Source organism: Phyllobates terribilis, unplaced genomic scaffold, assembly GCF_046119375.1.
Source record: "Phyllobates terribilis strain yellow unplaced genomic scaffold, ASM4611937v1 Scaffold_1__5_contigs__length_1240528914, whole genome shotgun sequence".
In the NCBI taxonomy this organism is placed as follows: domain Eukaryota; kingdom Metazoa; phylum Chordata; class Amphibia; order Anura; family Dendrobatidae; genus Phyllobates; species Phyllobates terribilis.
Genome location: NW_027362761.1, coordinates 489,352,950 through 489,641,307, shown reverse-complemented (window position 1 = coordinate 489,641,307; position 288,358 = coordinate 489,352,950). Strand labels below are relative to the sequence as shown.

The following is a 288,358-nucleotide window of genomic DNA, read 5'->3' as shown; positions in this document are numbered from 1 at the left end:
AGAGAGTTCAGACTGGAACTGAGTGTACGGAGGAGACCGACACTGCAGAGGGATACAGGAGCGGGTCTGGGAATACGGACCCCAGAGAGGCAGGACGAACAGGCAAGGAGCGTGTTCAGACAGGACAGACAAGATACAGGAGCGGGTCTAGATAATCGGCCCCTAGAAGGCGGGAGGAACAGGCTAGGAGCGTGTTCAGACAGGACAGACAAGATACAGGAACGGATCTAGGTAATCGACCCCTAGAAGGCAGGAGGAACAGGCTAAGAGCGTGTTCAGACAGGACAGACAAGATACAGGAACGGATCTAGGTAATCGGCCCCTAGAAGGCGGGAGGAACAGGCTAGGAGCGTGTTCAGACAGGCCTGGAAATACAGCCTCCAGGATAGGCAGACAAGAGAACACAGACAGGACTCAGTTCAGACACGGGAACTGATACCGCAAGGCAGGAGACATAGACAGGACTCAGTTCAGACACGGGAACTGATACCGCAAGGCAGGAGACATAGACAGGACTCAGTTCAGACACAGGAACTGATACCACAAAGCAGGAGACAAAGAACGGGACCTGGCACCTTCAGAGTGCAAGCACACACTGAATGAAACACTATGCTCAGGCAGGGATAGATGGGAGCAGCTGAGCTATATACCAGGTGACAGACAGCAATAGGCTGAGGACGCACAAGGGGTGTGACCCACAGCAGGTACAAAAAGCAGGAAGTGATCGGGCGCCGCCCTTAAGCAGCAGAAACAGACACAAACAGACAGCATGGAGGGAAGCCAGAGAGACATTCTGGACTGGAGATCAAGTGCGCGCTCTTGCACAGTGGGAGATGGACCACCATGCAAGGACGCCGCCAGGTATGTTACACCCCATATAATGCCCCATGCAGGATGTCACCTCTCCCCCATATAATGCCCCATGTAGGATGTCACCTCTCCCCCCCATATAATGCCCCATGTAGGATGTCACCTCTCCCCCCCATATAATGCCCCATGTAGGATGTGACCTCTCCCCCCATATAATGCCCCATGCAGGATGTCACCTCTCCCCCATTTAATGCCCCATGTAGGATGTCACCTCTCCCCCCCATATAATGCCCCATGTAGGATGTCACCCCCCCCCCATATAATGCCCCATGTAGGATGTCACCTCTCCCCCCCCATATAATGCCCCATGCAGAAAGTCATATCCCCTGTATATCCATCCCTCCATAGTGCCCCATGCAGGTTCCCTATGGCCCCATACAAAAAAAAAAATCCAATACTCACCTCCCTTCTCAGCTGCTTCTCTGGACTCCAGCGTAGCCAGCATGTTGACGCTGTGCGCTGTGACCGGTCAGGAGAGAGCGCGGTGTAAAGACGTCACCGTGCCCTCTGACCTGAGACGTCACAGAGCATCAGCGGAAGACACAGGAGCTGCTGCGGAGGCACGGGGAGGGGTAAGTATGACGCCGGTGCCGGGGTCCTGATCGAGCGGGGGGAGGGACGGGAGGAGAGGAGAGGGGAGGGGTAAGTATGACGCCGGGTGCCGGGGTCCTGATCGAGTGGGGGGAGAGGAGGGGAGGGGAGTGGCGTCACACTTGTCCTCGGGAGATAAGCGGCCTTAGCCGCTGATCTCCCGACGATAGCCACATGTAGGTCAGCGGCGCCTGCGGTCGGGGGACTTATGCTGCGAGTAGCCGGCTGCATCTCCCGGCTGCATCACTGCTGACCTCCGTGCCGCACATGAGCCGCTAACGGCCGCCATGTTTTTCAGAAATGCTGCATCGCTGATTGGCCGCGGCCGGACCAATCAGCGACCCGGGATTTCCAGGACAGACAGAGAGAAAGACAGGCAGACAGACGGGATAAGACAATTATATAGTAGATAGTAGATGCCACTGTATTGCTGTCTATAGAAAAAAATCACGGTCTCTGATCTCCTATGAACGCCAACTAGAATCTGGAGTTCACCGGAGTACTGTCAGTACTGACGAGCAACCGGGGTCTTCAGCAGACCCCCAGCTGTTATGGCAACCCGGCGCCTCACAATCAAGTCGCGGTGACGACAATGGGCAGTTAGAAGAGCACTCCCCCTCGGATCGTGCTGTTAATGCCGCTGTCACAGATTGACAGCAGCACTTAAGTGGTTAACAGCTATGGGCGGAGCTCTGCTCCATTCGCAACTATTAAAGGCTAGTGATGGCTGAATAACACAGCCATCATCTGCTGTCAAAGATGTAGGCTCAGCTCGCCCACATCAAAGACAGGGAGACGGGGGTTAAGAAAGCCAGAATTATGTAAAAATAAATTGCCTTGTGTCGCCATATTCAGAGACCAATGCATTTTTTCTTTTTTTGAGCTGTATGAGGACTTGTTTTTTTTCCAGCATAAGCTGTTGGTTTTAGTAATACCAAGTTGGGCAGCTTACTGCTTGTTGATTGCTTTTTATTCCAATTTTTTGGCCTTTTAACATTTTTTTTATATTTACAGCGTTTATCATATGTGTTACAAATGCAACATTACCAAATGTGCTTTTATATATATACAGTACAGACCAAAAGTTTGGACACACCTTCTCATTTAAAGAGTTTTCTGTATTTTCCTGACTATGAAAATTGTACATTCACACTGAAGGCATCAAAACTATGAATTAACACATGTGGAATTATATACTTAACAAAAAAGTGTGAAACAGCTGAAAATATGTCTTATATTCTAGGTTCTTCAAAGTAGCCACCTTTTGCTTTGATGACTGCTTTGTACACCCTTGGCATTCTCTTGATGAGCTTCAAGAGGTAGTCACCGGAAATGGTTTTCACTTCACAGGTGTGCCCCGTCAGGTTTAATAAGTGGGATTTCTTGCCTTATAAATGGGGTTGGGACCATCAGTTGTGTTATGCAGAAGTCAGGTGGATACACAGCTGATAGTCCTACTGAATAGACTGTTAGAATTTGTATTATGGCAAGAAAAAAGCAGCTAAGTAAAGAAAAATGAGTGGCCATCATTACTTTAAGAAATGAAGGTCAGTCAGTGTAAAAAATTGGGCAAACTTTGAAAGTGTCCCCAAGTGCAGTTGCAAAAACTATCAAGCGCTACAAAGAAACTGGCTCACATGAGGACCGCCGCATGAAAGGAAGACCAAGAGTCACCTCTGCTTCTGAGGGTAAGTTTATCCGAGTCAGCAGCCTCAGAAATCACAGGTTAACAGCAGCTCAGATTAGAGACCAGGTCAATGCCACACAGAGATCTAGCAGCAGACACATCTCTACAACAACTGTTAAGAGGAGACTTTGTGCAGCAGGCCTTCATGGTAAAATAGCTGCTAGAAAACTACTGCTAAGGACAGGCAACAAGCAGAAGAGACTTGTTTGGGCTAAAGAACACAAGGAATGGACATTAGACTAGTGGAAATCTGTGGTTTGGTCTGATGAGTCTAATTTGAGATCTTTGGTTCCAACCACCGTGTCTTTGTGCGATGCAGAAAAGGTGAACGGACGGACTCTACATGCCTGGTTCCCACCGTGAAGCATGGAGGAGGAGGTGTGATGGTGCTTTGCTGGTGACACTGTTGGGGATTTATTCAAAATTGAAGGCATACTGAACCAGCATGGCTACCACAGCATCTTGCAGCGGCATGCTATTCCATCCGGTTTGCGTTTAGTTGGACCATCATTTATTTTTCAACAGGACAATGACCCCAAACACACCTCCAGGCTGTGTAAGGGCTATTTGACCAAGAAGGAGAGTGATGGGGTGCTAGGCCAGATGACCTGGCTTCCACAATCACCAGACCTGAACCCAATCGAGATGGTTGGGGTGAGCTGAACCGCAGAGTGAAGGCAAAAGCGCCAACAAGTGCTAAGCATCTCTGGGAACTCCTTCAAGATTGTTGGAAGACCATTTCCAGTGACTACCTCTTGAAGCTCATCAAGAGAATGCCAAGAGTGTGCAAAGCAGTCATCAAAGCAAAAGGTGGCTACTTTGAAGAACCTAAAATATAAGACATATTTTCAGTTGTTTCACACTTTTTTGTTAAGTATATAATTCCACATGTGTTAATTCATAGTTTTGATGGCTTCAGTATGAATGTACAATTTTCATAGTCATGAAAATACAGAAACATCTTTAAATGAGAAAGTGTGTCCAAACTTTTGGTCTGTACTGTACATATATATATATTTATTTATTTTACATTTCTTTGCTGAAAATGAGGAGACGAGGGTGTGATTTGAGCTTTTGATTTTTTCATTCTTTTAATTTCTCTTTATTTTTTTAACTTACTGTATATACTTCAGTATAAGCCAACTTTTTTATGCTGAAAAAGCCCCCCTTGGCTTATACTCGGGTATATACTTATATATAGTTCTGTATAGAGTATATACCGGTGGTGGTGGGGAGATTTCGACGGCGGAGGAGCGGGCACAGGCAGTAGCCGACTGCTGCAGCTACCACGTGTGCCTGCTCGTAAAAGAAAATGAATATTCACTCCTCTCCACGCTCATGGGAGTGGAGAGTGGTGAATATTCATTCTCCTTAATAGCACAGTGTGAGCCCGCTATTAGAGAGAATGAATATTCATTCTTCTCCACATCCGTGGGCGCGCAGAAGAGCGAATATTCATTCTCTTTAGTAGTGGGCACATGTGATCGCAGAGCCACTGCAGGAAGCGACAGCTGCAACTCACACTGCACTATTAAAGAGAATGACTGACTATTCACTCCTCTCCAAACGTATAGTCCCAGCGTGGCGAGGAGTGAATATCCCCGCAGCTCACCTCGGCGTCTGAGGGCCCACCCTCGGCTTATACTTGAGTCAACAAGGGGTCAAAATTAGGGGCCTCGGCTTATATTCGGGTCTGCTTATACTCGAGTTTATATGAAATATATTTTTCCTTTAGGGGACTTCAGCATGCAATTGTTTTGTAATTTGTTTGGTGAAATTGAACAATGTCAAAGTCAGTAGCACCCACTATTCTATAGTGCGTGGTGGGGGCTTTTAGCAATAGTCGCTCAAACAAACGCCCACACGGGGAAAAACTATTTATATGCCGCTATCATAAATTGACAGCAACAATCGGTGCTATTTTCAGCAGCTGCTGTTCAGAGGCCCATGCCATCTGTATAACACAGCCAGCACCCACCCTGTAACGAGTGGGCCACGTACACAATCACCCCACATACGTCATACAAGTGTATCAGAAATCTGGAAAGGGAAAAAATATATATTTGATTTTGTATTGCCATATTTTAAGAGCAATAACTTGTTAATTTTTCTGTTGACAAAGCTATACGAGGGCTTAAGTTTTCCAGGACAATCAATAGCTCTCAGTGGTACTATTTTAGGGTACAGACAACCTTTTGATCACTTTTTAATTCAATTTTTTGTAGGAAATATGAGCAAAAAAAAGCTGCATTCTGTGAAAATTTTTTTATTTATTTTATTTTTAGCACTTTACCTAATTTAGAAGGTTTTTAAGCTTTCAAGCTTTTGCTCAATAAAATCACTTTGTAAAAATAAAAATATTTTTTTCTGTCACCATTTTCTGAGAGCTGCCATTATTTTACTTTTAAATGAGTTATCCAACATTTTTCTTTGGCATTGATCTTTTAAAAATAACAAACAAATGTGCGTCCCCCTGCTATACTCACTCTAGATACAGACGATTACTAAGCCGCCCAGATGTGACCGATGCTGAAGCCTGAGATTGGCCTGACAGGCATCTGAACCATGTGAGTCATTAGATGTTTCCTGACCTCGGCAGTGAATCAGCGATCAAGTAACATCCGGATGGTGAAATCATCACTTCCGGATCTGATGCAGACCACCGGAGCGTTCTCCGCTTCATCCATGGGGGGTGACTACTGGTATGAATTTTTCCATTTGGTTATTTGTTTAAAGATCCATGCCTAATTTTTTTTTGTTTTTTTCTCTGTACAGAGTTTATACGGTAATGCAGTATAGGTAATATATTCTGGTGTTTTTTTTTTAGGGTGAGGCCAAAGTGATCAATAATAGCAATTGTAGTGTTGTTATGCCATTTTTCAGTCATGATAAATAATGTGATGGCTTTATAGTTTGGGTAGGCACAGATGCTGCAATATAAATTACAGTAGGTTTATATTTTTTTGCTTGTGATTTTTTTGTCAAAATATGTTTTAATGTAAAAACTGTTATTTTTGAGGTTTTCATTTACTTTTTTTTTGTACTTCTGAATACTCCATTATTTCGAATTTTAGAGATACTGAGACAAAAGGAGCTCCTCCCTATGTCTATCTACTTAGATACTGTGGTTGTTTTTCACCACTGCATTTAAGGAGTTAAGCAACTGTTATCCAACATTTAATGTATGGGCAGTCTGTGTGGCATCTGTCAGGAATCCAGTATAAATTCTAACATGGATGTCGGGCTGCTTGCTTCCCAGGCATGCGGAAGCTGAGGCATGTGCTTTGGTGGCAAGTAAATTCTGGGCCGTGTGCTTCAGCGACATCAAGACGTCGGGCCTTGTGCTTCAATGGCACGCGGACACAGGGCCGTGTGCTTCGGTGGCACCCAGACGCGGGGCCGTGTGCTTCGGTGATACCGGGAAGCGGGACCATGTTCTTCGATGGCACTCGGACGTGAGGCCGCGTGCTCCGATGACACCTGGACACGGGGCTGTGTGCTTCGGTGGCACCCGGACGCAGAGCCATGTGCTTCGGTGACACCGGGACGCGGGGCTGTGTGCTCTGGTGGCACCCGGACGCGGAGCCATGTGCTTCGGTGGCACCGGGACGCGGGGCCGTGTGCTTCAAAGGCGCTCGGCCACAAGGCCGTGTGCTTCGGTGGCACCCGGATGCGGGTCCATGTGCTTTGGAGGCACCCGGACGTGAAGCTGTGTGCTTCGGTGGCACCAGGACTCGGGGCTGTGTGCTTCGGTGGCATCCGGACGCGGAGCCGTGTGCTTCGGTGGCACTGGGACTCGGGGCCGTGTGCTTCAAAGGCGCTCGTCCGCAAGGTCGTGTACTTTGGAGGCACGCGGACTCGAGGCTGTGTGCTTTGGTGGCACCCAGACGCGGAGCTGTGTGCTTCGGAGGCTCCCGGACGCGGGGCCGTGTGCTTCGGTGGCATCCGGACGCGGAGCTGTGTGCTTCGGAGGTACCCGGACCCAAAGCCGTGTGCTTCGGTGGCACCCGGACGCAGAGCCGCGTGCTTCGGTGGCACCAGGACGCGGGGCTGTGTGCTTCAGTGGCATCCGGATGCAGAGCCGTGTGCTTCGGTGGCAACGGGACGCGGGGCCGTGTACTTCAAAGGCGCTCGTCCATGAGGCCGTGTACTTTGGAGGCACCCGGATGCGGGGCTGTGTGCTTTGGTGGCACCCAGACGCGGAGCTGTGTGCCTCGGAGGCACCCAGACGCGGGGCCGTGTGCTTCGGTGGCATCCGGACGCGGAGCTGTGTGCTTTGGTGGCACCGGGGCCATGTGCTTCGGTGGCACCCGAATGCAGGCCCGTGTGCTTCGGTGGCACCCGGACACGGGGCTGTGTGCTTCGGTGGCACCAGGACGTGGGGCTGTGTGATTTGGTGGCACCCATATGCAGGATCGTGTGCTTCGGTAGCACCTGGACACAGGGACGTGTGCTTCAGTGGCACTAGGAAGCGGGGCCGTGTGCTTTGGTGGCACCTGTACGCGGAGCGGTGTGCTTCAGTGGCACCTAGACACAGGGTCATGTGCTTCGGTGGAATTAAGAAGTGCATTTGTGTACTTCATGGCACCCATACCCAGGCCGTGTGCTTCGGTGGCACCCGGACATATGGCCGTGTGCTTCGGTGGCACTGGGACACGGGCCGTGTGCTCCGGTGGCAACTGGACACGGGCCCGCGTGCTTTGGTGGCACCCGGACGCGGGGCCGTCTGCTTCGGTTGCACCGAGACGCGGGGCCATGTGCTTTGGTGGCACCTGGACGCGAGGTCGTGTGCTTCGATGGCACGCAGAGGCGGGGCCGTGTGCTTCAGTGGCACCTGGATGCGGGCTTGTGTGCTTCGGTGGCACGCGGACTTCGGGCCTTGTTCTTTTGTGGCACCAGGACGTAAGGCCTTGTGCTTCGGTGGCACCCGGACGCAGACGCTGGGCTGTGTACTTCATTGGTACCTGGACGCGGGGCCGTGTGGTTTGGTGTCATCAAAAAGTGGGTCCGTGTGCTTCGTGGCACCCGGACCCAGGCCGTGTGCTCTGGTAGCACCCGGATGCGGAGCCGTGTGCTTCAGTGGCACTGAAAAGCGGGGCCGTGTGCTTCGATGGCACCCGAATGCGAGACCGTGGGCTTCGGTCGCACCCGGACGCGTGGCCGTGTGTTTTCGTGGCACCCGAACACGGAAACATGTGCCTCGGTGGCACCCGGACGCCGAGCTGTGTGCTTAAGTGGCACCCGGACTCCGGGCTGTGTGCTTCTGTGGCACCAGGACACGATGCTGTGTGCTTCGGTGGCACCCAAACGCGGAGCCGTGTGCTTCGGTGGCACTGGGACGCAGGGCCGTGTGATTTGGTGGCACCCATATGCGGGATTCGTGTGCTTTGGTGGCACCCGTACATGGAGCGGTGTGCTTTGGTGGCACCGGGACGCGGGGTTGTGTGCTTCGGTGGCACCCGGCCGCAAGGCTTTGTGCTTCGGTGGCACCCAGATGCGGGGCCATGTGATTTGGAGGCACCTGGACGCGAGGTCGTGTGCTTCGTTGGCACGCGGAGGCGGGGCCGTGTGCTTCGGTGGCATCGAATGCGGGGCCGTGTGCTTCAGTGGCACCGAATGCGGAGTCGTGTGCTTTGGTGGCACCTGGATGCGGGCTTGTGTGCTTCGGTGGCACGCGGACTTCGGGCCGTGTGCTTCTGTGGCACCAGGACGTAAGGCCTTGTGCTTCGGTGGTACCCGGACGCAGACGCTGGGCTGTGTACTTCATTGGTAACTGGACGCGGGGCCGTGTGGTTTGGTGTCATCAAGAAGTGGGTCCCTGTGCTTCGTTGTACCCGGGACCCAGGCCAAGTGCTCTGGTAGCACCCGGATGCGGAGCCGTGTGCTTTGGTGGCACTGAAAAGCAGGTTCGTGTTCTTCGATGGCACCTGGACGCGAGACCGTGTGCTTTGGTGGCACCCGGACGTCGGGCTGTGTGCTTCAGTGGCACCCAGACTCTGGACTGTGTGCTTCTGTGGCACCAGGGCGCGAGGCCGTGTGCTTCAGTGGCACCCAGCTGCGGGGCCGTGTGCTTCGGTGGCACCTGAACGCGGATCCGTGTGCTTTGGTGGCACCGGGACACGGGGCCATGTGCTTCGGTGGTACTCGGATGCGGGGCCATGTGCTTCGGTGGCACCCGGACGCGGGGCCGTGTGCTTCGGTGGCACCAAGAAGTGGGTCCGTGTGCTTCGTGGCACCCGTACCCGGGCCATGTGCTCTGGTGGCACACGGACTCCGGGCCATGTGCTTCTGTGGCACAAGGACATAAGGCCTTGTGCTTCGGTGGCACCCGGACGCAGACGCTGGGCCATCTACTTCATTGGACGTGGGGCCGTGTGGTTTGGTGTCACCAAGAAGTGGGTCCATGTGCTTCGTGGCACCCGGACCCAGGCCATGTACTCTGGTAGCACCCGGATACAGAGCCGTGTGCTTCAGTGGCACTGAAAAGCGAGGCTGTGTGCCTCAGTGGCACCCAGATGCGAGGCCGCGTGCTTCGGTGGCACCTGTATCCAAAGCCGTGTGCTTTGGTTGTTCACTGACGCGGGGCCGTGTGCTTCGGTGGCACTGGATTCCCAGCTATGTGCTTCAATGACACCCAGACACGGGGCCGGGTGCTTCAGTGGAATCAAGAAGTGCATCCGTGTACTTCATGGCACTCGTACCCAGGCTGTGTGCTTCGGTGGCACCAGGATGCGGGGCCGTGTGCTTTGGTGGCACCTGAACGCGGTGCCGTGTGCTTTGGTGGCACCGTGACGCGGGGCCGTGTGCTTCGGTGGCACTGGGATGCGGGGCCGTGTGCTTCGGAGGCACCCGGCCGCGAGGCCGTGTGCTTCGGTGGCACCTGGATGCATGTCCTTGTGCTTCAGGGGCACCCGGACGTGAGGCCGTGTGGTTTGGTGGCACCCGGACGCGGGGCCGTGTGCTTCGGTTGCACCCGTACGCGGGGCCGTGTGCTTTGGTGGCACCAAGAAGTGGGTCCGTGTGCTTCGTGGCAACCGGACCTGGGCCATGTGCTCCGGTAGCACCCGAATGCGGAGCCTTGTGCTTTGGTGGCACTGAAAAGCGGGGCCGTGTGCTTCGATGGCATCCGGACGCAAGACCGTGTACTTCAGTGGCACCCGGATGCGTGGCCGTGTATTTCCATGACACCCGAACATGGAAACATGTGCCTCGGTGGCACCCGGACGCCGGGCTGTGTGCTTCAGTGGCACCCGGACTCCGGGCTGTGTGCTTCTGTGGCACCAGGACGCCAGGCTGTGTGCTTCGGTGGCACCCGGCTGCGGGGCCGTGTGCTTCGGTGGCACCCGGCTGCGAGGCCGTGTGCTTCGGTGGCACCCGAACGCGGAGTCGTGTTCTTCGGTGGCACTGGATGCGGGGCCGCACCCGGACGTGAGGCCGTGTGCTTCTGTGGCACTCGGACGCGGGACCATGTGCTTCGGTGGCACCCGGACGCGGGGCCGTGTGCCTTGGTGGCACCCGGACGCGAGGCCGTGTGTTTTGGTGTCACCAAGAAGTGGGTCCGTGTGCTTTGTGAAACCTTTTTTCTGTGTGCTTTGGAGGCATCCGGATGCGAGGCTGGTGCCACCGAAGCACATGGCTTCGCGTCCGGGTGCCACGTGCTTCGGTGGCACCAGGACGCGAGGCCGTGTGATATGGTGGCACCCATATGCGGGATTGTGTGCTTCGTTAGCACCTGGGCACAGTGACGTGTGCTATGATGGAATCAAGAAGTGCATCCGTGTACTTCATGGCACCCGTACCCAGGCCGTGTGCTTTGGTGGCACCCATACGTGGAGCAGTGTGCTTCAGTGGCACCTGGATGTGGGTCGTGTGCTTCAGTGGAATCAAGAAGTGCATCCATGTAATTTGTGGCACCCGTACCCAGTCCGTGTGCTTCGGTGGCACCTGGATGTAAGGCTGTGTGCTTTGGAAGCACCCGGATGTGGGGCCGTGTGCTTCAGTGCCACTGGAACGCGGTGCCGTGTGCTTTGGTGGCACCGGGACGCAGGTTTGTGTGCTTCGGTGGCACCTGGACGCGAGGTCGTGTGCTTCGGTGCCACCTGGATGCGAGGCTGTGTGCTTTGGTGGCACCCGGATGCGTTGCCGCGTGCTTCAGTGGCACCGGACGCGAGGCCGTGTGCTTCGGTGGCACCCAGACGCGAGGCCGTGTGCTTCGGTGGTACCTAGATGCGGGCTCGTGTGCTTCAGTGGCACGCGGACTCCAGGCCGTGTAGTTCATTGGTACCTGGATGCGGGGCCGTGTCGTTTGGTGTCATCAAGAAGTGGGTCCGTGTGCTTCATGGCACCCGGACCCAGGCCGTGTGCTCCAGTAACACCCGGATGCGGAGCCATGTGCTTTGGTGGCACTGAAAAGTGCGGCAGTGTGCTTCGATGGCACCCGGACGCAAGACCTTGTGCTTCAGTGCCACCCGGACGCGTGGCCGTGTGTTTCCATGGCACCCGAATGCGGAAACGTGTGCCTCAGTGGCACCTGGATGCCGACCTGTGTGCTTCTGTGGCACCTGGACACCGGGCTGTGTGCTTCAATGGCACCTGGACGCCGGGCTGTGTGCTTCAGTGGCACCTGGACTCCCGGCTGTGTGCTTCTGTGGCACCAGGACGCGAGGCCATGTGCTTCGGTGGCACCCAGCTGCGGGGCTGTGTGCTTTGGTGGCACCTGGACACGGAGCCGTGTGCTTCGGTGGCACCCGGCTGCGAGGCCGTGTGCTTTGGTGGCACCCAAACGCAGAGCCGTGTGCTTCGGTGGCACCCGGACGCGTTGCCGCGTGCTTCGGTGGCACCAGATGCGGGGCTGTGTGCTTCGGTGGCACCCGGACACGAGGTCGTGTGCTTCGGTGGTACCTCGTGTGCTTCGGTGGCACCCGGCTTTGAGGCCGTGTGCTTCGGTGGCACCCAAACGCGGAGCCGTGTGCTTTGGTGGCACCCGGACGTGTTGCCGCGTGCTTCGGTGGCACCGGATGCAGGCTCGTGTGCTTCGGTGGCACGCGGACTCCAGGCCGTGTGCTTCTGTGACACCCAGACGCGAGGCCGTGTGCTTCGGTGGTACCTGGATGCGGGCTCGTGTGCTTCGGTGGCACGCGGACTCCAGGCCGTGTGCTTCTGTGACACCAGGACACGGGGCCGTGTGCTTTGGTGACACCAGACGTCCAGCTGTGTCTTCAGTGACACCCAGATGCAGGGCCATGTGCTTCGGTGGAATCAAGAAGTGCATCCATGTACTTCGTGGCACCAGTGTGCTTCGGTGGCACCCAGCCTCAAGTCCGGGTGCTTCGGTGGCACCCGGACGTGAGGCCGTGTGCTCTGGTAGCACCTGGATGCCGAGCCGTGTGCTTCGGTAGCACCTGGACACAGGGACGTGTGCTTTGGTGGAATCAAGAAGTGCATCCGTGTACTTCGTGGCACTCGTACCCAGGCCGGGTGCTTTGGTGGCACCCGTACGTGGAGCGGTGTGCTTCGGTGACACCTGGATGTGGGGTTTTGTGCTTCGGTGGAATCAAGAAGTGCATCCGTGTACTTCGTGGCACCCGTACCCAGGCCGTGTGCTTCGGTGGCACCTGGACTTAAGGCTGTGTGCTTCGGTGGCACCCGGATGTGGGGACGTGTGCTTCTTGGCACCTGGACGTAAGGCTGTGTGCTTCGGTGGCACCTGGATGCGAGGTCGTGTGCTTCGGTGGCACCAGACGCGGGGTTGTGTGCTTCGGTGGCACCCGGACGCGAGGCCGTGTGCTTCAGTGGTACCTGGATGTGGGCTCTTGTGCTTCGGTGGCATGCGGACTCCAGGCCATGTGCTTCAGTGACACCGGACGCCCAGCTGTGTCTTCAGTGACACCCAGATGCAGGGCCGTGTGCTTCGGTGGAATCAAGAAGTGCATCCGTGTACTTCGTGGCACCCGTGTGCTTCTGCACCGGGATGCGGGGACATGTGGTTCGGTGGCACCGGGACACGGGGTCGTGTGTTTCGGTGGCACCCAGCCGCGAGGCCATGTGCTTCGGTGGCACCCGGACATGGGACCGTGTGCTTTGGTGGCACCCGGCCACGAGACTGTGTGCTTCGGTGGCACCCGGACGCGAGGCCATGTGCTCTGGTAGCACCCGGATGCGGAGCCGTGTGATTAGGTGGCACTGAAAAGCGGAGCCGTGTGCTTCAGTGGCACCCAGATGCGAGGTCGCGTGTTTGGTGGCACCCGTATGCAAAGCCAGATGCGGGGGCGTGTGCTTCAGTGACACCCAGACGCGGGGCCTTGTGCTTTGGTGGCACCCGGACACAGGGCTGTGTGATTCGGTGGCACCAGGACGCTGGGACGTGTCACTTCGGTGGCACTAGGAAGCGGGGCCGTGTGCTTTGGTGGCACCCATAAGTGGAGCGGTGTGCTTCGGTGGCACCTGGACACGGGGTCGTGTGCTTTGGTGGAATCAAGAAGCAGGTCCATGTACTTCGTGGCACCCGTACCCAGGTCGTGTGCTTCGGTGGTACTAGGATGCAGGGCCGTCTGCTATGGTGGCACCTGCAAGCGAGGCCGTGTGCTTTATTGGCACCAGGACGCGGGGCCATGTGCTCTGGTGGCACCTGGACGTGAGGTCGTGTGCTTCGGTGGCACCTGGACATGGGGGCGTGTGCTTCGGTGGCACCGGACGCGGGGTCGTGTTCTCAGGTGGCACCAGGATGCGAGGCCTTGTGCTTCGGTGGCACCTGGATGCGGGCTTGTGTGCTTCGGTGGCAAGCGAACTCTGGGCTGTGTGCTTCTGTGGCACCAGGACATAAGGCCTTGTGCATCGGAGGCACCCGGACGCAGACGCTGGGCCGTGTACTTCATTGGTACCTGGATGCGGGGCAGTGTGGTTTGGTGTCACCAAGAAGTGGGTCCATGTGCTTCATGGCACTCGGACCCAGGCCGTGTGCTCTGGTAGCACCTGGATGCGGAGCCGTGTGCTGCGGTGGCACTGAAAAGCGAGGCCGCGTGCTTCGTTGTCACCCGTATCCAAAGCCATGTGCTTCGGTTGCACATGGACGCGGGGCCGTGTGCTTCGGTGGCACCGGACGCCCAGCTGTGTGCTTCAGTGACACCCAGACACGAGGCCGTGTGCTTCGGTGGAATCAAGAAGTGCATCCGTGTACTTCGTGGCACCCGTACCCCGGCATTGTGCTTTGGTGGCACCCAGCCGCGAGGCCGTGTGGTTCGGTGGCACCCGGAAGCGGGGCCGTGTGCTGCGGTGGCACCCCGATGTGGAGCCGTATGCTTCGGTGGCACTGATAAGCAAGGCTGTGTGCTTTGTTGGCATGCGGTGGCACCCGTACACAAAGCCGTGTGCTTCGGTGGCACTCGGACGCGGGGCCGTGTGCTTCGGTGGCACTCACAACCAGCTGTCTGCTTCAGTGACACCCAGACATGGGGCCATGTGCTTCGGTGGCTCCTGGACATGGGTCTGTGTGCTTCAGTGGCACCCATATGCGGGATCGTGTGCTTCGGTAGCACCTGAACACAGGGACGTGTCATTCGGTGGCACTAGGAAGTGGGGTCTGTGTGCTTCAGTGGCACCCATATGTGGAGCGGTGTGCTTCGGTGGCACCTGGACACAGATCGTGTGCTTTGGTGGAATTAAGAAGTGGGTCCGTGTACTTCGTGGCACCCATACCCAGGCGGTGTGCTTCATTGGCACCGGGACGCGGGGTCGTGTGCTTCGGTGGCACCCGGACGCGGGGACGTGTGCTTCGGTGGCACCTGGACGCTAGGTTGTGTGCTTCGGTGACACCTGGACGCTAGGTTGTGTGCTTCGGTGGCATCTGGACGCGAGGCCGTGTGCTTCGGTGGCACCTAGATGCAGGCTTGTGTGCTTTGGTGGCACACGGACTCCTGCCCATGTGCTTCGGTGGCACCTGTACGCGGGGCCATGTGCTTTGGTGGCACCTGGACATGAGGTCATGTGCTTTGGTGGCATCGGGACGCGGGGCCGTGTGCTTCGGTGGCACCGGACACGGGGTCGTGTGCTTCGGTGGCACCCGGACTCGAGGCCTTGTGCTTCAGTGGCACCTAGATGCGGGGTCATGTGCTTCGGTGGCACACTGTTATGATCTGCTACAAGCACTAAGGAAAGACAGGAGATCTGTCCCTACAATAGAACTAAACTGGATCCCTACGATGTAACGGGGAACCTGATCCTGCGATCAGACCCGCTAAAGTCCTCAGCTAGTCTGTACGAAGACCTATAGTAGCAAGGGAGGGATACCTACAAGAACTAGGGACTGGGATAAAGTTGGACACCTCCTAGCAGAAATTGTAGCAGTAAAAGACAAACACACAACATAGAACATAGAGGTCAGAAGACCTAGCAAAACTAACAGAGAAAGGTAACAGAGCACCAAGCTAGCTCAAGAGTAGAAATTACAATGAAGTCCAGCAAGGCCAGGAGGACGGAGGCGGATTAAATAGGCAAAAAAGGTCATGTGACCAGCAAACTAGAAAAAAACCAACAGGAGAGTTCTAACACACACGGACTCCAGGCCATGTGCTTCTATGGCACAAGGACATAAGGCCTTGTGCTTCGGTGGCACCCGGACGCAGACGCTGGGCCATCTACTTCATTGGACGCGTGGCCGTGTGGTTTGGTGTCACCAAGAAGTGGGTCCATGTGCTTCGTGGCACCCGGACCCAGGCCATGTGCTCTGGTAGCACCCGGATGTGGAGCCGTGTGCTTCGGTGGCACTGAAAAGCGAAGCTGTGTGCCTCAGTGGCACCCAGATGCGAGGCCGCGTGCTTCGGTGGCACCTGTATCCAAAGCCATGTGCTTTGGTTGCACACGGATGCGGGGCCGTGTGCTTCGGTGGCACCGGACGCCAAGCTGTGTGCTTCAGTGACACCCAGACACGGGGCCGTGTGCTTCAGTGGAATCAAGAAGTGCATCCGTGTACTTCATGGCACTCATACCCAGGCCGTGTGCTTCGGTGGCACCGGGATGCGGGGCCTTGTGGTTCAGTGGCCCCCGGACGCGGGGCCGTGTGCTCCGGTGGCACCCAGATGCGGAGCTGTGTGCTTCGTGGCACTGATCAGCGGGGCCGAGTGCTTCGGTGGCACCCAGGTGTGAGGCCGCGTGTTCGGTGGCACCAGACGACCAGCTGTCTGCTTCAGTGACACCCAGACGCAGGCCGCGTGCTTCGATGGCAGCGGATGCAGAGTCATGTGCTTCGGTGGCACCTGACCGCGAGGCCGTGTGCTTTGGTGGCACGTGGATGCGACTCGTGTGATTTGGTGGCACGCAGACGGATGTGGAGTTGTGTGCTTCGGTGGCACTGAAGAGCGGGGCCATGTGCTTCGGTGGCACCTGGATGCGAGGCTGTGTGTTCGGTGGCACCCGTATGCAACGCTGTGTGCTTCGGTGGCACTCAGATGCGGATCGGTGTGCTTTGGTGGCACCTGGACGTGGGTCAGTGTGCTTCGGCGGCACCCGGACATGGGGCTGTGTGCTTCGGTGGCACCAGGACGTGGGCCATGGGATTTGGTAGCACCCATATGCGGTATCGCATGCTTCGGTAGCACAGGGCAGTGCTTCGCTGGCATTAGGAACTGGAGCCGTGTGCTTTGGTGGCACCGCACGCGGGGCAGTGTGCTTCGGTGGCAACCAGACGCAGGGCCATGTGCTTCCGTGGCACCTGGACTCGAGACCATGTCCTTCGGTGGCACCCGGACGCGGGGCTGTGTGCTTCGGTGGCTCCCGCATGCAGAGCTGTGTGCTTCGGTGGCACTGGGAAGCGTGGCCGTGTGCTTCAGAAGCACGCGGACGCAGGGCCATGTGCATCGGTGGCATCCGGATGCAGGTCTGTGTGCTTCGGTGGCACCCGGATGCGAGGCCGTGTGCTTTGGTGGCACCCGGATGCGTTGCCGTGTGCTTCGATGGCACCTTCTTGGGTGTCACCAAGAAGTGGGTCCATGTGCTTTGTGGCACCCGGACTTGGGCCGTGTGCTCCGGTAGCACTCGGATGCGGAGCCGTGTGCTTTGGTGGCACTGAAAAGCGGAACCGTGTGCTTCATTGGCACCCATATGCGAGGCCGCGTGCTTCAGTGGCACCCGTACACAAAACCGTGTCATGTTCTTCGCTGGCACCTGGACGAGAGGCCATGTGCTTCGGTGGCACCTGGACGCGGGCTCGTGTGCTTCGGTGGCACGCGGACTCCAGGCCGTGTGCTTCTGTGGCACCAGGACGTAATCTCTTATGCTTTGGTGGCACCAGAATGCTGTGCCATGTACCTGGACGAGAGGCCGTGTGCTTCGGTGGTACCTGGACGCGGGGCCATGTGCTTCAGTGGCACCCGTACGCAAAGCCGTGTGCTTCGGTGGCACCCGGACGCGGGGCCGCGTGCTTCGGTGGCACCAGACACTGGGCTGTGTGCTTCAGTGACACCCAGATGCGGGGCCATGTGACTCGGTGCCACCCATATGTGGGATTGTGTGCTTCAGTAGCACCCGGATGCGGGGCCATGTGATTCGGTGGAACCGGGAAGCGGGGCCATGTGCATTGGTGGCACCCGTACGTGTAGCCGTGTGCTTCAGTGGCACGCGGATGCAGGACCGTGTGCTTCGGTTGCACCGGACGCTCGACTGTGTGATTCGGTCCACCCATATGTGGGATCGTGTGCTTCGGTAGCACCTTGACACAGGGCCGTGTGCTTCGGTAGCACTAGGAAGCGGGGCCGTGTGCTTCGGTGGCACACGTGCGTGGACAAGTGTGCTTTGGTGGCACCTGGACGCGGGGTCGTGTGCTTTGGTGGAATCAAGAAGCGGGTCCGTGTACTTCGTGGCACCCATACACAGGCCGTGTGCTTCGGTGGTACCAGGACACGGGGCCATGTGCTATAGTGGCACCTGGAAGCGAGGCCGTGTGCTTCATTGGCACCTGGACGGGGGCCATGTGCTTCGGTGGCACCCAGACGTAAGGCCGTGTGCTTTGGTGGCACCGGGACGCGGGGTAGTGTGCTTCGGTGTCAACCGGACGCAGGACTGTGTGCTTCGGTGGCACCGGTACGCGGGGACGTGTGCTTCCTTGGCACCCGTAATCCGGGTTGTGTGCTTTGGTGGCAGCAGGGAGTAGGCCGTGTGCTTTGGTGGCACCCGGATGCGAGAACGTGTGTTTCGGTGGCACTGGGACGCGGAGCAGTGTGCTTGGGGCACCCAGAGGCCTGGCCGATTGCTTCGGAGGCACCCGGACTTAAAGCGGTGTGATTTGGTGGCACCCGGACGTGGGGCCGCGTGCTTTGGTGGCACCCGGACGCGAGGTCGTGTGCTTCAGTGGCACCCGGATGCGAGGCCGTGTGCTTCGGTTGCACCGAACGCGGGGTCTTGTGCTCCGGTAGCACCCGGATGCGGAGCCGTGTGCTTTGGTGGCACTGAAAAGCGGGGCCGTGTGCTTCGTTGGCACCCGGATGCGAGGCCGCATATTTCGATGGCACCCGTACGCAAAGCCGTGTGCTTCGATGGCACCCGGACATGGGGCCGTGTTCTTCGGTGGCACCGGACTCACAGCTGGGTGCTTAAGTGACACCCAGACGCGGCGCCGTGTCCTTCAGTGGAATCAAGAAGTGCATCCGTGTACTTTCTGGCACCTGTACCCAGTCCGTGTGCTTCGATGGCACCCGGACCCGGGTCTGTGTGCTTCTGTGGCACTCCGACGAGGGGCCGTGTGCTCCAGTGGCATCGGACACCGCGCTGTGTGCTTCAGTGGCACCAAGACGCCTGGCCGTGTGCTTCGGTGGCACCCAGACGAGGCCGTGTGCTTTGGTGGCACCTGGACGTGGGGCCGTGTGCTTCGGTGGTACCAGATGCTGGGCCGTGTGCTTTGGTTGCTCCTGGATGTGGGGCCGTGAGCTTCTGTGGCATCCGTACATGGGGCTGTGTGCTTCATTGGCACCAGGACGCGGGGCCCTGTTCTTTAGTGGCAACCGGATGCAGGGCCATGTGCTTTGGTTGCACCTGGACGCGAGACAGTGTGCTTCGGTGGCACCTGGATGCAGGGCCGTGTGCTTCGGTGGCACCCGGACGCAGGGCCGTGTGCTTCTGTGGCAACCGGATGCAGGGCCGTGTGCTTTGGTGGCACGGGACGCGAGGAGGCGTGCTTCGGTGGCACCTGGACGCAGGACCGTGTGCTTCAGTGGCACCTGGACGTGGGGCCGTGTGCTTCAGTGGCACCTGGACACGAAGCCGTATAATTCGGTGGCACCCGGACGCGGAGCTGTGTTCTTCGATGGCACTGCGACACGGGGTGTGTGCTTCAAAGGCGCTCGGCCACAAGGCCGTGTTCTTCGGTGGCGCCCAGTCATGGGTCTGTGTGCTTTAGAGGCGCCCGGACGTGGGTCCGTGTGCTTTGTTGGCACTCGGACATGGGTTTGTGTGCTTCAGTGGCACCAGTAAGCAGATTTGTGTCCTTTAGTGTCACCGAGACCTGGATTGTGTGCTTTGGTGGCACCAGGTAGCGAGACCGTGTGGTGGCACCCATACAAGGGGCCGTGTGCTTCGGTGGTACTCGGACGTGGGTTTGTTTTCTTCGGTGGCACTGGTAAGCTGATTTGTGTGCTTTGATGTCACCCTGACCCGGGCCATTTGCTTCGGTGGCACCCGGACGCAAAACCGTGTGCTTTTGGTGGCACCGGGATGCGGGGCAGTGTGCTTCAGTGGCACCCATATGCGGGGTCGAGTGCTTTGATGGCACCCAGACCCGGGTCTGTGTGCTTCGGTGGCACTCCAATTAGGGGCCGTGGGCTTCGGTGGCATCGGACACTGGGCTGTGTGCTTCAGGCACCAAGATGCATGGCCGTGTGCTTTGGTGGCACCCAGATGGGGCTGTGTGCTTTGGAGGCACCTGGACGTGGGGCCGTGAGCTTCGGTGGTACCAGATGCTAGGCCATGTGCTTTCATGGCACCTGGACGCGGGGCCGTGAGCTTCTGCGGCATCCGTACACGAGGCAGTGTGCTTCGGTGGCACCCGGACACCTGGCCGAGTGCTTCGGAGGCACCCGGACTCACAGCTGTGTGCTTCGGTGGCACCCATATGTGGGGCCATGTGCTTCGGTGGCACCAGACACGGGGCCGCGTGCTTCGGTGGCACCAGGACACAGGGCCGTGTGCTTCAGTGGAACCCGGACGCAAGACCGTGTGCTTCGGTGGCACCAGGACACGGGGCAGTGTGCTTCAGAGGCACTCGGACGCAGGGCCATGTGCTTTGGTGGGACCCGGATGCGAGACCGTGTGCTCCGGTGGCACCGGGACGCGGGGCAGTGTGCTTTATTGGCACCCTGTGTGCTTCGATGGCATCGGTACCCAGGACCGTGTGCTTCTGTGGCACCTTGATGCAGGGCCATGTGCTTTGGTGGCACCCGGACGTGGGTTCATGTGCTTTGTGGCACCGGGAAGATGGTCCATGTGCTTTGGTGTCACCCAGACCCGGGCCGTGTGCTTCAATGTCACCCAGACACGAGGCCCTGTGCTTCGGTGGCACCCAGACGCCGGGCTATGTGCTTCGGTGGCACCCAGACACAAAGCCGTGTGCTTCGGTGGCACCCGGATGCGGGGCAGTGTGCTTCTGTAGCACCGTATGCAAAACCGTGTGCTTCGGGGGCACGCAGAAGTCGGGCCATTACACATTACACAGCAGGGCACATTTATAAGATTATCTTAGCACAGGAACATTTTATTTAAACATTTCCAATTGTGGAAGTTATTATTATTCCAAGATGTATTGATTAAAATTAACTTTTGTTCATTGGAAAACCCCTTTAAGTACCAGATGTGGAGCTGTAAACAGAGTCACGGACAACTAGGACACAGCAAGGAGCTGCATCCAGGATCATGGCACCAGGGACACAGCCGGGATCAGGTTCATGACCACAAGCTATAACTAGAAATAGGCCTTGGACTTAACCAGTATATAGCAGGAGCAGATCATGGACTCAGAACTAGGAGATGTAAGGAACAGAGTCCAGGACAAATTCAGGTTGGGAACCATGGCCAGCGTCCAGGATTAGGTGAGTAGTCACAGCACAAGCCATGTATAGGGAGTAATTGGCGCGGGCAGGAATTTGTTGCATCCTCAGTGAAATCACATGTGAACGCATACTCGCACACCATCTGTTGTTGCAGAGATTGAAGCAGCGACGAAGTGCAACAAGATGTGTACAGTAGACGATAAGAGGTGGCCGGGGCATGGAGGTCTCACGCAGCAAACAGTGGGCAAACAAGACCAAGTCACAGCAAGGACACAATCCAAGCAGCACCGCAGTAGCCAAGTAAGTCTTATTCTAATTCATCGGATGGGGCTGTATGGCCAGATGAAGACGCATACAGTAAGGAAGGAAATATGTTTAACACGTTATTAAAGTGTTTGAAAGCTGTGAAGTTTTATAAGAAAGAGGTGATCACTACATGGCTGGAAGCTCAGAACAGTGAGGTACTAGTCACAGCGCAGGGTGTGTTCATTGTCATCCACTTACATTTGTAGTAAGAGCATCAGGGAAGGAGAGTACGTTGATGTTTTTGTTTTTATTTTACGTAAATTTTGGTAGCGAAGACAAACTTAGCCAGGTAGTGAGGAAGCAGAAGAGAAATTATTAATGGAATTCCCAAAAAAAATATTTTCCATTTTCAAGACTGTCCTATTAAAAGAGGAATCGGTCACCCCTTGGGACTTTTCAGACTTCTAATATGGTCATACAGGTAAGTATAGATTCACATTTCTATCACGTGCATGCCCATATTAGATGTCTGAAAAGTCCCAGGGGGTGACAGATTCCCTTTAAGAATAGAACTGGACTCACTAAAAGGGCAGTGTAGGCTGCCATCTGTCAAGGTGATAAGCTTATTAGTGAAAGTTCAAGAGGTAAATGTGGAAGTGATGTGATGGTGACAGAAATTTTTAGTCATTGTTGGATTCCCTGAAGTTTACATGTAGGATGATTCTGATGGGGAATATCTCTTTCAGCCATATGCCATTAAGCTCAGTTGGGATGAAGAAAAGGTTTCATAAGATCGGGGTTATGGACTAATTGAATAAAGATTTGGCAGTGTGCAGAAAAATTCTAACAGCTTTTAATGAACCTGTGCTGAAAACCGAGGAAGAAGGTGATCAGTAAGTATTGTAATACGATAAATACTACATAGCATACATATCTAGAAAGGTTTACAAGATAAAATGCTTGTCGGGAGTTCTTTAAAGAGGATCTGTCACTTGCCATAAATATGGAAATATTTTACCTGGTCTAAATGATTTTGTTCCCCTGAAGTTGTTTTGGGGGAAAAAAATACATATTTATGGCAAATGTCAGTTTCTCTTTAAATCATGCATTTTGTAAGCTTTTTAATGCTACTGCACTTTGGTCATTGTGGCCAAATTTTTGTGCAACTTGCAATGTCACATGTTATTTCATACATATTGTTTTTTTTATCTCTGGCTTGTCAGTACATCACACTCATCTTATTCCCCTCTTGCTTTCCTAAACTGAAGGCTAAATATCTCCATGGCATTCTGACCTCAAGACTAGTCAACAAAAGCCTGACCCCGAGGAGCAATCCTGGTCTTCAGAATTTGCACAATGGGGAAGACCAAGAACAAGCAGGGCTTTTAACAGAAGGACAGCTTGACCACAAAGGAGTTTCAGAAGAAGAAAAATTGTTGCCCCTGCAGCTTTTTTTAAATTAAAATGGAGTTTATATTTTAATTATTTTAATTTTCTAAGTCAGAGCTAAACAAAGTTTTGCAAAAATGACTTTTATCTTGACTTGTGTCTTATTTACATTACTATTTTAAAATTTCTGGTACATGACTTCTTTCCAGTGAGGCTTAGCTGAGGGTGTAACTGCCTTTACCTATCCTCCATTTTTATGATAGGTTGGAGAATGGCTTTCTGGATGCTAAGGTGGCCATAGACATGAGTTACTACTGACAAGACACTTGGCTTGCCAATGACTCGCCCCCTGGGCCGTGGGGCACTCGGTGCCGGGCCGGTAGATGCTGGGGGTGATGTCACAGTGGCGGTGACCCGGTCCGTGACCCAGGGCGGGCAACAAAAGGGGTGTTTATTTATAGGGGATTTATAGTGTTTTTATAAAGTTCGTGACGCCACCAGTGGAATGCGACTAAAGGGAGCCGCCGCTGCGGAGCAGTCCTCTGAAGCTGATGTTACTGCAGCAGGGATGGTGTGGCTCTCCAAAGGAAGAGCTTAGCTCCAGGGCAGTGTAGATGTTGCAGGTTGTGCTGGGCGTTGTAGTGCAGGGGTTGATGGCGCAGCAAGAAACACAGAGACAAGATAGTGCAGTCCCAGGGTCTTTACTCACAGTTTTTGCAGTCCAGATTACAGGCTCCAAAGTACTCTCCCTCGTTGTGCTACGCTTACTCAGTGAGGGGTTCAGTCCACCCCCAGATAGCTCCGGAGTACTTAGCAGGACCCCCTTCTGTGTCCTCTCTCTGGCCTTTTCCCTGCACCTCACACCTAGTATCTCCAATCCTGTACCCGCGGGCCTTGGCGGGCGACGTCTGTTCTGTCCCCTGGGTCCTATGTGGCTACCTTCTCGGTGAGACTGGCATGGACTTGTGGCTACAGGACTTAAAGTACTGCAGCCTCCGGTTTCTAGTTGAGACGTGCAGTCTTCTGCTAGTTGAGGGACCGGTTCCCTTTAGGTGGCCTGACCCCTCCACCGCCTGGCAGATGCGGGCGTATGGGTGGCCTTCTGCACGGCCCGTACCCCTAGGGTCCTTTCTTCTGGTTCCTGGAGCCTTTCTCCTGCTCCCTCTCCTCTCTTCTCTCCTTCTCCTTAGACTTGGGCCTCACTGGCTAGGCCTGCCTCTGGAGCAGAGCTCCTGCAGAGCCTCTGCTCCTTCTACTTCTCCACTGACTGGCTTGTCTTTCTAAGATGGCTTCCCATTTTATACCTTCCTCTCCATGTGCTCCCCTAAGCTACTTCCTCCACCCACACCCACTATGTGGTTCCCCCTCTCTGGGTTCCCCCCACTCCAGCCAGGAAAGGGGCTCAGCAAGTACGTGGGAGGCATCTTGTCCCTCCTGCTGGCTTGGAGTGGTGTGTGTTGGATGCAGGTGTTAGGGTCCTGAGCTGTACTCCTTCCTTACCTGAGAGTGAGATGCCACATCTCAGGCTGAGATGCAACACCTCTGTGGCGACCGAACCCTCAGGGGCGCCACACCAACACATATCTTTTCCGACTTCCCCATATAATAGAATGGTCAGTAAGACTGAGGATTTATGTGTAGTCAGTAGGGAAAGCTACTGCTAGACACTAGAGATGAGCAGATCGATGTGCGAAACTTCAGTTCAGTGTCCAGGTCAATGGTACCTGGCAGTTAGATAGAAGGCCAAAAAATCAATTACCCTTCGGCATCCCCAGTGCAGCATTTGATTAGTCAGGGCTCGCACAACATCATTTGTGCAAGCACTGGCTAAACAAAAGCTAAGCCGGAAGGTAAGAGATTCGCAGGCCTTCCATATTGCTGCCAGGTACCGCTGACCTGGACACTGGTACAGAGTCCCGCAAAAGTATCTGCTCATCTCTACTAGACACTAGTGATTAGCGAGCATGCTCGCTACTGCTCGGTGCTCGCTACTGCTCGGTGCTCGCCCGAGCATCTCACTGCTCGAGATGCTCGGCGCTCGCCGAGTATTTCTGGGTTGCTCGGGCGGGAACTCGGGTCCCCTCCCTGCATGTTTGGCGCTAATCCATCTGCAGAGATATCCGTCACGGACCACATATAAGTTCGCTCCAAACTCAGTCATTTGTAGTGAGCGTGGATACTGTCCTCCATTTAAAATGGGCAAGGCACGTGGCAAGGGACGGGGAACTGGACATGATGGTAATGGTGCATGCAGAGGCCGAGGACAAGGCCGTGGGCAAGCCGAAATTGTGCCACAACAAACACCCACATCTTCTCGCCAGACATTCCTGTCCCAATTTCTAGGGGACCGCAGCACACCACTATTGAACCCAGAGCAGTGTCAAAAGGTTGTTGGTGGGATAGTGGATAATGCTTCCAGTCACTTAGCCACCACCACCACCACCACCCTGTCTTCCACACGGTCAAGTCTCAGTAGCCATGAGTCTGGACTGCATATTCCGCACCCTGATCCTCCTTCCTCCCACCATGCCGAGTACCCAGAGACAACTGATCCCACACTTGGACACTCTGAAGAGCTGTTCACTTTTCCATTTATAGATTCGGGCTTCTCGCCCAGTCCACTTGAAGCGGGGCAAGAGGAGATCGCATGTAGCGATGCCCAAATATTTGAGCAGCCACGGTCACACGAAGGCGACGGTGAGAAAGTGTCACAAGAGGTGGACGATGATGAGACACAATTGCCAGAAAGTCAGGAGGAGGACCAGGGTGCGGAAGTGGAAGATGAGGTGCTGGATGATATAGTAACTGACCCAACCTGGCAAGAGGACATGCAGAGTGAGGACAGCAGCACACAGGGGGAGGGAGGCAGAGCACCCCAACAGGCAGGAAGAGGCAGTGTGGTGGCCACAGACAGAAGGCAGGCAACCGTTCCCCGTAACACCAACATGAAGGAAGTTGCCAGTACAACTGTTATGTATTTCCGAGTCTGGTTGTTTTTTAAAGACTCTGCTGATAACCCCAAAAAGGCCATTTGCACCACCTGCCAGGCCAGCATCAGCAGGGGTGTCAAAACGACCAGCCTGACCACCACCAGCATGATCAGGCACATGGCAGCAAAGCACCCGACTTTGTGGGCCGAACCCCAGGGTCCAGGAACAGTGTCTGCGGGTGGCACCATTGCTTCTTCCGCTGTTGTACATGCAAGCCAATCCCCTGTCCATGGTGCATGCGGAGACGTCTCCTGCCCTGCACCTGTCGTTGCACACTCTCAAGTAGCAGCATCAGGAAGCACGTCCATGTCCTTGTCCCAGCTCAGCGTTCAGTTGTCCATACCCCAGTCCTTGGAACGCAAGCGCAAATATGCAGCCAACGCCCCACAAGCCACACTATTGAATTCTCACATTTCACGACTGCTTGCGCTCGAAATGTTGTGGAGACGGAAGCATTCCGCAACCTGATGGCAGTGGCTGTCCCTCGGTACTCGGTCCCCAACCGCCACTATTTCTCCCGGTGTGCCGTCCCCGCATTACACAAGCATGTGTCCCAAAAAATTAGCCGTGCTCTCAACAACGCAGTTACCGGTAAAGTCCACCTAACCACGGACACGTGGACAAGTGCTTGTGGGCAGGGACAGTACATCTCTCTGACGGCACACTGGGTTAACATAGTGGAAGCCGGGACCCAGTCAGACCTTGGGACGGAACACGTCCTCCTGACGCCAAGGATTGCGGGCCCTAGGTCAATCAGGGTTGTCCCCACAGTCTACAGCTCCTGCACCTCCTCAGCCTCCTTCTCCTCTTCAGCCTTCATCTCCAAAATGACCACATCAGTCACAAGCTGGAAGCACTGCAGCACTGCCTCGGTCAAGGGGCAACAGGCTGTGCTGAAGCTAATATGCTTAGGTGAAAAACCGCACAATGCTGAAGAGTTGTGGACAGCTCTGAAAGAGCAGGCAGATCTGTGGCTCACACCGCTGAACCTACAGCCAGGCATGGTCACGTGTGACAATGGCCGGAACCTGGTGGCGGCTCTGAGGCGAGGCGAGCTCACACACGTGCCATGCCTGGCCCATGTGCTTAACCTCGTGGTTCAGCGGTTTCTCAAATCCTACCCGGAGCTGCCGGATCTGCTTGTTAAAGTACGCCGTGTGTGTGCCCATTTTAGAAAGTCAGCTACAGCTTCCGCCGCCCTTGCAGTGTTTCAGCAGCATTTGCAGCTTCAGGCTCACAGACTAGTGCGTGATGTCCCCACGCATTGGAACTCTACACTGCAGATGTTGGGAAGGATTTGTTAGCAAAATAGGGCAGTTGTTGAGTACCAACATCAACAAGGCCGTCGGTATTCAGTTCAGACTCCACACATAAGACTTCAGGAGTGGACATGGATGTCAGACATATGTACCATCCTCCAAAACTTTGAGGACTCTACCTAGATGGTGAGCGGCGATGACTCCATAATTAGCGTCACCATCCCGCTTCTCTGTCTTCTGAAACGCTCTCTGCTCACAATCAAAGAGGATGTGTGGCGCCCCTGCGGGTTCAGTCACCACAGAGGTACTGAATCTCACCCAGAGATGTGGCATCTTACTCTCAGGTAAGGATAGAGTGCTGCCCGGGACCCAAACACCTGCATCCAACACTACACTACTCCAGACCAGCAGGAGGGGCAAGATGCGTCGCTTCCCTGCTGAGCCCTGTCACTGGCTGGAGTGGGGGGAACCAAGAGAGGGGGAACCATGTAGTGGGTATGGGTGGAGGAAGTAAATCAGGGGAGCAGTGGAAGAAGTGATATAAATAGAGAAGTTATCTTGAAAGGACAGTGCAGTCTGAGAGGAGAAGTAGAGGGAGCAGGAGCTCTGCTCAGGAGGAGGAGGGCCTAGCCAGAGAGGCCCAGGACAGACTGAGGAGGAGAGGAGCAGGAGAAAGGCTCCAGGAGTGAAGAATGGATCCCAGGGGTACGGGCAGTGCTGGAGGCCACCCGTACGCCCGAATCTGCCAGGCGGTGGAGGGATCGAGCCGCAGAGGGGACCGGCCCCTAATCAGTGAGAATTACAAAGTTCAACTGGAAACCAAAGGCTTCTGTACTTTCAGGGTGCAGTTGCCACATCCGCACTCAAGTCGCCAGAAAGGTAACCACATAGGATCCAGGGAACTGCAGGTTACACAGAAAGATCCGAGGATACCAGCTTGGGACATTGTTTGGCAAGGCGCAGGGTAAGAAGGGTGAGGGCCAGTGCAGGAAGACGGCTGAGAAGGGCATATAGAACGGGGTCTTGTCAGGCACTCTTGAAACACCTGGGAGTTTGCTGAACCCCTGCCTGGTGAACGCAGCGCGACGTGGGAGGCTGTAATCCGGAAAGGGCAACCTGAGGAACTTAACAACTGTGAGTAAACTCTGAAGACTGCACCCCACTGTCTCTTTCAATTAGTACTGCAGCATCATCATCTCCTGCACTACACAGCAACATCTTTAACATCTACACTGCCCTGGAGCTAAGCTCTACCTGTGGAGAGCTAAACAAACTCTGCTGCACTAACATCAGCTCCAGAGGATCTTCTCCGCAGCGGCGGCCCCATATAGCCACATACCACAGGTGGCGTCACGAACTGTATATAAAAACTATAAATCCCCTGTAAATATTCTCCTTTGGATTGATTGCCCTGGGTCACAGACCGGGTCACCGCCACTGTGACATCTGCCCTAACAACGACCGGCCCAGCACCGAGTACCCCACGGCCCAGGGGGCGCGTCAGATGCATTGCAGGCGGAGCACGATGAGATGGAGCAAGGAACCATACAGAGTGATTACACACAGCCAAGCCTCATCTCATCCCAACGTGGATTGGGTGATAATGAGGAAGAGGAGAAGGAGGTGGAAGAACAGGAGCTAGTTTCATGCACTATAGACGGTACTACCTGCACAGCTGTCATACTGTCTGTTCAGCATGGATGGCCAGAGGACAGAGAGGAGGAGGAGAGCATGGTCAGTCATCCTCTTGGTGAGGACACGGAAGTCTTGCCTGTTAGTAGTCTGGCACGCATGGCTGAGTTTATGTTACGCTGCCTTTCCCATGACCCTCGCGTTATCAAAATTTTGGGTAACAGTCATTACTGGTTGGTGACACTTCTAGACCCACGCTACAAGGAGAACTTTATATCTCTTATTCCTGAGGCGGACAGGTCTACAAAAATGGGGCTGTACCAGAAGACCCTTGTTGCGGAACTATTAAAAAAATTCCCATCTGAAAACGCTGGCGGCAGAGGGCACACTTAGTTGGACAACCAAGGAGTACTGGCGAGAGAGACACAACTTCAATCCAGCAGAGGCAGGGTAACACTGTCAAAGTTCTGGGAGAGTTTTCTCAGACCGTCCCATCGCAAAGGCCCTGAGGCGCGGGGTACTCTCACAAGGAGTGCAAAGTTTGGTAAGATGCTGAGGGAGTACCTTGCCGACCGTACCAATGTCCTCCGTGATTCCTCTGTGCCTTATAATTATTGGGTATCCAAGCTGGATACATGGAATGAACTGGCTCTCTATGCCTTGGAGGTCCTGGCCTGCCCTGCCGCCAGCGTTTTATCAAAGCGGGTTTTTAGTGCCGCTGGTGGAATTATAACTGATAAGCGCATCCGCCTCTCAACTGAAAATGCTGACAGGCTGACTCTTATAAAAATGAACAAGTGCTGGATTGGGCCAGACTTCTCAACACCACCGAATGATAGCAGCGTAACATAAACTCAAATCCAGTGTCTTTTCTTGGGAGGTGTATTCCCATGCACCTTTTCACACCCACACATGGGTATACGCTTCCTGATTTTGTCTATTTGCTCTTGTCCTCCTCCTTCTCCTCATCCTCCACCACCATATCACCAGGGTGACCGTGGTCCGTGATGCAACACCCACATAATTTTTTTAAAGGGTGTTTATGATGCCCGTAAAAAAATTTTTTTATACAGTATGTTCATGTATACCCCCCAGGGGTAAATGTTTGTCAGCCCATACACTTAGTGCATGGGCATTACAAGTATAGGAGGCCCGCTCCTTTCTAATGAGAACATTTTTTTATGAGGCCCTCCTCCACGTCTTTTCCAAGGGGCATTGAAGTGCCTCCAAATTTTTGGCAGCCCTTGCATTCACTGCATAGGCCAGCACTATGGGAGACTCTCTCCTTTTTAATCGGAATTTGTATTTGTCATTACTGTGGCCCTGCTTTGTGTGTCTTTAAATTCTTAGTGGGGTTTTTCCTAAAACTGGTCAGCCGTTGGACTCACTGCATACCCTATAACTGTATAGCAGACCCTCTCCTTTATAATGGGAACATGTCGTACCTTGTTACTGTGGCCCTGCTCCATGTGTCTTTAAATTCTTAGTGGGGTTTTTCCTAAAATTGGTCAGCCGTTGGACTCACTGCATACCCTATAACTCAGGGGCGGAACTACCGCCCGTGCAGCCGGTTCATTGAACGGGGGCCCCGAGGGAGAGGGGGCCCCTCCAGCAGGGCCGCCATCAGGGCATGACTGCCCTGACTCCAGTATGGGGTCCGGCCGGTAGGGGCCCCCTCGGGGGCCCCCCTCTTGTGCGTCTCTCTCCTCATGGGGCCCCCGGCCCCATGCTATGCGCCGGGTCCGGGACATTTCAGCGCTGAGCTGCGCTGTTGCAGCAGCGCCTTCATGATTCCCCTGACTTCCGGTCATGTGACGGTGCCGTCACATGGCCGGAAGTCAGGAGAACCTGCTGTCAGCGATTTGGACGAGCGCCAGGATTCTGCAGGGATCGCATGGGGGTAAGTATAACAAGTTTTATTTTTTTTTAAATACAATTAACTAGGAGTGGAGAGATGGGAGATGCACGTGTGTGTGGGGGGGGGATGGGAGATGCACATGTGTGTGTGTGGGGGGGGGGAGATGGGAGATGCACATGTGTGTGGGGGGGGAGATGGGAGATGCACATGTGTGTGGGGGGGGGGATGGGAGATGCACATGTGTATGGGGGGGGAGATGGGAGATGCACATGTGTGTGGGGGGGAGATGGGAGATGCACATGTGTGTGGGGGGGGGGATGGGAGATGCACATGTGTATGGGGGGGGAGATGGGAGATGCAAATGTGTGTGGGGGGGAGATGGGAGATGCACATGTGTGTGTGGGGGGAGATGGGAGATGCACATGTGTGGGGGGGGGAGATGGGAGATGCACATGTGTGGGGGGGGGAGATGGGAGATGCACATGTGTGGGGGGGGAGATGGGAGATGCACATGTGTGGGGGGGGAGATGGGAGATGCACATGTGTGGGGGGGGGGAGATGGGAGATGCACATGTGTGGGGGGGGGATGGGAGATGCACATGTGGTGGGGGGGGTGGGAGATGCACATGTGGGGGGGGTGAGAGAGGTGCACATGTGGTGGAGGGGGATGAGAGAGGGGCACATGTGGGGGAGGGGGATGAGAGAGGGGCACATGTGGGGGAGGGGGATGAGAGAGGGGCACATGTGGGGGAGGGGGTGAGAGATGTGCACATGGGGGGGGATGAGAGCTGCACATGGGGGGGTTTGAGAGCTGCACATGGGGGAATTGGGAGTAGGGGGATAATGAGCTGCACATAACGAATGTGGGGTGGGGGAGAGTAAATGATAAATGATGATGGGGTGGGGAGAGCACGGACATGATATAATGAATTGGGGCAGGGGGTGCATGTAAATATTGAATGCGGGGAGCAGGAAGTATAGAGTAGGGGGCGTTGCGGATGCAGGAGTGTGACTGGTAACAAATTGGAAAGAGTAGAGGTTCTAATTAAATTATATATTAAGTGCCTATTTACAGTTAATGGGGGCACAGTGGTGGATTACAATTTATATTTGGAATGGTAGGTTGCATAATAACTAACCATATATTGATGGTGGATGCACGTCTGTATTCAGCTGCGTAATGTAGAAGTTGGGGAATGTGCTCTAGATAACTGTGTTATTTTATGCAGAGACGAGTCCTGGCTGGAAGACGTGATGGCGGTCTGTGCTGGATGAAGGAGAAAAGCGAAGATGAAGGACTTCACCTAGAGACGTCACCGGTGAGTCAGTCTATTACATGTACACTGTGTATAATGTCACTGGTGATCACTGTATTACCTGTACACTGACACTATATACAGAGCTCCTGTGTATAATGTCACTGGTGATCACTGTATTACCTGTACACTGACACTATATACAGAGCTCCTGTGTATAATTTCACTGGTGATCACTGTATTACCTGTACACTGACACTATATACAGAGCTCCTGTGTATAATGTCACTGGTGATCCCTGTATTACCTGTACACTGACACTATATACAGAGCTCCTGTGTATAATGTCACTGATGATCACTGTATTACCTGTACACTGACACTATATACAGAGCTCCTGTGTATAATGTCACTGGTGATCACTATATTACCTGGACACTTACGTTATACATACCATGTATAGAGCTCCCGTGTATAATGACACTTATGGTAATATTAGTAATGTGGTGGTAATATTAGTAATGTAGTGGTAATATGTGGTCTGGTCATGGTGTGGCAGTTTTTCTCCCTTCTGTGTGGTATTATTCGGTCACTATGTTGTGGTAATATGTGGTCTGGTCATGGTGTGGCGGTATTCCCTGTATGTGGTATTATTGGTCATTTAAAAAAAAAATGTATATGACACATTCCCTTAAAGAAAACTAAATAAAAATATATCTAAAAAGAGTATTGGATATTTTAAGAAAATTTTAATAGGTTAGAGTAGGGCCCGCCCAGAAGAGTCTACCTTATCGTGGTGGCGGCTTTAAAAATCTTTTGGCCAAAACAAAAGCTGATGGCTATGTATGTGGCGCCGTCACATGGCAGAACATCAGGAGAACCTGGTGGCAGCGACGTGGACGAGCGCCAGGATTCTGCAGGGATTGCATGGGGGTAAGTATAACAAGTTTTATTTTTTTTAAATACAATTAATTAACTAGGAGTGGGGGGAATCAGAGATGCACAGGGGGATGAGAGATGCACATGGGGGGGGTGAGAGATGCACATGGGGGGGTGAGAGATGCACATGGGGGGGTGAGAGATGCACATGGGGGGGTGAGAGATGCACATGGGGGGGTGAGAGATGCACATGGGGGGGTGAGAGATGCACATGGGGGGGTGAGAGATGCACATGGGGGGGATGAGAGATGCACATGGGGGGGATGAGAGATGCACATGGGGGGGATGAGAGATGCACGGGGGGTGAGAGCTGCACATGGGTGGGATGAGAGCTGCACATGGGGGGGTGAGAGATGCACATGGGGGGTTATGTTTACATAACTTTGTTGCCTTATGAAGGGCAGGGGGGGCCCCCCAAAATTTCTTGCACAGGGGCCCACTACAGTCTGTGTCCGCCCCTGCTATAACTGTATAGCAGACCCTCTCCTTTCTAATGGGAACATGTCGTACCTTGTTACTGTGGCCCTGCTCCATGTGTCTTTAAATTCTTAGTGGAGTTTTTCCTAAAATTGGTCAGCCGTTGGACTCACTGCATACCCTATAACTATATAGCAGACCCTCTCCTTTCTAATGGAACATGTCGTACCTTGTTACTGTGGCCCTGCTCCATGTGTCTTTAAATTCTTAGTGGGGTTTTTCCTAAAATTGGTCAGCCGTTGGACTCACTGCATACCCTATAACTGTATAGCAGACCCTCTCCTTTCTAATGGGAACATGTCGTACCTTGTTACTGTGGCCCTGCTCCATGTGTCTTTAAATTTTTAGTGGGGTTTTTCCTAAAATTGGTCAGCCGTTGGACTCACTGCATACCCTATAACTGTATAGCAGACCCTCTCCTTTCTAATGGGAACATGTCGTACCTTGTTACTGTGGCCCTGCTCCGTGTGTCTTTAAATTCTTAGTGGGGTTTTTCCTAAAATTGGTCAGCCGTTGGACTCACTGCATACCCTATAACTGTATAGCAGACCTTCTCCTTTCTAATGGGAACATGTCGTACCTTGTTACTGTGGCCCTGCTCTATGTGTCTTTAAATTCTTAGTGGGGTTTTTCCCAAATTTTGGCAGCTCTTGCAGTCACAGCATGGGCATTACCACTATAGGAGACCCACTCCTTTATAATGGGAACATTTTTTTTACTGAGACCCTCCTCTATGTCTCTTCAAAGGGGTAGTGGTTTGCGTCCAAATTTTTGGCAGCCCTTGCAGTCACTGGATACGCAATAACAGTATAGGAGACCCACTTGTTAATAATGGGAACAACAAAGCATAGCCAGCTGATGGCTCTCTAACAATAGCTAGGACCGACTGCTGGCCTTTTAAGAATAGTAAGGGCCATCTTAAGTCCCTATAAAAATAGGCTTTATGACTTTCAGAGTCCCTCCATCATAAATGAAAAAGGATGTGTCTGATGATGTGTCACACACCACATTGCCAGATAAGGTTGTAAAATGTTAAAATGACATTTCCCGGTGAATGCATTTGTCTTAAAAATTAACGTAAAAAAAAAAAAAATAAGATCTTTCTTTAGTATAAAAAACAGCGTCACCAATTTAACCTCAATGTAATCACATTGTTCAGCTCATGCACCTCCTCCTCCATCTACGAAATGACCACATCAGTCACAAGCTGACAGCACTGCAGCACTGCCTTGGCCAGGTGGGAACAGGCTGTGCTGAAGATAACATGCTTAATGCTTAATTGACAAAGCGCCCAGCGCTGCAGAGATGTTGAAAGCTGTAACACAGCAGCCTGATCTGTGGCTCTCACCGCTGAACATACAGCCAGGCATGGTCGTGTGTGACAATGGGTGGAACCTGGTGGCGTAGAAATGACAGCCGGGGTAGATACGGTTTCCCTCTATGCCAGTCCTTTCACTGAGCTAAAGAATATGGCTGTGGTGAAATACAACTCCCACTGAGAAGCTGTTTCAGATTGAAAAACATTGTGCCCACCAGAGGATTTGATTCTGAAGGCTAACCTTTCTCCCCTGCTCAAGAGCCCCATAGCAGCTGCAAAGTTAGCGCTATCATGAACTCTTCTGAGGTAGAAGCCAAGGCACACCAGAGGATTCTCTGGTGGGACCGTCCAACCCTGCCAAGAAGCAGTCCTGGCTGAGAAAAGTGTGTGGGAAGGTTCCCGGACACTCTATGGCTGCTTTTTTACTGAGGGGGAAATACACACAAACACGGGGAGAACATACAAAGTCCTTGCAGATGTTGTCCTTGCTGGGATTTGAACCCAGGATCCCAGCGCTGCAAGGCTTCAGTGCTAACCACTGATACAATGTGCTGCCGTTCACCCTCTAATATCTAACTGGCTGGAGAAACTTGCACCTACTGCCACTCTATCTTCAGCTCCTTTGTGAGAAAATGTATTTGGGTAGCCACTCAGTCTACCAAATAAAATTCCCCAGAAGGAAATTGGGGATGGCTTCGCTACTGGTACTGCGGGCAGTGCTAATACCATGGCGTTATGCCATAGTTTGCTGGAAATATTCCAGGCTGGTAGGAGGCAAGCAAATTCCCACAGCAAAGTACCAGCAGTAATGTTCAGGCCACATTTCAAGTGCAAGCAGCTTTAGAGGACTTCCTGGGAGAAATGACATGCAGGGTACATACAGTTTCCCTCTATGCCAGTCCTTTCACCGAGCTAAATACAACTCTCAGCAAAAAAAGTTGTGGACTGGCTCCGTACCGTCCCTGGCCACATTCACCTGTCCACGTGTTTGTGGTTAGGCAGTCCTTCCCAGTAAGTGCACTGGGGAGGGCACGGGTAATGTTGTGGGACCCATGCTTGTGGAAGGCGGAGGCGATACCGGGAAATATAGTGGCGGCTGGTGACTGAGTATGGACACCCGGCCGCCGCCGGCATGAGGTTGTGAAAAGCTTCCACCTCCACGAGCCTAAAAGGGCACATTTCAAGTGCAAGTGACTCACCCCCTGGGCCGTGGGGTACTCGGAACCGGGCTTCTGTACGATACTGGGGGTAGTAGTGGCAACCCGATCCTGTGGCTCAGGGTGGTCAGACCAAATGTTGTGGCAGTCTATTTATAGATTTGTGTTTTGAATGTCCGACTACGCCACCCGTGGATTGCGGTCAGAGATAACCGCCGCTGCAAGGCAGACCGCTGAGGCTGGTGTTGGTGTGCAGCACAGGGGTAGGATAACTCCCCACGGGAAGAGTGTAGCCTCAGGGCAGTGTAAGGGGATGCTGGGGGTGCCGGCGCAGCAGAAATCACACAGAGTCCAATGATGCAGTCCAGGGTCTTTTACTCACAGTTGTTATCCAAGTCACTTCTGTCAGCAAGGACTGCCTGAGCCGTGCTGCGTCCACCAGGTGCGGAGCTCGGTCAACCCCCAGGTAATTCAGGAGTATGGCACAGGACCCCCTTCTGTCCTTTCTCTGGCCTCTCGTGCCCCACCAGTGTCCTGACTTCTGTCCGGCTACCGCGGACCGTGTCGGGTAATGGTTTGCCTTCACTTCCCGCTAACCTATATGGTGCCTTCCTAGCAGGTTTAGCGGGGGGTCGCACCAATAAATGGTCACAACCTCCGGTTCTTGGCTGAGGGTAGATTCGCCTCCACCAATTTAGGGATCTGGTACCTTTCCACAGCCTGACCCTTTCACCCGGTATAATGGGGTATGCAACGGTTGCTGGCCGTTCTGCACTCTTAGGGTCCCTTCTGCCTTCTTGTTTCTGGAGCCCTTCCACTCCTCTGTCTCTTCTCCTTCCTTCCTTCTCCTTCTCCTCTTCTCCTCTCTGGCCCCGGCCTTCTCTCTAGGCCTGCCTCGTGGAGATGAGCTCAGGCTGAGCCGCTGCTCCCTGTCAGCTCTCTCTCCCGCTGACTGAACCACTTCTCTTCTCTGAATTGCCCTCTTGACTAAGATGGCTCCCACCTTTTATCTGCTTCTCTGTGTCTGAGCTCAGGTGACCTGCACCCAATGAGCTCCTTCCTATGCTCAGAAACCTCCCCCTTTTGCTCCTACACCACTGGGTTCTCTCCCCCCTCCCCACTCCAGCCAGGGACATGGTCAGTTGTGCCCGCAGCTGGGAGCACCGTCGAGCTGTCCCCCGGAAATGGGGTGTGTGTATGCAGCTAACTGAGCCCTGGTCCACACTCCATCCTTACCTGGGAGTGGAATATCACACCTCTGGGTGAGGTGCAATACCCCTGTTGCAACCGAGCCCTCGGGGCGCTACACAAGCAGCTGTCAAAAATTTGGCAGTATAGTATTGCAGCCTGTGGGTGGGTGGGTGGCTGCCTGCATACTTGTGTGTCACCCTGGCCTGGATGCCACAAGTGTAATTAAAGCTGTGTCTGAGAGCAAGGGGGAGGTTCTCTAGTCAGGGGAACATTAGCATGCAATGCCTCCTGTCTCAGGCCAGTAGGGGGAGCTGGCTGCCCCTATAAAAGCTGGTACTGGGGGCAGGGTTAGAGAGAACTTGAAGGCCTGTCTCAGGACTGAGACTTGTCCCAGAGCAGAGCAGGGACAGACAGTTTTGTATTGCACCTAAGAGCAAGTGTGGCAGGAGGAGAGCCACAAGCCAGAGACAAGAGGCGAAGCAAGCCTGTCTTGGCAGATAAGAGACTGACTTTACCAGACTTTGGTGTCTGAGGCTGGGAGGATTCCACATCCTACAGCAGATAACCAGTCCGCAAGGGACTGTATATTCCTTGGCCTAAGAAGCCTGGAGGCCCTGCCACAACCGAAGGGACCAGCAAAGCCGTACAAGGCTGGGAGCAGAAAGGAACCCACGTCGCAGGCCATACAGGCGAGAATACACGGAAAGCTCGGAAACGTGGGCTGTTACCCTATAACGAGGAGATAGCCAGAAGGAGCACAGAAAGCACGGTAGGCCTACACCCTCACCCTGACCAGGGCCAATTTCCCCGTTGCTCTCAGACATCCAGGTCCCCTCCTAGCTGGGACTGTTTGTGGGTCAATTTACCTGTTCTAGTAAAGACCCTGGACTGCAACCTGTTGTCTGTGTGCTCCTTGCTCCTCCAGCATTATCAGCACCGGGACTCTCACTACCATCACTCCCACCATCCATTATACTGCCCTGGGGCCGCACTCTTCCCGTGGGGAGTCACACTACCCTAGCTGCACACCTCATCAGCCCCAGCGGTCTGCATGCAGCGGCGGTTCCTAATAACCGCAATCCACGGGTGGCGTAGTTGGACATTATCAGCAGAACGTAGCAGACTACCATTGGCCTGACCACCCTGAGCCACGGAACCGGGTCGCCACTACTACCCCCATCGTCTCCCTATTGCCCGGATCCGAGTGCCCCACGGCCCAGGGGGCGAGTCAGCTTTGGCGTAGTCGGCAGGATTTCGTGCCCGCAACCACCGGGTACTGCGTGCCTGAAAAAGACTTTTGTAACTTACCTGTGGCAAAGTTTCCCGCCATCCGGAGCCGATTCCCGCCATCAGACGCCATCTTGGACCGTTTCCAGCCGTCTTCTGCCGTCTTCCCGCCATCCGCAGCTGTTTCCCGCCATCGGACGCCATCTTCAGGACGCCGCGCTGGAAGAAGAGGGGCGTGGACGTCAAAACCGCGCGAGATCCGAAGTTCCGCCCCACACACCGACGCTGCGCAAGGTCCTGGAAGGGAGAGACAGCGACGCTGACGTCATCAGGACGCGACGCCAGGTCCTCGTCCATAGCAGCAGCAGCGGAGCCGCGGCCTACAGAAGAGGATCGTCGGAAGGTAGGCCACGCTTAACTACGGGGGGAGGAAGATGTCGGACACAGAGGCGCCCACTACCACCAACGCAGCTGCAGCAGCGGTGATGCCCTTTTCCCTGCCCTACATCCCTGGAGCGGCCTGGCTGCCCAAATACTCAGGGGAGCCCCATGCCCTAACTGACTTCAAGGAAAGGCTATACAGTTTGTTCCACGTTTACCCCCTGACAGAGGAACAGAAGGTCAGCATATTAACAGGGCAGTTAACTGGCGCAGCCCAGAGGGAGGTAAAATCATGGCCCACTGAGGAGAAAAGAACTGTGAAGGGTATTCTGGCCCGGCTGCGGGGTACCTTTGACACACGTACCTCCGCTGAAATTAAAATGAGGTTCTATGGGTGTAAGCAGCGGGCACAGGACAACATCAGAGACTATGCCCTAAATCTGCAGGAAGCCTTGAGGGCTATTCAACAAACTGACCCTGGCAGTGTGCTGGAAACGGATAAGCTGCTAACAGAACAATTCATAGAAGGTCTGCTGTCTAGCGCCCACAGGGCCCAACTGCGCCTCATGTTCTTTCTGAACCCCGACCTTGCCCAATTTAAGGACAGGGCCATAAGGGTGCTCCGTGAATCTGCAACCAGTGGCGCTATAAACCTCCGGCGCCCTGCTCTCACCTACCACCAGGAGGGGACGCCCTCCTCTATGGACCCCATGGGGGCTGATGCACAAGCCCTGAACCAAGCCCCGTCGAAAGACCTGCACCACCAAGTCCAGGAGCTGACCAGGAGCGTCGCGGTGTTGACCAGGACCGTCCAGGCGTTGCAAGTGGACCCGTCAAGACTCATCGAGCTGGCTTCAAGTCCGGAGGATGTCCCGTGGCGTCGACAGAGGAGGATCCCGTCGTTCCGAGGGAGGCCCACAGACCGCTACGCAGAGGATGGACAGCCCATTTGCCATCGATGCAACCAGCCCGGACACATTTCCAGGTACTGTAATTTAAACGGGTCCAACCTGGGGCAGAGGGCCAACCCCCAGGCATAAGATCACCAGGCCCTTATAACTGGCGTGATAAGTACGTTGGGGGGCGCCCGGTTTTACCCGTGGTGCTGGACGGTATCCCCATGAGCGCCTTGCTGGATACTGGGTCGCAAGTAACCACTATCCCTTATGTACTTTTTAAGCAGTATTGGACTGATGCTGATATCACACGGTATCCAGACAGTAACTTGAGCATCATCGCCAGTAATGGCTTACCCGTGCCGCAGATGGGGTTCAAGGAGATGACCATTAAGATTGGTAAAGTTGAACTGCCGGCACAGGGAGTAATTATTGTGGACATTGACCGTCGTGAAAGTCACCCTAAAATAACTGTGGGTACTAATGTAATTGAAAATTGTCTTTCAGAGGTAATTGTAATTCTACAACAGGTGGTGGTGAATGCTAGTTCCAGCCAACAGAGAGTCCTCAACAAGGAGATAAAAGCCCTGATGAGACGGCAGCAGGTAGAACTGTCTGGTGGTGAGATCGGTAGCGTAAGACTGAGTGACCCATTCCCCATTTCCATGCCTCCCAAAAGTGAAATGATGATCTGCTGTCGGACTGCAATCGGGTTGAGAGGTAGAGACTACCAAGCCATGGTAGAACCCGTGTACTCAGACAGCAGGCCCACCATTTTGACAGCCCGGGGGGTGGTTGATGTCCGTCATGGGAGGGTGCCCGTCCGCATCCTCAACATTGGGGAGAGGGAAGTACACTTACCCAGGTATGCTACACTCGCCAAACTGTTTGTTGTCGAACACAAAGCCATCAGGGCCGTGGAACCCTTGCCTCCATCTCCACAGGCGGAGGGTAATGGCTCCCAGAAACAAAAGGAGGACTGGTGCCAGAAACTCCATGTGGGTGCTGACTCCACTCCCCTGCACCAAAAACAAGGAGTCTACCGGGTGGTACAGGAGTACAAGAGAGTCTTTAGTAAGCACCCGCTAGACTTCGGCAGAGTAAAGGGGATAGAACACCACATCCCCACAGGGAGTCACCCACCAATAAAAGAGAGACACAGGCCTGTACCCCCTGCACATTATCAGAACGCTAAGGGCATGCTAAGAGAAATGAAAGAAGCTGGGGTTATTAGAGACAGCTGTAGCCCCTGGGCAGCCCCCTTGGTTCTGGTCAAAAAGAAAGACGGCACCATGAGAATGTGCGTGGACTATAGACAAATCAACTGTATCACCCACAAAGACGCATATCCGCTGCCTAGAATAGAGGAGTCTTTAGCCGCACTAAAATCAGCTAACTTCTTTTCTACTTTGGACCTTACTAGCGGGTACTGGCAGGTTCCTGTGGCAGAGGCTGACAAGGAGAAGACCGCCTTCACCACCCCGATGGGACTGAGTGAGTTCAACTGTATGCCCTTCGGGCTCTGCAACGCACCAGGGACCTTCCAGAGGCTGATGGAATGTTGTCTAGGGCACCGAAACTTCGAGACGGTCCTCCTTTACCTGGACGACGTGATCGTCTATTCGAAGACCTACGAGGACCACCTAAAGCACCTGGCCGAGGTGTTCGAAGCCCTGGCAGGCTATGGCCTGAAGGTGAAACCATCGAAGTGTCACCTGCTGAAACCAAAGGTCCAGTATCTAGGGCACGTGGTAAGCGCGGAAGGAATGGCCCCCGACCCTGACAAGGTCACGGCAATCAAGAGCTGGCCAAGCCCCTCGAACATCAAAGAGGTGAGACAGTTTCTCGGGTTGGTAGGCTACTACCGAAGGTTCATCCCCGGGTTCACTAAGATGGCAGCTCCTATGCAGGACCTCCTGATCGGACAGTCTAAGTCCAGAAGTCAAAAGCCACCCTTCAAGTGGGATAAGCCGGAAGAGGAGTCCTTCCGCCAGTTGAAGATGGCCCTCACGGGGGATGAGATCCTGGCCTACCCTGATTATGGTCAGCCTTTCATTCTCCACACAGATGCCAGTAATGTGGGACTGGGAGCCATACTGTCCCAAAACCAACAGGGCAGAGAACGGGTGATCGCGTACGCCAGCCGGAAGCTGAAGCCCACCGAGAGGAACCCGGAGAATTACAGCTCCTTCAAGCTAGAATTCTTGGCGGTGGTGTGGGCCGTGACGGAACGCTTCAAGCATTACCTGGCCTCCGCAAAGTTCACAGTGTACACGGACAACAACCCGTTGACACACCTGGACAATGCAAGACTGGGTGCCCTAGAACAGCGGTGGATGGCCCGTCTCTCCAACTATGACTTCGTGATCAAGTACCGGGCAGGCAAAACCAATGCCAACGCGGACGGCCTATCAAGAATGCCTCACTTACCTGAAGGTGACGAAGACCCAGAAGAGCTGGAGGAGGTAGAACTCCCCGCGTTTCACCGGTATGGAGCCGCTCAATACTCCCACCGCGTGAAAGAGGAGGATCTAACAACCGTGATGATCAATCCCCTACCTCACCACAGCTGGGCCGAGACCCAAGATAGCGACCCTGCCATCCGTCTGGTGAAAGAACTGCTGACCCAGGAAGACGCCCGCATGGATCCGGATGCTCCAGAGGAAGCCAAGCAGCTATGGAAGGAGAAGAGCAAGCTGTTCCTCTACGAAGGCAAGTTGTGCAGAAGGATTGTCAACCACCGGACGCACGAGTTGTCCTGGCAAGTCGTGGTTCCAAGGCGGGATGCAGCTATGGTCCTAGGAGCTTACCATGACAGAGCGGGATACTTCGGTTGGAAGAAACTGGAGTTCCTGCTAAGAGGAAGGTTCTTTTGGGTCGGCATGAGAGGAGCTGTAGAAAAATGGTGCGGAGACTGTGGCCCTTGTCACCTGAGGAGGAAGGACCGCACCAGCCAGAAGACACCCTTGAGGCCCATCGTCACCACGCAGCCTCTTGAGCTGGTAGCTCTGGACCACGTCAAATTGGCTCCAAGCCGGTCAGGATACATCTATGCCCTGACAATCGTGGACCACTATTCCCGTTTTCTCGTGGTGGTCCCGGTAAAAGACTTGACAGCCCAAACAGCGGCCAGAGCCTTCCAGCAATACTTCTGTCGTCCACACGGGTATCCGGAACAGGTCCTGACAGACCAGGGTCCAGCGTTCGAGGCTGAAATCTTCCAGGAGTTTGCAACCTCTATGGCTGTAAGAAAATTCGTACAACGCCTTACCACCCACAAACCAACGGGATGTGTGAGAAGATGAACAATATAGTCATTGATCTCCTGAAGACGTTGCCCCTGGAGGAACGCAGCCTGTGGCCAGAAAAACTGCCGGACCTGATAGACTTATACAATCATATCCCGGTGAATGCTACAAACTGCACCCCGGCTTACCTGATGCGAGCTAGACCAGGTAAGCTGCCCGTAGACCTGGAGATGGGAGTCCTAACACCTGAGGACACCTCCCCGGATGCGGACTGGGATACGGAAAGGCAACTGCAGTACAAGAAGGTACAGGAGAGTGTGGAGAAGAGCCTGGCCCAGGTGAGAGAGAGGCAAGAAAAACTCTTCAATCAACACGCCCCTGCTGGTCCCCTAGAACCTGGTGAGCAGGTCCTGAAGTGAAAAAGAAGGCTACATAAGTTGGACGACCAGTGGGAAAGGGAACCCTACACCGTACTGCAGTCTGACCACGACAACCCAAAGGTGTGCGTAATCACCAACGACGGAGGAGAAACCACTAGTGTCGTCTCCAGAGACCACCTCAAAAGGTGCCCCGAGCAACTCCGTAGTGCAGAAGAGGATCAGAGTGACCTTGAACCCGCAGAGGACAAGGAAGAAATGATCAGCACCGTTCTCGGAGAGTTCCCTCAGTCCTGGACTCGCATAAATGATGCCATAGTGGTACCCGTCCTGCATTTCCTGCAACCGGCACAGCAACAACCAACACAAGAGCCGGAAGGTGAAGAGGAGCAAGCAGTTCCAGAGGCAGAAGAGCCTGTACCAGCAGCCCAGGAGAGTCAACCCTCTGCTGACAGTGAGCCTGCCATGCCTGCGGTAAGCCAAGGGACCCGCAGACAGCTGCCTGCCCTACCTGTACACCCAGCTGGTAGCTGCACCCCTAACGCTAGTGGGGAAAGCCAAGTCAGTCCACCACCAGACAGTGGGCTACGTAGGTCAACCAGGAGCACAAAGGGACAGATACCCGCTCGCTGGAGAATATAGAGTGTACTAAAATTGTAAATAACCTTGTTGCCAAATGTTGAATTGTTTGCCAAAGTTACCTGCATGTTTATTAATAGTGTGTTTCAGTTTCTTGCAGCTACAGTAAGGACTCAAAGGTTATGGACTTTTTATAACCGGGACCTTGCATGGACTGCGTTCGGAGCTTAACCCAGGAATGAACTAAGACTGTAAAGGACTTGGGGTAGGACAGACCCCCACCTGGTTAAGGCTCCCCGTTGTATTGGTGATATGGACACCCGGTCACAGACCACACTGTGACCTTAAGAACTCAATTTGTGCGTCGTCTGTCTATTAATGTTTTATTGTTATGCATATTGTCTTTGTTTATTGTTTAGTCCCGGAGTACTAAATTTCACTAGGGGGGAATGTGTCACCCTGGCCTGGATGCCACAAGTGTAATTAAAGCTGTGTCTGAGAGCAAGGGGGAGGTTCTCTAGTCAGGGGAACATTAGCATGCAATGCCTCCTGTCTCAGGCCAGTAGAGGGAGCTGGCTGCTCCTATAAAAGCTGGTACTGGGGGCAGGGTTAGAGAGAACTTGAAGGCCTGTCTCAGGACTGAGACTTGTCCCAGAGCAGAGCAGGGACAGACAGTTTTGTATTGCACCTAAGAGGAAGTGTGGCAGGAGGAGAGCCACAAGCCAGAGACAAGAGGCGAAGCAAGCCTGTCTTGGCAGATAAGAGACTGACTTTACCAGACTTTGGTGTCTGAGGCTGGGAGGATTCCACATCCTACAGCAGATAACCAGTCCGCAAGGGACTGTATATTCCTTGGCCTAAGAAGCCTGGAGGCCCTGCCACAACCGAAGGGACCAGCAAAGCCGTACAAGGCTGGGAGCAGAAAGGAACCCACGTCGCAGGCCATACAGGCGAGAATACACGGAAAGCTCGGAAACGTGGGCTGTTACCCTATAACGAGGAGATAGCCAGAAGGAGCACAGAAAGCACGGTAGGCCTACACCTTCACCCTGACCAGGGCCAATTTCCCCGTTGCTCTCAGACATCCAGGTCCCCTCCTAACTGGGACTGTTTGTGGGTCAATTTACCTGTTCTAGTAAAGACCCTGGACTGCAACCTGTTGTCTGTGTGCTCCTTGCTCCTCCAGCATTATCAGCACTGGGACTCTCACTACCATCACTCCCACCATCCATTATACTGCCCTGGGGCCGCACTCTTCCCGTGGGGAGTCACACTACCCTAGCTGCACACCTCATCAGCCCCAGCGGTCTGCATGCAGCGGCGGTTCCTAATAACCGCAATCCACGGGTGGCGTAGTCGGATATTATCAGCAGAACGTAGCAGACTACCATTGGCCTGACCACCCTGAGCCAAGGAACCGGGTCGCCACTACTACCCCCATAGTCTCCCTATTGCCCGGATCCGAGTGCCCCACCGCCCAGGGGGCGAGTCACTTGCACTTGCATTCCAAGTAACAGAAAACTAAGCAGATGGTGGCCTCTATCATCATCATGGCCTCACCTCGGCACTATGAACTCTCCTGAAGGAGAAGCCAGGGCCCGCCGGAGGAGTCTCCGATTCTCTGGTGGGCCCATCCAACTCTGCCGAAAAGCTGCCCTGGCTGAGAAAAGTGTGGGGGAAGGTTCCCGGACACTCTATGGCTGCTTTTTTAATGTGGATCGGCCATGCTTATGCATGTTATTTCTCAAGACTCATTACAGATCAGGCCATTGTCCAGTTCTGTATTCAAGAAATTAAATGCGCAAAGAAAGATGTGTGTGTGTCAAAGCACCACCGACAACTGCGAGTTGATGTTGGACGGGCTGCCATTGCTTCTGCAACAAGCTCAATTACAGGACTTCCTGGGAGAAATGACACGCAGGGTACATACGGTTTCCCTCTATGCCAGTCCTTTCACCAAGCTAAATGCAAATCTTAGCAAAAAAAGTTGTGGACTGGCTCCGTACCGTCCCTGGCCACATTCACCTGTCCACGTGTTTGTGGTTAGGCGGTCCTTCCCAATAACTGCACTGGGGAGGGCACGGGTAATGTTGTGGGACCCGTGCTTGTAGAAGGCGGAGGCTATACCGGGAAATATAGTGGCGGCTGGGGACCGAGTATGGACACCCGGCTGCTGCCGGCATGAGGTTGTGAAAAGCTTCCGCCTCCACGAGCCTAAAAGGCCACATTTCAAGTGCAAGCAGCTGTCAAAAATTTGGCAGTATAGTATTGCAGCCTGTGGGTGCGTGGGTGGCTGCCTGCATACTTGCGCTTGCATTCCAAGGAATGTGGTAGGGACAACTGAACGCTGCAGTGGGACAAGGATGTGGACAGTGATTGTTGCAAGTCTGCAGTGACAGGTGCATGGCTGGAGGCATCTTCGCATGCGCCAAGGATCACTTATGATGGGCACACTTTTAGGCAGTGACCTGGGAGTCAGAGATGCTTCCAGAGGTCTTCCCCATACTATTCCCATGTCTTTTCAGCACTGTATGCATGTGTCTGATGATGTGTCACACAGCACATGGCCAGATAAGGTTTTAAAATGTTAAAATGACATTTCCTGGTGAATGCATTTGTCTTAGTTGAAAGCAATTCAAAAGTGCAAAAACGCATCAAAAACGCTACGTGTGAACATAGCCCAAGTTGTGGAGGAATATTTTTGTCTTTGGTTATTTATTTTGCCTTATATTCAAGTCATTACACTGGAAAGAATGTTCCTTACCATATTTCCCAGGAAAATCCATTTTGGTTTCGTTTTTGTATGTTTTATCGTCAATCCGTAAAAGTGGCGTTATGCTATGTGCCCACGATGCAGAAATGCTCAGGATTTTTCCTGAGCGTTTCTGCATCTCCCTGGCAGAAAAAAATGCATGCGGATTGTACATGCGTTTTCCTGCCAGGGACATGCGGAAGTGAAGCGTTCTTCACTTGCATTTCCGCATGCGGGTTGACAAGCGCTTTCCAAGCGATTTTAGCATCACTTGGAAAGTGCTTGTCAACTTGGTCACACTATATAAATCCATGCAAACGGCATGGATTTATATACTGTGACCCGAGAGAATGTAAAAAAATAAAAAAATAAATATATACTTACCCTCCGATGGCCCGCGCTGGCTTGCTTCACCGTCCCGTCTGCCGGCGGCGGTACACTGAAGGACCTGCCAACGTCAGCGTCGCGTGACCCGTCACATGACTCTGACGTCAGCGCAGGTCCTTCATTCCATCGCGAATTGCTGCCAAGCAAGGAGGAGCGCAGCGCGGGCCGCCAGAAGGTAAGTATATACACTGTGTGCAGAATTATTAGGCAAATGAGTATTTTGATCACATGATACTTTTTATACATGTTGTCCTACTCCAAGCTGCATAGGCTTGAGAGCCAACTATCAATTAAGTAAATCTGGTGATGTGCATCTCTGTAATGAGGGGGGGTGTTGACTAATGACATCAACACCCTATATAAGGTGTTCTGAATTATTAGGCAACTTCCTTTCCTTTGGCAAAATGGGTTAGAAGAGAGATTTGATGGGCTCTGAAAAGTCCAAAATTGTGAGATGTCTTGCAGAGGGATGCAGCAGTCTTGAAATTTCCAAACTTTTGGCGTGATCGCCAAACAATCAAGCGTTTCATGGCAAATAACAGGGTCGCAAGAAGCGTGTTGGCCAAAAAAGGCGCAAAATAACTGCCCATGAATTGAGGAAAATCAAGCGTGAAGCTGCCAAGATGCCTTTCGCCACCAGTTTTGCCATATTTCAGAGCTGCAACGTTACTGGAGTATCAAAAAGCACAAGGTGTGCGATGCTTAGGGACATGGCCAAGGTAAGGAAGGCTGAAAAACGACCACCTATGAACAAGAAACATAAGATAAAACGTCAACAATGGGCCAAGAAATATCTTAAGACTGATTTTTCAAAGGTGTTATGGACTGATGAAATGAGAGTGACTCTTGATGGGCCAGATGGATGGGCCAGAGGCTGGATCAGTAAAGGGCAGAGAGCTCCACTCCGACTCAGACGCCAGCAAGGTTGAGGTGGGGTACTGGTATGGGCTGGTATCATCAAAGATGAACTTGTGGGACCTTTTCGGGTTGAGGATGGAGTGAAGCTCAACTCCCAGACCTACTGCCAGTTTCTGGAAGACAACTTCTTCAAGCAGTGGTACAGGAAGAAGTCGGTATCGTTCAAGAAAAACATGATTTTCATGCAGGACAATGCTCCATCACATGCATCCAACTACTCCACAGCGTGGCTGGCCAGTAAAGGTCTAAAAGAAGAAAAAATAATGACATGGCCCCCTTGTTCACCTGATCTGAACCCCATAGAGAACCTGTGGTCCATCATAAAATGTGAGATCTACAGGGAGGGAAAACAGTTCACCTCTTGGAACAGTGTCTGGGAGGCTGTGGTAGCTGCTGCACGCAATGGTGATCGAAAACAGATCAAGCAACTGACACAATCTATGGATGGAAGGCTGCTGAGTGTCATCATAAAGAAAGGTGGCTATATTCATCACTCATTTTTTTGGCTTTTGTTTTTGCATGTCAGAAATGTTTATTTCTAAATGTTGTGCACTGATATTGGTTTACCTGGTGAAAATAAACAAGTGAGGCGGGATTATATTTGGTCTTTATTAAGTTGCCTAATAATTCTGCACAGTAATAGTTACCTGCACAAACAGATATCCTCCTAACATAGCCAAATGTAAAAAAAAAACACTCCAACTTCCAACAATATTAAGCTTGGATATTTATGAGTCTTTTGGGTTGATTGAGAACATAGGTGTTGATCAATAATAAAAATAATCCTCTAAAATACAACTTGCCTAATAATGCGGCACACAGTGTATTTATTTTTTATTTTATTCTTTTTTTTACAGTTTTCAATGGTACCCGGGTCCAGAGGAGAGTCTCCTCTTCTCTAGACCTGGGTACCATCCGCACATTAGAACGCGTGGAATGCGCATCTACTTATGCAGTGATGCGTAATCCATGCGGTCTAATGCAAGTCAATGGCGGTGAAAACGCAGCACTTCCGCAAAATAATTGGTAGTGCTGCGTTTTTTTCCGCAATTATAATCCGCAGCGGAAATTTCCGCAGCCTGTGCACAGCACATGCGGATTATCATTGGGGAACATAGCAGGCCTTCTACCATACGTTTTTTAAGCGTTTCTGCAGCGTTTTTGCCACTGCGGAAACACTTAAAAAATGCATCGTGGGCACACAGCCTAAGACTCTGACTACATTGCTGACAGCAGAGATCTGGGAGTCAGAGATGCTTCCAGGGGTCTTCCCATGTCATTTGAGCACTGTTCCCATCGATTTGGGCAATTTTTAGGCCCTCTGAAGACCGCCGGGGGCAGCCGCCTGTAAAATGCTTGAGTTTCCCATAGACTTACATTGGGCTCGTTGCTCGGGTCAAGCACCCGAGTATTCCAATTTGCTCGACCCGAGCAACGAGTACCCGAGCATTTTAGTGCTCGCTCATCACTACTAGACACCTCTGGTCTCATCTCCCAATATGCAATGGAACAGGCATTTAAACATGTTATGGAAGTATATGATGTCTCAATAGACATCTAATGGTCAGTTGGTCCAATGTAAGTTGGCGGGAGTGGCCGACTTCACACCATATTGATGATATACAGTGCTGGCCAAAAGTATTGGCACCCCTGCAATTCTGTCAGATAATACTCAGTTTCTTCCTGAAAATGATTGCAATCACAAATTCTTTGGTATTATTATCTTCATTTAATTTGCTTGCAAGGAAAAAACACAAAAGAGAATGAAGCAAAAATCAAATCATTGATCATTTCACACAAAACTCCAAAAAAGGGCCGGACAAAAGTATTGGCACCCTCAGCCTAATACTTGGTTGCACAACCTTTAGCCAAAATAACTGCGAACAACCGCTTCCGGAAACCATCAATGAGTTTCTTACAATGCTCTGCTGGAATTGTAGACCATTCTCCTTTGGCAAACTGCTCCAGGTCCCTGATATTTGAAGCGTGCCTTCTCCAAACTGCCATTTTGAGATCTCTCCACAGGTGTTCTATGGGATTCAGGTCTGGACTCATTGCTGGCCACCTTAGAAGTCTCCAGTGATTTCTCTAAAACCATTTTATAGTGCTTTTGGAAGTGTGTTTTGGGTCATTGTCCTGTTGGAAGACCCATGACCTCTGAGGGAGACCCAGCTTTCTCACACTGGGCCCTACATTATGCTGCAAAATTTGTTGGTAGTCTTCAGACTTCATAATGCCATGCACACGGTCAAGCAGTCCAGTGCCAGAGGCAGCAAAGCAACCCCAAAACATCAGGGAACCTCCGCCATGTTTGACTGTAGGGACCGTGTTCTTTTTTTCCCAAAAAGCTCTACTTTTGTCTCATCTGACCAGAGAACATTCTTCCAAAACGTTTTAGGCTTTCTCAGGTAAGTTTTGGCAAACTCCAGCCTGGCTTTTTTATGTCTCGGGGAAAGAAGTGGGGTCTTCCTGGGTATCCTACCATACAGTCCCTTTTCATTCAGACGCCGACGGATAGTACGGGTTGACACTGTTGTATAGAGATGAGCGGTGTTCGACTAGAACTGTTCGCCAATCTCAAATTCGAGCTGTTTTGGGCGGTGTTCGAGTCGATCGACGAACCCGAACGATATGCAAAAAATTCGGCTGTTCGAGGTTATGTTCGATAACTATTCGTGCACCAAAAGCGTGTCCTGCATGTCTGGCGCTATTTAGAGCACCAATCATGCAGGGATTGTCTGCCACTCACTGTAATGCCACAGCCATGGTGGTTGTGGCATTACAGTGATTGCCCAAATCGATGGGAACAGTGCTCACAGTGAAACATGAAAAGCCGGCAATTCAGCAGTGTATACACCAGTACCTGACAATTTAGAACAGAAAGAATAGAGAATCACACATAGATTAGATAGATAGAAACATGTCAGTCACATATATATGAAGTACAGTGACAGTGTTGCTTACTGTACTTGTCATTTAGTGTAAAGGATTTATTAAAAAAAATAATAGTGTTTTCATGCACCGTCTCTTTAAAAAAGCCAGCCGGCATTTCAGCAGCAGTACACGACAATTTAGAATAGAAGGAATAGAGAATCACACATAGATTAGATAGATAGAAACATGTTAGTCACATATATATGAAGTACAGTGACAGTGTTGATTACTGTACTTGTCATTTAGTGTTAAAATAAAGGATTTATTTAAAAAAAAATTGGCGTGGGGTTCCCCATAATTTTAGTCTCTAGCGGAGGTTAAGCAGACGGCTGGGGCAGATGTTTGAAGCCTGGGAAGGGGGTAATACCCACGGAGCTTCCCAGGCTACTAATATCAGCCCCCAGCTGAATACCTAGCCTTTACTAGCTATTAAAATGGGGGACCCCCCAAAAAATGACGTGGGGTCCCCCCTATTTTAATAGCTAGCAAAGGCTAGGCAGACAGCTGGGGGCTGATATTAATAGCCCAGGAAGGGTGCCATGAATATTGGCCCCCTCCCAGGCTAGAAACACCAGCCGTCAGCCGCCCCAGAAATGGCGCATCCGTAGGATGCGCCAATTCTGGCACTTAAGCCTCGCTCTTCCCACTGCCCTGTAGCGGTGGCAGTGGGGTAATAGGGCTGGGGTTGATGTCAGCTTATAATGCCAGCTGATATCAAGCCCAGGTTAGTAATGGAGAGGCGTCTATAAGACACCCCCATTACTAACCACATAGTCAAAGTAAAAAAAAAACACAAACACCCAGAATAAAGTCCTTTAATTGAAATAAAGACACAATTCTTTATTGTTCTAAATTAAACCATACTTACCGTCACGCCCATTCCAGCTGAAGCCAAAGATCTCCTGCAATAAAAGTAAAATAATAAACCAACATCATCCTTACCTTTCCATGGTTCCCACGACAGCTTCAGCTCTGCTACATTCACATAACAGGGTGGATCGCAGCAGAACGCTGCCATCCAGCTTGCCATGCCGCACACACTGAGAAGCGCAGGCATGCTTGCGCTCCTCAGTGTCTCGCTGTGACGGCATAAAGATGAGCCGAGTTCATGTCCAATGAACTCGGCTCACCTCAGGCACGTCACTGACAGCGTGGGAAAATTCTCCTGCACTCAGCGCTTCAGCGTGAGAATTCTCCCACGCTGTCAGTGACGTGCATGAGGTGAGCTGAGATCATTGGACATTAACTCACCTCATGCATGTCACTGACAGTGCGGGAAAATTCTCACGCTGAAGTGCTGAGTGCAGGAGAATTTTCCCACGCTGTCAGTGACGTGCATGAAGTGAGCTGAGGCCCTAGCTTTCTGGCCCCCCCCCTGCTGCAAATTGCAGTCCGCAGCCACCCCGGAAAATGGCGCGTTCATAGAAGCGCCATCTTCTGGCGCTGTACCCAACTCATCCAGGGCCCTGGTGCGGTGGCTCACTGGGTAATAAAGGGGTTAGGGCCAGCTTGGTATTATCAGCTGGTCCTAAGCCCGAAATTCATGGGGTCACGCCAATATTAGACATGACCGCCATGAATTTCTAGTAAAGAATTTTAAAAAAAACACAACACCCAGAATAAAGTCCTTTAATTGAAATAAACACACAATTCTTTATTGTTCTAAATTAAACCATACTTACCGTCACGCCCATTCCAGCTGAAGCCAACGATCTCCTGCAATAAAAGTAAAATAATAAAGCAACATCATCCTTACCTTTCCATGGTTCCCACGACAGCTTCAGCTCTGCTACATCGAGATGACAGGCTGGATCGCAGCAGAAAGCTGCCATCCAGCCTGTCATCCCGCAGGCACTGAGAAGCGCAGGCATGCTTGCGCTCCTCAGTGTCTCGCTGTGACGGCATCCAGATGAGCCGAGATCATGTCCAATGAACTCGGCTCACCTCATGCACGTCACTGACAGCGTGGGAAAATTCTCCTGCACTCAGCGCTTCAGCGTGAGAATTCTCCCACGCTGTCAGTGACATACATGAGGTGAGCTGAGTTCATTGGACATGAGCTCACCTCATGCACGTCACTGACAGCGTGGGAAAATTCTCATGCTGAAGCGCTGAGTGCAGGAGAATTTTCCCACGCTGTCAGTGACGTGCATGAGGTGAGCTGAGTTCATTGGACATGAACTCACCTCATGCACGTCACTGACAGCGTGGGAAAATTCTCACGCTGAAGCGCTGAGTGCAGGAGAATTTTCCCACGCTGTCAGTGACATGCATGAGGTGAGCTGAGTTCATTGGACATGACCTCGGCTCATCTGGATGCCGTCACAGCCTGACACTGAGGAGCGCAAGCATGCCTGCGCTTCTCAGTGTCTGCGGGATGACAGGCTGGATGGCAGCTTTCTGCTGCGGTCCAGCCTGTCATCTCGATGTAGCAGAGCTGGAGCTGTCCTGGGAACCATGGAACGGTAAGGATGATGTTGCTTTATTATTTTTCTTTTATTGCAGGAGATCGTTGGCTTCAGCTGGAATGGGCGTGATGGTAAGTGTGGTTTAATTTAGAACAATAAAGAATTGTGTGTTTATTTCAATTAAAGGACTTTATTCTGGGTGTTTGCGTTTTTTTTTAACTTTGACTATGGGGTTAGTAATGGGGGTGTCTTATAGACGCGTCTCCATTACTAACCTGGGCTTGATGTCAGCTGGCATTATAAGCTGACATCAACCCCAGCCCTATTACTCCACTGCCACCGCTACAGGGCAGTGGGAAGAGCGAGGCTAAGTGCCAGAATTGGCGCATCCTATGGATGCGCCATTTCTGGGGCGGCTGACGGCTGGTGTTTCTAGCATGGGAGGGGGCCAATATTCATGGCACCCTTCCTGGGCTATTAATATCAGCCCCCAGCTGTCTGCCTAGCCTTTGCTAGCTATTAAAATAGGGGGGAACCCACGTCATTTTTTGGGGGGTGTCCCCCATTTTAATAGCTAGTAAAGGCTAGTTATTCAGCTGGGGGCTGATATTAGTAGCCTGGGAAGCTCCATGGGTATTACCCCCTTCCCAAGCTTCAAACATCTGCCCCAGCCGTCTGCTTAACCTCCGCTAGAGACTAAAATTACGGGGAACCCCACGCCAATTTTTTTTTTAATAAATCCTTTATTTTAACACTAAATGACAAGTACAGTAACCAACACTGTCACTGTACTTCTTATATATGTGACTGACATGTTTCTATCTATCTAATCTATGTGTGATGCTCTAACTTTCTGTTCTAAATTGTCGGGTACCGCTGCTGAATTGCCGGCCGGCTTTTTTAAAGAGACGGTGCATAAAAACACTAATATTTTTTTTAATAAATCCTTTACACTAAATGACAAGTACAGTAACCAACACTGTCACTGCACTTCTTATATATGTGACTGACATGTTTCTATCTATCTAATCTATGTGTGATGCTCTATTCCTTCTTGTCTAAATTGTCAGGTACCGGTGTATGCCGCTGCTGAATTGCCGGCCGGCTTTTTTAAAGAGAGCGTCTTCTGAGCAGTTTGTCGGCTTTTGGACACCTTTGAAGGTGTTTTCTATGTGTTTCTATGTGGTTTTGTTTGCCTGCCATTGGTTTTAACGGTGTTCGACGGTGTTCTAAGGTGTTCGACAAACAGTTCGACGAACAGTTCCTCGAACATCCCGGTGTTCGACGAACCGAACCCGAATACTATGGGGGTGGCTCAACACTACTGTTGTACCCTCGGACTGCAGGGCAGCTTGAACTTGTTTGGATGTTAGTCGAGGTTCTTTATCCACCATCCGCACAATCTTGCGTTGAAATCTCTCGTCAATTTTTCTTTTCCGTCCACATCTAGGGAGGTTAGCCACAGTGCCATGGGCTTTAAACTTCTTGATGACACTGCGCACGGAAGACACAGGAACATTCAGGTCTTGCTCATGCTTCCTCACAATTTGGTTTCTCAAGTCCTCTGACAGTTCTTTGGTCTTCTTTCTTTTCTCCATGCTCAATGTGGTTCACACAAGGACACAGGAAAGAGGTTGAGTCAACTTTAATCCATGTTAACTGGCTGCAAGTGTGATTTAGTTATTGCCAACACCTGTTAGGTGCCACAGGTAAGTTACAGGTGCTGTTAATTACACGAATTAGAGAAGCATCACATGATTTTTCAAAGGGTGCCAATACTTTTGTCCACCCCCTTTTTTAGGTTTGGTGTGGAATCATATCCAATTTGGCTTTAGGACAATTCTTTTTGTGTTTTTTTCACTGAAGACAAATTAAATGAAGAGAATAATACCAAAGAATTTGTGATTGTAATCATTTTCAGGAAGAAACTGAGTATTATCTGACAGAATTGCAGGGGTGCCAATACTTTTGGCCAGCACTGTATCTATAGGAGCTGTTTCTGAGGAGCGCAAGCATGCCTGCGCTTCTCAGTGTCTGCGGGATGACAGGCTGGATGGCAGCTTTCTGCTGCGGTCCAGCCTGTCATCTTGATGTAGCAGAGCTGAAGCTGTCGTGGGAACCATGGAAAGGTAAGGATGATGTTGCTTTATTATTTTTCTTTTATTGCAGGAGATCGTTGGCTTCACCTGGAATGGGCCTGATGGTAAGTATGGTTTAATTTAGAACAATAAAAAATTGTGTGTTTATTTCAATTAAAGGACTTTATTCTGGGTGTTGTGTTTTTTTTAAATACTTTACTAGAAATTCATGGTGGTCATGTCTAATATTGGCGTGACCCCATGAATTTCGGGCTTAGGGTCAGCTGATAATGCCAAGCTGGCCCTAACCCCTTTATTACCCAGTGAGCCACCGCACCAGGGCCCTGGATGAGTTGGGTACAGCGCTAGAAGATGGCGCTTCTATGAACGTGCCATTTTCCGGGGTGGCTGCGGACTGCAATTTGCAGCGGGAGTGGGGGGGGGGGCCAGAAAGCTTGGGCCTCCCTGCACTGCGGATTCCAGCCCCCAGCTGCCTAGTTGTACCTGGCTGGACACAAAAATAGGGCGAAGCCCCACATATTTTTTTTTTAAATTATTTCATGAAATTCATGAAATAATTAAGAAAAAAAGGGCTTCCCTATATTGTTGTGTCCGGTCAGGTACAAATAGGCAGCTGGTGGTTGAGGGCAGCCCGTTCCTGCCTGCTGTACCTGGCTGGACACAAATAAAGTGCGAAGCCCCACGTCAATTTTTTTTTAATTATTTCATGAATTTCCTGAAATAATTTAAAAAATTGACGTGGGGCTTCGCACTATATTTGTGTCCAGCAAGGTACAGCGGGCAGGAACGGGCAGCCCCCAACCACCAGCTGCCTATTTGTACCAGGCCGGACACAACAGTATAGGGAAGGCCTTTTTTTCTTAATTATTTCATGAATTTCATGAAATAATTTAAAAAAAAATACATGGGGCTTCGCCCTATTTTTGTGTCCAGCCAGGTACAACTAGGCAGCTGGGGGCTGGAATCTGCAGCGCAGGGAGGCCCAAGCTTTCTGGGCCTCCCCCGCTGCAAATTGCAGTCCGCAGCCACCCCGGAAAATGGCGCGTTCATAGAAGCGCCATCTTCTGGCGCTGTACCCATCTCATCCAGGGCCCTGGTGCGGTGGCTCACTGGGTAATAAAGGGGTTAGGGCCAGCTTGGTATTATCAGCTGGCCCTAAGCCCGAAATTCATGGGGTCACGCCAATATTAGACATGACCGCCATGAATTTCTAATAAAGAATTAAAAATAAACACAACACCCAGAATAAAGTCCTTTAATTGAAATAAACACACAATTCTTTATTGTTCTAAATTAAACCATACTTACCGTCACGCCCATTCCAGCTGAAGCCAACGATCTCCTGCAATAAAAGTAAAATAATAAAGCAACATCATCCTTACCTTTCCATGGTTCCCACGACAGCTTCAGCTCTGCTACATCGAGATGACAGGCTGGACCGCAGCAGAAAGCTGCCATCCAGCCTGTCATCCCGCAGACACTGAGAAGCGCAGGCATGCTTGCGCTCCTCAGTGTCTCGCTGTGACGGCATCCAGATGAGCCGAGTTCATGTCCAATGAACTCGGCTCACCTCATGCACGTCACTGACAGCGTGGGAAAATTCTCCTGCACTCAGCGCTTCAGCGTGAGAATCCTCCCACGCTGTCAGTGACGTACATGAGGTGAGCTGAGTTCATTGGACATGAGCTCACCTCATGCACGTCACTGACAGCGTGGGAAAATTCTCACGCTGAAGCGCTGAGTGCAGGAGAATTTTCCCACGCTGTCAGTGACGTGCATGAGGTGAGCTGAGTTCATTGGACATGAACTCACCTCATGCACGTCACTGACAGCGTGGGAAAATTCTCACGCTGAAGCGCTGAGTGCAGGAGAATTTTCCCACGCTGTCAGTGACGTGCATGAGGTGAGCTGAGTTCATTGGACATGACCTCGGCTCATCTGGATGCCGTCACAGCCTGACACTGAGGAGCGCAAGCATGCCTGCGCTTCTCAGTGTCTGCGGGATGACAGGCTGGATGGCAGCTTTCTGCTGCGGTCCAGCCTGTCATCTCGATGTAGCAGAGCTGGAGCTGTCCTGGGAACCATGGAACGGTAAGGATGATGTTGCTTTATTATTTTTCTTTTATTGCAGGAGATCGTTGGCTTCAGCTGGAATGGGCGTGACGGTAAGTATGGTTTAATTTAGAACAATAAAGAATTGTGTGTTTATTTCAATTAAAGGACTTTATTCTGGGTGTTTGTGTTTTTTTTTAACTTTGACTATGGGGTTAGTAATGGGGGTGTCTTATAGACGCGTCTCCATTACTAACCTGGGCTTGATGTCAGCTGGCATTATAAGCTGACATCAACCCCAGCCCTATTACCCCACTGCCACCACTACAGGGCAGTGGGAAGAGCGAGGCTAAGTGCCAGAATTGGCGCATCCTATGGATGCGACATTTCTGGGGCGGCTGACGGCTGGTGTTTCTAGCCTGGGAGGGGGCCAATATTCATGGCACCCTTCCTGGGCTATTAATATCAGCCCCCAGCTGTCTGCCTAGCCTTTGCTAGCTATTAAAATAGGGGGGACCCCACGTCATTTTTTTGGGGGGGTCCCCCATTTTAATAGCTAGTAAAGGCTAGGTATTCAGCTGGGGGCTGATATTAGTAGCCTGGGAAGCTCCATGGGTATTACCCCTTTCCCAGGCTTCAAACATCTGCCCCAGCCGTCTGCTTAACCTCCGCTAGAGACTAAAATTACGGGGAACCCCACGCCAATTTTTTTTTTAATAAATCCTTTATTTTAACACTAAATGACAAGTACAGTAACCAACACTGTCACTGTACTTCTTATATATGTGACTGACATGTTTCTATCTATCTAATCTATGTGTGATGCTCTATCTTTCTGTTCTAAATTGTCAGGTACCGCTGCTGAATTGCCGGCCGGCTTTTTTAAAGAGACGGTGCATAAAAACACTAATTTTTTTTTAATAAATCCTTTACACTAAATGACAAGTACAGTAACCAACACTGTCACTGTACTTCTTATATATGTGACTGACATGTTTCTATCTATCTAATCTATGTGTGATGCTCTATTCCTTCTTGTCTAAATTGTCGGGTACCGGTGTATGCCGCTGCTGAATTGCCGGCCGGCTTTTTTAAAGAGAGCGTCTTCTGAGCAGTTTGTCGGCTTTTGGACACCTTTGAAGGTGTTTTCTATGTGTTTCTATGTGGTGTTGTTTGCCTGCCATTGGTTTTAACGGTGTTCGACGGTGTTCTAAGGTGTTCGACGAACAGTTCGACGAACAGTTCCTCGAACATCCCGGTGTTCGACGAACCGAACCGAACCCGAACACTATGGGGGTGGCTCAACACTACTGTTGTACCCTCGGACTGCAGGGCAGCTTGAACTTGTTTGGATGTTAGTCGAGGTTCTTTATCCACCATCCGCACAATCTTGCATTGAAATCTCTCGTCAATTTTTCTTTTCCGTCCACATCTAGGGAGGTTAGCCACAGTGCCATGGGCTTTAAACTTCTTGATGACACTGCGCACGGAAGACACAGGAACATTCAGGTCTTGCTCATGCTTCCTCACAATTTGGTTTCTCAAGTCCTCTGACAGTTCTTTGGTCTTCTTTCTTTTCTCCATGCTCAATGTGGTTCACACAAGGACACAGGAAAGAGGTTGAGTCAACTTTAATCCATGTTAACTGGCTGCAAGTGTGATTTAGTTATTGCCAACACCTGTTAGGTGCCACAGGTAAGTTACAGGGGCTGTTAATTACACGAATTAGAGAAGCATCCCATGATTTTTCAAAGGGTGCCAATACTTTTGTCCACCCCCTTTTTTAGGTTTGGTGTGGAATTATATCCAATTTGGCTTTAGGACAATTCTTTTTGTGTTTTTTTCATTGAAGACAAATTAAATGAAGAGAATAATACCAAAGAATTTGTGATTGCAATCATTTTCAGGAAGAAACTGAGTATTATCTGACAGAATTGCAGGGGTGCCAATACTTTTGGCCAGCACTGTATCTATAGGAGCTGAGCCATGTGAGTAATGCCCTCCCTAACCCTGACCTGTGACTGATGACCTTTATATGTAAATAAAAAAAGGGTCTCAGGTCTCCTCGGCCTTGTACCTCGATGGACTGCTAGCTTCCTAAGCTTGCCACTGCCTTCTCTCTGTGGGGGCCCGCCGGAAGCGGGGAGGCCACTGGTTGAGTAGTTGGCCCTGGAAGTCCCAAAGTCGCAGCTATTCTATCCCAGGCATTTGGAGCGGAAGAGTGAGACTGTGTAATGTTGTACCATCTTGAATATTTGCAGGGACTGTTCTACGTGTTTATTGTCCACTTTGTGGTTCAATAAAGTATTGCCACGCTGTTTAACCCTCACCCTGTATTGTCTGAGCACTGTTACGCCCACGGAAGACCATGGGTCTTCATATTTTGGTGGCAACAGTAGGAAACTGCTCAGCCCAGCAGAGCTGGGGGATCTGCAGGGGACTGGTGTTTGCACACACCGTCCAAAGGGCTCCACAACCAGGAAAGCATGTAGACAGATCCAGCAGACCGTAGGTGAGGCATACACAGTGGGTTTTGGATGCTACCATGTTCAACCCCACCAGCCCGGCCTTGGGAGTAGGACCGGAAAGGATATACATCAGCAACAAGAAACGGTAACTATAGGAGCTGTGCCAGCTTTAACGGATTGAATACCAGGCCACCAACACTCATCGGATTTAATTAAGGAACCACAGGAAGCAGAGGATGGCATGTGTGGACACTATGGATACCAGTCTGTTTTCTTCAATTATGTGTGGAGTTTATTTGCAAGGAAGACATGGAATATGATCTGAGGAAACTGGATGATGCAAAGTTTTGTTCTCATGAAGGTGAGACCGCTTTACATTCGTGTCTGTGCTTAAAGGCATCCTGATGGACTGTCTCCAATAAGTGGAGAAGGATGATTGGGATCCTATCATGTCTGGCTAATTAATATTGGGGGAGCAATGTGACGATACAGCCTATAATCTTAATAAGCCAGACGTTTAGATTTCTTAAGTCAAGAGAAATACACTATTATCTTTGTGTTTCTGTTGACTTATCTTCGTTTGGAAGCAATAACGTTGATTTAAAGAGCCCCCTACTATACCAACTATGTAAAGAGATTAGTTCAAACAATGAGAGCTGAGCCATGTGAGTAATGCCTTCCCTGACCCCGGCCTGTGACTGATAACCTTTATATGTAAATAGAAAAAGGGTTTATCTATCCTGCTGAAAAGAGACTTGGACAGAGAATCAAGGAGGATCAGAAAGATTTTACAAGGAGAATGAGAGACATCCTTCAAGAGAGTAGATGGATTGCATGGAGGCTCCATCCAAATAGACACAGATTTGTATTCTACATGATTCTAGCCTAAGGGTATCCGCCCTGACTGGAAAGATTTGGATCTGCTCCATTTCACCATCAGAGAACCTACCAGTTGCCTGGAACCCATGGAGTCATTCGGAGAAGCCAGATTGGAACCCACCGGTCATCTGGCCCCATGGAAACTCTTGGAGAGGCCAGGGTGGGACTCTCGGGTCTCCTGGCCTTGTACCTCGATGGACTGCTAGCTTCCTAAGCTTGCCGCTACCTTCTCTCTGTGGGGACCCGCCATAAGCAGAGGGCCACTGGTTGAGGTAGTTAACCCTGGAAGTCCCAAAGTCACAGCTGTTCTATCCCAGGTGGAACGGAAAGGTGAGACTGTGTAATATTGTACCATCTTGGGTATTTGATGGACTGTTCTATGTGTTTATTGTCCGCTTTGTGGTTCAATAAAGTATTGCTAAGCTGTTTTACCCGCATCCTGCATTGTCTGAGTTGCATTACGCTCATGGAAGACCCCGGGTCTTCAAAACTGGTATACCAGGATGGGGGACAGGTACAACAGGATGTGGGACATGTAGATCTGAATGGGGAACATGTATACCAGGATGGGGGACATGTATGTCAGGATGGGGGGGCATGTATACCAGGTAGGGGGACAGGTATACCTGGATGGGGGGCAGGTATATCAGGATGCGGGACATGTAGACCAGAATTGGGGACATGTATACTAGGATAAGAGACACATATACTAGGATGGGGGGGTCACGTATACCAGGATGGAGGACATGTATACCAGGATGGGGGACATCAATACCAGGATGGGGGACACGTATACCAGGATGGGGGGGCGTGTATATCAGGATGGATGGCATATATACCAGGATGGTGGGCACGTATACCAGGATGGGGGGGCACGTATACCAGGATGGGAGACATGTATACCAGGATGGGGGGCATTCAGTGTAGAAAATAAGTATTTGATACACTGCCGATTTTGCAAGTTTTCCCACCTACAAAGAATGGAGAGGTCTGTAATTTTTATCATAGGTACACTTCAACTGTGAGAGACAGAATCTAAAAATAAACACCAGAAAATTACATTGCATGATTTTTAAAAAACTTAATTGCATTTTATTGCATGAAATAAGTATTTGATCACTTACCAACCAGCAAAAATTCTGTATCTCACAGATCTGTTAGTTTTTTTAAGAAGCCCTCCTACGCTGCACTCATTACCTGTATTAATTGCTCCTGTTTAAACTCGTTACCTGTATGCAAGACACCTGTCCACACAATCAATCACACTCCAACCTCTGCGCCATGGCCAAGACCAAAGAGCTGTCTAAGGACACTAGGGACAAAATTGTAGACCTGCACGAGGCTGGGATGGGCTATAGGACAATAGGCAAGCAGCTTGGTGAAAAGGCAACAACTGATGGCACAATTATTAGAAAATGAAAGAAACACAAGATGACTGTCAATCTTCTTTGGTCTGGGGCTCGCTTCGTGGGGTAAGGATGATTCTGAGAAAGGACAGGAATCAGCCCAGAACTACAAGAGAGGACCTAGTCAATGACCTGAAGAGAGCGGAGACCACGGTATCAAACATTACTGTTAGTAACACACTACGCCATCATGGATTAAAATCCTACAAGGCACGCAAGGCCCCCTGCTCACGCCAGCACATGTCAAGGCGCGTTTGAAGTTCACCAATGACCATCTGGATGATCCAGATGAGGCATGGGAGAAGCCCATGTGGTCAGATGAGACCAAAATAGAACTTTTTGGTATCATCTCCACTAGCTGTGTTTGGAGGAAGAAGAAGGATGAGAACAACCCCAAGAACACCGTCCGAACCATGAAGCATGGTGGGGGAAACATGATACTTTGAGGGTACTTTTCTGCAAAGGGACAGGACGACTGCACCGTATTGAAGGGAGGATGGATGGTGTCATGTATTGTGAGATTTTGGCCAACAACCTCCTTCCCTTAGTAAGAGCATTGAAGATGGGTCGTGGCTGGGTCTTCCAGCATGACATGAAAAACACTGCCAGGGCAACTAAGGAGTGGCTCCGGAAGACGCATTTCAAGGTCCTGGAGTGGCCTAGCCAGTCTCCAGACCTGAAACCAATACAAAATCTTTGGAGGGAGCTGAAACTCAATGTTGCCCAGCGACAGCCCCGAAACCTGAAAGATCTGGAGAAGATCTCTATGGAGGAGTAGGCCAAAATCCCTGCTGCAGTGTGTGGAAACTTGGTCAAGAACTACAGGAAAAGTCTGACCTCTGTAACAAAGATTACTGTACCAAATACTAAGTTCTGTTTTTCTATTGTATTAAATACTTATATCATGCAATAAAATGCAAAATAATTATAGGAGCTGTTCGCAGGGGGCTTGTACCCGTGGGTAATGCAGAAATAGGGGTCAGGGGCTGTGTGCAGGGGGCGTGTACCTTGGGTAATGCAGAACTGGGGAGCAGTGGCTGTGTGCAGTGGGCTTGTACCTGTGGGTAATGCAGAACTGGGCGGCAGAGGCTGTGTGCAGGGGGCTTGTACCCTGGGTAATGCAGAGCTGAGGGGCAGGGGATGTGTACCGGGGGCTTGTACATTAGGTAATGCAGAACTAGAGGACAGAGGCTGTGCGCAGGGGGCTTGTACCTTGGGTAATGCAGAACGGGGGAGGCAGGGGCTTTGTGCAGGGGGCTTGTACATTAGGTAATGCAGAACTGGAGGACAGGGGCTGTGTGCAGGGGGCTTGTACCTTGGGTAATGCAGAACGGGGGAGGACAGGGGCTGTGTGTAGGGGGCTTTTACCTTGGGTAATGCATATCTGGAGGACAGGGACTGTGTGCAGAGGGCTTGTACCTTGGGTAATGCAGAACTGGGGGCAGTGGCTGTGTGTAAGGAGCTTGTACCTGTGGGTAATGCAGTACTGTGGGCATGGGGTTGTACCTTCAGTAATGCAGAAATAAAGGGCAGGGACTGTGTGCAGTGGGCATACACCTGTGGATAATGCACAACTGAAGGGCAGGGCCTGTGTGCAGGGGGCTTACACCTCTGGATAATGCACAACTGGAAAGTAGGGACTGTGTGTAGGGGTCTTACACCCGTGGATAATGCAGACCAGGGGGCAGGGGCTGTGTGCAGGTTGTACCTTGAGTTATGCAGAAAGGGAGGACAGGGGCTGCGTGCAGGGGGCTTGTACCTTTGGTAATGCAGAACTGAGGGGCAGAGGCTGTGTGCAGGGGGCTTGCACCTTGGATAATGCAGAACTTGGGGGAAGGTGCTGTGTGCAGGAACTTGTACCTTGGGTAATGCAGAACTGGGTGTCACGCACAGTGTAGGGAAGACAAACTGCAACAAGAAGGGATGAGGGGAAGGGAGCCCAGACACTAAAGAAAGAGTGGGTGGAGACCTCCTAGGCTAATCTGATATCACCCTGTCTTCCCTACCGTCCCTATATTGGTTTCTCACTAATTGCTGATCAGGAACCTAAAACCTTGTATCTCCCTAGAGCTAGGCCTTGGCTAGGGAAGGGGGGGTGAGCGCTAGTCAGTCCCCACTAACATTTAAAGACAGCAAGGAGAGACAGACCCGGGGGAAGCGCCAAGTGTCGCGCACGGGTTCATGATTTCACCGGTGATTTTACTCTGAAGTGATGCGCTCAAATGCTTGACACTGGTGGAATATGCTTTTTAATGCTAGCTGGCACACAGTCCATTACAACTTTCTGAGGAAGCCCACTCGAAACGCATTTCGAGGTTGCTGACATTTGTCCTGACACAGGGAGCAATGGGTAAGCCTTAGGAATATACAGTATCTATTGACAGTTTGGAGTGTTATGGGGGCCATTATACTGTGTGGAGGGTTGTGTAGGGGCCATTATACAATCTGTAGGGCTATGTGGGGGACATTAAACTGTTTGGAGTGCTAGTGGGGGCTATTATAGTGTGTGTGTGTGAACACTAAAGGGCTTCAATGGGGCAAATTTACTTTGTAAGGGCTGCAAAATTGTAGTACACTGCTCAAAATAATAAAGGGAACACTTAAGCAACAGAATATAACTCCAAGTAAATCAAACTTCTGTGAAATCAAACTGTCCACTTAGGAAGCAACACTGATTGACAATCAATTTCACATGCTGTTGTGCAAATGGAATAGACAATAGATGGAAATTATTGGCAATTATCAAGACACACTCACTAAAGGAGTGGTTCTGCAGGTGGGGACCACAGACCACATCTCAGTACCAATGCTTTCTGGCTGATGTTTTGGTCACTTTTGAATGTTGGTTGTGCTTTCACACTTGTGGTAGTATGAGACGGACTCTACAACCCACAGAAGTTGCTCAGGTAGTGCAGCTCATCCAGGATGGCACATCAATGCAAGCTGTGGCAAGAGGATTTGCTGTCTCTGTCAGCGTAGTGTCCAGAGGCTGGAGGCGCTACCAGGAGACAGGCCAGTACAACAGGAGACGTGGAGGGGGCTGTAGGAGGGCAACAGAGCTAAGCAACAGTACATGTGAAAAAGACTTAGGTATACTAATAGGTCATAAACTGAACATGAGTCAACAGTGTGATGCAGCAGCAAAAAAGGCAAATACAATTCTGGGATGTATTAACAGAAGCATACAGTCTAGATCACATGAAGTCATTATCGCACGTTACTCCTCTTTGGTCAGACCTCATCTGGAATACTGTGTCCAGTTTTGGGCACCACATTTTAAAAAAGACATTGACAAACTGGAGCAAGTTCAGAGAAGAGCGACCAGAATGGTGACCGGTCTGCAAACCATGTCCTATGAGGAACGGGTACAGGATTTGGGAATGTTTAGCTTGCAAAAAAGAAGACTGAGAGGAGACTTAATAGCTGTCTAAAAATATTTCAAGGGCTGTCACATTGTAGAAGGATCATCTTTATTCTCATTTGCACAAGGAAAGACTAGAAGCAATGGGATGAAACTGAATGGGAGGAGACACAGATTAGATATTAGAAAAAACTTTTTGACAGTTAGGGTGATCAATGAGTGGAACAGGCTGCCACGAGAGGTGGTGAGTTCTCCTTCAATGGACGTCTTCAAACAGAGGCTGGACAGACATCTGTCTGAGATGGTTTAGTGAATCCTGCTTTGAGCAGGGGGTTGGACCAGATGACCCAGGAGGTCCCTTCCAACTCTACTATTCTATGATTCTATGATTAACAACCCAGCAGCAGGACCGCTACCTCCGCCTTTGTGCAAGGAGGAACAGGAGGAGCACTGCCAGGGCCCCGCAAAATGACCTCCAGCAGGCCACAAATGTGCATGTGTCTGCACAAACGGTTAGAAACCGACTCCATGAGGGTGGTATGAGGGCCCGACGTCCACAGATGGAGGTTGTGCTCACAGCCCAACACCATGCAGGACGCTTGGCATTTGCCACAGAACACCAGGATTTGCAAAGTATCCACTGGCGCCCTGTGCTCTTCACAGATGAAAGCAGGTTCACACTGAGCACATGTGACAGATGTGACATAGTCTAGAGACGCCATGGAGAGCGATCTGCTGCCTGCAACATCCTTCAGCATGACCGGTTTGGCAGTGGGTCAGTAATGGTGTGGGGTGGCATTTCCTTGGAGGGCCGCACAGACCTCCATGTGCTCACCAGAGGTAGCCTGACTGCCACTAGGTACCGAGATGAGATCCTCAGACCCCTTGTGAGACCATATGCTGGTGCGGTTGGCCCTGGGTTCCTCCTAATGCAGGGCAATGCCAGATCTCATGTGGCTGGAGTGTGTCAGCAGTTCCTGCAAGATGAAGGCACTGAAGCTATGGACTGGCCCGCCCGTTCCCCACATCTGAATCCGATTGAGCACATCTGAGACATCATGTCTCGCTCCATCCACCAACGTCACGTTGTACCACAGACTATCCAGGAGTTGGCGGATGCTTTAGTCCAGGTCTGGGAGGAGATCCTACAGGAGACCATCCGCAACCTCATCAGGAGCATGCCCAGGCATTGTAGGGAGGTCATACAGGCACATGGAGGCCACACACAACACTGAGCCTCATTTTGACTTGCTTTAAGGACATTACATCAAAGTTGGATCAGCCTGTAGTGTGTTTTTCCACTTTAATTTTGGGGGTGACTCCAAATCCAGGCTTCCATTGGTTAATAAATTTGATTTCCATTGATGATTTTTGTGTGATGTTGTCAGTAGTGTTGAGCCACCCCCGTAGTGTTCGGGTTCGGTTCGTCGAACACCGGAATGTTTGTAGAACTGTTCGTCGAACACCTTAGAACACTGTCGAACACCGTCGAACACCGTTAAAACCAATGGCAGGCAAACAAAAACACATAGAAAACACCTTCAAAGGTGTCCAAAAGCTGACAAACTGCTCAGAAGACACTCTCCTTAAAAAAGTCGGCCGGCAATTCAGCATCGGTTCCCGACAATTTAGAACAGAAAGAATAGAGCATCACGCATAGATTAGATAGATAGAAACATGTCAGCCACATATATAATAAGTACAGTGATAGTGTTGATTACTGTACTTGTCATTTAGTGTTAAAATAAAGGATTTATTAAAAAAAAAATTGGCGTGGGGCTCCCCGTAATTTTAGTCTCTAGCGGAGGTTAAGCAGACGGCTGGGGCAGATGTTTGAAGCCTGGGAAAGGGGTAATACCCATGGAGCTTCCCAGGCTACTAATATCAGCCCCCAGCTGAATACCTAGCCTTTACTAGCTATTAAAATGGGGGATCCCAAAAAAAATGACGTGGGGTCCCCCCTATTTTAATAGCTAGCAAAGGCTAGGCAGACAGCTGGGGGCTGATATTAAGAGCCCAGGAAGGGTGCCTTGAATATTGGCCCCCTCCCAGGCTAGAAACACCAGCCGTCAGCCGCCCCAGAAATGGCGCATCCATAGGATGCGCCAATTCTGGCACTTAGCCTCGCTCTTCCCACTGCCCTGTAGCGGTGGCAGTGGGGTAATAGGGCTGGGGTTGATGTCAGCTTATAATGCCAGCTGACATCAAGCCCAGGTTAGTAATGGAGAGGCGTCTATAAGTCACCCCCATTACTAACCCCATAGTCAAAGTTAAAAAAAAACACAAACACCCAGAATAAAGTCCTTTAATTGAAATAAACACAAAATTCTTTAATGTTCTAAATTAAACCATACTTACCATCACGCCCATTCCAGCTGAAACCAACGATCTCCTGCAATAAAAGTAAAATAATAAATCAATCTCATCCTTACCTTTCCATGGTTCCCAGGACGGCTCCAGCTCTGCTACATTCACATGACAGGCTGGATCGCAGCAGAAAGCTGCCATCCAGCTTGCCATGCCGCAGACACTGAGAAGCTCCTCAGTGAAGCTCCTCGGTGTCTGGCTGTGACGGCATCCAGATGAGCCGAGTTCATGTCCAATTAACTCAGCTCACCTCATGCACGTCACTGACAGCGTGGGAGAATTCTCCTGTGCATGCGGTGAGCGTGAGAGAATTCACCTGCGCTCACGGCAAGCGCAGGAGAATTCTCCCACGCTGTCAGTGACGTGCATGAGGTGAGCTAAGTTCATTGGACATGAACTCGGCTCATCTGGATGCCGTCACAGCCAGACACTGAGGAGCGCAAGCATGCCTGCGCTTCTCAGTGTCTGCGGCATGGCAAGCTGGATGAAAGCTTTCGGCTGCGATCCAGCCTGTCATGTGAATGTAGCAGAGCTGGAGCCGTCCTGGGAACCATGGAAAGGTAAGGATGAGGTTGGTTTATTATTTTACTTTTATTGCAGAAGACATTGGCTTCAGATGGAATGGGCGTGATGGTAAGTATGGTTTAATATAGAACATTAAAGAATTGTGTGTTTATTTCAATTAGAGGACTTTATTCTGGGTGTTGTGTTTTTTTAAAATACTTTACTAGAAATTCATGGTGGTCATGTCTAATATTGGCGTGACCCCATGAATTTCGGGCTTAGGGCCAGCTGATAATACCAAGCTGGCCCTAACTCCTTTATTACCCAGTGAGCCACCGCACCAGGGCCCTGGATGAGTTGGGTACAGGGCCAGAAGATGGCGCTTCTATGAATGCGCTATTTTCTGGAGTGGCTGCGGACTGCAATTTGCAGCGGGAGGGGGGGGGGGGGCAGAAAGCTTGGGCCTCCCTGCGCAGCGGATTCCAGCCCCCAGCTGCCTAGTTGTACCTGGCTGGACACAAAAATAGGGCGAAGCCCCACATATTTTTTTTTTAAATTATTTCATGAAATTCATGAAACAATAAAAAAAAAAAGGGCTTCCCTATATTTTTGTGTCCGGCCAGGTACAAATAGGCAGCTGGTGGTTGGGGGCAGCCCGTTCCTGCCTGCTGTACCTGGCTTGACACCAAAATAGGGCAAAGCCCCACGTCAATTTTTTTAAAATTATTTCATGAAATTCATGAAATAATTTAAAAAAAAATACGTGGGCTTCACCCTATTTTTGTGTCCATCCAGGTACAGCAGACAGGAACTGGCTGCCCCCAACCCCCAGATGCCTATTTGTACCTGGCTGGAAACAAAAATACAGAGAAGCCCTTTTTTTAATTATTTCACGAATTTCATGAAATATTTAAAAAAAAATTGACGTGGGGCTTCGTCCTATTTTTGTGTCCAGCCAGGTACAACTAAGCAAATTGCAGTCCGCAGCCACCCCAGAAAATGGCACGTTCATAGAAGCGCCATCTTCTGGCGCTGTACCCAACTCATCCAGGGCCCTGGTGCGGTGGCTCACTGGGTAATAAAGGGGTTAGGGCCAGCTTGGTATTATCAGCTGGCCCTAAGCCCGAAATTCATGGGGTCACGCCAATATTAGACATGACCACCATGAATTTCTAGTAAAGTATTTAAAAAAAACACAACACCCAGAATAAAGTCCTGTAATTGAAATAAACACACAATTCTTTAATGTTCTAAATTAAACCATACTTACCATCATGCCCATTCCAGCTGAAGCTAATGTCTTCTGCAATAAAAGTAAAATAATAAACCAACCTCATCCTTACCTTTCCATGGTTCCCAGGACAGCTTCACCTCTGCTACATTGACATGACAGGCTGGATCGCAGCAGAAAACTGCCATCCAGCTTGCCATGCCGCAGACACTGAGAAGCGCAGGCATGCTTGCGCTCCTCAGTGTCTCGCTGTGACAGCATCCAGATGAGCCGAGTTCAAGTCCAATGAACTCAGCTCACCTCATGCACATCACTGACAGCGTGGGAAAATTCTCCTACGCTTGCGGTGAGCGTGAGAGAATTTTCCCACGCTGTCAGTGACGTGCATGAGGGGAGCTGAGTTCAATGGACATGACAGGCTGGATCGACGCCGAAAGCTGCCATCCAGCTTGCCATGCCACGGACACTGAGAAGCGCAGGCATGCTTGCGCTCCTCAGTGTCTGGCTGTGACGGCATCCAGATGAGCCGAGTTCATGTCCAATGAACTCAGCTCACCTCATGCACGTCACTGACAGCGTGGGAGAATTCTCCTGCGCTTGCCGTGAGTGCAGGAGAATTCTCTCACGCTCACCACATGCGCAGGATAATTCTCCCACGCTGTCAGTGACGTGCATGAGGTGAGCTGAGTTCATTGGACATGAACTCGGCTCATCTGGATGCCGTCCCAGCCAGACACTGAGGAGCTTCTCAGTGTCTGCGGCATGGCAAGCTGGATGGCAGCTTTCTGTAAAGGCTAGGTATTCAGCTGGGGGCTGATATTAGTAGCCTGGGAAGCTCCGTGAGTATTACCCCCTTCCCAGGCTTCAAACATCTGCCCCAGCCGTCTGCTTAACCTCCGCTAGAGACTAAAATTAGGGGGAACCCCACGCCACTTTTTTTTTAAATAAATCCTTTATTTTAACACTAAATGACAAGTACAGTAATCAACACTATCACTGTGCTTATTATATATGTGACTGACATGTTTCTATCTATCTAATCTATGTGTGATGCTCTATTCTTTCTGTTCTAAATTGTCGGGTACCGATGCTGAATTGCCAGCCGGCTTTTTTAAAGAGACGGTGCATGAAAACACTATTATTTTTTTTTAATAAATCCTTTAACACTAAATGACAAGTATAGTAACCAACACTGTCATTGTACTTCTTATATATGTGACTGACATGTTTCTATCTATCTAATCTATGTGTAATGCTCTATTCTTTCTGTTCTAAATTGTCGGGTACCGGTGTATGCCGCTGCTGAATTGCCGGCTTTTCATGTTTCACTGTGAGCACTGTTCCCATCGATTTGGGCAACCACTGTAATGCCACAACCACCATGGCTGTGGCATTACAGTGAGTGGCAGACAATCCCTGCATGATGTGAAAAAATCCAGTTACGCTTTTGGTGCACGAACAGTTATCGAACATAACCTCGAACAGCCTAATTTTTTCCAATTCGTTCGCGTTTGTTGAACGACTCGAACACCGCCCAAAACAGCTCGAATTTGAGATTGGCGAACAGTTCTAGTTGAACACCGCTCATCTCTAGTTGTCAGCACATTCAACTTTGTACAGAACAAAGTATTCAATGAGAATATTTCATTTCATTCTCCACCACCATCATTGTCCTCTCCACCACCCCATCATTTTTTTCCCCCACCTCCATCATTGTCCTCTCCACCACCCCCATCATTGTTCTCCCCACCACACCCAAGTGTCCTCTCTGACACCCCCATCATTGTCTCTCTACCATCACCTCCATCATTGTTCTCCACCACCACAGCTCAGTGTCTTCTCCACCACCCCATCATTGTTCTTCCCCACCACCCCTCAGTGTCCTCTCCCCAGTGTATTGATTAAAAAACAAACAAACACACATCTCTCAGTCCGTTCCCCCGCAGCATCGTAGTTGCCCGCAACTTTCTCTCAGATACAGGCGCACACTACATGCTGACGTCATCAAGTCGCACGTGCCTGTGTCAGGGAGAAAGCACCGGGCAGGAAGCCTGCCGCTCCGCTGCCATTTTCTCCTGTAGGCAGTGGAGCAGCAGGGATTGCTCCCTGCCTGCCACGCATGATAAGGGAAATCTAGCCATGGGCCCCCCCGAGCCTCGGGTTCTGAGAAACAGGACATATTGCCCTCAGTATTAGCCGCCCTGCAAGGGTTCCCCTCCACCTCCGGGCCCCGATGCAGCTGCATCGGCTGCACCGGTGGTATGTCCACCCTTGCTTAGAGCAATACCAAGACACAGGTGTGTCTCTAGGGAGCCTTTATATAGGCCTTGGAAATAAACATATGGATTATGTCGGGCAACTTGCAAAGCCCGATGTGGAGCACCAGTAAATCAAACGGACCAGGGCATGTGTGTAAACTGGTGGACAGGCCGTTATTTCCCTCCCACGAAGATGTCATTGAAGTAAATGCTAAAATATGTTTTGTTATGTTCTTAATTAATCTAAAAAGTATTTATCCCTATGGCTGTGGTCTTTGTCATCGTCCTGCAGGGTTAACTGCAAGGCCGGACCTTGAGGGAGGCGTAATTCCTAGGGGGACATCAGTGGGGGAGTTTTAGGGATATAGGAAGTAAGTGAGTTAGTGTTGGAGAGGAGGTAAAAGGGAGAGAACAGGTGGACCAGTGGTGGAATATACAAGGCTCAGCATGAAGAGCGACTAGTTACAGAGGCAGCAAGATTTCATAGACAAGTGGGGACTCCTGCAAAAAAAGGCTTATACGTCTGGGAATTGCACTTTCCGTGGAAAAGGGGACCTTTAAGGGAAAAAGGTAGCGGCCTGCTGTGGGTACAGATACGTGGAGCAACAATTCTTTTCGAGCGGCTCCTGGGACTAATTTAAGCAAGGAATCAGGTTAATAGGCTCATTGCGACACACCTGGACCTACACCTAGGAAAATGCAGGCACTCTAAACTTCTCCCCTTTCCTTTACCGTACCTGTTGCCGGGAACAAAATACTAACTGTTACTGTGGAAGAGGAACCGGTGTATTGCATGGAAGGCAATGGAGAATGCATAACCTGTTAATCCCTGTTCATCAGTTTGGTTGTGCATAAAAAGGACATTGTTTGTAAGAACTGATTTGGCTTCCTGATTGGAAGGGTTAAATGGAGAGGTACTGCACCAATCATATCAGCATGGTCGGAGAAAGTATCAGAATCTGAAGTAATGTCGCACATGCACACTCACGACACTCAGTTTTCGGTAACTGGCCCTGGAGTGGAAAAGGCGGCCCACTCGCACGACTACCATCCGAGGTCAGCTTATATGTGTATGACACCTAAGTTGTTCATTTTAAGCATTGCTAATCCGTGGGCCTTTTTAAAAACAAAAAAACGCTCAACCTCTTTAAAAGGGTTTTCCCACAAACAAAAGTTCATTTTAATCAATGGCAGTGTCTGACCATTCAGGAACATGGTCTGATCATTCGACAGCTCCTGGGCAGAGGGGGGAGTATACAGACATTGGGATCCCAGCTGATTCTTTTTGTGAGGTAAAACATTTCACTGCCTGTTTTTAAACAATGTTTTACTTCAAAGAAAGAATCAGCTGTGATCCCCTGCTGTAATGACTGTATACTCTCTTGCTTCCTCCCCTGCCCAGGAGAAGTGGTATGATAAGAACATGTTCCGTACACGGTCAGACACAGCCATTGATTAAAATGAACTTTTGTTTGTGGGAAAACCCATTTAAGATCATTAGGAGAAAGCTGGAGAAGCTCAATAATAGATTGACAAGCTTTTCCTTTTATGCTTCCAATCTGAGTATCAGTCCGTGCCAAGTCCTGTGAAATGGTATGGACTATGCTGTTTTGTTCAAGGTGTTGGGCACTGGGCCCAGGGTCTCATAGTGAGTGAGAACATTGAAAGTGTTTAGTTAGTGGCCAGACGGCGAAGCTCTCACTCATTATTTTATAGTCTATTTATGGTTAGCAGAGAGCCTGTATAAAAAAAACCCACAAACATAACTCTGACTGGTCTATAGCACAATCTATTAAGCTCTACACTCTCCGTATTTAAAGCTAACCATACACATAAGGGAGCAGATCATCAACCCAGGGAATCATTGTCCTTTATTCATCCTAGAGCCATAACCGTTTAATCCTCTACTGACACAGCCGTAGGAGGGATTGTTTTTTTAATAGAAAATTTTAGCAGTATATTTAATTTATAAAATTTTGTATTTTTTTGTTGCAGGGGGTACGGTGCGAGTTGTTGTTTTCACAGCATTCAATGTGCAGAATGTTTTTGTACGTTTTGCTACTTTTGCAAAAGTGAACAGGTTTTTAAATAATAAAAAGAATCCTTTGCTTTTTTGCCACCATATTTTAAGAGCCATACCTAACAAGTTACTTACATTAAATGCAGGAGTTTACGAGCCAAAAAGTGGAGACAAGTGCCAAACTTATCGTAGTGACTCAAGTAGCATAATAAATTTGGTGCAAGTCATGTTTGGCACTTTTCTCTTACATGACTTCATGTCTCGCTATTTTGAGCAAGAATCATGCACTTTAACTTCTTGATGTCAATGGGTTGCTATTTGGAAAGTCTAACTGCTCTCTCATTTCCTCCCGATGCATGTTATTGGTCTGAAGGAGGGGAGAGTGAAGCCAGTGCCGATTGACCGCAAAGATTGCGTGACATAACTATGATCCCCGGGAGAGCCAGTGCCGACACCACTGAAATGGCGCCGGCACCAGAGGTGAGTATAGGTGTTATTATTCTATAAGGCGGAAACATAAGGATTGAAAAGGGGTTGTCCTAGTAGTGGACCTGTCAGTTATCCAGCCCCTCCTAAACTGCGACCATAACTTTGTAGAAGCCTATTCCTGGATTATAACAAGGTATTTTATGTGCAATACACTTATTTCTAAGTCGTAAAAAAACAAGTTATAAATCTAGCTTGCATTACGCAAATTTGCTAGAACTAGACCAGCCGGTTGTTCATTCCCCCAGACTGGTTCTGCCTCGGATCTTGTTATCATGCCCAAGAGGGAACATATCATCCACTATACTAGCAATGTCACCATCAGGACTTTGCAATTCTCATACATGAACACAATGTTCTCCCTTCCTGACCACACACAATGAAGCCGGGTGTAAAAAATTTCCTTTCTGACAATCAAGCAAAGTCCCAGAGGTTGGAGCCCCAGCAATTAGTAAGTTAAAACCTATTCTGCGGATAGATGATAAAGGAGTTTCCCGAAAAAAGCAAGATAAGACATGCTCTACTCTGGTGCAGTGCTACTTACCCCCACTTTCTAGCTAGCTAAGACATAGACCTTTTTACTGGTCTGCACAGGTTCTCTCTCCTTTTACTTATTGGCTCTGTCTGCATGTGCCTGACTTCTACTGGTGAAAAACAGGAATCTTTCATGTTCCCTTTACTCTCCTGGGGTCCTGGGATTGCAGGCTGTTCTTGACCCAACATTGCCCCATAACTCAACCCTATTGAATGGGTTGTCTGGTCTAAAACAACAAGTCTGCAGTCACTCTATGTGGCTGTAGATTTGTGAATCCTCACATTGGGCGCTGTGAGGATTCTCTGGTGTCAGTGTCGGGAACTGCAGTAATGTGACCGCAAGTATACCATATGCATACTCCAGGTCACAATCCAACTAGATGCGCGTGGCCTCACTCAATACAAGTGTATTGAGTGTGGCCGGAAACAGTCTAGTTGGATTGTGGCCGGGAGTATGCATATCATATACTTGCGGTCACATTACTGCAGTTCCCAACACTGACACTAGAGAGTCCTCATAGTGCACAGGGTGCAGGTAGTGACACAGGCAAAGGGGCACCATATTTCACTACTGAAATGTAGAGACTAGAGATGAGCGAATATGTTTGGCGAACGATCGCCATTTTCAAATTCGGCTCAAATATGACACATTCGGATTCGTGTTCGGGTTACCAATATTTTGTGCAAAAATCGGCAAAAGTTGGCCCCGAACACGAACATCCCTGGTTTCCCAAGCTGTCATCTGCATGACAGCACGGGAATCAGGGGCTGTGACAGGCGGTAAATCGCCACAGCCGGTCACAGCGCTGTGGGATCATGCTGACAAGTGTCAGTGTGATCCCGCAGGTGACAGGCGCCGACTAATGGGACTACTAGCCCCATCTTCCGGTGCCTGCTGTCACTGTATGCAAGCGCCGCTGATGGGAGAAGTAATTTCTCATCAGCTCGCTTACGCAGTGAAAGTAAAAAAAAAGTTAAAAGAAATAAATATTTAAATAAAAATAATAAACACATATACTCACCTAACACTTACCTGGACCTTGACCGTGATGTTCTCCTCCCCTGTAAAAAATAAAAAAACACCTTATACTCACCTTACAGCTAATCCCTGAAGCCAATGTCACAAGCAATACTGGTAAAATAATAAACCAACCTCATCCTCATGTAGCGCCCCGAGGGCTCGGCCGCTACAGGGGTATTGCACCTCAGACCAGAGGTGTGATATTCCACTCTCGGGTAAGGATGGAGTATGGACCAGGGCTCAGTTAGCTGCATGCAGCACACACACCCCATTTCTCAGGGACAGCTCAACGGTGCTCCCACTAGACATAAGTGCAGGCACGACCGACCATGTCCCTGCTGGAGTGGGGAGGGAGGGGTGGAACGCCCAGTGCTGTAGGGGCAGATAGGGGGCGGTTCCTGAGCGTAGGAAGGAGCCCATTGGCTGCTGGTCACCTGGGCTCATGGCTAGAAGGAGGTATAAAAGGTGGGCACCATCTTAGATCAGTGTTCAGTCTGTGAGGAGAGAGGAGCTGACAGGGAGCAGCAGCTCAGGCTGAGTGCTGCTCCAGAGGCAGGCCTAGAGAAGAGGCCGGAGCCTGAGAGGAGAAGGAGAAGTGGGCCTGGAGAAGAGGCCGAGGAGGAGGTGAAGGGGAGCTGAGATTCTGGCTCATCTCAGCTCCAAGAGAAAGGAACAGAAACAGAAAGGAACTGCAAAGAAGGAGAGACAGAGAAACAGAAGGGCTCAGGAACAAGAAGGTGGAAGGGACCCTAAGAACCCACGAGAATCCAGGGTGAAGGGTCAGGCAGATTAAGGGTACCGGATCCCAAGTTGGTGGAGGAGAAACAACCCTCAGCCAAAGACCGGTCGTCGTGATCATATATTGGTGCGACACCTCATCAAACCTGCTAGGAAGGCACCATATAGGACAGCGGAGGACGGGGCCCACGTTTAACCGCACAGGTCCGCGGCAGCTGGACAAAAGTGGGTCACTGGTGAGGCAGGCCAGAGAAAGGATAAAAGGGGGTCCTGTGCCATGCTCCTGAACTGCCTGGGAGTTGACCGAGCCCCACACCTGGTGGACGCAGCACGGCTCGGGCAGTCATTGCCAGCTGAAGTGACTTGGATATTAACCGTGAGTAAAGACGCTGGACTGCAGTACGTTGTCTGTGTGCTTTTTCGCTCCTCCGGCACTACCGGTACTGGGACTCTCACTACCATCACTCCCAGCATCCACTACACTGCCCTGGGGCTGCACTCTTCCCGTGGGGAGTCACATCACCTCAGCTGCACCCATCATCAGCCCCAGCGGTCTGCAAGCAGCGGCGGTTCCTAATAACCGCAAATCCACGGGTGGCGTAGTCGGACATTATCTAAGCACGTAGCAGACTACCATTGGCCTGACCACCCTGAGCCGCGGGACCGGGCCGCCACTACTACTACCCCCATCGTTCCCCTATCGCCCGGATCCGCGTGCCCCACGGCCCAGGGGGCGAGTCAGCTTTGGCGTAGTCGGCAGGATCGTGACCAACCCGCCACAAACGGGTATTGCGTGCCTGAAGAGAATTACACATGTACCTTAAAAAGAAGTTTCCCGCCGTCCGGAGTCGTTTCCCGCCATCCGGAGCCGATTCCCGCCATCAGACGCCATCTTGGACCGTTTCCCGCCATCTTCATCCGTCTTTCCCGCCCTGGCAGAGCGGACGCCATTATGGGTGCACCAAAAGACAGCAGGAAGCCACCTCCCATCGTGGGCCAGGTCCCAGAATGGCGCCAAAGAAGAAGCCCGCCCCCACCAGCCATGAATGCAGCAGTGGAGATGTCCATCAACATGGGGGGGCTGCCCCTGAAAGTGATTGTCAGCAGAATGCCCCAGGACCACACCCTCTGGGGGCGGAAAGAGAAGAAAACTGTGGGGCAGGGCGCGGTCTGGATCAGTCTGGCCAGGCCGCACCCGGAGATGGAGGGGGAAATCAGTGCCGGTACCCTGGTAAAGGGCCTGCTGCAAGCAACACCACCATGCAGCCTCACCGAGCTGTTAGCCCATCTCCCCAAGGAGGATCCCGAATACACACGGGCGGCGCTGGAAGAACTGGACCGGAGGATGGTCCGGGCGCAGCAAGAAGTGATCGCCGGATGGAAGGAGGAAGTGGCCCGGCGGGCTGTGATCCTGCAGCCGAAGGCGCCAGCAACAAGCAGCGCACCAGCCAGTGAGGGCCGAGCGGAGGCCGAGGACGACGCCGCGGAGAAGGCCGCGACAGCAGAGGCAGGTAACGGAGACGCCCCTGCACCGAATCCTAGGGCCGCCGACCTGCCCCTGCACCCCGTCGCGGAGCCCCACGCACCGGGACCCGCTGTTGACACCGTGCCCTCACCGCCATCAACCAGCCCCCAGGCCGTCGACGCTGCCAGCGAGCCCCGCCCCACGCCGTGCCCTCTGACCCCGGGCGTGCTCAGCCAACTGCCACTGCAGGCCCGGTCGCAAGGCCTGAACTCCCCAGGCGCCTCCCAACCGCGTGCGCCCGCGGTCCCGAAGCCACCACCCCTTGGGACTGACCTAAACCCTGGTGATGTGGTCACCTTCACCCGCCACGTAGGCGCAAAAGGACCATATGCCCTACATGTCCATCGGCTCACTGAGGAGGAGCAGTACCACTTGGACTCTGAGTACCAAGAGGGCCCGGACGGGCCTGAAGATCATCACCAGGAGGAGCAAGGCGCATATGGAGGACGACTGTAGAAAGTAAGAAAAAGCGCCAGTGTAAATAGTTACCCGTCAGGGTACAAAGGAACTGTTTGGAACTGTTTCAGAGAAAAGTGTGGTCCCCGTTGGGACTGATATAGGACTGTGTGAACGTTATCCCCTATCCCCTAAGTAGCCAGGCTGAGGACTGTGAGCAGCCATCCCTCTTCCCCTAACAGGCTGAGGACTGTGAGCAGCCATTCCCCTATCCCCACTGGCCGAGGACTGAGAGCGGCCGTCCCTGTAAATAGTTGCGCTTCCTAAAGCGCCCCCTACTGGTTTTATAAAAAAGACTATCACGTCTACCTCGGGACAGCGAGTCCCTCATGTTTACAAGTTTGCTAAAGTTTTTGCACTTAGAAGAATGCACACCAGGTCGCAAGTTGCACCGCGGCCGTGATCCAAGAATGCAAGAATGTGTTTTGCTTAAAAATGTTTTATGTGAAGAGTTTAATATGCTGCTAGAAAATGTTTTACATAATCTTGAAACCGTTTTATATGACAAAGTGACAAAAGAGTTCCAGTAGTGTTAAAAATGTTCTATAATGTCTAGTGAAAAGAAAAGTGTGTCCCATAAAGGGAGTTGAACAATGTCGTCCGTTTCTAAATGTAAAAAGTTTAAAAAAAAAAAAAAAGTTTGCATGTCCTGTATTTAACTGTTTTTGCTCTTTTCCAGCCCGAGGACGTGCTGTGCTTTACCAGGGGGGAATGTAGCGCCCCGAGGGCTCGGCCGCTACAGGGGTATTGCACCTCAGACCAGAGGTGTGATATTCCACTCTCGGGTAAGGATGGAGTATGGACCAGGGCTCAGTTAGCTGCATGCAGCACACACACCCCATTTCTCAGGGACAGCTCAACGGTGCTCCCACTAGACATAAGTGCAGGCACGACCGACCATGTCCCTGCTGGAGTGGGGAGGGAGGGGTGGAACACCCAGTGCTGTAGGGGCAGATAGGGGGCAGTTCCTGAGCGTAGGAAGGAGCCCATTGGTTGCTGGTCACCTGGGCTCATGGCTAGAAGGAGGTATAAAAGGTGGGCACCATCTTAGATCAGTGTTCAGTCTGTGAGGAGAGGAGAGCTGACAGGGAGCAGCAGCTCAGGCTGAGTGCTGCTCCAGAGGCAGGCCTAGAGAAGAGGCCGGAGCCTGAGAGGAGAAGGAGAAGTGGGCCTGGAGAAGAGGCCGAGGAGGAGGTGAAGGGGAGCTGAGATTCTGGCTCATCTCAGCTCCAAGAGAAAGGAACAGAAACAGAAAGGAACTGCAAAGAAGGAGAGACAGAGAAACAGAAGGGCTCAGGAACAAGAAGGTGGAAGGGACCCTAAGAACCCACGAGAATCCAGGGTTAAGGGTCAGGCAGATTAAGGGTACCGGATCCCAAGTTGGTGGAAGAGAAACAACCCTCAGCCAAAGACCGGTCGTCGTGATCATATATTGGTGCGACACCTCATCAAACCTGCTAGGAAGGCACCATATAGGACAGCGGAGGACGGGGCCCACGTTTAACCGCACAGGTCCGCGGCAGCTGGACAAAAGTGGGTCACTGGTGAGGCAGGCCAGAGAAAGGATAAAAGGGGGTCCTGTGCCATGCTCCTGAACTGCCTGGGAGTTGACCGAGCCCCACACCTGGTGGACGCAGCACGGCTCGGGCAGTCATTGCCAGCTGAAGTGACTTGGATATTAACCGTGAGTAAAGACGCTGGACTGCAGTACGTTGTCTGTGTGCTTTTTCGCTCCTCCGGCACTACCGGTACTGGGACTCTCACTACCATCACTCCCAGCATCCACTACACTGCCCTGGGGCTGCACTCTTCCCGTGGGGAGTCACATCACCTCAGCTGCACCCATCATCAGCCCCAGCGGTCTGCAAGCAGCGGCGGTTCCTAATAACCGCAAATCCACGGGTGGCGTAGTCGGACATTATCTAAGCACGTAGCAGACTACCATTGGCCTGACCACCCTGAGCCGCGGGACCGGGCCGCCACTACTACTACCCCCATCGTTCCCCTATCGCCCGGATCCGCGTGAAAGCTGACTCGCCCCCTGGGCCGTGGGGCACGCGGATCCGGGCGATAGGGGAACGATGGGGGTAGTAGTAGTGGCGGCCCGGTCCCGCGGCTCAGGGTGGTCAGGCCAATGGTAGTCTGCTACGTGCTTAGATAATGTCCGACTACGCCACCCATGGATTTGCGGTTATTAGGAACCGCCGCTGCTTGCAGACCGCTGGGGCTGATGATGGGTGCAGCTGAGGTGATGTGACTCCCCACGGGAAGAGTGCAGCCCCAGGGCAGTGTAGTGGATGCTGGGAGTGATGGTAGTGAGAGTCCCAGTACCGGTAGTGCCGGAGGAGCGAAAAAGCACACAGACAACGTACTGCAGTCCAGCGTCTTTGCTCACGGTTAATATCCAAGTCACTTCAGCTGGCAATGACTGCCCGAGCCGTGCTGCGTCCACCAGGTGTGGGGCTCGGTCAACTCCCAGGCAGTTCAGGAGCATGGCACAGGACCCCCTTTTATCCTTTCTCTGGCCTGCCTCACCAGTGACCCACTTTTGTCCAGCTGCCGCGGACCTGTGCGGTTAAACGTGGGCCCCGTCCTCCGCTGTCCTATATGGTGCCTTCCTAGCAGGTTTGATGAGGTGTCACACCAATATATGATCACGACGACCGGTCTTTGGCTGAGGGTTGTTTCTCCTCCACCAACTTGGGATCCGGTACCCTTAATCTGCCTGACCCTTCACCCTGGATTCTCGTGGGTTCTTAGGGTCCCTTCCACCTTCTTGTTCCTGAGCCCTTCTGTTTCTCTGTCTCTCCTTCTTTGCAGTTCCTTTCTGTTTCTGTTCCTTTCTCTTGGAGCTGAGATGAGCCAGAATCTCAGCTCCCCTTCACCTCCTCCTCGGCCTCTTCTCCAGGCCCACTTCTCCTTCTCCTCTCAGGCTCCGGCCTCTTCTCTAGGCCTGCCTCTGGAGCAGCACTCAGCCTGAGCTGCTGCTCCCTGTCAGCTCTCCTCTCCTCACAGACTGAACACTGATCTAAGATGGTGCCCACCTTTTATACCTCCTTCTAGCCATGAGCCCAGGTGACCAGCAACCAATGGGCTCCTTCCTACGCTCAGGAACCGCCCCCTATCTGCCCCTACAGCACTGGGTGTTCCACCCCTCCCTCCCCACTCCAGCAGGGACATGGTCGGTCGTGCCTGCACTTATGTCTAGTGGGAGCACCGTTGAGCTGTCCCTGAGAAATGGGGTGTGTGTGCTGCATGCAGCTAACTGAGCCCTGGTCCATACTCCATCCTTACCCGAGAGTGAAATATCACACCTCTGGTCTGAGGTGCAATACCCCTGTAGCGGCCGAGCCCTCGGGGCGCTACACTCACCTGTCCGCCGCAGTCCATATAATGAGTGTCCCACGTCAATCTCAGTGATAGCACAGCCACATCCGGAGATGTGACCGTCCTATCCGGTAGCCGGCGATACACTGACAGGAGCGCTATGGCTCCCGCAGTGTATTGTGAGAAATTGCCGACTGAGGTTATCGGAGTTCAAACAGCTAGATGATCAGCTGAGCGATCTGGTGATCTCACTTACGGCAATGGTGCTGTGTGGGAGGCTAATAATCTCAGCTCTCAGAGGACCCAGAAATGGCACATCCATAAGATGCGCCAAATCTGGCACTTAGCCTCGCTCTTCCCACTGCCGTGTAGCGGTGACGAGTGGTTTAATAGGGTTGGGGTTCATGTTAGTCTTGTATTGGCGGCTGACATGAAGCCCCGGGTTAGTAATGGAGAGGCGTCTATAAGACGCCCCCATTACTAACCGCGTAGTAAAGGTTTTCAATGTTTTTTCAATAAAGACACAGCCAGAATAATGTGTTTATTACTTGCTCAGTTCCCGAATCCCTCGTTTACTGTAAAAAAAACAAAAATAAAAAACAACCATATCCATCACCTGTCTGCCATCATGACATAATCCGACTGTCCCACGGCGATCCGGGTCACTTATACAGCGGGACATCAGCAATCACTGATGTTACTGCTGTAGAAGACAGCACTGTACACTGACACAAGTGTAATCACTCCTGTCAGTGTATAGTGTTGTGCTGCAGGGTGAGGTCACTTGAGTTCAAACAGCTGATGATCAGCTGAGAGCTCCAGTGATCTCACTTACAGCATTAGTGCTGCGTGGGAAAATTCCCACACAGCACCATTGCCGTGATATCACAGGAGCGCTCAGCTGATCATCAGTTGTTTGAACTCCCTGGGCCGTGGGGTACTCGGTGCCGGGCCGGTCGGTGCAGGGGATGTCACAGTGGCAGTGACCCGGTCCGTGACCCAGGGCGGTCAATAAAAGCGGGATTATAGTTTTTATAGTTTAATGTTCGTGACGCCACCTGTGGTATGCGGCTATATGGAGCCGCCGCTGCTGTGCAGATCCTCTGGAGCTGATGGTGACGCAGCAGAGCTGGAACAGCTCTCCACAGGCAGAGCTTAGCTCCAGGGCAATAAGTGGTGATGTTATTGATGTTGCTGTGCAGTGTAGTGCAGGGGATGGCGCAGATAATAACCAGTCCAAAACTCAATGGCAGTTTCCTCTTATCTTTACTTGCGGTGGTTAGGCAGACTGGGGCATGGGTACTAGCTTGTAGTAGAGGTCCGGGTGGCCTGGAAGCAAGTTGGGAATCCACCTCGCCAGGTGGAGTTGGAGGCCTTCCCTTTGCGCTAATCTCTTTGGCCCTGCTGCTTATAGCGGTGCTGTGGCCCTCGTCTCTGAGTAAAACATCTTTGTGCTCGCCCGCACGGGCCTTCCTGGAGTGTCACTCCCACGTGGCGGTGCTGGGCCCTATGTGCTGCGGAGCCTCCGGGCGTCTGATGGGGCCAGGAGACCTGCAATCTTCTGCCCTCCGGTTTCTGCTGCTGGGCCTTCAGTGCCCCATAACCTCGGACTCCGGTGTCCGGTTCTTCTACGCTCCTCTCTGGGGTGAGCTGCCGTGCAGCTCCACTCCCGAGGTCTTTCCTCTTCGCTGTCCTGTCTTCAACTCCTCTCAACTAACTGTTACTAACCCCGCCTCCAGATTCCAGTTGCTAAGGGGAGGAGCTCCCCTTGCTGGTCTGGAGCCAGGAAAGTGTTGCATGCTAGTATATCTGACTAGGGGACCCCTGCTTGCTTCCAGGCATGGCATCACCCCTTGTGAGGGAGGCAATGCCACTGTGGTAACCAGACTCCTGGGGTGCCACACGGGAGCCGTAGGGCTCTTGTTAGTGTAACGCCGGCTGCTGGATAAGACGGTCACATCTCCGGATGTTGCTGTGCTATCAGGGACATCAATGTGGGACCCTCTCTATATGGACTGCGGGGGACAGGTGAGGAAGAGGTTGGTTTATTATTTTACCTTTATTGCAGGTGACATTTGCTTTGGGGATTAGCTGTGAGTATATGGTGTTTTTTATTTTTTACAGGGGAGAACATCTGGGTTAAGGTCCACGTAAGTGGTAGGTGAGTATATGTGTTTATTATTTTTACTTAAATATTTATTTCTTTAAACTTTTTTTTTTTTTTTACTTTCACTGCGCAAGTGTGCTGATGAGAGATTACTTCTCCCATCAGCGGCGCTTGCGTACAGTGACAGCAGGTGCCGGATAATGGGGCTAGTAGTCCCATCAGCGAGCGCCTGTCACCCGCGGTATGCTTTTTACTGCGGGTGACTGTCACAGCTGCGAGATCACACTGACACCTGACAGCATGATCCCGCAGCGCTGTGACCGGCGGTAGCAATTTACCGCCGGTCACAGCCCCTGATTCCTGCGCTGTCACACAGATGAATGCACGGAAACCAGTTATGTTCGGGGCCATGTTCGTGTTTGGGTTCGTGATCAGGAGCCCGAACATGAACATTTTTTTGATGTTCGGGTTTATTCGCCAAACCCGAACATCAAAACATTCACTCATCTCTAGTAGAGACCAGAGACTGAATATATTTATGGAGAAATTCTGCTGTTGTGCAATGTTTATAGAACAAATGCCTTTATATTGGATGACTGTAAATATAACTGCGCTGTACTTTGTGTTTAGTACACACTACAGAGGTTGCAGTGCAATCTTTCCATCTTACACTCCCATATTATCAGCAATCACTTCATTCATGCATGCAGCCTTTCAAAGGAATTTGTTCCATATCGGTCGCACATTTGTTGCAGCATTAAAGCACCACTCCAGCGGGTCTTTTTTTATTTCAGTGCTGGAGTGGTGCCACTAATGTAATTTCCCTGCCCCTAGTCTTATACTTACCAGCCACTGTCTTCAGACATCTTGTGACCACAGCTTCTGAATGACCGGAAGTCAGAGGTAACGGTCACAAGCACTCAGTGTACGTGTATGAGAGCCTTGTTCTGGCCTCGTTCTGGATCTCAGACGTACATTGAGTAGTGACTTCCGGCTCATCCAGCAAACACTGGAGGTCACAACTATCAGAAGACGACCGGAGCAGCGCTGAGAACAGGAGAAGACGACGGTTGGTAAGTATGAGACTAAGTGCAGGGAACTTAGATTAGTGGCACCACTCCAGCAGTAATATTAAAAAAACAATGGCATGGAGCTTTCCAATAGCAATAAAGTAGGCATATATGCACATCATAGTGAGCAGAATTGTCTAAGTGAACTTAGTATATTATATAGCAATAACACATAGCAGGCACAAATAATATCATATATCCTATTACATGGCATATAACAGCATAATATGGCATTTGAATTCATATATGCATACTTGCCAGCAGTCCGAAGTTTTCAATCTCGCTAAAATTTGAGCTATCCTGAAATGAAAACAAGCAGAGTTTATAAAAACTTTGCCCCAAATGTGGGCAGACCCATCGAATTGAAGTAGTTCCAAAGTGGGATTGGGTGAGATCCAAGGAGGAAATGGAGGTGGGAATGAATTATCTTTAGTACACAAGTATGGATATATTTTGAAGGTTCTGGAAAGTGGCCTAGTCCAATATAATTACTTCAATGTGTCTAAGCGATCAAAGGATCAGGTGTTCAAGTCTCATTGTGAGACCAATAATGTACAAAAAAAAAAAGTTTAAGGCTATGTGATTCAGGATTTGAAGCAGAAATTTTCTGAGCATTTCTGCATCTCCTTAGCAGGAAAAACGCTGCAGAAATTCCGCGCGTTGTTGACGCGTATTTTGATGCATTTTTTTAAGTGTTTTTGTACATTAATGAATGCTTTTTGGAGCTAAATTTATTTGGTGGGACACTGCTTAAACCCTTGGATTACCATCAGAACTGGGGTGAGTATATTGGTTAATTTAAATGATTAAATAATGTGCCTATAGTATTTCAAATAAAGTGTTTGCTCCATGTCTGTGTGTTTATTTAACTCTTTACTTTACTTTAATTAGGTTTATTAATGAAAATGCCTGATTGACACTTGTCATCACCAAACAAAAGAGCTGGATGTAAGCTAGTCCCATTCACTCAATCTTCATTAGCATTTCTATTCATGTAATTTATGCGGCAGCTGTGAGCTGCTATTTTTAGCCTGGGAAGGTGCCATTTGCAAACATGGTCCCTCACTATAATTAACAGCTCACAGCTGGTTCGTTAGCCGCTATATCCCCCCGATCAGCACTCAACAGCTCTTTGGACTCAGCGCATTTTTGTTGCATCCAAAACACGCGCAATTTTGTTGTCTGTAAATGTGAATCCACCGCATATAATGACACTTCAATCGGTCAAAATCTTAAGCGGAGACTAGCGTGTCCGCTACAGAAATTGACATGCTGCGGGTGAGTTTGGGTACGTGGCCATGATCAGAAGCCACTGCAGGTTTGACGCTGCATGTTTATACAGCATCAAACTTGCAGCTTCCAGATGTTACAGCATAGTGGATGGGATTTCTAGAAATCCCATGTCCACTATGCGTACATCAGAGGCTGCAAATCACCTGTGGACACTGACATGCGGCATGTATTTCAGGACCACAGCATGTCAAATTCTCTTGCGGAGTCGCTAGTCTCCGCAACAGAAATTTGACCACTAGAATGTATTGAATGCAGTAAATACACATGGTTCAGTAAAAACATGCAGATTTACCTGCGTTCAATAGAATGCAACATTTTGGACACAGCAAAAATACGTCCGGTTCATGAGCACAGAGCCTAAAAATTAAAAAAAAAATGGTGTGAGCGCCCGTGTAATTTTTATAACTAGGAGAGGGAAAGTCGACCACTGGGGGCTGATATTATTAGCCAGCGAAGGGGTGATTAGCCCAAAATGTTCCCTGGCTATTAATATCAGCCCACCTCTGTTTGCTTAGCCTTTACTGGCTAGATTGCAGGGGGACCCCAGAAAAAAACTGATGTGGGGTCCCCCTATAAAATCCAACCAGAAAAGGCTAAACTAGACAGCTACGGGCTGATATTAATAGCCAGGGAAGGGGCCATGAATACTAGCCCCCTCCGCAGCTATTAATATCACCCCTCAGCAGTCCCAGAAATGACGCATCCATAAGATGCGCCAAATCTGGCGCTTAGCCTCCACTCTTCCCACTGCCCGGTAGCGGTGGTGAGTGGGGTAATGGGGTTGGGGGTACACGTCAGCCTTGTATCGGCGGCTGATGTGAAGCTCAGGTTATTAACTGCGTAGTAAAATGGTCGCCGCTTTTTCAATAAATACATGGCCAGAATAAAGTATGCTAATTAGATAAAAAACACACTTTTTAAAAAATTTTTTTATTGCACTGGGTTCGCTAAGGCATCGATCTTCTGAAAAAAAAAGTAAAAAAACAAACAACCATATTCCTCACCTGTCCGCCGTCAAGACGTCCACGTACCGCCAACGATTGTCCCACGACGATCCGGGTCACTTCTATAGCAGTAACATCAGCCACTCCGTCAGCACTCACCACGTGTCCTTTGGTTTCAGGAGGTGACACTTGGAGGGTTTCACCTTTAGGCCGTAGTTTGCCAGAGCTTCGAACACTTCTGCCAGGTATTTCAGGTGGTCCTCGTAGGTCTTGGAATAGACGATGACATCGTCCAGGTATAACAGGACCGTCTCGAAGTTCCGGTGTCCGAGACAGCATTCCATCAACCGTTGGAAGGTTCCTGGTGCGTTGCAGAGCCCGAACGGCATACAGTTAAATTCGCTGAGACCCATCGGGGTGGTGAATGCGGTCTTCTCCCGGTCCGCCTCTGCTACAGGAACCTGCCAGTACCCGCTAGTGAGATCCAAAGTAGAGAAGAAGTTAGCAGATTTTAATGCAGCTAAGGACTCTTCTATCCTTGGTAACGGGTACGCATCTTTGTGTGTGATACGGTTGACCTTCCTGTAGTCTACACACATTCTCATGGTGTTGTCTTTCTTTTTCACTAAGACTAGTGGAGCTGCCCAGGGACTACAGCTGTCCCTGATTACCCCAGCCTCCTTCATGTCTCTAAGCATCCCCTTGGCGTGTTGGTAGTGTGCCGGGGGTACGGGTCGGTATCTCTCCTTTATGGGAGGATGGTCTCCCGTGGGGATGTGGTGTTCTACCCCCTTTACTCGCCCGAAGTCTAGCGGGTGTTTACTAAACACTCTCTCGTACTCTCGAACCACCCGATAGACTCCCTGTTTCTGGTGTGAGGGAGTGGAGTCAGTATCCAAATGCAGTTGCTGACACCAGTCCTCCATTGGTTTCTTAGAGCCGTTACCTTCCTCTGGTTGAGATGGAGGCAAGGGTTCCACGGCCTGTACAGAGTTCTGGTTGATGGTGAACAATTTGGCTAGCGTGGCATACCGGGGCAGGTGTACTTCTCTCCCCCGATATTTATGATGCGAACGGGCATCCTCCCATGGCGTACATCGACCACCCCCCGTGCTGTCAAAATGGTGGGCCTACTGTCTGAGTAGACGGGTTCTACCATTGCTTGGTAGTCTCTACCTCTTAGACCAATAGCTGCCCGGCACCAAATCATCATCTCACTTTTTGGGGGCATGGCAATAGGGAACGGGTCACACATTCTCACACTACCTATCTCACCACCAGATAGTTCCACCTGTTGCCGCTTCATCAGTGCCCGGATCTCTTTTTGGAGCACACGCCGCTGGCCGGAACTGGCGTTCTTGGCAACCTGCTGTAAAATGAGAATCACCTCTGCAAGACAATTTTCAATCACATTAGTTCCCAAGGTTATTCTAGGGTGACTCTCATGACGGTCTATGTCCACTATAATCAGTCCTTGTGCCGCCAGTTCGACTTTACCGATCTTAATGGTCGCCTCTTTGAATCCCACCTGCGGCACGGGCTGACCATTGCTGGCGATGATACTCAGGTCGTCATCTGGGTAGCGGGTTATGTCCGAGTCATTCCAGTACTGTTTAAAGAGCACGTACGGGACGGTGGTCACCTGTGACCCAGTGTCTAGTAGGGCACTCATAGGAATGCCATCCAGTACCACAGGCAAGATTGGACGTCCCCCTACGTATTTATCATGCCAGTTTGATGGGCCTGATGGTCTTATGCCTGGGGGTTGGCCCTCTACCCCAGGTTGTGCCCGTTTAAATGACAGTACCTTGCCACATGTCCGGGTTGATTGCAGCGGCGGCAGATGGGTCGTCCGTCCTCGTTGTATCTGTCGCTGGGTCTTCCTCTGGCCGGTGGGGTCCTCCTCAGTCGGCGCCACGGGACGTCCTCCGTTGCCAGCTGGATCTTTCCTGGAGAAGAGACCTGTAAAGACTGCACAGTTCTGGTTAGCGCGGCAACGCTCTTAGTCAGCTCTTGGACCTGATGGTGCAGGTCTGTAGCCGGGTCACTGTTTAAAGCCTGCGCATCAGCTCCCACAGGCCCTGCAGACAAGGGCGCCGTCTCCTGGTGGTAAGTGATAGCAGGGGGCCTGTGGGTCACAGCGCCACCTGGTGCCGGTTCTCGGAGCACCCGGATGGCTCTGTCCTTGAACTGTGCAAAGTCCAGGTCAGGGTCCTGTAAGGCCATTGCCCGCAACTGGGTTCGGTGGGCATTGCACAGTAGACCCTCAATAAATTGTTCAGTCAACAGCTTATCTTCATTTCCCACGCTGTCAGGGTCTGCCTGCTTAATGGCTCTCAGGGCCTCTTGTAGGTTTAGAGCATAGTCTCTTATACTCTCATGTGCCCGCTGTTTACACCCGTAAAATCTGAGCTTTATTTCGGCTGAGGTGCGGGTATCAAATGTGTCTTTCAGCCGGGCTAGTATTTCTCTGACAGTCCTCTTCCTCCCAGGTGGCCAGGACTTTACCTCCCTTTGGGCTGCCCCGATTAATTGGGCCACCAGGATGCTCACTTTTTGCTCTTCTGTGAGAGGGTACACCTGGAAGAGGCTATCCAGTCTTTCTCTAAAGTCATTTAGAGTATGTGACTCCCCTGAGTACTGGGGTAGCCAGGTTGCCCCCGGGATATAGGGCATGGTGAATGGCATGACTGCTGCAGCGGTTGCGCTGGCGGTGGCTGTGGCAGTGGAGTTCCCCTCGGTGTCCGACATCCTCCTTCCCCCCCTAGTGGACCGTGGCCTACCTTGCGATGCTCTTCTTCCGTAGGCCGCGGCTCCGCAGTCGATCGTCGGGGTTGAGGACCTGGCGTCGCGCTCCGATGACGTCAGCGTCGCTCTTCCTCCCTTCCAGGACCTTGCGCAGCATCAGAGCGTGGGGCGGAGCGTGGGGCGGAGCTTCGGATCTCGCGCGCTTTCGGCATCCACGCCCCTCTTCTTCCTGTGCGGTGTCCCGAAGATGGCGTCCGAAGGCGGAAAGCAGCTGCGAATGGCGGGAAGGCAGAAGACGGCGGGAAACGGTCCAAGATGGCGTCTGATGGTGGGAATCGGCTCCGAATGGCGGGAAACTTCACCACAGGTAAGTATAAAAGTCTCTTTTTCAGGCACGCAGTACCCGGTGGCTGCGGGCACGAAATCCTGCCGACTACGCCAAAGTTGACGCGCCCCCTGGGCCTGTGTTGTGCAGGGGAACCCGGAACCGGGCCTGTTGTAGAATGCTGGGGGTTGTAGTCTCCGTGTGGCGGTGACCCGGTCCGTGCCCAGGGTGGTCAAACCAGTGGCAGTCTTAATGTATAGCAAATGTCCGACTACACTACCCGTGGATTGCGGTCAGTGGGGACTGCCGCTGCGCTGCTGACCGCTGAGGCTGATGTTGTTTGCGCAGCCGAGTATTGGATAACTCCCCACGGGAGAAGTATTGCCTCAGGGCAGCTAATGTGAGAGATGATGGGAGTGATGGTGTGAGGGTCCCAGTGCTAATGGTGCTGGTGCGGCAAGGAATCACAGAGACGTGAGGTGCAGTTCAGGGTCTTTACTGATGGTACAAGGCAGACCCTCCCGGGAGTACTGGCTAGTATAAGGGGCCTGGTCAGTCTGCGAGCAAGCAGGAGTTCCCCTGGCCAGGTGGAGTTGTAGGCCTCCCCGTTTATCTGCACTCTTCTTGGCTACCTTGCTGTCAGCGGTTACAAGTAGCCCACGTCCCTGAGTATACCGTGTGGTGCTCACCCGTATGGCTGGTGACTTGGGGCCTTCTGTTAGCCTCCGCTCCTGGATGGTGGCGCTGGTCCCTTCTTTGTGACTGAGCCTCCGGGCTTCTATGGCCAGAGGACCTGGAATCCCCTGCCGGCTGGTTTCTGCTGCTGGGTATATATCAGTCCCCACAGCCTCAGACTCCTGTGTCCGGTTTTAGTAACTTCAGCCAGGGCGAGCTATATCTCTGCTCACAGCCCCTGGCCTTCTGCCTCTGCTCCTACAGAGCTCCTGATGTATCTTTTCCTGTGTCTGCAGCTTCAGTCTAGGCACTGACTGCTCTGCTTATTGTTCTGCAGGCTCTGTCTTTGTCTGACCTAATCCCGCCCCAGACCCAGTTTATAAGGGCAGATTCCTCCCCTCCCAGGTCTGGGTGGGCCGTGTTGCATGCTTAGGGCTCCTGACCAGAGAAACCTCCCACTTGCTCTCAGACATAATATCTCTATTACTGTGGCAACCAGACCCCTGGGGTGTCACATTCACATAGCCTAAGTGTAAAAAAAAAATGAAATAAAAAAAAATCCTGTTTTAAAATATGAAATATAGAAAAAAGGGAAGCACCCCTAGTGCAGATCATACGGGTTGTGCTCCCTATGGCTGCTGCTTCACCCACTGGGTTCTGTCGGGAGTCCAGAGAATTCAATCAATGGATAGTGGGGAAGGATGTTCAATAGCGCGGCCCAAGAATACCGATATCACAAAAGGATTATTCTTTAAAAAGTGTTTACTTGCTACGCGTTTTGAAGCTGTTCAAGCCTCTTCAGGCAGAAAATTTTAAAATATGCTTCATTTTGAGTGAAAAAAACAAATGCCTTAAAAAACACACAAACTTTTTGTTGCCTGATCTGTAACTACATGTTTCATTATTATTTATCCCGGACAGTGAATGCCATAAGGTTTATTCAATTTTGCAAAAAAAAAAAAATTAATAATAAGTGATCTATAAGTTACATGTATCAAAAAAATGGTACCTACAAAAACTACAGCTTGGGCTACAAAAAAAGAAGCCCTCAAAAAGCTTTGTAAACAGGAAAATTAACAAGTTAGGGGTCTCACCATACAATGAGCAAAGAAAAAAATTGATTTAGGGCTTGTTCAGATGACCATATATTTGTCTGTGTGCTCAATGGACAAAACACTGGCCCAATAATTTGTGTGCCAGTGCACAAGAGCGATTTTTTTTTTCAATAAAGACAGGTGTATCCATTTTACAGACTAGACTAGTGAATTTCAATAGCATACACCCCTTACCTCCATCTGCTCTGCTGAAGAGTACAGCGAGCTGCACACAGAACCAATCACATCTGCAATGTGGATGTGACTGGCATGAGTTTTAATACGGCCGTGTGAACCCCATCTTGAAAAGTGATTTTCTTGTGCAAAAGTATTTAAACATAAAATATAAATTGGCTATCTTCATAATTGTATCATGCCCCAAAATAAAAATTGGGTAATTGTTTGATTATTGTTTTTCTTCTTCTTCTTCATCCTTGCTACTAAAAAATTAAATAAAAAGTGATCAAAATTTTTTGTTTACTCCAAAATATGATACTAATAAAAACTATAAAAAAACAAGCCCTCATACTAGTCCCTCTACAGAGAAATAAAAAAAATAGTATTGTATAATTCTCACAATAAGCCTACCCCTCCCTTGCCAGCCTCCCACCCCCAAAAAAGATTTTTTTTTTTTCAGTGTGCCAATTGCCTCTTCAGAGAAAAAGAGGACTTGAACTCTATAGCGCCGCCTATTGGAAGAGCAATCCTACAAGTCACAATCAACTCTATAATGAGTCGTGCAGTATGACTTGGGATAAAAGCCAAATCAGAATCTCATTTTTTTTTTCAAAAACTGAGTTTTTTTTGTGCTATTAAGTACAACAGTAAAAGTATATATATATGGTATCATTGTAATCACATCAACTGCAACAATAATAACGTACATTTATCTAACAGTGTTTAAAAACTATATATTCCAGAACATAATTGATAGTTCATTTTTGGTTCTGACTCTTAAAAAGTATAATAGTAATCAAAAAGTCTTGTGTACTAATGAAAACTGCACTAAAAAAAGCCCTCACGTAGCTTTTTTGTTGGAAAAATGTAAAAATTCTGGCTCCTCAAGTATGATGAAAAAAAACGTTTTTGCCTGTTTATTTAGTGTACAAAAGTAATAAAATGTGGGTAAAAAAAAACATTTAAAGTTTTTAATGCTGCAATCGCACTGAGCCTTTGCTGTGGTCAGACGGCCTTAGATTCTCTCATCCGAGAGAATTGGACCAACTATGCAAACGACACTGATCAAACTCTGAGTGTTAGCATATTGTGATGATCAAAGAATCGGAACACATTGTGAAGAGAAGATCGAGAACAAAATGTCTCCATCTTCTCCATGGTGTGAGTCCGGAGAAATCAATTTCATCTGAGTGCAGTCCGATGTTTCCCACACCCCCATAGACTTGTATGGCTGCGCATGATATGATCATCGGATGTACTCGCAGTATGCTGTGATTGTTTTCTTATCCCGAATCAGCATGAGAAAATAATCGCAGATTTGAACTGCCCCATAGTATAACATTGGGCTGAGTGCTATCGATAAAACATTAGATAGCACTCGGCCGTGATATACGCTTGTGCGAGCGAGCCCTCAAAGTAAATTTTCCCTAAAATGCCAGAGCATTTTATAGAATAGTATACTGACTACATTCATGCATTCATTCATTCAGTTTAGGCAGTAGGAATCGCCTGACAAGTTCCCTTTAATGACCCAAATTAGAATTGAAAATATTTAAACCAACACTGCAAACACAGTAAAAAAATAAAATAAGTAATAAATAAATAGTGCCAGAATTGCTCTTTTTAAAAAAATCCAGCCTCTTAAATAATAAAAAAGTGATCAAAAAGTCATGTACCTACCAAAAAGGAATGAATACCCCCCCCAAAAAAAATTCTTCATAAAAACAAGCTTTTACACAACTCAGTTTTTGGAAAAATAATGGTCTTTGAAAGTGCCAATTGAGTAAAAACATTACATATAAGCCTCAATTTAAATTTTCTGTAATCGCTTTAGCATAAGGAAGAGCAAGGAGTGCTGGAAGTGATGAAATGGCACTACAGAGCCCAGATCTCATCATCATCGAGTCTGTCTGACATTACATGGAGAGACAGAAGTATTTGCACAAGTGACATCCACAGAAGATCTGTGGTTCTCCAGGATGTTTGGAATTACATATTATACAGCGATCTATTGTTATAGGAACTTGTTCATTCTTGGAAGTCTAATATGAAAACACAGTGATGCTGTAAGCCACTTGAAGACCAGCATTCTAAATCACTGTATACTTTTGCGAATATTGAGATACTTTCCTGTCAATTATATATACAGTTTAATCAATTTGGACAGCAGACAGATGAAATGTATGGATTGGGTGCTCTAGTAATTTTTGTAAATTGTGACTAGTTATTATTGGTGTATGCTGCCATCTAGTGGAAATACATGCTAAGTTCATTTAACTTTAATCTTGTTTACACTTCTTTTAACCACTTTGCGTCTTTGGAAACCTGAAGTGGTTAAAAGAAGCTCGAAAGACTGTAAATATGAACCACCAGTCTTTTTTACATTCTAGTACATATTTAGTTCTTTTTCTGGTGGGTTACAGAGCAGATCTGCCTGAAATAGACGTCATTTGCACAAATCCATAGTCTGACTCGCGGCATAAACAACAAATACGGTCCTGAGCATATATTATTATCGAAACGCTCTCTGAAATGCCAAATAAATAAACACCATTACAGTGTGATATATGATTGTGTTATGTGACTATTTTACTGTTTTATTTCAGCTGAATGTAACAGTACACACAATATGCTGCACCAGAGTTACAGTCTTGCCCATCGTTATTGGCACCCATGAAGTTTAAGTACATAATGTGGAATATCTCCTGGAAAAAAAGAATCAAGTGAAACAGTTTTTTGTATAGAGCAAATGATAAACAATAATTTAAAGCAAAAAACAAAGGGAAAAATAGAAAAACCTAAAGCTTGCTGGGTCACTGGTATTGGCACCCTTTACATTAATTTCGTATGGAAACACATTTTGATTCGCCTATGGTAAATCACAAAAGAGATTCATCTGTGATTAATTGTTGGTGCCCATATAACATGAATTAGCCATGGGCTGTCACAATGGTGAAGACAAAGGAGCTGTCTGAGGACATAAGAACTGCTATTATTAGCAAACACAAGACTTCTAAAAGGTATATGGCCATCTCCAAAGACCTTAGTATCTCAGTTTCAACAGTGCGCAATGTTATGAAGAAGTTTGCCAAGCATGGAACTGTCAAGAACCTCCCTGGACGTGAGGGAAAGAGGAAAATTGACAAGAGATGTCTTCGAAGGTTGGTGCGAATGGTGGAAAAAACACCACGTCAAATATCCTGAAAGCCAACCTGGAACAGTCTGGGGTCATGGTTTCAACAAGTACTATATGCCGCACACTAAATCAAGCAGAGCTTTATGGGCAAAGGCCAAGGAAGAAACTATTGCTGAAGAAAAGACATGAAAAGGAACAACTGATCTTTTCCAAAGAGTACCTTGATAAACCACAATCCTGGTTCTGTGGACAGATGAAACAAAGATAGAGCTTTTTGGCAATACAAAGAAACAGTTTGATTACAGATGGCGCAATGAAGCTCATAAGGTAAAGAACACCTTACCAACAGTTAAGTATGGTGGAGGATCCATAATGCTGTGGTGTTGCTTTGCTGCATCCGGTACTGAAGGCCTTGACCGTATCACAGGAATCATGAAATCAGAGAATTATCAAGAGATTTTAGAGCGAAATGTCCTACCCAGTGTAAGAAAACTTGGGTGGGTCGAAGATCATGGGTCCTCAAGCAAGACAATTGTTAGAACCCTCCTGTTTGTTTTTTCCATCTTGTGTTTTGTGGTCACGTGACCATCTGCCTTTATATTCCAGCTCCGCCCTTCTGGCTGTGCTGGACTTCAGTGTTTGACTGTTTCTCTAGCCTGGTGCTTTGGTGCCTTTCTCTGTCAAGTTCGCTTGGTCCTCTGGGACCTCTAGTATATTTTTGTCAGTTTGTCTTTTTGTGTTCTGCAACAACTTCTCTGTTTAGGAGGTGTCCCATTTTTGTCCCAGTCCTTAGTTCTTTTAGGGACCCCTCCCTTAATTCTATAGGTCTTCGTTCAGACTAGCCGAGGACTAAGGCGGGTCTGTTCACTAGGAACAGGCAGCCCGCTACATCGTAGGGATTCAGCTTAGTTTTACTGTAGGGACAGCTTTTCCCTATCTTTCCTTAGTACATGTTGCAGATCATAACAACAATGACCCAAAGCACACATCCAAAAGAACACAGGAATGGTTGAAAAAGAAAAAATGGACTGTTTTAAAATGGCCAGCAATGAGTCCTGACCTCAATCTCATTGAAAATCTTTGGGGTGAGCTGAAATCTGCCATTGGAAAAAAGAACCCTGCAAACATTCCAGAGCTTGAACAAATGGCAAAGGAAGAGTGGAAGAAAATTCCAGCTGAGAAGTGCAAGAAGCTCATAGATGGCTACAAGAAACGTTTGGAGGCTGTCAGCAATGCCAAAGGGTGTGCAACCAAGTATTAATTAGGGCTGCCTTTATTGCTGCACATGCTGTTTATTCTTTGAAATTGCAACATGAAAGTTGAAAAACAATTTTTTTATTGTTATATTACTTTGGACTACTAATTAAAAAATCCTGAGAATATAACCTTGATACATTTCCATTTATTTCTGAAGATATTGTACAGTCTATGAAAAACATGAAGGGCTGCCAATAATGGTGAGCAGCACTGTATATTATTAAAGGGAACCTTTCAGTTGAAAAGACGCTATTAACCTGCAGATATAGGGGTAATCTTCAGGCTAATAGCGTTCTGAATCTGCCCATCACTAGCACAGAGAGCCCCGCTTCCAGGAGGAAGTGCGAGCTCTAATGCTGTCAGTCAGTGTCGGGGGTGAGGATACAGCCACTGCTCTCTATACACTGGGCGGTGACTGAACCTGTGCCAGCGACGCTCCTGTGACTGAAACCCGAATGCTACAGGGAGGAATAAAGTTCATTTCCTCCCAGCAGCGGGGCTCTACGTGCCGGCGCGGGGCAGGTTCAGAACACTAATAACCTGAAGATTCACCCCAATCTATATGTAAACTGTAATTTTTATCCTACATTATACCCCAATTATATAACAAATGGGTCACAATATGTCAAAAGGACCCTCCTAAGAATTCTACATGGTGTGGGCCAGATGTCGATGTGACAAAAACTTTTTCCTATATTCTGTGCACCTGAGAGCAAAGTACCGGTTTGCTTCTATACCGTTGCTATGTCTCTCATGGCACTTCTTCCCTTTGGAAGACCGGGCATGTCATTTCTCACTTCTGCCGTGAATTACTGAGGACACAACTGATAACTGAGAATCTTAGCAGTGGGACTTTGTGTGATCCGCTTTGTGTCTGGAAAAAAAAAAATGAATGCACAATGAGAGCTCAAAAACAATGCTTATTTCCAAAAATTGTGCTAACATGCCTCTGATCATCTTACTTACAAGCAAAATGTGATCAGATCATTTATGTGGGCATAAAAAAATCATCATTGTTAGGAATGTCATTAAGTGCGAGCTGTACGTGTAAACCTGGCAGCTCTAAGAGGGTTTCCATTGATAGACTTTGTGCAAGCTAAATTGCTTGGCTGGTCCCTGGGCAACTTTGGCCTTCACCCTTTCACCCCAATATAGGTATTAGGACTTATAATAGGCTCCCCTGGGTTGCGACCTTGGTATAGCTGTCAGGTCAGCAGACCAGCTAGCAGACCAGGTCAAAACCAGAGATGGCAGTGAGTGAGTCAGGAGGTAGCCTGGGTCAGAGGCAAATTTGTCAAACAGGTGGAAGGTAAAAAGTCCATGAAGGGTCAACAGCAAGTATAAAGAAAACAGTATCAGGAAACAGAGAATAAACCAGAGTCAGTATAAACTTCTATATCTGGTAGTTTGCTGGGGGTTTATCTAGGGTGTGGTATTGCCCAATTGTCCACAGCAGGGAGCCGATTGCTCATATTGAGCAGCTTGACAGCATAAACCCATTCTGCATGACTGCTTCAATAGGTCCCAGCAACACCAGTATCTGCTGGTGGACTGGCTGAGCTTGTGCTGCCCATAGCCACTAGCCATGGCATATTTCATCACCAGCGCTGCACAAAGAATGAATATGGCAGTAATTGGTGACAGGAACAGACATCGCTGGAGCAGGTCCAGGTGTAGACGTGACAGTCACCATAAAATAAGGAAGCAATAACTGAATAATACAATACAACACCATAATACTACGATACAGTCATGAAATATCTCAACCCATGAATAACACCATATCGTGACTGATTTGTATCACCAAACTGATTAATACCACTATACCATGACTAAGTAACACAATATTAAAGTAACCAACTAACAGCCCCATAACGTTACTGAACAAAATCTGCATACTGTTGCTGAATAAAAAAACAGTATGTGACAACCAATATTAGCACCAGAGAAGTGTCACAATGAGGACTGGACAAATTAATATACCACTGAATGGACGCAGTCAAAGGCCGAGTAATCAACAATTAGATCTAATAACTCACAGGTGAGCTGATTAAAGTCAATCACTTTACCATCTTCCCTATCTGGCCTAGACCACCAAGACGACTTCTTCCAGTTGTAACTCACTTTTACTACGTTAAAAAGGTTTTCCAAGAATGAAATTGCCCCACGAGACCCCGCTGCTCTGAACAGCGGTGACGTCAGTAACTACACTGCTCAACAGAGTTGCTGGGTCTCATAGAGGGCAGCGTGACTCGACGACTCTGATGACCGGTATAGTTACTGTCATTACTGCTGTTCAGAGCCACCGGGTCTCACGGAGCAGTGGGAACCGGCAACTCAGATGAGTGGTGACGTCAGTACTCGGCGACTGTGAATAGCAGTAACATTACTTACTGCTATTCACAGTCATCGGGGCCAGATTCGGGGAGCGCTGTGAACTACGTCGGACATGGGTGGGAACATTTTTTCTAAAAAATTGGTGAACGAGGGATAGTGCCTTGTCTTTATCTCTCTTTCTTTTTATGTTTTTCAGGTACCACTTGTGTACTACATCGGATTCGGTGGATCATGGCGGATTCCCTGAACTACGGCGGACTTTCATGGCTTTTTGTTTTAATAAATTGCTGATCCAGGAAAAGTGTGGAGGGAGTGTTTTTTCAAATAAAGTATTTTTTATGTGTGTGTTTTTAATTTTTGATTATTGGGTTAGTAACGGGGGTGTCTTATAAACACATGTCCATTACCAACCCCAGGGCTTGATGCCAGCTGTGATTTTTGACAATTCACAGTTGACATCAACCCCAACTACCATTACCCCAATTGCCACCACACCAGGACAATCGGGAAGAGCCAAGAAAAGAGCCAGAATTGGCGCATCTCATGTGATGTGCCACTTCTGGGGCGGTTGCGGGCTGGTATTTTTAGGCTGGGAAGGGCCCAATAATGATGGACCTTCCCAGTCTGATAATAGCTCACAGCTGTCTGCTTTACCTTTGCTGGTTATCAAAAATAGGGAGCACCCCACATGTTTTTTAAATTATTTATTTACTTATTAGGTCAATCTAGGCTAAACTCCCTTTAGTGCCACATTGCGTGTCGCCAGAAGCACAAGCTGGAGACAATGTATGGGAACTCTGTGCATTGGTATGCGTTCACAATGTATGGGCACTAAACTAGCATATTTGCAATTCTCCAGAATAAAGCCTGGCGTGGATGTTACAAAATAGTCACTGCAGCCATAGATGAATTCATTGAGAGGTGTAATTTCTACAATGGAGTAATTTTGGGGGGTTTTCAGCTGTTCTGGCACCCTAGGGGTTCTGCAAATGTCGCCCGCAAACTATTCTACCAAAATCTATGCTCCAAAAGCCAAATAGCGCTCCTTCCTTCTCAGCCTGACGTGTGGCCTAACAGTAGTTTCTAATAACACTGCGTTCGGGAGAAATTGTGCAATAAATTATGGGGTCCAGTTTCACCTATTAACCCTTGTGTAACTGACCAATTAGTAGACAAAAAGTAAAAAAAAAACTAATAACAAGAGAATAGGGAGCCAGCCGGATAGGACAGAGAAAGGGAATTAAGTGTTAGTATTGGTGACACATTCCAGCCAAAACATTAGTTAGAGATAGCTTGTATCAAGATAAATCAATAAACCAAAATCATGCCAAATTAAAGTATTAAAATGTTAGGGACTAATCCTTATAGAGACTAACAAGATCAGCAAACGAGGAGCGGGGGCGCCAATAAAAATTAGGGTGTCAACCTCTGCTGACAGGCAGGGGTGACTATAGGGGCGCATGTAGGCTTCAGATAGTCATTTTCGCTTTTCTTCTTTCCCTGCCTGACTTTGTTCCCTTGAGGGTATCCCTGACACGACTCTAATCAGTGTTGAAGTGATATTGTTGAGCGATCCCACGAGATACACACATATATATCACCTTGTTCATGCCAAACTGATATATATATCTCTTTTTATTAAGCCAAACTGAGGGTATGGGGACTGCCGGGACCAATAGGGTCAGCCGACATGGACGGCGGCGCCATTTCGACTACACATTAGGGTGCCAACCTCCACTGACAGGCAGGGGTGAGAAAAGGTTTCCTTCTAAGGACTGTATAGTACTCCCTTGGTATCTTATCAATTAAATTTTTGTGTGTGTTATAATCATTTTGTATTTTAATATAATATTTAATAATGAATATTTTTAGAGGTTTTTTTTTTTTGCTTTTTGTCTACTGATTAAGGACCCCTGCATCTACCTACCTCATTTTTTTTCTTTGTAACTGATCAATTTGCAGCAAATACAAAAAATAAATTTTACCACTAAAATGTTATATTTCCCCATCCTCGTGTTATAAAATTCTGTGATGCACCTGTGGGTTCAAAATTCGCACTAATAAAATCCTTGAGGGATGTAGTTTCCATAATGGGGTCACTTGTGGGGGGGGTTCTGCTGTTTTGGTGCCTTGGGGGCCGTGCAAATGCAACATGGTGCCCGCAATCTATTTCAGCCAAATTTGTGCTCCAAAATTCAAATAATGCTCCTTCCCTTCCAAGCCCTGCCGTGTGTTTAAACAGAAGTTTTTGACTACATGTGAGGTATCCATGTGGGGTATCGCCGCACTTGTAGCAAAGTGAGTAACAAACTGTGTGGTCCATTTTTTGGAGTTACCTCTTGCAAAAATGAGAAATTTGGAGCTAAAGCAATATTTTTGTGAAAAAAATGAACATTTTCAATATGACGACCTTATGTTATCAAATTCTGTGTAGTACCTGTGGGTTCAAAATGCTCACTATACCGCTGGATAAAATCCTTGAGGGGGGTAGTTTCCAAAATGGGTTCACTTGCGGGGGATTTCTGCTGTTTTGGTGCCTTAGGGGCCCTGCAAATACAACATTGTGCCCGCAATTTCTTTCAGCCAAATTTGTGGTCCAAAATTCAAATATTGCTCCTTCCGTTCCAAGCCCTGATTGTTTTCCAAACAGAACTTTTTGACTGCAATGTTGGGGATCGCCACACTCGTAAGAAAGTGGGTAAGAAACTGTAGGGTCCACTTTTTGGTGTTACCTCTTGCAAAAGATAAAAAATTGGGGCTAAAGCAACATTTTAGAGGAAAAATCTAAATTTATTTTTTTCATTCCATTTTGCATTAATTCCTATAATTCCTATGTAGCACCTGAAGTGTTAAAAAATTTCCTGACAACAGTTTTGAAGTATTTGAGTATTTGAGGGGTATGGTTTTTAAAATAGTATCACTTTTGGGGAGTTTCCAATATATAGGCCCCTCATAGTCCATTTAAATCTGAATAGGTCCATAAAAAAACAGGTTTTGCAAATTTGGTGAAAAAAATGAAAAATTGTTTCTAAACTATTAACCCTTCTAACATCCTAACAAAATAAAATAACGTTTGAAAAATGATGTATAGTACACATATGGGAAATGTTATTTATTAATTATTTTGTACAGCATGACTAACTGGTTTAAGGATATAAAGATTGAAAGTTTGAAAATTGTGATTTATCTCATAATTTTCGCCAAAATTGTGATATTTTCACAAATAAATGCAAAAAATATCGGCCTAAATTTACCAATAACATGAAATACAATGCGTCACAAAAAAAATCTCAGAATTACTGGGATACGTTGAAGTGTTCCAGAGTTCTCACCTCATAAAGTGATACTGTTCAGATTTTTGTGGTCATTAAAGGGGTACTCCGGGGAAATAAAAAAAATTTGTACTGTCCCTGCCATCATAATCTATAAAGATGAGATGTCCATTGCACTTTTATTATCTTTTTAGAACACTTGCAATTTAGTGTGACAATGCTACACAAAGAAGCAGTGTGTTTCAGGTGTGCATTAAAATACATCCACAGGTGTGTCTCTAACTAACTCAGATGTTGCAAAAAAACAGAAGCTTCCAAACACATGATATCATCATATGGGCAGTCCATAATTGTTTAAAGGCATAGTAATCTTAGTGTATGTAAACTTTTGACTTTGTAGTAAGTAATAAAAATGCCTTAAAACATTATCTCTCTCTCATTATTCTGGCATTTGACAAATATTAAAAATTCTGGTAATCCTAATTGACCTAAAACGGGAAAGGTTTATTCTGCTTACATGTCAGATATTGAGAAAAAAAAATCATGTGTCTTTTTATATAGTGTATGTAAACTTCTGGTTTCAACTGTATATCCTTGGCCACCACAGTTCCAAAATTCAACTCTTTGTTCTTCCATCTGGCGACTGGACTGAGATGACGAATTTGGGGGTACAGAATCCTCTCCTTGTTCCCTCTCCTTATATCTAGCTGAGAGGCCGTTCCTTGGCAAGTTACTAGAGGCTCCTTTGAGCAATTTGAGATTGCGTAACTCTTCTCGAATATCTCTGATCTGCTGACGTAATTCTCGTGCCCAGTCAGGTTCCCTGTCAGGGGCTTCCGAGGCGGTAGCTAACTGGTAACAACTGGTGACTCCGAACAGTGCCCATCAAGGCGGGAGCCTCTTTTTCTCGAACTCGTTCCTCAGCCACAGTTTCCAAGAAACTCATGTCCGGGTTAATCCGTAACCGCTCTTTCAGAGCCTGCCGCAGGTAGGGGTCCCTTAGCCCGGCAACAAATTGATCCCACAGTACTTTGACTAAGGATCCCAGCCCTCGACATTCCTCTTGAGTCTTCTTGGCGATATGGGCTATCACCTCCTGCAGAGCATTAACATACTGCACAATAGTCTCACCTTCCCCTAGAATTCGTTTAAATAAGCGCATACATAAGTTACCAAGGTCAGTAGTGTCACCGTGCATATCTTTCAAAACCCAAATCAATTTTTCTATTGTGTCACGGTCCTTAGGTTGTTGGTATATCACAGTCTGTGATGCCTCTCCATCAAGTGTCAGTAAGGCTAGCTCTGCCTGCATGGCTGGGGTCATAGGGTACATCCTGACCATGCTTCGCAGTCTCCCCACCCAATCCCACAACTGTAAATTATTCCCTGTAAATTTTGGGAGGTTACTGAGCATAGCCCCCAGGGGAATGCTTCCCCTGACAAGCCCGCCATCACCCTGTTCCACCATTTCCGCACTGGAATGTTGCATCCTGCCGACTACGCCAAGTATAAGCAGGTACCAGAATGCAACATCGGGGACACAGGCGGAACAAAAGTATATTTCTTTTATTTAACAACTAATATTAATTGTAAAACACGTATTATATGGTAACAATTTCTTTACAACGTTTGACAGTAAAATAAGCAGTAAATCACATAACAGAATAAAGTATCACAGTACACTAGAATTTAGGGGCTGGTAGTTTAAAATGATCTACTGGAGGGAAGGGGAACTAGAATGTCATTAACTATACCGGGCGAGGGGCAGTCTTTCAAAGCTTTGGCAATACTCCGTTCCTATCACAACTCGCTGCCCATTTCCCCCATAACTCTCTATCCACTTTTGCAATGTCGCTCTGGCGTCTGCTGGTCCCAGTCTGACTATTGTCTTTTCCTCTATCCATGTCTGGTACCATATGTCTATTTCAGAGGTAATGGCCCATCTTGCGGGTCCTTCCTGGTCGCCGACCTGACCGTGAATCTCTGACCTGACACCTCCGGAGCTTTTGCAATGTCCTGTCACTGGCGCACTTGTCTGAGAACTGTGCCACCGCAGCCTGTTCCCGTTCTGTCGACCGACGTCACTCGGGTGAGGAACTTTGACTGGCGTATCTCGGATCTTCGGGGCTTGACCATCGATCTCTCGACTGGGAACCTTGACTGGTGTCGCTCGGGTCTTTGTGGCTTGACCGTCGACGTCTGGGCTGGGTGGATGCGCAGCATCTTTCTTCCTGACAGGAGCTCCGGATGCTGCTGTTGCTCCTCCCATCTCTCTCTTCGGCGGCAGAATTACCTTAGAACTTGCACTCGTGCTGTTTTTCTCCTCAGCTCGTTTCCCTGACAACACTGTCCCCAGAGTCCTGATCAAACTCCTTCCCTCTGCCATGTCTCCATGCTGTCCTGGTTCCACAGTGGCTTGTCTCCTTACAAATGAATAATCAAAAAATAAATCCATACGTCCCAAATAGAGATGAGCAGGATGCACAGGTGACATTGTGCCAGACCTGGCTAATCAAAAGGCGCATCGGGGACTCCGGAAGGTAAGAGATTCGTGGGCCTCCCGTCCAGCCACCAGGTAGCACTGATCTAGATACAGCAGACAGTCTCAGATGTGGGTCTTGCCCCTCTGACATCTCCTCCTGCCAGGCTAGAAAAAATGGTAATTTTGGTGTGGCTTGGGGTGTGGTCAAAATCTGCAATGGTCACTACGCACATCGCATTATTTGGCCCTCTGTGGAAGGTATGCAGGTATAATCACACACAGCTCTGCAGTAAGATACGGAGAGCAGAGAGCGGCCATCACACATCACACTGGTAACTGCCCCTTCTATTTGGTAAAATCTCTGGAGACAGATTCTCATGCAGATCAGTGTCCGGCCCGTAGCCCTGAACAGCTCATTTACATATAAGAAAAATGTAGATTTCCCTTAAATAAGACATCAGATCACAGATAGCAAGGTGTCACTTTATTCAGATTCCTATGACCTGCATGTCCATATAGATGGTTTAAGGTTGCTGATCCTACTGACAGATTCCCTTTTAAAGACCAAATTTTGAAGTTTTCCGACAAATGTAAATTATGGCATATTAATAATAGTATAAAAAGTACTGGACAAGATTAGGGTGTATGGCATAGCTGTCAAAAAAAGGTGTACAGTCCCTTGCCCTTTAAAGTAGGGAGGACTGTATTTACACTAGGGGGTGCTCTCTGCATACAGATTTATACAGCCCTCAAGGAAATCAGTACTAGATGTATAAATTCCTATGCAAGAAGTTCCCCCAGTGGCTCATGCTGGTATAAAGCATTAAACGAAAAGCAATGGATTTGGAAGAAGGGGAGAAACATTCAGGCAAAAGGTGAGCCCTGCTGGTAGGAGGGAAACCCATCTCTGCCTGCAGACACATTGCCGGCGCCGGGGAGCTGCCGCTGCTTGAGCTGGGTGCTGATCCTGCTGCAGCTCCTATGCTGATTTCTCTCCAAGCATCCACTGCATTCTCCAGCAGTAGATGAGAGTCCCCAGTTCAGAGGAGAGCCCACAGTGCAGAGGAGAGCCCCCAGTGCAGAGGAGAGCTCCCAGTACAGGAGAGCCCCCAGTGCAGAGGAGAGCCCCCAGTACAGGGGAGAGCCCCCAGTACAGAGGAGAGCCCCCAGTGCAGAGGAGAGCCTCAGTGCAAATGTGGCGCCCTGTTGCGCTTGGTGCCACAGGACCCAGAAGGGTGCATGGCTGGATTTCTCCACAAGAGGCGCTCACTACATTCAAACACCTCCACCTTCCACCTCATACCAGCAGAGGGAGCCCTAATAGGGATATAAAGGGAAGGTGGAGCCAGGCAGAGAGTGGAGTCTGAGCCTGAGTTGGAGAGTAGTCAGAGTCTTCAGTCCAAGTCAGATGACTGTTGCAGTGTGCTCAGACAGTGAGCAGCATACAGGCTGCTGTGAGAGGCAAGCTAGGCCTCCAGCAGCTCTGAAGCCAGACAGAGAGCGTGCTGACGCTCAGAGAGCGGTGAAGACTCAGCACGCCAGCTGCCTTGTAGTGAAGGCCCCGAGCGTGGCCAACGGTGAGGAGAGAAGGAGTGATAAAGGGGGCAGAGGAGCATACCAGGCTCACCCCAGTATATTTACCGGACACCGGGTCCGAGCCTACAGGGACCCTTCACACCCGGTAGGGTTAACCGGAATCCCAGGAGGACTACAAGTCCCTGGCAGACCTGAAGCTAGATTCACAGGACCAGGAACCACGAAGGCCCCGACGTCCAGGGAAAGTGGTTACCAACCGGAGGTCCCACCTCAGAGCAACAGTGTAAGTAAAAGCAGGACACATAAGCTAGGCACAGTTGCAGGCTGCCAGGAGCTTACACAGAGACAGACACGGAACAGGAGGCCTTATACCCGCTCACTGGGGAGAAGTCCAAAAGCGCGCTCTTCACCTAGAATACCCTGGACCATATCTAACAGCTGTACCAGTAAAGGTAACGAAGCAAAACCCCCTGTCTCTGTCCGTTACTCCGGCTGCGCCATCGTTCCCTACCTGCATCACAATGCCCAGCGCAGCCATCTCCATTCATTCTACACTGCCCTGAGGCCTGCTCCACCTGTGGGGAGCCGTCCCATCTAAGCTGCCCCTAACATCAGCCTCAGTGGACTGTCGCAGTGCTGGTAACCTCTTACCAGAATCCACAGATGGCGTCACAAACTTTTATTTTCATATTATTAAACCCCCTTTTTTGGCGCACTGTCCGCCCTGGGCAAGCCACCGTGATATACATATATACTGCCCCAGACAGTAAGGCCCCACCGGGGGCGCGACAGCTCGCTTTTGGCGTCACGAACAGGATTGCGTGCCCGTTGCCACCGGGTACTGTGCGCCTTAAGAAACTGTAAAACTCACTGTGGTGAAGCTTTTCCCGCCATTTTCCGGAGTTTCCCGCCACTGGCCGCCATTTTCCGGACGCCGCGCGGGAAGAAGAGGGGCGTAACCGCTGGAAGCGTGCGAAGTTGAGGACACGCCCCGCCCCTGACGTCGAACCAGGAAGCGTCAGGTCCTGGAAGGAGCGAGAGGACGTCCTGACGTAGGACGCAAGCGACGCGAGGTCCTGAAGAAGACCGTCACCTGCGGAGCTGCGGCCTACCGGAAGAAAAGTAAAGAAGGTAGGCCGCGGTTCACTAGGGGGGCGCAACGATGTCGGAAGCCCAGCAGAACGCCAAAGTATCGGTTAACGGTCCCGATGTCCCACCTGCGCTGAGCAGGTTAAAGCGGCCGCTCCAGCCGCAGGGCCTGTAACCCCTGTTATACCTATGGCCCTGCCGTATATCCCGGGGGCGAAGTGGTTCCCCCAGTATAACGGCAAACCGGATACACTGTCCGGATTCAAGAGGAAGATATGCGACATACTGGACATGTATTCTATGACTGGCAAGCAGAGAGCCGCTGTAGTGTTAGGACAATTGACTGGTGCCGCTGAGCGAGAAGTTGAAACCTGGCCAGCCGCAGACCAAGAATCAGTGTCCACTATCTTTAAAAGACTGCAAGCAGCGTTTGAAAACCGCACTGAGACAGATCTCCGGATGAGGTTCTACCATTGCGTCCAAAAGCCTGAGGACAGTATCTGGGACTATGCCTGGCGCTTACAGGAGGCCCTGCAGTCCCTGAAACAGGTTAGTCCAGCCAGCATCCATGATGAAAATAAAATGCTGTCGGAACAGTTCATCCGGGGGTTGAAGTCCCAGGAAGAGAGCAGAACTGTACGGTGGTGGGCTCTAGACCATCCAGATGCCACCTTTGACACCCTTAAGGACATGGCTATAAAGGGCCTGCAGCCCCTGGAAACCACAGATACTGCTATCCAGCGTTACCAGGGTGGGACCACCCCAGAGCCCGCAGCACCCACCATTCCTTCACTGACGGCTGAAACAAGGATGCAAACAGTGCCCCCTGGTGAGCTGGACAGCCTACGCTCTGAAGTGCGCCAGTTAAGTAAAGCCCTGGCCACTGTCATGAGTACCCTGTAGCTACAAACGGAGCCTGAGCCGGAAGGAAGGATCCTGCTAGCCGACAGCCCTGAGGATGTCCTCTGGATGAGGAGAAGAAGGACAACGCCACCCTGTAGGAGGACAACACCACCCCGGAGGAGGACAACGCCACCCCGTGGGAGGACCAACGACCAACGTCGCCCTCCAGAAGACTTCATCTGCTACCGCTGCCATAAAGCAGGCCACACCACTCGGGCCTGTCTTTTAAACGAGAAAACCGTGGGGCTGAGGGCCAACACCCAGGAGTAGAGCAACCAGGCCCATCAAACTGATACCGCCGGTTCGTAGGAGAAGACCTTTCCTGTCCATTGTGCTGGACGGCATCGCGACCCCTGCCCTGCTGGACACAGGATCTCAGGTAACCATTATGCCTGATGTCCTCTACAAAAGGTTCTGGTCCATAGACGAACTTCACCCGCCAGATCCAAACCTTTCCGTGTATGCCTCTAATGGCCTCCCCTTTAACCTAGTCAGGGTTAAGGATGTGGCAGTAAAGGTGGGAAGAGTGGAACTGAAGGACCAGGGACTAATTGTAGTAGAGACTAATCCTGGTGATACAAACTTGTATATGGTACTTGGCACGAATATTGTTGGTAACTGTTTGGGAGAAGTGTTGTTCTTGCTCCAACACATGGCTGACACCGCCAGACCAGGGCAGAGGAGGGTGCTTCAGAAAGAGATCCAAGCCCTTAAGTACCAGCAACAGGTTAAGCTATCAGGTGGTGAAATCGGTAATGTACAGGTGACAGACCCGATAACCATTGTGATTCCCCCAATGAGTGAAATGCTGATTTGGTGTAGAGCAGCAATAGGTCTCAAAGGACGGAGCTACCAGGTGGTAGTAGAGCCCCTTAGCTTGGAGCATAGACCTACACTCTTGACTGGCAGAGGGGTAGTGAATGTACGCAATGGGAGGGTGCCCGTATGCCTCCTAAACTACGGGGAGGACGAGATTAGATTACCACATTACGCCACTGTTGCTAAACTGCACACAGTAGATAACAACTCCATACACACGGTGGAGTCCTTAACCTCACCAGACGAAGTGGAGGATAATGACCCGGGAACCCATGTGGAGGATTGGTGTCAACAGCTCCATGTTGGGACAGACACCACTCCTGCCCATCAGAAGCAGGGAGTACACCGGGTGGTTCAGGAATACAAACAGGTATTCAGTAAACACCCACTTGACTTTGGGAGGATTAAAGGGGTACAACACCATATACCCACAGGTGACCATCCACCCATCAAAGAACGTTACCGACCTATACCACCAGCACACTACCAGAAGGCGAAGAAGATGTTGCACGACATGAAGAAGGCAGGGGTAGTAAGGGATAGTTGTAGTCCCTGGGCGGCTCCCCTAGTTTTAGTCAGGAAACAGGACGGAAGCATGAGAATGTGTGTAGATTACAGACAAGTAAATCGCATTACACATAAAGATGCATACCCTTTACCACGTATAGAGGAATCCCTGGCTGCCTTAAAGTCTGCAAATTACTTCTCCACCCTTGACCTCACTAGTGGGTACTGGCAAGTAGCTGTTGCTGAGGAGGATCAGGAGAAGACGGCCTTTACCACCCCGATGGGACTCTGCGAGTTCAATAGTATGCCGTTTGGACTCTGCAACGCCCCCGGAACGTTCCAGAGATTGATGGAGTGCTGCGTGGGACACCGCAACTTCGAGACTGTGCTACTATGCCTGAATGACGTGATAGTGTACTCCAGAACGTATGAGGACCACTTGAAGCACCTGGCAGAGGTATTTGAGTCGCTGTCCCGGTATGGGATGAAGCTGAAGCCCTCAAAGTGCCACCTGCTCAAGCGAAAGGTACAGTACCTGGGGCATATTGTCAGTCCAGAAGTAGTAGCACCGGACCCGGAGAAGGTCACTGCCATCCAGAAATGGCCGGAGCCGTAGAGCCTCAAGGAGGTACGTCAGTTCCTGGAACTAGTCGGGTATTAAAGGAGGTTTGTGAAGGACTACACCAAGAAGGCGGCGCCTTTGCAAGATCTCCTGGTAGGACAGTCCGGGAGAGGCAGAAACCCCCCGCTCCAGTGGGGTAAGGAGCAAGCTGAATCCTTTAAGGTGATGAAGGAGATCCTGACCGGCGAAGAGATCCTAGCCTACCCTGACTACAGCCAACCGTTCCTGCTGTACACTGATGCCAGCAACGAGGGATTAGGAGCTGTGTTAAGTCAGAAGCAGAATGGCCAAGAAAAGGTGATCGCCTATGCAAGCAGGAAGCTCCGCCCGACAGAGAGGAACCCAGAGAACTATAGCAGCTTCAAGCTGGAGTTCCTGGCCCTGGTCTGGGCCATCACCGAGCAAAACACTACCTAGCCTCCAGTAAGTTCACTGCCTTCACAGACAATAACCCCTTGACTCATCTGGAAACAGCCAAGTTGGGAGCCATGGAACAACGATGGATGGCTCGGCTGTCAAACTACCAGTTCACTATTAAATACCGGGCAGGCTGCAAGAATGCCAACGCTGATGCCCTGTCCAGGATGCCTCACCAGTCGGACACTGAAGAAGTGGATGACCTGGAAGAGATTGAACTACCTGCCTTTCATCAAAATGGAATGGTCCACGAGCAACGAGCCTCCAGGAGGCATCGCAGTAAGACGCTAAACCCTTTGCCTCACCACAGCTGGAAGGAGACCCAGGATAGCGACCCAGTTGTCAGCCGTATCAAGGAACTGATAACTCAGGAAGGTTCCTCCCTGGAGAAGGAAGCGTCTCCACAAGCCAAGCAACTGTGGGGTGAGAGAAGCCAAGCCACTGTGGGGTGAGAGAAGTCGGCTGTTCATCTATAGGGAGAAGCTGTGCCGAAGGTACGTCAACCCGAGGACCCATGAGATGGTGTGGCAGATTGTAGTGCCCAGGACGGACATCCAGATGGTGTTGGAGGCCTACCACGATCAAGCGGGGCACTTTGGCTGGAAGAAGCTAGAAACCCTGCTGAAAGGTCGGTTTTACTGGGTTGGAATGTGGAGCTCCATAGAGAGATGGTGCCGAGACTGTGGACCCTGTAGCCTCAGAAGGAAAGACTACAGCAGCCAGAAGGCACCCCTGCAACCCATCAAGACGACTCGACCCCTGGAGAACATGGCCCTGGATCATGTCAAGCTATCACCCAGCAGGTCAGGATACTCCTATGCCCTGACCATGGTGGATCACTACTCCCGGTTCCTGGTGGTCGCACCCATCAAGGATCTGACGGCAGAAACTGCGGCGAAGACGTTTCAGGTGTACTTCTGCAGGCCCCATGGATACCCGAAGCAGGTGCTGACAGATCAAGGCTCGGCCTTTGAGGCCGAATTGTTCAAGGAGTTCTGCCATCTGTACGGGTGTAAAAAGATCAGGACTACACCGCACCACCCCCAAACCAACGGACTCTGCGAAAAGATGAATAACATCATCATCGACCTGCTGAAGACCTTACCACTAAAGGAGAGAACTCAGTGGCCAGACCTACTACCTGACCTGGTAGATCTGTACAACCACATACCTGTGAGTTCCACCAATTGTACTCCAGCATATCTCATGCGAGTAAGACTCAGAAAGTTGCCCATGGACCTGGAGCTTGGTGTAGTAGAACCCGAAGCAGATATGTCCACTGAGGACTGGGACACGACCAGACAGGAGCAGTACAGAAGAGTACAGGCCTGTGTCGAAGACAGTCTCACTGGGGTGAGGGACAAGCATGAAGCCAACTACAATACAAGCGCACCCGCAGAACCCTTCACACCAGGAGAAGTGGTGTTAAAAAGAAAAAGGAGAAACCACAAACTTGATGACCAGTGGGAGAGAGAACCCTACACTGTGTTAAACTCAAGGTTTGATAACAGGAAGACCTGTTTAATTACAAAGGACGGAGGAAGAACGACTGCAACAGTATCCAGGGACCATCTGAAGTTGTGTCCAGGTCTGCTAAAACCCCAGGAGGAAGTGCCTCTCACCGTACCGGAGGAGCCTAAAGAAGCAGTAATACACACTGAACTAGGAGATTTCCCAGCAGATTGGCCCCAACTAGGAGGAGCAGTAATTATACCTGTAATCACCTTCTACCCACAGCAAGAAGAACCTGTAGGTGCCCCAGAAGAGCCTGCTCAAGAAGAATTCCAGGAAGAAGAATCCCCGGCTGGAGCAGAGCAAGAAGGCCCAGCTAATGGTACACTTGCCAGTCCCGCAGAGAGGTCAAGGCAGTCTTGTAGCCCCTCCACACCTAGTACTGACAGAATGGGAAGTAGCGCAAATACCAGTGCCACACGCATTCCAGTACCACGCAGGTCCACACGTAGTACCAAAGGTCAGACCCCTGCCAGATATAGAGAATTAAGAATGAAATTCCGATTGTATAAATAGTTACCCCTGGGGTATGTTATTATTGTAAAATTGTCATGTATTTAATTATTGATGTGATTTTGCCTTGCAAATGGACAATCTAAGTGAAATGGACACTTTTCTTGCTTGCCTCTAGTTACCCGTAAGGGTATATAAAAAAAGAACTCTGAGGCTGAGGACTGTGAGCAGCCCAAAAACTGTTCCATGTAAATAATTGCACTCCCTGGAGTGCCTTGTCGTTGACCACTGAACAAAAACCTGTTTGGCGTGGCAGAAGACGTGGTCCATTGCCTGGATCACTTATGCCCTGCAGCCACGCCTAGGGCCTACGTGGAGGGTTTGCGGACGGGTCCCTCAAGCTACCATGTACTCTTGGTGAAAAGGACACCATTTACTTGAAAAACTCTAACAATTGTACATATATTTATTGCTATTAATGTTTTCTTATGTAACGTTCAAGCAAGTGCCTCCCGTAAAGGGAAGAGTTATTATTGTTAACCTGTTTTTGCAAAAAAATGCTTCAGTCCGGGAGTACTGTGTTTTACTAGGGGGGAATGTGGCGCCCTGCTGCGCTTGGTGCCACAGGACCCAGAAGGGTGCATGGCTGGATTTCTCCACAAGAGGCCCTCACTACATTCAAACACCTCCACATTCCACCTCATACCAGCAGAGGGAGCCCTGATAGGGATATAAAGGGAAGGTGGAGCCAGGCAGAGAGTGGAGTCTGAGCCTGAGTTGGAGAGTAGTCAGAGTCTTCAGTCCAAGTCAGATGAGTGTTGCAGTGTGCTCAGACAGTGAGCAGCATACAGGCTGCTGTGAGAGGCAAGCTAGGCCTCCAGCAGCTCTGAAGCCAGACAGAGAGCGTGCCGACGCTCAGAGAGAGGTGAAGACTCAGCACGCCAGCTGCCTTGTAGTGAAGGCCCCGAGCGTGGCCGACGGTGAGGAGAGGAGTGATAAAGGGGGCAGAGGAGCATACCAGGCTCACCCCAGTATATTTACCGGACACCGGGTCCGAGCCTACAGGGACCTTTCACACCCAGTAGGGTTAACCGGAATCCCAGGAGGACTACAAGTCCCTGGCAGACCTGAAGCTAGACCCACAGGACCAGGAACCACGAAGGCCCCGACGTCCAGGGAAAGTGGTTACCAACTGGAGGTCCCACCTCAGAGCAACAGGCTAAGTAAAAGCAGGACACATAAGCTAGGCACAGTTGCAGGCTGGCCAGGAGCTTACACAGAGACAGACAGGAACAGGAGGCCTTATACCCGCTCACTGGGGAGAAGTCCAGAAGTGCGCCCTTCACCTAGAATACCCTGGACCGTATCTAACAGCTGTACCAGTAAAGGAAACGAAGCAAAACCCCGTCTCTGTCCGTTACTCCGGCTGCGCCATCATTCCCTGCCTGCACCACAACGCCCAGCGCACCCACCTCCATTCATTCTACACTGCCCTGAGGCCTGCTCCACCTGTGGGGAGCAGTACCATCAAAGCTGCCCCTAACATCAGCCTCAGTGGACTGTCGCAGCGCTGGTAACCTCTTACCAGAATCCACAGGTGGCGTCACAAACTTTTATTTTCATATTATTAAACCCCCTTTTTTGGCGCACTGGGCCAGCCACCGTAATATACATATATACTGCCCCAGACAGTAAGGCCCCACCCGGGGCGCTACACAAAGGAGAGCCCCCAGTACAGAGGAGAGCCCCCAGTGCAGAGGAGAGCCCCCAGTACAGATCCGAGCCCCCGATGCAGAGGAGAGCCCCAGTGCAGAGGAGAGCCCCCAGTGCAGAGGAGAGCCCCCAGTACAGGGGAGAGCCCCCAGTGCAGAGGAGAGCCCCCAGTACAGGGGAGAGCCCCCAGTGCAGAGGAGAGCCCCCAGTGCAAGAGAGCCCCCAGTACAGAGGAGAGCCCCAGTGCACACCAGTGCCCCCAGTACAGAGGAGAGCCTCAGTGCAGAGGAGAGCCCCCAGTGCAGAGGAGAGCCCCCAGTGCAGAGGATAGCCCCCAGTACAGAGGAGAGCCCCAAGTGCAGGAGAGCCCCCAGTGCAGAGGAGAGCGCCAGTACACACCAGTGCCCCCAGTACAGAGGAGAGCCCCCAGTGCAGAGGAGAGCCTCAGTGCAGAGGAGAGCCCCCAGTGCAGAGGAGAGCCCCCAGAGCAGAGGAGAGCCCCCAGTGCAGAGGAGAGCCCCCAGAGCAGAGGAGAGCCCCCAGTACAGAGGAGAGCCCCCAGTGCAAAGGAGAGCCCCCAGTGCAGAGGAGAGCCCCCAGTATAGAGGAGAGCCCCCAGTGCAGAGGAGAGCCTCAGTGCAAAGGAGAGCCCCCAGTGCAGAGGAGAGCCCCCAGTACAGAGGAGAGCCGCCGGTACAGATCCGAGCCCCCGGTACAGATCCGAGCCCCCAGTACAGAGGAGAGCCGCTGGTACAGATCCGAGCCCCCAGTGCAGAGACCACATGATGGACGAGCAGGTAATGTTACGTAAGCTGTAGTACTGCCGTGCACGTGTAGGGGGCAGTGCGCGCTCGCGTCAGAGGGGCCGGGGCAGCCGATCAGTGCTCTGCCAATCATCCCCAGCACCAGGGAGGAGAGTCCTTGTGGAGGTGAGTATAGCAGCTGGCAGTGCCCCACTGTGGATCATCACCCTCATCATCATCAGAGACCACCTCCTAATCCCCGCCTCATCCCGGGCCATCAGCTCCGCAGCCTGCTGTTCCATATAGGGTGGGAATAAGGTAAGGAGGGTGATGGAAGAAACCCAATCAGTGATCGGGGCATGTGGCCTCATGGTTTATATGCATTATTATAGCATCGGAGTCTCCTGCACACATACTGCTGCCATTGTTACTGGTGCATGGATGGAGGCACTGAGTCAAAATATCAGTTATATCCCCATGATGTATATGTATATGTATCCTGTATATACAGCATCTATGGATCATGTGTGTATGTGCATTATCTATGGATCATGTGTGTGGGTGTGTGTATGCATCATTTATGGACCATATACTGTATGCATCATGTGTGTATAGATCATGTATGTAGATAGGAATATACATCATGTATGGGTCATCTATGTGTATATGCATTATGTATGGGTCATGTATGTCTATATGCATCATGTATGGATCGTGTATGTGTAGTGTATATGCTTCATTTATGGATCATGTATGTGTATATGCTTCATTTATGGATCGTGTATGTGTATATGTATCATGTATGGGTCATGTATGTGTATATGCATCATGTATGGATCGTGTATGTGTAGTGTATATGCTTCATTTATGGATCATGTATGTGTATATGCTTCATTTATGGATCGTGTATGTGTATATGTATCATGTATGGATTGTGTATGTGTATATGTATCATGGATGGGTCATGTATGTGTTTATACTTCATGTATGGATCTTGTATGTGTATATGTATCATGTATGGATCGTGTATGTGTATATGCTACATGTATGGATTGTGTATGTGTATATGTATCATGTATGGATTGTGTATGTGTATATGCTACATGTATGGATTGTGTATGTGTATATGCATTTTGTATGGATCATGTATGTGTATATGTATCATGTATGGATTGTGTATGTGTATATGTATCATGTATGGATTGTGTATGTGTATATGCTTCATGTATCGATCGTGTATGTGTATATGTATCATGTATGGATTGTGTATGTGTATATGCTACATGTATTGATTGTGTATGTGTATATGCATTATGTATGGATCATGTATGTGTATATGTATCATGTATGGATTGTGTATGTGTATATGTATCATGTATGGATTGTGTATGTGTATATGCTACATGTATGGATCGTGTATGTATCATGTATGGATCTTGTATGTGTATATGTATCATGTATGGATTGTGTATGTGTATATGCTTCATGTATGGATCTTGTATGTGTATATGCATCATGTATGGATCGTGTATGTGTGTATGCATCATGTATGGATTTTGTATGTGTATAAGCATCACGTATGGATCGTGTATGTGTATATGCTTCATGTATGGATCGTGTATGTGTATATGCATCATGTATGGATTGTGTATGTGTATATGTATCATGTATGGGTCATGTATGTGTTTATGCTTCATGTATGGATTTTGTATGTGTATAAGCATCACGTATGGATCGTGTATGTGTATATGCTTCATGTATGGATCGTGTATGTGTATATGCATCATGTATGGATTGTGTATGTGTATATGTATCATGTTTGGGTCATGTATGTGTTTATGCTTCATGTATGGATCTTGTATGTGTATATGCATCATGTATGGATCGTGTATCTGTTTATGCTTCATGTATGGATCGTGTATGTGTATATGTATCGTGTGGATCGTGTATGTGTATATGTATCATGTATGGATCGTGTATGTGTATATGCATCATGTATGGATCGTGTATGTGTATATGCATCATGTATGGATTGTGTATGTGTATATGTATCATATATGGGTCATGTATGTGTTTATGCTTCATGTATGGATCGTGTATGTGTATATGCGTCATGTATGGATTGTGTATGTGTATATGTATCATGTATGGATTGTGTATGTGTATATGTATCATGTATGGGTCATGTATGTGTATATGCTTCATGTATGGGTCATGTATGTATATATGCTTCATGTATGGATCGTCTTTGTGTATATGCATTATGTATGGATCATGTATGTGTATATGCATCATGTATGGATCGTGTGTGTATATGCGGCATGTATGGATTGTGTATGTGTATCATGTATGGATCGTGTATGTGTATATGTATCGTGTGGATCGTGTATGTGTATATGTATCATGTATGGATCGTGTATGTGTATATGTGACATGTATGGATCGTGTATGTGTATATGTATCATGTATGGATCGTGTATGTGTATATGTGACATGTATGGATCGTGTATGTGTATATGCGACATGTATGGATCGTGTATTTGTATATGTATCATGTGTGGAACTTGTATGTGTATATGTATCATGTATGGATTGTGTATGTGTATATGCGACATGTATGGATCGTGTATGTGTATATGTATCATGTATGGATCGTGTATGTGTATATGTGACATGTATGGATCGTGTATGTGTATATGCGACATGTATGGATCGTGTATTTGTATATGTATCATGTGTGGAACTTGTATGTGTATGTGTATCATGTATGGATCGTGTATGTGTATATGTATCATGTATGGATCGTGTATGTGTATATGTGACATGTATGGATCGTGTATGTGTATATGTATCATGTATGGATCGTGTATGTGTATATGTGACATGTATGGATCGTGTATGTGTATATGCGACATGTATGGATCGTGTATTTGTATATGCATCATGTATGGATCTTGTATGTGTATATGTATCATGTATGGATTGTGTATGTGTATATGCGACATGTATGGATCGTGTATGTGTATATGCGACAGGTATGGATCGTGTATGTGTATATGCGACATGTATGGATTGTGTATGTGTATATGCGACATGTATGGATCGTGTATGTGTATATGTATCATGTATGGATCATGTATGTGTATATGTATCATGTATGGATCGTGTATGTGTATATGTATCATGGATTGGTCATGGATGTGTTTATGCTTCATGTATGGATCGTGTATGTGTATATGCGACATGTATGGATCGTGTATGTGTATATGTATCATGTATGGATCGTGTATGTGTATATGTATCATGTACGGATCGTGTATGTGTATATGCGACATGTATGGATTTTGTATGTGTATATGCGACATGTATGGCTTATGCATGTGGATGTGTTGCTGGCAGTGCCCTGGTGAAGCTGCAGGGCTCCTCAAAGCCTTTGTTATACTGAGAGCTGATCTGATTTACATTCTCTCATTTCTGGGTTTTGGATACTCTTGTATTGTGCAAACATCCCCCGGCTCCAGCAAACCTCCATTTTAGAAATGTTGCAGGCAGATGAATGTCCTTTGTAGGATGTAACATTATTGCAGACTGCCATAGATGTCAGGACACGGGTAGCAGCTGCGATTGGATTTCTCTGAGTATTATACTTAGTCATGTGGATTGTTTGCCTTGACTTTTCTGTGTTTTAGAATATATATATTGTTATATGTGTATTACTATGTAACAGCTGCCCACTGAGACTGGCATCATATGAAGCAAGATGTGTTACTGTGTGCCCACAGCTTATTGCTCTTGCATCGCGTATAGAAGTGTTCATATGTGTCTACAGTTCATCACATTGGTATCATGTGTAGAAGTGTTACTATCTGCCCACAGGTAATTTGACTGGCATCGTATGTAGAAGTGTTACTACAGTACGTGACCACTGCTCATTACACTGGCATCATAGATAGACGTATTACCTTGTGCCTACAGGTCATCATTCAGTGTGGGATCATATGGAAAAGTGTTCCTATTTGCCCACAGCTTTTACAACTGGCATTGTATATAGAATTGTTACTACTATATGTGCCCACTGCTTATTACACTGGCCGTCCTTCCCATTGTATAGCATTTTTTAATCTGTGCGACTGAGACTCAGCACATTAGATTGCGCCTGCAATGGACCAGAGCAGTGTATCGGGGGAACGCATCAAGGTGAGTAGTATTTATTTATTTATTTTAAATTCGGTACATTTGGGGGGCTGTGATAGCATCATACTGTGTGGGGGCCATCTAACTGTATGAGGAGTTGTTTGGGCCAACATACTGTTTGGGGAGCTGTGGGGGTCATCTTACTGTGTGGGAAGAGCTGTCAGGGCCATCATACTGTATATAGGGAGCTGTGGGGCCATCATAATGTGTGAGCAGCTGTTGGGGCCAACATACTCATTGGAGAGCTGTGGGGGCCAGCATACTGCATGGGGGTCTGTGGGAACATCATATTGTGTGGAGGCTGTTGGGAGCGTAATAATGTATGGGGGGCTACAGTATTGTGTGGGGAGCTGTGGGGGCCATCATACTATTTGGGGACATCATACTGAGCAGGGGGCTGTGGGGACATCTTAAGGTGCGTGGGGCTGTGGGGGCCATGAATGATAGTGTGTGAGGGGGACTTATGGGAACATCATGCTGTGTGGGGGCCAGTTTGCGAGGGTGTTATACTGTGTTAGGAGCACTGGGGGACATCATACTGTGTTGGGGCACTGCAGAAGCATCATAATCTGTGGAGGGCACTGTGTTAGCATCATATTTTTCTGGAAGCACTGTTCGTGTGGTGAGCGTCTGTGGGGTTAAATTGTGTGGGAAAATTTACTGTGGGGCCATCATGCTGTGTGTGTGTGTGTGGGGGGGGGGCATCATAGTCTATAAGGGCCATGAAAGGGGTATTGAAGTAGGTGAGAGCAGTAAGGGGCTTTAGTGGGGGGCAACATAACTGTAAGTTCTTCAATACATGTCCCTCTCCCTGTTTTTAAAAGTTGGGAGGTATGATCTCAGCTATTGTCACGCAAGGTGTGTGAAAAACTAAGTGCGACACAAAGGGAAGGGGGAAAGGGAGCTCAGACTCTAGGGAAAGGGGGGAGTGGAGACCTCCTAGGCTGATCTGATATCACCCTGTCTCCACTAACGTCCCTATATTGGTTCCTCACCAATTGTCGCTCGCGAACCTAAACCCTGTATTTCACTAGCGATTGGCCCTGGATAGGTTAGGGGGGATGAACACTAGTCGATCCCCACTAACGACTAAAGACAACAATGGAGACAAACACGGGGGAAAGTAGCTTTAGCCGACTTCAGAGAGATAACTCCAAGCGTCCTCCTAGCACCACAGAGGAAGATAGCAGTCTGAGAGCTCCAAGCATTCACAAGGAAACATGTGAGTATCACCGGCACCTTTCTGCTGCAAAATGAAACTATTTAAACACCCAGGCCAGGGGGTAAATTAGCAGGAAGGAGATAGCCGCTGGGTCCTAGAGTGAAACAGCTAAGAAGGTGTCTGTAATGTCAAACGAAGAGCAACCAACTTTAGGGCGACTGTCTGTCACATCTGACACACCAGTGACACCAGGCTACTCTGCTAATTTTTGTATTTTTTGGGCGGTGTGGACAATTAAGATTTTTGCTATGTGGCTTTTTGATTTCTCTGTATGCCCCTATTAGCTTCTAGGATGTCTCCCATACAGGGAACAAAGAAGCAGAGAGATTCCTGCTCTTTTTACTCTGTAGCACACAGGCAATATCAGTTAGAGGCATGGAGGAAATTGTATAGCAGTACTGAGCAGTGTGACTGTGAATCCTGAATTGAAGTAAAATAAATTTGCTAGAAGCTGCAGCAGAATCTGCCTATGACTGCCTGGTCTGTCACTGTGCTGAACGCTCCCTTACTCATCCTCCCCCTCTCCTCTCCATTCAGTATTATAGGAGATATAACCTGGCACCTCACAAGATGGCTTTGACAAAATAGATTTTGGCTGAGTTCACACGATGCGTATTTAATGCGTTTCCGCGGCGTTTTTGCAGCTGCGGAAACGCAGCGGAAACGCATTAAAAACGCATGGTAGAAGGGCAGCAATGTTCCCCAATTGAAATCCGCATGTGCTGTGCCCATGATGCGGATTTTTCCGCAGCGTAAACGCTGCGCTCAAAAATCCGCAGCATGTCAATTAATTTTGCGTAAACGCGGCGTTTTTCGCCGCCATTGACTTGCATTAGAACGCGCCAATTCCGCAAGACTGCATTTGTACTTGCGTTATTGGCGCGTTCTAATGTGCGGATGGTACCCGGGTGTGGAGGAGAGGAGAGTCTCATCCACACCCAGGTACCATTAAAAAGCTGTAAAAAAAGAATAAAATAAAAAATAAATATATACTTACCTTCTGTTGGCCCGCGCAGCACTCATGCTTGCTTCTCGGCACTTTGCAGTGAGTTGTAGGACCTGCGCTGACGTCAGAGTCATGTGACGGGTCACGTGACGCTGACGTCGGCAGGTCTTTCAATTCAAAGTTGCCGGCAGCCGGGAGAACGGATTGAGCAGGACAGCGCGGGCCATCGGAGGTAAGTATATACACTCTCTCGGGTCACACTATATAAATCCATGCTGTTTGCATGGATTTATATAGTGTGACCTAGTTGTCAAGCACTTTCCAGGTGATGCTAAAATCGCCTGGAAAGCGCTTGTCAATCTGCATGCGGAAACGCATGTGAATCCGCATGTGGATACGCATGTATTCTGCAGGAAAAACGCATGCACAATCTGCATGCTTTTTTTCTGCCAGGGAGATGCAGAAATTTTCTGCTTCATTTCTGCATCGTGTGCACATACCCTTTAGCTGTTTTTTTTCAGAACAAATGTTGCTTGGTGGAAGAAATGGCACATGCATATTTGTCTGATATGATATATTACAAAGTTTCTTTATTGACTTAAAGTTTGTTGAACTGACAGCGACCATTTAAATACATGGCTATACATAGTAGACGTTATACGCATGGCTATATACAATACACTGCTGAGTTCCTCTAGATACATGTGTCTGATATAACAGGATATGACAACCTCACACAAATATCTTGTGTCATGTATGAGATCCTGTAGAGAGCAGTGTATAACATATATACCACTGTAGAGAGCAGAGCAGCAGTACTCTGCATTTCTGGAGTTCAGCCACAGTGATCTTGGGGTTCTTCTTTACCTCTCTCACCAAGGCTCTTCTCCCACGATTGCTCAGTTTGGCTGGACGGCCAGGTCTAGGAAGACTTCTGGTGGCCCCAAGCTTCTTCCATTTAAGGATTATGGAGGTCACTGTGCTCTTAGGAACCTTGAGTAATGAAGAAAATGTTTTGTAACCTTGGCCAGATCTGTGCCTTGCCACAATTCTGTCTCTGAGCTCCTTGGGCAGTTCCTTTGAGCTCATGATTCTCATTTGGTCTGACATGCACTGTGAGCTGTGAGGTCTTATATAGACAGGTGTGTGCCTTTCCAAATCAAGTCCTATCAGTTTAAACACAGCTGGACTCCAATGAAGGAGTAGAACCATCTCAATGAGGATCAAAAGAAAATGGACAGCATGTGACTTAAATATGAGTGTCTGAGCAAAGGGTCTGAATACTTATGACCATATGATATTTCAGTTTTGTTTTATAAATTTGCAAAAATTTCTACATTTCTGTTTTTTTGCAGTCAAGATGGGGTGCAGAGTGTACTTTAATGAGAAAAAAAATGAACTTTTTAGAATTTACCAAATGGCTGCAATGACAAATTTAAAGGGGTCTGAATACTTTCCGTACCCACTGTACAGGAAGTCCAGCAATATCTTTACATGACAAGTCCTTTCCTCTGTAGTAATATGTCCCATCCTGGTGGTCCCCATCTTGTAGAAATGTGCCCCATCCTGATCCTTGTCTTGTGGTAATGTGCCCCATCCTGGTCCCCACCTTGTAGTAATATGCCCCATCCTGGTGGTCCCCATCTTGTAGTAATATGCCCCATCCTGGTGGTCCCCATCTTGTAGTAATATGCCCCATCCTGGTCCTCGTCTTGGAGTAATATGCCCCATCCTGGTGGTACCCATCTTGCAGTAATGTGCCCCATCCAGGTCGCCATCTGGTAGCATTGTCCCCTGTGCTGTTCTTCACACACATAAAAAAGAAAAAAAAAAGATTCTTCTCACCTGTCCTCCGTTCCCTCGGCATCCTTTGTGCACATGCAGAACGCAGGCACAGACCCCTTGACGATCCCGACTTGGTCCAGGAGGAGCCGCCGACAGCAGCGCTGCATTGCCGCGCAGAGACCGGCTCTCTGTACAGCATTTCCAATGCCAGCCGCCGGCCAATCAGAGTCCAGCAGCTGACTGTGCGGCAATGCAGCGCTGCTATCGGCGGCTCCTCCTGGACCAGGTCGGGATCGTCAAGGGGTCTGTGCCTGCGGGCCGCATAAAGCAGCCTCAGGGGCTGCTTTATGTCCCATATTGTAATGCCATATGTTTAACAAGTAGGCATGAAATAGCTCACAGTGTATCTATTAAATGGATATATTAGTCTGTGGTTAACACTTAGGTATCTGTCACATTCTTCATCTGAAGCACATGTATAGAATGTTATATGGTATATGTTAAACAGTTAGGACTCATTCGCATGTCCAGGTTATTTTTTTGCATATGATAAAAAATGGAGCATTTTTAATCAGCTCAATGAATCCTTTTTCTAAGCCATTTTTAGTTTGTGTGTTTTCATTTTACCATCCATCAGTGTGGCCTCTCATTTTCTCTAAAAATATATAAATTCTGAGCTTCTCCTTCATATTAGACTGTAAAAAACAGACAGCACCCAAATGACATACTGATGGCGTATGTGTGCTGTTCGTTTGTCCCATTGGTTTGAATCAGCGAGTTTGATTCATGACTCGGATCACAACAGACATGTCGCCGTTCTTTTTTCAAGGTGGGGGGGACAATTAACAAGAACACTAACATGAGCAATCCCATTGACTATAATGGTCACATGTTCTATCTGTGAAAAACACGTATAGAACACGGACATGAAACATGGACATCTGAATGAGGTCTTTAATACAAGTTAAAAAACACAGTGTGAACCCTGCCGTACTTGCCAGACTGTTCCAAGACAAGTGTGCAGTATGCCGTGAAATCATTTTACTTCTAGAAAAATCCAAAATCAATGGTGAGCTCTTACTCTGGAGGTCTAGATCAGCGCGGTGTATACTTGTACACATGCCGATTGCAGATGCGACTAGCACTCACTGCCCCAAATAACAGTTATCAAGCTAATGACTTATAGAAAAGTATTGTATGTTATAGCCTTGTGACTAGAATTATGGGATACTAGAGAGAAATACTGGAAGGAGACAAAGCACAAAAAGGGTCTTATCTGGTTTGGGTTGTGTACATACAACCACTGAAAACGCTTGAGGCTGCTGTAGACCCAGATCGTGGTTGTCCTGATGAAGAAGCTATATGCTTCGAAACGCGTTGACAAATAAACCACCAGCTATTAGATTGGCATCCGTCATTCCTTTTCCTATGACAGCACAGAATCAACCTATTTGTTTTCCATTATCTATTGAATTATGGGATAGCAAAAACACAGCAATAATAGACTTGACAGTCAAGGCTGAAGTCATTCTATTCTTTGGTCTTGAGGCCACTGGAGCAGATGATGAGCTTCCACACCTATCTTTAACATCAGATCTTTTGTGCAAGGATATATTGTGTTGGGTGGAGGGCCTGGAATCACTTTGCTCACTGATCTTTTTTTGTACATGGTCTCCTAAATGTTCTCATCAATATTCCTGTATTCCCTAAGTAGTGACCAGATAATGAGAAATGCTTGCTTAGTATATAGTATATAACAGAGAACCTCAGCTTTCTTTACCTGGCTGTATTTAACTGTGAGACATAGTTGGGTACAAAAGTATCTTGGGAAGAAAGGAGGTAGTGCAGCTTCACGGAAAAGGAAAACTTCTTTTATTAGATGTGCATACAAACTGGTGATAGGTTAACATGAGAATACCTACGCATTTCTGGTGCTGAGAGCACCCTTAGTCATAAGCACCAGAAACGCGTAGATGTTCTCATTTTATCCTGTCACCAGTTTGTATGTACACCTAATAAAAGAAGATTTGCTTTTCCGTGAAGCTGCACTACCTCCTTTCTTCCTCTGATTGTGGCGTACAGGCGGATACGCTGTCCATGCTCCAGATCACATGCCACGGTGAGCTGGATTACTTCCCACAAAAGTATTATACATAATATTAAAGGGGTTTTCCCAAAATTGCAAGTTAACCCATATCCTTAATATAGGGGATAACTTTCTGGTCCCTAGCAATTCTGAGAATTGAACTCTGGAGCTGCAGAGCTCTGTCTGGAATGAAGCGTAGGTGCTCAACTTCAACTTCCGCTCCATACATTGTCCGTGGTACTGGCAAAGAAAGCCCCTTGACAATGAATGGAGTAGAGGTCAATTCAAGACACAGCTCTGCAGCTCGTTCTCAGGGTTCTGGAGTCCCTTATTCAGGATCACTGGAGGTTCCAAAGGTAGGACCCCCAGCAATAAACTAGCTATTCTATGGATAGGGGATAGCTTGCGATTTTGGGAAAACTGCTTTAAAGAGGTTTTCGTGTTTTTTCTTAATTTATTACACTGATTGGGGTTTTTAGTTGTTCACCAGGGACAGTATAGTGCTTTAACCCCTTTACCCCCGAGGGTGGTTTGCATGTTAATGACCAGGCCAATTTTTACAATTCTGACCACTGTCACTTTATGAGGTAATTACTCTGGAACGCTTCAACGGATCCTCCTGATTCTGAGACTGTTTTATCGTGACATATTGTACATCATGATTGTGGTAAAATTTCTTCGATATCATTTGCGTTTATTTGTGAAAAAAACGGAAATTTGGCGAAAATTTTGAAAATTTTGCAATTTTCAAAATTTTAATTTTTATGCCCTTAAATCAGAGAGATATGTCACACAAAATACTTAATAAATAACATTTCCCACATGTTTACTTTACATCAGCACAATTTTGGAACCAAAATTTTTTTTGTTAGGGAGCTATAAGGGTTAAAAGTTGACCAGTGATTTCTCATTTTTCCAACAAAATTTACAAAACCATTTTTTTAGGGACCACATCACATTTGAAGTCACTTTGAGAGGTCTTTATGACAGAAAATACCCAAAAGTGACACCATTCTAAAAACTGCACATTCAAGAACTTTATTAACCCTTCAGGTGCTTCACAGGAATTTTTGGAATGTGGAAGAAAAAAATGAACATTTAACTTTTTTCACAAAAATGTTATTTTAGACCCAATTTTTTTTATTTTCGCAGGGGTAACAAGAAAAAATGGACCCCAAAATTTGTTGTGCAATTTCCCCTGGGCACACATATACCCCATATGTGGGGAAAAAACACTGTTTGGGCGCACGGCAGGGCTCGGAAGGGAAGGAGCGCCATTTGACTTTTTGATTGTAAAATTTGCTTGAATAATTAGCGAACGCCATGTTGCGTTTGGAGAGCCCCTGATGTGCCTAAACAGTGGAAACCCCCCACAAGTGACCCCATTTTGGAAACCAGACCCCCCAAGGCACCTATCTAGATGCATAGTGAGAACTTGGAACCCCTAGGTGCTTCACAAATTGATTCATAAAAATTAAAAAGTGGAAAAAGTGTTAGCCTCTTGCAGGTTACAACGTACATTAGTCCAAACTCTCTCCAAATCACCGGAAAAATTCTCCTCCTCCGGCACCGCCGACCCCAATTTGGAGAACGAACCAAAAGACGGATGTCTCCCAGTACAACAAAAAAAAGGAGAGCACCCAGCAGAGGAGGATGTATGATTGTTAAGAGCAAATTCTGCGAGAGGCAGAAACTCAGACCACACCTCCTAATTGTCCGCCACAAAACAACGCAAAAACTGTTCAACATCCTGGTTCTTTCTTTCAGTCTGTCCATTAGACTCGGGATGATAACCAGACGAAAATGACAAATGAACTCCCAACCTGTCACAAAAAGCACGCCAAAAGCGGGCCACAAACTGAGGTCCTCTATCAGAAACAATATCCGTGGGAACGCCATGGAGCTTGACAATCTCCTTAACAAACGCCTTAGCGAGTGTCTTGGCGCAGGGCAACTTAATGAATGGAACCAAATGACACATCTTACTAAAATGGTCTACGACCACCCAGATGACAGTAAAACCCTCAGACACAGGAAGATCAGTAATAAAATCCATAGAGAGATGCGTCCAAGGCGCACTAGGAACCTCCAGAGGGCAAAGCAACCCCGCAGCAGGAGTATGTGAAGCCTTTGACCTAGCACACACAGTACACTGACGCACACACTTGATGACTTCCTTCTGCCATCCAGGCCACCAAAAATTGCGACTGATAAGTCTCTTGGTCTCCGAAACTCCTGGATGACCTGCCAACCGAGACTCATGATACTCCACAAACAAATCTCTCCTAAAGGCTCTAGGCACGAACAACCTCCCATGGGGAGTGTTAGATGGAGCATCATCTTGAGCATTCAGAATCCCATTCTCCAAATCGGAGTCCAATGCCGCCACCACAACTCCTTTCTGCAAAATGCTCTCCTCCTCCTCGGTACCGACCGTAGGAGAGAAGCTGCGAGATAAAGCATCGGCTTTAACATTCTTAGTACCAGGGATATAGGTAACAGAAAAATGAAACCGAGAAAAAAAAAGTGCCCACCTAGCTTGACGGGCATTCAAGCGCTTGGCAGCATCCAGATAGATCAAATTCTTATGATCTGTGAAAACCTGAATAGGAAATCTAGCGCCTTCCAAAAAATGACGCCAGTGTTCAAACGCAAGTTTAATAGCCAGCAACTCCCGATTTCCAACATCATAATTCAGTTCGGTTTCCAAAAATTTTTTCGAAAAAAAGGCACAAGGATGTACTCCACCCTTGTTCTCCTGAGACAAAACTGCTCCGACCTCCACCGATGAAGCATCGAACTCGACCAAAAAAGGCTTGGTCTCATCAGACTGTATAAGGATAGGGGCAGAACTGAACCTCTCTTTGAGATACTCAGACGCTTCAATGGCTTCAGTAGTCTACTGGGTTGTATTCGCACCTTTCCTGGTGAGATCGGTTAGAGGTTTAACAATTACAGAAAAATTCTTAATGAATTTCCTGTAATAATTTGCAAAACCCAAAAACCTCTGTATAGATTTCAAACCAATAGGCCTAGGCCATTCCTGCACAGCCTGAACCTTCAAAGGGTCCATCTCAAAGCCCTCGCTGGAGACAATGTAGCCCAAAAAACTAATTTTCTACTCAGCGAATTCACACTTCTCCAGCTTAGCAAAGAGTGAATTATCACTCAATAACTGCAAAACTTCACGTACACTCTGCCAATGGGACTCTAAATCTGGTGAATAAATCAAAATGTCATCCAAATACACAACCACATTCTTACCAATCAAAGGTCTCAGGATGTCATTAATAAGGTTCTGAAAATATGCAGGTGCATTGGTAAGACCGAAGGGCATCACCAGATTCTCAAAATGACCTACCGGAGTGTTAAAAGCAGTTTTACATTCATCACCCTCCTTCACGCGTAACAAATTGTAAGCCCCTCGGAGATCAATTTTTGAGAACCACTTGGCTCCCACTAACTGGTTAAACAAGTCAGGAATTAATGGCAATGGGTAGGAATTGCGTACGGTAATCTTATTAATTTCACGAAAATCCAGACATGGACGTAAACCTCCGTCCTTTTTTTTAACAAAGAAGAATCCGACTGCCACAGGTGACTTAGAAGGTCTAATGTGACTAGCTGCCAGGCTAGTCTCTATGTACTCCTCCAAGGCCTTTCTTTCAGGGATAGTAAGATTAAACAAGCGACTTGTGGGAAGAGTAGCACCTGGAACAAACTCAATGGCGCAATCATAATCCCTATGAGGAGGTAAAACTTGCGACTCCTCCTCCGAAAAAACCCTCCAAAAGTCTTGAATAGGTACTGGTAATTCCCCTTTTTCCACAGCCACAATGCGACCATTACAACATTTATCATAGCACTTCGGACTCCAAGACTTAATCACATTAGTAGACCAGTCCAACAAAGGATTGTGCAGTTTTAACCAAGGCAATCCTAGAACAACTGGAGAGGGCAAATTATCCAAAACAACCAAGTCCAAAATTTCTTGGTGAACACTATTGATAGTGAGAGGAAATGCAGCAGTCTTGTGAGTAATACATTTCCAAGGAGTGTTATCAATTGCAACCACAGAAATATGAGATGACAAAGGTTTGGATTTCAATTTAAGTTTTTCCAAAAACCCTTTATCCATCACATTAAGTGTTGAACCACAATTCACAAATACCTGAAATTCAATCAAATCTCCCTACAGAGTAGTACACCCAGAAAGGAACACTCCTGCAGAGCATAAACAAGCTATAGAGGCGTAACTGACCTTTTTTTTTTCTTTACTTAAACGGTGCTCACAATACTTAATCAAATGATCATCTTTACCACAATAAATACACAAACCTTCGACGAATCTCCGATCTCTTTCTTGAGAGCGGAGTGACATCGCCCCAACCTCCACTGGTTCTCCGCTGTCAGAGCAGATTTTCTGGAAACTAGGACCTGAAGTTATAGGAGTTTTTACATCATTGACCCTGGACCTTATTCTCCTGTCCACAGAACAGCTAACTGCATAGCTTCCTGCAGAGTTTCAGGTGCAGGGAATGCAATTAGCAAATCCTTAACCCTTTCACTCAGACCAGCAAGAAATAAACTTTTCAGCGCCGAATCCTTCCACTTAACTTCTGAAGCCCATCTCCTGAAGTGTGTGCAATAAATTTCAACATCATCTGACCCCTGATTCAAACGTCTTAAGTTCTGATTCAGCAGATGAGATTCGATCAGGATCGTCATATAATAGCCCCATAGCAGAAAAAAAATCCTCAACAGACCTTAAACACGGATCATTAGGCTGGAGAGAAAAGGCCCACCCCTGTGGTTCTTTGCGCAAAAGTAACTTAATAAAACCAATGCGCTGTGATTCATTCCCAGAGGACCTCGGTCTCAAACGAAAATATAACAAACAAGCATTTTTAAAGGAAAAAAAAGCTTGTTGTTTACCATAAAAAATATCAGGAAGTCCTACCTTCTTTTCCACAAAATGCGCTCCAGGACAGCTACTCACGTGTTGCTGAAGCTCGGCCACCTCCAGAGACAATCCCTGCAGGCGTTGAGCCAACTCCTGGACGGAAACCATATTGATCCCCGAATTTCTTTCCTTTTAGTTTTTTTTTTTTGGGCTGGACTTACTGTTATGATCTGCAACATAAACTAAGGAAAGAATGGGAAAAGCTGTCCCTGCAATAAGACTAAGCTGAATCCCTACGATGTAGTGGGAAGCCTGTTCCTTGTGAACAGACCCGCCTTCGTCCTCGGCTAGTCTGAACGGAGACCTATAGAATAAAGGGAGGGGTCCCTAAAAGAACTAAGGACTGGGACAAAAATGGAACACCTCCTAAACAGAAGTTGTTGCAGAGCAAAAAGACAAACTGACAAAAAGTACTAGAGGTCCCTGAGGACCAAGCAAACTAGACAGAGATAGGCACCGAAGCACCTGGCTAGAGAGACAGGCAAAAAACACTGAAGTCCAGCAAAGCCAGAAGGGCGGAGCTGGAATATATAGGCAGCTGGTCACGTGACCGCAAAACACAAGATAGCAAAACTAACAGGAGTGTTCTAACACAAACAGTCCCTCACTATTTTCAAGTCCACACTCACTGCAGCAAAACAAACATACTTCTCATCTCTCATATCCTCCCTGTCTCACAAACCTAAACAGCTATTCAACACTTTCAATTCTCTCCTCCCCCCAGCGCCTCCTCCCTCGCCTCTCATCTCAGCCGAAGACTTTGCCTCATTATTCAACCAGAAAATTGACACCATCAGACAAAGCTTTCGCCTAAAGTCCCCACACTCCCTCCTAATATCTACTCAACCCTCCTCCTCCAAAACCAGCTTCTCCACCATTACAGAAGATCAAGTTTCCTCTTTACTCTTCAAACTACACCTCACCACCTGCGATCTTGACCCAATCCTGTCCTACCTCATCCGTAACCTTACCACAGTCTTCATCTCAACCCTTACCCACCTTTTCAACCTGTCACTAACAACTGGTGTCTTCCTTTTATGCTTCAAACATGTCTCTGACTAGCTATCGCCCCATATCACTTCTCCCCTATGCCTCAAAACTACTGGAACAACACGCCCACCTTGAACTGTCTTCCCTCCCTGTCCTCATGCTCCCTTTTTTGACCGCTTACATTCTGGCTTCCGACTGCATCACTCCACTGAAACTGCCCTGACTAAAGTCACTAATGACATACTAACCTCCAAATCCAAGTGACACTACTCTGTCTTCCTACTCCTGGATCTATCATCTGCCTTTGACACAGTGGACCATTCCCTCTTACTACAGACTCGCTCATCTCTCTGCATGGCAGAGTTGGCCCTATCTTGGATCTCATCATACGTAACAGACCGGACTTCAGTGTCTCCCACTCACACACCACCTCCTCATCTCGTCCCCTATCTGTCGGTGTCCCCTAAGGTTCAGTCCTAGGACCCCTGCTCTTCTCAATCTACACCTTTGGCCTCGGACAGCTCATAGAGTCGCATGGATTTCAGTATCACCACTATGCTGATGACACACCGATCTACCTCTCTGGACCCAATATCTCCTCCATACTAACCAGAATCCCACAATGTCTGTCCGCTATTTCATCCTTCTTCTCTGTCAGATTTCTAAAACTTAACATGGATAAAACAGAATTCATCATCTTTCCACCATCTCACTCAACCCCCTCATCTGACCTATTCATCATAGTCAATGGCTGCTCACTCTCCCCAGTCCCGCAAGCTGGCTGCCTCGGGGTAACCCTGGACTCTAATCTCTCCTTCAAACCACATATTCAAGCCCTTTCCACTTCCTGCCGACTCCAACTCAAAAATATCTCCTGGATCCGCACATTCCTCAACCACGAATCTGCAAAAACACTAGTGCACTCCCTCATCATCTCCCACCTCGACTACTGCCACTTCCTGCTTTGTGGCCTCCCCTCTAACACTCTCACACCCCTCCAATGTATCCTAAACTCTGCTGCCCGACTAATCCACCTGTCCCCTCGCTATTCCCCGGCCCCTCCTCTCTGTCAATCCCGTCACTGGCTACCCATTACCCATTGACTCCAGTTCAAAACCCTAACCATGGCATACAAAGCCATCCACAAACTGTCTCCTCCATACATCTGCGGCCTAGTCTCCCGGTACTTACCTACACGCAACCTCCGATCTTCACAAGATCTCCTGCTCTACTCCACTCTTATCTCCTCTTCCCACAATCGCATACAAGATTTCTCCCGTGCATCCCCCCTACTCTGGAACTCTCTACCCCAACACATCAGACTCTCGCCTACCGTGGATACAGTGCTGGCCAAAAGTATTGGCACCCCTGCAATTCTGTCAGATAATACTCAGTTTCTTCCTGAAAATGATTGCAATCACAAATTCTTTGGTATTATTCTCTTCATTTAATTTGTCTTCAATGAAAAAAACACAAAAAGAATTGTCCTAAAGCCAAATTGGATATAATTCCACACCAAACCTAAAAAAGGGGGTGGACAAAAGTATTGGCACCGTTTGAAAAATCATGTGATGCTTCTCTAATTCGTGTAATTAACAGCACCTGTAACTTACCTGTGGCACCTAACAGGTGTTGGCAATAACTAAATCACACTTGCAGCCAGTTAACATGGATTAAAGTTGACTCAACCTCTGTCCTATGTCCTTGTGTGTACCACATTGAGCATGGAGAAAAGAAAGAAGACCAAAGAACTGTCTGAGGACAGACAGGAAACCAAATTGTGAAGAAGCATGAGCAATCTCAAGGCTACAAGTCCATCTCCAAAGACCTGAATGTTCCTGTGTCTTCCGTGCGCAGTGTCATCAAGAAGTTTAAAGCCCATGGCACTGTGGCTAACCTCCCTAGATGTGGACGGAAAAGAAAAATTGACAAGAGATTTTAAACGCAAGATTGTGCGGATGGTGGATAAAGAACCTCGACTAACATCCAAACAAGTTCAAACTGTCCTGCAGTCCGAGGGTACAACAGTGTCAACCCATACTATCCGTCGACGTCTGAATGAAATGGGACTGTATGGTAGGATACCCAGGAAGACCCCACTTCTTACCCCGAGACATAAAAAAGCCAGGCTGAAGTTTGCCAAAACTTACCTGAGAAAGCCTAAAACGTTTTGGAAGAATGTTCTCTGGTCAGATGAGACAAAAGAGACAAACAGGAAAAAAAAAAGAAGCATTCAAAGAAAAGAACACGGTCTCTACAGTCAAACATGGCGGAGGTTCCTTGATGTTTTGGGGTTGCTTTGCTGCCTCTGGCACTGGACTGCTTGGCCGTGTGCATGGCATTATGAAGTCTGAAGACTACCAACAAATTTTGCAGCATAATGTAGGGCCCAGTGTGAATAAGCTGGGTCTCCCTCAGAGGTCATGGGTCTTCCAGCAGGACAATGACCCAAAACACACTTCCAAAAGCACTATAAAATGGTTTTAGAGAAAGCACTGGAGACTTCTAAGGTGGCCAGCAATGAGTCCAGACCTACAGTGCTGGCCAAAAGTATTGGCACCCCTGCAATTCTGTCAGATAATACTCAGTTTCTTCCTGAAAATGATTGCAATCACAAATTCTTTGGTATTATTCTCTTCATTTAATTTGTCTTCAATGAAAAAAACACAAAAAGAATTGTCCTAAAGCCAAATTGGCTATAATTCCACACCAAACCTAAAAAAGGGGGTGGACAAAAGTATTGGCACCCTTTGAAAAATCACGTGATGCTTCTCTAATTCGTGTAATTAACAGCACCTGTAACTTACCTGTGGCACCTAACAGGTGTTGGCAATAACCAAATCACACTTACAGCCAGTTAACATGGATTAAAGTTGACTCAACTTCTGTCCTGTGTCCTTGTGTGTACCACATTGAGCATGGAGAAAAGAAAGAAGACCAAAGAACTGTCTGAGGACTTGAGAAACCAAATTGTGAGGAAGCATGAGCAATCTCAAGGCTACAAGTCCATCTCCAAAGACCTGAATGTTCCTGTGTCTTCCGAGCGCAATGTCATCAAGAAGTTTAAAGCCCATGGCACTGTGGCTAACCTCCCTAGATGTGGACTGAAAAGAAAAATTGACGAGAGATTTCAACGCAAGATTGTGCGGATGGTGGATAAAGAACCTCGACTAACATCCAAACAAGTTCAAGCTGCCCTGCAGTCCGAGGGTACAACAGTGTCAACCCGTACTATCCGCCGACGTCTGAATGAAAAGGGACTGTATGGTAGGATACCCAGGAAGACCCCACTTCTTACCCCGAGACATAAAAAAGCCAGGCTGGAGTTTGCCAAAACTTACCTGAGAAAGCCTAAAACGTTTTGGAAGAATGTTCTCTGGTCAGATAAGACAAAAGTAGAGCTTTTTGGGAAAAAGCATCAACATAGAGTGTACAGGAAAAAAAAAGAGGCATTCAAAGAAAAGAACACGGACCCTACAGTCAAACATAGCGGAGGTTCCCTGATGTTTTGGGGTTGCTTTGCTGCCTCTGGCACTGGACTGCTTGACCGTGTGCATGGCATTATGAAGTCTGAAAACTACCAACAAATTTTGCAGCATAATGTAGGGCCCAGTGTGAGAAAGCTGGGTCTCCCTCAGAGGTCATGGGTCTTCCAGCAGGACAATGACCCAAAAGACACTTCCAAAAGCACTATAAAATGGTTTTAGAGAAAGCACTGGAGGCTTCTAAGGTGGCCAGCAATGAGTCCAGACCTAAATCCCATAGAACACCTGTGGAGAGATCTCAAAATGGCAGCTTGGAGAAGGTACCCTTCAAATATCAGGGACCTGGAGCAGTTTGCCAAAGAAGAATGGTCTACAATTCCAGCAGAGCATTGTAAGAAACTCATTGATGGTTACCGGAAGCGGTTGTTCGCAGTTATTTTGGCTAAAGGTTGTGCAACCAAGTATTAGGCTGAGGGTGCCAATACTTTTGTCCGGCCCTTTTTTTGAGTTTTGTGTGAAATGATCAATGATTTGATTTTTGCTTCATTCTCTTTTGTGTTTTTTCCTTGCAAGCAAATTAAATGAAGATAATAATACCAAAGAATTTGTGATTGCAATCATTTTCAGGAAGAAACTGAGTATTATCTGACAGAATTGCAGGGGTGCCAATACTTTTGGCCAGCACTGTATCTTCAAAAGAAACCTAAAGACCCACCTCTTCCAACAAGCCTACAACCTGCAGTAACCACCGCTCCATCATACCGCTGCACGACCAGGTCTAGCCCTCGTGGGCAGGGTCCTCTCTCCTCTTGTACCAGCCGCTGACTTGTATTGTTCAAATTATTGTAATTGCTTCTGCTATGTATACCCCTTTTACATGTAAAGCGCCATGGAATAAATGGCGCTATAATAATAAATAATAATAATTTCTGAGCCAGGAATGGTGGTGATACATGCGTTATGCATATTCCTGGCCAGAGCCCGTCTAGTGGGCGCGGGCTCGCTCCATACACTTATATTGCATGAGGCCACGCCCCATCTAGTGACGCGGCCATCCAGTGGGCGTGGGCATCTAGTGGGTATGGCCTGTCCGCGAGTATTACCACATACATCACCGCTGTTCCTGGCCCAGAAACCGGTGAATCCTTGCAGCTCACAGTGTGTGTGCTGGGGGGATTCATCAGTCTGCAGTCACACAGTGACTTCCGACTTTTCGTTTTAGATCAGACAACCCAGATGGTGCTGGGGCTGGAGAAGGGGCAGATTGCACAACTCTGGTGCAGCGATTTCTTAATTACTACAGTGAAAATAACTCACGCAATATCTATTGATGTCATTGTGATGGGGTTAAGAGATCTGGGGACTCCCACTAATGATTTAATAATTTCCCTTAAATAATATTAACAGAAATATGGTCACAAATGGGCTTCAAATGGGTTGTCGGGTGAAATAAATTATAGTATATAAGCAACTTGTGAGTGTTCATTAAAACATAACTTTTAATAGATACTAGATACAAAGTTTGCAGGCATAAATGATAACATATAATAAAATTACCCGTCCATTACAGACAAAAACACAGAAAAATACCAAATCCACAGTGATGGATGCAACAACGACAGACAAAATCACTTACAATGGTGAAAATGTGGTGACAGATATGTGCTGACACTGGTTAGTCAACCACAGATGGATGAATACTGCAGGCTTTGTAATTCAATTAAAATACCTACATAGTGTAAATTATATACCCGAAAATCAAACATATTATGGTCTCCTTGTGTGATCTTTGTTTTAGATGCCAGGCCTTGTTTGCTCTTTTATGTATTTTGTATGTTTTTCCACTAAGTGATTAGTCGGAGATGCCATTGTTTTTACATGATTAGTTGGAATTCTCTGTGGACATGCTCTTTGACAATATTGTTCAGGGCTCATATGACAATGTTTTTTTTGTGTGTGTGCATAAGATCATTTTTTGTCCTGAAAATCAGCCCCCCCCCTCCACTGTTCGCCTATTGGTTGAACCTGATTTATACTGTACAAATTGTGCTGATGTTGGCAAATAGAGAAAAAAACACTCAAATAGGCTATGTGCACACAGAGTTTTTTGAGGAGTTTTGGAGGAGAAACTGAGTGAAAACTCTCCAAATTCTCCTCAGAAATGCAAAACTCCTCCAAAACTTGGAGTTTCTGCACAGTTTTTGTTCCCAAAACTCAGCAAAAAAATTGTTGTGTGCAGATAGCCAAAAAGAAAGTTATTAAAACTTGGGGAATGGATTCTATAAGGTTCCATAGATGGAAATTTGGCTGAAACAGGCCATCCTGAGAACACACAATAAGTATGATGGTGAGAGAAAGCTGCATTTTAATAGGTCCTGGTAGGCAAGTGAAGATAGAGGATATAAATGGATGCAGAAAAGTCAATACAATCTTGGAGGAAAACCTACAGCAGTGTGCAAAAGAACTCCACATTGAGAGCAAATTTACTTACGTGCAAAGCAATCACCTCAAACATAATCAAATTAAAGCAATTAAGAATGTGTGGATGGACTGTACATTAGCTCTTCACTAATAGTCATTATTTATAATGGGTTTGTCTGATGGTTTATTACCGGTAAACCACCTACAGTGTCTTATAGAGGATTTAATACATGTTAAAACATTGTTGTGTAGCCACTAATCAATTTAGGGATGTTGAAAGAATCAGCCTTGCTCTACTATCTAAATGAGCTGCTCCGACGGCTTCTTTGGGTGCATTCACGCGTCCTTGTGAATGTCAGTGTGAATATCAGTATGCTGACTGATTTTTTTTCATTTACATTCTATTCTAATTATCAACATCGGTGCAGAATAGGACATGCTTTGAGATTCACCGGACTCATTCTTGGATCCATCATTTACACAAATGTCTGAAGCGATCTATAAGACTCTATGGGTCCGTGTGCTGTCGATAAAACATCTGACAGCACTCGGACATTTCACATGTATGTGTGAATGTAGCCTAAGTCCCAGCAAGTGTTCTAGCTCTCCACACCAACCCCCTCCTAATGATGTCCCTTCAGTATTGATGGAGATGTATCATTGTGGTCTGTGCTAAATTCTTGTACATGTACAGTTAGGTGCAGAAATATTTGGACAGTGACAGAATCTTTGTGATTTTGGCTGTGCATTCTGCGATCATCCACCTCTGTTGTCTTCCGTGGACATCCAGGCCTTTTAGGCTACGTCCCCATGATCAGGAACCAGCAGCGCTTTGGATGTAGCGTATCTTCACTATGTCCAAAGCACTGCGTTCTAATGCTGCACTTGTATTGTCAGTACATGCGGATCCACTGCATGTAATGACATTCAATCTGTCAAAATATGCAACGGAGACTGACATCTCCGCTACAGAAATTGAAACGCTGCAGCTTGTAAACCCGCGCCGCGGATGAGTTTCCGCAGCATCAAAAACAAGCACATTAGGCATGGGATTTCTATAAAACCCATCCACTGTGCTTGTACTGTAGAACGCAGCGTTTTGGACACAGCTCAGGTGAGCTACGTCCAAAATTCTGCTATTCCTGATCTTGGGCACGCAGCCTTAGAGTTCCAAAGCTCACCAGTGTGATCTTTTTTTACAGAATGTACCAAACTGTTGATTTGGCCACTCCTAACATTTCTGCTATAGCTCTGATGGATTTCTTTTTTCAACCTAATGATGGTCTGTTTCTCTTTCATTGTGCTATCCTTTGACCTCATGTTGTGGGTTCACAACAACAGTTTCCAAATGCAAATACCACACCTAGAATTAGCTCCAGACCTTTTACCTCCTTAAGTGATGATGGATTAATGAGGGAATAGCCCATGCAGCCAATTAAAGAGCTTTTGAGATAATTGTCCAATTACTTTTGATCCCTTGAAAAAAGGCCTCTACATATTAAAGAGCTGTAATTCCTAAACCCTTACTCCAATTAGGATGTGAATAGCCTCAAATTTAAGCTGAGAGTCTGCATTTACTGCTAAGCTCATATTGATTATATAACTGTATCTTGAATATGTTTTGGTAAACAGCTAAAATGCAAAAACTTGTGTCACTGTTCAAATATTTCTGGACGTAACAGTATCTTGAGTTCCCAGCTTGGTGCATGCATACTCTGCCTCACTGCTGTACTGTGGATGTTCTGGTCATGCACCAGACCAGAAACACATGCATAGAACACAGTGACGTTTAATAACATTGTGTTATGAATGTGTTCACACACTCAACGGGTAACGGTAGAAGGAAGGGACTTCCAAAGAGAGACGCCGTACCTGCACCCAACTGGTCTCTGTCAGACTAGGAAAGTCCCTAACTACACAACTAAAAAATACCTCCTTGGACCTGGCTCCTTAAAAGGCCGGCGAGGGGTTTTTTGCACCTCCTGAGGAACCAGAGGGGAGGCCTCAACATAAATCTTACAAAGGGAAAGGAGAGCGTGCAGGGAGACACGAGAACCCAGGGTAAGACACTAAACATGTTCACACAGGATAGACAGAGGGAACTACAGAGAACCAAAAAATAAACAGACTAAGTGAAAAAACTCCCAGCCCCCAAATGTAAAAGAGAGGGAAGGGTGCTGAGGAGGAGGACTCACAGTGAAACCACAGGAAAAGCAACTGGGGTTAATCAAGCAGATAATCTCTATGTCACGAATCCTCGGCTCAGTGTGCCTGGGGCTCAGTGATATATTGTCAGTGCTTTGATTGACAGCTTAATTGACCTCTCTGAGACTGGAAGGTGCAGAGATTTCTACAGGTGCTCCCTGTTCTTAGTAATTGCCTGCTATTTAAGTGAGCAGTCTGGCCCAGAACACTGCCAGTCATCGCTTCTGATCTCTGGTGTGTGTTTGCCTGATATCTGTGCTGTGAGTTCTGATCTACTGCTGCCTGACCTTTGGACCGTGTTCTGACTGCCCGTTTGTTTTTGCCCCTTTGCTTAGATCCGCTATTTCTCTCGTATTCTTCTGACCCCGGACTGTGACTTGACTTACGCCTTCGTCTTTTTTCTTAGATTACTACGTGCTCTCTTGGTACTGACCCTGGAACGTCTGACTTCTCTGCCTCACGGACTCTCCGTGAGTAATGACTAGCGTCACACTCCAGTTGAGGAGCTGGAACTCCTATTATCATCTACATAGAAGTATAGCCAGCAAAGAAAGTCAGTGAGAGGTAATTATATAAAGTACATCCCAAAATGGGATATGACAGTTACATGGATTTATATTGTGTGACCAACTTATCAAGCACTTTTCCAAGTGATGCGCAACATCGCTTGGAAAAGCGCTTGAAAAACGCATGCAGAAATGCATGCAAAAACGCTTGAAAAACGCTTATCCCTGGCAGAAAAAACACATGTAAAATCCGCATGCATTTTTTCTGCCAAGGAGATGCAGAAATGCTCAGGAAATTTCTGCTTAATTTCTGCATTGTGGGCACATAGCCTAAGCCAGATTTATGAATGGCAGCTTTCTAAAAAACTCACAAAATAGTCACAATTCTCACTTCTCTTGGTAGGGGGAAGTGGATAAAAAAAACTCTACATAGATGTGTTAAATCTATAGATGCGCCAAATTTATCAAACAACATGCGATTCTTTGCTTGTAATGGCAAAAGTCACTTCAAAAATGACCTTGCATGATAAATTACCTTTTATGTGTTACTTGTCATTGTGCCACCAGAGGGGATCCATAACGTAGTTCCTTGATGATTGCTGAACTATCAGTACAAAGCTAAAATTGCTCAAAAATTCTTAAAAATTGTGAAGGATTGTAATAAAAGAAAATGATTGTGTATTACATATGATCGTTATGTTATTAACGACAACAACAACAAACATTTGTAGTGCACATTTCTCACAATCGACTAAGAGTGCATGTTAAACAGCATGCTACTGACGCGTTTCGAACTGTGTGTTCTTATTCATAGTATAACGTGTGTTAGCACAATAGATAAAATACCGTTTTCCACGGTATCGTCACACTGCATCGAGTACAAGACTGATTAGATGTAGTTGCATAAAAAATGTCATATTGAGACAATCTCATGAATTTAAGTCAAATCAGTAGGTTTCTGGTAATCGATTGTGACATCACTTCAGTATTTTTAGACTCATACATTTTCAACCACTCCTAAAATTTTCAGAACCTCAGGCTTTATGCAGCGGGCAGATATAAGCTTTGATGTGTCTACAGCTCAAGTAAAATATTTGCTTTGATGGCTATTATTTATGATGACCTGGAGATTGTCGGAGATCACAGAAATTAAAGTCTAGAAAGACATTCCAAGCAGATTTATACATTAGAATCCAAGTATGGCCGAATTCAAACATTAATGTTTTCCAACAACAACTTGTGGATAAAACACAGATAACATAACAGTATGCTGTTAGTTACATCACGGACCCATTCATTCACGTGTCGTTCACGTGTCGTTTGGTCCACAGGTCGAACCAAATTTGGGCATCTGCTAAAAATAAGGATTTGTGAATGGGACCATAGGCTTCCATGGGGACAATATGACCTGCATTGTCAGAGATTTAGGAGGGAGTCCTTAATTTTACCTCATTTTCTATGTAGCTGTCTTACTTAATTCTCTCATAATGCTCTAGCTAATCTAATGTACGTGCACTAAATACTCAAGGTAAATGTAGACTGGGTAGATGTAGCTTCTGGAAACATTGGGAATTCATTCTATTAGATGGCACTGGAGCGGAAAGAATACTGAGCTCAGCAAGACCTTTGTACAGGCTCGGACTGGCCCTCAGAAGAACAGGTAAATCCCCTGGTAGGCCCCCACTCTTCTATATGTGTAGTAGTTGGCACAATATAATTGTGCTCTGTGTACAGATATCTCAGTATCTCATCATTCATTTAACAAGCTAAACCATATATTATTATAGAGTAGTAGAGGTTAATTTGTGAATGAGGGTAATGTAATATTTGCATGCAGCTGAAAAGTAACCCCCAGATTCAATGTTACTGTCTGGCCCTTAGCACCCAAGTCCGACACTGTCTTAGTATATCTCAAACTAAGTGAAAATGTGAGCATGATCCCTGAGGTATAATGCTATCATTGCTGAAAAGCTTTGATAAATGAGTCATTGCCAGGTTTGACTTGATTTTAGTCAATGGAGAATTGACTAATAGGTTGCACACCCTATTAATGAATCTGAGACTGCCATACTGTTTGGATAATGCACCAGTAATATATCTAGCCCTATGCACTAGCCACAATGAAGCCTAAACCAAAGTAAAATATAGATACAGTTGGCTACACGTTATTTTTGATTGGCACTTTGACCTCTTCTAGGATTTTGTCTATGACGGTTGTGTGGTGGTATATATTGTATTTGTGTGGGTTTACAGAATAAGTTCCGGTCTACAGCACATACAATATTCCAAGAATCACAATAAATACAATTTTTAAAAAAAAATAAAAATTGCACAAAGATTGAAAATAACATTGAAAGGATAAGTAGAAAGCTTTTCTCCCATTCATGTACTACTAAGAATTGTATGACATACAAACAGGGAGTTTCCTCCTGTCGGTTGGTTTGTAATCCAGTTTTATTGAAAAATTCCCTAGGCTCGGGCTGCTGCTGTAATGTAGGTCAGTATACGCCTGCTGACTTGATACGGATAAGCAGGATTACGTTAGTGGCCGTCAGATTAACTCTGGAAATGTTGACAGCAGAGAAGTGGTTACAGTGAGCAGAACAAGTGTCACATCGGGCTCCCTTACCTACTGTTTTATCATACAGAAACAATAAATTAGGCGATAAAAAAGTCCCTTTTCTCTGTTCTCATTGATAACACCCAAGTGGAGATAACGGGGTTGTCTTCAAATATCATTATATATTTAAGAGGACTCCTTGAACTCTTGACTTGTCTGATTCACAAAATAATTGTATTCCCCATGGTGAAAAAATTCTGGACATTTTTTTTAGAACATTGTGTTGTGTTTTTCTCTTGTTATTCCTACTAGAAATTTTAAATAAATTGAGAACTGGGTGTGACCAGATTGGGGGTGGTGAGCCATTCTACACAGTATATCCAATCAGTACTGACAACGCCAGAATGTGGGGGGACATACTGTTTTTACAAGAGGAGCGACCCTTTACCCAATTTTTGCAGAACCCTAAGTTTCAGTCCATTATTATGCTCAAAAGTCAAAATGAGAACTGCAAACTGTAAGATCACCACGTATGGAGCCGGAACACCCCATCTCTGTAAACTGTGTAGTAGCCATTCTCAGGTACAGCAACTCTGATCCCATTGAAATGGACGAGATCTGAGCTGCAGTACCCGAGAACGACTACTACACAGTGTTCTGGCTCCATACTTGATGATCTTCGAGTGGCCATGGCACCAGATATCAGCTGATGGGTAGGAGGTGCTGGGCGTTGGACTCCAATCAAATGTATATTTATGACCTACATTAATTAATATTTTAGTCCCAGACAACTTCGTCAAGCCAAGTATCCTACATGTCTGGAGGAGATCATGCAGAATATGGTGACTGTGACTATTATCATTTTACAATTCGTAGTAAATGCTGCTGATGTTTTCATGCCTGTATTTTAGCTGTAGACAAATATTACTATAATCATTATTATTTATTTTATCCCCTTTACTACCTTTGACGAACTTGTACATCAAGAGTAGTGTCCCCGCCTTTGATGCCATCAAGTGCCTCTAACAGCTGCTAACCAGTTAAATGCCGCTGTCAACAAGTTAAATACTGCTGTCGACCAGTTAAATGCTGACAATCACTGACAGCAGCATTTATCATGCGCCAGCCGGAAGCTCGTCATTCATCCCACCTATCGGCGCCCCGTCATGGGATCTAGGGGCACAGATGGTTTGTCATGATAACCCGGGGTCTGCTTCTGATATAACCGTGGCCGGTATTCATAGGAGATCGTGATTTACGCTATACATAGCAGGGCTGAAGTACTGCTATATATAGCACAGGTGATCAGACGATCGCAGTTTCAAATTTCCTAAGAGGACTATTAAGAAAAGTAAAAAGTAAAAAAAAAAAGTTTTTAAAAATATGACATTTTTTAAAAAAAAAAACACAAAAGTTCAAATCACCCCCCTTTTGCCCCATTAAAAATAAAACAATTAAAAAAAATAACATATTTGGTGTTTCGTTCAGAAATGTCCGATCTATCAAAATATAAAATAAATTAATCCGATCAGTAAACGGCGTAACGAGAAAGAAAATGAAAACGCCAAAATTATGATTTTTTGGCCACCGCAACATCGCAATAAAATGCAATAAGAAGCGATCAAAACATCGTATCTACCCCTAGATAGTATCAATAAAAATGTGAGCCCAGGGCTCAAAAAGTAAGCCATCACCCGGCCACAGATCCTGAAAAATGGTAACGTTACTTGTCTCGGAAAATGGTGAAAAAAGCAAAATTATTATTTTATTTTTTTTACAAATTTTCTATTTTTTTAACCACCTAAATAAAAAAAACCTATACATGTTTGGTATCTGTGTACTCGTACTGACCTGGAGAAACATATTGCCTGGTCAGTTTTACCATTTAGTGAACATAGTAAATAAAAAAACAAACAAACAATTGTGGTGTTACACTTTATTTTTGCAATTTAAACGCACTTGCAATTTTTTCCCTTTCCCAGCACATAATATAGTAAAATGAATGATATCATTCAAAAGTACAGCATCAAAAAAACAAGCCTTCATATGGCTATATGGCCAGAAAAATAAAAAAAAGTTATGGCTCTTGGAAAAGGAGGAGGAAAAAATTAAAACGAAAAAAAAAACAACACAAAACTATAAATCCCCAGGTAGTGAAGGGGTTAATTTTTTCCAACTTGTAAATAATATTGGCTGTGATTTATTTATAAGATGTCCACAACAGAAGCATCATAATTAGGTGTCTTATTCTGGTTTTGGAAGCTGAAAATGCATTGTGTCTTGTTTTTCTAGCTTATAATATCGTTTTCTAGGGTCAGGAAGTCTTTCTGTTGCCTTATAGGAGAAAATATTTTGTTAGGCAAAGAAGTTCCCCAGTGAGCCCCTTGTTCCCTTTATGCCAATCTTGCAGACAAATCTCAGCTATGGACTCTATCAAGCAGCCATCAAAATCGTTGCCTACAGGTCTCTTGAAGACATGAAATAATACAAAGTGAGAAAGAATAGAGTGAGTTGAAGTGAACAGGGTTGTCTGCCTTGGGATACAATTCTGTAGTCACTTGACTGCAGACTTGTAAATCCTCACATTGCGCTCACTGCGAGCTGTAAGGATTCTCTAGTGCCGGCACCAGGAGCAGGTGGTAATGTGACCACAAATATCCAATTTGTATACTTCCAGCTTCATTCCGACTAGACGTGTTCGGCCTCACTCAATACATTGCATTGAGCGATGCAGCACCCATCTAGTCTTCACGTGACCGCATGTATGCAAATCACATACTTGTGGTCACACGCTCACCGCTCTCGGAGAATCCTTACAGCGCACAGTGTGCGCAATGTGAGGATTCACAAGTCTGTAGTCACATAGAGTGACTGCAGACTTACACCCTTAGGCTAGAGAACTCCTTTAACGGAGTTTCTCAACATCATAGATAGTTACGGTTGCAAAGTACTTAAAAAATAAGCAACTTAGCAATTTAATTTAAAAATCTTCATTTTTCTCAAGAAAGGAGGGATATTTACATTTATTTTTATTACTAATTTCTTAGGTTACCGGCAACTGCTGCAGTTTACCAGAAGTGGCCGGTTTCCTAAGCAAGGAATGCAGCGTTTCCAAGCTTTTCGCTCAGAGCTTGCATGCACTGCCCTAAAGCAGGCTAGATCTGGGGGGCTTTAGTGTCCCAGCGCTCCTCCAATGCTGAGAGGAAAAGATGCTTCTGCTTGTAGCATAGGAGAGTGCATACTTTGGGCCAGCAATGCAATCATACTGCTGGTTCAAACTATCGGTCGATCAGGAGGGCATCATTCCCAAGCAAGCAGAAAGCTGGTAGATAAGGGAGTGGCGCGTCCCTGAAGATTGATGATCAGAACACCCCTTTAAACTTGAATTTTCAGGTTTTATGTGATGGGAGGCTTTAAAGGGAACATGTCAGCAGGTTTTTGCTATGTAATCTGAGGACAACATGAGGTAGGGGTTAAAACACAGAATTCAACAATGTGTCACATGTCAAGCTGTGTGCTGTCGCTTACTTACATTGAAGGTTTTATCACCTGATGATTATCATTGCTGTGACTAGCTGGGCAGGCCAGTTGCCCCCTTCTGTGATATGCAGCTCACTGTCTATAGACTATGTACACAGAGAGATTGGTGTGGGCGAGGTTAGCTTTCTCAGCTCTGCTGCATTGCTAAATCTAAAAACTCTGTGTCAGAATGGCTGCACCCTGTAATCTAGGTGATACATCGTTGGATTCAGCTTCTCTTTGCCTGCATCAGACTGTTCTCAGATGAGGTAGTAAAAACCTGCTGACAGATTCCCTTTAAAGGGATCATACCCATATGTGAGAAAAAAAACTTTCCAATATCTGGACCGAAAAATCGGACGAGTGGCATGCAATTTTCATGCGAGTGCTATGCGATTTTCTCACCTAGCATCTGTGTGACATCCGTATGCAATGCGATTTTAACATGGTCTTTTACATAGGGGAATTGTCTAGGTCATTTACACATTGTATTCTAAGGAAATATTCTTCAATACATATATAAATATGTATATATATAATACATATATATCTCTATATATATATGTATATGACGCGCCCCCTGGGCCGTGGGGTACTCGGTGCCGGGCCGGTCGTTGCTAGAGGAGATGTCACGGTGGCAGTGACCCGGTCCGTGACCCAGGGCGGTCAGTAAAAAGGGGATATTTACAGGGGAATTAAAGTTCTTATATTCAGTTCGTGACTCCACCTGTGGTATGCGGCTATTTGGAGCCGCCGCTGCGGAGCAGGTCCTCTGGAGCTGTTGTTAATGCAGCAGAGTTGGTTTAGCTCTCTACAGGTAGAGCTTAGCTCCAGGGCAGTGTAGACGTTGCTGTTGCAGTTGTGGTGCAGTGTAGTGCAGGGGATGGTGCAGTTAATAATCATTCCACAACTTAATGGCGGTTTCCTCTTATCTTTACTTGCGGTGGTTAGGCAGACCGGGGCACGGGTACTAGCTGGTAGTAGAGGTCCGGGCGACCTGGAAGCAAGTTGTGGGATCCACCTAGCCAGGTGAAGTTGTAGGCCTTCCCTTTGCGCTACCTCTTTGGCCCTGCTGCGTATAGCTATGCTGAGTGTTACGTTCGCGCTCCAACTGAATGGCATGAGCGTGATTAGTGATCCCACTGTACCATGAACCGAGGAGTGCCTGGAGGGGCATAACTAAGTATCAACCCGATCCGCCAAGGTTTCACGGAGGCTTAGTCGACTCCGTGGACCAAGGGGGAACCGAGCAGAGAGACCAGGTGCGACTCCAGGTCAGACCCCGGTCACAGTTGTTGACCCACACCGGGGAATGCAGGAACAGGCAGGTTAGACTGGCATACAGGCAGGTGGGTATTGGCAAGTACGGCTGGTATGCAGACAGGTGGGTACTGGTAAGTACGGCTGGTATGCCGACAGGTGGGCACTGGCAAGCATGGCTGGTATGCAGACAGGTGGGCACTGGCAAGCACGGCTGGAGTGCAGACAGGGAGATACTGGCAAGCACGGCTGGAGTGCAGATAGGGAGGTACTAGCGGGTTGGAGCGCAGGCTGGATAAGGTCCAGTACAGACTGGGAGACAGGTACAGAGCCGCAGATGCGGTAGGCAAGCAGAGTAAAGCGAAACCGCCGGAGCGGAGGACAAGGCAGAGCAGAGAGGAACTGCTGGTGCGGTGAGCAAGCAGAGCGGAGCGAAAACCGTAGGTGCGGTGGGCAAGGCAGAGCAGAGCGGAACCGCCGGAGCGGTGGACAAGGCAGAGCAGAGAGAAACCGCAGGTGCGGTGGACAAGGCAGAGCAGAGAGGAACCACCGGAGCGGTGGACAAGGCAGAGCAGAGAGAAGCCGCCGGAGCGGTGGGCAAGGCAGAGCAGAGAGAAGCCGCCGGAGCGGTGGGCTAGTCAGAGCAGAGAGAAACCGCTGGTGCGGTGGGCAAGACAGAACAGAAGGAAGCCGCCGAAGCGGTGGGCAAGTCAGAGCAGAGAGAAACCGCCAGAGCGGTGGGCAAGACAAAGCGGAGCGAAACCGCAGGTGTGGTGGACAAGGCAGAGAGGACAGGGCTCTGTTCACATGGAACAGACTGGAAAATACAGGAAGATGGCTAGAACACAGGAGGAAGATACGGAGGAAGGGAAAAGGGATAAGCAGAACCAGATACACACAATGTACTTCCTATGAAGTAGCGGGTGGATACAAAACTCACAAACAGGAGTACAGAGACAACAAGTTGCAGTTAGGTGCAGGTTCAGATACTGCAGGAAAAGGGAAGGTACGGACATAGAGACAAACAGGTAACAGGCTAGGATACAGTTCAGACAGGAACTGCTACTGCAATGAGATACAAGAACGAGCCTGGGTATACAGCCCCCAGAGTGGCGGAAACAGATTAAAAGTCACAGGTAACAGGCCTGGGTATACAGCCCCCAGAGTGGAGGGAACAGACTAGAAGTCAGAGATAACAGGTCTGGGTATGCAGCCCCCAGAGTGGCGGAAACAGACTAGAAGTCAGAGATAACAGGTCTTGTATGCAGCCCCCAGAGTGGCGGAAACAGACTAGAAACAGGACAGGACCTGGCAATTCAGTAGCAAAGACTAACTGAGTGAAGGTGTTGCTCAGGCCCCTCCTTCTGGGTGGAGGGGGTTTAAATATCCAGTGACTCACAGCAATAGGCTGGAGACACATTAGGGGTGCGCCCACAGCAGCTATAAGAATCAGGAAGTAACTGGGCCGCCGCCCTAAGCAGTCAGTCAAGAGACATGCACACAGCATGAACTGGAGCACGATTTGCAGGCTGGACTGACAGGTAAGATTGCGGTCTTGCATAGTGGGAGGTGGTGCACTATGCAAGCACGCCGCCAGGGATGTTACACTGAGGCCCTCGTCCCTGAGTAAAACGTCTTTGTGCTCACCCGTATAGTAGGCAGCTCGGGCCTTCCTGGAGTGTCGCTCCCACGTGGCGGTGCTGGGCCCTATGTGCTGCTGAGCCTCCGGGCGTCTGATGGGGCCATGAGACCTGCAGTCTCCTGCCCTCCGGTTTCTGCTGCTGGGCCTTCAGTGCCCCACAACTTCGGACTCCGGTGTCCGGTTCTTCTGCACTTCCTTCTGGGGTGAATTGCCGTGAAGCTCCACTCCCTAGGTCTTTCCTCGTCGACGTCCTGACCTCAACTCCTGTCTGCTCTCCTCACACTAACTAACCTCGCCTCCAGATCCCATTTGCTAAGGGGAAGAGCTCCCCTTGCTGGTCTGGAGCCAGGAAGTGTTGCATGCTAGCAAAACTTGATTAGGGGATCCCTGCTTGCTTCCAGGCATGGCATCACCCCTTGTGAGGGAGGCAATGCCACTGTGGCAACCGGACTCCTGGGGTGCCACGTTCCCCCCTAGTTAACTTCAGTACTCCCGGACTGAGGATACCTTTTTAAAATTAACAATCAACAATAACAATTCACATTACAAACAGTTTACAAAATCTCAAAAAGCAAAAACTACAAAAACCCAAGCTAAAATGTACAGCACTCACTGCGGCGCTTAGTCTTTACGCCACAATCCGGGTAACTGCAATTTGGCTGGTGGGAACCGCATCAACCCACTTTGTGTATCGTCCCTGGGCGTGGCTTCCGGGCACTCTTTCTGTGGGCCTCGTCTTCAGCCACGCCTGCAGTTTATTTTCTAGGCCAATTAGTAACTATATCTAGCACTGTCCTGACCACACCTAGTCCTGTGGTCCAATTGTCCATAAATTTAACAAATATATATTTCTAGCATTATTTAACGATTACAACTATTTATAATATACTCTTTAGTTCTCTTACACTTTAGCTCCTCCAGCGGGCAGGGAGCTGACCTTTAGTACTCCGGGTCGATCTACATAGTACATTTGTTGTCACTGACCTACCCTAGTCCCTAGTGTCTACCCCTGGTGTGTTCAGTGTGAACTACACTACGGGTAGTCTGAGGTAACACCGGTAGGCTGGGTAATCTCTTACGAATTCTTTGACTCACCCTGGGTACGACAGGTTCACTGCTAGCAGAGGGTAGATTCTCCTGATCTGCTGCTGATGAAGCATCTGTCTTTGAGGCCGACTGGTCTTCCAGATGTTCTGGAGCTTCTGCAGCTTCCGGTGAGGCCGCTTGGAGAAAGGTCAGGACCGGTACCACAATTGCTCTGTTCACCTGCGTCCAAGACCGGGGAAATGCTCCAAGGACTGTCTGGACCGTTTCTTCCACCTCTTCTGTGGGCTGAGGGCTGTCTTGGTCTTCTTCTTTGTGTTTCAACCGTTCAGGACATATCTTCAAGTGGTCTCTTGAGACTGCTGCTGAAGTTTTCCCTCCATCTTTACTGATGAGACACACTTTGGTGTTATCGTAATTCGAGGGTAGGACGGTGTATGGCTCATCCTCCCACTGGTCATCTAATTTATGGACTCATCTCTTCCTCTTAAGTACCTGTTCTCCAGGTGATAAGGGAACTGCAGGTGCGTGCTGATTGTAAGTTTTCTCCTGCTTCTGTCTCGCCTGGGACAAACTTCTTTCCACGCATTCTTGCACCTTGCGGTATTGTTGCTGCCACTCCTTATCCCAGTCTGCATCTGGTGATGTCGTCTCAGGTGTTAAGACTCCCATGTCTAAGTCGATGGGTAGCTTACCAGGTCTCCCTCTTATCAGGTAAGCGGGTGTACAGTTGGTGGAGTTCACCGGGATGTGGTTATATAGGTCCACCAAATCTGGTAACTTCTCTGGCCACAGGCTGCGTTCTTCAACAGGTCTATCACCACCTGATTCATCTTCTCACACAACCCGTTGGTCTGAGGATGATACGGACGTCGTCCTTATTTTCTTGCAGCCGTACAAGTTACAGAATTCCTGGAACACTTCTGTTTCAAAGGCTGGACCTTGGTCGGTAAGCACTCATTCTGGGTAACCGTGCGGGCGACAAAAGTGTTGTTGAAACGCTTTGGCTGCCGTCTGAGCTGTCTGATCTTTCACTGGCACTACTACAAGGAATCGGGAGTAGTGGTCTACTATGGTGAGAGCGTAGACATAGCCTGACCGGCTTGGGGCTAGCTTCACGTGGTCCAAGGCTACCAGTTCAAGTGGTTGTTTTGTGATTATAGGCTGCAGGGGAGCCCTCTGGCTGTCACGGTCTATCCGTCTCAGGTTGCATGGACCACATTCTTGACACCATCTCTCGATTTCTTTCCTCATGCCAACCCAGTAGAATCGCTCACGTAGCAGGACTTCCAAGTTCTTCCACCCGAAGTGTCCTGCTCCATCGTGGTACGCTTCTAAGACCATTGGCGCATCCCGCCTCGGGACTACCACCTGCCAGACCAGTTCGTGTGTCCGGGAGTTGATACGTCTTCGACACAGCTTTCCCTCGTAGATGAACAGTTTGCCCTTCTCCTTCCACAACTGTTGGGCCTCCTGTGGAGCATCTGCATCAGGGTGCGAGTCAGCTTGTGTCAGCAACTCCTTTACCAGGCGGACAGCCGGGTCGCTATCCTGCGTCTCTGCCCATCCATGGTGGGGCAATGGGTTGAACGTGGCCACTCTGTTGGCAGAGCGCTTGTCCCACACACAGTGGGAGCACTGGGTCACGTCATGACGATGGAAAGCTGGTAGCTCTATCTCCTCCAGATCTTCCGGGTCTTCTCCCCTATCTGGCAAGTTGGGCATCCTGGACAGCGCATCAGCATCAGTGTTTTTATGCCCCGCCCGATACTTGATGGTAAACTTGTAGTTAGACAGCCGGACCATCCATCGTTGCTCTAGGGCACCAAGCTTTGCAGTCTCCAGGTGCGTCAGTGGGTTGTTGTCCTTGAAGACTGTAAATCTGGAGGAGGCGAGGTAATGTTGAAGCGCTCTGTTACAGCCTATACTATGGCTAAAAACTCCAACTTGAAGGAACTATAGTTGTCAGGGTTCGTTTCCGTAGGACGGAGCTTCCTGCTGGCGTAGGCAATCACTCTCTCTCTGCCCTGCTGTACCTGGGAGAGCACTGCTCCCAATCCCACGTTGCTGGCTTCCGTATGGAGTACAATTGGTTGGCCATAGTCGGGGTAGGCCAGGACTTCGTCTCCAGTAAGAGCCATTTTCAGTCGAGTGAAAGATTCGTCTTCCGGTTTACCCCATTTGAACGGAGGTTTCGGGTTCTTGGCCTTCCTGGACTGGCGCACTAAGAGGTCCTGCATGGGTGCCGCTATCTTGGTGAAACCCTTGATGAATCTCCTGTAGTAGCCTACCAGCCCAAGGAACTGCCGCACTTCCTTGATAGTGGAGGGTCTTGGCTAGTCATTGATCACAGTGACTTTTTCAGGGTCTGGTGCTACACCTTCGGTGCTTACCACATGACCTAGGTACTGCACCTTGGGCTTCAACAGGTGGCACTTGGACGGCTTTACTTTCAGGCCATAACCAGATAGGGCTTCGAACACCTCAATCAGGTGCTCCAGGTGGTCTTCATATGTCTTTGAGTAAACGATTACGTCATCTAGGTACAAGAGGACGGTTTTGAAGTTTTTGTGTCCTAGACAACACTCCATTAACCGCTGGAAGGTTCCTGGGGCGTTGCAGGGCCCGAATGGCATGCAGTTGAACTCGCTGAGGCCCATTGGTGTTGTAAACGCGGTCTTTTCTCTGTCCGCCTCTGCCACAGGAACCAGCCAGTACCCACTGGTGAGATCCAAAGTGGAGAAATAATTAGCAGATCTTAGTGCAGCTAATGATTCCTCAATTCTGGGTAATGGGTAGGCGTCCTTATGTGTAATGTGGTTAATCTGCCTGTAATCAACACACATCCTCATTGTACCATCTTTCTTTCTGACGAGAACTAATGTTGCTGCCCAGGGGCTACAACTATCTCTGATCACCCCAGCCTCCTTCATCTCCCGTAACTTTCCTTTGGCACATTGATAGTGAGCTGGGGGTACAGGCCCGTACCTCTCTTTAATTGACAGATGATCTCCTGTGGGGATATGATGTTGGACCCCTTTTACCTGCTCAAAGTCTAGTGGATGTTTGCTGAAGACTCGCTCATACTCTTGGACCACCCGGTATACTCCATGCTTGTGGTGCAAAGGGGTGGCGTCAGTGCCTACTTGTAGCTTCTGACACCAATCCTCCATCTGCCCCTTGGAGCCGTTATCCTCCGCCGGTTTGGATGGAGGCAAGAGTTCCACTGCCTTTATTGCATTGTTACTGACAGTGAACAGCTTAGCAAGGGTAGCATACCGGGGTAAATGGACCTCTTTCTTCCCACAATTCAGGTTGCGTATCGGTACTTTTCCCTTGCGGACATCGACTACTCCCCTGGCTGTCAAGATGGTGGGCCTACTATCAGAGTACACGGGTTCTACCAGGGCCTGATAATCTTGACCCCTGAGACCTATTGCTGCCCGACACCATATTAACATTTCACTCCTAGGGGTCATTGCAATGGGGAATGGATCACTCATCCTGACACTGCCAACTTCTCCACCAGACAGCTCTACCTGTTGTCTTTTCATCAGGGCTCTGATCTCCTTCTGCAGAACTCGCTGCTGACTGGAACTGGCAGTCTCTGCGACCTGCTGCAACAAAAGAATAATTTCCCCAAGACAACTCTCTATCACATTGGTGCCTATAGTTATCATAGGATGACTTTCTCGGCGATTAATATCAACAATAATTATTCCTTGCGATGGCAGTTCTACTCAGTCAACTTTTATGGTCACCTCTTTATACCCCACCTGAGTCAAGGGCTGACCATTGCTGGCATAGATACTAAGATGTTCATCTGGACGGCGGGTAATGTCTGAATCAGTCCAGTATTGTTTATAAAGGATACATGGTGTAACGGGTCTGGGAGGCGGAACCTCTGAGCAACTATACAAGGGGGCGGTCCTTGTAAGGAAGCGGGTGGCTCCCAGGGAAGAGGGGCAGGTAGTCACGGCAAGTGACAGGGACAGTCTCTGGGTAGAAGGGCAGGTAGTCACGGCAAGTAACAGGGACAGTCTCTGGGTAGAAGGGCAGGTAGTCATGGCAAGTGACAGGGACAGTCTCTGGGTAGACTAGCAGACAGGTAGCAGGTGGTCGCTCCCAGGTGAGCGGGCAAGAGTCTCTGGACGGGCAGGTGGTCACGGCAAGTGACGGCAGGTCCTCCTGGTAGGCTAGCAGGCAGGTAGCAGGTGAGCGCTCCCAGGTGAGCGGGCAGGAGTCTCTGGACAGGCAGGTGGTCACGGCAAGTGACGGCAGAGCCTCCAGGTAGGCAAGCAGGCAGGTAGCAGGTGAGCGCTCCCAGGTGAGCGGGTAAGAGTCTCTGGACAGGCAGGTGGTCACGGCAAGTGACGGCAGAGCCTCCAGGTAGGCAAGCAGGCAGGTAGCAGGTGAGCGCTCCCAGGTGAGCGGGTAAGAATCTCTGGACAGGCAGGTGGTCACGGCAAGTGACGGCAGAGCCTCCAGATAGGCTAGCAGGCAGGTAGCAGGTGAGCGCTCCCAGGTGAGCGGGCAGGCTGGTCCATAGACAGACTGACAGGTGCCGGAAGGCAGACCGTCGGACCACAGGCTTGCAAGCAGGTAAGCGGATATCAGGCAGGTTTCAAGCAGGAATCTGGCAGGTGACTGGCAGGTAACAAGCAGGAATCTGGCAGGTGACTGGCAGGTAACTGGTAACGAGACCTGAGGGCTGGAGCAGAGTGAAGGCTTTGCAACAACATTGCTCGGGCACCTCCATTTTGGAGGAGGTGCCTTATATATGGTGAGGTCCTCCGGCCATTGACCGGGGACTCCTTAGGACGGCGCGCGCGGCCCCTTTAAGAGAGGGGGAGCGCGCGTGCGCGCCCTAAGCACGGTGGCCGGGAAGCAGCGCGCGCTGCCAGCAGAGCGGGAGGAGGACGCCGGGCACGGAGCGGAGAGGTGAGGGGAACAGCGTCCCTGCCTAGCAGGAGGCAGGGACGCCGACGCTACAGTACCCCCCCTTTAGGCCCCCCCTTTTTTAGGCCAGACAAATTTATCAAGGATGAGAGGGGCATGGATGTTCTCCCGGGGCTCCCACGTTCTCTCCTCAGGACCAAACCCCTTCCAATCTACCAGAAAAAAGGTTTTTCCTCTTACCCTTTTGGTGGCCAGAATGTTCTCTACCTCAAACTCGTTTTCAGCGGAAACCGGAGCAGGAGGCGTACCTGTAGACTTGGAAAAAGAGTTAAGTACCACGGGTTTGAGGAGAGATACATGGAAGGAGTTAGGGATCCGCAAGTTGGCCGGGAGTTTCAATTTATAGGCCACTGTGTTGATTTGTTTGATAACTTCCAGTGGGCCGATGAACCGAGGCCCTAACTTGTAGGAAGGAATCTTGAGCCGGACATACTTGGACGAGAGCCAGACTTTATCTCCAGGACGGAATTGTGGAGGATCCAGGCGTTTTTTGTCAGCGTGTTTTTTCATCCGCTCGGACGACTGAAGGAGTGCGGATCGGGTACTCTCCTAAATGGAGGAAAATTTGCTAACGAGCGATTCCGCAGCCGGATTGTCCACCGAGGTGGAGACGGGAAATGGGATCTGAGGATGCTGACCGAAGACTACAAAAAACGGGGATTTGGAGGAAGATTCGCTCTCGTGATTATTGTAAGAGAATTCGGCCCATGGCAGGAGATCCACCCAGTCTGAATGGTGGGCATTAACGAAGTGCCGGAGGTAACTGGTCAGGATCTGATTAATCCGCTCCACTTGACCATTGGACTGTGGGTGGTATGCGGAGGAGAAGTCCAGGGTGACGTCTAGCAGCTTACATGTGGCTCTCCAGAAGCGTGAGGTGAACTGAACCCCACGATCCGACACGATGTGGAGGGGCAGGCCATGGAGACGGAAGATGTGGCGGATAAAGTCTTTAGCCAGCTCGGGTGCAGACGGGAGGCCTGGCAGGGGAATGAAATGAGCCATTTTGGAAAAGCGGTCAGCGACCACCCAAATGACCGTACAACCGGCAGAGACAGGGAGATCTGTTATGAAGTCCATAGCTATATGCTGCCAGGGGGCAGCAGGTACTGGAAGAGGAAGGAGGCGACCAGCTGGCAGGTGTCTCGGAACCTTGTTGCGGGCGCAGGACACACAGGCAGAAACAAAGTCTATTACGTCCTTGTGCAGGGTAGGCCACCAGTAGTGCCGGGTGATAAGCTGGAGAGTATTTTTCTGACCGGCGTGGCCAGCAAGCTTAGACGAGTGACCCCAGTGTAGGATCTTCTCCCGATCAGGTACCGTTACGAACGTCTTACCGGGAGGGAGACGATCTAGACTCACGGGGGCCACCTGCATTACTCTGGCGGGATCGTTGATGTGTTTAGGTTCCTCCTCAAGATCAGACACCAGGAAGGATCGGGACAAGGCGTCAGCTTTGATGTTTTTGTCAGCCGGGCGAAAATGAAGAACAAAATCAAAGCGAGCAAAAAACAAGGACCACCGGGCTTAGCGCGGGTCAAGTCTCTGGGCACTCTGGAGGTAAGCCAAGTTCTTGTGGTCCGTGTAAATTATTACCGGGTGAAGAGCCCCCTCGAGCAGGTAACGCCACTCCTCCAATGCCAGCTTCATGGCCAATAACTCTCGGTCTCCTATAGAATAGTTGCGCTCGGAAGAGGAGAAGAGTTTGGAGAAGAAGCCGCAAGTTACCATTCTCCCGGAAGACGATTTTTGGGTAAGTACTGCTCCGGCTCCAGAGGAGGAGGCGTCAACTTCCAGGAAGAATTGCTTGTTGCCGTCAGGGCGATGCAGCACTGGGGCGGAAGAGAAAGCCTGTTTTAAGGAAAGAAAGGCATCCTCTGCTTCGGGCGGCCATTCTCTGGGATTAGTGCCCTTACGGGTGATTGCAGAGAATGGGGCAGTCCGGGAAGAGAAGTGCGGTATGAAGAGGCGGTAGTAGTTGACGAAGCCCAGGAACCGCTGAATAGCCTTCAACCCCTCTGGTCGAGGCCACTTCTCGATGGCAGACAGTTTCTCAGGATCCATTCGTAGGCCGGTCTGAGAAATTATGTAGCCCAAAAACGGAAGTGAGGTCTGCTCAAAGAGGCACTTCTCATATTTAGCGTAGAGATGGTTCTGCCTGAGCCTGAGCAGAACCTGACGAACATCCCTCCGGTGGGTGGGGAGATCCGAAGAGAAGACCAAGATGTCGTCCAGGTACACCACTACGCAGGAGTAGAGAAGGTCCCGGAAGATGTCATTGACCAACTCTTGAAAGATGGCGGGAGCGTTACAGAGACCGAAGGGCATTACCAGGTATTCATAGTGGCCTTCCCGGGTGTTGAATGCCGTCTTCCATTCATCCCTCTGATGGATACGGACCAGGTTATACGCCCCACGGAGGTCCAGCTTGGTGAAGATTCTAGCCCCCCTCAGACGGTAAAATAATTCCGGAATGAGCGGAAGGGGGTATTTATTCTTCACCGTGATCTGGTTAAGGCCTCTATAGTCTATACAGGGACGGAGTGAGCCTTCCTTCTTTTTGACGAAGAAGAAGCCTGCTCCCGCCGGGGAAGTAGATTTCCGGATGAATCCCGGGCCAGATTCTCCTCAATATATTCTGACATGGATCGGGTCTCAGCAGCGGACAAAGGGTAAATGCGCCCACGGGGAGGAGTAGTGCCGGGCATCAGGTCGATTGGGCAGTCGTATGGTCTATGAGGGGGTAATGTCTCTGCCTCCTTTTTATTAAAGACGTCCGCATATGACCAATAAGGAGCCGGAAGACCAGGTAGATTGGCTGGAGTAGGAGAAGGATGGACAGGATGGACGGGAACTAAACAAGTCTTATGGCATTCCTGTCCCCAGCGAAGGACTTCTCCGGTCTGCCAATCAAGCACGGGTGCATGTCTCTGAAGCCAAGGTAGGCCTAGTAAAAGGGCGTGAGAGAGTCCAGGCAGAACATGAAAGGAGATGCTCTCAGAGTGCAGCATTCCCACCTGCAGGGTTATGGATTCGGTGATGAGTTGGATGGGATGTGGTAAGAGGCCCCCATCCACGGCAGCGACAGATAAGGGTACAGCTAGAGGTTTGGTGGGAATGCAGTATTTCTCTACCAGAGACTGAGAAATGAGATTTCCGGCAGCTCCAGAGTCAAGTTGGGCTAGTTCAAAATAACGGTTCTCCCCGCAGATGATAGAGACCGACAGCAACAGAGATGGAGAGGGTTTACTCTTGTCTAGGACGACCTCTCTGAGCGATCCTAGACACAGGCATTTCCCGACCTCTCCGGGCAGGAACGGATCCGGTGCTCCTTACTGCCACAGTAGAAGCAGCTCCCCTCGGCACGGCGTAACTCTTGACGGGTTTTGACCATCTTGGTCTGGTCGACCTGCATAGGCTCGGGTGAGTGCGCCTGGGGAGTAGCGGGAGAAGTGACAGGTTTCTGAAAGGTAGGAGCTAGACGTGGAAACCTCCTCTCACGGGTGACCTCTTTGGCGCGTTCCTGGAACCGGATGTCAATCCGGGTGGCAAGAGTTATTAAGTCGTCGAGAGTGGTAGGTATGTCCCGACCGGCGAGTTCATCTTTAATACGGCCGGACAGACCCTCCCAAAAGACAGACACCAGGGCGTCGCTATCCCAGGCCAGCTCTGAAGCAAGGGTACGGAACCGTATGGCATATTGGCCCACGGTGAGATTTCCTTGATGGAGGCGTAGCAGAGATGATGCGGATGAGGTCTTCCGTCCGGGTTCGTCGAAGACCTTCCGGAAAGCTGTGAGAAAGGCTGGCAGGTTGGACACCAGGGGGTCTCCTCTCTCCCATAGAGTATTTAGCCAAGCCAGTGCCTCCCCCGTGAGATGGGACATAATGAAGGCTACTTTGGCCCGGTCGGAGATAAACTGGTGGGACAGGAGTTCAAAGTGCAGGGTGCACTGGTTTATAAAGCCCCGGGCTTGAGCGGGATCGCCTCCGAAGCGAGGAGGTGCAGAAAGCCGGGGTCCGGGGCAGGATACCATGGTATTGGCGGGCAGCGGCGCTGCCGGGTTGCGAGTCATGACACTAGCGGTGGTTGCTGGTGGAGCAGTCAGAGTGTCCAGGCGAGAGTTGACATTCCGCAGATGACTCAGGATGGACTCCTGTTGGGACCTCTGACGGGACAGTTCATGACATAGGTCCGAGAGCGAGGGAGCTTGGGTGCCACCGGGTTCCATGGCCCGAGCAAACTGTAACGGGTCTGGGAGGCGGAACCTCTGAGCAACTATACAAGGGGGCGGTCCTTGTAAGGAAGCGGGTGGCTCCCAGAGAAGACAGGCAGGTAGTCACGGCAAGTGACAGGGACAGTCTCTGGGTAGAAGGGCAGGTAGTCACGGCAAGTAACAGGGACAGTCTCTGGGTAGAAGGGCAGGTAGTCACGGCAAGTGACAGGGACAGTCTCTGGGTAGACTAGCAGACAGGTAGCAGGTGGACGCTCCCAGGTGAGCGGGCAAGAGTCTCTTGACGGGCAGGTGGTCACGGCAAGTGACGGTAGGCTAGCAGGCAGGTAGCAGGTGAGCGCTCCCAGGTGAGCGGGCAGGAGTCTCTGGACAGGCAGGTGGTCACGGCAAGTGACGGCAGAGCCTCCAGGTAGGCAAGCAGGCAGGTAGCAGGTGAGCGCTCCCAGGTGAGCGGGTAAGAGTCTCTGGACAGGCAGGTGGTCACGGCAAGTGACGGCAGAGCCTCCAGGTAGGCAAGCAGGCAGGTAGCAGGTGAGCGTTCCCAGGTGAGCGGGTAAGAATCTCTGGACAGGCAGGTGGTCACGGCAAGTGACGGCAGAGCCTCCAGGTAGGCTAGCAGGCAGGTAGCAGGTGAGCGCTCCCAGGTGAGCGGGCAGGCTGGTCCATAGACAGACTGATAGGTGTCGGAAGGCAGACCGTCGGACCACAGGCTTGCAAGCAGATAAGCGGATATCAGGCAGGTTTCAAGCAGGAATCTGGCAGGTGACTGGCAGGTAACAAGCAGAAATCTGGCAGGTGACTGGCAGGTAACTGGTAACGAGACCTGAGGGCTGGAGCAGAGTGAAGGCTTTGCAACAACATTGCTCGGGCACCTCCATTTTGCAGGAGGTGCCTTATATATGGTGAGGTCCTCCGGCCATTGGCCGGGGACTCCTTACGACGGCGCGCGCGGCCCCTTTAAGAGAGGGGGAGCGCGCGCGCGCGCCCTAAACACAGTGGCCGGGAAGCAGCGCGCGCTGCCAGCAGAGCGGGAGGAGGACGCCGGGCACGGAGCGGAGAGGTGAGGGGAACAGCGTCCCTGCCTAGCAGGAGGCAGGGACGCCGACGCTACACATGGCATCGTTGTCACCTGGGACCCAGTGTCCAGCATTGCCTTCATCGGGATGCCATCAAGCACGACAGGCAGTACTGATCGTCCTCCCACGTACTTGTCTTGCCAGCTTTGTGGGCCTGGTCGTCTTACTCCTGGGGGTTGGCTCTCTGCCCCAGGGGTTGCTCGTTTAAAGTACAGAATCTTGCGTAGTGCCCCGACTTTTGACAGCGGCGGCAGATGGGTTGTCCGTCCTGGTCATAGCGATCGCTGTTCGTACCTCTGGTCGGTGGAATTCTTCTCTGTTGTCGCCACGGGGCGTCATCTGGACTGGAAGCCAGCTGGATCTTTTCCTTTGGAGACACTTGCATGGCCTGCACGGTTTTAGTTAGTGTAGCCACACTTTTGGTCAGCTCCTGAACCTGAAGGCGTAGGTCTGCAGACGGGTCATTGTCTAGAGTTTGTGCATCAGCCTCCACAAGTGCTGGGGGAAAGGACGCCACCTCCTGGTGGTATGTGATAGCTGGACGCCGGAGGGATGCAGTGCTGCCTGGGGTTGGTTCTCGCAGCACCCGGATGGCTCGGTCTTAAAATTGCGCAAAGTCCTGATCAAGGTTTTGCAGAGCCATAATGCGCAGCTGTGTCCGGTGAGCATTAGACAGGATCCCCTCAATAAACTGCTCAGTGCGCAATCTGTCCTCATCTCGCACACTGTCGGGGTCTACCTGTTTAATGGCCTGCGGCGCCTCCTGCAGATTTAGAGCATAGTCCCGTACACTGTCCTGCACTCTTTGTTTTCACCCATAGAACTTCATTTTAATTTCTGCTGCGGTGCGGGTGTCAAAGGTATCCATCAACCGGGCCAGTATTTCCTTGACAGTGCCTTTGTCTCTGCCTGGCCAGTACTTCACCTCTCTCTGGGCTGTACCGATTAGCTGGCCTATGAGGATGCTGACTTTTTGCTCCTCAGACAGGGGGTACACTTTAACCCCTTTACGACCAAGGGCGTATTAGTACGTATCTGTGCCCTGGGCCTTATGGACCTAATACGTATTAGTACGCCCTGGCGATTTCACCCGCACACAGGCTGTGCGGGCGCGATCGCCGCCGGGTGTCAGCTGATTCTCACAGCTGACACCCAGGGCTATGTGCAGGGAGCGGTCCCGCACCGCTCCCAGCACATTAACCCCCGCAATGCGGCGATCGAAGTCGATCGCAGTCGATCGCAGCATTGCGGTGGCAAGGGGAGGTGATCGCCGATACTCACCTCCTCTTCCGGCCTCCAGTGATGTCTGCCGCAGCTTCCAGGATGTTGCCATGACTACCCGATGTCGTCATGACAACATCCGGGTCACCAGACAGCAGGAAGATTTTTTGGACATGCGCAGTGCATCTCCAAACTATCTTCTCCCTGTCCAGCGCTGACAGCCTGCATGGCACAGGGATGGTGCTGCATTCCGGTGCCATGCAGGTGATCAGAGAAAAAAAAAGTGAAAGTCCCATAGTGGGGCAAAGTAATAAAGTATAAAAACTATCAGAAAGTGAAAAAAAAAAAATATATATATATATATATATATATATATATAAATAAATAAAAAATATAATCCACCAAAAAAAAAATATAATGTACCCATCAATAAACATTATTATAAAAAAAAAAAACAACAATAAAAGTACACATATTTGGTATCGCCGCGTCCCGAACAACCTGACCTATAAAACTGTCCCACTAGTTAACCCCTTCAGTGAACACGGTAAAAAAATAAATAAAAAACGAAGCAAAAAACAATGCTTTATCACCATACTGCCAAACAAAAAATGGAATAACACGCGATCAAAAAGACAAATATAAATAAAAATGGTACCACTGAAAACGTCATCTCGTCCCGCAAAAAACAAGCTGCCATACAGCTCCATCAGCCGAAAAATAAAAAAGTTATAGCTCTCAGAATAAAGCTATGCTAAAAAATATTTTTTTCTATAAAATTGCTTTTATTATGTAAAAGTGCATAACATAGAAAAACGATATAAATGTGGTACCGCTGTAAACGTGCTGACCCGAAGAATAAAGCTGCCTTATCAATTTTACCACATGCGGAACAGAATAAAAAAAAACAATTCCTGAATTGTTGTTTTTTGTTTATTCTGCCTCCCAAAAATCGGAATAGAAAGCGATCAAAAAATGTCACGTGCCTGAAAATGGCACCAATAATAACGTCAACTCATCCCGCAAAAAACGAGCCGTCACATGACTGTCAGCCAAAATCTGGAAAAATTATAGCTCTCAAAATATGGCGATGCAAAAACTAGATTTTACAAAAAATGCGTCTTTTAGTGTGTGACAGCTGTCAGTCATAAAAACCTCATATGATTCTGATATTGCTGTAATCACACCGACCCGAAGAATAAAGTCGTCTAATCACTTATACCGCATGAGGAACGGCGTAAAAAATAAACTCTCAGGTTAGGGTTGGGCTAGGGTTAGGGCTGGGTTTGGGGTTAGAGTTGTGATGGGGTTGGGATTTTTTTCAAAAGTAAGAAAAAAAGATGACGATATGGCGACTAGTGTTGAGCGCAAGTGCTCGCTACTTGAGTTTGCATTGGGTGCTCTGGTATGCATTGAGTATCGTGGGTATTTGAGTGACATGCTCGAGTCTCCGCCCCATATGCTTCGCGGCCAAAAATATTTTGCGGGAATTGCCTGCCATGCACAAGCGATCCCCGCATGGTTTTTTTTGGGTGTCTAATAACCGTGAAACATGCGGAGCTGGGACTCGAGCATGTCACTCGAGCACATTCTGTACATGGTGCATACCTGAGTACCAGATGCAAACTCAAGTAGCGAGCACTTGCGCTCAAGAATAATGACAACTTATTCAATATGATGACCTAATGTTATCAAATTCTGTGTCGTACCTCTGAGTTCAAAATGTTCACTATACACCTTAATAAAATCCTTGAGGGGTATAGTTTCCAAAATGGGGTCACTTGTGGGGGAGCTCCACTGTTTAGGCACATCAGGGGCTCTCCAAACGCGACATGGTGTCCGCTAACAAATTGAATGGAAAATCGGCTCAAATTGTTAGCGGACGCCATGTTGCGTTTGGAGAGCCCCTGCGTGCCTAAACATTGGAGCTCCCCCACATGTGACCCCATTTTGGAAACTAGACCCCCCCAAGGCACCTATCTAGATGCATAGTGAGCACTTGGAACCCCCAGGTGCTTCACAAATTGATTCGTAAAAATGAAAAAGTGAAAAAAAAAACACTTTTTCATTTTTATGAATCAATTTGTGAAGCACCTGGGGGTTCCAAGTGCTCACTATGCATCTAGATAGGTGCCTTGGGGGGGTCTAGTTTCCAAAATGGGGTCACTTGTGGGGGAGCTCCAATGTTTGGGCACACAGGGACTCTCCAAACGCAACATGGTGTCCGCTAACAATTTGAGCCGACAATTTGTTAGCGAATACCATGTTGCATTTGAAGAGTCCCTGTGTGCCCAAACATTGGAGCTCCCCCACAAGTGACCCCATTTTGGAAACTAGACCCCCCCAAGGCACCTATCTAGATGCATAGTGAGCACTTGGAACCCACAGGTGCTTCACAAATTGATTCATAAAAATGAAAAAGTGTTTTTTTTTTCACTTTTTCATTTTTACGAATCAATTTGTGAAGCACCTGGGGGTTCCAAGTGCTCACTATGCATCTAGATAGGTGCCTTGGGGGGTCTAGTTTCCAAAATGGGGTCACTTGTAGTCGAGCTCCAATGTTTGGGCACACAGGGGCTCTCCAAACGCAACATGGTGTCCGCTAACAATTTGAGCCAATTTGTTAGCGGACACCATGTTGCATTTGGAGAGTCCCTGTGTGGCCAAACATTGGAGCTCCCCCACAAGCGACCCCATTTTGGAATCTAGACCCCCCAAGGCACCTATCTAGATGCATAGTGAGCACTTGGAACCCCCAGGTGCTTCACAAATTGATTCATAAAAATGAAAAAGTGTTTTTTTTTTCACTTTTTCATTTTTACGAATCAATTTGTGAAGCACCTGGGGGTTCCAAGTGCTCACTATGCATCTAGATAGGTGCCTTGGGGGGTCTAGTTTCCAAAATGGGGTCAATTGTGGGGGAGCTCCAATGTTTGGGCACACAGGGGCTCTCCAAACGCAACATTATGTCCTCTAACAATTTGAGCCGATTTTCCATTCAATTTGTTAGCGGATACCATGTTGCTTTTGGAGAGTCCCTGTGTGCCCAAACATTGGAGCTCCCCCACAAGTGACCCCATTTTGGAAACTAGACCCCCCCAAGGCACCTATCTAGATGCATAGTGAGCACTTGGAACCCCTAGGTGCTTCACAAATTGATTCGTAAAAATGAAAAAGTGAAAAAAACAAACACTTTTTAATTTTTACGAATCAATTTGTGAAGCACCTGGGGGTTCCAAGTGCTCACTATGCATCTAGATAGGTGCCTTGGGGGGGTCTGGTTTCCAAAATGGGGTCACTTGTGGGGGAGCTCCAATGTTTGGGCACACAGGGGCTCTCCAAACGCAACATGGCGTCCGCTAATTATTCAAGCAAATTTTACAATCAAAAAGTCAAATGGCGCTCCTTCCCTTCCGAGCCCTGCCGAGCGCCCAAACAGTGTTTTTTCCCCACATATGGGGTATCTGCATGCCCAGGGGAAATTGCACAACAAATTTTGGGGTCCATTTTTTCTTGTTACCCCTGTGAAAATAAAAAAAATTGAGTCTAAAGTAACATTTTTGTGAAAAAAGTTAAATGTTCATTTTTTTCTTCCACATTCCAAAAATTCCTGTGAAGCACCTGAAGGGTTAATAAAGTTCTTGAATGTGGTTTTGAGCATCTTGAGGGGTGCAGTTTTTAGAATGGTGTCACTTTTGGGTATTTTCTGTCATAAAGACCTCTCAAAGTGACTTCAAATGTGATGTGGCCCCTAAAAAAATGGTTTTGTCAATTTTGTTGGAAAAATGAGAAATCGCTGGTCAACTTTTAACCCTTATAGCTCCCTAACAAAAAAAAATTTTGGTTCCAAAATTGTGCTGATGTAAAGTAGACATGTGGGAAATGTTATTTATTAACTCTTTTTTTGTGACATATCTCTCTGATTTAAGGGCATAAAAATTAAAATTTAGAAAATTGCAAAATTTAAAAAATTTTCGCCAATTTTCTGTTTTTTTCACAAATAAACGCAAGTGATATCGAAGAAATTTTACCACAATCATGAAGTACAATATGTCACGAAAAAACAGTCTCAGAATCAGGGGGGTCCGTTGAATCTCAGAATCAGGGGTGTCCGTTGAAGCATTCTAGAGTAATTACCTCATAAAGTGACAGTGGTCAGAATTGTAAAAATTGGCCTGGTCATTAACGTGCAAACCACCCTTGGGGGTAAAGGGGTTAAACAAACTGCGCAGTCTCTCCTCAAAGTCGCTCAGGGTGTGCGACTCCCCTGAATACTGGGGCAACCACGCCGCCCCTGGTATATATGGCATCGATAACGGCATTACAGTGGCGGTGGCCGCGGCTGAATCCTCTCCTCGGTTGGGCATCCTCCTCCCCCCTAGTGAACCTCAGCCAGGTCCTGGGCATCTGCTGACGTAACAGTATGCTGCTCTGCAGGCAGAAGGATCTCTTACCCGGCGGTTCCGGATCGGGGCCTCCTGCGTCCCCTCGCCTGACGGCAAATGACATGATAACACAGTTCAGTACAGTCTATGGCACACAGGACCCGGTAATACCGGGCTTCGTGAATTCTGTTCGTGACGCCAAGTTGACGCGCCCCCTGGGCCTTGGGGTACTCGGTGCCGGGCCGGTCGTTGTTAGGGGAGATGTCACAGTGGCGGTGACCCGGTCCGTGACCCAGGGCGGTCAGTAAAAAGGAATATTTACAGGGGATTTATAGTTCTTATATACAGTTCGTGACGCCACCTGTGGTATGCGGCTAAAGGGAGCCGCCACTGCGGAGCAGGTCCTCTGGAGCTGTTGTTAATGTAGCAGAGTTGGTTTAGCTCTCCACAGGTAGAGCTTAGCTCCAGGGCAGTGTAGACATTGCTGTTATGGTGTAGTGCAGAGGATAGCGCAGTTAATAATCAGTCCACAGCTTAATGGCGGTTTCCTCTTATCTTTACTTGCGGTGGTTAGGCAGATTGGGGCACGGGTACTAGCTGGTAGTAGAGATCCTGGTGGCCTGGAAGCAAGTTGGGGGATCCACCTAGCCAGGTGGAGTTGTAGGCCTTCCCTTTGCGCTACCTCTTTGGCCCTGCTGCGTATAGCTATGCTAAGGCCCTCGTCCCTGAGTAAAACGTCTTTGTGCTCACCCGTATGGCAGGCAGCTTGGGCCTTCCTGGAGTGTCGCTCCCACGTGGCGGTGCTGGGCCCTATGTGCTGCTGAGCCTCCGGGCGTCTGATGGGGCCAGGAGACCTGTAGTCTCCTGCCCTCCGGTTTCTGCTGCTGGGCCTTCAGTGCCCTACAACCTCGGACTCCGGTGTCCGGTTCTTCTGCGCATTCCTCTGGGGTGAACTGCTGTGAAGCTCCACTCCCTAGGTCTTTCCTCGTCGACGTCCTGACTTCAACTCCTGTCTGCTCTCCTCACACTAACTAACCCCGCCTCCAGATCCCAGTTGCTAAGGGGAGGAGCTCCCCTTGCTGGTCTGGAGCCAGGAAGTGTTGTATGCTAGCAAAACCTGATTAGGGGACCCCTGCTTGCTTCCAGGCATGGCATCACCCCTTGTGAAGGAGGCAATGCCACTGTGGCAACCGGACTCCTGGGGTGCCATATATATATATATATATATATATATATATATATATATATATATATATAGTACAGACCAAAAGTTTGGACACACCTTCTCATTTAAAGATTTTTCTGTATTTTCATGACTATGAAAATTGTACATTCACACTGAAGGCATCAAAACTATGAATTAAGACATGTGGAACCATCAAGAACCTCTCTGGACGTGGAGGAAAGAGAAAAATTGACACTAGATGTCTTTGATGGTTGATGGGAATGGTGGAAAAAGCACCTTGTCAAACATCCAATGACCTGAAGGCCAACCTGGAACAGTCTTGGGTCATGGTTTCAACAAGTAAAATACGCCGCACACTAAACCAAGTAGAGCTTGAAAAGTCACTGAAGAAACCATTGCTGAAGAAAAGACATAAAAATGAATTACTAATCTTTGCCAAAGAGTACCTTGACAAACCACAATCCTTCTGGGAAAATGTTCTGTGGACAGATGAAACAAAAATAGAGCTTTTTGGCAATGCAAAGCAACAGTTTATTTGAAGATGGCGCAATGAAGCTTATAAGGAAAATAACACCTTACCAACAGTTAAGCATGGTGGAGGATCCATAATGCTGTGGGGTTGCTTTGTTGCGTCTGGTACTGGAGGCCTTTACTGCATAACAGGAATCATGAAGTCAGAGAATTATCAAGAGATTTTAGAGCAAAATGTCCTACCCCGAGTAAGAAAACTTGGAAGATAATGGGTCCTCCAGCATGACAATGACCCAAAGCACGCATCCAAAAGTACACATGAATGGTTGAAAAAGAGAAAATGGACTATTTTAAAAATGGCCAGCAATGAATCCTGATCTCAATGCCATTGAAAATCTTTGGGGTGAGCTGAAATCTTCCATTCGGAAAAAAGAACCTTGCAAGCATTCAAGAGCAAAGGAAGAGTGGGAGAAAATTTAAGCTAAGAGTGCAAGAACCTTATAGATGGCTACAAGAAACGTTTGGAGGCTGTCAGCAATGCTAAAGGGTGTGCAACCAAGTATTAATTAGGGGTGCCTTTATTACTGCACATGCTGTTTATTCTGTTTCTTCTTTGTAAAATGGAAGTTGAGAAACAATGTTTTATTGTTGTGTTACTTTGGACCACTAATACAAAAATCCTGAGGATATAACTTTGGTACATTTCCATTGATTTCTGAAGATATTTGTCACGGGGTTACCGCAACAGTTTGGAACCAGAAGACCTCAGCGTCGGATGGCTCCTACTCCAGCTCTGAGAGGAAGCACTTCTCCGTCATTTTAAATGTGTGTTTATTTCTTCCGGCAGAACAGGGGTTAAGCGACCATGTTGGAATTCCCTGAGCTGAACTCGGTTAGCCACTCCTTTTCCCTTTATAATCTGGGCTCTGATTCAAATCCTTGTCAGAGATAGTTTTTGCTGCATGGCTAACGGAGGGAGAGGAGTTCTTATGAGAAGGAGAGTTGAAGGAATTATTTGTGACTGTAGTCTGGTTTGTATGCATGGTAATTCCTTATCCTTCTCCATTTTTGGTTTATTCCCCTACCTTCACGCCCCGGTGCTTTCCTCTGTTATATGTGAGTGAATATTTCGTGTGCCTGGAGTTTTCTGTTTACCCCTGTCTGTGTAACCCTGTTTGTCGGGTTGATGTACTACGGTGCACAGTAGCGCCCCCTTCTCTGGGTGGGGGGAGTGAACAGATGGACGGCTTACTCAGGAGTTAGGGCGAGGGAGGCCCCGGCAACCTCACCTTCAGAGGTATCCCAGGGAATAGGGCAAGCTAGGGAGCCCCCTAGTTTTAGGGACAGCGTAGGAGCCCCTGGTCACCTGACATCTGTGTCGTGACAATATTGTACGGTCTATGAAAAAAATAAAGGGGTGCCAATAATGGTGAGCAGCACTATATATTCCTGTTCATTGCTTTTGGTTTTTGTTTCAGTTTTTGCAAATAAGGGTGTGGCATCCATTTTGTTTGAGCTGGACATTACGTTTATATAGCTCCCCATTGCTGGATGTCCATTAGCCGGAGCCTTGTTCCTTCTCTGCCGCCATTCACATTTACGTCATGTGATATATGGTAAGGTTTTAATACTAGAGGCCAGGACAGTCCTGAATAGGGTCATCGTGATGTGGTGGCATGGCTTTTACTTTTTTTTATCAAAATTATGTTAACTGAGTAGCCTATATTATTTGCATGCTCTATTGCTATTTATTTATTTACTGCAGGGTATTTGCTCATTTTGTTTTCATCTTAGGTTTTATCTGTTTATTGGCCAGTGTGAACATGTGCTTACACACTGTATGCACACCAATTTATTTTCCAGTTCATTGCTTTTGGCTTTTGCTTCTCTGGCACAGGATGGGCCAATGTTGATGATGTCAGCACTTTGCTCAACTGTTCTGTCTATGACAGTGGAGGGGCGGCACTGGAGTTGCGGATGAAGCTCTGTTCAGACTTTCTGCTTCCCATGTAACTGCAGCAGCCATTGTGGCTCCAGAGTAATCTGTCTTAGAACTTGGAAATGGGAGCTGACAGGATCAAAAGCAGGGCACCGAGTATAGTGTCCATGCATTGCTTACCTGTGAGCAAATTATTTTAGCTGGTCTGGCGGGCCACTTTAACCTTAAAAAGACAGCTAAATAGGTAAGTCATAGTAGATGTAATCACAGCTAGTGGTGTAGGCTCATTACCAGTATAGTAATATATATGTTAGTTTTCATTGCTACATGAGACATTTCTAGCTATAATTCTAAAGAGCTCAAGAAGGATTTTACAAATATCATACATTCCCTTCATTTACAACCTACAACTGCTAAATCTGCATTTTTTGATTTTAAAAATTAATTTCAGTATTTCTCACATGGCAAAGTATTGATAAAGATCTACCAAGCTTCTTCTGACAAGATACTACCAAGTCCCCTACAACATGTGGAACAATAGGAAATCCTTCTGGTTTCATGTTGACCTACACTGCCTCTTTCCCTACTGCCCCCCACTAATCCACTCTGTCATATCCCTCTCTTACTGCACCCCCCACACTGCTCCTTTCCCTAATGTTCCCCTACACTGCCCCTCTCCATAATGACCTCCACACTGCGCCTTTTATAATGTACCAGTACACAAAAAGAAAAAGTGGGCACTGCTGGGGAATAATAATCACAAATAGAAAGGGGTGCTACAGTAACCTGATGTAAAGACACAAAATTATTCGGAAGAAAAAGACTCAGGATATATAACCATGCACACCCAATGTTGGAAAAGTGAAAAAAATCTTTATTACATGATTACATTTAGACAACAAAAGAAAATTTTTTTAAAAGCATTTAAAACAGACAAAAACATGTGCAATCTTCATATGGGGGAATTCATGATAATATGTATAAAAATAGCAATAAACCCCACTATGATATGTGCCACAGGTGTATTTTACATCACTTATATAACATTCGATTAATGTAGACCAACTAAGCAACCCTGGCTTTAAATAGCACAACATAACCAGTCAAAATATGTGTTTTAGACAAACCAAACCCTCCTAAATAATATAAGTGAATCAAGGAATGAGTAGGAGAGATGGTCTATTGGCAATGGGGGCCCATATTTTAGAGGTATTGGCCAGATTGTGTCACCAAAGTCATATATGACGTGGCACAGTTGATCTAAATATAAATAACAAGCCAGGCATTCCTGAGTGGTCAAGTCAAGAAAATAAATAAATAAAAAATATATGGAAGAATAATTACCTGCTGGCACCTGAGACCCTACGCGTTACGCTGCTCAGACGCAGCTTCGTCAGGGGTATGTCACTGTCAAACTCTGAAAGTGGCATTTAAGACGATGGCAGCGTATGTTGTTCCTGCCATGGCAGTATTTCTGTGAAGTCAAGCCACAGCTTGGGCCTCATAGGAGACTATGATTTTTTTTCTATACACTTCAATACAGTTGTACTGAAGTATATAGAGTAAGCAGTCAGATGATTGGTTCCCTAAGGGGACTACAAAAAAAGTAAATAAACCGTAAAAACAAAAATTCGAAAATTAAAGAGCAAATTTGAATCACCCCTTTAAAAATAAAGATATATATAAAAAATTAAATATATGAAACATTTTTAGTATTGCTACATCCATAAAACTATGATCTATTCAATTTATTTAACCCATTCGGTAAATGCCGTAAGGAAAAAAAAATCTAAGATTTTTTCAGTGACTGCACCTCTGCAAAAAAACTTTCAATAAAAACTGTTCAGAATGTTGAATTTAACCCAAAATAGTTTCAATAAGATTGTCAGCTTCCCTCAAAATAAAACAAGCACTCTCACAGCTCAATTGTCAGAAAAATAATAAACTTACAGATTTCAGAAAATGTCGACACAAGCCAATTTTCTATATTTTAATTTCTGATTTTTTTCACCATTGAAAAAAACTATACAAGTTTGGTATTGCTGTAATCGTACTGACCTGGAGAATCATGTTGCCAGGTAATATTTTTTATCACACAATGAACGCTGGAAAATAAAAAAACATTTGAGTCCATGATCTTGAATTGGTTAGTTGCTGCTCTCTTCAATTATCCATTTTTTTCCAGCCTCTGATATTCTGCACAATATCCATGTTTTTGCATAGGTTTGTTTTTTCTATTTTCAGGGAAGCGACGAGGTCACATTTTTTGTTTTATTTGGACATTCTTTTCCACTTCAATATCCTTTCTGCATGAGAGTTTTAATGAGTCCTTTGCTCAAGGCTGTATAGAACGTGCTCATCCATGTGGAAGCAGCCATTGACGATGAGAGGAGGTTTGGCTACAAGTGCTGATGATGTGATACGTATCTAAACTGACAAGCTGGTGGACAGTAACAACACAGAGTCACACAGATCAATAGAAACATTCCCAGTCACTAGTGAAAAATGCAACCATTCCTCATCGACCCAGCAACCTATTATGTAAGCAGGGGTGACGTACAAGTGCTCTACTTGTGATGAACACCGGATGCTTACTATAAAGCACCTGTATGAGCAGCTAGGGTACTATGATGCTACTTGCCCATCCCAGTGTCTCATTGGTGGGTAAGCTGCTTATGGTCTGGTGGGCTTGTGCATATACACAGCAGTCAGTCTGATAAAGAAGAGCTGCAGTATGAAGCATGTGTGGACCGAGTCTTTATGAGAAGTGTTAGATTTCATCCTTTGCATTAGCTGTATGCAGTCAAAACTGAAGAAAATACATTTGAAATTATCATTAACTTAATGACCAAGCACAAAATATGTTCAAGTCATAAGAATAACTAAGTACACCCTCTTTGAATTCCATAATGTTATTCGTCAAAAGGTAATAAAAAAAATCTGGTCTTTAGTATGTCTTAAAATTAGGTAAATACAACCTCAGGTGACCAAGAACCCTGATAAATTACACATTTATTTAACAAATGTAGGCCAAAATGCAGAAGCAGTGTGTCAAAAATAAGTACACCCTTACAGCTTCTAAAGAATTTAAAAGGGTATGTAGCAGCAAGGTGCTAGTAATCCCATGCTTTTAAAGAGGTTGTCCAATACTCTTACATTGATGACCTATCCTTAGGATAGGTCATCAATGTCTGATAGGCCGGGGTCCTACACCCGCCACCCCTTCTGATCAGCTATTATCGGTGTCGGTAGCCTCCGGCGGGAAGTACTCACTTGCCGAGCTGTTCTGTTTACTTGGCCGATCAGACATTTATGACCTATCTTAGGGATAGGTCATCAATGTAAAAGTAGTGGACAACCTCTTTAATTAATTATTAATCAAAGTGTGAATAACTCTATAAGGCTAAGTGCCCACGTTGCGGAAATGAAGCATATTTTTTACGCTTCTCCCTGGCGGGAAAATCGCATGCGGATTTTACATGCGGTTTTCCCGCCAGGTAGAAGCGTTTGTGATGCGTCTTTGCAGCGTCTTTGCATGCATTTCCGCATGCGGGTTATCAAGCACTTCTCCAAGTGATTTAAGCATCACTTGGAAAAGTGCTTGACAACTTGTTCACACTATATAAATCCTTGCAACCGGCATGGATTTATATAGTGTGACCAAGTAATAGTTAAAAAAAAAAGAATCAGAATGGTAAAAAATAAAAAAATAAAGTTTATACTCACTTTGCGATGCATTCTCTGCCCCGTCCGGAGTCTTGAGCGGCTCACGCTGTTGTGTGCAGGACCTGCGGTGAAGTCATTGAGTCATGTGATGGGTCACATGACTCAATGACGTGGCAGGTCCTTCAGACAACAGCGCGACGGAGGGAAAACATCAGAAGATAAGTATAAACTTTATTTTTTCTTTTTTTCACAGGTTCTTTGGTACCCAGGTCTGGAGGAGAGTCTCCACTCCTCCAGACTTGGGTACCATCCACGCATTGATTCCGCATGCGGAAACGCAAAATTAATGAACATGCTGCGGATTTTTGACCGCAGCATATACGCTGTGGAAAAATCCGCAGCATGGGCATTGACATTGCGGAATGCCATTGGGGACCATGGGGTGCGGATATACATGCGTTTTACAAGCGTTTACGCTGCGGAAATTCCGCAGCATATACGCTTGTAATACGCAACGTGGGCACGCAGCCTAAAAGGTGCGTGTGCCTATGAGGAAAGACATCAGCAATGATCTTAGGGAAGAAACTGTTGCTGTCCATCCATCTGGGAACGGTCATTTTCAATTTATTGTACATCATTCTACAGGAAGAAAGATTATTCACAAGACAAAAACATTCAAGACGGCTGACAATCATTCTAAGAGTGGTCGTTTCTGCAAACTCAGCCCAAGTTCAGACCGCGCAATGCTCAGAGAAATTGTTAAAAACCCAAGCGCTACAGGTCAAACTCTCAAGGCCTGAGCATGTTCAATTCCATGGCAGTACAATTAGAAAAAGGCTGAACAAGTATGACTTGTTTAGAAGAGTTGCCAGGGGAAAGACTATTCTTTCTAAAAACATGGCAGTATGGGTAAAATTTGCACGGTTATATCTGAACAAACTATAAGACTTCTAGGACAATATCCTTTGGACAGATGAGACCAAAGTGGAGATGTTTGGCCATAATGCCCTGTGCCACGTTTCAGCTCAAACATCTCATACCAACTGTCATGCATGGTGATGAAGAGTGATAATTTGAGATTGTTTTGCAGCCACTGATCTTGGGCACCTTGCAGTCATTGAGTCAACCATGAACGCCGCTGTATACCAAAGTATTCAAGAGACAAATTTGAGGCCATGTGTTCAAATCCTGAAGCTTTTGTGGGCTCCTTCTATGAACTCTGAGCTTTACTTCCATACATTCTCTATTGGATTTGGGTCAGGTGATTGGCTGGGGCATTCTACCAACTTTATAACCATTTCTCTGAAACCAATTAAGCGTTTCCTTGGCTGTGTGTTTTCGTTTCATCTTCATCATCCTGGTAAGTGGCAGCAGATTTTTATCAAGTGTGTCTTGGTACATTTGTCCATTCATCCTCCCTTCAATTATATGAAGTTTGCCAGTGTCGTATGCCAAAAAACAGCCCCACACCATGATGTTCCCACCTCCAAACTTCACTCTTGGTATGGTGTTTTTCCGGTTTGATTTCTTTGCCTGTGTGAATTGGATGAGTTGTTACTGATATCTGGTTATAATTCATGCCAATATCACCTTCAGAAATATATTTACTTAGAAAACGTGTGACGTGTTAAATACTTATTTCCCCCGCTGTATATATATTTAAAAGCTAATAAAAAACAATGTAATCACCCATCTTTTCTTCCATTGAAAATAAAGAAATCTGTTCTATAAAAATATGAGAAATTAACCCGTAGAGTAAATACCGTAACGAAAAAAAACAAAACTCCAAAATTGTTTTTTAGGCACCATACTTCCCTAAAAAATACAATAAGAAGTGATCAAAGCATCATGGTACCCCAAGGTGATATTGATAAAACCATCAGCTTGCTACGCAAACAATAAGCCCTTGCACAGCTCAACCAAAATTTAAAAACATTACAAGAAAAAACCCCAAAAATAACAGAAACCAATTTTTTTTTATGAACTTCTGAATATTTTTCCTCCAATTAAAGAAAATTTTTTATGGAAGGTTGGTGTCGGCGTACTCATGCTGACCTGGAAAATTATTTTTCCAGGTTATTTTTACTACACAATGAGTGCTGTAAAAACAACCCCCAAAATGTGGCAAAATTGCATTTCAATTCACCATTTCACACGACTTTGAATTTCTTTCCTGTTTTTCAGTCCATTGTATGGTAAGATGAATGATGTCATTCAAAATTACATCTTGTCCCACATAAAATCGAGCCTTCGCACAGCTCTGTCAACGGAAAATTGAAAAAATTATGACTTTTGGAAGAAAGGGAGGAAAAAACACAAAAATGAAAAAATCGCATTGGGCGTTGAGGAGTTCAGAGAGCTGTCTTAAACAAATGCCTACAAACCTTAATGAACTGCAACATTGTAAAGAAAAGTGAGACAGAAGTCCTTCAGAACGATGGGAGAGACTGATAAAGTCATACACAAAATGATCACTTCAAGTTATTGCTGCTAAACGTCTTTCAACAAACTCTTGACTCATAGGGTGTACTTAATTTTTCATACACTGCTTCTGCATTTTGGCCTATTTTTTGATAAATATGTAATGACATTGTGTAACGTGTTGCTGTTCTCCTAATGTATTCGCCTAATTTTAAGACCAGTTGTTATTTTTTGAAATTATGTCCTGGTATTTAAAATCATAAAATTCAAAGGGGGTGTACTTACTTTTTCTCATGACTGTACATTGTTTGGTCATGGGTTTTAATTCTGCGCCAATGTATGTTGTGTAATGTAATCTTCTCTTTCTCTTCTAATTATTGAATAGTGGCCATTATGCAATAATTAGAGGAAGGGGCTGCTGCTGCCTCTATTGGACCCCCCTGATCCTGTGATCGCCAGGTGCCCTCAGCATGTCAGGGCTGCTCAATTTTAGCAGACCTGGATCTTCACTTGTGACTGATATCCCAACAGAGGGCAGTTTTCGTCTGTAACTGGAAGAGGTAGTGGATGGTGGGACCTTCTTTAGATGGATCATGTCTGTGTATAACACAGTGTATATAGTGTAACAGTATACACTCACCTCTGTTTATTGACTGCTGTTACTCTTCCTTCTTGGTTAACCGATTAATCAGGTAATGGATATGGAGGAGTTGGGTTGTAGAAATTTCAGAGCGCACTGTTAACTTTGGAGGAAAATTAATTCCGAGTCCATGCTGAGTCCAGATACAATACTTTATTGAGGCAGAATGCAGATACACAAACCAGTTTTTGTCTCTGGACTGGAGCCTTCGTCATGTGAGTTGGCACGCTCAACTGAAAGAGGCTCTGGTCCGAAACCGAAAACCAGTTTGTGTATCTGCATTCTGCCTCAAACAAGTATTACATCTGGCCTCACCATAGACTTGGAATTAATTTTCCTCTTTCACAGCTCTCTCCCAAATTTCTACATGCCCAACTCCATTATCCTGTTTCTGGGGCTCGAATGGATAGTGTTGGCCCTATATATCAAAACGTTTACACCAGAAAACTATTGTAAAACATTTTGAATAGTCACAACATTTTGTGCACAATGTGGAGTTACTTTTGCCGTTTTCACCAGTTTAAAGCATCTTTGCCAAAACGGGTGGGAGCTTGGGAGATGCCAGAATGGGGGAGGGCTACGCTCGCCCGTCAAACTTATGGAAAATTATGGCGTATGTTACTCCAGTTGCTCGTCTGGATGATTTCCTCGATACACATAACATTGTGGGTTATAGTTAATTTAGTGACAAAATGTATAATTGGTGGAGAAAGGTTGAACTTGATGGACATAGTTCTTTTTTCAACCTATGTAACTATGATATGTTAAGAAAAAACTCCAAATGAAAAAAAAACTTTTTGCAATTCCAAATACACACCGTTGCCATAGCCATTCCGTAATCTGAGTCATTACATGTTATATATCAGAATTACCAAAAATAGGGAATTAATTCTCATACTTGACTGGAGTGGTGCTTTAAGTCATGCTATATACCAAGAGGAAAAATTCTTAATACCTTCTGAGAGGACATAGTAAAATTAAAATCAGGCTCTAGTGGCAATAAAGATCTTGTACCTGTTTGCCTACTCTTCCATCTCTTTTCTTGGATTCCCCTCCATGGAGTGGGTCATCTCAAATTTCCTTTCTCCGGTGGCCAAATTGTACAGGGTGGGCCATTTATATGGATACACCTAAATTAAATGAGAATGGTTGATGATATCAACTTCCTGTTTGTGGCACATTAGTATATGGGAGGGGGAAAACTTTTCCAGACGGGTGGTGACCACAGCGTCCATTTTGAAGTCGGTCATTTTGGATCCAACTTTATTTTTTTCAATGGAAAGAGGGTCATGTGACACATCAAACTTATTGAGAATTTCATAAGAAAAACAGTGGTGTGCTTGGTCTTAACGTAACTTTATTCTTTCATGACTTTTTTACAAGTTTATGACCACTTATAAAATGTGTTCAAAGTGCTGCCCATTGTGTTGGATTGTCAATGCAACCCTATTCTCCCATTCTTGACACACTGATAGCAACACCGCAGAAGAAATGCTAGCACAGGCTTCCAGTATCTGTTGTTTCAGATGCTGCACATCTGGTATCTTCACAGCATAGACAGTTGCCTTCAGATGACCCCAAAGATATGAGTCTAAGGGGGTCTGATCGGGAGACCTTGGTGGCCATTCAACTGGCCCACGACGACCAATCCACTTTCCAGGAAACTGTTCATGTAGGAATGCTCGGACCTGACACCCATAATGTGGTGGTGCACCATCTTGTTGGAAAAACTCAGGGAACGTGCCATCTTCAGTGCATAAAGAGGGCAACACATCATCATGTAGCAATTTCAGATATCCAGTGGCATTGAGGTTTCCATTGATGAAGAATGGTCTCACTATCTTTGTACCCCATATACCATACCATCAAGATACGAGATGTGCAGCATCTGAAACAACAGATACTGGAAGCCTGTGCTAGCATTTCTTCTGCGGTGTTGCTTTCAGTGTGTCAAGAGTGGGAGAAGAGGGTTGTATTGACAATCCAACACAATGGGCAGCACTTTGAACACATTTTATAAGTGGTCATAAACTTGTAAAAAACTCATGAAAGAATAAAGTTACATTAAAACCAAGCACACCATTGTTTTTCTTATGAAATTCTCAATAAGTTTGATGTGTCACATGACCCTCTTCCCATTGAAATAAATAAAGTTGGATCCAAAATGGCCAACTTCAAAATGGCCGCCATGGTCACCACCCATCTGGAAAAGTTTTCCCCCTCCCATATACTAGTGTGCCACAAACAGGAAGTTGATATCACCAACCATTCCCATTTAATTTAGGTGTATCCATATAAATGGCCCACTCTGTATATAGCGTTTTAGTATCAGCCTACATATGTTATTTTGGTTTAAGTACATCACATTTTAAATTCTTTACATGTGATGTATATTTCAGGAATGGCCTTCCCTGCCGATATCTTGGAGAACTGTAGCCATGATGAGCTGGAGAGCCTTTCGGAGGATTATTTGTCCTATCTCCGATGTGCAGACCCGGATAACCCAGAGTATTTATCATCGCGGGATGGAAGAGAGGTACCGTAATTTATACATAGATTACCTTATTTATTTATTTATAATTTTCATAAGTGAAAATTCCTGATGAATCACACTGATGGAAAAACTGACTCTGACCAAATGGATGACTGAATGAGGACTAATTCTGTATGGCAATACTCCTGCTTTAGGGGCCAGGTAGTTCTCTTTGGGTTCTCGGTAGAAAACCTTTATTGAATTTCCTTTTAGAAGGTGTTAACAAAAAAAAAGGATATGTTTTCTGGAAACAAAAAATACATATAAAGCAGTCATAGTAAATATTTCAAATATGTTGATCGTTATTGGATTTTTTTTTCCAGGTGCCAATCAGTCTTAGTACTGTAGGGTATGTGCCACTTTATGGAGGAGATCAAACACACAAAGTTCTGGCTCTTTTTGCACCAGAAGATCCGCTGACAGGTAGGTCAATTCTAATTACTTTTTTTTTAATATTTCACATAGCTGAAAAGAAAATATTTTTTATGTAAAACACGAAGATTACAGCAGTTAATAACATGCCCACAGATCACACCGAAGCCATGAGGCTATTAACTAATCTGCTTTATCCATACTTAAAAAACAGATATTTTAATAAAGTCCCACTTTCCACAAATTCCTGGTAACGGTTTCTGTGTTAATATTGGCTAAGTCTATGTCTCTAATAGTGTTGAGCCACCCCCGTAGTGTTCGAGTTCGGTTCGGTTCGTCGAACACCCGTGTGTTCGCCGAACTGTTCGTCGAACTGTTCGTCGAACACCTTCGAACACCGTTAAAACCAATGGCAGGCAAACAAAAACACATAGAAACACATAGAAAACACCTTCAAAGGTGTCCAAAAGCTGACAAACTGCTCAGAAGACACAACTAACACATGGAAAAGTGACAAGTACATATAGTCATGCGAAAAGAAAAGAGGTGGAGGAGTTAAAGGAGGGGGAGACACAGATATAGGCATGTCATGCCCTTCTAAAATCCAAAAAGTGAGAAGCCGAGACGGCCAGTCCGCTCCTGCCCGTGCCACCTCCGTGTCGCCTTGTTTGTGCCAGAGCCGCGGTGAACCCTGACGGCCAGCCCCCCTCTCCCAATACTGGTGCCTGTCCGCTGGTGGGTCGAGAGAGCCCCCCTGTGGTGGAGGCAGCTCTAAGCTTTTTAATTTAAATTGTCCCTCTAATTTGAATGAATACACTTTAAATCCATTTACAAGGATCTATTGGAGGGCAAGTCTCATGCCAGCAGCCGCGTAATTCCAGCTCCAGTAGCGTCCACTAAAGCTGCTGCAGTTAAAAAGCTTTTATAAGGATCGAGCTCGGCTGTCCACCGCAAGGCATCCTAGTGCCAGTCCCAGCCCCTATGCCTTGGGGTGCCTCCTGATGCTCTTCACTGAGTATCCCGTGGTCCCGAAGCATTTCCTTTGAAAAAATTAAGTGTCCAAACTACAGGTGGTGTAGCTTGCTTAACAGTCGGGATAATCCGCTGACTAGCAGACACTGCTACTAGGCACAAAGTATTTCCTGGGCTAGATGCAGTTAAAAATTTGTAAGTAGATACTCTCGTTGGATGCTGAGAAAGCATTCCATAGAGTCTCCTGGCACGCCATATATGATTCTCTTAAAAAGCTTGGGGTAGGGGTCTAGGGGACCCTTTTATAGCCAAAATCACGGCCCTGTATCACAATACGTCACCTAGGCTGAAGATAAATGGAACTGTAGCACCGAGGGCTCGGTTGCTACAGACGTATTGCACCTCACCCAGAGGTGTGATATCTCACTCTCAGATAAGGATGGAGTGTGGATTAGGACCCGACACCTGCATGCATTACACCACATTGCCGTGGGGCAGGGCGACCAATATGCCCCTGAGATGGGCACGACAGTCCCTGTCCATGGCTGGAGTGGGGGGAGGGAACACTGAGGAAGGGGAACCCTGCAGTGCAGGAGCAGGGAGGAAGCAGTTCCTGGGTGCATTGAGAAGGGAGTATAAAAGGTGGGCACCATCTTAGTTCAGTGCAGAGAAGTCTGAGCAGAAGTGGCAGGGAGCAGGGGCTCTGCATGAGCTCTGCTCCGGAGGCGGGCCTAGTAACAGAGGCCCAGGCCTGCAAGAGGGAGAAGGAAGGAAGAGGAGCGGAGAAGGCTCCAGGAACGAGGAATGAAGGGATCCCAGGGGTGCGGACGGGCGAGTCGCCACCGCACGCCCGAATCCACCTGCGTGGAGGGGTCAGGCCAAAGGGGGAGACCGGTCCCCGAACTAGTGGAGGCAGGAAACGACCCTCAGCTAGAAACCGGAGGCTCTGACATTTTATGTGGCGCAGCCCCTTGCTCCACCCGCTAGGAAGGCACCACATAGGGTCAGGGAAACTGGCGCCAAGTTTACCAAGAGGAGGCCCGAGGCAGCCGGACAGAAGTGTTGGTAAGAAAGGCCAGACAAAGGACACACAAAGGGGGTCCTGTGAAGCGCTCCAAAGTTATCTGGGAGTTGTCTGAGCCCCTCACCTGGTGAGCACAGTACGACGTGGGCAGCCGTTACCTGCAGACGTGGTCTGGATAATAAGAACTGTGAGTAAAGGCCCTGAACTGCATCACTGACTCCGTGTCGTTACTGCTGCTGCCCTGCACCATCACCCCCATCCTCCGCATACACTGCCCTGAGGCTATACTCCTCCCGTGGGGAGTTATGCTACGCTCTGCTGCATCCACAACACCAGCCTTAGCGGTCTGCCCTGTAGCGGCGGTTCACTCTGACCGCAATCCACGGGTGGCGTAGTCGGACATTTAAACATCAAAACCACATAAATAGTTCCGCCACTGGTTTGACCGCCCTGAGCCACGGAACCGGATCGCCGCCACGAAGACTACAACCACCAGCATCCACCAAAAAGGGTCCGGCTCCGGGTGTCCCAAGGCCCTGGGGGTGCGTCAGAACATTTTCATCACCTTTCACAATCACCAATGGGACAAGGCAGGGATGTCCTCTGTCCCCTCTCTTATACATCCTAGTGACGGAGCACCTGCTCTCATCAATTCTCCATAACCCCAATATTAGGTGGATTGAGGTGGGAGGCACCGAGTACAAGTGCTCTCTATTTGCTGATGATGTCCTAGTATATATCACTCAATCACATATATCCATCCCTGCTGTTATGGCTGAAATAGATCACTTTGTTACATGGTAAAATTTTAAAATCAATGCAGCGAAGTCTGAGGCCCTCGATGTCTCCCTCCCTAAATCCATATAGGATTCCATCCAGTCCAACTTTCCCTTTGCCTGGCCCTCACAGGGTATCAAATACTTAGGAATTCCTATTCATAGAGACCTCTCCCATCTATGTTATCTTAATTTTGGGCCCTTTATTGAACAATTCCATACAGACCACGGTTGGCAAGTTAGAACTGTAAGATTCACTACGTGAACATATGGTGTTTTGTGGAAAAGCACATGTACACCGCGTTCCAAATTATTATGCAAAAAGTGTTTAGGAGTGATAAGGGAAGAATTTGTTTGTTTGTCAGTTAAACTCATTGATGGTGATGTGTGTCAGGGCTCTTTATATCACTGTAAGCAATTGCAGACACCTGTGCTAATTAGTTTGGCAGGTGTGTCCAATGAAAGGCAAGACTACTTAAGAAGGCTCTCTCACATTATTAAGCAGCCTACATTTTCTGCCAAAATGGGAAAGAAAAAGGATGTGTCGGCTGCTGAGAAGCAACAAATTGTGGAGTGTTTAGGTCAAGGCATGACTACAATCAACATTGTGCGATGATCAGGATGAAGTGTCTTGGCAATCAAGAAGTATGTAGCTGATTCACAGTACACACGTGTGCGTGCTGATAAGGGCAAATTGAGGACTCTTTCCTACAGGCAATTACGTCAGGTTGAAAGAGCAGCGGCAAAAAAGCCTTGTCATAGCAGCAGACAAGTTTTTGAAGCTGCTTGTGCCTCCAACGTCCCCCGAACAACAAGATGCAGGGTCCTTCAGAGGTTTGCAGCTGTGCATACGCCATCCTGTCGACCTCCTCTATCCACTTCACACAAGCAGAAACGGCTCCAGTGGGCCAAACATTACATGAAGACTGATTTCAAAACTGTTTTGTTCACGGATGAGTGCCGTGCAGCGCTCGATGGTCCAGATGAATGGAGTGGAGGATGGCTGGTTGATGGACACCCCACGCAAACACGGCTACAGCGCCAACAAGGAGGAGGTGGAGTAATGTTTTGGGCTGGAATCATGGGGAGAGAGATTGTCGGCCCCTTTAGGATCCCTGAAGGCGCTAAAGATGAACTCCATAATGTATGTGGATTTTCTCAAACAGCACTTCCTGCCATGGTTCAAGAAGAAGAACCGTGTATTTCACAGCAAGATCATTTTTCTGCATGATAATGCACCATCTCATGCTGCACATAAAACATCTGCATCTCTGGCTGATATGGGCATAAAAGGGGACAAACTTATGGTGTGACCCCCATGCTCCCCTGACCTCTACCCCATTCAGAACCTTTGGAGCATCATTAAAAGGAGTGTCTATGATGGCGGGAGGCAGTTCACATCTAAGCAACAGCTCTGGGAGGGTATTCTGTCCTCATGCAAAACAATTGAAGCAGAAACCATCCAAAACCTGACAAATTCAATGGACGAGAGAGTTCAGAAGCTCCTTTCGAACAAGGGGTCCTATGTGAAAATGTAACATCACCTAGAATAAAGTTTTGAGTTGAAAACTGTTTGATTTCAGTTTCTAACAACCTGCTAATGCTTATAATTTCAAAAATGACCATTTTTTTGGTCTTTATTAAAATGAAAAGGTTGATCGAAAAGTTTGGGGGATCTAAGAGTGTGGCAACCCAGTAGTCATGATTACTTCGAATTCTGACAATATGAGGGTCATGCTGCAGGTAGTGCAGCAAGAAGGCACTTATGTGTCTTGCGCATCTCGGAGCCCCAAAATTATTTTCCGGGCTAGATGCAGCTAAAAATTATTTTTAATTTTAAATCTGGTGAAGCTTATTATAGATGGCCTAATAGGATCAGTGCTGCACACTGCTACAAAGCCCAAATTATTTTCCAGTCAAGATACAGATAAACATGATTAGTAATTTGAAAGCTTAAAACGGTTGGTAGGGTGATTTTAACCAATCATCAAGCTTTTACTCTCCCCAGGATGACACAGGGGTAGAAAAGTCGTTTCGGATCCATGATTTGTTCATCTTTATGAACGTGAGTCTGTCTACATTATCAGTGGAGAGCCGCGTGCGCTTATCTGTCAGCACACCACCAGCAGCGCTGAACACACGTTCAGACAGAACGCTGGCTGCGGGGCATGACAAGATCTCCAAGGCGTAAGTGGCTAGCTCCGGCCATTTATCCAGATTGGAAGCCCAAAAAGAGCAAGGGTCCAGTGACACAGTCGTGGCTTCAATGTTTACTTGGAGATACTCCTGTACCATCGTCTCTAGGCGTTGACTATGTGTCAGACTTCTTGTCTCCTGTGGCCTTGCAAAGGATGGGCTAAAAAAGTGGTGAAATGATTCCGCAAAATTGATGTTACCAGCAGATACTGTGGTTCTGTTACGGTTTGAGTGCTGAACACTTGACGGTCCCACGGTTGGCAAGTTGGAACTGTGAGATTCACTACGTGCACCACTGGTATTTTGTGGAAAAGCACATGTAAGATTCTGCAACAGTCTCTGCTGATACTCCTGCATGCGTGCATCCCTTTCTATGGCAGGAATAATTTCTGCAAATTTACTTTTGTACCGGGGATCTAACAGTGTGGCAACCCAGTAGTCAGGATTATTTCTAATTCTCACAATTCGAGGGTCATGTTGCAGGTAGTGCAGCAAGAAGGCACTCATGTGTGTTGCGCATCCAGGAGCACCAAGTCCCTGTTGTGTTGGTGGCGAGGTAACAATCATGCTTCCTTCCTCTGTCCTCTCCCCCCAACCTCGCACAACAGAAATGTGATCAAGGTCTCCCTCATCTGATGAGTCTTCCATCAGTTCGTCCTCCACTTCTTCCTGGGCTCCTGCACCTTCCTCACTAGTTTGGCTGCTACCATGCGCCCTGGTAAAATCATCTCCCCCACCCTCACATGCCTGCCGCCTTGGTGCTGCCGACCGTCTGGACCTTGCAGATGTTAGCCCTTCCGCATACAACTCCTCCTCCTCTACTTCCTCCACCTCCTCTTGTGCCACCACCTGACTCCGAATTCTGTTTAACATGTGCTCCAGCATGTAAATCACCGGAATAGTCATGCTGATAATGGCATCGTCAGCACTAAACATCTTCGTCGCCATTTCAAAACTGTGCAGAAGGGTGCATAGGTCCCTGATCTGAGACCACTCCTCCAGCGTGATTTGCCCCACCTCTGAATCTCGTTGGCCCAGGCTATACGTCAGAACGTATTGCACCAGGGCTTGTCGGTGCTGCCACAGTCGCTGCAACATGTGCAGAGTTGAATTCCACCGGGTAGGCACATCGCATTTTAGCCGGTGAAGTGGCAGGCCCAACGACTTCTGTAGAGATGTAAGTCGCTGAGCTGCGGGATGCGAACGGCGGAAGTGAGCACACAGCGACCGTGCCCTCTGCAGAAGGCCATCTAGTCTGGGATAGTGGGCTACAAATTGCTGGACAACCAGGTTCAACACGTGAGCCATACAAGGCACGTGTGTGACATTGCCCCGGCGAAGGGCCGCACCCAGGTTTGCAGCATTGTCGCACACGGCCTTCCCTGGTTTCAGGTCCAGTGGAGACAACCATTCATGAAATTGGTTCTCCAGAGCTGACCACAACTCCTCAGCTGTGTGACTCACATTTCCCAGACATTTCAATGTAAAAACCGCCTGATGACGTTGAGCCCTACTGCCAGCATAGTAAGGAGGTGTGCAGGATCCCTTCTGCGCAGTTAGAAAGCTTGTGGCATGACCAGACAGGCTTTGGGTGCAGGTGGAAGACCGAGAGGAGGTTGAGGAGGCAGAAGCAGTGGAGGAACTTTGACATAAAGAGGATTGACGCACAACTCGTGGGGACGGCAAGACTTGGACAGCAGCCCCTTGTCCTGCTGTCACCATAGTTACCCAGTGCCCGGTCAGCGACATGTAACGCCCCTGTCCATGCCTACTCGTCCAAGTGTCTGTGGTGAAATGCACCCTGTCACACACAGAGTTTCTCAAAGAAGCGGTGATGTTGTGTGCGACATGCTGGTGGAGCGCAGGCACACCTTTCTTTGAGAAGTAGTGCCGACTGGGCATCTGGTACTGGGGCACTGCGACGGACATAAGGTCTCGAAAATCCTCTGTGTCCACCAGGCGGAAAGGCAGCATTTCTGTAGCCAAGAGCTTGCAGATGGGTGAAATTCAACCTCTCAGCTTTCTCATGGCTAGGAGGAAATGGTCTTTTACTTGTCCACATCTGAGGGACCGAGGGCTGGCTGTTGTGCTTAGACGGGGTTGATAAGGGTGTCCCCGGCAAACTGCCGGTCTGTGAGGAAGATGCAGGCGGACATGTTAGGTTGCCTTGATCCAAAGGTGGTGCTATCGATGTCGGACAGCGCTCAAGACCAGCTGGTGTTACCACCTCCAAAGAAAATGATGACCTGCCAATCACGCTGGCTGTTGCGGGTAAAGAGGTGGCAGGTCTGCGCCCCAAAACAGGTGTGACTGCTGTCCCCCCAGTCACAGAGGATGAAGAGGCCGCGGATGCACAAGATATGGCAGACGGTGGTTGGCCCGGCCGGCTAGGCCGCATTGTAGCACACTGAGCTTCCCACTGCAACTTATGCTTCATGTCCATGTGCCAGTTCATGCATGAAGTACTCAAACTATGTATTTTTTGGCCTCTACTTAGCTTTTGCTGACAAATGTTACAGATAACACGAGTTGGGTCATCTTTATCGATCTGAAAAAATGCCCAGGCTATGCAAGGCTTAGCACCCATGCGACCTGAAGAGCCACCACGACTTGTGGTGAGAGGCAGAGTTGTGTTTGAGGATGCAGTTGTTGACGTGCTTCCAGTACTACGTCTCTGTCCAGGAAGGCGCAACCTGACCTCGTCGTCACTAGCATCTTCCTCCACCTCCTCTGCTGACCTCATCTCTTGGCTGACTGTGGGTTGACAGTAAGTGAGATCTCCGACCTCATCATCATCACCCTGTGCGTTATCACACCCGTCGTCCTCAGAGCCAACCTGTTCCTGCCCTGACAAAAAACTAAAGTTGTCGCTCCAATCAGGTATTTGAGTCTTATCGTCTTCCTCATTGTCTCCACCAACAGGAGTTACAGTTTGGGAATGAGGGTCTACATTATGGTCAGAACCTTCTGCGTCTGGTCCTGGATCCGACTCATAAAGATTCTGGGCATCAGTGCAGATCATTTCCTCGTCTGGATTCACAGAAGCGCTGGAGTCGACCTCTGATTCCCAGGCTATAGTATGAGTAAACAGCTCTGCAGACTCAACCATCTGTTCTACCTCATACTCAGACGGGCAGCTGGAGATTTGGGAGCTGTGAGGAAGCAAGTGCGATTTGGGTGACACCTTTGAGGACTGGAGTATTTGTGATGTTGAAGTTGATGTGGAGGAGAGCCCACTTAAAGGAGCACTTGATATCCGTTGAAGCACCTGCTGTTTTTGTGCCTCATCTGGAATTTGTAGCGATTGGCGTGGCCGTAAGAAAGGGATCTTATCACATTGTCCGCTAAAAGAAGTAGACATTTTAGTTTGGCTGGAAGATGGTCTTTCTTCTGCACCTACCCCACGGACACAACCTTTTTTCCCCTTCCCAACACGCCTATTCCCCTTTCCACCAGCAGCAGGCCTTTTTCCACTCATTTTGGTGGTTAACTAATTCACAACTCTGGAGTTCTTTGCACAAAAAAACAATGGATGGTAACCGAGCAGAGCTGAGTGGCCAAACTGTGGTATTAGGCCAAAACTATTGGCTGGGTTAGATGCAGAAAAAAATTATTTTTAATTTGCAACCTGATGGAGGTCAGTATAGATGGACTAATAGACCAAGTCCCACACACCGCTAGAAGCCCAAATATTTTTTCAGAGCTAGATGCAGAAAATTTTTTTATTCAATTTGCAACCTGATGGAGGTCAGTATAGATGGACTAATAGACCAAGTCCCACACACTGCTAGAAGCCCAAATATTTTTTCAGAGTTAGATGCAGAAAAAAATTATTTTTAATTTGCAACCTGATGGAGGTCAGTATAGATGGACTAATAGACCAAGTCCCACACACCGCTAGAAGCCCAAATATTTTTTCAGAGCTAGATGCAGAAAAAAATTATATTCAATTTGCAACCTGCTGGAGGTCAGTATAGAAGGACTAATAGAACAAGTCCCACACGCTGCTAGAAGCCCAAATATTTTTTCAGAGCTAAATGAAGAAAAAAATTATTTTTAATTTGCAACCTGATGGAGGTCAGTATAGATGGACTAATAGACCAAGTCCCACACACTGCTAGAAGCCCAAATATTTTTTCAGAGCTAGATGCAGAAAAAAATTATTTTTAATTTGCAACCTGATGGAGGTCAGTATAGATGGACTAATAGAACAAGTCCCACACGCTGCTAGAAGCCCAAATATTTTTTCAGAGATAAATGAAGAAAAAAATTATTTTTAATTTGCAACCTGATGGAGGTCAGTATAGATGGACTAATAGACCAAGTCCCACACACTGCTAGAAGCCCAAATATTTTTTCAGAGCTAGATGCAGAAAAAAATTATTTTTAATTTGCAACCTGATGGAGGTCAGTATAGATGGACTAATAGACCAAGTCCCACACACCGCTAGAAGCCCAAATATTTTTTCAGAGCTAGATGCAGAAAAAAATTATATTCAGTTTGCAACCTGATGGAGGTCAGTATAGATGGACTAATAGAATGATGCTATGCCCAAAAGATTTTACTTCACTAGGTGCAGTAAAAAAATTGGTATTCTATACACAGGTGGTATATCTTGCAACACAGATAGGCTACTCCACTGACTAACACACTCTGCAATAGGCCAAAAAGGATTAGCTTTGCTAGATTCAGCCAAATGCTGTGAAAAAAACTTGCACAGCACTGGCACAGACCTGCCTGGCAAAAACTGATAGGAACTGATGTAACCTAGTCCTGAAAAGGACTCCAATTACAATTAGTCTTTACTCCCACAATCTATCTATTTAAGAGCACAGACCAGCTTGATAAAAGTCGTAGGAAATGCTGTAACCTAGTCCTTAAAAGGACTGCAATCACAACTATTCCCTACTCCCAAGCTATCTGTAGATTTGTGCGAAAATTGGCTTGAAATTAACAAGGTATAGCGCACACAGCAACAGCGGTGCCGTCTAACACGCAGCTGCAGCAGTGAGAAAATGGTGGCGACGGGGAAAATGGCTTGGTCTTATAGGGCAAGGACATGTGACATACACTGCCAATCACACATGCCCTTGCTTGTGTGAAAAAAAGCACTTCGCTCCGTGTGTGCGCTGCTGATAGGCTGACAGATTGCACCTCCCCACTGCAAATGCGGGAAAGAGAAAAAAAAATGGAGATCTTCATTGTTCCTGCAGAGATCCATCCCCTGCCCCTCCCCCCACCCCGCTGTACACTCAAACTGCGTATTAACATTAATTTTCATCATTGCTGAGAAAAAATCCAGTTATGATTTTGGTGCACGAACAGTTATCGAACATAACCTCGAACAGCCGAATTTTTCTCAAATTGTTCGTGTTCGCCGACCGGCTCGAACACCGCCCAAAACAGCTCGAATTTGAGATTGGCGAACAGTTCGAGTAGAACAGCGCTCATCTCTAGTCTCTAATTCATCATTTGCATATTTTTTTAAGCCACTTTTGTTTTTTTGTGTTATGCTCCTTGTTGCTGTTTTTTTTGTACAAAATTTTTCAAAATGGAGTGCGTGCTTCATGAATTCAAAATACAAAATGCCTTTTTTTATGCCCCGTTTTTTGAGTTTTTAGCACAAAAAGTCCCACATTTTGCAAAATTACGCTTACAAAAAAAAAAACCTTACGTACATAAATCAACTCCAGATGAAGACTGGAGTACATTTGTGCCCAAATTTGGAACTTTTTAAAATTCACATTTGAGGAACCAGACTAAAATATATGTAAAATCCTCAATGACATAAAAATCTGAAAGCTAGCTAAACAACAAAAGACAACTTTAAAAAAAGGTGAAAACTGATGATTTTGTTGCAAATCAATAAGTCACTAATTGAGAGGTATTCATGTCGAAAAACTGGCGAAAATGCTATAATGAAGCTGACCATATGTCCATATTTGAATCCAGCAAACACATTAGGAGTTCTTGTGACCTTCCAGCATTAATAGTGGAAAATGCAAATTTTTGCATCTGCTGGATGCACAAATACAGGGGGTGAAATAAGTATTGAACACATCACCAATTTTCTAAGTAAATATATTTCTAAAGTTGCTATTGTCCTGAAATTCTCACCAGATGTTGGTAACAACCCATCCACAGGCAAAGAAATCAAACCATAGATGTCCATGAATTAAGTTATGTGTAATAATGAGAAATGACACAGTCAAAAAGTATTGAACACGCTTACTGAAATTTATTTAATACTTCGTATAAAAACCTTTGTTGGTGATGACAGCTTCAAGACGCCTCATGTATGGAGAAACTGGTCGCATGCATTGCTCAAGTGTTATTTTGGCCCATTCTTCCACACAAACACTCTTCAAATCCTGAAGGTCTGATGGGCTCATTCTATGAACTCTGAGCATTAGTTTTTTCCATAAATTTTCTATTGCATTCGGGTCAGGTGATTGGCTAGGACATTCTATCAGCTTTATTTTCTTTTTCTGAAACCAATTGAGAGTTTCATTGGCTGTGTGTTTGGGATCATTGTCTTGCTGAAATGCCCACCCTCGTTTCATCTTCATCATCCTGGTAGATGGCAGCAGATTTTTAATCAAGAATGTCTCAGTACATTTGTCCATTCATCCTTCCTTCAATTATATGAAGTTTGCCATTGCCTTATGCTGAAAAACAGCCCCACACCATGATGATCCCACCACCAAACTTCACTCTTGGATTGATATTTTTGGGGTGATATGCGGTGCCTCTTGGCCACCAAACATGGTGTGTATTATGACATCCAAAGAGTTCAATTTGGTCTCATCTGACCAGACTATATTCTCCCAGTATTTCACTTGAACATGCTTTTTGTTCATCAATGGAGTCTTGCGTGGTGAGCGTGCATACTGGCCATAGAGATTGAGTGCATTACTTATTGTTTTCTTTGAAACAATTGTACCTGCTGATTCCAGGTCTTTCTGTAGCTCTTCACAGGTAGCCCTTGGCTCTTGGACAACATTTTCGATAATTCTTTTCACTCCTCTGTCTGAAATCTTGCAGGGAGCAACTGGTCATGTCCGGTTTATGGTGAAATTATGTTCTTTCCACTTCTAGATTATGACCCCAACAGTGCTTAAAAGTTTAGAAAATTTTCTGTAACCAATGCCATCAGTATGTTTTGCAATAATAAGGTTGCGAAGGTCTTGAGACAACTCACTGGTTTTACCCATCATGAGATGTTTCTTGTGTGGAACCTTAGTAATGAGACATCATTTTATAGGCCATCAGTTGGACCCACTGATATTATTTTTCACTAAGAGGCAGGATTGCTTTCTAATTACGGATAGATTTCGGCTGGTGTCATGGCTTTTTGCACCTCTCTTTCTTCATGTGTTCAATACTTTTTCCCTGTATCATTTCTCATTATTACACATTACTTCCTTTATGGACATCTATGAGTTGATTTCTTTGCCTGTGTGGATTGGATTAGTTGTTACTGGCATCTGGTGAGAATTTCATGTCAATAGCACCATTAGAAATATATTTACTTACAAAATTGGTGACATGTTCAATACTTATTTCACCCTCTGTATAAGGAAAAGGGAAGATTGCATATTTTGGAATATACTTTTTCAATTCTTTCTGCTCATGGAGTTAAGCATTGTTAAAGTTGTCTAGCTAGATTGACCCTTTCCCCTTTAGGGCAACAAGCATATGCGCCTAAACATTCCAAGTATACATATGTATGAGTGAGATGGGGGAGATAGCTCTTGGCTTTGGTATTTGGCATCATTTAATGAAAGGATTGTCCTCTATCTGAAGAAAATACAATAATGAGCCAATTATCACATGGGGAAGATAATTATTATGGGCACTGTACAGAATAATATCCATCCAGTTCAGTATACATTGATTTTCCTCTACAGCCGTGGCACTACATCTTGCTCACCAGTGGTGGACAATTGAGGACGTTGTTAGGACATCAAACCCTTCCCGGGAAGGTCTTCAGCAGGTAAGAGCCTTATCATAATCTACAAATAAGTGTTATATTTCCTCTTCAAGAAGTTGTTTGGTTTAAAATGCATATATTTTTACATAATTCCTTATGCAATGGGGAGGCTGAGTTATTTAAGGATTTCTTTTTTCAGGACCTTCATCTATAATAATAATAATCTTTTTATTTATATAGTGCTAACATATTCCACAGCGCTTTACAATTCAGACATATTATCGGCACTGTCCCCACTGGGGCTCACAATCTATATTCCATATCAGTATGTCTTTGGAGTGTGGGAGGAAACTGGAGGACCTGGAGGAAACCCATGCAATCATGGGGAGAACTTACAAACTCCTTGCAGATGTTGTCCTTGGTGGGATTTGAACCCAGGACCCCAGCTCTGCAAGGCTGCCGCGCTAACCACTGAGCCACCATGCTGTCCCATCTATAAGGAGTGGACCGGCCATTACACATTGAATGGAGCTGTGTGCAGTGCAGCTCTATTCCATATGTTTACATCCGGCCACCGCCACAGCTTCTAATAGCTGATCAGTGGAGTTGTCCGAACCTTACTGATCAGATATTGATGACCTCTCCCATGGTCATTAATATATTTTGATTGGACAACTCCTCTAATAAATAATTAAAAAAATTGTTGCCATTATTGTAAAATAACAAAAGCAACCATAACCCCCTAAACTCTCCATCATTGATCTACTGATTGACTGCAGCGGTCATGTGCTGGCCCCTTATAAACAAAGACTGGGAGCACGGCAGGAAGATTATCGCTTGATCACTGCAGGAGAGATTAGGGGAGTAGGCTAGTTTTTGCTATTTTACCATAGTAGCCATTTTTTTTTTAATTCTTAATTTCTTCTAAACCAATTTAATTTTCCCTCTCTCCAAGGTGAAGCACTTGAAAAGATAAATCCTGACAAATACGACATTATATTCACACTTGATGTATTTTATTTGCAGGTCAGGTCTCTGGGAGAAAGAATTGTTTTATACGTGCTAAATCGAATTATATATCGAAAGAAAGAAATGGAGAGGAATGAGGTTCCTTTCTTGTGTCACAGCAGCTCAGACTATGCCAAGATTTTATGGAGGAAGGGGGAAGCAATTGGATTCTATTCTGTGAAGCCTTCTGGTTAGTGTCTTCATTTTCAGGTGGAATACCAATATTATGTGTATTATTAGCATTTGCATCATAAGTTCACCTGTGGAATTTACTACTAAAGTGATCTGTGACACCTCACAATGAGTATGAGATCACTCTAAACTAGACCTGGGCGAAGTGCGGCTCACGGGCCTATCCGCATCCTTGATATACAGTTTGCGGTGAATACATTGGTGGAGGACGGCGCAGCCAGCTCTATCTTCCACCAATTAGTGTGTGATGTAGCAGACACGATTACGTCATTTCATCGCATCTGTGCATTGCGGAGAGTCAGTGCATCGTAGAGAGCAGAGTGCCGGTGGAACAGGAGCGGAGTGAGCATGTGTTTTTTTTTTTTTTTTTTTTTTTATGTGTATGGGATATTTGTATGTATATAGGAGGCTGTTTGGGGTTCATACTGTATATAAGAGGGATCATGCTGTATATAAGAGGCTATATGGGGCTCAGGCTGTGTGGTGCTCATACTGTAGAGGCTATGTGGTGCTCATACTGTATGTAAGAGGCTATGTGGGGGCTCATGCTGTATATAAGAGGCTATGTGGTGCTCAGGCTGTATATTGGATGCTATGTGGGGCTCATACTGTATATAAAAGGCTATGTTGGGGCTCATACTGTATATAAGAGGCTATGTAGGGGCTCATGCTGTATAATAGTTTATGTGGGGCTCAGGCTGTATATAAGAGGATATGTGGGGCTCATACTGTATATAAGAGGCTATGTGGGGGCTCATACTGTATATAAGAGGCTATGTGGGGGCTCATTCTGTATATAAGAGTCTATGTGGGGCTCAGTTGTATATCAGAGGCTATGTGGGGCTCATACTATATATAAGAGTCTATGTGGGGATTATACTGTATATAAGGCTATGTGGGGCTCAGGCTGTATATAAGAGGTTTTGTGGGGCTCACACTGTATATAAGGGTCTATGTGAAGGCTCATGCTGTATGTAAGAGGCTATGTGGGGCACATGGTGTATGTAAGAGGCTATGTGGGGCACATGGTGTATGTAAGAGGCTATGTGGGGCACATGCTGTATATAAGAGGCTATGTGGGGCTCATGCTTTATATTGGAGGCTATGTGGGACCCATGCTGTGTATAGGAGGCTATGTCGGGCTCATACTGTATATAGGAGGCTATGTGGGGCTCACACTGTATATATAGAGGCTATGTAGGGGCTCATACTGTATATAGGGAGACTGGAGGCTTATGCTGTATATAGGGAGACTATGTGGGGGCTCATACTGTAGATAGGAAGCTATGTGGGGGTTCATATTGTATATAGGAGTCTATGTGGGGGCTCATACTGTAAATAGGAGGCTATGTGGGGGCTCTTACAGTATATAGGGGGCTGTGTGTGGGCTCTTACGGTATACAGGAGTCTGGGTGCGGGCTCATACAGTTTATAGGGGGATATCAGCATACTTACTTCTGCTCATTATTAAGTCATACAAATAATATTAATATAAAATAATTATGATGAATATGTTACTATTAATATTGAGTAGAATTAATTTCAACCTATTGGTTCGGCCCTCCACAACAGTCACGGTCTCTCATGTGGCTCCTCTGGAAAATGAATTGCCCACACCTGCTCTAAACAATGACGGCACTAGTCTACCCTATAGGATTGCCTCAACTGGACAGCCCCTGCTTAAATCAAAGCCACATTCTGCTGCTTATACTAATCAGCTCTCAAATGATTGTATCGGTGGTTGTGGGCTAAAGGGCTGCATTTCTCAAAATGAAAAAAAAAAAATTAATAAAATATATATATATATTATATATGTAATAGATATGCCACTTTTTGCTAATTGCATCCTTTTAACTTAATCTTTAAACATTGCATACAAGGACTTTGCTGGAGGGGCCCTTCTGATAAAACGTCTGTATTGCAGAGATGCCACACAAAGCCGCTTTTTTCTATTTTGCAGTAGTGTAAGTGTCTTTTTAGTATTAAAATGTGTTTAACTAAAAATGGGTTATAAATAATAGTGTCTTCTAATAGATGCGAGTCCTATACGAGTTCCCTTTAATTTTCTGTATTTTTGTGGTTCATTTCTCAGGAAGTATGTGCGCAGCGTATCTGACGCAAAACTACACCCTCCCTGTCCTGGACACCATGTTTGTTAGGAAGAGATATCGTGGTAAAGACTTTGCACTACAAATGCTTGAAGATTTTGTAGACTGTTTTACAGAAGACTCTCTCGGACTGAGGTATCCTCTGTCATCTGTAATGTACGCAGGTAACGAGCTGCTAATTACTATAACGTCTCCACTTCAGACATCACATGCTCTCTGTGGAAATTACTTTTCTACTTTGTCTGTTTTTGTCATTTTGTAATTTATGAGCCATTAAACCTGTTGCCTTCACTTTTGCGGCTTATTCAAGGGCTGCAAGAAAAATAGCAGTAAGCACAAGTCAGGGCCAACTGAGCAACTGCTGGTGATTAACATTATATTGATACCTTTCCTGCTGTTACTTGCTGATCAGAGACATTGCTAGATTCTGAGAACAATTCAGTCCTTAAAGAGGACCTATCACCAATCTGTGACAAGAAAACAATGGGCAGCGGCAGATTGGTGATTCTTGCAATTAACATCTATTAAAAAGGACCTGTCACATGCTCAAACAAAGTTAAATGCATTGTAAAAATCTCTCAGCTCCCCTGTTTCTGCCATTTTTTTTCCATTTTGTGCTGCGTTGCTCTATTGCAAAAATATTCACATTTCTTGGTCTTGAAGTTCAGTATGTGAAATCTCTGCTTGTAGCGCAACTGGGCATTTCTTCACAGTCTTCTCTGTGGACGTGTGTTGTCACACCTCCCAGCCAATCACAACCCAGCCATCCCGAGTCTTTTCCAGGGACGAGCACTTTCACCCTCCTTCCCAGGCGGTGCGAGACTGCTAGATCAGCTGCCGAGCTGTGATTGGCAGCGTCTTCTAGGGCAGGTTGAACGTGCACGCCACAGAGAAGATTGCGAAGAAAAGCCCAGTTGCACTAAAGCCGAGATTTCACATACTGCGCTCCAGGAGAAAAAAATGTGAATATCTCTGCAATGGAGTGATGCATAACAAAACAGAAAAAAGCGGCAGTATCAGGAGAGCTCAGGGATTTTTACAAAGTATTTGACTCAATATTTTGAGCAAGTGACAGATCCTCTTTTATAAAATATGCTAAGAAAAATCCTGGCAAGCGTCATTAATGCTTCCCCAAAGGATTTGACCTTCTGGAAAAAAATCGGGTCCGAACTTCCGGGTTGAGGGATCATGGCATGTACAGTCTTGGCCAAAAGTATTGAGACTGACGCAAATTTTGGTTTTCACAATGTTTGCTGCTTCAGTGTTTTTAGATCTTTTAAGGCTACATTCACACATCTGTGCGAGAGTTACCATCCAAGAGAAACGATCACCCCAGTTGCTTCCGTTTTTTTTCCTCATTTGTTTTTTTTTATTGCGGCAGGTAGACTGTAAACTTTTTTTCATCCATTGACGCTCAACAATTGATCAGTTAAAAACACGAAACTCAAATGTAACTTTGAAGTACAAAGTACTGTATGTCTTCAATGCGTAAGATGTTTTACATGGATAACAATAGACTTTAATGGATGAATTGACCCGCAAAACAGATGAGAATAGGCTATGCTCCGAGTCTCACGGACTGGAGGCACCAAACTGTTTTTAAAACTGGATTAATTAACCCTACAACGCATACCTGGGGCCTCGCAGGCCCGCCCTGTTAATTGTTTTCTATTTTCTGCAAGATTTCTTTAGTTAGAATTTTGAAACTCTAGGTATTCCTCAGGTATATAGTTGTTTGTCATTTCCAGTTGGTCATTTATTTATTATTTGCACACGGGCCTAAAAGGCCCCAGGTATGTGAAAGTGTAGATTTTTATGGTCATGCGTTCTAGGGTTAAACTTTATGGGTCAATGTGTTGTCTGAGAAAAAAGTGAGCAGCTCTAGCACGTGTCACATGGATGTGCGAATATAGCTTTCGTCAGATGTTTCTATGGTTGCTAAAGTACAATTATCAGCATTTCATAAGTTTTATGTTTTATTGACAAATACATCAATTTATGTAAAGACTCAACATTTTCAGTTTATTTTTCAAGACTTCTGCAATTCTGCCTGGCAGCTGGATATCAACTTTTAGGCCAAATCCTGACTGATGACAACCCATTCTTGTCTAATCAGTCTTTGGAATTTATTATAATTTCTATCTTTTGGTTTCTCCACCTGCTTTTTGAGGGTTCACCACAGGATCTCAATGAGAGTGGGGATTTTCCTGACCATGGACCCAAAATTTCAATACTTTGTTTCGCGAGCCATGTAATTAACACTTTTGCCTTGTGACATGATCTCCATCAGCAATGTTCATCACCAAATTGCTCCTGGATTGTTGGGAGAAGTTGCTCTTGAAGGATTGTTAAATAATTCTATATTCATGGCAGTGTTCTTAGGCAAAATTGTGAGTGAGCCCAGTCTCTCGGATGAAAAGCAACGACACACATGAATGGTCTAAGGATTGGGGTGGACATACCATTGGTGCAACCTATGCAACCACACACACATGGGCTCAAAACTTCTACCTCCAAAGCAGGTGGAATTGTGCATTATGATGTTGACTTATTGGACTGTAAAAGGCCCAAGTATTGTTCTTGCACATGGGCCCTCTTCTGTCTGTGTCCGCCAGTGCTCAGGATGCTTTACTGTTGGCTTGTCACAGGACTCATGGTACCGCTCACCTTTTCTTCTCCGGACAGTCATTCTTCCGCATGTGTCCCAAAGAGTCTAGCAGGAGTTCCATCAGAGAAATTAACTTCACCCAGTCCTCTGCAGTCCAATGCCTGTACATCCTGCAAAGTTATTTTCTCTGTTGAAGCTCCCTTCAGTTTTTGCATAAATTTGATGTAATTGTCACTAAAAGCTTAAAAACATGTGAAATACTGATAATTATATTTTAGTAACCATAGAATCATCTGACTAAAACATCTAAAAACACTGAAGTAGCAAACTTTGTGAAAACCAAATATGTGTCAGTCTCAAAACATTTGGTCACGACTGCATAGTAACAATTCATAATAGATAAACACACACACACATATATATGAGCAGCCAGGCCCCTATTTTTGTCTTATCAGCTACAAAGATGCTCTTATCCTGTGTAAGTCATTGCACTTGCTGTCCACCACTTTACAATACACTATAAATGTCTCACTCTCGCCCGCCAAGCTCTCCACAGTGCTGCACCTTCCTACATCTCCTCCCTCATCTCTACCACCACCTTACCTGTTCTCTCTGTTGTGCCACTGTTCTTAGACTAACAGCCTCCATAATCCAAACCTCGTACTCCCGAACTCCAGTTCTTTTCTCTGTGTAAACAAGTTGCGCTACTCAAGTTATTCCCAACAGACGCCCTTCCAGGCCCTGTGAGGCTACGTTCCCAATACAAGCTTTTGTTGAGTTTTTGATGTTGCAGAATTTCTGCACCTATTATTTAAATTAGGTTACTTGCAGTTTTTCATTGCGTTTTTGTATGCAGTTTTTTAACATGCATCTTTATTGCATTTTTGGAACTGCGTTATTTGTTTCTTTTTGGTGTGTCATGTTTTAAATAAAGCTGCTTTGTTTTTGATACTTCTTAGTATTTGGCTTTGACAAAACTTTATTGACATGGCTGTTGGATATGGGATTTCATGAACCTTAAAAGCAGCCATATTCTCCAGTAAACCTCAAACCTAATAAGTACACAGACGAGTTTGCATGTCAAAATGGCCACAGCTTTATTTAAATCACAGGATGAAAACAACCATAGTAGGAGTCAGGTGAAGTGATAGGCCACAGGGATTACCGGATACTGTTATATCCCAGCTGTCCGACATACCTCACCAGGCCGGACAGCCATAAAGACGTTCCATACCACATCTTTCAGGCTGGCTTTCATAGCCGAGTCTGTTCACCACCATGAGATCATCCTTTATTTAGAACAAATTAGTCCACCGTAACTTGCCTGCAACTTCCACCTGACTCCTAAACCCTAGATGTGACAGTTCATATAAAAGACAAATAGCCATATGTGACTCTTTCTTCTTATCCAAATCAGTGGTGTAAACATATAAACTAGATCCCCTGCGTACAACAAATCAAGGGGCTTACACACTGCCAATCTCTGACTCTGGAAGAGTCATCCTACTCAGGAGAGCCATCATGCTCAGGAGAGGAAAAACCCCTGTGGAGGAAACATCTAGAAAACCATGACTGAAGGATTGCCCTTCCCTTGGGCTTAAAAGGTTTTATCTAATTTCAGATGTTTATATACATGATAGAATCGGACATGGATCAAGATATATGACATGAAATGGAACACATACAATAATATATACGTAAACATACAAGTAAAGCTAAAATAAACAATTGTATAAATACTTGTAACAGGGCGGGAGGGAAAATGTTTTCGCAAGCTCTTCAGGGACCAGAAAGAAAGAGCATATAGATAAGACAAGAATTCCATCTCCTGATAAACTCCCCTCCTCCCAGTAAGCACCAGGCACACGCCATATGCTCCTCCCTACTATGCAGGACCCCCCTTGCTAAAACACAGCTATGCAAAACAAACCTGCAGGCGTCCTTGATGGGACTGCCCATCCCTTTTCAGTCATGTTTCCCCGTTAGGGGGGGAGTCTTACTTAGGTGCAGATTACATGCATTTCTGATGCGTTTCCGCCACAGAAACGTATTTAAAACGAGTGTGCGTTTTTTAGCTGCGGAAGTTCCACACCTAATGCAAGTCTATAGTGAAATTCCGGATAGAAAACTAAGCATATCTGAAAGAAAACTTCACATGTTGCGGATTTGAAACACGCACCACAGTTCAGTTTATGCTGTGTTAAAAAGAAGCACAGAGGACATGAGATTTCTATAAATCCCATCCACTTTGATGATTCTGTAAGTTTTTGATGCAGTAAAAATATGCAGTGTGAAAAATTTACCAAAAGCTCATTGTGGGAACGTAGCCTAATAGTATTTTTTTATCATAACCTGTAAAAAGTTATGTAGATTTTTTTTTGTTTTAGAAAAAGTTCCAATAGTATGGGTGTATATTGTTTCTACTTTTTTCTACTTTTTTCTACCATATGCATATTGCCTCTTTTAATACTTTCTGTTTTTAGCCTGCAAACAGTATATAGACAAGTACCCTGGAGACCAAGAGCTGCTTTGGGAAGTTGAAGGAGTTGGTCATTGGTTCCAGAGAACTCTTATCACAAGTATTATAAGGAAGGAATCACAGAGATTATTGGGTAAGATACATCTGTAATTCAAGAGAATATCTTCTTACATCAGTGATGTAACTTGATTACATGTACTATGTACATTAACCCCTTTCTGGCCCACGACGTACTACTACGTATCTGTGCCCTGGGCCTTATGGGCCTGATACGTATTAGTACGCCTTGGCGATTTCGCCCGCACACAAGCGGTGCGGGCGAGATCGCCACTGGGTGTCAGCTGATTGTCACTGCTGACACCCGGCGCTATGTGCAGGGAGCGGTCCCTGCACATTAACCCCCGAAATGCTGCGATCGAAATCGATCGCAGCATTCCGGTGGCAAGAGGAGGTAAGCGCGATACTTACCTTTTCTGCCGGCGTCCCGCGGCGTCTGAGTCAGGTCCCGGATGTTGCCATGGTGACCCGATGTCATCATGACAACATCCGGGTCACCATGAGGCAGGAAGTTGCTTTGGTCATGCGCAATGTGCAACCAAAGTAACTTCTCCGTGTGCAGCTCTGACTGGCTGCATAGCACAGGGATGGTTCTGCATTCCTGTGCTATACAGCCAATCAGGCTGCAAAAAGTGAAAGTCCCATAGTGGGACAAAGTGTAAAAGTAATAAAAATGTCAGAAAGTGAAAAAAAAAAATTTAAAAATTAAAAAAAAAAAAAAAAATGAAAATAATAATAATAAAAAAATATATATATATTGTACCCATAAATAAATAATCTTATGAAAAAAATAAAATAAACCAATAAAAGTACACATATTTGGTATCGCCGCGTCCAGAACAACTTGACCTATAAAACTGTCCCACTAGTTAACCCCTTTAGTGTGAACACGGTAAAAAAAAAAAATAAAAAATGAAACATAAAACGATGCTTTATCATCATAGTGCCAAACAAAAAATGGAATAAAACGCGATTAAAAAGACAAATGTAAATAAAAATGGTACCACTGAAAATGTCATCTTGTCCCTCAAAAAACAAGCTGCCATACAGCTCCACCGACCGAAAAATAAAAAAGTTATAGCTCTCAGGATAAAGTGATGCAAAAACAATTCTTTTTTCTATAAAATAGTTTTTATTGTGTAAAAGCACCAAAACATAAGAAAAAATATATAAATGTGGTACCGCTGTAAACCTACTGACCCGAAGAATAAAACTGCCTTATCAATTTTACCACACGCAGAACGGCATAAAAAAAAAAACAACAATTCCTGAATTGTTGTTTTTTGTTTATTCTGCCTTCCAAAAATCAGAATAGAAAGCGATCAAAAAATGTAACGTGCCCGAAAATGATACCAATAAAAACGTCAATTTGTCCCGCAAAAAACAAGCCATCACATGACTCTGTCGGCTGAAATATGGAAAAATCATAGCTCTCAAAATATGGCAATGCAAAAACTAGTCTTTGCAAAAAAAAGGTTTTTTTAGTATGTGACAGCTGTCAATCATAAAAACCCGATATGAGTCTGGCATCACTGTAATTGCACCGACCCGAGGAATAAAGTCGTCTAATCACTTATACTGCACGAGGAACGGTGTAAAAAATAAACTAGGGTTAGGGTTGTGCTAGGGTTAGGGTTGTGCTAGGGTTAGGGTTAGGGTTGTGCTAGGGTTAGGGTTAGGGTTGGGCTAGAGTTAGGGTTGGGCTAGGGTTAGGGTTGGGCTAGGTTTAGGGTTGGGCTAGGGTTAGGGTTGAGCTAGGGTTAGGGTTGAGCTAGGGGTAGGGTTGGGCTATGGGTAGGGTTGGGCTAGGGTTAGGTTTGTCTAAGGTTAGGGTTGTGCTAGGGTTAGGGTTGTGCTAGGATTAGGCTAGGGTTAGGGTTGGGTTAGGGTTAGACTAGGGTTAGGCTAGGGTTAGGGTTAGGCTAGGGTTACAGTTGGGCAAGGGTTGGGCTAAGGTTAGGGTTGGGCTAGGGTTAGGGCTGTGCTAAGGTTAGGGTTGGGGTTGTATTAGGGTTGGGGTTGGGATTTTTAAAGAAGTAAAGAAAAAAAAATGACGACGATTTGGCGACTAATGTTGAGCGCAAGTGCTCGCTACTTGAGTTTGCATCGGGTGCTCGGGTATGCACCGAGTATAGCGGGTGCTCGATTCACATGATCGAGTTTCCGCTCCATATGTTTTTCAGCTGTTATACAGCGAAAAAAAAACTTGCGGGGATTGCCTGCAATGCACGAGCGATCCCGGCATGTTTTTTTTGGGTGTCTAATAACCGTGAAACATTCGGGCGGGGACTCAAGCATGTCAATCGAGCACACACGATACTTGGTGCATACCTGAGTACCCAATGCAAACTCAAGTAGCGAGCACTTGCACTCAAGACTAATGACAACTTATTCAATATGATGACCTAATGTTATCAAATTCTGTGTCGTACCTCTGGGTTCAAAATGTTCACTATACCCCTTGATAAAATCCTTGAGGGGTGTATTTTCCAAAATGGAGTCACTCGGGGGGGGGGATTCCACTATTTAGGCACATCAGGGACTCCCCAAACGCGACATGGCGTCCGCTAATTATTCAAGCAAATTTTACATTCAAAAACTCACAAGTCCTTCTCTTCCGAACCCTGCCGTGCGTCCAAACAGTGGTTTTCCCCCACATATCGGGTATCTGCTTACTCAGGAGAAATTGCCCAACAAATTGCATGGTGCAATTTCTCCTGTTACCCTTATGAAAATGCAAAATTGGAGACTGAAAAACATTTTTGTTGGAAAAATGTGAAAATTTTATTTTTACGGCTCAATGTTATAAACTTCTGTGAAGCACCTGGGGGTTCAAGTTGCTCACCACACACCTAGATAAGTTCCCTGAGGGGTCTAGTTTCCAAAATGGTGTCACTTATGGGGGGTTTCCACTGTTTAGGCACATCAGGGTCTCCCCAAACACAACATGGTGTCCGCTAATTATTCAAGCAAATTTTACATTCAAAAAGTCAAATGGCGCTCCTTCCCTTCCGAACCCTGCCGTGCACCCAAACAATGGTTTTCCCCCACATATGGGGTATCTGCTTACTCAGGAGAAATTGCACAAGAAATTGCATGGTGCAATTTCTCATGTTACCCTTATGAAAATGCAAAATTGGGAGCTGAAAAACATTTTTGTTGGAAAAATGTGAAAATTTTATTTTTATGGCTTAATGTTATAAACTTCTGTGAAGCACCTGGGGGTTTAAGGTGCTCACCACACACCTAGATAAGTTCCCTGAGGGGTCTAGTTTCCAAAATGGTGTCACTTGTGGGGGGTTTCCACTGTTTGGGCACATCAGGGACTCACCAAACGCAACATGGTGTTCGCTAATTATTCAAGTAAATTTTACATTCAAAAAGTCAAATGGTGCTCCTTCCCTTCCGAACCCTGCCGTGCGCCCAAACAGTGGTTTTCCCCCACATATGGGGTATCTGCTTACTCAGGAGAAATTGCACAACAAATTGCATGGTGCAATTTTTCCTTTTACCCTTATGAAAATGCAAAATTGGGGGCTGAAAAACATTTTTGTTGGAAAAATGTGAAAATTTTATTTTTACGGCTCAATGTTATAAACTTCTGTGAATGGTGTCACTTGTGGGGGGTTTCCAATGTTTAGGCACATCAGGGGCTCCCCAAACGCAACATGGTGTCCGCTAATTATTCAAGAAAATTTTACACTCAAAAAGTCAAATGGCGCTCCTTCCCTTCTGAACCCTACTGTGCACCCAAACAGTGGATTTCCCCCACATATGGGGTATCTGCTTACTCAGGAGAAATTGCACAACAAATTGCATGGTGCAATTTTTTCTTTTACCCTTATGAAAATGCAAAATTGGGGGCTGAAAAACATTTTTGTTGGAAAAATGTGAAAATTTTATTTTTATGGCTCAATGTTATAAACTTCTGTGAATGGTGTCACTTGTGGGGGGTTTCCACTGTTTAGGCACATCAGGGGCTCCCCAAACGCAACATGGTGTCCGCTAATTATTCAAGAAAATTTTACACTCAAAAAGTCAAATGGCGCTCCTTCCCTTCTGAACCCTACCGTGCACCCAAACAGTGGTTTTCCCCCACATATGGGGTATCTGCTTACTCAGGAGAAATTGCACAACAAATTGCATGGTGCAATTTCTCATGTTACCCTTATGAAAATGCAAAATTGGGGGCTGAAAAACATTTTTGTTGGAAAAATGTGAAATGTGTGCCCAGTGTTTTTTCCTCACATATAGGATATCTGAGTGCTCAGGGGAAATTGCACAACAAATTTTGGGGTCCATTTTTTTCTGTAAACCCTGCAAAAATAAAAAAAATTGGGTACAAAGTAAAATTTTTGTGAAAAAAGTTAAATGTTCATTTTTTTCTTACACATTCCAAAAATTTCTGTGAAGCACCTGAAGGGTTAATAAACTTCTTGAATGTGGTTTTGAGCACCTTGAGGTGTGCAGTTTTTAGATTGGTTTCACTTTTGGGTATTTTCTGTCATAAAGGCCCCTCAAAGTCACGTCAAATGTGATGTGGTCTCTAAAAAAATGGTTTTGTAAATTTTGTTGTAAAAATGAGAAATCCCTAGTCAACTTTTAACCCTTATAGCTCACTAATAAAAAAAATTTTGGTTCCAAAATTGTGCTGATGTAAAGTAGACATGTGGGAAATGTTATTTATTAACTATTTTGTGTAACATATCTCTCTGATTTAAGGGCATAAAAATTAAAATTTTGAAAATTGCAAAATTTTCAATTTTTTTCGCCAAATTTCCGATTTTTTCACAAATAAACGCAAGTGATATCGAAGAAATTTTACCACTGTCATGAAGTACAATATGTCACGAAAAAACAGTCTCAGAATCAACGGGATCCGTTGAAGCGTTCCAGAGTAATTACCTCATAAAGTGACAGTGGTCAGAATTGTAAAAATTGGCCCGGTCATTAACGTGCAAACCACCCTCGGGGGTAAAGGGGTTAAAGAATTTTGTTTTTAAATAATTATAAGTTATAAAAATGTTAAAGCGTATGATTTCTGGTGATTATTTGTGAGGAACCTCACTATCTGTGACTTGTGTCCTATCTCTAATATTCCATTCTCTCTGAGCTAATGGGCAGAGTCTACGATGTCTCCCATAGCATAGCATAGGGACAATAGTGGAGCGCTGTGTAGAAAATTGATAGCTGCCAAGGAGAGTGTAGCGCTGATTATTGATCATCAATATCAAAGTACTGGACAATCCCTTTTACCATCATTCTCTTAACCCCATTCATTTAAGCGTCATTCTCTTAGCCCCCTCATTTAGATTTTTGTGCTTTTGTTTTTTCCTCGCATTCTTCCCAGAGCCATAACTTACTTATTTTTCTGTCCCCATAGACATGTGAGGGTTTGTTTTTTTGCAGGACAAGTTGCACTTTTGAATGACACCATTCATTTAACCTGATAGTATATTGGAAAACAGGAAAAAAAACTTCCAAGTGGGGAGAAATTGTGAAAAAAACGCAATTTTGACATTGTTTTTTGGGTATTGTTTTTATGGTGTACATTTTGTGGTAAAAATGACCTTGCAATATGATTCTGGTAATCAGTACAATTATGGCGATACCAAACATGTCCAGTTTTTTTAAATTATTTTAGGGGTAAACAGAAATCAGAAGTTTTCAAAAAAAATTTTTGTTCCCATTTTCTGAGACCTGTAACTTTTTCATTTTTCAGTTGATGAAGCTGAGTGATGGTGTAATTTTTGTGGGGCGAGACGACGTTTTAATTGATACCACTTTGGGATAGAGTTGATCACTTGTTACACCATTTTTTTGTGAATTTGCAGCAACCAAAAACACGTAATTTTGGTGTTCTTTAATTTTTTTTCCCTTAAGTATTTAAGAAGGGGTTGCCCACTTCTCTTTAATATCTTATTTTTATGCAGAAGGCAGGAATTCTGTGCCTCATCTTGTATATGACATTGCAATAATGTAATCACTACAGTCTGTGGATTTTTTTTACATACAGATACAATTTACAGAGTATGGAGCCATTGTAATTGCGCAGATCCTGAATGCACGATTCCGTGATGACACGTAGATCTCCTCTGTAATAGAATTCTTATAGTCATATTTATATTCCTTCAGATAACGAAGAGGCCAAAGACGATCCAGTTCCTCAGTCTACAGAACAACCATCAGCAAAGCCACCAGCTGAATTACAGATACAAGACTCAGAGGAAAAGGAGGACATTCAGATAGTGACTACCGAGGACACACAGGTGGGATTATAGGTCCAGATGACCTTCTGAATTTGCTTCCTACTCACCTGGACTTACTCTGTATACAGCGGTGTATGAGACAGCAAACTCCTGCCTCTCACAACAGTGATTACAGCTAAGATCCCCCTCCCAAACTCCCACCATGGTGTAACATGATTGCAGAGTGCCAATAGATTACCATGGCAGCTGGCAGGCCTGTCACTGCCATCTCTGTACTCCTAGACTTCATAGGAGATCTGTAAATTGTTAATGTAGTGCAATATTACAGAATTTTAGTGCATTGTACAAGCAATCAAAGGATCAAGTCCCATAGTGGAAGGGGTTGGGTTATAAAAACAATGAAACAAAATTTTTAAAAAAAGTTTGAATTCTTGACAAATAATAATAAAGCCATATTTGGTATCATTATGTCCATAAAACACTGTTTTTTCAAGATATAAAATTAGTTGGTAAACAAAAAGTGATAAAAAAAATTCCACGCTACCACAAAATCTACAAATCTAGAGGAAAAAAAACTTTATACAGCTCCATTGACAGAAAAATACAAAAGTTGTGGGTATTAGAAAATGGTGACACCAACAAAGATTAAAATGTTTTAAATGCAGTAAAATGTGCAAAAACAAGACCCAAAAAACAATGGCGTTTTTTTTTTCCCAGTTCACCCCACTTGGATTTTTTTTCCCATTATCAGTACATTATACAGTATGTTAAAATAAACAATGTCATTCAAAGCTATAACTCATCCCACAAAAAAACAAGCCTTCCAATGGCTCTTGGAATATGGGAAGGAGAAACTGAAAACACAAAAAATTGAAGAGGCCCAGTCATGAAGGGGTTAATATAAAGAAATTTTTACACATTTTATGCACATTTTATTTTACCTATATTCTAATAAAATTTTTATATTTTTAAAATTAAAGGGTTACTCCCAGAAATGCATGTTATACATAAAGTGATGTTCGGCTTTCTCCTACAAGCATGCACACCTCCGCTAAATTCAGATGGGCCTCTGTAGAGACTCTTTTTTTGTTCCCATACATCTTTTTCAGGATTGCTAGGGGTCCTATGAATAGGAGATTTATTGCAATTCTGAAAATAACCCTTTAATGTTTGAGAATTTTTTTTTGTTTTTGCCCACATGAAAAGTTGTGGTATATACTCAGTATACAGTGGATATAAAAAATCTACACACCTGTGTTAAAATGCCAGATTTATGTCATGTTAAAAAAATCATACTAAAAATAATCATTTCAGAACTTTTTCTACCTTTAATGTCACCCATAATCTGTACAAATTCATTGATAAACAAACTGAAATCTTTTTAGGTGGAAAAAAAAAAGAACTAAAATAATGTGGTTGTATAAATATACACACCCTTAAACTAATACTTTGTTGAAGTATCCTTTTTTAGTTCTGACAGCATTCAGTCTTTTGGGTAGGAGTCTATCAGCATGGTACATCTAGAACTGGTAATCATTGCCCACTCTTCCTTAGAGCAGCTCCATATCTGTCAGATTTGTGAGGGCATCTCCTGCGCCCTCTCAGGTCATCCCATAAATTTTCAATTGGATTCAGGTCTGGTCTCTGGCTGGTTATGTTGCAAAATTGACTGATATCTGGAACTGTTCATAATTCCCTCCACCTTAACTAAAGCCCCAGTTCCAGCTCCCGAAAAACAGCCCCAAGGCTGAATGCTACCTCCACCATGCTTCACTGTGAGTACACTATGGTGTATTTTTGGTGATGCGCCAAGCATAACTTTTGGAATTATGACCAAAAATTTCAACCTTGGTCTCATCAGACCATATCATGTTTTCACACATATTTTTGCAGACTTGATGTTGTTTTTGGCAAAACATAGCTGGGCTTAGATGTTTGTCTTTGTAACAAAAGGTTTCCATCTTGTCTCCCTACCCCAGAGGTCAGACATATGAAGAATATGGGAGATTGTTGTCATATACAGTATGCAACCAGTACTTGCCAGAAATTCCTGCAGTTCCTTTAGTATTGCTGGAGGACTCTTAGCAGCCTCCAAATACCAATTATCTTCTTGTCTTTTCATCAATTTTTGAGGAACATCCAATTCTAGGTAATGTCACTGTTGTGCCAAATTTAAGTCACTTATTGATGACAGCCTTCACATGGGTTGCCAATGGGTTGGCATGACAACCCAGGGTCTGCAGGAGACCCTTGTGGTTGTCATAGATCGATCTGCATAGCCGATCTGCTATTAGCACTACCCAACGGTCAGCGCTCAAAGCAGATGAGCACTTTTGTTACACAGGCGATCAAAAGATCGCAGCTTCTAGTTTCCCATGGAGACTATTGAAGCAAGTGAAAAGTAAAAAAAATAAAAAAATAAAAATATTCAAAAAATAAAAGTTAAAATCACCCCCCTTGCGCCCCATTCAAAATAAAACAATTTAAAAAAAAATAAAAAATACACAAATTTGATATCGCCTAGTTCAGAATCGTCCGATCTATCAATATAAAAAAAGAATTAATATGATCAGTAAACGACGTAATGAGAAAAAAATTCAAAACGCCAGAATTATGTTTATTTGGTCTCCGCAACATTGCAATAACGGGCGATCAAAACACCGTATCTACACCAAAATGGTATCAATAAAAAACGTCAGCTGGACGCGCAAAAAATAAACCGGCCCCAGATCCCGAAAAATAGAGACTCTATGGATCTCGGAAAATGGCGCCATTTTGTTTTTACAAACTTTGGATTTTTTTTCACCCCTTAAATAAAAAATAACTTATACGTTTGGTATCTACAAACTCGTAATGACCTGGAGAATAATAATGACAGGTCAGCTTTAGCATTTAGTGAACATGGAAAAACAAACAAGCAAAAACTATAACCCGTCCCACAAAAAACTATCCCTTACACAGCCATATGGACTGAAAAATAGAAAAGTTATGGCTCTGGGAAGAAGAGGAGCAAAAAAACGGAAAAACCCAAGGTGTTAAAAGGGGTTAACAGGGCTGTGTAGACTTTTTATATCCAATTCATAAATACAGGCTTGGACTGGCCCACAGGAGAACAGGAGAATCCTCTGGTGGGCCCCTGTGCAGGAGCGGGCCACCACCCTCTTATATGATCAGTACTTGGCACTATATACTTGAATCACTTTGTACAGACTAAGGCAGCATCTTATTCATGTAACAATCTACACAGCTCATTGTTATATACATTTGTGATTGAGGATAATGTCACATTTGCATGTAGCTGAAAAGTGGGGCCCTGGAGTTTGGTTACTGGTGGGCCCTTGGCACCCCAGTCCGACACTGTGTCTCTTGTATTCGGCGGCTCTGTGTCCTGGTCTTCAGTCTTCTATCAGGTAGTTTATTGTGTAGGCCATACACTATTTTAGTGCCCTGCCCCCATCACAGGGATCGGCCCCCATAACACTTGTAATATAACTTGGGACAGGAGCTGACATTATGATACCACAATGGCTGGAGATATATGTGGTCTGCCGTCTGTAAATCACACCCCCATAACTCCTGGTTCTACTTGTGGAATATTGAGGGTAGTAATGATCACTCCCATCATTGTAACTGTGTAAAAAAAAAAGTCAAGACAAAAAAACTCACATGACACATTTCTTTCTTTTTATATTTTATTGGAATAGCAATAAGCAACATTGTAATAAAAATATTACTGGCCCTTTAAGAAATTAAGCTATGATCGCAATGACTCTCAGGTCAGGCCCCATAGAGACAACAGAACTGGCTGTGGTCATTGAGGACCGGCTGAGAGCCACTGGACCCAAAGATCCAGAGGAAGGCGAAGAAACCCCCCGGAGAGTTCTGCCTCAGGGGGGGAAAAAATTCCTTCCTGACCCCAGTTGTGGCGATCGGATATTTCCCTGGATCCCGTCTGTCCTGCTGCATATTGCTGTATATCTACATGTATTATAAGCTCAGGAGAGCCGACCCTGGGAAGGAAAAGACAAATACACCCTGCTCAAGAGGAGCTTACAATCTAATATACAATATACAGGCTGCTCCTGAGGGCATACAGAATAATCTACACCCTGTCCTAGGAGCTTACAATCTAATATACAATATACAGGCTGCTCCTGAGGGCATACAGAATAATCTACACCCTGTCCTAGGAGCTTACACTCTAATATACAATATACAGGCTGCTCCTGAGGGCATACAGAATAATCTACGCCCTGTCCTAGGAGCTTACACTCTAATATACAATATACAGGCTGCTCCTGAGGGCATACAGAATAATGTACACCCTGTCATAGGAGCTTACAATCTAATATACACTATACAGGCTGCTCCTGAGAGCTTACGGAATAATCTACACCCTGTCCTAGGAGCTTACAATCTAATATACAATGTACAGGCTGATCCTGAGAGCATACACAATAATCTACACCCTGTCCTAGGAGCTTACACTCTAATATACAATATACAGGCTGCTCCTGAGAGCATACAGAATAATCTACACCCTGTCCTAGGAGTTTACAATCTAATATATAATATACAGGCTGCTCCTGAGGGCATACAGAATAATATACACCCTGTCCTAGGAGCTTACAATCTAATATACAATATACAGGCTGCTCCTGAGGGCATGCAGAATAATGTACACCCTGTCCTAGGAGCTTACACTCTAATATACAATACCCAGGCTGCTCCTGAGGGCATACAGAATAATGTAGACCCTGTCCTAGGAGCTTACACTCTAATATACAATATACAGGCGGCTCCTGAGAGCATACAGAATAATGTACACCCTGTTCTAGGAGCTTACACTCTAATGTACAATATACAGGCTGCTCCTGAGGGCATACAGAATAATGTACACCCTGTCCTAGGAGCTTACAATCTAATATACAATATACAGGCTGCTCCTGAGAGCATACAGAATAATGTACACCCTGTCCTAGGAGCTTACACTCTAATGTACAATATACAGGCTGCTCCTGAGAGCATACAGAATAATGTACACCCTGTCCTAGGAGCTTACAATCTAATATACAATATACAGGCTACTCCTGAGAGCATACAGAATAATCTACACCCTGTCCTAGGAGCTTACAATCTAATATACAATATACAGGCTGCTCATGAGAGCATACAGAATAATGTACACCCTGTCCTAGGAGATTACAATCTAATATACAATATACAGTCTGCTCCTGAGGGCATACAGAATAATCTACACCCTGTCCTAGGAGCTTGCAATCTAATATATAATATACAGGCTCCTCCTGAGAGCATACAGAATAATGCACACCCTGTCCTAGCAGCTTACACTCTAATATACAATATACAGGCTGCTCCTGAGGGCATACAGAATAATCTACACCCTGTCCTAGGAGCTTACAATCTAATATACAATACCCAGGCTGCTCCTGAGAGCATACAGAATAATGTACACCCTGTCCTAGGAGATTACAGTCTAATATACAATATACAGGCTGCTCCTGAGAGCATACAGAATAATGTACACCCTGTCCTAGGAGATTACACTCTAATATACAATATACAGGCTGCTCCTGAGAGCATACAGAATAATGTACACCCTGTCCTAGGAGATTACACTCTAATATACAATACCCAGGCTGCTCCTGAGAGCATACAGAATAATGTACACCCTGTCCTAGGAGCTTACACTCTAATATACAATATACAGGCTGCTCCTGAGAGCATACAGAATAATGTACACCCTGTCCTAGGAGATTACAATCTAATATACAATATAAAGCCTGCTCCTGAGAGCATACAGAATAACGTACACCCTGTCCTAGGAGCTTACACTCTAATATACAATATACAGGCTGCTCCTGAGGGCATACAGAATAATGCACACCCTGTCCTAGGAGCTTTCAATCTAATTTACAATATGCAGGTTGCTCCTGAGGGCATACAGAATAATGTACACCCTGTCCTAGGAGCTTACAATCTAATATACAATATACAGGCTGCTCCTGAGAGCATACACAATAATCTACACCCTGTCCTAGGAGCTTACACTCTAACGTACAATATACAAGCTGCTCCTGAGGGCATACAGAATAATGTACACCCTGTCCTAGGAGTTTACAATCTAATATACAATATACAGGCTGCTCCTGAGAGCATACAGAATAATGCACGCCCTGTCCTAGGAGCTTACACTCTAATATACAATATACAGGCTGCTCCTGAGAGCATACAGAATAATGTACACCCTGTCCTAGGAGCTTACACTCTAATGTACAATATACAGGCTGCTCCTAAGGGCATACAGAATAATCTACACCCTGTTTTAGGAGCTTACAATCTAATATACAATATACAGGCTGCTCCTGAGGGCATACAGAATAATGTACACCCTGTCCTAGGAGACGACAATCTAATATACAATACCCAGGCTGCTCCTGAAAGCATACAGAATAATCTACACCCTGTCCTAGGAGATTACAATCTAATATACAATATACAGGCTGCTCCTGAGGGCATACAGAATAATGTACACCCTGACCTAGGAGCTTACACTCCAATATACAATATACAGGCAGCTCCTGAGAGCATGCAGAATAATTTACACCCTGTCCTAGGACCTTACAATCTAATACACAATATACAGGCTGCTCCTGAGAGCATACAGAATAATCTACACCCTGTCCTAGGAGCTTACAATCTAATATAATATACAGGCTGCTCCTGAGAGCATACAGAATAATGTACACCCTGTCCTATTTGCTTACACTCTAATATACAATATACAGGCTGCTCCTGAGAGCATACAGAATAATCTACACCCTGACCTAGGAGCTTGCACTCTAATGTACAATATACAGGCTGCTCCTGGGGGCATACAGAATAATCTACACCCTGTCCTAGGAGCTTACACTCTAATGTACAATATACAGGCTGCTCCTGAGAGCATACAGAATAATCTACACCCTGTCCTAGGAGATTACAATCTGATATATAACATACAGGCTTCTCCTGAGAGCATACAGAATAATGTACACCCTGTCCTAGGAGCTTACACTCTAATATACAATATACAGGCTTCTCCTGAGAGCATACAGAATAATGTACACCCTGTCCTAGGAGCTTACACTCTAATATACAATATACAGGCTGCTCCTGAGGGCATACAGAATAATGTACACCCTGTCCTAGGAGCTTACACTCTAATGTACAATATACAGGCTGCCCCTGAGGGCATACAGAATAATGTACACCCTGTCCTAGGAGCTTACACTCTAATATACAATATACAGGCTGCTCCTGAGAGCATAAGGAATAATCTACACCCTGTCCTAGGAGCTTACACTTTAATATACAATATACAGGCTGCTCTTGAGAGCATACAGAATAATGCACACCCTGTCCTAGGAGCTTACACTCTAATATACAATATACAGGCTTCTCCTGAGGGCATACAGAATAATCTACACCCTGTCCTAGGAGTTTACAATCTAATATACAATACCCAGGCTGCTCCTGAGAGCATACAGAATAATGTACACCCTGTTCTAGGAGATTACAATCTAATATACAATATACAGGCTGCTTCTGAGGGCATACAGAATAATGTACACCCTGTCCTAGGAGCTTACACTCTAATGTACAATATACAGGCTGCTCCTGAGGGCATACAGAATAATCTACACCCTGTCCTAGGAGCTTGCAATCTAATATATAATATACAGGCTCCTCCTGAGAGCATACAGAATAATGCACACCCTGTCCTAGCAGCTTACACTCTAATATACAATATACAGGCTGCTCATGAGGGCATACAGAATAATCTACACCCTGTCCTAGGAGATTACAATCTAATATACAATATACAGGCTGCTCCTGAGAGCATACAGAATAATGTACACCCTGTCCTAGGAGCTTACACTCTAATGTACAATATACAGGCTGCTCCTGAGAGCATACAGAATAATCTACACCCTGTCCTAGGAGATTACAATCTGATATATAACATACAGGCTTCTCCTGAGAGCATACAGAATAATGTACACCCTGTCCTAGGAGCTTACACTCTAATATACAATATACAGGCTGCTCCTGAGGGCATACAGAATAATCTACGCCCTGTCCTAGGAGCTTACACTCTAATATACAATATACAGGCTGCTCCTGAGGGCATACAGAATAATGTACACCCTGTCATAGGAGCTTACAATCTAATATACACTATACAGGCTGCTCCTGAGAGCTTACGGAATAATCTACACCCTGTCCTAGGAGCTTACAATCTAATATACAATGTACAGGCTGATCCTGAGAGCATACACAATAATCTACACCCTGTCCTAGGAGCTTACACTCTAATATACAATATACAGGCTGCTCCTGAGAGCATACAGAATAATCTACACCCTGTCCTAGGAGTTTACAATCTAATATATAATATACAGGCTGCTCCTGAGGGCATACAGAATAATATACACCCTGTCCTAGGAGCTTACAATCTAATATACAATATACAGGCTGCTCCTGAGGGCATGCAGAATAATGTACACCCTGTCCTAGGAGCTTACACTCTAATATACAATACCCAGGCTGCTCCTGAGGGCATACAGAATAATGTAGACCCTGTCCTAGGAGCTTACACTCTAATATACAATATACAGGCGGCTCCTGAGAGCATACAGAATAATGTACACCCTGTTCTAGGAGCTTACACTCTAATGTACAATATACAGGCTGCTCCTGAGGGCATACAGAATAATGTACACCCTGTCCTAGGAGCTTACAATCTAATATACAATATACAGGCTGCTCCTGAGAGCATACAGAATAATGTACACCCTGTCCTAGGAGCTTACACTCTAATGTACAATATACAGGCTGCTCCTGAGAGCATACAGAATAATGTACACCCTGTCCTAGGAGCTTACAATCTAATATACAATATACAGGCTACTCCTGAGAGCATACAGAATAATCTACACCCTGTCCTAGGAGCTTACAATCTAATATACAATATACAGGCTGCTCATGAGAGCATACAGAATAATGTACACCCTGTCCTAGGAGATTACAATCTAATATACAATATACAGTCTGCTCCTGAGGGCATACAGAATAATCTACACCCTGTCCTAGGAGCTTGCAATCTAATATATAATATACAGGCTCCTCCTGAGAGCATACAGAATAATGCACACCCTGTCCTAGCAGCTTACACTCTAATATACAATATACAGGCTGCTCCTGAGGGCATACAGAATAATCTACACCCTGTCCTAGGAGCTTACAATCTAATATACAATACCCAGGCTGCTCCTGAGAGCATACAGAATAATGTACACCCTGTCCTAGGAGATTACAGTCTAATATACAATATACAGGCTGCTCCTGAGAGCATACAGAATAATGTACACCCTGTCCTAGTAGATTACACTCTAATATACAATATACAGGCTGCTCCTGAGAGCATACAGAATAATGTACACCCTGTCCTAGGAGATTACACTCTAATATACAATACCCAGGCTGCTCCTGAGAGCATACAGAATAATGTACACCCTGTCCTAGGAGCTTACACTCTAATATACAATATACAGGCTGCTCCTGAGAGCATACAGAATAATGTACACCCTGTCCTAGGAGATTACAATCTAATATACAATATAAAGCCTGCTCCTGAGAGCATACAGAATAACGTACACCCTGTCCTAGGAGCTTACACTCTAATATACAATATACAGGCTGCTCCTGAGGGCATACAGAATAATGCACACCCTGTCCTAGGAGCTTTCAATCTAATTTACAATATGCAGGTTGCTCCTGAGGGCATACAGAATAATGTACACCCTGTCCTAGGAGCTTACAATCTAATATACAATATACAGGCTGCTCCTGAGAGCATACACAATAATCTACACCCTGTCCTAGGAGCTTACACTCTAACGTACAATATACAAGCTGCTCCTGAGGGCATACAGAATAATGTACACCCTGTCCTAGGAGTTTACAATCTAATATACAATATACAGGCTGCTCCTGAGAGCATACAGAATAATGCACGCCCTGTCCTAGGAGCTTACACTCTAATATACAATATACAGGCTGCTCCTGAGAGCATACAGAATAATGTACACCCTGTCCTAGGAGCTTACACTCTAATGTACAATATACAGGCTGCTCCTAAGGGCATACAGAATAATCTACACCCTGTTTTAGGAGCTTACAATCTAATATACAATATACAGGCTGCTCCTGAGGGCATACAGAATAATGTACACCCTGTCCTAGGAGACGACAATCTAATATACAATACCCAGGCTGCTCCTGAAAGCATACAGAATAATCTACACCCTGTCCTAGGAGATTACAATCTAATATACAATATACAGGCTGCTCCTGAGGGCATACAGAATAATGTACACCCTGACCTAGGAGCTTACACTCCAATATACAATATACAGGCAGCTCCTGAGAGCATGCAGAATAATTTACACCCTGTCCTAGGACCTTACAATCTAATACACAATATACAGGCTGCTCCTGAGAGCATACAGAATAATCTACACCCTGTCCTAGGAGCTTACAATCTAATATAATATACAGGCTGCTCCTGAGAGCATACAGAATAATGTACACCCTGTCCTATTTGCTTACACTCTAATATACAATATACAGGCTGCTCCTGAGAGCATACAGAATAATCTACACCCTGACCTAGGAGCTTGCACTCTAATGTACAATATACAGGCTGCTCCTGGGGGCATACAGAATAATCTACACCCTGTCCTAGGAGCTTACACTCTAATGTACAATATACAGGCTGCTCCTGAGAGCATACAGAATAATCTACACCCTGTCCTAGGAGATTACAATCTGATATATAACATACAGGCTTCTCCTGAGAGCATACAGAATAATGTACACCCTGTCCTAGGAGCTTACACTCTAATATACAATATACAGGCTTCTCCTGAGAGCATACAGAATAATGTACACCCTGTCCTAGGAGCTTACACTCTAATATACAATATACAGGCTGCTCCTGAGGGCATACAGAATAATGTACACCCTGTCCTAGGAGCTTACACTCTAATGTACAATATACAGGCTGCCCCTGAGGGCATACAGAATAATGTACACCCTGTCCTAGGAGCTTACACTCTAATATACAATATACAGGCTGCTCCTGAGAGCATAAGGAATAATCTACACCCTGTCCTAGGAGCTTACACTTTAATATACAATATACAGGCTGCTCTTGAGAGCATACAGAATAATGCACACCCTGTCCTAGGAGCTTACACTCTAATATACAATATACAGGCTTCTCCTGAGGGCATACAGAATAATCTACACCCTGTCCTAGGAGTTTACAATCTAATATACAATACCCAGGCTGCTCCTGAGAGCATACAGAATAATGTACACCCTGTTCTAGGAGATTACAATCTAATATACAATATACAGGCTGCTTCTGAGGGCATACAGAATAATGTACACCCTGTCCTAGGAGCTTACACTCTAATGTACAATATACAGGCTGCTCCTGAGGGCATACAGAATAATCTACACCCTGTCCTAGGAGCTTGCAATCTAATATATAATATACAGGCTCCTCCTGAGAGCATACAGAATAATGCACACCCTGTCCTAGCAGCTTACACTCTAATATACAATATACAGGCTGCTCATGAGGGCATACAGAATAATCTACACCCTGTCCTAGGAGATTACAATCTAATATACAATATACAGGCTGCTCCTGAGAGCATACAGAATAATGTACACCCTGTCCTAGGAGCTTACACTCTAATGTACAATATACAGGCTGCTCCTGAGAGCATACAGAATAATCTACACCCTGTCCTAGGAGATTACAATCTGATATATAACATACAGGCTTCTCCTGAGAGCATACAGAATAATGTACACCCTGTCCTAGGAGCTTACACTCTAATATACAATATACAGGCTGCTCCTGAGGGCATACAGAATAATGTACACCCTGTCCTAGGAGCTTACACTCTAATGTACAATATACAGGCTGCCCCTGAGGGCATACAGAATAATGTACACCCTGTCCTAGGAGCTTACACTCTAATATACAATATACAGGCTGCTCCTGAGAGCATAAGGAATAATCTACACCCTGTCCTAGGAGCTTACACTTTAATATACAATATACAGGCTGCTCTTGAGAGCATACAGAATAATGCACACCCTGTCCTAGGAGCTTGCACTCTAATATACAATATACAGGCTTCTCCTGAGGGCATACAGAATAATCTACACCCTGTCCTAGGAGTTTACAATCTAATATACAATACCCAGGCTGCTCCTGAGAGCATACAGAATAATGTACACCCTGTTCTAGGAGATTACAATCTAATATACAATATACAGGCTGCTTCTGAGGGCATACAGAATAATGTACACCCTGTCCTAGGAGATTACACTCTAATGTACAATATACAGGCTGCTCCTGAGGGCATACAGAATAATCTACACCCTGTCCTAGGAGCTTGCAATCTAATATATAATATACAGGCTCCTCCTGAGAGCATACAGAATAATGCACACCCTGTCCTAGCAGCTTACACTCTAATATACAATATACAGGCTGCTCATGAGGGCATACAGAATAATCTACACCCTGTCCTAGGAGATTACAATCTAATATACAATATACAGGCTGCTCCTGAGAGCATACAGAATAATGTACACCCTGTCCTAGGAGATTACAATCTAATATACACTATAAAGGCTGCTCCTGAGAGCATACAGAATAACGTACACCCTGTCCTAGGAGCTTACACTCTAATATACAATATACAGGCTGCTCCTGAGGGCATACAGAATAATGCACACCCTGTCCTAGGAGCTTACAATCTATTATACAATATACAGGCTGCTCCTGAGAGCATACACAATAATCTACACCCTGTCCTAGGAGCTTACACTCTAACGTACAATATACAGGCTGCTCCTGAGAGCATACAGAATAATGTACACCCTGTCCTAGGAGATTACAATCTAATATACAATATACAGGCTGCTCCTGAGGGCATACAGAATAATGTACACCCTGTCCTAGGAGACTACAATCTAATATACAATACCCAGGCTGCTCCTGAGAGCATACAGAATAATGTACACCCTGTCCTAGGAGATTACAATCTAATATACAGGCTGCTCCTGAGGGCATACAGAATAATGTACACCCTGACCTAGGAGCTTACACTCTAATATACAATATACAGGCTGCTTCTGAGAGCATACAGAATAATCTACACCCTGTCCTAGGAGCTTACAATCTAATATACAATATATAGGCTGCTCCTGAGAGCATACAGAATAATCTACACCCTGTCCTAGGAGCTTACAATCTAATATAATATACAGGCTGCCCCTGAGAACATACAGAATAATGTACACCATGTCCTATTTGCTTACACTCTAATATACAATATACAGGCTGCTCAGGAGAGCATACAGAATAATCTACACCCTGTCCTAGGAGCTTACAATCTAATATACAATATATAGGCTGCTCCTGAGAGCATACAGAATAATCTACACCCTGACCTTGGAGCTTACACTCTAATATACAATATACAGGCAGCTCCTGAGAGCATACAGAATAATCTTCACCCTGTCCTAGGAGATTACAATCTGATATATAATATAGAGGCTTCTCCTGAGAGCATACAGAATAATGTACACCCTGTCCTAGGAGATTACAATCTGATATATAATATAGAGGCTTCTCCTGAGAGCATACAGAATAATGTACACCCTGTCCTAGGAGCTTACACTCTAATATACAATATACAGGCTGCTCCTGAGAGCATACAGAATAATCTACACCCTGTCCTAGGAGCTTACAATCTAATATACAATATACAGGCTGCTCCTGAGAGCATACAGAATAATCTACACCCTGTCCTAGGAGCTTACAATCTAATATACAATATATAGGCTGATCCTGAGAGCATACAGAATAATCTACACCCTGTCCTAGGAGCTTACAATCTAATATAATATACAGGCTGCCCCTGAGAGCATACAGAATAATCTACACCCTGTCCTAGGAGCTTACAATCTAATATACAATATACAGGCTGCTCCTGAGAGCATACAGAATAATCTACACCCTGTCCTAGGAGCTTACACTCTAATATACAATATACAGGCTGCTCCTGAGAGCATACAGAATAATCTACACCCTGACCTAGGAGCTTGCACTCTAATGTACAATATACAGGCTGCTCCTGGGGGCATACAGAATAATCTACACCCTGTCCTAGGAGCTTACACTCTAATGTACAATATACAGGCTGCTCCTGAGAGCATACAGAATAATCTACACCCTGTCCTAGGAGATTACAATCTGATATATAACATACAGGCTTCTCCTGAGAGCATACAGAATAATGTACACCCTGTCCTAGGAGCTTACACTCTAATATACAATATACAGGCTTCTCCTGAGAGCATACAGAATAATGTACGCCCTGTCCTAGGAGCTTACACTCTAATATACAATATACAGGCTGCTCCTGAGGGCATACAGAATAATGTACACCCTGTCCTAGGAGCTTACACTCTAATGTACAATATACAGGCTGCTCCTGAGGGCATACAGAATAATGTACACCCTGTCCTAGGAGCTTACACTCTAATATACAATATACAGGCTGCTCTTGAGAGCATACAGAATAATGCACACCCTGTCCTAGGAGCTTACACTCTAATATACAATATACAGGCTTCTCCTGAGGGCATACAGAATAATCTACACCCTGTCCTAGGAGTTTACAATCTAATATACAATACCCAGGCTGCTCCTGAGAGCATACAGAATAATGTACACCCTGTTCTAGGAGATTACAATCTAATATACAATATACAGGCTGCTTCTGAGGACATACAGAATAATGTACACCCTGTCCTAGGAGCTTACACTCTAATGTACAATATACAGGCTGCTCCTGAGGGCATACAGAATAATCTACACCCTGTCCTAGGAGCTTGCAATCTAATATATAATATACAGGCTCCTCCTGAGAGCATACAGAATAATGCACACCCTGTCCTAGCAGATTACACTCTAATATACAATATACAGGCTGCTCATGAGGGCATACAGAATAATCTACACCCTGTCCTAGGAGATTACAATCTAATATACAATATACAGGCTGCTCCTGAGAGCATACAGAATAATGTACACCCTGTCCTAGGAGATTACAATCTAATATACAATATAAAGGCTGCTCCTTAGAGCATACAGAATAACGTACACCCTGTCCTAGGAGCTTACACTCTAATATACAATATACAGGCTGCTCCTGAGGGCATACAGAATAATGCACACCATGTCCTAGGAGCTTACAATCTATTATACAATATACAGGCTGCTCCTGAGAGCATACACAATAATCTACACCCTGTCCTAGGAGCTTACACTCTAACGTACAATATACAGGCTGCTCCTGAGAGCATACAGAATAATGTACACCCTGTCCTAGGAGATTACAATCTAATATACAATATACAGGCTGCTCCTGAGGGCATACAGAATAATGTACACCCTGTCCTAGGAGACTACAATCTAATATACAATACCCAGGCTGCTCCTGAGAGCATACAGAATAATGTACACCCTGTCCTAGGAGATTACAATCTAATATACAGGCTGCTCCTGAGGGCATACAGAATAATGTACACCCTGACCTATGAGCTTACACTCTAATATACAATATACAGGCTGCTTCTGAGAGCATACAGAATAATCTACACCCTGTCCTAGGAGCTTACAATCTAATATACAATATATAGGCTGCTCCTGAGAGCATACAGAATAATCTACACCCTGTCCTAGGAGCTTACAATCTAATATAATATACAGGCTGCCCCTGAGAGCATACAGAATAATGTACACCATGTCCTATTTGCTTACACTCTAATATACAATATACAGGCTGCTCCTGAGAGCATACAGAATAATGTACACCCTGTCATAGGAGACTACAATCTAATATACAATACCCAGGCTGCTCCTGAGAGCATACAGAATAATGTACACCCTGTCCTAGGAGATTACACTCTAATATACAATATACAGGCTGCTCCTGAGAGCATACAGAATAATCTACACCCTGTCCTAGGAGCTTACAATCTAATATACAATATATAGGCTGCTCCTGAGAGCATACAGAATAATCTACACCCTGTCCTAGGAGCTTACAATCTAATATAATATACAGGCTGCCCCTGAGAGCATACAGAATAATGTACACCATGTCCTATTTTCTTACACTCTAATATACAATATACAGGCTGCTCCTGAGAGCATACAGAATAATCTACACCCTGACCTTGGAGCTTACACTCTAATATACAATATACAGGCAGCTCCTGAGGGCATACAGAATAATGTACACCCTGTCCTAGGAGACTACAATCTAATATACAATACCCAGGCTGCTCCTGAGAGCATACAGAATAATGTACACCCTGTCCTAGGAGATTACAATCTAATATACAGGCTGCTCCTGAGGGCATACAGAATAATGTACACCCTGACCTAGGAGCTTACACTCTAATATACAATATACAGGCTGCTTCTGAGAGCATACAGAATAATCTACACCCTGTCCTAGGAGCTTACAATCTAATATACAATATATAGGCTGCTCCTGAGAGCATACAGAATAATCTACACCCTGTCCTAGGAGCTTACAATCTAATATACAATACCCAGGCTGCTCCTGAGAGCATACAGAATAATGTACACCCTGTCCTAGGAGATTACAATCTAATATACAGGCTGCTCCTGAGGGCATACAGAATAATGTACACCCTGACCTAGGAGCTTACACTCTAATATACAATATACATGCTGCTCCTGAGAGCATACAGAATAATCTACACCCTGTCCTAGGAGCTTACAATCTAATATACAATATATAGGCTGCTCCTGAGAGCATACAGAATAATCTACACCCTGTCCTAGGAGCTTACAATCTAATATAATATACAGGCTGCCCCTGAGAGCATACAGAATAATGTACACCATGTCCTATTTGCTTACACTCTAATATACAATATACAGGCTGCTCCTGAGAGCATACAGAATAATCTACACCCTGACCTTGGAGCTTACACTCTAATATACAATATACAGGCAGCTCCTGAGAGCATACAGAATAATCTACACCCTTTCCTAGGAGATTACAATCTGATATATAATATAGAGGCTTCTCCTGAGAGCATACAGAATAATGTACACCCTGTCCTAGGAGATTACAATCTGATATATAATATAGAGGCTTCTCCTGAGAGCATACAGAATAATGTACACCCTGTCCTAGGAGCTTACACTCTAATATACAATATACAGGCTGCTCCTGAGAGCATACAGAATAATGTACACCCTGTCCTAGGAGTTTACAATCTAATATACAATATACAGACTGCTCCTGAGAGCATACAGAATAATCTACACCCTGTCCTAGGAGTTTACAATCTAATATACAATATACAGGCTGCTCCTGAGAGCATACAGAATAATCTACACCCTGTCCTAGGAGCTTACAATCTAATATACAATATATAGGCTGCTCCTGAGAGCATACAGAATAATCTACACCCTGTCCTAGGAGCTTACAATCTAATATACAATATATAGGCTGCTCCTGAGAGCATACAGAATAATCTACACCCTGTCCTAGGAGCTTACAATCTAATATAATATACAGGCTGCCCCTGAGAGCATACAGAATAATCTACACCCTGTCCTAGGAGTTTACAATCTAATATACAATATACAGGCTGCTCCTGAGAGCATACAGAATAATCTACACCCTGTCCTAGGAGCTTACACTCTAATATACAATATACAGGCTGCTCCTGAGAGCATACAGAATAATCTACACCCTGACCTAGGAGCTTGCACTCTAATGTACAATATACAGGCTGCTCCTGGGGGCATACAGAATAATCTACACCCTGTCCTAGGAGCTTACACTCTAATGTACAATATACAGGCTGCTCCTGAGAGCATACAGAATAATCTACACCCTGTCCTAGGAGATTACAATCTGATATATAACATACAGGCTTCTCCTGAGAGCATACAGAATAATGTACACCCTGTCCTAGGAGCTTACACTCTAATATACAATATACAGGCTTCTCCTGAGAGCATACAGAATAATGTACGCCCTGTCCTAGGAGCTTACACTCTAATATACAATATACAGGCTGCTCCTGAGGGCATACAGAATAATGTACACCCTGTCCTAGGAGCTTACACTCTAATGTACAATATACAGGCTGCTCCTGAGGGCATACAGAATAATGTACACCCTGTCCTAGGAGCTTACACTCTAATATACAATATACAGGCTGCTCTTGAGAGCATACAGAATAATGCACACCCTGTCCTAAGAGCTTACACTCTAATATACAATATACAGGCTTCTCCTGAGGGCATACAGAATAATCTACACCCTGTCCTAGGAGTTTACAATCTAATATACAATACCCAGGCTGCTCCTGAGAGCATACAGAATAATGTACACCCTGTTCTAGGAGATTACAATCTAATATACAATATACAGGCTGCTTCTGAGGACATACAGAATAATGTACACCCTGTCCTAGGAGCTTACACTCTAATGTACAATATACAGGCTGCTCCTGAGGGCATACAGAATAATCTACACCCTGTCCTAGGAGCTTGCAATCTAATATATAATATACAGGCTCCTCCTGAGAGCATACAGAATAATGCACACCCTGTCCTAGCAGATTACACTCTAATATACAATATACAGGCTGCTCATGAGGGCATACAGAATAATCTACACCCTGTCCTAGGAGATTACAATCTAATATACAATATACAGGCTGCTCCTGAGAGCATACAGAATAATGTACACCCTGTCCTAGGAGATTACAATCTAATATACAATATAAAGGCTGCTCCTTAGAGCATACAGAATAACGTACACCCTGTCCTAGGAGCTTACACTCTAATATACAATATACAGGCTGCTCCTGAGGGCATACAGAATAATGCACACCATGTCCTAGGAGCTTACAATCTATTATACAATATACAGGCTGCTCCTGAGAGCATACACAATAATCTACACCCTGTCCTAGGAGCTTACACTCTAACGTACAATATACAGGCTGCTCCTGAGAGCATACAGAATAATGTACACCCTGTCCTAGGAGATTACAATCTAATATACAATATACAGGCTGCTCCTGAGGGCATACAGAATAATGTACACCCTGTCCTAGGAGACTACAATCTAATATACAATACCCAGGCTGCTCCTGAGAGCATACAGAATAATGTACACCCTGTCCTAGGAGATTACAATCTAATATACAGGCTGCTCCTGAGGGCATACAGAATAATGTACACCCTGACCTATGAGCTTACACTCTAATATACAATATACAGGCTGCTTCTGAGAGCATACAGAATAATCTACACCCTGTCCTAGGAGCTTACAATCTAATATACAATATATAGGCTGCTCCTGAGAGCATATAGAATAATCTACACCCTGTCCTAGGAGCTTACAATCTAATATAATATACAGGCTGCCCCTGAGAGCATACAGAATAATGTACACCATGTCCTATTTGCTTACACTCTAATATACAATATACAGGCTGCTCCTGAGAGCATACAGAATAATGTACACCCTGTCATAGGAGACTACAATCTAATATACAATACCCAGGCTGCTCCTGAGAGCATACAGAATAATGTACACCCTGTCCTAGGAGATTACACTCTAATATACAATATACAGGCTGCTCCTGAGAGCATACAGAATAATCTACACCCTGTCCTAGGAGCTTACAATCTAATATACAATATATAGGCTGCTCCTGAGAGCATACAGAATAATCTACACCCTGTCCTAGGAGCTTACAATCTAATATAATATACAGGCTGCCCCTGAGAGCATACAGAATAATGTACACCATGTCCTATTTGCTTACACTCTAATATACAATATACAGGCTGCTCCTGAGAGCATACAGAATAATCTACACCCTGACCTTGGAGCTTACACTCTAATATACAATATACAGGCAGCTCCTGAGGGCATACAGAATAATGTACACCCTGTCCTAGGAGACTACAATCTAATATACAATACCCAGGCTGCTCCTGAGAGCATACAGAATAATGTACACCCTGTCCTAGGAGATTACAATCTAATATACAGGCTGCTCCTGAGGGCATACAGAATAATGTACACCCTGACCTAGGAGCTTACACTCTAATATACAATATACAGGCTGCTTCTGAGAGCATACAGAATAATCTACACCCTGTCCTAGGAGCTTACAATCTAATATACAATATATAGGCTGCTCCTGAGAGCATACAGAATAATCTACACCCTGTCCTAGGAGCTTACAATCTAATATACAATACCCAGGCTGCTCCTGAGAGCATACAGAATAATGTACACCCTGTCCTAGGAGATTACAATCTAATATACAGGCTGCTCCTGAGGGCATACAGAATAATGTACACCCTGACCTAGGAGCTTACACTCTAATATACAATATACATGCTGCTCCTGAGAGCATACAGAATAATCTACACCCTGTCCTAGGAGCTTACAATCTAATATACAATATATAGGCTGCTCCTGAGAGCATACAGAATAATCTACACCCTGTCCTAGGAGCTTACAATCTAATATAATATACAGGCTGCCCCTGAGAGCATACAGAATAATGTACACCATGTCCTATTTGCTTACACTCTAATATACAATATACAGGCTGCTCCTGAGAGCATACAGAATAATCTACACCCTGACCTTGGAGCTTACACTCTAATATACAATATACAGGCAGCTCCTGAGAGCATACAGAATAATCTACACCCTTTCCTAGGAGATTACAATCTGATATATAATATAGAGGCTTCTCCTGAGAGCATACAGAATAATGTACACCCTGTCCTAGGAGATTACAATCTGATATATAATATAGAGGCTTCTCCTGAGAGCATACAGAATAATGTACACCCTGTCCTAGGAGCTTACACTCTAATATACAATATACAGGCTGCTCCTGAGAGCATACAGAATAATGTACACCCTGTCCTAGGAGTTTACAATCTAATATACAATATACAGGCTGCTCCTGAGAGCATACAGAATAGTCTACACCCTGTCCTAGGAGTTTACAATCTAATATACAATATACAGGCTGCTCCTGAGAGCATACAGAATAATCTACACCCTGTCCTAGGAGCTTACAATCTAATATACAATATATAGCCTGCTCCTGAGAGCATACAGAATAATCTACACCCTGTCCTAGGAGCTTACAATCTAATATACAATATATAGGCTGCTCCTGAGAGCATACAGAATAATCTACACCCTGTCCTAGGAGTTTACAATCTAATATAATATACAGGCTGCCCCTGAGAGCATACAGAATAATACAGGCTGCCCCTAAGAGCATACAGAATAATGTACACCCTGTCCTATTTGCTTACACTCTAATATACAATATACAGGCTGCTCCTGAGAGCATACAGAATAATCTACACCCTGTCCTAGGAGCTTACACTCTAATGTACAATATACAGGCTGCTCCTGAGGGCATACAGAATAATCTACACCCTGTCCTAGGAGCTTACACTCTAATGTACAATATACAGGCTGCTCCTGAGAGCATACAGAATAATCTACACCCTGTCCGAGGAGATTACAATCTGATATATAATATAGAGGCTTCTCCTGAGAGCATACAGAATAATGTACACCCTGTCCTAGGAGCTTACACTCTAATATACAATACACAGGCTGCTCCTGAGAGCATACAGAATAATGTACACCCTGTCCTAGGAGCTTACACTCTAATATACAATATACAGGCTGCTCCTGAGAGCATACAGAATAATCTACACCCTGTCCTAGGAGCTTACAATCTAATATACAATATACAGGCTGCTCCTGAGAGCATACAGAATAATGTACACCCTGTCCTAGGAGATTACAATCTAATATACAATATGCCCGCTGCTCCTGAGGGCATACAGAGTAATCTACACTCTGTCCTAGGAGCTTACAATCTAATATACAATATACAGGCTTCTCCTGAGAGCATACAGAATAATGTATACCCTGTCCTAGGAGCTTACACTCTAATATACAATATACAGGCTGCTCCTGAGAGCATATAGAATAATGCACACCCTGTCCTAGAAGCTTACACTCTAATATACAATATACAGGCTGCTCCTGAGAGCATACAGAATAATGCACACCCTGTCATAGGAGCTTACAATCTAATATACAGTATACAGGTTGCTCCTGAGGGCATACAGAATAATGTACACCCTGTCCTAGGAGCTTACAATCTAATATACAATATACAGGCTGCTCCTGAGAGCATACAGAATAATCTACACCCTGTCCTAGGAGCTTACAATCTAATATAATATACAGGCTGCTCCTGAGAGCATACAGAATAATCTACACCCTGTCCTAGGAGCTTACAATCTAATATACAATATACAGGCTGCTCCTGAGAGCATACAGAATAATCTACACCCTGTCCTAGGAGCTTACAATCTAATATACAATATATAGGCTGCTCCTGAGAGCATACAGAATAATCTACACCCTGTCCTAGGAGTTTACAATCTAATATAATATACAGGCTGCCCCTGAGAGCATACAGAATAATACAGGCTGCCCCTGAGAGCATACAGAATAATGTACACCCTGTCCTATTTGCTTACACTCTAATATACAATATACAGGCTGCTCCTGAGAGCATACAGAATAATCTACACCCTGTCCTAGGAGCTTACACTCTAATGTACAATATACAGGCTGCTCCTGAGGGCATACAGAATAATCTACACCCTGTCCTAGGAGCTTACACTCTAATGTACAATATACAGGCTGCTCCTGAGAGCATACAGAATAATCTACACCCTGACCTTGGAGCTTACACTCTAATATACAATATACAGGCTGCTTCTGAGGGCATACAGAATAATCTACACCCTGTCCTAGGAGTTTACACTCTAATATACAATATACAGGCAGCTCCTGAGAGCATACAGAATAATCTACACCCTTTCCTAGGAGATTACAATCTGATATATAATATAGAGGCTTCTCCTGAGAGCATACAGAATAATGTACACCCTGTCCTAGGAGCTTACACTCTAATATACAATATACAGGCTGCTCCTGAGAGCATACAGAATAATGTACACCCTGTCCTAGGAGCTTACACTCTAATATACAATATACAGGCTGCTCCTGAGAGCATACAGAATATTCTACACCCTGTCCTAGGAGTTTACAATCTAATATACAATATACAGGCTGCTCCTGAGAGCATACAGAATAATCTACACCCTGTCCTAGGAGCTTACAATCTAATATACAATATATAGGCTGCTCCTGAGAGCATACAGAATAATCTACACCCTGTCCTAGGAGCTTACAATCTAATATACAATATATAGGCTGCTCCTGAGAGCATACAGAATAATCTACACCCTGTCCTAGGAGTTTACAATCTAATATAATATACAGGCTGCCCCTGAGAGCATACAGAATAATACAGGCTGCCCCTAAGAGCATACAGAATAATGTACACCCTGTCCTATTTGCTTACACTCTAATATACAATATACAGGCTGCTCCTGAGAGCATACAGAATAATCTACACCCTGTCCTAGGAGCTTACACTCTAATGTACAATATACAGGCTGCTCCTGAGGGCATACAGAATAATCTACACGATGTCCTAGGAGCTTACACTCTAATGTACAATATACAGGCTGCTCCTGAGAGCATACAGAATAATCTACACCCTGTCCGAGGAGATTACAATCTGATATATAATATAGAGGCTTCTCCTGAGAGCATACAGAATAATGTACACCCTGTCCTAGGAGCTTACACTCTAATATACAATACACAGGCTGCTCCTGAGAGCATACAGAATAATGTACACCCTGTCCTAGGAGCTTACACTCTAATATACAATATACAGACTGCTCCTGAGAGCATACAGAATTATCTCCACCCTGTCCTAGGAGCTTACAATCTAATATACAATATACAGGCTGCTCCTGAGAGCATACAGAATAATCTACACCCCGTCCTATGAGTTTACAATCTAACATACAATATACAGGCTGCTCCTGAGAGCATACAGAGTAATCTACACCCTGTCCTAGGAGCTTACAATCTAATATACAATATACAGGCTTCTCCTGAGAGCATACAGAATAATGTATACCCTGTCCTAGGAGCTTACACTCTAATATACAATATACAGGCTGCTCCTGTGAGCATATAGAATAATGCACACCCTGTCCTAGAAGCTTACACTCTAATATACAATATACAGGCTGCTCCTGAGAGCATACAGAATAATGCACACCCTGTCATAGGAGCTTACAATCTAATATACAGTATACAGGTTGCTCCTGAGGGCATACAGAATAATGTACACCCTGTCCTAGGAGCTTACAATCTAATATACAATATACAGGCTGCTCCTGAGAGCATACACAATAATCTACACCCTGTCCTAGGAGCTTACAATCTAATATAATATACAGGCTGCTCCTGAGAGCATACAGAATAATCTACACCCTGTCCTAGGAGCTTACAATCTAATATACAATATACAGGCTGCTCCTGAGAGCATACAGAATAATCTACACCCTGTCCTAGGAGCTTACAATCTAATATACAATATATAGGCTGCTCCTGAGAGCATACAGAATAATCTACACCCTGTCCTAGGAGTTTACAATCTAATATAATATACAGGCTGCCCCTGAGAGCATACAGAATAATACAGGCTGCCCCTGAGAGCATACAGAATAATGTACACCCTGTCCTATTTGCTTACACTCTAATATACAATATACAGGCTGCTCCTGAGAGCATACAGAATAATCTACACCCTGTCCTAGGAGCTTACACTCTAATGTACAATATACAGGCTGCTCCTGAGGGCATACAGAATAATCTACACCCTGTCCTAGGAGCTTACACTCTAATGTACAATATACAGGCTGCTCCTGAGAGCATACAGAATAATCTACACCCTGTCCGAGGAGATTACAATCTGATATATAATATAGAGGCTTCTCCTGAGAGCATACAGAATAATGTACACCCTGTCCTAGGAGCTTACACTCTAATATACAATACACAGGCTGCTCCTGAGAGCATACAGAATAATGTACACCCTGTCCTAGGAGCTTACACTCTAATATACAATATACAGACTGCTCCTGAGAGCATACAGAATTATCTCCACCCTGTCCTAGGAGCTTACAATCTAATATACAATATACAGGCTGCTCCTGAGAGCATACAGAATAATCTACACCCCGTCCTAGGAGCTTACAATCTAATATACAATATACAGGCTGCTCCTGAGAGCATACAGAGTAATCTACACCCTGTCCTAGGAGCTTACAATCTAATATACAATATACAGGCTTCTCCTGAGACCATACAGAATAATGTATACCCTGTCCTAGGAGCTTACACTCTAATATACAATATACAGGCTGCTCCTGAGAGCATATAGAATAATGCACACCCTGTCCTAGAAGCTTACACTCTAATATACAATATACAGGCTGCTCCTGAGAGCATACAGAATAATGCACACCCTGTCCTAGGAGCTTACAATCTAATATACAATATACAGGCTGCTCCTGAGAGCATACACAATAATCTACACCCTGTCCTAGGAGCTTACAATCTAATATAATATACAGGCTGCCCCTGAGAGCATACAGAATAATGTACACCCTGTCCTATTTGCTTACACTCTAATATACAATATACAGGCTGCTCCTGAGAGCATACAGAATAATGTACACCCTGTCCTAGGAGCTTACAATCTAATATACAATATACAGACTGCTCCTGAGAGCATACAGAATAATGCACACCCTGTCCTATGAGCTTACACTATAATATATAATATACAGGCTGCTCATGAGAGCATACAGAATAATCTACACCCTGTCCTAGGAGCTTACACTCTAATATACAATATACAGACTGCTCCTGAGAGCATACAGAATAATGTACACCCTGTCCTAGGAGCTTACAATCTAATATAATATACAGTCTGCTCCTGAGAGCATACAGAATAATGTACACCCTGTCCTAGGAACTTACACTCTAATATACAATATACAGGCTGCTCATGAGAGGATACAGAATAATGTACACCCTGTTCTATTTGCTTACACTCTAATATACAATATACAGGCTGCTCCTGAGAGCATACAGAATAATCTACACTCTGACCTAGGAGCTTACACTCTAATATACAATATACAGGCTGCTCCTGAGGGCATACAGAATAATGTACACCCTGTCCTAGGAGCTTACACTCTAATGTACAATACCCAGGCTGCTCCTGAGAGCTTACAGAATAATGTACACCCTGTCCTAGGAGATTTCAGTCTAATATACAATATACAGGCTGCTCCTGAGAGCATACAGAATAACGTACACCCTGTCCTAGGAGCTTACACTCTAATATACAATATATAGGCTGCTCCTGAGGGCATACAGAATAATGCACACCCTGTCCTAGGAGCTTGCAATCTAATATACAATATACAGGTTGCTCGTGAGGGCATACAGAATAATGTACACCCTGTCCTAGGAGATTACAATCTAATATGCAATAAACAGGCTGCTCCTGAGAGCATACAGAATAATCTACACCCTGTCCTAGTAGCTTACACTCTAATGTACAATATACAGGCTGCTCCTGAGGGCATGCAGAATAATCTACACCCTGTCCTAAGAGCTTACACTCTAATATACTATATACAGGCTGCTACTGAGGGCATACAGAATAATCTACACCCTGTCCTAGGAGATTACAATCTATTATACAATATACAGGCTGCTCCTGAGAGCATACAGAATAATCTACACCCTGTCCTAGGAGTTTACACTCTAATGTACAATATACAGGCTGCTCCTGAGGGCATGCAGAATAATCTACACCCTGTCCTAGGAGCTTACACTCTAATATACTATATACAGGCTGCTCCTGAGGGCATACAGAATAATCTACACCCTGTCCTAGGAGATTACAATCTAATATCCAATATGCAAGCTGCTCCTGAGAGCATACAGAATAATGTACACCCTGTCCTAGGAGATTACAATCTAATATACAATATACAGGCTGCTCCTGAGAGCATACAGAATAATGTACACCCTGTCCTAGGAGCTTACACTCTAATGTACAATATACAGGCTGCTCCTGAGGGCATGCAGAATAATCTACACCCTGTCCTAGGAGTTTACAATCTAATATACAATATACAGGCTGCTCCTGAGGGCATACAGAATAATCTACACCCTGTCCTAGGAGCTTACACTCTAATATATAATTTACAGGCTGCTCCTGAGGGCATACAGAATAATGCACACCCTGTCCAAGGAGCTTACACTCTAATATATAATATAGAGGCTGCTCCTGAGAGCATACAGAATAATGTACACCCTGTCCTAGGAGCTTACAATCTAATATACAATATACAGGCTGCTCCTGAGAGCATACAGAATAATGCACACCCTGTCCTAGGAGATTGCAATCTAATATACAATATACAGGCTACTCCTGAGAGCATACAGAATAATCTACACCCTGTCCTAGGAACTTACAATCTAACATACAATATACAAGCTGCTCCAGAGAGCATGCAGAATAATGTACACCCTGTCCTAGGAGATTACAATCTAATAAACAATATACAGGCTGCTCCTGAGAGCATACAGAATAATGTACACCCTGTCCTAGGAGATTACAATCTAATATACAATATACAGGCTGCTCCTGAGAACATACCGATTAATCTGCACCCTGTCCTAGGAGCTTACACTCTAATGTACAACATAAAGGCTGCTCCTGAGGGCATGCAGAATAATCTACACCCTGTCCTAGGAGCTTACAATCTAATATACAATATACAGGCTGCTCCTGAGGGCATTCAGAATAATCTACACCCTGTCCTAGGTGCTTACAATCTAATATACAATATACCGGCTGCTCCTGAGGGCATACAGAATAATGTACACCCAGTCCTAGGAGTTTACACTCTAATATACAATATACAGGCTGCTCCTGAGAGCATACACAATAATCTTCACCCTGTCCTAGGAGCTTACAATCTAATATACAATATACAGGCTGCTCCTGAGAGCATACAGAATAATCTACACCCTATCCTAGGAGCTTACACTCTAATATACAATATACAGGCTGCTCCTGAGAGCATACAGAATAATCTACACCCTGTCCTAGGAGTTTACAATCTAATATATAATATACAGGCTGCTCCTGAGGGCATACAGAATAATGTAGACCCTGTCCTAGGAGCTTACACTCTAATATGCAATATACAGGCTGCTCCTGAGAGAATACAGAATAATGTACACCCTGCCCTAGGAGATTACAATCTAATATACAATATACAGGCTGCTCCTGAGAGCATACAGAATAATGTACACCCTGTCCTAGGAGCTTACACTCTAATATACGATATACAGGCTGCTCCTGAGGTCATATAGAATAATCTACACCCTGTCCTAGGAGCTTACAATCTAATATACAATACCCAGGCTGCTCCTGAGAGCATAGAGAATAATGTACACCCTGTCCTAGGAGATTACAATCTAATATACAATATTCAGGCTGCTCCTGAGGGCATACAGAATAATGTACACCCTGTCCTAGGAGCTTACAATCTAATATACAATATACAGGCTGCTCCTGAGGGCATACAGAATAATCTACACCCTGTTTTAGGAGCTTACAATCTAATATACAATATACAGGCTGCTCCTGAGGGCATACAGAATAATGTACACCCTGTCCTAGGAGATTACAATCTAATATACAATATACAGGCTGCTCCTGAGGGCATACAGAATAATCTACACCCTGTTTTAGGAGCTTACAATCTAATATACAATATACAGGCTGCTCCTGAGAGCATACAGAATAATCTACACCCTGTCCTTGGAGCTTACAATCTAATATAATATACAGGCTGCTCCTGAGAGCATACAGAATAATGTACACCCTGTCCTAGTAGCTTACACTCTAATATACAATATACAGGCTGCTCCTGAGAGCATACAGAATAATCTACACCCTGACCTAGGAGCTTACACTCTAATGTACAATATACAGGCTGCTCCTGAGAGCATACAGAATAATGTACACCCTGTCCTAGGAGCTTACACTCTAATATACAATATACAGGCTGCTCCTGAGAGCATACAGAATAATGTGAACCCTGTCCTAGGAGATTACAATCTAATATACAATATACAGGCTGCTCCTGAGAGCATACAGAATAACGTACACCCTGTCCTAGGAGCTTACACTCTAATATACAATATATAGGCTGCTCCTGAGGGCATACAGAATAATGCACACCCTGTCCTAGGAGCTTGCAATCTAATATACAATATACAGGTTGCTCGTGAGGGCATACAGAATAATGTACACCCTGTCCTAGGAGATTACAATCTAATATGCAATAAACAGGCTGCTCCTGAGAGCATACAGAATAATATACACCCTGTCCTAGTAGCTTACACTCTAATGTACAATATACAGGCTGCTCCTGAGGGCATGCAGAATAATCTACACCCTGTCCTAAGAGCTTACACTCTAATATACTATATACAGGCTGCTACTGAGGGCATACAGAATAATCTACACCCTGTCCTAGGAGATTACAATCTATTATACAATATACAGGCTGCTCCTGAGAGCATACAGAATAATCTACACCCTGTCCTAGGAGTTTACACTCTAATGTACAATATACAGGCTGCTCCTGAGGGCATGCAGAATAATCTACACCCTGTCCTAGGAGCTTACACTCTAATATACTATATACAGGCTGCTCCTGAGGGCATACAGAATAATCTACACCCTGTCCTAGGAGATTACAATCTAATATCCAATATGCAAGCTGCTCCTGAGAGCTTACAGAATAATGTACACCCTGTCCTAGGAGATTACAATCTAATATACAACATACAGGCTGCTCCTGAGAGCATACAGAATAATGTACACCCTGTCCTAGGAGCTTACACTCTAATGTACAATATACAGGCTGCTCCTGAGGGCATGCAGAATAATCTACACCCTGTCCTAGGAGTTTACAATCTAATATACAATATACAGGCTGCTCCTGAGGGCATACAGAATAATCTACACCCTGTCCTAGGAGCTTACACTCTAATATATAATTTACAGGCTGCTCCTGAGGGCATACAGAATAATGCACACCCTGTCCTAGGAGCTTACACTGTAATATATAATATAGAGGCTGCTCCTGAGAGCATACAGAATAATGTACACCCTGTCCTAGGAGCTTACAATCTAATATACAATATACAGGCTGCTCCTGAGAGCATACAGAATAATGCACACCCTGTCCTAGGAGATTACAATCTAATATGCAATATACAGGCTACTCCTGAGAGCATACAGAATAATCTACACCCTGTCCTAGGAACTTACAATCTAACATACAATATACAAGCTGCTCCAGAGAGCATGCAGAATAATGTACACCCTGTCCTAGAAGCTTACACTCTAATATACAATATACAGGCTGCTCCTGAGAGCATGCAGAATAATCTACGCCATGTCCTAGGAGCTTACACTCTAATATACAATATACAGGATTCTCCTGAGAGCATACACAATAATCTCCACCCTGTCCTAGGAGCTTACAATCTAATATACAATATACAGGCTGCTCCTGAGACCATACAGAATAATCTACACCGTGTCCTAGGAGCCTACACTCTAATGTACAATATACAGGCTGCTCCTAAGGGCATACAGAATAATCTACACCCTGTCCTAGGAGCTTACAATCTAATATACATTATACAGGCTGCTCCTGAGAGCATGCAGAATAATGTACACCCTGTCCTAGGAGCTTACACTGTAATATACAATATACAGGCTGCTCCTGAGACCATACAGAATAATCTACACCCTGTCCTAGGAGCTTACTCTCTAATATACAATATACAGGGTGCTCCTGAGGGCATACAGAATAATCTACACCCTGTCCTAGGAGCTTACAATCTAATATACAATATACAGGCTGCTCCTGAGAGCATACAGAATAATGCACACCCTGTCCTAGGAGATTACAATCTAATATATAATATACAGGCTGCTCCTGAGGGCATACAGAATAATCTACACCCTGTCCTAGGAGCTTACACTCTAATGTACAATATACAGGCTGCTCCTGAGGGCATACAGAATAATCTACACCCTGTCCTAGGAGCTTACAATCTAATATACAATATACATGCTGCTCCTGAGGTCATACAGAATAATCTACACCCTGTCCTAGGAGCTTACTATCTAGTATACAATATCCGGATGTAGCTTACCGGAGGGTGGGAGCGGTGTAGCGGGGTCACAAGAGGAGGTGTCACTGCTACTGGAGGCCGGTGTCGGCGGGCCCTAGCCTCTCATAAGATGTCGATCCCGGTGAGTAGAGTCCCTTTTCCTATTGATTGTCCTTTAGTGGGCTTTTGGAAAATGGACGCTGGAGGAGGCGTCTCCCGAGATCTCAATCTGCGCATGTGCCGCTTCCAGCAGCCAGTTTTCCAAAGCCCACTGCAGGCCAGTCAATAGGAAAAGGGACTCTGCTCACCGGGATCGACATCTTATGAGAGGCCAGGGCCCGCAGCATCGCCCCACTCCTACTGTAGCCGGCCCAGTAACCGCAGTGGCCCTGCCTCCTGTGGCCTCGCTCCACCGCCGCCCCCCCCCCCCCCGGTAACCTACCGTTAATTGGACTATATGAGGCACCACCATTTTATTTCAAATATATATTTTCCACCCCAAAATTTGGGGGGCGTCTTATGGTCCGGTGCATCTTACAGTCTGCAAAATATGGTAATGGCAATGTAAGTCTATGGGTCTGTGAAAAAATTGGACCGCACTTTGATTACATCTGAGTGCGGTCCGATTTTCACCGACTGACAGAAGGGAGAAGCTCTGAGAAAAACTGATGCCACTCTGATCAAAGTCTGATCAGAGTCTGTGACTCTATGATGCCAGTAGCTTCAATTCTGCTCATGATATCCTGTGGTTCCAGTTGTGGTCCTCTGGTCAAGCTACTACGTTCTCCGTTGTTTCTGCTCGGCCATCCTGCTGCGCCACCGTCATCTGTCCGTGCTTCGTTACAGCTGCTCATCTGAACTAGATGAGACATAACACCTATCATTACAAAAAAGAGGATTCAATGATAGGTCCTATTTAAGGAATCATCCTGATACACAACAGAGAACACCACACTCAGATGTTTGCTGAGATTTTTTAGGGGTAAATGTTGCAGTTCTGAACTTCACCACAAACTCCCCACAGCTACACAATGTGTGAATGGGGCCTTAGTGTTCAGTGAACAGCTGCCTACCTGGACTTGTCTTCCTCAAGCTGCTGCCTCTGGGACCCAAGATGGTTCAGGATTAGAACTTTATACATTCTGTACCAATGTGATGTCATGTGATATCTATGATGTCATGTGCCCTGTGATGCCATGTGATATCTATGATGTCATGTGTCCTGTGATGTCATAATATCTGCCACTGCTGTGTTATGTATCAAGTTTCCAACATCAAGGAAGAGTTGAATTAATAAAATAAAATCACAGGCTGCAAATAACCACCGGCCTCATTTTTAATTGAGTCATGACGCACGTTATAACCTAAACATTTCCACCCTTTTATTCTAATCTGCATCACCTACTGCTCTATGACCTAAAGGAAAACACCGGACGCCATACTGCAAATCCTGATCACGATAAACCGTCAGTTCCTGGTCACCCCCGGTCCAACACGACCAAGAGAGCTGACAATGGAGAACTGGAGCAGTCTGCAATTACATTTATGTTATGAAAACGTTATGTTTTGACATTATTGGCAAAGCTACCAAAAAATGGAACCAAATGGAGTGGTATCAACTAGCCCACCCCTTTCTATATGCTTTTATTAGAGCACATAGGTGTCATAGAGGGCTAAACCAGCCGATTGCTGAGGGTCTTCAAGACCTCTGACAGATGATCAGTTGATCAACCAGCAAGTCCTCATTTAGGGAAGGGGTTGTACAGATTGGTAACCCCTGTTAGGCCGGGCTCACACTGTCTTACTAAAGCACCAAAATGTGCAGATTTTCCTTGGAATCTGGTCAATAACATTTTTTTTCAATCATAGAATCATTATAACAATCACAGCACAGGACACAGGATCCAGCGCTTTCTGCTGAGATTTTCAGGTGAATGATGCAGTTCTGAATCCCACCACTAACCCCCCATCTATACAATGTATGAGTGAGGACGTAAGTGAGGAGATCCCTACCTGGACTTGTTCCCTTCAAGCTGTCCGGCTCTAATGAAACAAGATGGCTCCGGTGTTACACTCTGTACATTCTACACCAATTGTGATGTCACACGATGTCTATGATGTGTATGTGCTTTGTGATGTCATCAAAACTGCCTGTTTAACCCCTTCCAATCCAATGACATACTTTGATTTTGTGAACAGGTTATTTGGATGCAATAGCGCAGACAATGAAGGGACAATAGTAATCATCCAAAGCTATTTATTTTTCTACCACTGAAAGGAAATCTAACTATAGGGACACACACACACACACATATATATATATATATATATATATACACATATATATATATATATATATATATATATATATATATATATACAATACAGACCAAAAGTTTGGACACACCCTCTCATTTAAAGATTTTTTGGTATTTTCATGACTATGAAAATTGGACATTCACACTGAAGGCATCAGAACTATGAATTAACACATGTGGAATTATATACTTAACAAAAAAGTGTGAAACAACTGAAAATATGTCTTATATTCTAGGTTCTTCAAAGTAGCCACCTTTTGCTTTGATGACTGCTTTGCACACTCTTGGTATTCTCTTGATGAGCTTCAAGAGGTAGTCACCGGAAATGGTCTTCCAACAATGAGCAGATCTAATTTGATGCAGGTGTTAGTTTTGGAAATGAAAATTTACAGGGTGATTCCATAATTTTTTCCTCAGAATTGAGTGATTCCATAATTTTTTCCCTCTGCTTGGTCTGAAAAAAATTACTCTTACTGAGTGCCACATTTTTTATCTTGATTTCTTTTAGTGTTTCTTAAAGCCCTGAAGTTGCCATTTGAAATGACTTTAGTATTGTCCCATGTCTGTGATCTGCTTTTTTTCAACAATATTAAACAACTGAATGAACATCCTCCGAGCCCGGTGATTCCATAATTTTTGTCAGGAGTTGTATATATTAACTTTGAAGTCAAGGTGACCTACAAACAGCACGTTTTAACACTTTCTTACATAATGTGACTTTTTTTTTACTTTGTTCCATCACTTGATATTGGCAATCTTTCCCTGTAGCCATAATAAATCTGTCTTCCCTTCTCTCTGAAGGCCTGCAGACCATCAGCGAGTGTTTCTTTCAACCCATCCATAAGATCTCTTGTAGGTTTGAACTTTTGCCATATTTAGAGTGCACTCCAAAAATTCTCCTAATTTACCCCCATTGAATAAAGGTTACACATTATTTGTAAACGGCTTATTTAGGACAGGACCCTTAAAACTGACTTTACTTGCCATGTTATTTTATTTATTTTAACCCAAAATGTCTGCAATTCTCTTTTTTTTCAGGTAGAACCAGATAAAGAGAAATCCATCATAAATGCTGATGCCGGTACAATTGAGGGTAAAGGACTCTATACTTATGGTAACTAACTAAAATACTAAGGGGGAGATATACTAGTCCTGTGTAATAGATTGACAAAATAAAATTAAACTACGCAGTCTTAAAATGCACGGTGGTTGACGCTAGATGATAAATCTGGAGCATTTTTTAGACTGTCTAGTGCAAGTACTTGAATCAGTGGTATCTGTGAAATAAATCGCAGCATGCACTGGTCTTGTCCAACTTACAGACCGGACTAGTGCATGTGAATAATAGGCAGCTCCTGCCCTCGCCCCATATCTGGACAAGCACACGGAACTGCACACGGAGCCCGTCAGGTCCGCCATTTGTGGATGTGACCAGTCCAAGTTTTATTATGGCCATCCCACGCTACTTAAGTCAAAAAATGAAGCCCGCCTTAATTAAATTCAGCATATTTTACTAACACTGTTTCCATACATGCTTTTCTATACACTTTTAACATGTCTAATGAGATGCAAAGTGTGCTTAAATAAGGCTGGGGCTACAGAACATGTGTCGTATTGCGACATCGCATCTAATAAATTCCTATGATGTCGCATTGAGATGTGTGACATAATGCGACTGCGACACAGAGTTGCAAATGTTTCCAAACATGTTGGATTTTCTGTTGCAAATTGCAGGGAACTTACTTGCCATAGGCTTCAATTCAAGGTAGATGCGATTGCAATTTGTGTGCGACTTGGCTATTTTTTTTTCTACAGCAAAATCACATTCTAAAATAGTTGCAACACAGCAAGTTGCACAGATGTTTTTTAATGTGCGACACATGCTGTCTAAATGTGGTACATGGCATGTCTGCCAGGATTCTGACTCAATTTTAGACAGAATTATGGCATATTTTAGTTAGTAAATTCCCCCTAACTATGTATAAAAGATAGGGAAAAAAAATTAATGAAGCATAAAATGTAAGAGAAGTGAGTGGTTAAATTTGCCTATTCTGTAAACATAGGGAAATAAAGGTATAATGTATGTATCTATATCATATTTGGGAAATACACTTTCAGACATTGGGTTCCAGAATATAAAGCATGGCCATTGTATGAGCAATTAATCAGACTTGATAATTCCACCTTTATTCTAGAATTCGATATAACCCCCGTCTCCACTCGCACTAGAAGCAGTCAACTGAAGAGGCCAAAGATTGGAAAGAAAGTTGTTGAAGCAGCAGTGGACACTGCCAGCAGTGATATTGCATCCATGAAGTAATGGCGTCTTTATATGTATACCCACTGTTATTTATTAGTCTCCAACTGTGGATCATTACCTAAAGAGATTATGTTGTTAAAATATACATAAATGTTATAAATACCATATAAGAGAATTTTGAGATAATAGCGAAGGCGGTGGGAGGGGGAGGGTGGTGGTCTCCATACAGGATTCAAGGAGTGCATATCCTTCTGGAGAAACCAACATGTCAATGGACATTTCATTGATTTCAGTACAAACTACCATCCTCGACATTTGAAATTGCAAACATCAAATTGCCGATCAGTGATGACCTAGAGGTGCTCACTGGTAGACTGAATGGCCTAAATGTGCTACCATGGCCAGCAGAGTCTCCAGACTTGTCTCCGATTGAACACATCTGATATGTCATTGGTCGGCAATTGCAAAGGGAGCTGCCAGCAGTGGATCTTGATGATTTGCCCAAGAGCATTCACTGTGACAGAACATTGCTCAGATATACATTAATAACCTCATTGATGGTAGCCAAGGCTGTAAGTGCAGGGATTTCTGACCGCGGCGCTCATACTCGATACTGAATAAATTTAAATGTTTTGAAACTTTTGTTTTAATTTTTTCATCATCTACATTTCATTACCTTGTCTATCCATCCTGTGATTTCCATAATTCCATGACTTCTCCTTCTTGGTGTTGGCAGTCTCAGTGTTGAGTGTATGTTATGCTTCTTGTCTCTTGTAGTAGAAAACTTGCTGATAAGTTTCTTTACAAATTATAACTGAATACTAAGGGGCCTTAACAGGTCATTTAGCGAATGGACCCTTCTAACACAAAAGGAGTGTTAAAAACGGACAGCCCCAACTTAGCATTTAGCAGAGATCACAATGGTAAAATGTGTTAGTTTAGACCTGTACTTTTTTCCCAAATTATACATTGGCAAAATTCAGTCATTGCTGCTTTGCAATGGCCAACACTTAAAATCTTTCATACATTCTAAGAAAATGGCCACTCGAAACACTAGAGCTTTGCTTAGTATGTTCTTCCTGAGATTTCCGGAAAATTTAGCTTTTGGTCAGGATATTGTCAGGTCCTTAAAATTAAACTTGTCTGAGTGTAGTAGTGAGTAGTGTAGCTGTGAATCCAGCCATGAGAGGAGATAAAACATTTACTAAAAGCTGGAGCTCTGTTTTTCTGCCTCAGTCTTCCTACATCAGCTCCCTCAACTTTCCAAAGCTTTCTATAGGCAGTATGCAATATGATCCCTAATCAAGCTCATAATCTTGTTTCTCAAGACAGATTGTACTAGTATATTGAGAGTGAATGATTAGTTGATGTGCGGGGAGGAAGAGAAAAAATGGTTTATTGGTGGAGAAAGAAGTGTATTTCTCTGATAATATATATACGTTTTTATATGCCCATGCACTGTTGAGTGACTATTTAACAGTATTGTCCTTCACGACATACTGTCATATTGTTGACCTACCTATGGGATGGGTCAATAAGATTAGAGTTGGTCCGACACCCTGAAACCACCACCAATTAGCTATTATTTTCTTTAGAGGCCGCAGTATATAAACACTTTGAACAGAGCTGCAAAGTGCAGTTCTATCCAATAAAAAACAAATGGAAGAAATTGCACCAAAGAACCAAAAATTAGATGAATAAAACAATATTTATTGAGCCATTGTATAAAAATGTACAAATTATTAAAAACTAGGGTAATGACAAATGAGTGACACAATAGATGGCACCACAATAAAACAAGGCAGGCGTAATAACATATAGTCCAATATGCAAACCACATATACAATGGGGTAATAGATCAGGACATAGACATGTGGCCTCAAAAGCCTATGAGTAACACAGTAGTAGTTTGTAAGTTAATTTTGTAAAGCCTAAAGGCGGCCACAAGCCGGTGTCCTGGTTAAGTAGTATACTCACATAGAACAATATCCTGCAAACTACATATATTTGGGTAAAGAATGAATTACCTTGATCAAATATTGCGGTGCCACCAGCCCAACGCGCGTTTCGGCAAGCGTGCCTTCTTCTATCCAAAACTTAGTGGCTGCTGCTGGGTACAGCAGAACGACTCCTATTCATTTGATAGGAGCTGTTCTGCAGTACCCTGAAGCAGTAGCTACACATTGAATGGAGCTATGCTTTGGAGCTCTATTCAGAGTATTTACATCCGGCTGTCTCCAGAGCAAATAACAGCTGATCGGTGGAGGTGCCGGGTGTCTATATTATATAAACATTTTGTAGCACTGGGAACAGTTTTTCCTATCAGAAATATACCCATTGCTGTGACATTAAACCCTGATGTTCTTTTATGGACACTTGTCCTTACTGTATTTTATGGGGTATCAGATCACTGTGAAATCACTGTGATTCTGTGTGAATGCACTTTTATGGATTACTGATCGTTTCCCATGATTAGTTGTGTCATTTTGGAGTAGAGCTGTGTACACTTTGGTATGACCCTGTGGCTTTTTGGTGACTTTTTCATTGTGCTGTTTTGGTTACAGAATGGTGTCTAAAGAACAGATAGTGGAGAACTTCAAAGAGCTCATCCAGCAGCTTGCAGAAGAAAAGGATGAGAGCGAGATGTCCAAGCTCCAGGAGCAGATCTTAGCAAGACCCGTGGAGCACATGCTATGTGACAACCTGGATCTTCAGAAAGAGGAAAGGAGTGAGAACAAACAGGTACAGAAATCACAAGTCTAGTGAAAGCTACTTACTAGTACCTTATCACAGTACTCTGCTCCATAATATGGTGCCTAAGTCTACTCATGCCCATAGTGTCGCTATACCTCCGATGTTTTACAGAGGTACACAAGATTTTTAACAGATTCATTTTGGAGTACAAAAAAGTACCGTTCCATTAGAACAGGTATTAATGGCAATACTTCTAGGGAAGAGTAAAGTGCCATATGTGGGGACACAGAAAACATAATATAAGCCACTCACCTCCATACAGGATCATTGCACACGGATTAGCTGTAATCATGCAGTTTTAGGGTATGTATATGTGATGCAGAAATTTCTGCAGGTCTAATACATATAATGTGGACCTGTAGAAATCCATGCACATGCCTAAGATATATACAAATAGGTGTGAACAGCCCTTCAGGGATGAAAATTCTTTATCAACAAATTTCCCAAAAGGGGCAAATAGACCCTATACATAAGGGATGTATTAAAACATGACTTTTATTTAATTTTAGATTTAAAAAAGGCCTGTAAAGTTTTAAAATTCGCTAGAGTGATCTTGTATTAATTATGTATATATATATATATATTCGGATCCCTAGTTTAGTAGATCCTATCTATTCAGCCAGTTGTAAACTAACATACACTGGTACTAGGCTATCTTAGCCACCATAGCTAAAGGCTATCATTATAGCCCCAGCCCCCTGAGGAAGCCTGTCAAGGCGAAACTTGTTGGGGTGGCTATGGATTCAATTTAGTTGCTGTAGTGAAATCCTGTATATATGATGGTTGATACATTTCTGATAAGCCTATGTTGAACCATCGACTGCAGCTGTGATGGTTAAGATAGCCTAATATTAGTGTATGTTAGTTCACAACTGGCTGAATAGAAAGGCTCTACTAAACTAGAGATCCGAATATATATATACATAATTAATACAGGATCACTCTGGTGAATTTTAAAACTTTACAGACCTTTTTAAATATAAAAGTAATGTTTTAACACATCCCTTATGTATAGGGTCTACTATTTGCCCCTATAGGCAATTTGTTGATAAAGGACAAGCCTAATAAGATAAAACACGATTTGCATCCATTCACATGTATGGGATGGATTTTAAAAGAGCACTTTTTCACTGGATTGTAGATAAATGTCTGATTGCTGGGGGTCCTACCACAGAAACCATCACAAACCACTAAAATAGGTGTCTGGATTAATTGGAGCTGTGTGGTCGTGCATGACTGTGGTCGAACCCCCCAGCGATCAGACATTTATCAGCTAGCCTGTTTCCAGATGAGGCTTGCGTATTGTAGTCCGTGAATTGGAATAGTATATTAATTCTGGAGAAGAAAATAACAGGTTAAATGGAACCTGTCAGTAGATTCATGCTATCCAAAGCACAGGCAGCATCAGAGTCTGACTGCGTGATTGCAGCCAGGTATCTCTATCTTTGAACCAGAGAAAACATAGTTTGAAAAGCCGACCAGGGACTATAGAAAAAACCTGACTAGTCCGGCGCTGCCCCTGTCATCTTCTCCCTTCCCCACTCCATTTGATTGACAGGTCTCTCCCATGTGTGAACATAGGGATAGACCGGTCAATTAAAGACAAACCTAAATGCAATTGCGCAGCATTGAAGGATAGGTTTCCTTCAAGCACATATTAAAAAAGACATCTAAATACAAAAGTGAACGAATGAATAAGTGAACAAATGCCTGTGAGCGCCATCTAGCAGGCACATCAATGCTCCCCATCCATCATAATGAGTTATAAACCAATTTGATATCCAATTATCTCATACACATCCCTCAGGTTTTATCATGAAAAGAAATAAAGCTCCTCCACTTTGTAAAAAGCTTTGTTGTGTCTTTCTGCCTGCAGTAACTTCATTCTCAGTAGATGCTTCATCTGGGTTACCAATGTAGTTATCTCAGGGGTTATCTTCACTGACCAGTGGGTGAAGGGACACCAGAGTGCTGTAATTAGAAAAACATGTATAATCAGGGGTACGGGCCTGGAATTCGCCTTTTCAGAGGATCTTGATAGGTGAAAAAGTATTGCCTGCAGGTCATTGGTAGCATTACCATGTTTGTATATGTTCCTGCAGGTATTACAGCGTTGTACCATCGAAGAGAATAGAACAACGTTGTGATACCTTCAAGAAATGTACAAACCAGGAGCAGCCAAAGTAACAATGGCTGACGCCTAAGGCCTGGCCATCGGTATCAATGGCTGACGCCTAAGGCCTGGCCATCAGTAACAATGGCTGACGCCTACGGACTGGCCATCAGTAACAATGGCTGACGCCTACTGACTGGCCATCAGTAACAATGGCTGACGCCTACGGACTGACCATCAGTAACAACGGCTTCCCAACAAATAACAATCCTGGAACATCTTTTCTTAGGACTCTGTGTTTTGTGGTTCCTCTGTTATTCCTCCTGGACAATGGTGTATCCTTATACAATGTGGCTCTGATTGGACAGTGTCAGTCTATGTAGCCCCCAACTAGTAACACCCGGCTGTAAGCGTATTCATACATTTCTAGAAGGAATAGCAGAACGGCACACAGAGCTCTAAGAAAAGATGGATTTACTAAAACAAACTAATTAGGAGCCAACTGGTCCTTATTAACTAATTAGGGGCATGATCAGTTTTAAGGGTCATTCAGACATTCAGTGTTCTTGTATGGGCGCTATTCATCATTTTCACGGAGAGCACTCGTACTGGTGATAGTCTATGGGGCTATTCACATGTCCCTGATCTTTTGTGAACCAAGTATCCGTTTTGATTAAAAACAGATGCAAAAGCAATGATGAATTGGGGCCTCATTATAAAGTACATTGCAGTGGCTGTCCAGTCACCTATCCACAGGGATAAGTCATCAATATCAGATCACTGGGTGTCTGACAACGCATGCACCCACTGACCAGCTGTTATTTTCTCCAGGGGCGGCTGAACTGCATTGGACAGCACCTATCCCAGAGTAGCGGCTGCTGCCGGGTACTGCAGAACAACTCCCGTTCTTTTGAATAGAAGCTGATCTGCAGGACCCAGCAGTAGCTTCTAAACATTGAAGGACGTTGCGCTTTGCTGTTCCGTTCAAAATGTTTACATCCGTTTTAAAGAGTGGCCCATGATCTGAAATTAAAAAAATAAATAATAACTCACTTACTGGACTGCTGCTGTTCACTGGGACCATGCCCCATGTCCCCAACTGGTCTCACTTCTTCTTCTGGATTGAATTTCATATGGCCAGGGTTCTAGAGAGCATCGCCTAAATACAGCACAGGTTGGGCAGGCGCATTTCAAGGGATCGCACCTCCAGGGATTGGGTAGTAAACGTCTATCCTGGAGATAAGGGATAACTTCCAAACTTAGCATAACCCCTTTAAGGGAAAATGCACTTTTATGTAGTGTCGTGTATAAAACTGTTCTGATTTGCACACTGTATTGTCTGATAACATTCTCACTTACACAGGGCGTAAATATGAACATGTACAGTAAAAGTAGAGTGGGCCCCTGGAGTAAAGTCCACCTCTTACCCCAGTCCGACCTTGGACATGACCCATGCCCAATATTCCTTAGAAGCTTTGCAGTTCCAAACCCCGTGCCACAGATGTTTGTTTCACATTTGCAACATGCTGTAATTCTTTCTGGGAAGCTGGTATGTTGAAGTCATAAAGAGCCACTTCCATCTGTCATTCAGTGTTCTTCTGTGCCGTAGCCTAGCCATCTAGTATATCATCAGTGACATCTGCTTCTCCCATCCAGCGTTCACAGATTTTACACAACTTCTTTGACTCTAGCTCTAAGAAATTATTTCTGAGTGCTCTACATACTGCATATACAGTTAGGTCCATATATATTTGGACAGAGACAACATTTTTCTAATTTTGGTTCTAGACATTACCACAATGGATTTTAAACAAAACAATTCAGATGCAGTTGAAGTTCAGACTTTCAGCTTTCATTTGAGGGTATCCACATTAAAATTGGATGAAGGGTTTAGGAGTTTCAGCTCCTTAACATGTGCCACCCTGTTTTTAAAGGGGCCAAAAGTAATTGGACAATTGACTCCAAGGCTATTTAATGGACAGGTGTGGGCAATCCCTTTCTTATGTCATTCTCAATTAAGCAGATAAAAGGCCTGGAGTTGATTTGAGGTGTGGTGCTTGCATTTGGAAGGTTTTGCTGTGAAGTAAACATGCGGTCAAAGGCGCTTTCCATGCAGGTGAAACAAGCCATCCTTGAGCTGCAAAAACAGAAAAAAACCATCCGAGAAATTGCTACAATATTAGGAGTGGCAAAATCTACAGTTTGGTACATCCTGAGAAAGAAAGAAAGCACTGGTGAACTCATCAATGCAAAAAGACCTGGGCGCCCACGGAAGACAACAGTGGTGGATGATCGCAGAATGATCTCCATGGTGAAGAGAAACTCCTTCACAACAGCCAACCAAGTGAACAACACTCTCCAGGAGGTAGGCATATCAATATCCAAATCTACCATAAAGAGAAGACTGCATGAAAGTAAATACAGAGGGTTCACTGCACGGTGCAAGCCACTCATAAGCATCAAGAATAAAAAGGCTAGACTGGACTTTGCTAAAAAACATCTAAAAAAGCCAGCACTGTTCTGGAAGAACATTCTTTGGACAGATGAGACCAAGATCAACCTCTACCAGAATGATGGAAAGAGAAAAGTATGGCGAAGGCATGGTACAGCTCATGATCCAAAGCATACCACATCATCTGTAAAACATGGCGGGGGGCAGTGTGATGGCTTGGGCATGCATGGCTGCCAGTGGCACTGGGTCACTAGTGTTTATTGATGATGTGACACAGGACAGAAGCAGCCGAATGAATTCTGATGTATTCAGAGCCATACTGTGTGTGCTCAGATCCAGCCAAATGCAGCCAAACTGATTGGTCGTCGTTTCATACTACAGATGGACAATGACCCAAAACATAAAGCCAAAGCAACCCAGGAGTTTATTAAAGCAAAGAAGTGGAATATTTTTGAATGGCCAAGTCAGTCACCTGATCTCAACCTAATTGAGCATGCATTTCACTTGTTAAAGACTAAACTTCAGACAGAAAGGCCCACAAACAAACAGCAACTGAAAATCACCGCAGTGAAGGCCTGGCAGAGCATCAAAAAGGAGGAAACACAGCGCCTGGTGATGTCCATGAGTTCAAGACTTCAGGCAACAAAGAGTTTTCAACCAAGTACTAGAAATGAACATTTTATTTACAATTGTTTAATCTGTCCAATTACTTTTGGTCCCTTTAAAAACAGGGTGGCACATGTTAAGGAGCTGAAACTCCTAAACCCTTCATCCAATTTTAATGTGGATACCCTCAAATGAAAGCTGAAAGTCTAAACTTCAACTGCATCTGAATTGTTTTGTTTAAAATTCATTGTGGTAATGTCTAGAACCAAAATTAGAAAAATGTTGTCTCTGTCCAAATATATATGGACCTAACTGTATACTCTATGGCTGTAAGTGCCTGTGGTATCTAGTGTGTGTACGGGCGCCTCCCTGGCTAGAAGTAGTAATTTGGATGAATAGAACTAACGTATTTGCGTCTGTCAAGTGACAAAACTCCTCTGCCTCCAATCATCAGGACAGTTAAGCAATTGACTGACGAGTAATGGATGAGGCCGCGGCTGTTTCCACTACTAGGCCATTTATTGGGGAACTCACAGTGAGCATATGGTATATACGCCTCTGATTCCAACGCTTGGAAAATATATATATATATACCGTGATACAATCACTGCCAACTCCACAATAACAAAAGGAACTACTAGCTGCCACCACAAAATTATACAGGCCGATTGGACACCTGTTACAGCTAGTGTATGGCTTCAGGGGTGCAGTTTACTGAGCAATAGGAGCCGAGCTATTACATTTTATATATTTAATCCAGAAAGGTAGGCATTGTTCATAAAAAAATATATACAAAATGGAAACAAAACAATACGGTATATATAATCACATAGGTTAAAAGGGATAACAAAAGAAAAAGTACTAAACCTGTGTCACGGAAATGGCTCAGACCTTAGCGGAGGGAGGTCCTTCCAGGACTGACCAAGTAGTAAAACCCAAACTCTGCTTTTGATTAGATTAATGTATCGCCCACATTGGTGAGCTCATTTGGGGGCTGGTCGCGGGATGTGCTAGGATTTTAGAAGCTTATGAAATCCCCAACTTTCAGGAGATCTTCGCCCCTGGAGGTCCCAGGCGGGAGATATCGTTGTCTTGTTTCCTATCACGATTTTACCTTTCTCCAGAGATTAAACATGGCATGGATAGCATCATCCATCATTTCAATATTAAGTTGGAGGTTTTCGGCTGGCCTTACTGTGATGTGAATGAATGCGTTATGTTTGTCCCTTCGCTACAACGCCGAAAATATATGCACACGTGGTCAAAATTGTTGGTACCCCTCGTTTAATGGTTAACAATGATTACAGAAATAACTTGACAAAAGTAATAAATTAAAAATCTATGAAAATGAACAAATGAAAGTCAGACATTTCTTTTCAACCCTGCTTCCACAGAATTTAAAAAAAAAATTAAACTCATGAAATGGACAGAAATGATGGTACTCTTAACTTAATATTTTGTTGAACAACCTTTTGAGGCAATCACTGCAATCAAACGATTCCTGTAACTGTCAATGAGACTTCTGCACCTCTCGACAGGTATTTTGGCCCACTCCTCATGAGCAAACTGCTCCAGTTGTCTCTTGTTTGAAGGTTGCCTTTTCAAGACGGCATGTTTCAGCTCTTTCTAAAGATGCTCAATAGGATTTAGGTCATGGCTCATAGAAGGCCACTTCAGAATAGTCCAATGTTTTCCTCTTAGCCATTCTTGGGTGTTTTTAGCTGTGTGTTTTGGGTCATTATCCTGTTGCAAGACCCATGACCTGCGACTGAGACCAAGCTTTCTGACACTGGGCAGCACATTTCTCTTTAGAATCCCTTGATAGTCTTGAGATTTCATTGTACCCTGCACAGACTCAAGACACCCTGTGCCAGATGCAGCAAAGCAGCCCCAGAATATAACAGAGCCTCCTCCATGTTTCACAGTAGGGACAGTGTTCTTTTCTTGATATGCTTAAATTTTCCATCTGTGAACATAGAGCTGATGTGCCATGCCAAAAACTTCCATTTTTGTCTCATCTGTCCATAGGACGCTCTCCCAGAAGCTTTGTGGCTTGTCAACATGTAGTTTGGCAAATTCCAGTCTGGCTTTTTTATGATTTTTTTTCAACAATGGTGTTCTCCTTGGTTGTCTCTCATGAAGTCTACTTTGGATCAAACAACGACGGATGGTGCGATCTGACACTGATGTTCCTTGAGCTTGAAGTTCACCTTTAATCTCTTTAGAAGTTATCCTGGGCTCTTTTGTTGCCATTTGTATTATCCGTCTCTTTGATTTGTCATCAATTTTCCTCCTGCGGCCACGTCCAGGGAGGTTGGCTACAGTCCCATGGATCTTAAATTTCTGAATAATATGTGGAACTGTAGTCACAGGAACATCAAGCTGCTTGGAGATGGTCTTATAACCTTTACCTTTAACATGCTTGTCTGTAATTTTCTTTCTAATCTCCTGAGAAAACTCTTTCCTTTGCTTCCTCTGGTCCATGTTGAGTGTGGTACACAACATGTCACTAAACAGCACAGTGAGTATCTGTAGCCCTATATACTCGCTCTCTGACTGATTACAAGATTGTAGACACCTGTGATGCTAATTAGTGGATACAACTTGATTTAACATGTCCCTTTTGTCACATTATTTTCAGGGGTACCATCATTTCTGTCCTGGACTATTTAATGAGTTTAATTTTTTTTTTAATTCTGTGGAAGCAGGTTTGAAAAGCAATGTCTGACTTTCATTTGTTCATTTTCAGATTTTTAATTTATTATTACTTTTGTCATATTCAAGTTATTTCTGTGACCATTCTGGGTTTTTCTTTCATTAAACGAGGGGTACCACCAATTTTGACCATATGTGTATATATATAAATATCAGATCGATGCAAACCCCAATATTCATCACTGACCACTGGCTCCAGAAAGCCTGAGATAGTTCCTTTGAACATAAGAAGCCCCTGTACTTCTCCGCCTCTGAATATATGAATCCTAGGTTTGTTGGCTGGTTCTCATCAAATTCCCTGTGGTAATTACCTGTTCACAGCAGGAGGTCCTACTTCAATGGAGGTTGTAGTTTCAGCTCTTTCTCACTTCCCCAGTTATAATTAATCCCATATGTTCAATGTGAGGGTGATATGTCTCCTCTCCAGAGATGTCTTTATGGATTTTACAATTTTTGTCTATGATAACGTGACATGTTTTAGATGTAATGTTTGCTATCTATATGAAACTTGGTCATAATTTCTCTTGGATGCAGCCATCGTTTCTCTTCTATATGGGTGATACCCCTTTTCTCATTCTACTCACTTTTAGTTGTGTTACGTAAGCTGAGCCTTTACCCTGTGGGAACTCAAGGTGACTCCAGATCAGCATATGTTTAGATATTTGGAAAGGGAACCAAAATTATTTCTGTCTCACCCTCCAGGTAAAAATTGTCTTTTAATAGAAGAGACAGTGTGACATATTGTGGAAGATTGGCATACTTTGTATGTAAGAGCAATATTAAGTACCACTAAAGTGCTTTCCAGAGATTGATATGAGTAGTTATTGGTGGAGAGCAACCAATCCACTGTGTGTCAAAACAGGCTCAATGCATTGTACTCCCGGAATTTTGGGACATTCTTGCCTCTCTTTGCCTTGCATGCTCTCAGCCCAGATGAAGTGAGAAAAAATGTTGAATTAAAGGGTTTGCTGACTTTTAGAAAAGTGAACCCCATATAATTTCTGTAATGTAAAATAACAAAGACAGATAGCCCTCACCCTCCCAGGCCGGCCCCTTGCTGGCAGTTTCAGTCTGTTTGTTTTGGTTACAGCTGTGACGTCATGTCAGCAGCACATATCACCGCTGCAACCAATCACTGAGCTCAGATGCCCCTCCACTATAGACAGTGTGACCTGTCAGTTTCTCATTTTCTGCTCTCCAATTATTTTGACTGTAAGGCTGAAATTTTAACGAGAATATAATTATTCCGGATGTCTCCCAATTCGTATCCCTAAATAAATGATGTACGTTTTTATAAGACGTGTATTCAGCTCCAGAGATTCCCGCATTCTCGCAGGATACCTATCTCTCAGCTCCAGTAGTTCACTTTTGGATATATTAACTTTGTATCCTGAAAACTCCCAAAACTGAAAGATCGGTTTAATCTGCTCCATAGGATAGGACATGAATAAAATATCGTCCTTGAATAAGACGATTTTTATTATCTCACCACCAATTTATATACTCAGGCAATATTAATGTGTCGTAGGGAAATAAAAACAAAAGTTTTAAAGTAAATTGGGACTAAAAAATATCGCAAATATTTAAATGTTCAGGAAAATAATATAAAAAATTAAGTCATGAAAATGTATCTTAATGAAAGACTAACGTATACACTAACTTAAAGAGGTATTCCTAACATACTTATGTCTGATAGATAGTGGTCCCACCTCTGGGATTGCACCTATATTGAAAACCACGTCCCATCTTGCCCCACCGTGACTGAAGGGGTGACCTGCGTCTATCAGACCCTTGTGGTATATCCTGTGCAGATGTCAGAAATGTTCCAGATGGAAATAACCCTTCACTGATACAAGAGAAAACGAGAAATTTACCTCAAATAGCCTCAGATTCCTACTTAGTTATAAAAATAATTAGTTATGGCCGACAGAACATGAGGTAAAAATGTCATCTGCCTCCTCCAGCCATTTATTTCCCAGTACAGACAATGCACTCGAGCCTAGCTTAGGTATATCTACTGGTATATAGACACTGACTAACATATATGGAGTAAGAATGATTGTGATCGTCCCTTATATCTTCATTTTAGGAGCTTGAATTGGAGGCAGTGAATGGTGATATCGCAAAGGACGTCTTTGAGCCTCAACTGGTAGATGCACAGGAAGTAGGAAGAGAAGAATCCAAATTGGGACCAGCGGCCGGTGATGGGAAATCGCTAACCTCTCAGGTTACAGTTAATACGGAACTGGAGAAATCCTTCAAAGATTCCTTTCCAGAACAGGTAAGTGCTTAAAGATTTATATAACCAGGTACTGGCAGGCAGGGGCAGATTAAGATTAGCCAGGGCCCTAGGCAGTTCAGAGGGCGTGAGCGCCCCCAAGCAGTGCGGGGCTGGGACATAAAAAGAGCCCTGACACACAAATCCCACCAGCCTGCTTACTATAACACATATCACCCCTGATCAGGGAATTTTGCTTTATTTAGTCAGGAGAAGTGGCATCGTATATACCGAATAATACAGGTACTGAGAATTACACCTAGTATACAGGACAGGAGAAGTGGCATTGTATATACCGAATAATACAGGTACTGAGAATTACACCTAGTATACAGGACAGGAGAAGTGGTACTGTGCAGTGCATATACCGAATAATACAGGTACTGAGAATTACACCTAGTATACAGGACAGGAAAAGTGGCATTGTATATACCGAATAATACAGGTACTGAGAATTACACCTAGTATACAGGACAGGAGAAGTGGCATTGTATATACCGAATAATACAGGTACTGAGAATTACACCTAGTATACAGGACAGGAGAAGTGGCATTGTATATACCGAATAATACAGGTACTGAGAATTACACCTAGTATACAGGACAGGAGAAGTGGCATTGTATATACCGAATAATACAGATACTGAGCATTACACCCAGTATACAGGACAGGAGAAGTGGCATTGTATATACCGAATAATACAGGTACTGAGAATTACACCTAGTATACAGGACAGGAGAAGTGGCATTGTATATACAGAATAATACAAGTACTGAGAATTACACCTAGTATACAGGACAGGAGAAGTGGCAGTGTATATACCGAATAATACTGGTACTGAGAATTACACCTAGTATACAGGACAGGAGAAGTGGTACTGTGCAGTGTATATATACAGAATAATACAGGTACTGAGAATTACACCTAGTATACAGGACAGGAGAAGTGGCATTGTATATACCGAATAATACTGGTACTGAGAATTACACCTAGTATACAGGACAGGAGAAGTGGTACTGTGCAGTGTATATATACAGAATAATACAGGTACTGAGAATTACACCTAGTATACAGGACAGGAGAAGTGGCATTGTATATACCGAATAATACAGATACTGAGCATTACACCCAGTATACAGGACAGGAGAAATGGCATTGTATATACCGAATAATACAGGTACTGAGAATTACACCTAGTATACAGGACAGGAGAAGTGGCATTGTATATACCGAATAATACAGGTACTGAGAATTACACCTAGTATACAGGACAGGAGAAGTGGCATTGTATATACCGAATAATACAGGTACTGAGAATTACACCTAGTATACAGGACAGGAGAAGTGGCATTGTATATACAGAATAATACAAGTACTGAGAATTACACCTAGTATACAGGACAGGAGAAGTGGCAGTGTATATACCGAATAATACTGGTACTGAGAATTACACCTAGTATACAGGACAGGAGAAGTGGTACTGTGCAGTGTATATATACAGAATAATACAGGTACTGAGAATTACACCTAGTATACAGGACAGGAGAAGTGGCATTGTATATACCGAATAATACTGGTACTGAGAATTACACCTAGTATACAGGACAGGAGAAGTGGTACTGTGCAGTGTATATATACAGAATAATACAGGTACTGAGAATTACACCTAGTATACAGGACAGGAGAAGTGGCATTGTATATACCGAATAATACAGGTACTGAGAATTACACCTAGTATACAGGACAGGAGAAGTGGCATTGTATATACCGAATAATACAGGTACTGAGAATTACACCTAGTATACAGGACAGGAGAAGTGGTACTGTGCAGTGCATATACCGAATAATACAGGTACTGAGAACTACACCTAGTATACAGGACAGGAAAAGTGGCATTGTATATACCGAATAATACAGGTACTGAGAATTACACCTAGTATACAGGACAGGAGAAGTGGCATTGTATATACCGAATAATACAGATACTGAGAATTACACCTAGTATACAGGACAGGAAAAGTGGCATTGTATATACCGAATAATACAGGTACTGAGAATTACACCTAGTATACAGAACAGGAGAAGTGGCATTGTATATACCGAATAATACAGGTACTGAGAATTACACCTAGTATACAGGACAGGAGAAGTGGCATTGTATATACCGAATAATACAGGTACTGAGAATTACACCTAGTATACAGAACAGGAGAAGTGGCATTGTATATACCGAATAATACAGGTACTGAGAATTACACCTAGTATACAGAACAGGAGAAGTGGCATTGTGCAGTGTATATACAGAATAATACAGATACTGAGCATTACACCCAGTATACAGGACAGGAGAAGTGGCATTGTATATACCGAATAATACAGGTACTGAGAATTACACCTAGTATACAGAACAGGAGAAGTGGCAGTGTACAGTCATGGCCAAAAGTATTGAGAATGAGACAAATAGTAATTTTTCCAAAGTTTACTGCTTCATTTTTTGTAATGGCAATTTGCATATACTCCTGAATGTCAAAGAGTGATCAGCTTAACAGCAATTACTGTACTTGCAAAGTCAATATTTGCCCAGAAAATGAACTTTAACCCCCAAAACACATTTCAACATCATTGCAGTCCTGCCTTAAAAGGAGCAGCTAACATCGTTTTAGTGATTGATCCATTAACACAGGTATGGGTGTTGATGAGGACAGGGCTGGCGATCAATCAGTCATGATTAAGTAAGAATGACATCACTGGACACTTTAAAAGGAGGCTGGTTCTTGGTATCATTGTTTCTCTTCAGTTAACCATGGTTATCTATAAAGAAACACGTGCAGCCATCATTGCACTGCACAAAAATGGCCTAACAGGGAAGAGTATCGCAGCTACAAAGATTGCACCTCAGTCAACAATCTATCGCATCATCAAGAACTTCAAGGAGAGAGCTTCCATTGTTGTCAAAAAGGCTCCAGGGCGCCCAAGAAAGACCAGCAAGCGCCAGGACCGTATCTTAAAACTGTTTCAGCTGCGGGATCGGACTACCAGCAGTGCCGAGCTTGCTCAGGAATGGCAGCAGGCTGGTGTGAGTGCTTCTGCACGCACTGTGAGGCGGAGACTCTTTGAGCAAGGGCTGGTTTCAAGGAGGGCAGCAAAGAAGCCACTTCTCTCCAGAAAAAAACATCAGGGACCGACTGATATTCTGCAAAAGGTACAGGGAGTGGACTGCTGAGGACTGGGGCAAAGTCATTTTCTCTGATGAATCCCCTTTTCGATTGTTTGGGACATCTGGAAAACAGCTTATTCGGAGAAGAAGAGGTGAGCGCTACCACCAGTCTTGTCTCATGCCAACTGTAAAGCATCCTGAAACCATTCATGTGTGGGGTTGCTTCTCAGCCAAGAGAATCGGCTCACTCACAGTCTTGCCTAAAAACACAGCCATGAATAAAGAATGGTACCAGAATGTCCTCCAAGAGCAACTTCTCCCAACCGTCCAAGAGCAGTTTGGCACCCAACAATGCCTTTTCCAGCATGATGGAGCACCTTGCCATAAAGCAAAGGTGATAACTAAATGGCTCATGGAACAAAACATAGAGATTTTGGTCCATGGCCTGGAAACTCCCCAGATCTTAATCCCATTGAGAACTTGTGGTCAATCATCAAGAGACTGGTGGACAAACAAAAACCAACAAATTCTGGCAAAATGCAAGAATTGATTATGCAAGAATGGACTGCTATCAGTCAGGATTTGGTCCAAAAGTTGATTGAGAGCATGCCAGGGAGAATTACAGAGGTCTTGAAGAAGAAGGGGCAACACTGCAAATATTGACTTGCTGCATTAACTCATTCTAACTGTCAATATAACCTATTGGTACTCATAATATGATTGCAATTATATTTCTGTATGTGATATAAACATCAGACAAACACTAATAAAAACTAGAGGCCAGCCGATCATGTGAAAATATAATTTTGGTGTCATTCTCAAAACTTTTGGCCATGACTGTATATACCGAATAATACAGGTACTGAGAATTACACCTAGTATACAGGACAGGAGAAGTGGCATTGTGCAGTGTATATACAGAATAATACAGATACTGAGCATTACACCCAGTATACAGGACAGGAGAAGTGGCATTGTATATACCGAATAATACAGGTACTGAGAATTACACCTAGTATACAGAACAGGAGAAGTGGCATTGTATATACCGAATAATACAGGTACTGAGAATTACACCTAGTATACAGAACAGGAGAAGTGGCATTGTGCAGTGTATATACAGAATAATACAGATACTGAGCATTACACCCAGTATACAGGACAGGAGAAGTGGCATTGTATATACCGAATAATACAGGTACTGAGAATTACACCTAGTATACAGAACAGGAGAAGTGGCAGTGTATATACCGAATAATACAGGTACTGAGAATTACACCTAGTATACAGGACAGGAGAAGTGGCATTGTATGTACCGAATAATACAGGTACTGAGAATTACACCTAGTATACAGGACAGGAGAAGTGGCAGTGTATATACCGAATAATACAGGTACTGAGAATTACACCTAGTATACAGGACAGGAGAAGTGGCATTGTGCAGTGTATATACAGAATAATACAGATACTGAGCATTACACCCAGTATACAGGACAGGAGAAGTGGCATTGTGCAGTGTATATACAGAATAATACAGATACTGAGCATTACACCCAGTATACAGGACAGGAGAAGTGGCACTGTGCAGTGTATATATGCAGAATAATACAGATACTGAGCATTACACCCAGTATACAGGACAGGAGAAGTGGCACTGTGCAGTGTATATATACAGAATAATACAGATACTGAGAATTACACCCAGTATACAGGACAGGAGAAGTGGTACTGTGCAGCGTATATATACAGAATAATACAGATGCTGAGAATTACACCCAGTATACAGGACAGGAGAAGTGGTACTGTGCAGTGTATATATACAGAATAATACAGATACTGAGAATTACACCCAGTATACAGGACAGGAGAAGTGGTACTGTGCAGTGTATATATACAGAATAATACAGATTCTGAGAATTACACCCAGTATACAGGACAGGGGATGTACAGCGTATATACAGAATAATACAGATACTGAGAATTGTATTTGAATAAAATTAATAATTTTAAGACACTTTCCGCATATATCTCTTTGTTAACCCTTGAATCACCCATATCTTGGGGGTTGTGTTTGATTTATACGGACATCTGAATGCTGCCTTATAGAAATTGCTGTGAAGGGAGAAGTGGCCCCCTTACGGCTTGGGCCCCTGTGCTACTACACAGGTCGCACTAATGCTATGTTTGCCCCTGGATGTATGCAACAAGTACAGTTAGGCTATGTGCCCATGATGCAGAAATGCTCCAGATTTTTTCCTGAGCGTTTCTGCATCTCCCTGGCAGAAAAACGCATGCGGATTGTACATGCGGATTGTACATGCGGATTATACATGCGTTTTTCCTGCCAGGGACAAGCGGATGTGAAGCGTTTTTCACTTGCATTTCCGCATGCGGGTTGACGTGCGCTTTCCAACCGATTTTAGCATCACTTGGAAAGTGCTTATCAACTTGCTCACACTATATAAATCCATGCAAACAGCATGGATTTATATACTGTGACCTTAAAGAATGGTTAAACATAAAAAAATAAATCTATACTTACCTTCCGATGGCCTCCGGAGTCTTGCTTCGCTCCGTTCTCCCTTGCCGGCATGAAAGGACGAGTGCAGCGGGGGCCATCAGAAGGTAAATATAACATTTATTTTTTATTTTATTCTTTTTTTCACAGGTTCTATGGTACCCAGGTCCGGAGGAGAGTCTCCTGTCCTCCACTCCCAGGTACCATCCGCACATTGAAACGCGTGGAATGCGCATCTACATATGTTGTAATGCGGATGACATGCGTTTCAATGCAAGTCAATGGCAGTGAAAACGCAGCGCTTCTGCAAAATAATTGGTAGTGCTGTGTTTTTTTCCGCAATGATAATCCGATGCACAGCACATGCGGATTATCATTGGGGAACATGGCAGGCCTTCTACCATGCGTTTTTTAAGCGTTTCTGCAGCGTTTTTGCCGCTGCAGAAACGCTTAAAAAATGTATCGTGGGCACACAGCCTAATATATATATATAACATACAGTACAGACCAAAAGTTTGGACACACCTTCTCATTTAAAGATTTTTCTGTATTTTCATGACTATGAAAATTGTACATTCACATTGAAGGCATCAAAACTATGAATTAACACATGTGGAATTATATACTTAACAAAAAAGTGTGAAACAACTGAAAATATGTCTTATATTCTAGGTTCTTCAAAGTAGCCACCTTTTGCTTTGATGACTGCTTTGCACACTCTTGGCATTCTCTTGATGAGCTTCAAGAGGTAGTCACTGGAAATGGTCTTCCAACAATCTTGAAGGAGTTCCCAGAGATGCTTAGCACTTGTTGGCCCTTTTGCCTTCACTCTGCGGTCCAGCTCACTCCAAACCATCTCAATTGGGTTCAGGTCTGGTGACTGTGGAGGCCAGGTCATCTGGCGTAGCACCCCATCACTCTCCATCTTGGTCAAATAGCCCTTACACAGCCTGGAGGTGTGTTTGGGGTCATTATTCTGTTGAAAAATAAATGATGGTCCAATTAAACGCAAACTGGATGGAATAGCATGCCGCTGCAAGATGCTGTGGTAGCCATGCTGGTTCAGTATGCCTTCAATTTTGAATAAATCCCCAACAGTGTCACCAGCAAAGCACCCCCACACCATCACACCTCCTCCTCCATGCTTCACGGTGGGAACCAGGCATGTAGAGTCCATCCGTTCACCTTTTCTGCGTCACACAAAGACACGGTGGTTGGAACCAAAGATCTCAAATTTGGACTCATCAGACCAAAGCACAGATTTCCACTGGTCTAATGTCCATTCCTTGTGTTCTTTAGCACAAACAAGTCGATTCTGCTTGTTGCCAGTCCTTAGCAGTGGTTTCCTAGCAGCTATTTTACCATGAAGGCCTGCTGCACAAAGTCTCCTCTTAACAGTTGTTGTAGAGATGTGTCTGCTGCTAGAACTCTGTGTGGCATTGAACTGGTCTCTAATCTGAACTGCTGTTAACCTGCGATTTCTGAGGCTGGTGACTCGGATAAACTTATCCTCAGAAGCAGAGGTGACTCTTGGTCTTTCTTTCCTGGGGCGGTCCTCATGTGAGCCAGTTTCTTTGTAGCGCTTGATGGTTTTTGCAACTGCACTTGGGGACACTTTCAAAGTTTTCCCAATTTTTCAGACTGGCTGACCTTAATTTCTCAAAGTAATGATGGCCACTCGTTTTTCTTTACTTAGCTGTTTTTTTCTTGCCATAATACGAAGTCTAACAGTCTATTCAGTAGGACTATCAGCTGTGTATCCACCAGTCTTCTGCACAACACAACTGATGGTCCCAACCCCATTTATAAGGCAAGAAATCCCACTTATTAAACCTGACAGGGCACACCCGTGAAGTGAAAACCATTTCCGGTGACTACCTCTTGAAGTTCATCAAGAGAATGCCAAGAGTGTACAAAGCAGTCATCAAAGCAAAAGGTGGCTACTTTGAAGAACCTAGAATATAAGACATATTTTCAGTTGTTTCACACTTTTTTGTTAAGTATATAATTCCACATGTGTTAATTCATAGTTTTTTGATGCCTTCAGTGTGAATGTACAATTTTCATAGTCATGAAAATACAGAAAAATCTTTAAATGAGAAGGTGTGTCCAAACTTTTGGTGTGTACTGTAGGTGAAAAAAAATATATAATACTGCATAATACAATTATGTGTGTATATAACATAGATATATTTATGTGTGTGTATATAACTTGTATATTTATGTGTATATAACATAGGTATATTTATGTGTGTGTTGTGGTAGGTCGACTCGCTCGCCTGTTTCCGGAAGTAGACTCAGGAATCGGGTTTTCTCTGTTGGGTTTATTATATGGCATAAAGCCCTGCAACTCCAACAAAAATAAACACGGCCTTACTGGCAAAACAGCAAAACAAAAGATAAACTATAGCACAGTCCATATATGTGTGTGCAGTTCGCTCACACAGGTTATGTCCAGTCTTCAGCTCCTCTCTGGGCTATGGCTGTCCAGTCTGGAGACTTTGCCTCTCTAAACACAACACAGAAAAAAAAAAACAGGACTGAACATTTAAAGCTTGCTCAGCCACAACCTGAGGTGATGGTATGGGGAATGACTTCCCTCCCATCTCAACATCATTCCCATAAAGTCACACCCTTTAAAAGAGTTAACCCCTAACATATAACATGCTGTCAGAAATTCAGTAGGTCTCAGTTCACGCAGGAAAGCATCCTGAGTGACACATACCTCCCCTCGCATATAACACCAGTGATTGTCACAGTGTACAGTACAGACCAAAAATTTGGACACACCTTCTCATTTAAAGATTTTTCTGTATTTTCATGACTTTGAAAATTGTTCATTCACACTGAAGGCATCAAAACTATGAATTAACACATGTGGAATTATATACTTAACAAAAAAGTGTGAAACAACTGAAAATATGTCTTATATTCTAGGTTCTTCAAAGTAGCCACCTTTTGCTTTGATGACTGCTTTGCATACTCTTGGCATTCTCTTGATGAGCTTCAAGAGGTAGTCACCGGAAATGGTTTTCACTTCACAGGTGTGCCCTGTCAGGTTTAATAAGTGGGATTTCTTGCCTTATAAATGGGGTTGCGACCATCAGTTATGTTGTGCTGAAATCTGGTGGATACACAGCTGATAGTCCTACTGAATAGACTGTTAGAATTTGTATTATGGCAAGAAAAAAGCAGCTAAGTAAAGAAAAACGAGTGGCCATCATTACTTTAAGAAATGAAGTTCAGTCAGTCCGAAAAATTGGGCGAACTTTGAAAGTGTCTCCAAGTGCAGTTGCAAAAACCATCAAGCGCTACAAAGAAACTGGCTCAAATGAGGACCGCCCCAGGAAAGGAAGACCAAGAGTCACCTCTGCTTCTGAGGATAAGTTTATCCGAGTCACCAGCCTCAGAAATCGCAGGTTAACAGCAGCTCAGATTGGAGACCAGGTCAATGCCACACAGAGTTCTAGCAACAGACACATCTCTACAACAACTGTTAAGAGGAGACTTTGTGCAGCAGGCCTTCATGGTAAAATAGCTGCTAGGAAACCACTGCTAAGGACTGGCAACAAGCAGAATCGACTTGTTTGCGCTAAAGAACACAAGGAATGGACATTAGACCAGTGGAAATCTGTGCTTTGGTCTGATGAGTCCAAATTTGAGATCTTTGGTTCCAACCACCGTGTCTTTGTGTGACGCAGAAAAGGTGAACGGATGGACTCTACATGCCTGGTTCCCACCGTGAAGCATGGAGGAGGAGGTGTGATGGTGTGGGGGTGCTTTGCTGGTGACACTGTTGGGGATTTATTCAAAATTGAAGGCATACTGAACCAGCATGGCTACCACAGCATCTTGCAGCGGCATGCTATTCCATCCATTTTGCGTTTAATTGTACCATCATTTATTTTTCAACAGAATAATGACCCCAAACACACCTCCAGGCTGTGTAAGGGCTATTTGACCAAGATGGAGAGTGATGGGGTGCTATGCCAGATGACCTGGCCTCCGCAGTCACCAGACCTGAACCCAATCGAGATGGTTTGGGGTGAGCTGGACCGCAGAGTGAAGGCAAAAGGGCCAACAAGTGCTAAGCATCTCTGGGAACTCCTTCAAGATTGTTGGAAGACCATTTCCGGTGACTACCTCTTGAAGCTCATTAAGAGAATGCCAAGAGTGTGCAAAGCAGTCATCAAAGCAAAAGGTGGCTACTTTGAAGAACCTAGAATATAAGACATATTTTCAGTTGTTTCACACTTTTTTGTTAAGTATATAATTCCACATGTGTTAATTCATAGTTTTGATGCCTTCAGTGTGAATGTACAATTTTCATAGTCATGAAAATACAGAAAAATCTTTAAATGAGAAGGTGTGTCCAAACTTTTGGTCTGTACTGTATATAACATAGGTATATTTATGTGTGTGTATATAACATTGGTATATTTATGTGTATAACAGGTATATTTATGTGTGTGTTTATAACATAGGTATCTTTACAGTGCTGGCCAAAAGTATTGGCACCCCTGCAATTCTGTCAGATAATACTCAGTTTCTTCCTGAAAATGATTGCAATCACAAATTCTTTGGTATTATTATCTTCATTTAATTTGTCTTCAATGAAAAAACACAAAAAGAATTGTCCTAAAGCCAAATTGGATATAATTCCACACCAAACCTTAAAAAGGGGGTGGACAAAAGTATTGGCACTGTTTGAAAAATCATGTGATGCTTCTCTAATTCGTGTAATTAACAGCACCTGTAACTTACCTGTGGCACCTAACAGGTGTTGGCAATAACTAAATCACACTTGCAGCCAGTTAACATGGATTAAAGTTGACTCAACCTCTGTCCTGTGTCCTTGTGTGTACCACATTGAGCATGGAGAAAAGAAAGAAGACCAAAGAACTGTCAGAGGACTTGAGAAACCAAATTGTGAGGAAGCATGAGCAATCTCAAGGCTACAAGTCCATCTCCAAAGACCTGAATGTTCCTGTGTCTTCCGTGCGCAGTGTCATCAAGAAGTTTAAAGCCCATGGCACTGTGGCTAACATCCCTAGATGTGGACGGAAAAGACAAATTGACGAGAGATTTCAACGCAAGATTGTGCGGATGGTGGATAAAGAACCTCGACTAACATCCAAACAAGTTCAAGCTGCCCTGCAGTCCGAGGGTACAACAGTGTCAACCCGTACTATCCATCGGCGTCTGAATGAAAAGGGACTGTATGGTAGGATACCCAGGAAGACCCCACTTCTTACCCCGAGACTTTAAAAAGCCAGGCTGAAGTTTGCCAAAACTTACCTGAGAAAGCCTAAAACGTTTTGGAAGAATGTTCTCTGGTCAGATGAGACAAAAGTAGAGCTTTTTGGGAAAAAGCATCAACATAGAGTGTACAGGAAAAAAAGAGGCATTCAAAGAAAAGAACACGGTCCCTACAGTCAAACATGGCGGAGGTTCCCTGATGTTTTGGGGTTGCTTTGCTGCCTCTGGCACTGGACTGCTTGACCGTGTGCATGGCATTATGAAGTCTGAAAACTACCAACAAATTTTGCAGCATAATGTAGGGCCCAGTGTGAGAAAGATGGGTCTCCCTCAGAGGTCATGGGTCTTCCAGCAGGACAATGACCCAAAACACACTTCCAAAAGCACTATAAAATGGTTTGAGAGAAAGCACTGGAGACTTCTAAGGTGGCCAGCAATGAGTCCAGACCTGAATCCCATAGAACACCTGTGGAGAGATCTCAAAATGGCAGTTTGGAGAAGGCACCCTTCAAATATCAGGGACCTGGAGCAGTTTGCCAAAGAAGAATGGTCTACAATTCCAGCAGAGCATTGTAAGAAACTCATTGATGGTTACCGGAAGCGGTTGTTCACAGTTATTTTGGCTAAAGGTTGTGCAACCAAGTATTAGGCTGAGGGTGCCAATACTTTTGTCCGGCCCTTTTTTGGAGTTTTGTGTGAAATGATCAATGATTTGATTTTTGCTTCATTCTCTTTTGTGTTTTTTCTTTGAAGACAAATTAAATGAAGATAATAATACCAAAGAATTTGTGATTGCAATCATTTTCAGGAAGAAACTGAGTATTATCTGACAGAATTGCAGGGATGCCAATACTTTTGGCCACCACTGTATGTGTATATAACAGGTACATTTATGTGTATATAACATAGGTACCGTATTTTTCAGACTATAAGATAAACTTTTTTCCTCCAAAATTTTGGAGGAAAGTGGGGCGTGCACCTTATAGTCCGATATATATATACTGTGGCTAAGGGTGGTGGGGGATGTGGGGGGAGCGGCAGCGGTATTGGAGCGGGGCACAGGAGGCAGTAGCCGCCTGCTGAAGCCTACACTGTGCCCGCTACTAAAGAAAATGAATATTCACTGCTCCCCACAGACATGGGCGTGGGGAGCAGTGAATATTCATTTTCCTTAATAGCGCGCACACTGTACCTGCAGCGCAGCTCCTGGTATGTATGGCACCCTTCATCCATCTTCCTGGTATGTATGGCACCTCTAATCCCTCCTCCTGGTATGCTTGGCACCCCTCATCCTAGTCTGCTTGGCACCCCCTGATCCCCAGCACGCTGCACACCAAAAAATAAACAATTATGCTCACCTCCTCTCTTCTCCCACGCTGCGTCCTGCTCTGCTACAGACACGGATCAAACTGTGTGAGCCGCGCATGGCGTAACTGCCATGCGCCCTCACACTGTGAGATGCTGTGCAGTGTGCCGGAATAGTCACTGCTCCCCATGCCAGGACTGTGTGCGTGGGGAGCATTGGCCATTCATTCTCCTTAATAGCGCACACACTGTACCCGCAGCGCGGCTCCTGCTGCCGCTCTGCAGTCTGTGTGCCCGCTATTAAAGACCATGAATATTCACTACAACCCATGGGAGTGGATTGTAGTGAATATTCATGGTCTTTAATAGTGGGCACACTGACCGCAGAGCAGCAGCAGAAGCCGCGCTTCGGGTACAGTGTGTGCGCTATTAAGGAGAATGAATGGTCACTGCTCCCCACGCACACAGTTCCGGCATGCGGAGCAGTGACTATTCCGGCACAGCATTTCACAGTGTGAGTGCGCAATGCAGTTTTCGGCTCACACAGTGAGATCCCTGTCGGCAGCAGAGCAGGAGGAGAGAGGAGGTGAGCATAATTGTTTATTTTTTGTGTGCAGTGTGATGGGGATCAGGGGGTGCCAAGCATACCAGGATGCAGGGTGCCAAGCATACCAGGAAGAGGGATGAGGGGGCCATACATACCAGGAAGAGGGATGAGGGGGCCATACATACCAGAAAGAGAGATGAGAGGTGCCATACATACCAGGATGAGGGATGAAGGTTGCCATACATACCAAGATGTGGGATGAGGGGGGCTATACATACCAGGAAGAGTGATGGGGGCCATACATACTAGGAAGAGGGATGAGGGGAGCCATACATACCAGAATGAGGGGTGCCATACATACCAGGAAGAGTGATGAGGGGGGCCATAAATACCAGGATGAGGGGTACCATACATACCAGGATGAGGGGTGCCATACAGACCCTGCGACCTGGGACCCCACTCCACCAACGCCTCAGCACCCCAGGTAAGCTGATTATAACACACACCAGTTTATAAACAAAAACATTTTTTCCTATTCTCCTCCCCAAAATTTGGGGTGCGTCTTATAAACCGGTGCATCTTTTAATCCGCAAAATACGGTATATTTTCGTGTATATAACATAAGTATATTTATGTGTTTATAACATAGGTATATTTATGTGTTTATAACATAGGTATATTTATGTGTGTATAACATAGGTATATTTATTTGTATATAACATAGGTATATTTATGTTTATATAACATAGGTATATTTATGTGTATATAACAATGGTTTATTTATGTGTATATAACATAGGTATATTTATGTGTGTGTATACAACATAGGTATATTTATGTGTGTATATAACATAGGTATATTTATGTTTATATAACATAGGTATATTTAAGTATATATAACATAGGTATATTAATATGTGTGTATATGATATAGGTATATTTATGTGTATATATAACATAGGTATATTTAAGTATATATAACATAGGTATATTAATATGTGTGTATATGACATACAGTACAGACCAAAAGTTTGGACACACCTTCTCATTTAAAGATTTTTCTGTATTTTCATGACTATGAAAATTGTACATTCACACTGAAGGCATCAAAACTATGAATTAACACATGTGGAATTATATACTTAACAAAAAAGTGTGAAACAACTGAAAATATGTATTATATTCTAGGTTCTTCAAAGTGGCCACCTTTTGCTTTGATGACTGCTTTGCACACTCTTGGCATTCTCTTGATGAGCTTCAAGAGGTAGTCACCGGAAATGGTCTTCCAACAATCTTGAAGGAGTTCCCAGAGATGCTTAGCACTTGTTGGCCCTTTTGCCTTCACTCTGCGGTCCAGCTCACCCCAAACCATCTCGATTGGGTTCAGGTCTGGTGTCTGTGGAGGCCAGGTCATCTGGCGTAGCACCCCATCACTCTCCTTCTTGGTCAAATAGCCCTTACACAGCCTGGAGGTGTGTTTGGGGTCATTGTCCTGTTAAAAAATAAATGATGGTCCAACTAAACGCAAACCGGATGGAATAGCATGCCGCTGCAAGATGCTGTGGTAGCCATGCTGGTTCAGTATGCCTTCAATTTTGAATAAATCCCCAACAGTGACACCAGCAAAGCCCCCCCACACCATCACACCTCCTCCTCTATGCTTCACGGTGGGAACCAGGCATGTAGATTCCATCCATTCACCTTTTCTGCGTCGCACAAAGACACGGTGGTTGGAACCAAAGATCTCAAATTTGGACTCATCAGACCAAAGCACAGATTTCCACTGGTCTAATGTCCATTCCTTGTGTTCTTTAGCCCAAACAAGTCTCTTCTGCTTGTTGCCTGTCCTTAGCAGTGGTTTCCTAGCAGCTATTTTACCATGAAGGCCTGCTGCACAAAGTCTCCTCTTAACAGTTATTGTAGAGATGTGTCTGCTGCTAGAACTCTGTGTGGCATAGACCTGGTCTCTAATCTGAGCAGCTGTTAACCTGTGATTTCTGAGGCTGGTGACTCGGATAAACTTATCCTCAGAAGCAGAGGTGACTCTTGGTCTTCCTTTCCTGGGGCGGTCCTCATGTGAGCCAGTTTCTTTGTAGCGCTTGATGGTTTTTGCAACTGCACTTGGGGACACTTTCAAACTTTTCCCAATTTTTCGGACTGACTGACCTTCATTTCTTAAAGTAATGATGGCCACTCGTTTTTCTTTACTTAGCTGCTTTTTTCTTGCCATAATACAAATTCTAACAGTCTATTCAGTAGGACTATCAGATGTGTATCCACCTGACTTCTACACAACACAACTGATGGTCCCAACCCCATTTATAAGGCAAGAAATCCCACTTATTAAACCTGACAGGGCACACCTGTGAAGAGAAAACCATTTCCGGTGACTACCTCTTGAAGCTCATCAAGAGAATGCCAAGAGTGTGCAAAGCAGTCATCAAAGCAAAAGATGGCTACTTTGAAGAACCTAGAATATAAGCCATATTTTCAGTTGTTTCACACTTTTTTGTTAAGTATATAATTCCACATGTGTTAATTCATAGTTTTGATGCCTTCAGTGTGAATGTACAATTTTCATAGTCAGGAAAATACAGAAAAATCTTTTGTCCAAACTTTTGGTCTGTACTGTAGGTATATTTATGTGTGTGTATATATCATAGGTATATTTATGTGTATATATAACATTGGTATATTTATGTGTGTATATAACATAGGTATATTTAAGTATATATAACATAGGTATATTTCTGTGTATATTTAGTGCAGTCGCCTGTATACAGCCCACACACGTTGCTTTATATCCTCCCATTCTGCGAACTATTCACGCGTTTTCCTGTGGAAGATGCAGTTCCGCTATTCGTCAGGTGGTGCCGCTAAAGTGACTGCAGGTCTCTTCTACGTGACCCGACGCCAGTAAGTAACCCCGTTGTCTTGGCAGTTGTTGCCTGGTAACGGGACGCTCCAGTAACTGTCCGCTGTGTCCTCCGTCGCTGGAGCCCGTGTCCAGTGTCTCGGTGCTCCTGCTCCCTGTGTGCGGCCATGCCCCTGCCAGAGCCCATTTTCTGCGCCCAGCAGATTCACATCCCGCCGGAGCTCCCGGACCTGCTGAAGCAGTTCTCCAAGGCGGCGATCCTGACGCAGCCTCACGACTTGCTGCGGTGGTCGGCGGCCTACTTCTACAGCCTGTCCCGAGGAGAGCCGCTGCCGGTGAAGGATCGGGTGGAGCTGCCGGTGGCCACGCAGAGGACGGACAGCGGGCTGACCCCGGGGTTGCTGCGGGTGCTGCACAGACAGCTGACCGGCCGGGTGCTGGTGCCGGTGGAGGAGCTGGAGCAGAGGTGGCGGGCTGTGTGCTTACCGCAGGCCCAGCTGCTCGGCCTCCTGGAGCTGGACCGTCCCGGCACACAGGTGGAGTGGATGAAGTTCCTGGCTCTGGCCTGCAGCGCCCTGGGGGGCAGCATCACCACTGCCCTGAAGCAGGCCTGCGAGATCCTGACCGAGGACCCTGAGGGGGGCGCAGCCCGCATCCCACATCAGACATTTGTATTTCTTTACAAGTACCTGGCCCAGATTGATGGAGACATCGCGGACACCACCATAGGAGAAGTGCTCAGCGCCCTGCAGGGCGAGGCGGGCAAGCAAGGCGGCATGATCCAGCCCAGGAACTTCCTCAGCCCCCAGTGCCCACCGCTGTCCTAGAGACAATGTCATGGCAATACGATTATATCCGGCTAAAAATAAAGATATGTAATGTGTCAGCAAACACTATGTGTTCTGTCCGTGTGCAGAGACCGTCCTCCGTACATAGTGCCCCCGGACCGTCCTCCATACATAGTGCCCCCGGACCGTCCTCCGCACGTAGTGCCCCCGGACCGTCCTCCGTACGTAGTGCCCCCGGACCGTCCTCCATACCTAGTGCCCCCAGACCGTCCTCCGTACATAGTGCCCCCGGACCGTCCTCCGCACGTAGTGCCCCTGGACCGTCCTCCGCACGTAGTGCCCCCGGACCGTCCTCCATACCTAGTGCCCCCGGACCGTCCTCCGCACGTAGTGCCCCCGGACCGTCCTCCATACCTAGTGCCCCAGGACAGTCCTCCGTACGTAGTGCCCCGGACCATCCTCCGTACGTAGTGCCCCAGACCATCCTACATATGTAGTGCCCCTGATTGTCCTCCTTATGTAGAGTCCCAGACCATCCTCCATATGTAGTGCCTCGGACCTTCTGTATGTAGTGTCTTGGACCAGTGGAGTACCTGCTATGGGGCCCATGAGCCGGGGGCCCTGAAGCAGCAGGGGAATGAGGAGGATAGGTGAGTATTGTATTTACGGGGGGAAGCGGAGGAGCTGGGCACACACAGTAGCCAGCTGCTGCAGCTACCATGTGTGCCCGCTGCTAAAGGGAAATGAATATTCCCTCTTCTCCATTCCCATGGGTGTGGAGAAGAATGAATATTCATTCTCTTTAGCAGCGGGCACGGAAGAGCTCTGAGCCGCGGCTCCTGCTGACAGTGCCCGCTACTAAAGAGAATGCATATTCATTGTTCTCCACACCCATAGTCCCGGTGTGGAGAGGAGTGAATATGCCAGCAGCAGCAGCTCACATCAGCGTCTGGGGGATGAGGGGTGCCATGCATACCAGGATTGGGGGTGAGGGGTGGCATGCATACCAGGATTGGGGGATGAAGGGAGCAACACATACCAGGATTGGGGATGAGGGGTTCCATGCATACCAGGATTGGGGGTGAGGGGTGCCATGCATACCAGGATTGGGGGATGAAGGGAGCCACACATACCAGGATTGGGGATGAGGGGTGCCACACATACCAGGATTGGGGGATGAGGGGGCCATACATATAATTAGGGGCCTCGGTATATACTCGGGTCGGCTTATTTAAAACATACGTTATTTTAAATTCAGTTAGTACGTAGTGCCCATAATACTGCAGAACTGTGGGGTGCATTATACTATATGGGGGCTGCATTTTATGGGGTGTATAATATACTGTATGGAGGACTATGGGGAGTGGATTATATTCTATGGAGGATCATGGGAAGTTCATTATACTATATGGAGGATTATGGGGGACGCATTATACTATATGGAGGATTATGGGGGACGCATTATACTATATGGAGGATTATGGGGGGCGCATTATACTATATGGAGGCTTATGGGTGGCGTATTATACTATATGGAAGGCTATGTGGGGGGCCATTAGGCCATTATACTGTATGAAAGCAATTATACGGTGTGAATGTTTGTGTGGGTCCATCATACTGTTTGGGGGGCTGTGTGGGGCCATTATACTGTTTGGAGGGCTAGTGTGGGCCATTATACTGTATGTAGGCCCATTATACTTTATGGAGGGCTGTGTGGGGGTCACTGTTGGGGGATCATACTGTGTTGGGGTCACCATACTTTGCCTTGGGAGTTGAGATGGGGCACAGTAGGGTCATTATACTGTGCATGTGGAGGCTAATATGGAGGAATGCACCATAGGGGTATCATACTGTGTTTGTGGGGCACTTTTATTGGCATCATACTTTATGGGGGCAATGAAAGAGGAATGTAGGACTTCAGCAGGAGGAAAATTACTATGTAAAGGTTTGAAAATTGTGAGATCTGCTCTTCTGTGAAACAGACAAATATTTATTTTTTTGTGGGGAAGGTGGGCCCAATTAGAGCTTCTGGTATGGGGCCCCATGATTTCTATGTACGCCCCTGTCTTGGACAATCCTTCGTATGTAGTGCCCTGGACAGTCCTCTGCATGTAGTATCCCAGACCGTCCACTGTATATTCCTCTGTATACTCTTATAATGCCCCAGACTGTCCTCCGTATGTAGTGCCAAAACGATTGTGCATATATGTACTTTCCCGTACCATCTGTATGTAGTGTCTTGGACCATCCTTTGTATGTAGTGCCCCGGACCATCCTCCATGTGTAGTGCTCCAGAATGTCCACCGTAAGTAGTGCCCCGGACCGTCATTCATACATACTGCCCTGGACCGTACGCCATATGTAACGACCTGAACAATCCTCTGTATGTAGTTCCCTGGACCGTGCTACATACATAGTGCTCCAGACCGTCTTCCTTGTGTAGTGCCCCAGACCGTCCTCCGTACTTAGTGCTCCTGACCGTCCTCCTTATGTAGAGTCCCAGACCATCCTCCATATGTAGTGCCTCAGACCATCCTCGTTATGTAGAGTCCCAGACAATCCTCCTTATGTAGTGCCCTGGACTGTTTTCCATATGTAGGTGCCCAGACCGTACGTAGTACCCCAGACCGTGCTCCGTACGTAGTGCCCCAGACCGTCCTCCATATGTAGTGCCCTGGATCGTCCTCCGTATGTAGTGCCCCGGATCGTCCTCCGTATGTAGTGCCCCAGACCATCCTCCGTACGGAGTGCCCCAGACCGTCCTCCATACGTAGTGCCCCAGACCGTCCTCCGTATGTAGTGCCCCAGACCGTCCTCCGTATGTAGTGCCCCGGACCGTCCTCCGTATGTAGTGCCCCAGATCGTCCTCTGTATGTAGTGCCCCAGACTGTCCTCCTATGTAGTGTTCCAGACCATTCTCCTGATGTATCCTCTGTATGTAGTTCCCTGGACTGTGCTACATACATAGTGCTCCAGACCGTCTTCCTTGTGTAGTGCTCCAGACCGTCCTCCGTACTTAGTGCTCCTGACCGTCCTCCTTATGTAGAGTCCCAGACCATCCTTCATATGTAGTGCCTCAGACCGTCCTCGTTATGTAGAGTCCCAGACAATCCTCCTTATGTAGTGCCCTGGACTGTCTTCCATATGTAGGTGCCAAGACCGTACGTAGTACCCCAGACCGTGCTCCATATGTAGTGCCCCAGACCGTCCTCCGTATGTAGTGCCCCGTATCGTCCTCCGTATGTAGTGCCCCGGATCGTCCTCCGTATGTAGTGCCCCAGACCGTCCTCCGTATGTAGTGCCCCAGACCATCCTCTGTATGTAGTGCCCCAGACCTTCCTCCGTATGTTGGTCCCCAGACCATCCTACATACTTAGTGCCTCAGATCGTCCTCATTATGTAGTGCCCCAGACCATTCTCCTTATGTAGTGCCCCAGACCATCCTTCATATGTAGTGCCTCGGACCGTCCTCGTTATACAGTGCCTACAAGTAGTATTCAACCCCCTGCAGATTTAGCTGGTTTGATAAGATGCAAATAAGTTAGAGCCTTCAAACTGCAAACGAGAGTAGGTTTTATGAACAGAAGCATAAATCTTACAAACCAAAAAGTTATGTTGCTCAGTTGAATTTTATTAAATTTTAAACATAAAAGTGTGGGTCAATTATTATACAACCCCTATGTTTAATATTTTGTGGAATAACCCTTGTTTGCAATTACAGCTAATAATCGTCTTTTATAAGACCTGATCAGGCCGGCACAGGTCTGTGGAGTTATCTTGGCCCACTCCTCCATGCAGATCTTCTCCAAGTTATCTAGGTTCTTTAGGTGTCTCATGTGGACTTTATTCTTGAGCTCCTTCCACAAGTTTTCAATTGGGTTAAGGTCAGGAGACTGACTAGGCCACTCCAACACCTAGACTTTTTCCCTCTTGAACCAGGCATTGGTTTTCTTGGCTGTGTGCTTTGGGTCGTTGTCTTGTTGGAAGATGAAATTACGACCCATCTTAAGATCCTTGATGGAGGAGCGGAGGTTATTGGCCAAAATCTCCAGGTAGGCCGTGCTATCCATCTTCCCATGGATGCGGACCAGATGGCCAGGCCCCTTGGCAGAGAAACAGCACCACAGCATGATGCTGCCACCACCATGCTTGACTGTAGGGATGGTATTCTTGGGGTCATATGCAATGCCATCTAGTCTCCAAACGTCACGTGTGTGGTTGGCACCAAACATCTCGATCTTGGTCTCATCAGACCATAGAATCTTGAACCAGTCTGTCTCAGAGTCCTCCAAATGATCATGAGCAAACTGTAGACGAGCCTTGACATGACGCTTTGAAAGTAAAGGTACCTTACGGGCTCGTCTGGAACGGAGACCATTGCGGTGGAGTACGTTACTTATGGTAATGAATGAAACCAATGTCCCCACTGCCATGAGATCTTCCCGGAGCTCCTTCCTTGTTATCCTTGGGTTAGCCTTGACTCTTCGGACAAGCCTGGCCTCGGCACGGGAGGACACTTTCAAAGGCTGTCCTGGCCGTGGAAGGCTAACAGTAGTTCCATAAGCCTTCCACTTACGGATGATGCTCCCAACAGTGGAGACAGGTAGGCCCAACTCCTTGGAAAGGGTTTTGTACCCCTTGCCAGCCTTGTGACCCTCCACGATCTTGTCTCTGATGTCCTTGGAATGCTCCTTTGTCTTTCCCATGTTGACCATGTCTGAGTGCTGTTCACAAGTTTGGGGAGGGTCTTAAATAGCCAGAAAAGGCTGGCAAAAGAGATCTTTAATCCACACATGTGAAGCTCATTATTCTTGGTGCCTGAACTACTTCTTAATACTTTTGGGGGACCAAACAGAATTCTTGTGGTTTGAGGGGTTGAATAATAAATGACACTCTGAATTAACTTTTAACGTTTTAAAAAAAACAAAAAAAAAACAACAAAAACAAAATTTGCTGCAGTGCATTTCCCACTTCCAGGCTGATCTACAGTACAAATGTCACAATGCCAAGTTAATTCCGCATGTGTCAACCAGCTAAATCTGCAGGGGGTTGAATACTACTTGTAGGCACTGTATAGTGCCCCAGACTGTCCTCTGTACGTAGTGCCCCAGACTGTCCTCCGTATGTAGTGCCTCGGATCGTCCTCCGTACATAGTGCCCCTGACCGTCCTCTGTTATGTAGTGCCCCAGACCGTGCTCTGTATTTAGTAGTGCCCCAGACCGTGCTCTGTATGTAGTAGTGCCCCAGACCGTCCCCCATATGTAATGCCTCGGACCGTCCTCCGTATATAGTGCCCCGGACCATTCTCCGTATGTAATTCTCAGGCTGCTCCAGGCCTGTGCCCTTCTCTGCTTTCGATTCTTTTATTCTCCATTTTTATTTTTCGGTTGATAGCATTATATCAGGCATTGCTTGCTGCAGTAAAAGCTGTGGTTTTTATCAGCACCATTAGAGGTCCTTACGACTTTATGATCTCTTATCCAGGTGAAGACTCCAAAAATAACAAAGATTCTGTTATTTTGATTTTCTTCTTTTATGGTTCACCATATGTAATAATTTTTTTTACATTTTCTTAGCTCAGACAGTTACTCAGGCAGCTATATATATATCTTAGATTTATTTTTTTTTACATTTTTATTACTCGCCTTTAGGAGACTTGAAACTTTGATGACTTGTAGTATTGTAAAAATGCCAACCTATTTAGGTGCACAAACATGGCAGACACTTATTATTCCATGTTGTTATGGTAGCTTATGGTAGGGATCCATGATGCAGAACTTGTGTTAGAGCTCATTCAAATGTCCCGATTTTCGCGTACGAGTGCTACTTGTGTTTTTCACGTATAGCGCTCATGCCAGTGATCGTCTGTGGCCCATTCACATTTCCGTGAATTTAGCACTTTTAGAAATATATTTACTTAGAAAATTGGTGACGTTCATTACTTATTTCACCCACTGTATACTGTATGTGCCACTCCTATATACAGCACTGTGTAGTCAGCTATAATAAAGTCTGCAATGGTAATAAAAGGTTTCTGCCTTCTTAATAGAGAGACCACCTGCTCTCTACAGATACACATTTCTCTGCAGCTGGGTGGTCCAGGTGGATTTTCGATGCTCCACAACCGATTAAGAGCCTATTCAGTTATCATCTCGAACACTAAGGAACTTATACTTAAATATTTTACCCTTTACAAAGACCATATGGAAACATTCAGAATAAATGTTACCACAAAGAGCATTCTGTACAACTGTAGAGTGCTGAACTTTCCTTTATACATGTATATACAGGAGTCAACTACATTCAGCAGGCTTAACATGTCTACATTCCTATAACTGTAGAGCCAATTTACCAAACTTCTGTGAATGGATGAGAAAGTCATACTTGATGAGGTCTATACATGATGTGGTCCCTGTAACTTTGCTTTGTGTGATCCTTTACAGGTCCTTAATTCAGACCACCTGGAGACTTCCTCACAAGAAAACATCATAGCCGAAGCAGAAGAAACAGAAATACAAGATGAGGAACCAAAAGAGAAAATGGCAGCAAAATCCACTGAGGCATGTCTACCAGGTGAAGACACGACAGATAATGGTCTTCCCGGCTACACAGAGGGCAATTCTGCAGCACCGTGTCCAACCACTGATGAAACATCCACCCTGGACATCAATCAAACAACAGTTCACGTTTCTGCAGAAGCATTGCCTCTTCTCCGGCAAGGTCCTCATCTTGTGGTTGAACTTCAGGACGTAGTGTTGCAACAACAATCTGACGGACAGAAGAGCATTTCTGGAGAACAGTCTGAAGGGTCCGTGGAGACCGATCAGTCAGTCCAGAAAAATGCAAAGAGAGGTGGCGAGAGCAGTTCAGAAGAAGTGGAAACAGAGGTCCCCATAGCTGACAGAAGAGGTGGTCTGCGCAGGAAGGGCAGGGCTTACAAAGGACCACCCAAGCGGAGAGCCAAGTTATCAGCTTAGCTGATGGTCGTATGCAATGTATCTGTTCTCCTTCACATATTATTTGTAAAACAGGATAATCTAGGTTTTTTTTTTTTTTTAAAAGTTTTATAAAGTTGTGCGACATAGGTCACAGACATTTGTATCTGTTCAGTTTTAAAGTTTTCTGGTTCATGTTATTTTTCCGATTTGTGTTTTTTGTGTTTTACCCGAGTCCCATGTTTCTTACACATTGGCACTGAGTTGTCAGAATCTAGCAAAGAGCACAAGTGTTACGTGATGGAAGCCTGTGAGGAGTCCATGGTAATGGGAACATTTTCCAGTTTATAGAAGTAAAGCCACTTTTGAATATTTATATTTCCCTGAAATTGTGTATTCCTGACTTTAATACCACACCACCAATACATTTTTCCAGTATGTTCTGTATTTTGGAAATTCAACGACTCAATAAGGGGCATACTGACAGGAAATGGGAGTTACATCCCCCACTAGCAGAAACTCCATTGCTGGTAGACTAGACGTAAGGCCACTTTCACACGTTCAGTATTTGGTCAGTATTTTACATCAGTATTTGTAAGCCAAAACCAGGAATGGGTGATAAATACAGAAGTGGTGATGTGTTTCTATTATACTTTTCCTCTGATTGTTCCTCTCCTGAATTTGGCTTACAAATACTGATGTAAAATAGTGACCAAATACTGAACGTGTGTACGTGGTCTAACCCCTGCTACAAGGGAAATGTGTGGCTCATCGAGCCATTTCCAGGTTGTACCAGTTTAGATTCCTTCAGGCTGAGATGACACTTTGCAGCTGCTTTGTGACCAAAACACTGATATTCTGCTTGTACATTGATTGCACCACAGTGATTTGTCAAAGTATTCATACCTCGTGAACTTTGCCACATTTTTTCACATTACACCCACAAACGTAAATGTATTTTATTGAGATTTTATGTGATATACCAACACAAAGTAGCAAATATTTGTGAAGTGTAAAGCAAATGATCCATGGTTTTCTAATTATTTTAAAAATATAAATCTTAAAATTGTGACGTGCATTTATATTCAGCCCCCTGTAGTCTGATACCCCTAAATAAAATCCTGAATGACCAATTGTCTCCATAAGTCACATAATTAGTAAATTGAGTCCACCTGTGTGTAACTTCTTCTCAGTATAACTACAGCTGTTCTGTGAAGGTCTCAGAGGTTTGTTTGAGAACATTAGTGATCAAACAGCATCATGAAAACCAAGGAACACACCAGACAGGTCAGGGATAAAGTTGTGGAAAAGAGTAAAGCAGGGATACAGTGGGTATGGACAGTATTTAGACCCCTTTAAATTTTTCACTCTTTGTTTCATTGCAGCTATTTGGGAAATTCTAAAAAGTTCATTTTTTTTCTCATTAAAGTGCACTCTGCACCCCATCTTGACTAAAAAAAAACAAATGTAGAGATTTTTACAAATTTATTAAAAAAAGAGAAACTGAAATATCACATCGTCATAAGTATTCAGACCCTTTGCTCAGAAACTCATATTTAAGTCACATGCTGTCCATTTCCTTGTGATCCTCCTTCAGATGGTTCTACTCCTTCATTGGAGTCCAGCTGTGTTTAATTAAACTGATAGGTGTGTGCCTTTCCAAATCAAGTCCTGTCTATATAAGACCTCACCGCCCATGTCAGACCAAATGAGAATCATGAGCTCAAAGGAACTGCCCAAGGAGCTCAGAGACAGAATTGTGGCAAGGCACAGATCTGGCCAAGGTTACAAAAGAATTTCTGCATTACTCAAAGGTTCCTAAGAGCACAGTAGCCTCCATAATCCTTAAATGGAAGAAGTTTGGGACCACCAGAAGTCTTCCTACACCTGCCCGTCCAGCCAAACTGAGCAATCGTGGGAGAAGAGCCTTGGTGAGAGAGGTAAAGAAGAACCCTAATATCACTGTGGCTGAGCTCCAGAGATGCAGTAAGGAGATGGGAGAAAGTTCCACAAAATCAACTATCACTGCAGCCCTCCACCAGTCGGGCCTTTATGGCAGAGTGGCCTGACGGAAGCCTCTCCTCAGTGCAAGACATACGAAAGCCTGCATAGAGTTTGCTCAAAAACACATGAAGGACTCCCAGACTATGAGAAATAAGATTCTCTGGTCTGATGAGACAAAGATAGATCTTTTGGGTGATAATTCTAAGCGGTATGTGTGGAGAAAACCAGGCACTGCTCATCACCTGCCCAATACAATCCCAACAGTGAAACATGGTAGTGGCAGCATCATGCTATGGGGGTGTTTTTCAGCTGCAGGGACAGGACGACTGGTTACAATTGAAGTAAACATGAATGTGGCCAAGAACAGAGATATCCTGGGTGAAAACCTCTTCCAGAGTGCTCTGGACCTCAGACTTGGCCGAAGGTTCACCTTCCAACAAGGCAATGACCCTAAGTACACAGCTAAAATAACAAAGGAGTGGCTTCAGAACAACTCTGTGACCATTCTTGACTGGCCCAGACAGAACCCTGACCTAAATCCAATTGAGCATCTCTGGAGAGACCTGAAAATGGCTGTCCACCAACGTTCACCATCCAACATAATGGAACTTGAGAGGATCAGCAAGGAGAATGGCAGAGGATCCCCAAATCCAGGTGTGAAAAACTAGTTGCATCATTCCCAAGAAGACTCATGGCTGTACTAGCTCAAAAGGGTGCTTCTACACAATACTGAGCCAAGGGTCTGAATACTTATTACCATGTGATATTTCAGTTTTTCTTTCTAATAAATGTGCAAAAATTTCTACGTTTCTGGTTTTTTTCCCATCAAGATGGGGTGCAGAGTGTACTTTAATGAGAAAAAAAAAGAACTTTTTAGAATTTACCAAATGGCTGCAATGAAACAAAGAGTGAAAAATTTAAAGGAGTCTGAATACTTTCCATACCCACTGTAGGTTATAAAAATATAGCCCAAGCTCTGAGCATCTCAAGGAGCACTGTTGAATCCATCATCCAAAAATGGAAGGAGTGTGGCACAACTGCAAACCTACCAATACATGGCTGTCTAACCTATACTGACAACTCAAGAATGGACAGCACTAATTAGAGAAGCAGCCAAGCGGTCCATGGTTACTCTGGAGGAGCAGCAGAGATACATGGTTCAGGTGGGAGAATCTATCCACAACACAATTATTAGTTGTATACTCCACAAATCTGGCCTTCATAGAAGAGTAGCAAGAAGAAAGCCATATTTCAAAGCAAGCCATAAGAAGTCCTGTTTGTAAAAAGCCATTTAGGGGACACAGCTAGCATGTGGAAAAAGGTGCTCTGGTCAGATGAGACCACAGTAGAACTTTTTTGGGCTAAATGCAAAGTGCTATGTGTGGCAGAAAACTAACATTGCACATCACCCTAAAAACACCATCCCCACGATCAAACATGGTGGTGGAAGCATCATGATGTGGGGATGCTTTTCTTCAGCAGGGACAGGGAAGCTGGTGATGGGAAGATGCATGGCGTTTAATACAGGGCAATTCTGGGGGAAAACCTGTTAGAGGCTGAAAAGACTTGAGACCTGGGCATAGGTTCACCTTCCAGCAGGACAACAACCCTAAACATACTGGCAGAGCTACAATGGAGGGTTTAGATCAAAGCATATTCATGTGTGTGAATGGCCCAGTCACAGCCCAAACCAAAAATTTCTGTTCACAGACGCCTCCATCCAATCTCACTGAGCTGTAGCTAGTTTGCAAAGAAGAATGGGCAAAAACTTCAGTTTCTAGATGTGCAAATCTGGTAGAGACATACCCCAAAGGACTTGCAGCAGTAATTGCAGCAAAAGGTAGTTCTGTAAATAATTGATTTAGGGAGACTGAATACAAATGTGTGTCACAATTTTCCGATTTATATTTTTAAAATAATTAGAAAACCATGTATCAACAAATATACCATCACAAAGTAGCAAGTATCACATAAAAGCTCAATAAAATACATTGAAGTTCATGGGGTATGAATACTTTTTCAAGGCCCTGTAAAACCAGTACTGCAGTAAAACCTGGACGCTTTGGCCTCATTTTTTTTTAAATCACAGCAAAGTGGTAAATTTTTGCCCCAGTTGTGGCACAAAACCCCACATTGTTGCAACAACACGTGAAAGCAACCTACCAGCGCAGCCATCAATCAAACAGCTTTTAGGTGCAGAATGAAAACTGCATCACACATCAGCCCGGTTTTAGCTGCAATATAATAATAATAATAATTTTTATTTATATAGCGCCAACATATTCCGCAGCGCTTTACAATTAAGCGGGGACATGTACAGACAATAAATTCAATACATTTTAAGACAGTTTAAACAGTTAAATTAGGAGTGAGGTCCCTGCTCATAAGCTTACATTCTACAAGGAAATGGGGGGACACAATAGGTGAAAAGTGCTTAGATCATATGCAGCTCTCAAGTTTTCTCAACAATCCATGTTTTAGGCCACATTACCATGAGGCAAATACACTAATCAAAAAAATAAAGGGAACACTTAAAAACACATTGTAACTCCAAGTCAATAACACTTCTGTCAAATCATCCTGTCCAGTTATGAAGCAACACTGATTGTGAATCAATTTCTCCTGCTGTTGTGCAAATGGAACAGACAACTGGTAGAAATGATTGGCAATTAGCAAGATACCCCCTATAAAGGAGTGGTTCTGCAGGTGGTGACCACAGACCATTTCTCTGTTCTCATCCTTTTTGTCAGTTGTTTTGGTCACTTTTGCATGGTCATTGCTCTCACTCCTAGAGGTATAGTAGCATGAGGCGGTGTCTACAGTACAACCCACAGAAGTTGCTCAGGTGATGCTGCTCATCCAGGATGGCACATCAGTGCGAGCTGTGGCAAGAAGGGTAGCTGTGTCTGTCAGCACAGTGTCCAGAGCATGGAGCAGACACCAGGAGACAGGCCAGTACACTTGGAGACTTTGCGGGGGCAACAACCCAGCAGCAAGACCGCTACCTCTTCCTTTGTGCAAAAAGCAGTGCCAGAGCCCTGCAAAATGACCTCCAGCAGGCCACTAACATCCATGTGTCTGCTCAAACTGTCAGAAACAGACTCCATGAGGGTGGTATGAGGGCCCGACGTCCACAAGTGGGTGTTGAGCTTACAGCCCAACACCATGCAGGGCGATTGGCATTTGGCAGAGAACACCAAGATTGGTAGATTCAATATTGGCACCCTGTGCTCTTCACAAATGAGAGCAGGTTCACACTGAGCACATGCAACAGACATGAGAGTCTGGAGATGCAATGGAGAACATTCTGCAGCCTGCAACATCCTTCAGCATGACCGGTTTGGCAGTGGGTCATTAATGGTGATGGGGAGGCATTTCTTTGGAGGGCCGCACAGCCCTCCATGTGCTCGCCAGAGGTAGCCTGACTGCCATTAGGTACCGGGATGAGATCCTCAGACGCATTGTGAGACAATATGCAGGTGCAGTGTGCCCTGGGTTCTTTCTGATCCATGACAATCCTAGGCTTCATGTGGCTTGAGTGTGTCAGCAGTTCCTGCAAGATGAAGGCATTGAAGCTATGGACTGGCCCGCCCGTTCCCCAGACCTGAGTCCGATTGAGCACATCTGGGACATCATGTCTCGCTCCATCCACCAACGTCAATTTGCACCACAGACTGTCCAGGATTTGGCGGATGCTTTAATCCAGGTCTGGGAGGAGATCCCTCAGGAGAACATCTGCCGCCTGATCCACATGGAGGCCACACACGCTACTGTGCATCATTTCCTTGTCGAGGCATTTTCACTGAAGTTGTATCAGCCTGTAATTTGATTTTGAGTATCATTCCAAATCCAGACCTCCCTGGGATATTTTGATTTACATTGATCATTTTTATGTTGTATTGTTCTCAATGCATTCCACTATGTAACGAATAAAGATTTGCAACTGGAATATTTCATTCAGTGATATCTAGGATGTGGTATTTTAGTGTTCCCTTTGTTTGAGCAGTGTATATAGCGGATACTCTACTGCATATTCCAGCATCATTGTGAATCTAATTCAAATGCTGCTGATAAAATCCAGTGTAAATTCACTGGAGCTGCAGATCTGAAATCCTGTCAGTTTCCGCTGCTGATATCGCAGTGGATCTCACAGTCAGCAAAGCAGAGGATGAAAAAGACTGCTGCGCTCTTTTCAAAACAGTTTCTGCTAAACCATGTCCTAAAACCAAGTTCCCATGTGCAAAGGCTTTTTTTTTTCTCTGATTGTACGAAAATATGCAATAGCATTCTGCTTGCGTTTTTTTTTTTTGTAGATTTGATAACTTTTTTTTATTTCATGCATTTTTAAAGGGAATATGTCAGCAAGTCTGAAGACAGCAGGAGATAAGAGGCTGAAACACAGATTTCAATGATGTGTCACTTTTCAGGCTGTGTGTGCTGTTGTTTCTATACAGGTTTTATCAGCAGATTATCACTGCTTGGACCACAGTGCACGTGAGCCCTGGTCAGACTTCGCCCCTCCCCTGCCAAGCAACTCACTGTCAAGATTCATTGAACACAGAAAGCTGTAGAATGGGTGGGGTTATCTTTCTCAGCACTGCTTCATGTTACATACTGTATAAGAACTCTGATTGTGTCACAACTAATCTAAGTGATGCATTGCTGGAATCAGGGTCTCTTTTCCTATATTCTGCAGGTCTCGGATGAGGTAGCAAAAACCTGGAGACAGATTTCCTTTGAGTGCAGAAACTTTGTGTTTCTGCACTTATAAAATGCAATTGTATTTAACATTATTTTTTTCAGGCTCCCTATAGAAAACTGTAGGGAAAATACGTACAAAAAAATTACATACTTTGCTTGAACTGTTAAATGCAGCAGATTTTCTGCACTAAAAGAAACGTAGTTCCTAGCACCGTTTCACTGTAAACCTTGGCGCAATCCTGGCCCTGCGGTAACAATTTGCTCTATGTAACCGGCCTCTGGTTGGCTGCAGCGGTCACAAGATGAATCATCACAACAGGAGGTTGCGATGCACAAAGTTTTGCGCAAAAACACTTATTGTGGATTTTCGTATTGTACTGCAAGTAATCCAAAAACAAATGGCTTTATTGTATGTTCACACTAGGCGTTATTTATGAAAATTTTCAGCTGCGTTTTACACTACCAGCGAAGTCTATGAGATTTCAGAAATCTCACATACACACATTGGTTTTTGTGTCATCAGTATTTTGTGATTTGAAGGTTTTTTTCGCACAATAGAACATGTCACTTCTTTTAGTGTTTTTCGCTCATTGAAAGTAATGGGTGGTGAAAAAAAAAAAAAAAGCCTGGTGTGAACATAGCCATCAGGTTTTGCTGTTATTTTAGTGAAAAAAGGTACAGCAGTATGTGAAACTCATTTATTTTTCTGATACTCCCAAGTTTACCATCTTGGCTTGGTCACCTGAGATGGCAGTTAGGCTTAGTACAGTTTAGTTCAATTAGTGATGTGTAAAATGTAAACATTGTCCGCCCAAGGTGTGACATTGAACAATACCTGTGGCCAACGAAGGTGTGAAATTGAACAGTGCTTGAGCAGCTGAATGTCAGACTATAGTGTGAAAGTAAACAGCGTCCTACAAACTCAATGCTCTGCCAATGTCTTAGGTAAACTATTCCTGAACAATTCACCTCCCCCCACTGTTGCATTTGAAATTCTGGTTAATATGGTTTCACATATATGTCTTGCATTGGTGACCTGTGCTCATAGCTGCCCAAAAGGACACCCAGGACAGGCAATGCTCGTCTTCAGTAACACATCAACATCAATTGATAGTTGGAATAAATAGACTGCATTCACCACATCTTCTTAAGGTGCAGGCTTTATTTTCAAGTGTAGGGGTGTGCAGTATGAGGTTCTGCAGCAGCTGAAGTGTGCAGTATGAGGTTCTGCCCCCCCCAGTTTTGATCCTGGCTACGCCCATGGTGTGAATGCAGCCTGAGGATCTAGGCTTTGTCTTAGTTGAGATAAGTCAGTGCTGCACTGTCTCCAGAACCAGTGAAGCTCCTCCTCTACAGACAAGGTTAAAAAGTAAACACACTCAAAAAGAAGGAAGGCCTGCACTCATCTCAGAAGAATTGCTAGAGTGAACAGGGTAACAAGATTAAGGTAATTACTTCTTAAAGCATATTTAAACTTTCAATAAACTGTGCATAAATCAATAGTCCAGTATACTGTATGTTCTCTCTGTATGCTTGTTTGTTTTTTTTTGCGCTCATACTTTTGGGAAGCTAGGCTTCTATACAATATACAGCAACAGGATTGATGAGGACTTGTATAGGTATAGAAGCCAAAACATCAAGTTATTAGCTCTGTTATCAGTTTATTTGTTCCTGGAGTATGATACACAACAAACTTGCTCCCTCCCTAAGAAAAGCCTGAGATTGGAAATTCAACGTAAAGCTATCTAATAACATATTTTACAAACTTTATATTTGTCATCTGTACTATTGATTTATGCAAAGTTTGTTTTATTTGTATCTAAAATTATACAGTGGGGAAAGTATGTATTTGATACACTGTCGATTCCCACCTACAAAGAATGGAGAGGTGTGAAATTTTTAATCATAGGTACACTTCACCTGTGAGAAACAATCTACAGTACATTGTACTATAATAAATTTTTCACTTAAATATAAGCAATATATGTGGGAGTCAGAGTCATGGAGTCTGTGTAAGGGAAATTGAGGAGTCGGAGTCGCAGGTTTGGCTTACCGACTCCACAGCCCTGGTCGTAACCATGGATACCTAAGCTACAGCAATGCCCTGCACATGGGGTAAGCGACATAGCGAATCAGGAGAACTATACTACGTTTTTAATTGGAGGTATTTTCCGAAAATAATATTATACCTATTACTTATTGGGATAGGATCTTTGAGATGGGAATACCCCTTTAAGACCGAGGTCCCACTAGCGTATCACATCTGATACGAGAGCATTGGATGCGATATGCTAATGACATTCCGCTGCTGCGAACGTAAACACAGTGTCAGTGCTCCGATCCTCTCGCACAGAGAGGATCCCCACACAGCTGCGGAGGAGACAAAGTAATTTCTGCCGTCGGCGGGAATCACACTGCACTCGGGTGATATCCGAGTGCAGAGTGAGGTTTCACATGCATAGACTTATATGGGCGCGTTCAATCCAATTTGCGGAAGCAATCATAACACTGCAATTATTTTCTCATGCCGATTCGGCATGAGAAAACAATTGCAGATGTGAGCTGCACCATAGGGAGAGTGCAATCTGATTTATCGAATTTCACCGCAAGTGGGAGCGAGCCCTAAGGACGGGTTCAGGCAGGCATATTTCAGTCCATATACAGAACACAATGCTTGGGGGGGACTAATCATGGATCTCTATATAGGTTTACTAAAGCCCCCGTCTCACATAGCGAGATCGCTGCTGTGTCACGGTTTTGGTGACGCAACAGCGACCTCACCAGCGATGTCGCTATGTGAGACACTT

At 45.9% G+C, this 288,358-nt stretch overlaps 2 protein-coding genes across 5 annotated transcripts; both read left to right on the top strand.

The window, feature by feature from the left end:
* The first annotated feature begins 115,031 nt into the window (after positions 1-115,031).
* Positions 115,032-280,248, top strand: FAM169A (family with sequence similarity 169 member A). Of its 4 annotated transcripts, XM_073679929.1 has the most exons (14): positions 115,092-115,277; positions 139,663-139,820; positions 178,385-178,521; positions 178,842-178,941; positions 191,770-191,855; positions 192,819-192,990; positions 195,085-195,264; positions 200,192-200,320; positions 206,380-206,513; positions 241,321-241,396; positions 242,478-242,598; positions 245,107-245,284; positions 255,272-255,463; positions 278,355-280,247. In XM_073679929.1, exons 3-14 carry the CDS (start codon positions 178,387-178,389, stop codon positions 278,886-278,888), a joined length of 2,037 nt encoding a protein of 678 aa, XP_073536030.1. In that variant the 5' UTR covers positions 115,092-115,277; positions 139,663-139,820; positions 178,385-178,386; the 3' UTR covers positions 278,889-280,247. The 4 variants fall into 4 exon arrangements, with proteins under 4 accessions (XP_073536022.1, XP_073536033.1, XP_073536030.1 ...); XM_073679921.1 differs by lacking the exon at positions 139,663-139,820 and having other exon boundaries at positions 115,032-115,145; XM_073679932.1 differs by lacking the exon at positions 139,663-139,820 and having other exon boundaries at positions 115,091-115,277; positions 241,321-241,375; positions 278,355-280,248.
* Positions 271,162-272,011, top strand: ROPN1L (rhophilin associated tail protein 1 like). The gene has a single exon (XM_073679957.1). It carries the CDS (start codon positions 271,290-271,292, stop codon positions 271,947-271,949), a length of 660 nt encoding a protein of 219 aa, XP_073536058.1. The 5' UTR covers positions 271,162-271,289; the 3' UTR covers positions 271,950-272,011.
* Positions 280,249-288,358: the final 8,110 nt, after the last annotated feature.

What these genes read in the sequence shown, in the direction of transcription:
- FAM169A (XM_073679921.1), top strand. Translation starts at nt 178,387, where the DNA reads ATGGCCTTCCCTGCCGATATCTTGGAGAACTGTAGCCATGATGAGCTG. An exon ending in CTATTCTGTGAAGCCTTCTG is followed by an intron (nt 192,991 to 195,084) that starts GTTAGTGTCTTC and finishes TTCATTTCTCAG; the next exon opens with GAAGTATGTGCGCAGCGTAT. An exon ending in GTCATCTGTAATGTACGCAG is followed by an intron (nt 195,265 to 200,191) that starts GTAACGAGCTGC and finishes TTCTGTTTTTAG; the next exon opens with CCTGCAAACAGTATATAGAC.
- ROPN1L (XM_073679957.1), top strand. Translation starts at nt 271,290, where the DNA reads ATGCCCCTGCCAGAGCCCATTTTCTGCGCCCAGCAGATTCACATCCCG.